Genomic DNA, 283,522 nt, shown 5'->3' with positions numbered 1-283,522 from the left:
ATGAAGAAAAAGGGAAGATTGCACTCAAGTGTTGCCGGGACTGCTTTTTACTTAATTTCCATTTCTGAGACACGGAATGTAGCCCAGGCTAACCTTGAACTCACCATCATTCTGCCTCAGTGTCTCAAGTGCTGGTGCTACTACACCCAGCTCGCTGTTGATGCTTTAATTTGGGGTTCCCATGGGCTTGTTGCCCCCAGAACTGGGAGGAAATAAGATTTTGTCATCTTAAGCCTCTCTCCTCCAGTCTATACTACTTTGTTATAGAAGCCAAAGGAGATTCACACATTCTTTTATCTGTTCTGGGGGTTTTGTTTTATTTTATTTTATTTTTGAGACAGGGTCTCACTATGTAGCTCAGGCTGTCCTGGATCTCACTCTGTAGACCAGGCTAACCTCAAGCTCACAGACCCGCCTGCCTCTGCCTCCTGAGTGCTGGGATTAAAAGTGTGGGTCCACTATGCTCGGCTTGTGACTTCTCTCTTGAACGATCCCTCTGGCTTCAGTGCACAGAGGCCCCTACAGTCATCCAAGTAGGAGCTGGTAGAAATTAGAGGAGCTGGTCCCAGCAGAGGTGGTGAGTAGTCAAATTCTAAATCCATATTAAAGATGGAGCCCGTGGGGTTTGCTGACGATCTGTATGGTGGTGCATGGCTCCCATCCCTGTACTTGGGAGGTTGAGGAAGGCTATTGGAGGCCAGTGTCTCAAGACACTTGGGCTAAATAGTGAATGAAAAGACTTCGATGAGGAGAACGGGAGGAAAACTCCAAATTTAGGGTCAGAATGGTGCTGCCATTCTTTTTTTTTTTTTTTTTTTTTTTGGTTTTTTCGAGGCAGGGTTTCTCTGTGTAGCTTTGCGCCTTTCCTGGAACTCACTTGGTAGCCCAGGCTGGCCTCAAACTCACAGAGATCCGCCTGGCTCTGCCTCCCGAGTGCTGGGATTAAAGGCGTGCACCACCACTGCCCGGCGGTGCTGCCATTCTTAACCTCTCTGAGACCCACTCCCTCCTCACCTTCGCCGCTGTGGTTCTGACCGAGAGCATCTCACCAGGATGACACAGCATTCTGAAGTGTCTCCTGCCTCCACCTGCCCCTTTCTCCTTCTTCCAGCAGCCAGAACCTGAAATCTGTCATTCTCTAAGAACCCATCTTTACAGGACAAAGTTGGATCTCCAGAGCACAGCCCCCAGGGCGCCCCGTGACTTAGCTCCTGGCCTTCTGACTTCACCTTCACCCCTGGACACTGTGTCCCCACAGCCCTGACCCTGTCTGAATGTGCTTTCACACCCCGAGTCTCTTGCTCCCCTGTGTCCTAGACCTGCTGGCTCCTCCTGGAAGCTGCTCGCTCATTCTTAGGGATCAGGGAGAAGTCTTCTCCTCCACAAAGCCTTCCCTGCCGTCTCAGGTGTACCCCTCCTTTCTTAGCACTCTGGCTTGTTAGAGTTGCCCTTGCCTAACTGTATTAAAATTCCTGTCCTGTCTGTCTCCTCCATTGGACTGAAGCATCTTGAGGAGGGGAGCCAAGTCCTACTTATTTCTGGAACTCTCACACCTAGAACACAGCCAGCACCCAGGATGAAGTGCTCAGTACATGTTGAATGAGTGGGTGGGCGGGTGGGATACAAGCACTGATTGCCAAGGATTGCCAGGATGACTTGCCTATGAGATTAGGGAGTTAAATGCTGATGTGAGGAACAGAGTCTCTTTCAGGAGAGCAGGAAGGAAGCTAGTACATCAGTTGAGATCACAAGATTTTGAATCAAAATCTAGCTTTGAATTCTGTCTAAAGCTTGCTATGCCCCAATAATCAAGTACCATAAGCTTCAATTTCCTAGCCTGGGAAAACTGGGAATAATAATACCTGCCGGGGGTTAATGTGCAGATTAAGTAAACATTAATATGTATTTGAAGCAAGGCAGAGGAGAAAACTGTATTATGTGTATTATTAGGGAGAGAAATCATCCTGAGAAGTGCTGGGGTGGAAGGGGAACCATGGGCGGCGCCGAGGCATCCTCAGAGAGGAGAAGGAGTTTTCAAGGGAAAACTGTTTTTTCTGCTTACAAATTACACGCATTTATTTTGTGTGTGTAGGGGGTGGCTTACGTGCTAAGACACGTGTGAGGAGGCTGGAGGCCAACCCGCTGGAGTTGACTCTCTCTTCTTACCATGAGGGTCCTGAGGATCAAATTCACATCATCAGGTTCAGTGGCGAGCTTCTTTACAGGCTGAGTCATTTGGTCATCCCCAAAGGTCAACTTTTCACTTTAAAAGAATTTTATGTTTATGGAAAATTTGTAGATAGTTGAGGGCATATCAGTTTTCCTTGAGGTTAGCACAACACATTTGTCAAATGTAAGAGATCAGCATGCTACGGCGCCGCTGCTAACTGGAGTGGGACATTTTAAAAATGAGGGCATCCAGGTGTGTGTGTGTGTGTGTGTGTGTGTGTGTGTGTGTACATGTGTGGTGCATGCGTGTGGAGGCCAGAGAGCAATATCAGGTCTTATTAGTTGAGACAGAGTCTGTGACTGAACCTGGAGTTCACCAATTAGACTAAACTGTCTGGCCAGCAAGTCCCTCTTCGTTCATTCCCTCCCTCTGCTCTGGGATTATAAGTTCTCACCTCCACACCCAGCTTTTTCTGGGGTGCTGGGCATGGGACTCACATCCCCACGCCTTTACAGCAAGTACTTTATCGAGAGAGTCTTGTCCCCAGCCCTTTGATTGGGATTTTGCACATCATACTTGTTTGTATAATCCTTTCCATTTCCAAAATGCCTTTTGACCCATTGTAGTGAGAGGTAGGAAGATGAGGAAGCTGGGATAGGAGGAGACCAGTATTGTAGGGTCTGCCCAATCGCAAAGGATGACGGACTAGAAGTCATCGCCTCCTTTTAAACCTGGGCTGGTTAGCCTGGATGGCCAGCGTTGCCCTAGTGAGAACGACTCTCGTCTCTGGGTGAAGTGGGGGTGGGGGAGAGAAGCTCAGATTCAGAACATACAGAATTTCCAAAATGTCAACATTTTAGCCTTAACAAATTTATTTGAAAACACATTTCTCCAAAATAATTTATTCCTAAACAGCTCAAGAAGAGGGGGAGGGCAGTTGTCAGAGACTGGATTGAGCAGACAGGATAACAGGCAGGTTAAGGGGAATAATTACAGGCTTTTCTCTCCTTACTCAACAGCTTCTTTTTCAGGCCTGTCAATCACTGTTTATCACACTTGAACCAAAACAATGATTTTTTCCCCCTTTCCTCGCTGAGGTCAGGAGGACCTACTGGGGAGATGGTGAGTAAAGGTGGGGGCTGGGGCCAGGGACCAGGGGGCCCTTGCCAGTGAGAGGGGCCCATGCCCGAAGCTTATACTGTACCTGATGGAAACATTTTCTGAGCTTCTAATGTGGGGTGACATCCCCCTTTTGACTAGGTGCCTGGAATTGAATCTAGTGTCTTAAGCAGTCTAAGTACTCTACCACTAAACTACCCCTTCAGCTCCAGCCTCCAGGGTGTTACTCTTCTTTCTTTCTTTTTTTTTTTTTTTAGACAAAATCTTATTCTATAGCTCAGACTGGTCTCACACTTATGGTAACCCTCCTGCTTCAACTTCCAGGGTGCCAAGATTACAGGTGTGAGCTTTAAAAAAATTTTTGTTTGTTTGTTTTTTGAGACAGGGTTTCTCTGTATAGTTTTGATGCCTGTCCTGAATCTCGTTCTGTAGACCAGCTGGCTTCAAACTCAGAGATCCTCCTGGCTCTGCCTCCCTAGATCTGCTGGGATTAAAGGCGTGGCCACCACTGCCTGGCTTAAAAAATTTTTTTTTTTTTTGTGTGTGTGTGTGTGTGTGTGTGTGTGTGTGTGTGTGTGTGTATACATGTGCATGCATATATGTGCCTTTGTACAGGTATGAAAGCCAGAGGGCAGCCTAAAGGAGTCAGTTCTCTCCTCCTACCATGAGAGTCTTGAGGATTGAATTCAGATCAGCAGGCTTGACCACAGGCACCTTTACCTACTGGCCCACGGCATTAGTTATTTAAATGTCTTGGTGTCCCTGCCGGATGGACACTTTGGTTCCCATTTTACAGATGATGACTCTGAGGCTCAGAGGGGTTAAATGCAGGCACAAGAAAGGAACACACACAAGGCTGCCAATGCTAACAGGACTGCATTATAGTTCCAGAAGAAATGTCATTTATGTTCAACAAGGACAGGCATCTGGGTCCCCAGGGTAGGCAAGTCCCCAGCCTGCTGGAACACTGGAGACTAGTAATGCAGAGCAATCAACCGGCTCCAGGTAAGAGAGGAGATGGGAGAAGGGTACCACTTAAATTAAGGACCTCGGTCGGGGCTGTGGGAGTTGTTCACATTTGTAAAATAGGTCCCTAGACTGGCTGGTGGCACCACCTCTTCCAAAATTCATCCAATGAAGCTCTAAGGCTTTGGATGAAATCTAACCACAGACCCACCTCAGGAGGTCTGTGCTTCATAGAAGAGGAGGAAGGGTGGGTGAACACAGAGGCAAGATCTGACCCCTGAGGTATCAGGGAAGGTGTCCTTGAGGAAGGACTGAGTGGTGGCCACCCAAGTGAAAGCAGAGAATTGCCAGCAGATATGACACATGTAAACACACCTGCTAAAAACATCACAGAATGTGGAGAAAACCATAGTGTTGAACTTGAGAGAAGTAGCTTAATAAAGCTTAATAAAGCGATAGCTGGGAATAGCTAGCTTCTATTGAATGCCTACCACATGCCAGACACTTCTAAGAGTGTTACATATATTATTCATTCTCTCATGCCACAAATACTTACTGAGCACTGTAGGGCTGGCTGCATGATTTGCAGATGATCTCCAGTGCACTTGTGACAATGTGGGACCTTGGTCAAAACAAGAGGAAGCTTTTCACTTCCGTCTGGTCCCTCTGCTCTCCTCGTGGTATTTTGCTTAATATTGCATAATCTTCTTGGGGCGCAATGATACTGGCATATACAGATGCCTGCAGGGACCCAGTGCTCTGCCTTAGAGACTTAGACTACAGCGCACACATACACCTGGCTTGGATTCTTCCCATGCCCGGAGCTTTTCTGAGGTATAAGGTAAAGTGGTAGAGGCAGGGGAGGAAGTAGATGAAAACCTATGTGGAAGAGGTAAGGGACAATGGTGCATTGTCTCAGTCAGTGTTCTGTTGCTGCGAAGAGACACCATGACCAAATATTCTAAAAGAAAGCATTTAATTGGGGCTTGCTTACAGTTTCAGAGGTTTAGTTCATTATCATCATGGCAGGGAGCATGGCAGCACTCAGGCAGACATGGTGCTGGAGAAGTAGCTCAGAGTTCTATATCCAGATCCACAGGCAGCAGGAAGAGAGAGCCACTGGGCCTGACTTGGGTTTTCGAAACCTCAAAGCCCATCCCCAGTGACACACCTCCTCCAACAAAGCCACACCTCCCATTTCTTCTCAAATAGTACCACTCCATGATAACTAAGCATTCAAATATACAAGCCAACGGGGGCCATTCTTATTCAAACCACATGCATTATCCTTTTTCTGTCAAACTTCACTTATGAAACAGATTCAAATACAGACTTCTTAAGAATATCAAGGTGGTGTGATCCAGAGAACACTCAACTTCAAGTGCTACGTCCCACTTTGGAGAGTGAGCCTCATGTGACTGTGGGTTGTGTGCCCTTGAAGCCATCCTTGGAGTGCTATCTCATGTTCAAGTCTTTTTTTTTTTTTTTTTTTTTTTGTGGTAGGGACAGGGGGCAGGGTCTTATGTATCCCAAACCGAACTTGAACTTACTACATAGGTTACTTTAGAACTTCTTACTCACCTGCTTCTACCTCCTGAGCCCAGGATTACAGGCGTGTGCCACCACACTAACTTTATATGGTTCTGGGGATGGAATCCAGGGTTTTCTGCATGCTAGGTTAGCACTCTTCCACGTGAGCTACACCCCCAGCTTGATTCTAGGGTATAGCAGTGAAGAAAGTGAAATATGGCGCTGTCCCGCGGCTTATATCCAAGCGGAGGTAGGAAGTGAACACAATGGGGAAACTATGGTATATGCAATGATAGCAAGTGACGAACTCACTGTGTGGATCAGGCTGGTCTTAAACTCAGAGATTTGCCTGAGTGCTTGGATTAAAGGTGTGTGGCACCTCAGGGTGCCATTTTTAAAAGGGTGGCCAAGAGAAGGCTCGTTGAGAAGATCACTTATTTTACAATATTTTCATTGTTGTTGTTGTATACATGTGCAAGCACGCACATGCCATGGAGTGAGGCCACAGGACAGCTTAAGGAATTCGGTTCTCACCTTTCACCACAGATGCTGAGGCTCAAACTCAGGTTACCAGGCTTCTGCTGTGAGCACTTTTACCCACTCAGCCATCTTGCTGGCTGCAGAAGACGACTATGAATATTTATCATCATTCTCATAGAATAATTACATAAATTCAGTGGGTAAGGCCCTCCCAGGCCCCCAAGATTGTTTACTTTGCTTCTTCCGCCCATAGCCTCATGGTGTTAACCCACTGGGCGGTCAGCACCAAATTCACGGACAGCTCCTTCCTGGTGCCTTCCTTAATTCTACCAGAGCCTGCCTGGTCTCTGCCCGCCGTTCTCCTCAAGATTTCCCTGCCTCTCTTGGCTCCACTTGCTACAACTTTAGGGACTGGGGTCAGAATCTATCCAGATGTTATTCCAGAAGGTGCCTTGAGGTTCGTGATTCTAAAAGAAACCAGATTAGCCGGGCGGTGGTGGCGCACACCTTTAATCCCAGCACTCGGGAGGTAGAGGCAGGTGGATCTCTGTGAGTTCAAGGCCAGCTTAGTCTACAAAGAGAGTTCCAGGAAAGGCGCAAAGCTACATAGAGAAACCCTGTCTCGGGAAAAAAATAAAATAAAATAAAAAGAAAGAAACCAGATTAAACAACATTTATTTTAAAGCAAATAAACAGAGTCACTCTCTTTTCCCACCCTGTTGTCTCTGTGTGTGTCTCTATGTGTGTTTTGTGTATGTGTGCATTGTGTGTATCTGTGCATTTATATCTGTGTGTGTACAGATTTGTACCCGTGCATGTGGAGGTCAGAGGTCAATGGTGGGTGTCTCCCTCAGCTGCTCTTCACCTTACTCATTTCAGATAGAGTCTCTCACTGAATCTGCAGCTCACCCACTGGGGAAGACTAGGTGGGCAGCAGAGACCCTCCTGCGTGCCCACTGCTGGGGTTACACGTGTGTGCCACTCTTCCTAGCTTTTTATGTCAGTTTTAGGGACCAAACTCAAGTTCTCATGTTTGTGTGAGGCCCTGGTGACAGGCACCATCCTAGGCCCTGGATAGTAAACGTTCTAATCCTGACCTTCTGACTTAATTTCTTAGGAAATATTGCACTGTTACCTCCCGGGCTGATTCTGACATCGCCTTTGTGTTTGCAAACAGTATAACTTTAAAAAGTTTCTTTAACAAGCCCCTACTGGATTGGAATTAATGTCTTTTATAGTTTAGCTCTCCTTGGCTTTATTCTTCATGTCTCGGGAAAGTGCTTATGTAGCTGCCTCAGCTTTTCACAAATTACCAGGGGATTTAAGACACATTTGGGGAGACTTTGTAGTTGAAATAATCTTGAGAGTATGCGGCTCTGTGCTCCCCCGCCTGCCAGAGGCAGGCATGGGCTACAGAAGGAGGAGAGTGGTAACCATGACCACGTAGCAGGTTCTGTTTGGTTTAATTTGAATTGAAACATACACAGATGAACAACCGATTTCCTAAAATTTAACTTATAATGCCAAAATGGTAAAAGCCTAATTTGTACTGGGCATGGTGGCACATGCCTGTCACCTGAGATTTTGGGAGGTAGAGGCAGGAAGACCAGAAATTCAAGATTATCCTTAGATACACAGTAAGTTTAAAGCCAGCCTGAGCTACAATGAGACCCTGTCTAAAATAAATAAATAAATAAGTAGAGACAGTCAACTAAATAGATTGGTTTAATAAAGAGCTGAGCAGCCAATAGCTAGGCAGGAGAGAATAGGCAGGACTTCCAGGCAGAGAGAGGAACTTGGGATAAATCTAGGCACATGACAGATGCTAGCAAACCACTGAAGGAGTTGGACATATGGTATACAGGAGAGGTAACTGAACCACGTGGCAGAGTGTGGATTAATAGAAACAGGGTAGCTTAAGTTATAAGAGCTAATTGGGAAAAAGCCTAAGCTAAGGCCAAGCTTTCATAGTGTATAATAAGTCTCAGTGTTGTTATTTGGGAGTGAGCTGGTGGTCCAAAAGAAAGTCCAGCTACAAGAAAGGAAGAAAGAAAAAGAGAAAGAGCCAGGTCATGGTGGTGGCACACCTTTAGTCCCAGCACTTGGGAAGCAGAGGCAGGTGGATTTCTATGAGTATCAAGGTCAACCTGGTCTACACAGCAAGTTCCAGGACAGGCAAGGCTATACAGAGAAACCCTGTCTTGAATAACAAGGGGAGGGAGGAGGGCCCAAGTTTGTAGCTAGAGTTTCCTTGGTCCTGCCTGGCCCACAGTCAGGACAAATCTCTCTCACCTGCCAGTCCCACAGCTGCTCAGACCCAACCAAGTAAACACACAGAGACTTATATTACTTACAAACTGTATGGCCATGGCGGACTTCTTGCTAACTGTTCTTATATCTTAAATCAACCCATTTCTATTAATCTATAAGTTGCTACATGGCTCTTACTGGTACCTTACATCTCACTTGTCATGGTGGTGTCTGGCAGTGTCTCTCTGCCTCAGCCTTCCATTTCCCAGAATTCTCTTCTCTCCTTGTCCCACCTATACTTCTTGCCTGGCTACTGGCCAATCAGTGTTTTATTTATTAACCAATCATAGCAACACATTGACATACAGAACATCCCACAGCACAAGTTGTCTCCAGAGCTCCTTAAATTGAGGTCTTTCTTCTCTAAATTTGGTCGACAGTGAGTGAAAAAAACACTCTGGTACTAGTGTGTTTGGCGGAAAATTCCAATTGACAGCCTCTAAGAGCACTGGGCTGACCCCACTTCTAACAGGCTAAGAAAGGGAACCAGCATTCTCAACATAACTTCCATGTGCCCAGGTCTCCATCAGACGTTTTCTGCATGCTCTCCCAAGGCATCCCCACAGCCACCCTGGAAAGTAGGTATTACTATCACCATCTCACCGACGGGGTAGCCAAGGCTGGAGAAGGAGCCGTGACTTAACGACCGTCAGTTTGCAGATAGCAAAGCTAAGGCTCAAACTCAGGTCAGTTTGAACACAAGACCATGCTGTTAAACCACCGTCTGTAGCTTTGGAAACTCCAATAGAGAAAAGGGGCGGGTGGCATAGCAGGACCGGCCCCTGGGGCTCGGGTTGCTGGCCCCAGGTCGAACGTGGAAAGCTCAGGGGCACCCCTACATTTGTAAGCTGCTGCCTCTCAAAAGCTGAGCTAGAGCCAGGTGTGGTGATACATGCCTCTAATCCCAGTACTTGGGAAGCTGAGGCAAGAGGATTGTCACAAGTTTGAGGAGAATCTAGGCCACAGAGTGGATGTCACAATGGAACCTATTATTTTGTGTAATTAGTCTATGCTAATAAAATGGCCTTAGGAAAAAGCTGACTTAGAAGCACAGACTGAATGAAGCTAGGGCAGCTACAGTAGAATCACCCGGGAGGCATGTGACAAGTGCAAATATTTGGACCCCCGTTCCAAAAGAGTCTAATTCAGCAGGGATGTAACAGAGCCTAGAAATCTGAATGTTTTAAGATCGTTGTTTGTTGTTCTGAGGCACCGACAAATGTGGGAACCACTGTTTTGGGGAGCCTTTAAGCCCACGGTTTCGCTTTCTGCCTGCTGTTATACACATTCCTCAGAGCCAAGGCACAGTTCTGAAAGGGGAGCCAGCATCCCCTGGAGGCATCTGAGGATGCTTTGAAATTGTTTGGGCCAATGGTTCTCAATCACAGAAGATACCATATGTGCCTGGGACACTCTCCAAGCCCCAAACACTCATCTCAGTTGAGAGTCGTTACGCTAGTCTGATGAGGCCAGAGATAAATTTACGGGGCTAGGAGACACCTGTTTGCTTAGCCATTGATGCTAGCCACTTCTGCACTGGTACTGAGTAGCCATGACCTTCTTCACCATCTGGTACCTTCCAGGAAAACTTCTGGTTTATCTCTAGGGAACCTCCCCTTACAACTAGACAGGGTTTGTGCTTGGGGAGTCCCTTTGGGCTTTTCTGGATAGGTGTCTATTATTTCTTCCCCTGGAAGTGTTTTTGGGGTTGAGAGAGACCTAGAGCACGCTGAGCAGAGAACCGAGATCAGATGGCCCTAGGTACAAAAGTAAATTCATATGCTATGAATTGTGGGACCAAGAAGATGTCATTTCTCAGTCCCGGTCAATTCTCACTACAGATGCAGGCTCAGTATCGTCAAAGGTCATGCTTTAAAAGAGAGAGAGAGAGAGCTGGACAAGGTGACACACACCTGTAATCTCAGCATCTGGGGGACTGGGACAGAAGGATGATGGCAAGTCCCAGACCAGCCAGGGCTACATAATGAGAGTTTGTCTTGACTCGAGAGTAGCCTGCCTTTCTTGGGCATATCTGTCGAAGGGTCGGCTGCTGCGTCTTGGAAGTTGCACTCACTCACTCACTCACTCACTCACTCACTCACTCACTCACTCACTCACTCACTCCAGTCTGTTGATTTGGCTGCCTAGCAGAATGATGCTAGCATCATTCTGAGACAGAAGTACTGGGGAAAAGCCAGTTCTTAATATCACCAGGCAGACCCTAGTAGATCCCTCCAAAGCATCTTTCTAAAATTCTGCTGATTGGGTAGACAAAATGGCTCAGCAGGTACTTGCCTTCAAGCCCAATGACCTGAGTTTGGTCTCCCAGGACCACATGGTGGAAGGAGAGAACTGACTTCCATAAATTGTCCTCTGACTGAATGAACATAAGGATATGACCTACGGTTATGTAGAAACGAGGGAGAGGTAGCTGAAAGAGTCCAGACTGAAGCGGGCCATGAGAGGAGAGAAATGGGGTAGAGCAAAAGAGGAAGAGAAGGGGGCGGGCACGAAAAGGGACCAGGAGCCAAGAATAGAGCCAAGAGAGCGCATGGGAACCAAGGGAGTGTGGAACCTAAATGGTGAGTCATATGGGGGTCAGAAGCTTGGGGAAGAGAAGTGAAGCCCAGTTCTTAGGTTGGAGAGGTTTAGGGTTAAGCGTGCGTGCGTGCGTGCGTGCGTGCGTGCATGCGTGCGTGCGTGTGCGTAAGAAGTGCTGGGAGGAGCCACAGACACTGAGTGATACTGGGAGAACTGGCCAGCACCTGCTTTGATATGTTCAAAGCACCTCGGCTAGCCATTTGTCCCTGGTTTCTCTGAGACCTGACACTGACCACATGTGCAGTTCACACAAAGTAAAAGTAAAAGAATTTCACCATTGGCCAGGCCTAGTGGTGGCCCAGCCCTTTAATCCCAGCACTTGGGAGGCAGGTGGATCTCTGAGTTTGGGGCCAGCCTGGTCTACAGATAGAGTTCCAGGCCAGCTAGGACTACACAGAAAAATCCTGTCAAGCAAACAAAACAACAAAACAAAACAAACAAATAATTAATAATAACAATAATAATTTCACTACTAAGAGCCACTCCAAAATTATTGTAATACAGACACAAAAAGTCATGTAGCCAACCCAGAGCTGGCAGAATTTGAACAGTAATCCCTATTCCTTTCCCTTTTGGTTTCCTCCCCCATGGGACAGGATCATGTCCACTGGCAGGCTCTGTGTGTGACTGGAATGACTTGAAGCTCACCTCCCCCACCCAGGTTCCAAATGAAATAAAGCTGCGGGCTTTAGCTATTTATAGAGGAATTTTCTCCTCTATCACCACAGAAGAGACTATTAACTCACTTTTTGACTTTTTGAAACGTCAGTCTTTCCTGGCTCAAAGACATTAGTGGAAGAACAGAGTCGGCCAGCAGGTGAAAATAGTCCTTTTTGCCTTATAGCTCCTACTTCCGGCGCCCTCCTCTTTCGCACTCCGTAGTGGGTGAGAAGTCTGGTGTTAAATGCCTTTCCTGAGGAAGAAAGCCTCAACTAGGTGGGTGGTTCTGAAACAAAAATAGAAGCAAAGACCTGCCTGATGGAGAAGTAGCCCCGGCAGTCCTGTGGATCTTCCTGTGTCGTCTAAAGCAGTGGGTTCTGGGTGCACAGGTTAGGGGGTTGGGTCCTTTGGTGAAGATGTATGTGTGTCAAGTTCAGACTCTGGTTCCTGGAAGTACATGGTACTGCTCTCAAGGACGGGAGAGGAAGACGCAAGACTGCACGCAGAGCTTACCCAGACTACTCATGTCTGCCTACTCCCCACGTGCCAACCCTGTGTTCTCTCAGAATCGGCAGTGAGGCAGGGCATCAACCACATTCGTGGTGGAAAAGCTCCCTCGACGGTTCTGATTCACTACTCTTTCCTCTCCCACAAGACCCTGCTGCTAGTCCCAACTGAGCGTCATTGACATGAGATTTACCTAGAGATCTGGGTTACTCTGGGACTGGTGGGGCTGCATGGACCATATAAAGGAGGTTTACGTGAAAACATAGCCATGATTTGACTTTAAACAGGATAGGATGGGTTAGACATTGGCTCCTCTGCATAACTGAAGGCATCACTAAACTTAGGGAAAGTGTCCAGTTGATTTGCTTTGAAATGCAAACAAATGGGAAGGCTGGTCAGTTAGGAGGACACAGACAGACAAGACTGGGTGAGATGGTTCCTCCGGTAAAGGCATTTGCTGTCAAACCTGATGACCTGAGTTTGATTCTTACGTCCAATGTGGTGGAAGGAGAGAACTCACTCCTTCAAGTTATTCATCCGTTGACCTCTCCACATGCATGCTTGCCTGTGGCAAGTATGTGTAGATGATGCATGAGTGCAGGAGTGTTCACACATGCACATAAATAGGTAAATAAATAAATAGATGTAATCTTTTTTTAAAAAATTTAAAAACATAGAACCTAAACACATTACAGGATCACAGGTTGTTAGGACCCATCTCTGAGGGAACCTCAACAGTTGGACCTTGAAACTTCATTGTCCTTGGCAAAACTATTGCTTATCATGATATGTATCTGAGGAGCCTTGCCTGACTCCATTTTGAAGGCAGGAGACATTATGCTCTATTGTTAAAAATAAGTTTCTATTTACTGTAAGAGCTGAATTGGTGTTTTTAAACCTGTTTCCTGGAACCTGACCTTCCCCAACTCAAGACCTTGATTTGTTTTTGAGAGTACCCTGACCCTCCCTGACCCCTGACCCTCTGTGAACCTTCCCAATCACATGGTGACCACCTGATGTTTTTTGAGTTTTTTTTCTATATTTCCTTTTGGCCCCACTGTCTCTCTTCTGTGAACCTGCTTTGCAACTACTCATGATTTTACTCCTTAAAGAGGCCCAAGAAATGGGTTCTAGGCCGCTCTCTTCAACTTCACCAGGCTCAGGAGGCAGGTGCTGGCCAGCTCTTGAGTGCACCCCAATAAAAAAAAAAAATCAGCACCGGGCTGTGGTGGCGCACGCCTTTAATCCCAGCACTCGGGAGGCAGAGCCAGGAGGATCTCTGTGAGTTCAAGGCCAGCCTGAACTACCAAGTGAGTTCCAGGAAAGGCGCAAAGCTACACAGAGAAACCCTGTCTCGAAAAAACAAAAAACAAAAAACAAAAAATCAAGTGGTTGGGGATTTAGTTCAGTGGTAGAGCACTTGCCTAGCAAGAGCAAGGTCCAGGGTTCGGTCCTCAGCTAAAAAAAAAAGAAAGAAAGAAAGAAAGAAAGAAAGAAAGAAAGAAAGAAAGAAAGAAAGAAAGAAAGAAAGAAAGAGAAAAAGAAATCAAGCTTGCTTCAAATTGTGGTAGTGGTCTTATTCTTGCCATTGGAATTAGCATATCAAGTCACCCAAAGGTGATGTCTACCAAGCTATAATCCCTCATGCCATTTCCTTATCCTTTCAAGCACTCTGAACCTTTTTTCTCATACAGAAAGTCCTGGCTTGCCTTTCTGGCTCTAGAAGCTTTGCATAGTAAGTAAACTTCTGATTGGTAATGATTTGGTATCTTATGAAGGTTGGTCTCAAGGCTCTGCTGATAGTGTCTAAGCATTTAAAACTATTAAAAGTGACCAAATGTGACTCCTTTTTAAATTGTATACATGGTTGCTTTTCAAGGTTGTTTTTGAAATAGTTTCTCACAAAGGTAGTCCTGGCTGGCCTGGAATGCTCCATCTTCCTGCCTCAACTTCCCAAGTGCTAGGATTACAGTGTGTAGTACCATTACATTACATTGCAGCCTAAAATTAGCCATTTTGTTTGTTTATTAGAAATAGGGCCTCTGCCAGGCAGTGGTGGCACATGCCTTTAATCCCAGCACTTGGGAGGCAAAGGTGAGTAGATCTCTGAGTTCAAGGCCAGCCTGGTCTACAGAGTGAGTTCCAGGACAGCCAGGGCTACACACACAGAAACCCTTGAAGAACTAACCAACCAACCAAACAAACAAAAGAAACAGGGCCTTGTGTATCCCAGACTGGCCTCAAACTCAAGATATAGCTGAAGATAACCTAGAACATGTGATCCTCCTGAGTGCTGGGATTACAGTATAAGAAAAACCAACTCTGTAGCCAAGTGGTATTGGCTCACACCTTTAATCCCAGCACTCAGGACACAGAGGCAGGCAGATCTCTGTGAGTTCGAGGCCAACTTGGTCTACATAGTGAGTTCCAGGACAACCAGGACTACACAGTGAAACCCTGTCTGGAAAAACCAAGAAAAAAGAAAAGAAAAACCAACTCTGTCTTACTCCCTTTCGCCTCTGCAGCACTTAGCACAGTGTCTGACATAGCAGAGATTGTAATGAAATATTTGGAAGTAAATCAGCTTGCAAGGCCAGGGCTAGCTAGTCTCTCCAGATACTTGACTTTGCTTATTTGTTCTGGAACAGGGTAAGTCCTGGCTGAACTGGAATTCAGAACGTGATTTCAGTTGACCTCAGACTCATGGCAATCCTGCCTCTGCTACCTGAGTACTGGGATTATAGGAGTATGCCACAATGGCTTGCCATGACTTGACTTTTGAAAAGTTTTTATTTTTTATTTTTATGTATGTGTATGTGTGTGTGTGTGCATGTATGTATGTGTGTGTGTATATGGATGTGAGGGTACCTGAGAAATTCAGAGAAGGGTATAGGATCCCCTGGAGCTGGAGTGACAGGCAGCTGTGAGTTGCCCAGCCTCGGGTCTAGGAACCCAGCTCATACTCTCTGCAGGAGCAGGAATTTCTCTTAACTGCTGTGCTCTCTCCAGTCCTCAGTATTTCTTTAAAAACTTTACTGGGTGTGGTAGCACACACATTTAATCTCAGTACTTTGGGGGCAGAGGTGAATGGGTCTCCGTTCAAGGCCAGCCTGGTCTACATAGGAAATTCCAGGCTAGCCAATAGATGTTCTCTTCCTAGTCTACCCTTGAGATATGATGTGCAATGTGAATGGCGCCTCTCTTTTGTGTCTTTTACGCTCATGGCACCAGTTTGGCCATTAGAAAAAGTATCAAACAAACCTGCATTCAGAGACATCCTGCCTTGTTTGACCGATATTTCTCAAACCCCTTAGGGCATCAACTGTTAATCCTGTCGATCCAGAATAAGACCACTACCACCATTTAAAGCCAAATTTGAAGCAAGCTTTAATTAAACACTGGCCAGGTGGATAGGCTCTGGCCAGGTCTGTACCCAGGTTCCTGGGAAATGGCCCAGAATCAAGTATGGCAAAGGCTTAAGAAGGAAAACCCACAATTCATTGCATTTTCCATCAGGTCCAATCAGGGGCAAGCATACATCCTGACATACCTCCACCCTGTGAACCTCCTGCCCACGTGTGATCAAGCACATCTGTGCAGATGGGTCAAATAAACTTTAGGGAATGAAAACCCTGTGGCTTGTTATCTCCCATAAACAACAGACTCCAGCATTTCAGGAACTATCTGTCCTTGGGCAAGGGGCTTGCAGAACAGAGGCATTTTTGTTTCATGGCTCTCTAAGGCACAATAATTAAAACTTAAAATGTAACTTTGGCCGGGCGGTGGTGGCGCACGCCTTTAATCCCAGCACTCGGGAGGCAGAGGCAGGCGGATCTCTGTGAGTTCGAGGCCAGCCTGGGCTACCAAGTGAGTTCCAGGAAAAGGCGCAAAGCTACACAGAGAAACCCTGTCTCGAAAAACCAAAAAAAAAAAAAAAAAAAAAATGTAACTTTGGCTCTCACACAACAAGGAAAGTCTGGAAAACTGTCATAGACCAAATGACAACGGAATGAAATGCAGTGTCCTGGATGGGATCCTGGAAAAGAAAACAGATATTTTCTGCAGAGTGAGAAACTCTTGGGAAATCTGTTAGAGTGTGGAGTTCAGTTAATATCAATGTATTAAAATTAATTCCTTAATTGTGACAAACATATCATAGTAATACATGATGTAAACAGAAGGAGAAACCAAAGGAGAATTATCTGGGAGCTCTGCACTGTCTTTGCGCTTTTTTTATGTTAATGTGCAGTTTTAAAAGTTATTTTTGTGGGTATGTGTGTTTTCCTGCGTGTATGTGTGTACCACATGCATGCTCAGTGTGTAGAGAGGCAAGAAGAGGGTGTCAAATCCCTTAAAACTTGAGTTCAAGACAATTGTAAGCCACCATGTGGGTGCTGGGAACTGAACCCAGGTTCTCTGTAAGAACAACCCATGCTCTTAACTGCGGATCCATCTCTCTTCAGCCCCTACTTATGCAATAGGGACTCACTATATAGACCAGGCTGGCCTGGAACTTGTTATGGAGACCAGGCTGGCATGGAATTCAGATATCTACCTGCCTTTGCTTCCTGAGTGTTGTGATTAGAGGCGTATACCACCATACACAGATTTCCAATTCCTTTCTACAGACTGGTTTTTATAAACTTGCAAATATTCCAAAATAAAAAGGATGTGGCCATTAGGGGCAGAGCAGAAAGATGTGTTTCAGCCACTCACGCCTTCTTGGGGCTCTTGGCTAGTTTTATCATTGCTGTGACCAAAATAATGGACAGAAACTGTGTAGGAGGCAGGGCTTATTTTGTCTCAAGGCTTCAAAGGGTTTAGTTTGAGGTTGCTTAGCCCTGTCTGTTTAGGCACAGTGTGGTGGTCCAAGCCTTGATAGAAGTACAGGAAGATAAGAGAGGAAAACACTGCTCAGCTGGATTTCTCCTTTTACTCCAGTTAATCCCCTGCCTCAGCCTCCTGAGTGCTGGGATTATAGGACTGTGCCACCACGTCTGACACCGAATTTTTCCACTTACTGGTAATTCTTCTGTGGTTTAATTGCAAACAGTTCTTTAATGAGAAAGATTATTGCGATTAGGAGTAAGAGCTGCAAGGTACAAAGCTTCAGTTAGATGGCGGGGATAAATTTGGTTTAATTTAAAAATAATTTTTAATTATTATTATTTTTTTATTTTATTTTTTTTGGTTTTTTGAGACAGGGTTTCTCTGTGTAGCTTTGCACCTTTCCTGGAACTTGCATTGTAGATCAGGCTGGTCTCAAACTCACAGAGATCCACCTGCCTCTGCCTCCCGAGTACTGGGATTAAAGGCATGTGTCACCACCGCCCAGCAGGAATAAATTTTTAATGCCTATTGCACAATATGGTTACTATAGTTTATAATAATGACTACAAATTTCAAAATTGCTAAGAGGTGAGATTTAAAATATTTTCACCACAAAAGTGGTATGTGAAGTGATGGATGCTAATTAGGTTTAATTTTTTTGCATCATCCCATAAATATATACAATCATAATTTGTCAATTAAAAATACAAATAACTTAAAAGTATAAGACACATACATATTCATGTATATCAATCAAGAGTGAGAGCTGAGGATGTACCTCACTTGGTAGAGTGCTTGCTTAGCATGCACAAGGCCCTGGGTTCACTGCCCAGCATAAACTGGGCATGATGGTACACATCTGTAATCCCAGCACTTGGGAGGTAAAGGGAAGAGGATCGGAAGTTTAAGGCTATCTTGGCTTCCAGACCAGCCTGGGCTACATGAGATGCTGTCTAGTGAAAAAAAGAAAGAATAAAAACAAGTAAAAGCTATAGGATTAGTTGGCCCTGCATTTGAGTGCCAGCTCCCCTGTGGGATAGGAATAAATTTAAGTTCTTTGCACCTCAGTTATTCATACTGAATTCATATTTGATTATGTTGGTATATGGTGTGATAAAGTCCAAGACAAATGAAACAGTGTTTGAGGAGCCAGCAAAGATTGCTGTAAGTACCCACAGCTGGGTGTCCCAGTGAAGCAACAGGAGACCTAAGCTTTGAAGGACACAACTGGCTGGGCGGTGGTGGCACACGCCTTTAATCCCAGCACTCGGGAGGCAGAGGCAGGCGGATCTCTGTGAGTTCGAGGCCAGCCTGGTCTACAGAGTGAGTTCCAGGAAAGGCGCAAAGCTACACAGAGAAACCCTGTCTCGAAAAACCAAAATAAATAAATAAATAAATAAATAAATAAATAAATAAATAAATAAATAAATAAATAAAAGAATGAAGGACACAACTGAGAGATGATTCCAAAAGGAGGTAAGGGAAGGAGGGCACAGTGGACTGCCCTCTGCAGAGGGGGTGTAGAATGTGTGGAGGTAAATGCGTTTGCAGACACCAATGACCGGCTCCCGACGCCTGCAGGCACTGTGGTGGGAAGATTGACTGGAACATACAAACACATAGGCCTCACACAATTCCAGAACACTCCAAGAGCAACTTCACAGCCTAAATTCCAGCTCATGTCTTTACTAGGATCTTTGCAACTCCATCCCATGACGAGTCTGTCAGCCCAGATCACCTGGGAATATTACTAACATTTTACCTCCATTTTTATTTATTTTCCACTCTTATTCCTTCAGGTGACTTCCATGTTTCTGTTTGATTTGCTGTTGTTTTGGTTTGGTTTGGCTTTGTGGAGATGGTGTCTCACTATATAGCTCACTCAGACTTAACACTAGCAACAATCCTCCTGCCTCTCTGCCTCCTGACTACCAAGAATATAAGCAAGTTCCATCAGGTGTAGTCCCTTGAAAATACCTTCTAGCTGGGCCTTGGTGGTGCACACCTTTAATCCCAGCACTCAGGAGGCAGAGGCAGGTGGATCTCTGAGTTCGAGGCCAACCTGGTCTACCGAGCAAGTTCCAGGACAGCCAGGACTACACAGAGAAACCCTGCCTTATTTACTCATTGGTCGCTCCTCTAGAGGAAGAGAATGAAGACCCTCCCCTCACAAAGTTTATATATAGCCTTGGTAGAGGAAGCCAGCTTAAAAAATAAAAGCAAGTAGAAAGTGTTTTGGGAAAAATGAGATAAAGAGGTAAGCTTGCTTATCTTAGTGCTCACTAGATTGATTTATGATTATCTGTGACTTCTTCCTCCCCATTAGATAAGCTGGTGTTTTTGTTTGCTTGGTTAGTTTGGCTGCTAGGGACAGAACCAGGGCTCTGTGTGTGATAAGCATGTGCTCTACCACTGAGCTATATCCTCATGTCTGGCTGCCAGTTTTTGAGGAAACAGAATTGTTTTTATTAATCTTTATACACTGTCCCAGTACATGGAATAGAGTAGTCAATAAAAATAGAGGTCCATGATGTAGCTCGGTTGGTAATGTGTGCCTAGCATTCGTGAGACCCTGGGTTCAATCTTCAGCAGTCCATAAACTGGGTGTGTTGGTCCATGTTATAAGGAGGAGCAGGTTATCTCATCGACATAGCAAACTCCGAGTTAGCCTGGGCTACCTGAGATTCCTGTCTCAAAAATACTGAAATAAACAAACAAACCCAAACAACAACAACAACAAACAAAAAGAGCAAAACAACCTCCCAAACCAGCTGTTCTCAAATTTCCCAACACTGTGCGACCCCTACAACCCTTTAACACAGTTCCTTTGTGTTGTGGTGACCCCCAACTGTAAAATTATTTTTGTTGCTACTTCATAACTGTAATTTTGCTACTGTTATGAATTTTATGTAAATATCTGTGTTTTCTGATGGTCTTAGGGGACCCCTGTGAAAGGGTCATTCAACTCCCAAAGGTTGAGACCCACAGGTTGAAAACCACTGTACAAAATCACAAAAATAAGCTGTGACCTTGTGTCAGGTTCTTGGTTTTGTTTGTTTGTTTGTTTGGTTTTTCAAGACAGGGCTTCTCTGTGTAGCTTTGGTGCCTGTCCTGGATCTCACTCTGTAGACCAGGTTGGTGCAACTCCCAGAGATCTGCATGCCTCTGCCTCCTGAGTGCTGGGATTAAAGGGGTGCGCCACCACCGCCCAGCCTAGGTCCTTACTTAGTTTTTAATGCCTCAGTTTTCTAATCTTAAAATGAAGATAAGGACAGAATCTTCCTCACAGGACAACTGGGAGGATTAAGTGAGGTAAATACTAAAGCACCTGAAATAGTTTTCCTATGTAGCACTCAATACATGACAATACTGTTATTAAAAAGGGGGGGGCAGCTGCAAAGATGGCTCAGTGTTTAAGAGAACTGGCTGCTCTTCCAGAGGTCCTGGGTTCAATTCCCAGCAACCACATGGCAGCTCACAATTGTCTGTAACTCCAGTTTCAGAGGATCTGACACCTTCATACCAACACACATAAAATAAATTATTAAAAATAAAAAAAGAACAGAAAAGAAGCTTCAGCTGGTGTGGTGGCCCACTCCTATAGGTTAAGCACCTAGAAAATGAAGTGGAAGGATCAAGAGTTCAAAGCCAGCCTTACATACAGAGTGAGTTTGAGGCCAGCCTGGGCTCCCTAAGACCCAGTCAAAATAAAGTAAAATAATAAAAACACACATACACACACAAAAATTTAAAACTTCCTCCAACTGGGTCAGGAGTGATGTCATGTGCCTGTAATTAGAGCACTCAAGAAGCAGAGGCAGGAGGATCAGGAATTGAAGGCCAGTTTCTTTGGCTACAAAACAAATTCAAGGCTAACCTGGGCTACATGAGATCCTGTTTAAAAACAAAAAAATGGGGGAAAACTGGCTATGCTCTGAATACCATCTAACACGGGCCCCTGGGTGATGAAAATCATTTATTATTGGTTGAAAACGTTGCTGTTACTAGGCTAAGTCTTCAGATGAAATAGCTTCTGAATTTCTGCCACCACATCCTGCAGCCCAAATAGTGTCAGAGACATTTACCCAGAATCTGGAGGCATAATGCAGCCCCTGGCTGTCCTTTTGTGAACCTTTGACCCCACATTATATCCTTCATCTCATCAGAACTGAGCCTCTCTGCCTAGTCATTAGGTTTGGGAACAGGACGTTTAAAATGGGATTGTCCAGATTTATTTGGTGATAACGTGTTCTGACAGTGTTTAGCCTACAGGCCCTGTACATTTCCATCAACTCTGTCTCGGTGGAGGGATTGCCTGGAGCAACATCATGTGTCTGGAAATATTGTCTTCTCAATTGTCAACGAAGTAAAAGAGTCTCTTCTCAAATCTGTGTGGGATGTCCTGGTTTACTAAGCACCCTGCTGTCCGTTAGCATTCCCTCTGCAAGCAAACACTCCAGAGAGGCCAGGCCAGAGGAGCCTTTCTGATTAGCTGGGAAAATGGAGACTTGGAAAGTTAAAGCCTCGGCCATGTTGCTGAGCTTCTGCTCACCCAGCAGGCTGCCTGTGAATCCTATGTTCCCCTAAGAGTCAATCGAGATGTTAATCTTGATTCTCTATCTTGGTATTTATCTGTCCTTATGTATTTTTTCAACTTGTCCAAATCTTCCCAGCATTCAGAGTCACTGAATTAATAATTTCCTTTTGTGTATGTGTGAGACAGACAGGGATTCATTATGTAGCTCTGGCTGTCCTAGAATACACTATGAGGACTAGGCTGGCCACAAACTCACAGAGATCTGCCTTATGAGTGCTGGGATTAAAAGCATGGGCTACCACACCTGGCTTAATTTCAGTTGTTTTTTTTTTTTCCAAGTTAGGTGGGCTGACATTAGTCTACTAGAACAGACTAGCACAGAGTCTCTTGCAGTCTTCTCCTGTGGAAGCTAACACCTCTTGGTTGTGGGATAGAGGCTGGAGTTCAGAAGTGACTTCAAACAAGTTCATGGTTTCCCCTAAGTGATCTGTTACCATGGCACAAATCTCGGCATCCTGATGTCCTCTGGCTAATTCTCAAGCTAAGAACTTTTTAAAGATGGACAGCATGTGGTGGATTAAGATATATTTGCTAACCAGGCATAGCAGTGCACGCCTTTATTCCTAGCACTCCAGAGTCAGAGGCAGGCAGATCTCTGAGTTCAGGGGCAGCCTGATCTACAAAGCAAGTTCCAGGACAGCCAGGGCTGTTACACAGAGAAATGCTCGGGCGGGGTGGGGTGGGGTGTGGTGCGGTGGGGGGAGCGGTGAAAGGGGAGAGACAAGTTTGCTAACTTGTGATATCAAGTAAGGGCAGGAGATAATCACTCATGAAACAACTTATCCGGTGTATGGTGACGGCTCAGTAGGTAAAGCGTTTGCTGTGCAAGTGTGAGGACCTGGGTTCAGATCCCCAGTGCCCATATATACAAGAGCCAGTCGAGTAGGGTGCATATTGGTGGAAATATTAAGGCAACTCCACGTAGTTAAAAGGGAGGTTTATTTTGTGGGGTAACTTACAAGTAAAGGAATAGGTTACAGGGAGAGGTGAAGTGCAGTCCAGCAGTGTTCTCTGGAGGACTCTGCTTGGTCTACCTCCAGCATCCAGGATCCAGGAACTAAGAGAGCCAGCACATCCAGATTTCAGGTCTTACGCGCTCCTGTCTCTGCCCAGTTACTGGAAGCCTCAATGGGGGTAGTACTTCCAGGACAAAGCTGGAACAGCTTCCTCTACAGGTGCATCTATAACTCCAACTCTTGGGGAAGGGGAATAGAAAAGGGAAGATCCCTGGAGCCCATGTAACCAATCAGTGAGCTCCAGGTTCAGTAAAAAGACCTTGCCTCATGTCAGGCGGTAGTGGTACACGCCTTTAATCCCAGCACTTGGAAGGCAAAGACAGGTAGATCTCTGTGAGTTCGAGGCCAACCTGGTCTACAGAGCGGATTCCAGGACAGGCTCCAAAGCTACAGAGAACCTCTGTCTTAAAAAAAAAAAAAAAAAAAAGATCTTGCCTCAAAATATAAGGTGGACAGGGACAGAAGACACCCAAGATCAACCTCTGGTCTCCATATACATACATATGTGCACACATGTGTGCAAACACATACACATGCAAATAACACACACACACAAATACACACACCATGTGGGAACATTTTACACCCCAAAGATAGAAGAGACACAATCACAGAATAAGGGTTAGTACACTTAGCTTGATTTAGCTTTATGAACTTACAAATCATTTTGATACTTCTTATTCTATAGAAACCTGAGTGAAATACTTTATCAGGCATTTGCTCTCGGGCTGGCATTTGGAATAACTGCTTTGGGAGTTACAATATCATTTTTACCTGATATCCTTGGCTCAGTACCCTTGACTCTGGCTGTGTTAAGATCTGGAGAATCTAGCCTTAGAAGACACACGGATAGCCTAACGATAAAGATTTTTTTTTGACGTATCACTAGGTGCCAAGACTTGTGAATCATTCTTCCCGGATCTTCAACTGAAAGCTGTGAACATGATATCATTAGGTATCTTTGGAGCAGGACTTCTGCTATTGTTGTAATGGTTGGGACAACAGACTAATCCCAGGAAGTCTGCTCTAGGAATAATTATGGAGTCTCAGGTCAGCAGGGGCAAATAGCTGATCAAATACTGTGTTGTTACTGAAACCCAGGCAGAATTTGTCATCAGCAGGTGAGATTCTCATTTTTGTATGTAACCACGTCCCATTTGAAAAGACTCTTCCCTATTGTGAACTATAAGGCAGGTATGAATGTCCTTATAAAGCCCCAACAAGGGATGGAGGAAGGTAACAACATTTTTTGAGCCCCTCCCATGAGTGAGACACAAGTAAGCAAACCTAATACCCTTTGCAATTACCCTGAATGGTAAAGTAGTTAACCTTCTCGCACAAGCCAGGAACTTAAGGTAGATACGGAAACCGAACAAGGTCACGAAACTGGAGGTTGGTAGAACTGAAGACTATTTGACTCTGACACAATGCTCACTACATAATATTATAGGGGAGAAAAGAGAACCAAGATGTACAGCCCCAGCATTTTTCAGCGTGGTGAAATACAGACAATTGGAACTAAAAATACTCGCAGTATAAAACTAGAGGGGAACTTTTGAACTTGATAAATAAAGATCATGGATGTAAATTTAAAACCTACATTGAGTTGGATGTGGTGGCACATGTCATCCCACCACTTAAAAAATTGAAATAGGAGGGTCAAAAGTTCAAGGACAGCCTCAGCTCCTTATTGAGTTCAAAGCCAGCCTGGGCACATGAGACTCCCATCCCCTTGGCAAACCAAACCAACAAACAAAAAACAAACTATCAATGGCATCTTAAATGCAGAAGATTAAGCAGTAGAAGACTCTCATAACTTCTGTTTAATTCACTTATGGTCCTAGCCAATGAATTAAATGTATTAAAGTGAGAATAATAAATAGCCTAAGTTTTATAAAGGAGAAAGTAAAATAGGTTTTATTCACACATTAATGAGATTAGAAAATCCTCAAGAACCCTCTAAAAAGTGACTAGAATAAGTGAATTTAGAAAGACTAAAAAAATTACAAATTCAGTATAAAATATAAGTATATTTCTATATGGTAATAATGAGTCACTAGAAAATAAAGTTGAATGACTATTCTACTTACAATAATATTGAGAATCATAAATACTTTATAAATGTAATATAGTATGTTCAACACCTGTATGCTGAAAGGCACAAGACATTGATCAGAAAAAAAAGTTTTTAAACCTCAAATAAGGGACCCAGGCATGTAGTTCGGTGGTAGAGGATTTGACGATCATGTTTATTTGACATAGGCCAGGCTGGCCTCAAATTCATGATTTTCCTATATCATGAGTCTTGGTAAAAATGCAGGTGTGCACCAAGCCCATTCAAAACTGCTATTCCAAAACCCAACCAAGGTGGTGAAGGGCATCTACCATGAAGTCACAGGACAACTACACTACAAGAAAACTCTGAGGAAATAAATCGAAGAGAATTGCAGAAGACGGAAAGACTTCCCATGCTCGTGGAAGAATAAGTATCGTGAAAATGACCATCCTGCCAAAAGTAATGTCTCGACTCAATGCAATCCCAATTAAAATCCCCATGCCATTCTCCACAGAGTTAGAAAAAAAATCTTAAAATTCATATGGACGCACAAAAGGCCCTAGAGCACCTACAACACAACCCTGAGCAAAAAGAATTATCCTGGAAGCATGCCCATACCTAAGCTGGAGTTATACTATGGAGGAGCCCTGGGAATGGACACTGTGGAGCAGGGTCCAACAGACACATAGATCAGTGGGAAAGGCCAGAAGGCTCAGGTTATACCGCTACACACTTACAGCTGCCTGGTTTTTGACACACAAAAAAGTAACAAAAATACACTGTAGAAAAAGACAACATATTCTACAAATGGTGTGGAGGAAAATGGATGTCTGCATATAGAAGAATGAGCCGGGCGGTGGTGGCACACGCCTTTAATCCCAGCATTTGAGAGGCAGAGCCAGGCGGATCTCTGTGAGTTCGAGGCCAACCTGGTCTACAAAGTGAGTTCCAGGAAAAGGCAAAGCTACACAGAGAAACCCTGTCTCAGAAAAAAAAAAAAAAAAAAAAAAAAAAAAAGAATGAAACTAGATCCTTATGTCTTACTCTGCACAAAAATCAACTCCAAATGGGTCAAAGACCTTAAAGTAAACCATGAATCTCTGAAACGGCTTGAAGGAAAGGTAGCGAGTATGTTACGAGATGGAGACAAGTAAGGCCAAGCCTTGACAAATGGGGCATCTGTACGACAAAGGAAATGGTCAGTCAAGTGAAGAGACAGCCTAGCAAACAGGAGAAAATCTTTACCAGCTAGATGTCTGACAAAAATGAATATCTAGAGTATATAAGACCTTAAAAAATAAAATACAGAGAATTGGACAGTGGGTTGGGGACTTAGCTCAGTGGTAGAGCACTTGCCTAGCAAGCACAAGACCCTGGGTTCAGTCATCAGCTCCAGAAAAAAAAAAGAAAGAAAGAAAGAAAGAAAGAAAGAAAGAAAGGAAGGAAGGAAGGAAGGAAGGAAGGAAGGAAGGAAGGAAGGAAGGAAGGAAGGAAGGAAGGAAGAAGGAAAGAAAGAAGGAAAGAAAGAAAGAAAGAAAGAAAGAAAGAAAGAAAGAAAGAAAGAAAGAAAGAAAGAAAGAAAGAAAATTAGACAGCAACCAGCCAAATCAATATTAGACTATAAGTCTGAACAGAGAGTTCTCAAAAGAAATACAAATGGATAATAAACAATTATTGAAAGTACTTTAGCCGGGTAGTGGTGGTGCATGCCTTTAATCCCAGCACTCAGGAGGCAGAGGCAGGTGGATCTCTGTGAGTTTGAAGTTAGCCTGGTCAACAGAGTGAGTTTCAGGCCAGCCAGGGCTTCATAGTGAGACCTGTCTAAAAAAAAGCAAAAATGATAAACAACAAAAACCAACTAACAACAACCAACCAAACACAATAGCAACAGCATGAAAGCTAAAACTAGAATATGACTCAGCTGTACCATTCTTGGGCAGATACCCAAAGCACTGTTTCTTACAGCAGAGATACCTGCATACCCAGCATCACTGCTGCTCTATTCACAGTAGCTAGGAAATGGAATCAGTCTAGATGTCCATCAGCTGATCGAACGGATAATGAAAGTGTGATACATATATACATATATACATATACATATACACATACATAAATATATATACACACACACAGTGGATTTTCGTTCACCTGTGAAGAAAAATGAAACTGTGAAATTTGCAAGTAAATGGATAAAACTATTCTGAGTGAGGTCACTGGGGCTTAGAAAGGCAAACGTTGCATTCTCTCTTGCATTGTGGATCCCGGTTTCAAAACTTTAGATTTGAATGTTTAACTTGGAGTACTTATAGAAGCTAGGAAATTAGGAAGGGGTCTTGGAGTCGAGATACCCTAAGGTGGGGAGGGGGCGGGATAATAGGTCATGGGTGATCTGAAAGTAGAGAAAAGGAACACAGACAGGGGTGAGGAGATTTAAACAGGAGTGAGGGTGGGGTGGAGCAAGCAAGGCGGTGGGAAGGGAAGGGTTAACCAAAATGAAAGGTCCGTGTCTCAGTCAGGGTTTCTATAGCTGCAAGGAAACACCATGACCAAAAAGCCGGTTGGGGAGGAAGGGGCTTACCAGGCTTACACTTCAGCATTGCTGTTCATCACTGAAGGAAGTCAGGACAGGAACTCAAGCAGGGCAGGATCCTGGAGGCAGGGGCTGATGCAGAGGCCATGGAGGGGAGCTCCTTACTGACTTGCTTCCTATGTCTTGCTCAGCCTACCTTCTTTTTTTTTTTTTTTTTTTTTTTTTTTTTTGGTTTTTCGAGACAGGGTTTCTCTGTGTAGATTTGCGCCTTTCCTGGAACTCACTTGGTAGCCCAGGCTGGCCTCGAACTCACAAAGATCCGCCTGCCTCTGCCTCCCGAGTGCTGGGATTAAAGGCGTGCGCCACCACCACCCGGCTTTTTTTTTTTTTTTTTTTTTTTGGACAGCCTACCTTCTTATAGAACCCAGGACCAGCAGCCCAGAAATGGCACCACCCACCATGGGCTGGACCCTCCCCCATTGATCACTAATTGAGAAAATGCCTTACAGCTGGATCTCATGGAGCTATTTCCTCAACTGAGGCTCCTTCCTCTGATGACTCTAGCTTGGGTCAAGTTGACACACAGAAACAGCCAGAAGAGTGTATGAAAAAGATGTTTTAGAAGAGTTGGAAGGGAGGTATCTCTTTCATAGCTGGATAAGCTGCTCCTGCAAGCCACGGCTTGGTAAATGGAAAGCCGAGTTTCAGGTAGGGGATACCTCCTAAGAGTTGTTGATTAGGGAGGCTCAGCATACAACCTTGCTATTTCCCTTGGATGCCCACCAGAACCAGACGACAGACCTCTATTGCTGAAGACATCATTTTGATGGCAAAAAAAAAAAAAAATTTAAAGTTGGAATTGAGTTGGAAGCTTCTCCTCTGCTGGCTAGTTTTTAAGTGCCAAAGGTGCTATACAGACCACTGGAAGTGGAAAAAAACATCAGCAATCTTATCCAGCTATGAACCATACAAACTAAATACCCACTTACCAGGCAAAATATGCTCACAACAGCAGCTGTGGCAAGACTCTTTTGGGGGGAACCAATTACTCTTACCACCCCCCCCATTGTTTTTTTTTTAGCCAGGGTCTCTCTATGTAGTCCTGGCTGTCCTGGAGCCTGCTGTGTAGATCAGGCTGGCCTCTAACTCACAAAGGTCCTTCTGCATCTATTTTCTGAGTGCTGGGATTGAAGGCATGTAACACTACACCCAGCCTTCTTGAATTTGAGGCTCATTCCACACAAGGAATTTATGCCTGTTTAAAAATCCACTGAGAAGGCTGGGGAGGTCATAGGCCCTGCCTGCAAACTTCCTGCTATTGTTTGCCTAAACTGACCTGGCATCAGATTGCCTTCTAAACTTGTGTGTTTATTATACGCACAGACAAATGCTACTTTCAGCCTTAATCAGAGAAGCTTTTCTTTGTGCTGAATGGTAGTTAGTGAATGCAGAGACCCACGGCTGTTCAAGGTATCGAGAATAAAGGGTTGTTGAGTGTTCAGCCCCAAACAGGACATTTACACCACCCCCTCTAAGACTCAAAGGACATCGGAGAATTGAGGGACAGATGTAAGGGCTGGAAATGGGGAGAAGGCCTGCAAAATGTTGTCTTCCAGGCATGATGCGTTTCTACCATGACCTCGCAGCAGCCACGGTTGCCCGCACTGGGCCTGTCAGGAGCCGGTCACGGCTCAGGGGGTAGCTCATGAGGCCCCTCCCTGCTAAATCATTGGCTGTTGATGGATTTGACAAGGAGTTGGGGCCGTTAATTGTCTTCAGATACATACTCCCTGGTGAGCCCACCAGTTTCCATGAGGTAATTCCAAACCCAAGAACATCCTGTGTCTGCCCGCCCCAACACAGGGGTTACACGCCCAGCCTATCCAGCCTTTTCCATAGTTAATGGGGGTCTGGACCCAGGTCCTCATGTTCCACAGCAAGCCCTTTACCAATTAAGCCACCTCCCAAGTTCATGTTCTGTTCTTTTAAGACAGTCTCTCTATGAAGCTCAACCAACCATGTGTCCAATTTGTGATCCTTCTGACTCAGCTTCCCAAGTGCTCGGATACAGGAAGTGATACCAAGTCCAGCTAAAACTGTAACACAACTCTTTTTAAAAAAATGATGGATTTTCATTCTATGTGCATGGGTGTTTTGCCTGCATGTGTGTCTATGTGAGGGTGTCGGATCTCCGAATCTGAAGTTACAGACAGCTGTGAACTGCTACGTCGGTGCTGGGAGTTGAACCTGGGTCCTCTGGAAGGGTAGTCAGTGCTCTTAACTACTGAGCCATCTCTCCAGCCCCATATAATACAACTTTAAAAGATCAATATTGAGAAAGTAGGCAAGCCAGCATGCATGCACACTCATACATGCACAAACTCATACACTATAAAGGGCTGCTACATAGACATATAAACACTTACATCTGATTTTTTTAAATAGATGAAGAATTTAAAGGAAATGTTAGAAGAGAATATATAGAAATGGCCCAATTGGTAGTACAGGGCTACTAGTAAGATCAAGATAGGAAGATTACAAGTTCAAGGCCAGCCTAGGCAGCTTAGGAGGATTCTGTCTCAAAATGAAAGATAGAGAAAAGACTAACCCAATGGTAGAGGGATGTCTTGGCATGTCCTAGCATCGTCCCCCAATACTGAAAAAGAATCTATACAAATGACTAAGGAGAGCATAGAAACAAGTTTATCATCATTAGCCCTAAGGGAAATATACATTAAAACCACATGTCAATACCACTACATACCCACTAAAATGGCTAAAATGAAAAAGAACATAGTCCTAGCCAAACCCTGTGGCACGTGCTGTGGTGGTATTCTAATTGTACTGAAATGTGATTTTAATTGTATGTTAATAAATAAAGTTGCCCGGGAGTCAGAGCTATCAGAGCCATAGACAGAGCATGGTGGTGGTGGTGGTGGTGGTGGTGGTGGTGGTGGTGGTGGTGGTGGCGGCGGCGGCGGCGGCGGCGGCGGCGGCGGCGGCGGCGGCGGCGGCGGCACACGCCTTTAATCCCATAGATCTCTGTGTGTTCAGGGATACAACCAGCATTGGAGACATACGCCTTTAAGACCTAGAGGGCTGTACATACAGACAGTGACGAGGCAGTCACGTGTTTGGGTTTACAACCAATGAGAAAGCAGAACAAAATACTATGAAAAGACAGACACACAGGAAATAGCTCTCTTTCGGGAAGCTAGGACCACCGCAGGAGGAAGGGTGAGATTTTAGCTCTGAGCTCTGACCTCTTGGCTTTCTCTTTTACATTGGTTCTGTGTTTCTTATTTAATAAGATGGTTGGTTACATCTACAACGTGCACTTGGCACTCACGAGGTGAGGAAGGAGAGGAGGAGCTCAAGGCAAGCTTATTCTACAGTGAGCTCAAGGTGAGTCTTGGCTACACAGTGAGACCCTGCCTCAAACAAACAAAAGAAACAAGCCCCCCCCCAGTCCCAAATGAGGATGAGAAAGACAACTCTCAAATGTCACTGAGAAACTGTCAAGTGACATCCTATGGCTATGTCTTAGAAAATTAAACCTGAACTTCCATTATGACCCTGGACTATTTCTAGGTCTTTATTAAAAAGAAATGACAGCGCATGTCTACACAGATACCTGTACACGTACTCTTACAGCAGCTCCATTCCTAATTGTCAAAAGCTGGGAGTAATCCCAGTGCCCATCAACTGGTGGGTGAATAAATAAGTTCATTTATACAATGGAATACGAGTCAGCAGTAAAAAGAAAGGATTTACTGATACACACACTGACATGAATTAAAAAAAAATTCTGAGTGAAAGAAACCACCTAGAATGTGCAAAAACTATAGTATAATAATGAAAAGCAAATAAGCGATTCTTTTTTGTTGTTGTTTTGTTTTTTTTATTTATTTTTTATTTTTTTGTTTTTCAAGACAGGGTTTTCTCTGTATAGTTTTGATCTCGCTCTGCAGACCAGGCTGGTCTCGAACTCACAGACATCCGCCTGGCTCTGCCTCTCCAGTGCAGGGATTAAAGGCGTGTGCCACCACTGCCCAGCTGCAAGGAAGCAATTCTTATGAGGTGTAGGGTTGGAGGGCTGATTCTAAGGAACAAACATAGAAATACATTCTATCTTGACATGGGTAGTTACTACATAGAACACAAGTTTGTCAAAACTCATTGAAAAAAAAACCAAACATGGCGTTGCATGCCCATTGTCCCAAAACTTGGGTGTAAAAGTCAAGAAGATCATGAGTTCAAGGCCATTCTCAACTATATAGCATGTTGGGAGCTACCCTGAACTATGTGAGGCCCTGTCTCAAAAAACAAAAATAAATCTTAAAGTTTTGAAAATTCTTATGAATTCCTAGTTGTGTCTTTGTGCTGGGAACTGTGTAAAAGGGATTCCTGAGATCCAGCCTCGGATTGTTAAAATATGTAGTTTATCTGGAAGTAATCACCAGAAAGGCAAGTAGGGGAGAAATATCTCATCAAGTGGAAGCAGTCCATTGTTCCAAAATTTGACTTTTATCACCTGAATACGGTATTGCTCATAATTTAAATGCACCTATGGCAACAGCTTCTTAAGCAAAACCAGAGCATAAGTCACAGGAAGAGCCTATGGAAAGAATAGAGGCCGTGGGAATCTCACACAGGACAGGAGGAAGCTTTAGAGACCCTTATTCTCAGTCTTGGGAGGAATTCCTGAAAGGGTTGAATTGAAAGAGAAGAAGAAAGTTCACATGAGAGAGCTGAGTGTTCAGAGGTCACAGTCAGAGAGTCTTTAGCCCGGGAAGGTAAATTAGAGAGAGGCATGAAGTGAACACTCACTTGTAGGCAACTACATTAAAGAGTATTTGCATACATGGACAAGAAGACTTGGCTGGAAATGCTTGTTAAAGACTTGTTGGTAGAAGCCGGGAAAGCCTGCAGCTCCCATGGAAAATGGTTTATCAAATGAGGCACATCCGTTCTGCAGCATCCCATCCTCATGACTTACCCAAGAGTTATCCTGTTTCTATAAGCTGCTAGCTAGTCCTTGCCTCAGGGCTTTTTCTGAGCCCTCATGCCCATGTGTAATGTAGACCAATAGTAATGGGGCATTAACAGCCTTCTGAAGCGTCCTCAATAAATGGTAGAGGGGAGCTGATGGGTAAGTACTCCACACTCTTTCACAGAAGAGGTCAAAACCATGTAGAACATTGGCTCCAAAAGTTCCCCTGTAGATGAGCTCTGGTTACCTACTGTATTAGTTACTTTTCTACTGCTGTGATTAAAAAAAAAAAAAAAAAAAAAGACCATGGCCAAAGCAGCTTATACAAAGTGGGGCTTGGGCTTAGAGCTCCTTATAGATAAGAAAGAGTTCATCACCACCCTGGTGGGAAAGCATGGCGGCCTGCAGGCATGATGGCTGGAAGAGCAAGCTGAGAGCTCATATCTTGAGTTGAAAGCACAAAACCCCAGTGACATTCCTCCTAACAAGGCCACACTTCCTAAGCCTCTCCAAATAGCATTGCCAACTGGGGACCACGTATTGAAAATCTTGAGACTACGGGAGCATTGCTCATTCAAACCACATCTCCAGTGACAGCTTGCTTGATAAAAATATCCTTGATGACTTCCTTTCCTTCTCCTCCTCTCTTCCTCAGTCTTCCGCTCACATTTCCTGGGATTGTAACTGCATTAACAGGAATGAAGAGATTCTAAAGAGACTCCGACTCTCAACAACACCAGTAGCATGAGGGGCAGGGGGAGTTTTTCTAAAACAGCAAACTCCAAACATTTTTTATTATAAAATTTGGGGGTGGGGGTGCGCGTTTAGCTAGACATAATGTTACATGCCTTGAATCCCAACACTCAGGAGCCGGAAGCAGGTGGAGATCTATAAAGGGAGTTTCCTGCTAGGCAGGGTTACACAGTGAAATGCTGTCTCAAAAAAAAAAAAAAAATTGTTGCGTTGTATTTATTTATTTTGGGTGTTTGAAACAGGGGCTCATGTAGACCAGGCTATCCTTGAACTTGCTGTGTAGCTGTGGCTGACCTTGAATCCCTAATCCTCCTGTACTTACCTATAATGCTGTGATTGTAGATATGTGTTACCATCCCCAGCTCAAATTTTAGAATTTTTAGAAACAAAAATACAGTCACGAATAACTTGTTTGTTTTTATTTTGGTGGTGCTGGGGATCAAACATAGGACCTTGTGCATGCTAGGCAAGCACTCACTGAGACACATTTCCAGCTTTGCTTTGGAAAGAAAGCTTAAATCACAAGCCCATCGCATGTGAAGCCCTGCCTTTGAACCCCAGCACTGGCTGGTCCCTCCCCCACAAAAAGGCAAGTTTACTATGCTTTATGACACAGTAGGAAAGCTTGCTTTAAGAACCGACCCTGGAGCTGGGCACAGTGTGGAATGCCTTTAATCCCAGAACTCAGGAGGCAGAGGCAGATGGATCTCTGTGAGTTCAAGGACAACCAGGGCTGTCACACAAAGAAAACCTTGTCTCAAAAAAACAAAACAAGCCGGGCGGTGGTGGCGCACGCCTTTAATCCCAGCACTCGGGAGGCAGAGGCAGGCGGATCTCTGTGAGTTCGAGGCCAGCCTGGGCTACCAAGTGAGTCCCAGGAAAGGCGCAAAGCTATACAGAGAAACCCTGTCTCGAAAAACCAAAAAAAAAAAAAAAAAAAAAAAAAACAAACAAAACAAACAAACAATAAAAAAGGGAAATTGACTCTGGCACTAGGGACACAGGACATTTAAAATAAAAGCCCAGTCTCTGCCTTTGGGGACTTCCCAGAGCACTAAAAGCAACAGATGTTTACCCAGGAGGCCATGTGACAAGGAGCAGGGCAGATGTTAAGTAGAGGGGTTATGGGAGCCCAGAGGTCAGGTCTGGCCAGCCACCTGTAGAGGCTTAGGTACACTTCTTTAAGAATGAGCAGAGAGTCATTAGCAGAGCTGAAGGCATAATGAATAAGAATTCAGCAAACTGGGGTTGGAGATGGTTAAGAGTAAGCACTGCTCTTACAGAGGACGGACATGAGTTTGGTTTCCAGCACTCACAACAGGTGATCAGAACCACCTGTAACTCCAGCTCCATGGGATCTGCCACCCTCTTCTTGTCTCTATAGGCACCTGCACTCCTGTACATGCATACACACACACACACACACACACACACACACACACACACACACACACACACGCAACTAAAACTAAAAAAGAAAGCAAATCAATACTTGCTACCCAATCAGAATCAATACGGTTTTAATACAAGAATGATGGCCTGTAGTAAGCACCCTAGGAATTTCTGGTTAGACAATTATATTCACATGATGACCCTGAAGACCCCTTCCCTCCATGTCCAACACATCCTTGTGCTCTGAGATCATGGCCACCAGGCGGCCTTCTGTAGACCACTTCTGTCCATGGAGGTTTGCTAGCAGGAAAAATGTACCCAGTAGAGGCAGCAATGGTTATAATACCGCTGCTACTGTGAGACAATGAAGAGGCCTGCTGGCTTCGGAGACCTTACCATGAGCCTGCTTCGCCTGCTGAGCTCCATCCAGCTTTGCTGCACGTTGTAATTCCAATGCCTGTGTCACACCTCATATCTATTAAATGCAGAGAGAAGGGGAACAGACTGCAGTGCGCTGAAGTCACTGTAGAGCACCTGGTGTATACACCTCTTGCCAACTGTATGCAGTCACACCCAGCATCATCCTTCTCTTGTCATAGGAGATGTTGGTTTGTTATTGTTTGTTTAATGGTGTTTTGAGACAGGGTCTGACCAGGCTGGCCTTGACTTACAGAGATTCCCCTGCTTCTGCATCCAGGGTCTTGGAACTAAAGGCGTGCAACCACCATTGCTGTTCCATGATGGATGTCTTATAGCAGGATATCAGCTGCAATACAGCCAGCCTGCTTTCCTTCCTTCCTTCCTTCCTTCCTTCCTTCCTTCCTTCCTTCCTTCCTTCCTTCCTTCCTTCCTTCCTTCCTTCCTTCCTTCCTTCCTCCCCTCCCTCCCTCCCTCCCTCCCTCCCTCCCTCCCTCCTTTCCTTCTTCCCCTTCTTTTTCTCTCTTTTTTTCTAAATAGCTAATTGTGAGCAAGGCCTGGTTTTCCTGGAACTCATTCTGTAAGCCAGGCTGGCTATAAACTCAGAAATCTGCCTGCCTTTGCCTCCCAAATGTTGGGTACCCACATCTCGCTTTTTGTTTGTTTGTTTTTGTTTTTCAAGACAGAGTTTCTCTGTGTAGCCCTGGCTGTCCTGGAACTCATTCTGTAGACCAGGATGGCTTCAAACTGCAGCTTTTTTTTTTTAAGGCTGGACATACAGCTCAGTAGTAGAATACTTGCTCAGCATGCACTGAGGACCTGGTTTGCTCCTCAGCACTGCAAAAACAACTCAGGGTCTCCCTGCCTCCCAAGGGCTACAGTTACAAGCATATAACACAGATTATCAAACCTTTGGCAAGACGTGGTTTGACACTACTGAAGCCATGCACTGTGGTTTTAAAGATCCACTAGAGGCTTCAATATGCAACAAGCCCTGGGAATTGCCTTTGTCTTCGCCTAGACAGTGCTCAGTGTAGTCTTGGAAAAGTTGGTTGCTCCTGCTCAGTCTAGTCTAGTCCCGAGTGCTGGGATTAAAGGCGTGCGCCACCACCGCCCGGCTTCTGACTTTACCTCCTAAGTGATGACATTACAGCTATGCACTACCATGCCCAGTTTTAAAATGAGTTTGGAATTGGGGAGATGGCTTAGTTGATAAAGTTCCTGCCATGCAAGCATGGAGAACTGTGCTGGGGACCAGGAGAGACAACAGAGACTGAGACCATACATAGCAGTGTGCTGGGGACCGGGAGAGACCACGGAGACTGAGACTGTGAGTTGTTGAAAGCCGTGTTTGTCCTCTTAACCTGGGATTGCTGCTTTGAGGGCTTTTCAGAAAGGTAACTTTCATTCTATCCTGAAAGTCCAGCTTGCAACTTGGTGTATTGGGGTGGACAGGTGGAAATTTGTGTATGGCTCATTAGTGCTCTTTGATGAAAGGTATCACGTAGCTGGGCATGGTGGTGCTTACCTGTAATCTCAACACTTGGGAGATGGAGGCAGGAGGATCAGGAGTTCATATAGTGAGTTCAAGGTCAGCCTATAATATATAAGACCCTGTCTCAAAACAGAAACCAACTAACGAACCCCCCCTCCCTACCAGCCCACCAAAAAAACCCCAAAACCAAAAACCTGTCTTGTATTGGATTCCAAGCTAAAAAAATAGATCTAGAGGACATTTCTTGCATTGCATCATGAATGTCTCTCTTTTTATTGGTGTGTCTAACATTTATGAGCTACACTTTTGTTTATTAAGATTTAAGGCTGACTGTGGAGATTCACAGTTATAATTTCAGTACTTGGGAAGTTGAGGCAAGAGGATCTTGAGTTCAAGTTCAGCCTAGGCCACATAGCAAGAACTAGTCAAAAGAAAGAAATAAAGAAAAAAGATTTAAGAAGTCAAAGTAATAATAGACACCTACAAAGGTGAAGCATGATAATTTTATTTACTTGTTACTGTTATCATCACTATATATTATTGTTGTTTTACGGTGCTGGAGATCAAGTCAAGGCGAGGGCCCCACATATGCTGGGCAGACTCTGCTGCAGAGACCCAGCCTAAGTCCATTATGAGGATTTTATAGTATATTTTAAAACTAATTTTACAGCTACCTTCAATTGGTATGTGTTTGTGTCTGTGCACGTGCTTGTGGGTGTGCAGCTTATGGGTGTGCATGTACATGTGTGCATATATGTGTGTGGTCCAAAAGATGACATCGAGTGTCTTCATTAATCTCTCTCTATCCTGTGTTTTAAGACAGGATTTCTCACTGACCCAACAGCTCCCCAGTTGGCTGGCGAGGCTGGCCAGTGTGCCTCCAGAATCTACCTGTCTCCCTCCAGCACATGCTAAGGTTACCACTACACCCAGCTTTTATGTGAGTGCTGGCGATCCAAACTCAGTTCTCCATGCTTGCATGGCAGGAACTTTATCAACTAAGCCATCTCCCCAATTCCAAACTCATTTTAAAGCTGGGCATGGTAGTGCATAGCTGTAATCTCATCACTTAGGAGGTAAAGTCAGGAGGATTAGGAGTTCAAAGACAACCTTGGCTACATAGGGAGATTGAAGTCAGCCTCTGCAAAATGAGGCCCCTCACCTCAAAAAAACCCACACTAAGCCAAAATAAAAACAGAACAAAACAAACAAAAGTAACTTTAACTAAAAAAGTTTATCTATGATTTGCCTAAGAAGGAAACGCAGCGGATTGGCTGATACACATGGCCAGAGTCAAGTCTGGGCTAAGTTTGGTCTTGGGATTTGGAGCACGGCTAAAAAGTAGGGAGAGGTAGGATGAGGCCAAAGTCCTCAGAGATGTGCAGAGGGAATTGTCCTGGGACTTCGAGGCTGTGTGGCTAAGGTTGGTGAAGGGTTAGCTGTGCTTGAAAGGAAGGCGCAGATAGCAATGAACTCAGACTTGTTTGGTCTCTCCCGGTCCCCAGCACACTGCTATGGACGGTCTCAATCTCCGTGGTCTCTCCCGGTCCCCAGCATACTGCTATAAACGTCTCAGTCTCTGTGGTCTCTCCTGGTCCCCAGCACACTGCTATGGACTGTCTGTCTCTGTAGTCTCTCCCGGTCCCCAGCACACTGCTATGGATGGTCTCAGTCTCCGTGGTCTCTCCCGGTCCCCAGCACACTGCTATGGATGGTCTCAGTCTCTGTGGTTTCTCCCGGTCACTAGCACACTGCTATGGACGGTCTCAGTCTCTATTGTCTCTCCCGGTCCCCAGCACACTGCTATGGACGGTCTGAGTCTCTGTGGTCTCTCCCGGTCCCCAGCACACTGCTATGAACGGTCTCAGTGGTCTCTCCCGGTCCCCAGCACACTGTTATGGACGGTCTCAGTCTCTGTTGTCTCTGTCCTGGTTGCTTGCCTCCTGACCTCGTGCTGTGTTCCCTGCCTCCATCCATCTTTCTCCTGCCAATCACAAATTCTTCCTTGGACCTCTGTGGCTTTTCTTCTAGAGCCTCCCTGTATCTGATCCTGAACAGGCCCTTTGTCTTGCGGCACTGCCGGATGCCCTAAAGGTCCGCAGTCTTGCTTATGCTCCTGTGTCTCCAGCATCCAGCTTTATTTTGGTAGTGACAGCTTTATGCCCCCGTCACAGACTGATAGAAGACCTGAAGATAAACAAGAAATGAATGAGGGGAGTGGGGAGAAGTAGTTAGAACTGACTGAGATGTAAGCACCACTTCTCATCCCCAGAGCCAACTTCCTAAACACACCCAAGAACCCAGGGGATGGAGATGGGGGGGGGGCGGGGGGGGATGGCTAGTGAATGAGGGAGAGAAGTGGGAAAGGAAGCTACCTGTGTCGAGTCCGACACTGATGTTACTTAATCGTCTCCATATTGTGTTCTTCTTCACCACACGGACCAGGAAACCAAAGTTCAAAGGTATTATTCAGCCAAGGTCGCAGGGCTAGGAAAGCTGCCAGAGCATGTGTTTCCAATCAATGCTGCGTGCTCTTCAAGAGAAGGGAGAGAATTAGAGAACCTGATATCAGAGAAAGCCTTCATGATCGATGTCTGAGTACAACTTGGGAGGTAGAAGGATAGTCTGCACATAATGGAAGTATGACCCGGAAAGCGGTGGGGTGGCAAGGTCACAGGTGTTCCTATCTGGCCCTCCAAGGAGGGTTTTGAGCAAAAGTGCTAATGTTTCACGGACCTGTTAAGGAAAGCTGCTAGACTTTAAAGTGAAAGCACTTGCTGGATAGCCTTCCCTTGACCGGTCATTCCAAAGCTTTGTTTCCCCGACTGACTAGTCCTTCCAAGTGTGATACTCAGTGGGAAGGAAAGAGGTGTGATGGGAGCTGGCCGGTCCCAGCTCTGTCTCCCACCAGCTGTATGAGTTTCCCTAAGGCTCCTGAATCTGCCTCTGTATTTGCAGAATGGATGTATCTGTGATGTGTTAACTTGGGATAACTGGTGTTGGTAATTCTCTTTGCTATCCTTTAACTCCTCTGGCCCTGGCCCATGCTGGACAGAGAAGCTGCAGACAACTCATGAGGGGAGCCAGTTCTTAGAAGAAAGGGAAGATCATCCCCCACTTCCTGAACATTATATTCCTGCTTATGCATTCTGATGTCCTGCTTGCTTTTCTCGGCTCTAAGTGCTATCCTGCTGACTCACTTCCGACTTCTCCTCGTTCATCATGCTCAGCTCCTGAAAATGGAATAGGATGGGAAGGGCCGGAAATTGTACTGTCTGGTGAGGTGTTTAAGGGGACAGGCACCCTATGTGGGCTAGAATGCTGGGGATAGGAGCTGAGCCAAGCCCACAGAGTATTTCTCATCTGACTTGTGACGCTTGACCTTGGATTGTAACACTAATAATAACCATCCCACTTACCGCCACTGATGAGGAGCCAACAGGCCCCGGGGTACATACTTTCTGTGGATTGCCTCTTTGATCGCCACGGCTGAAGAAGTCAGGGATCCTCTCGATTCAGACCAACACATTCTCTTTAAGATAGGCTAAGGAACCTGCCAACGTCAAGTGACAAGTTAGGGAGGGGCAGGACAGAGTCTCAAACCCATGGTCTAGATCTATGCTGTCTAATGAAGTAGCTGCTAGCCACAAGTGGCTAATGAGCCCTGGGAAGATAACTAATGTTTGAAAGACGACTAGAATAACTGAAGGAATTGAAACTTAAAAAAAAAAAAAAAAAAAAAAAAAAAAAAAAAAAAAAAAAAGGCATGGTGTCCCTATATAGCCTGACTGTTCTGGAACTTGCTGTGTAGTCCAAGCTGGCTTCTTCCACCCAGGGGCTCTCCTGTCTCAGCTCTCTGCATACCTAGGTTTACAGGTCACTGAGTGGTGCTATGTGTGAGTGAAAAAGCATACCAGATTTCAAAGACCTTGTATCATATGTGTATGTGTCTCTTTTCAAATATTTATTGCATATTAAAGTTACAATATTTTGGGTATATTGGGTTAAATAAAACATATCCAGATAATTCTACGTGTTCCTTTTAGCTTTTTTATTTGCTTTATTTTTTTTGAGACAGGGTCTCATGCCGGAGCTCAGGCTGGCCTTGAACTTGTTTGTGGCAATTCTCCTGACTCAGCCTCCAGAATGCCAGGATTATGGGCATTAGTTACCATGCCCAGCTTCAAAAGACATTTTAAATTATATTTAAAAATTAGAAATCAAAGCTATAATGATTTCTGGGGCGGGGGGGTGGTTGTTGTTGTTGTTTGTTTGTTTCTTGTTTGTGAGACAAGAGTCTCACCACGTCAGGGTGGTGGGGAACTCAGAGTCCTTCTGCCTCGGCTTCTTGAGTGCTGGCCCACCTGAAGCTCACATCCACACGCCATCATCACAAGTTGTACTGATTTCTCTCAGGACTCTGATGGAGCCGTTTGTTAGCGCCTGGAGTGTGCTCACTTTGGGTGGAAATTCTTGCTCTAAATAGATAGAAGTACACCTCTTTGATGAGCTACTGGTGCCCCAGTGAAGCCTCTTCAAAAGTCCCAGTACCAGGTGCTGAAAGTCAAGTTTGAGAAGACTCAGTCCCTTTCCCCAGGTCCAGTGCCCTTCCAACCCCAGGACACCATTGCCCGGAGGTCTTGTTAACCGATTCCAGTTCTTCCTGGAATCTCCAAAATAGATTTTGGAGAGAATCAGAGAACTTGAGTTGCAAAGACGCTTTTCAAAAACTGCACTCTAAAGGAGACTATTGTACACTGGAAAATTGGAAAGGTGTCCCAAACATTATTTGAGATTGAGGGGGGAACAGAATTAATGAATATTGAACTTTTGTTCCTTGCTAAGCACTTTTCAATATGTCACCTCATTTCAACTTAATGAAGCGCATATCATTATTTCAGTGGAGGTAGCTGAGACTAAGAAAGGTTAGTTAAATCACCAGAAACATGGGGCTAGCAAATGACAGTCCTCGGGTTTGTACTCCCTGACCCGGAGTAGCTCATACAGATCTCCAGTGTCTTCGCTTTTCTTTTAGGCACTGTCCTATGAACAGGGTATAAGACATTAAGTGAGACAGATGAGCTCTCTGTTCTGGTCAAACTCAATAAGCAATTAGACTTGAGTTCTCAATGCTATGGGGAGGCGATGGCATGAAGATCTGTAATAGACAGTCATGGTCCAGATGAGGAGTAGTAAAAAGCTTTCCAAAAGAAAATGTGGAATTCCCATGAAGGATGAACTAGAGACGTGGAGTATGGGTGAGAGATTTTTAAAGCTGAATATAAACAATGAAGTTTTAGAGACATCAAAGCGTGTGAGAGACCAAAAGAAATTTAGACTGTCTAAAGCAGAGAGGGTGGAAGTGAGAGGGAAGGCCCCTGAAGTAGACAGGAACCAGCCCATGCCAGGCTATTTATGCTTATTGACTTTATTCAAGGCTAGAGACACGGTCAGACTTGTATACTATTTCTCCGCTAACCACAGGGAACGATTCCAAGATTCCTAAGTGAGCCCCTGAAACCATGAATAGTACTAAATTCTACAGGTATTCTTTTTTCCTGTACATACATGTATTTAATAATGTTTCATTTATAAATTAGGCACAATAAGATGAAACAACGATAATTATAAACTAGAACAGTTGAACATCCATTAGCTTTAATTCTTGGGATCAGAAGTGTTTCAGATTTGGGATTTTTGTTTTTAGGATTTTGATACATTTACATATATAATGATACACAGGGGCTGGGATCCAACTCTAAACCCAACATTCATTTATGTTTCATATAAACCTTAAATGCATAGCCTTTAATTTTCCACTTGGAGTGTCATGTTGGCCCTTGAAAAGTTTTAGATTAGGACTATTTCCAGTTTTGGATTTTCAGATTAAAGGTGCTCAGGTTGTATTCTGTGTACTGTAACACAAATGATGTGAATGTGGCCCTGCTTTCAAAAAACTGTTCTCACAGTGTGTCTTGTGATGAACTGAGATAATCCAATGCCTATATGATAAGATAAAGTGAGGAGATGTGACTTGGGCTTTGTGATGAAATGGTAGACCACCATGTGATACCACTTCAACATAAGCCCAGTAATACTGTGGGAACTGATCTAATGAATGAATGAAAGGGCTAAGTCAAGATTTTATCCCACTCCTCAGAATGGTGCACCTTTCAAAAATGTGCTTATTTCTGGAATCTTCTATTTAATGTTTTTGAATTACATTTGATTATGGATAACTGAAATTATAGAAACCAAAACCTCAGATAAAAGTAGACTACTGAATTCCTTTCCTTATTTATTTACTTGTTTGCAAATTGTTTATTTATCAGGAGAAACTATTCCTTATCATACATATTTATATTTGTTTGATTGTCTTGAGACAGAGTCTCTCTATACAGCCCTTGCTGTCCTAGAATTCTCTTTGTAGACCAGACTGGCCTTGAACTCACAGAGATCTATCTGCCTCTGCCTCCCAAGTGCTGGAATTAAAGGCATGTGCCACTATGCCTGGCTACATATTTATGTTTAATAGTTCAGGAACACAGATCAGTAACAAACTCCTATGGAACTCAACCCAAAGCAATTCAAAAATCACATTGAACTCTGAAATATCCTTCATCTCCCCAGAATCTTTCATGAATCATGGTTTCTTTTGAAATCTCTATGCCTTCTTTCTTGATTTAATCAGAAAATTTGCAGGTAGAACCAACACCTTTTTACAGATGATGGGAGCTGAAAAGTTTACTGTGCCTTCAGCAACCATTGGTTTAAAGGAGAGCTGTAGGCAGGGAGACGCATTAAACTGCTACTGGTGTTACGTTTGGGTAAAGCTGTGGTGTATGAGAAGTGAGGATGGAGAGATATTCAGAGCGTTTAAGACTACTCTCTTGGTAGGAAAGGAAGGGGTAGACAGGCAAAGAGAACCAAAGAGGCCTCCAGATTTTTGGTTCACAGTTTTACTAAGAATAAGTTAGTCTAGTATTTAAGAGTAAATTCAGGCTAAGTGAAATAATACTGAAGAATGATATTCTTCTAGTAAAATTTCAATGATGGAACTTACTTGACCAGAAAACTTTGGGAGGATATTACTGTTTGTGGCATTAACTGTCCCCCCCGCCCCCCCCCCCGCCCCGTTTTTAATTTGTATACATTTTGCAGTATGTCCAGAGGGCATGCTGAAAATAAAGTCTCTTTTTGGTCAAAATCAAAGTTTAATCGATGAGTCTACTGAGTTTCTTATTAAGTAACCTTGAACCTTGAGTTTCTGAAGCTCAACATGCCTTTTTGCTCCTTCTAATTTTTCCATATCTTACGCCTTAGAGTTAGTTGTAGATGGCTCCTATCAATGGACCAGTGATGACTTGGACTCCGCCTTCTTCGCCTAAGTCCCGCCCACACCAAACCACACCCCTTTCCATTGGCCCCGCCCCTGAAGATGTCGTCTCCGATATGACAGCAAATTCTCCACAATCTTGCCCAATAGGACATGTGAAAGGCGGGATCTATGTCAATCTTTTTCCCCCATTTGTCCAGTTATATGTCTATCTGTACTCAGTTCCAGCCCACTTGGTCTTCAACCCAAGGATTGGTTTCTCTGTTCTTTGTTCCTGGCTCATGATTGGTTTTTTTTTTCATTCCGCCCCTCTCTTCTAGATCTTGCAGGCGGGATTAGCACGCAGCTTCCTGCTCTCGCCAAAAAAAATAAAAGAAGAAAAAGAAAAGAGGAGAGAGCCGAAAGAAGAAAAAAAAAAAAAAAAAAGTCACGGAGATCTTTGGTTTTTAATTGGCTTTCAGCCTTGTCGATCAGGCCAAGATTTGCCTTTTGATTGGTCGGCCTGTCTGCCCATCCCGAATCGGGGGTGGGATTTCCCCAGGAGACCCACACCTGGTTACCACTGGTCGAACAGTGCGCCTGTCTGAAGCTTCCGGCCAGAGATTGGAGGCGGACGCGGACAGGTGGGCGTGGATTGGCTAGGGCAGCCGGTCAATGTGAGGCGGGGGCGGGGCCTCGGCGGCTGGTTGCGCGTGTCCGCCGCTGGCTCCGCTCTATCCGGCTTTGCTAGGGGAGGTGAGTCCGGCCGCGGCGGCACCGGCGGCTGAGGAGGCGGCGGCTGAAGAGAAAGCGGCCACGGCGGCTGTGGAGAAAGCGACCGTGGGCACGGAAGCCGGGTGGGGGGGAGGGGGGGAGACGGAGCAGCCTTGAGCCCTGCAGGGGCCGTCGCGCGGGGGACCCACCCGCTCTCCCCCCCAACCCTCCTCAGCACAAGCAGCCGGCGGCGGCGGGGGCAGGAGTCAGCCTGCTTCCGATCGTCCCCCGCCCGCTTCCCGGGGCTCCTATTCTTTGGCCCCGGGACCCTAACCTCCTCCCGGGGCGGTTCCCTGTGTCTGGGCGTCCGAGTGCTGCCCACCGCTCTTTCATTCCCTCCCTGCACCTCCTTCCCTTCACTTTTGCCGGGGTTCTCTCTGTCCTCTTCTGTCCTGCCTGTCGCCTCCTCGCCTCACTCTCTTCTTCCAACCTCCTCCCCTGGCTCATTCTGCCCAGTAAAGTTTGGTACAACCCCCCCCCCCCAATCAGGTCAGCCAGACCAGGAGTAGGGGGAGATGTAGGAAGGCCTGAGAATTCGAGGGGGGGGGAACTGGGAGCTGGCTTCCCTGACAATTTCCCCACATCTTTTTGACTTAGAGTGGTTGGAATTTCTTTTTTTTTTTTTTTTTTAAATTGTGTTTTTGAGGAGGTGGGAGGTGTTTAGAAAAGGATGTGGGAATGGAAGCGGTAGATGAGTCAACCCTCTTACAAGATTCCAAGGGTGGTGTGTTCCCAGATCCTTTTCGTGTGTGGAGTTCAGGGGGTCGGGAGGTTTGGCCTTTATTCCCACACTCAAAGTTGGAACCTCCCCCCCATTAAGAATGGAGTTTTAGTATCCACTTGTGGCAGGAATCCTGGGGGGAAGGGGCCCTTTTTCCTTTTCCTTTTCCTTTTCTCCCCCCTTATTTTATGTTATTAACTTTTTATTTTGTCAACCCATACCCTTCCACACACTCTTACCCAAAAATCAAACACCCAAGATCCTCTAACTTCTTCGGATTGACTGATGAAGACATAAAGCCAGTTACGCTCTATGTTTTTTGAGGTGGAGTGAGTGGTTTCTTCATTTTTTTTTTTAAATGGCCAAATGACAGCTTGACCCAGTTTGCTTTCCAATCAAAGGGCATTTTTTTTGAATGTCTCTTTGTGGCGCAAGAGCCAGCGCAAAAATGATGGCGGCTTACAATGGCGGTACATCTGCAGCAGCGGCAGGTCACCACCACCACCATCACCACCACCTTCCACACCTTCCTCCTCCTCACCTTCACCACCACCACCACCCTCAACACCACCTTCATCCGGGGTCGGCTGCTGCTGTACACCCCGTACAACAGCATACGTCTTCGGCAGCTGCGGCAGCCGCAGCAGCAGCCGCAGCCGCAGCCATGTTAAACCCCGGGCAACAACAGCCATATTTCCCATCCCCGGCACCGGGGCAGGCTCCTGGACCAGCTGCAGCAGCCCCGGCTCAGGTACAGGCTGCTGCGGCTGCTACAGTTAAGGCGCATCATCATCAACACTCGCATCATCCACAGCAGCAGCTGGACATTGAGCCGGATAGACCTATTGGATACGGAGCCTTTGGTGTTGTCTGGTGAGTATCGAAAACACAACTCAACTCCACACGGTTCTCACTCGGCAGTCCGTGATTCACGGTTTACTCCATCTTGACCAAAGTTGAGCAGGCTTCTCAACCCAGCTTGAGGAACCACCCTCCTTGGTGACGAGGCCCGATGAAGTGGCTCTCTAGGCCTGTACTTTTTGAGTCATGGCAAATGGTAGTGCAGCACTTTCCCCTGAGTGACACTAGTGTGTAGGCTGTTAAACTTGTCTGTTAAGAACCTCAGTGAGCCACTGAGTGTAGGATCAGTAGGTGAATGTGTTAAATACTCCTACAAAGACCTTGGTCATCGCTCCTGTGTGGTAGTTTTGATTGGCTGCTCGGTTACAGCAGGTGTCAACAACTGACTCTCCCAACTTGATTTCTTTCTAATAGTCCCCCGCAGAATATACTTAGTGTCATCACCTTTTCTTGCCCACTGTGTCTTTTCAGACCTTACTTTCTGATCTTGGCCTTTGGAAGAAAGGTAGTTTTCATTGTTGAACCAGTTAAACATCATCGCTTGAGTGGTTTATTTTAAACCGGAAAGCTAAAGTTGGGAAGTATGTAGCTTAGCCTTCTGATAAGAATGCATTAAATATAGCATCACACACGAGTAGCACAAATGAGGTTAGTAGACTGGAGCTGTGCCGTGGCCCACATTTGTTGTAATGTGGTGTCACTGACTCTTAGGGTGCTTTTATCCCTTGGCCAGTTGTTCCGGTAGGAAGTGTACCTTTAACAAATGAAACTCTATTACTTTTGCTAGTAGTCAGATGTTTAAAAGTCTAAAGATTGGTTAGATGTAACATCTTTATGTATTTGCCCTTCTTAGGAAGATTGGTGAAACACGGAATGAACTGAGGGTGTTATTTTTTTTTCCCTTCCAAGGATTAAGAATTTCAGTGTAGAGAGATGGTTTCATATTTTCAGTGCATGCAAACATAGATTCTTACTGTCCAGCAAAGTCCCCATCACAAAAAGAACTCTTTGAAAGTAGCCTGTAAATAATTGCTTTTTGTCTTTGTTTTTAAGGCTAAAGTTGATTCTAGGTATGATTTACATAATAGCTAGCTATCTTCCTATTTCAGAATTTATAGTCTTGGCACCGAAGTGAGCTGATTCCTAATTCTTCTCTTAAAATGAAGAAAACAAGAGTCCAGTTTTTCTCAGCTAGCCTGCGAGGAGGCTATTGCTGCATTCTTGCTTCTCCAGGGACTGTGGGATTCCTAGTGGGAAAGAGTGTAGGCCATAATGGTTCCTTTTCAGTCCCTCTGTTCAGGGACCTGCCTGTTCCTGCTTTCCTCTTTCTCTTCCATTGCACTCCCCCCCCCCCCCCCCCCAGGGACTTCACTATGAACTTCCATTCCTTGCCTAACCCTTGAGGATTTCCAAACTGCGGGGGATGGGAGGAGAGTAGGGGAAAATTGGTTCCTTGCTTCAACTCTTGTCATAATTTTATAGACTTCGAGTATCTGGATTTTTTTAGATGTGGTTGTGTCAGTGCTGAAAACTAGGAATACAAAAAGGGAAACGATTTTTAGTATTTATGAGTAGAGAGGTTATTCATTCACTCACTACCTTTCTGTCAAAAGGCCTTGCGACTTGTAGAACTTCAGGTTTGTGGCAAGAGTTAAAAAAAAGTCTAAGAGAGTGCACCAGCATCTCATCTGGCAAATGTTGTGGTAGTGTTAGGAATCGCTCATATCTGAAAATCCACAAGTGCTTGGCGGGAATGCATTCTAGAGATTCATTGACTGCCCCTTGCACCATGAACTTGACATATGCTTCTGACACCATTTTCTGTGGTTTTGTGTTTGCCTTCCCTTACTGAATACACTATAAGTTCCTTGAGGCTAAGAACTATATAACAAAGTACTTTTTTGTAACTTTTGGAGACGAAATCTCAATACTGGCCTGGAACTCAACTATATAGACTCCTGGGCCTCAAGTTTGGTCTGATCTCACTGCCTGAGTGCTGGAGTTGCAGAGGTGCCGGACTATGCTTAGTCTAGAACAGTGGTTCTCAATCTTAATGCTGCCACCCTTAATACAGTTCCTCATGTTGTGGTGACCCCTAACCATAAAATTTGTTTTACTGTTTTGTTGTTACTTCATAACTGTAATTTGCTACTGTTAGGAATCCTAATAAATATCTGTGTTTTCCAATGGTCTTGGGCAACCCCTGTAAAAGGATCCTTCCATCTGCAAAGGGGTTGTAACCCACATGTTGAGAACCACTGGTCTAGAAGTCTTTTTTTTTTTTTTCCTCTAGCACCTTGGACGGTGCTGTGGCACCTTACTGCTTTTTTGATTTACTGACTTCTTTGTTGGTTGGTTGATTGATCTACTGACTTCTTTGTTTTGGCGTAAACAATAGGCATTTATTTCTCTCAGTTCTAGAGGCTGGAAATCCAAGATCTAGGTGACAGCAGGTTTGGGTCGTTCTGAGACTTCTCTCCTTGGTTGCCGATGGCTGCCATCTTGCTGTGTCCTCGAATGCTCAAAAATGTTTTTTTTTTTTTTTTTTTTAATCCAAATGGTTTTTTTTATCTGTCTTCATTTCACAATCAGATTTTGCTAGTTCTTGCAGGAATGTTTTTATCAGCTGTTTTAGGTGAAATACAATTTAGTTTGAAAAAGGGGAAGAGTACCAGGTGTGTGTTTTTAGTATGCAAATGCTTTTCTATTTTTATATTTACATATTGATTACTTGCTATCTGAATTGCTTATTTGGAATTTAACTGCTGTGTGACCTAAGATTGCTAAAACTAGAGATTTGATAACCAAGCCAGAATGAATTGCCAGTAGTGTGCTGAAATTCCAGGTATTGGTGAGGTTTTTCACCGTTTAACCTACTAAAACAGGCTTTTTCTTTTTAATTTAAAAAGTTTTTTTTGCACCTGAAACAGTTATTTCCTAAAATAATTAATCAGAACATAAGAATATCCTTCTAGTGATGCATCATTTAAGTCGATACTCCATGTGTAATTATCTGGGTATCATAAGATTCACCTAGATTCAAACAGTTATTTTTTAAAATATTTTTCTGGCATAGCTTATGACAGGGAATTATATCTGCTCCCATTTCTTTTTATGGACATGCAGTTTGGGGGACTAACTAATGGCCAAAAAGGTGAATATAATTTTGAGGGATACTAGTCTTCAGTGCAGCTAGGGAGAAATATTCATAGAAATGTTGCGGTATTTTACCATTCAGATTTATTACTGAACAATTTAGTGTACCTGACTTGATTTATCTTTCTGCTGAATTTTACTGGTAGAATAATGTATCAGTCTTGGACAGTTGTGTAAAAATAGTGAGTTACCCATTGGCTTGCTGGTAAAGACTGTGCTTTGACAGTTCAATTAAGGTTTCATTAACAACTGTCTGCGGTGTTTTATCTCAAAGGAAGGGTTCCAGCTTACCTGGTAATGTGATCAGGGGTAGCTTGAGATACATTCATTGCCAATGATAGATGTTGCTCATTTGCTTTTAAAACATCATATATAATTTGACCTGCGTTATCAAATGTCAGGACTTCTGGGTGCCCATGCGGACATTTTCATAATACAGAAACAAAACACACACAGTAATTCCTGTCATTTGGTGAAGGTAATATGAATGTATCCCCTTTTCTGTAGTTCACCTTTGCTAGAGAAAAATACTGAGCTTTAAGAATGTGACAACTTTGGAACAAAGTGCTTCAGGGTCTTAGGAAGTGTCTAGTTTAAAGAATTGGAGTAAGCTGACCACATGAGAGCTGTGTGAGGACTACTAAAGCCCAGGCGCTTTTAACACTGTCAACATAAAATATAGACTGGATTAATGCTACATGCTTCCTTGATAAAAGTGAGTCCAAGAAAAGCCTCTACTTTATAAAATTAATGTTTTAGCTTTTGATTTGTCTGATTAATTAAAAGATCAAAGACCCTTGGATTCATCCAGTCTGTTGTCTTTGTACTTCAAATAAAGTTGGGAAGCTTTGAATGTTTTTATTTTAATACCTTTAGCAAGTTACTTTTATCTGTATTTCAAAACTTCAGCATCACTGTGGTGACAGTGACTTATCACTAAGCTTTGTGATGTTGATAATTTACTCTTTCCATCCCTCATCTGTGAAATGGGGATCATAGTGCTTATGTCAGAATCAGTACTAGGGTTAAATGAGGTGATTGTTATAAACCAGTATATCTAGTATACAGTAAGTCCTCAGTGGATGCTCTTGTAGTTATTGCTGGCTTCAAAAAAAAAAAAGACAAAATGCTGTTGTTAATGTGCAGGAAGAGTCTTCCTAGGTTGTCAAATTTACCATATGATACCAACGTGCAAATTATTTTAGGAGGCATGACTTTAACTACTATAGAGTGGCCTCCTCAGTTGTATTCATGCGGAGGAGATAAAGAAGTTTGAATTCAGAGCCAAGGAGAAAATACTCTTGTGCTCTCTCAATCAGAGAACAACAAAACAGAGCTAGTATGGGTGTAGTTTAGCTAGTGTTCTAGTTATCTGTGCCGTTGGAGAAACTATTGTGGATTTACATACTGAGAAGTAACAAGTGAAGGATGTCATCACTGTTTAAGTTGCTGTAGTGGAAATTTCCTGTGAGGTGGGGAAAATGTGTGTGATTAAATGAAAAATTATTCGGTGTAAACTTTCATGCATGACAGAGATTTCTAACTTGTTCATCTTGTGAAAATTAGAGGTGTATTTTCTGTGGTCCTCTTACTCTGTAAATAAGAAATTAGATGTTGGAAAAAAATGGGGAATGCTTTTGGGATGTTTGGGGAAAATCCTGGATTTAGTTACTTCAGAAAGAGTAGTAGTACACTAAAAGTGTATTTTGCTGTTAACTGTTTTCCAGGTTAAGAATCTGTGGTATAGAGAAGTTTCTCTTCTATCAGCCAAAATTAACAGACACTGCTGGGTTCTGGGGGGTCTGCTTTGTGCAAAGAGCTTTGAAGACACAGAGCCTGCACCATAAAAAGGAAATGGTAGCTCTTCTAGACATAACAGAGCATCTGTGTGAAACTAGCAGTGTGGAAATCTATATTGTTAATTTCAACTACAAATAAACATATCTTTAGAAACTGCAGGTTCTTGATCATAAACAAGAGTTAGAGGATAAAAGTTACACAGTCTAATATTACTGTATCTATTTCTTGGTGATTGAGAGCCTTTAGTCTGTAACATTCAAAATGATTTTAGATTTTAACTGGAGATTATCCATATTATGTTTTAAAAAAGCACAGTATAACAAAGAGTAAGCTTGTTTTATTATTGGAGATTAATTTCATGATATACTACTAAATATCAACTTAGACAAAAAAAGATTTTTTTTTTCCTTTGAGACAGGGTTTCTCTGTGTAGCCCTGGCCCCTGGAACTCACTCTGTAGACCAGACTGGCCTCGAACTCACAGAGATCCACCTGCCTCTACTTTCTGAGTGCTGGGATTAAAGGTGTGCATTACCATCACCTCCTAGCAAAAAGACTTTTTATTTTTTAATTGAAAAATGAAAAGTACATTTCAAACAACATTACCTTTCAGACCATATTAAGCAACAGCATCTCTAAATTAGATGACTTCTTAGACATTAGTCAGTTTGGGGGATGGTACAGTCCCCCTTTCCGTTTGCTATGCCAGAGGAAGGTATTTGTCAAATGTGTGAATATAGATTCCAGGGCTTTTTTTTCCTGCAAAGCATGACATCTGAAGATCAAAGTTACTCTTTGATGTAAAATAACCTCTACTAGCACACTGGAATATTTTCCTTTCTGACTTAGACTTGTCCAAGTTTTTATTGGCTTCCATAATATAATAGAGTGGTGAGTAGCTGTTTTATTATATTTTTAAAATTTTTTTAAAAATCAGGTTTATAGTTGGGTGGTGGTAGCACATGCCTTTATTCCAGCACCTGGGAGGCAGAGGCAGGTGTATCTCTGTGATTTTGAGGCCAGCCTGGTCTACAGAGTGAGTTCTAGGATAGCCAAGGCTAGAAAAATCAGGTTTATTGATATATTAGTAGTTCAAAGATCAACTTCATATATTGTCTGTTGCCTTAATATGCTGATTTACTTTATTTGTTGGAAATTGTCAAGGCCAAAGTAATTTCTTCCAACTGTCATTTAACCAGTAAATGGAATGAGGCTGCTTTGTAAATTATGTTTGGTTTTAGTTACTATTCCCTGTGCATCCACGCCACTCCAGTGAATTATTTGTTAACTGGGCTATCTAATGCACATCAGCAGTGATTTTCTAACCAAAATAGCTTGTCACTTTGATCCTGTTGTAGCTTGGGGGTAACAGAGAGAGTGCCTGAGGCATTAGTTATAGTGTACTCAAGGAACATGTGACCAGTCATGATAGATTTCATTGGTAGTTCAGAGGTGCCTAGGCAAGAAATATTAGCAAAAATTCTAGCACTCTGAAACTATAAAAAGATGACTTCTAAGGAACAGCTATGCCGAGAGTGAACTTTTAACAGTTCATTATAATGGTGTGAGTGGGAGTAGTGTATACAGGGATGTCTGACATGGATAGTGATGTGTTCTTACACCTAGGTTCACATCTGTATTTTGAATTAGTTTGCCTAACTTTGCTGTTAGACAGTGAAAGTTTTTGGTACTTGGGACTCACTAGTCCATGTGTTTTGTTGTTAGCTTGCTATGACTGGCACTCTAAGAGACAGTAAGTAAGGATGTTTAGTTCTGTGGCTGATTTTCAAGCCTCTTTCAGGTTGCTTCTGTCATTTGTTTGTGGTGTATTGTACTGAGTTACAGGGAATTATCTTGTCTTCTAAGGGTTATGAACTTGTCTTAAAGGAGTTTATAGTCACTAAGTAATTCGAAAAATAATGTTCTTACTCTCAGGTAGTTCACAAAGCCTTAGTGAAAACTGAAACTGGTTAGGAAGATGAGCATGATGTCTCAACCTCTTGTCTGTAATCCCAGCACTCAGAAGGCTGAGGCAAGAGGAATGCTGTAAGTTCAAGGCTAGTCTGGACCACATAATGAGTTCCAAGCTACCTTGGGCTCAGAATAAGACCTTATCTAAAAAAAAAACAAAAAAACAAAAAAGCCCTGAAACTTCAACAAAACAAAACTCTGTCACAACAACTTAAACAGTGCAGTATTTTCACTTCTGATAATACCTGTGTATTATTGTGTGTATGTTAACTGTTTACTAGAACTGTTTACTAGTCACTGTGCTAGGTGATAAGAATTAAAGATTTAGTCTTCCTGTGGGAGAGAGAGTTGTAAATGGATAGTTATAATTCAGTGCCATAAATGCAGCAAGCTAGGTGGTCCCTGGATATTACTGAGAGCATAGAGAAGGGATTCTTGTGGAAGGTGTGCTGTTTGCTAGAATAGTAAACTGTTCATGGAAGAAACCTGCTTGTTGGCGTGTTGTGTTTTTATGAGAGTAGGTGGATGGGCCCAGATGAAGAAGCCACTTGGTTGTAGAGAGAGTTGCACGTGGGGTGGTAGGAGATGCAAGTTAGAGCTAGACCAAAAAGGGGTTGGGGTGTCATGCAGAATAGAGGTTATTGTTGTGGCAGGGCAAGAATCTTAATCTTTTCAGGAAGAGAGTACCGTATATACAGACAAGGTGTCTATAGTATTAAAAGCTCACAAGGGGAATGATTAGAGGAAATTAAAAAAAAAAAATCCTTGTGCTTGCTGTGTGTCTGTGCATGTGCACATATGTGTGCCAGATGTTGATGCTGGATGTCTTCTTGTATCTTGTATCTTCTTTTATCTTCACTTTATCCTTTTTGAGACTGGTTCTCTCACTGAACCTAGACTGGCTGGCCGGCAAGCGCCAAAGATCCTCTTGTTTATGCTTCCACTGCGCTGGGATTACAGGCCCATGCTACTGCCCTGATTAAACTGAGTTCTCGGGATCTCGAACTCATGGGAAACATTTTATCAACTGAAGCAGCCCCTCCCTCCCCCTTGTGGGGGGAGTGAAAATAAAAAAGAGGTGGAAACCCTGTAAATGACAGCTATTGAAAGTTTTTAAGTAAGAGAATGATGGATTAGATTTAATTCTTTGAATGTTTAAGTTAAAAGATAGAGTTGCTAAGGACTGTCTGAGCCTTAGGGGATATTCTGCTGTGGTGGAAGAAGTTGCTGGAGGCCAGACTAAAGCTCAGTCAGATGGGAAATGTGTTCACCACGAATGACAGCCCTGTGTGGTAGGAGGCTGTTAGGAGAATAGGGGTGATCTTGGTTCACATTAAAAGTCAAGGAAAATTAGCATGAAGAAAAGGCCATTGCATTTATCAAGAAGATAGATCATTGATGGCTTTTGAAAGAATGATTGCATCTGATTTTCTCCCTCTAATTGTATGTGTGTGTGTGAGAGAGATGTGTGTGTGTGTGTGTGTGTGAGTGTGTGTGTGCCATCTTAACTTCTGAGCCATCTCTCCAGCCCCAGATTTTAAATGTTTTAAATCTCAGCAGCACTTTACTGTTACTAACATTTTTTTTTAGATCCTGAGTTTGTGTTTGTAAGTTTAATAAACTAGAAAACTTGATGTTTATTGTGTATCGATACTGTTTTCTTTGGGAGAAGTTTATTTATCATAGAATACTAAACTAAGCTTGCTAGAAGGCAAGCTAGATTCTGGTTCTGACTTTGCTATCAACAGTCCTGAGACTCTGGTAAAGTTATTAAAAGTATCTGAACCTTGGTTTCCTTGCTTATAAAAATCCTCTGTTTTCTTTTTCTTTCTTTTTTCTTTTTTTTTTTTTTTTTTTTTTTTTTTGGTTTTTCAAGACAGGGTTTCTCTGTGTAGCTTTGGTGCCTGTCCTGGATCTCAATGTGTAGACCAGGCTGGCCTTGAACTCACAGAGATCCACCTGCCTCCTCTGTTTTCTAAGAATCTTATAAAATGACATTAATATGTGAAAGACATAGTGACATTATTTGTGGGCAAGTAAAATCTTCTAGTGACTACACAACAATTTTCTTCAGGACAGGTAGTTACTGAAATGTTTAAAGGTAAGTATTTTAAAGGTATAAAGGAAGAATGAGGGCTGGGATGAAGCTCAGTTGGTCCAGTCCCTGCTTAGCATGCACAAAGCCACATAAAACCAGGCAATGTGATAAACTCCTGTGATTCCAAGCATTTGGGAGGTAGAAGCAGGAGTATTATCCTCAAATACATATATAGTTGGAGGTTGGAGGCCAGCCTGAGATATGTGAGACTCTGTCTGGGGTGTGTGTGTGTGTGTATCATAAATGTCACCATGTCCAACTTTGAGATCAGATTTTTAAAAAGTTGTAAAAAAGGGTTTATATGTATGAGTGTTTGCCTTCATGTATGTATGTATATATGTATGTACATCACATGTGTGCCTGGTTTGGAGAAATAAGAAGGGGGTCAGATTCCCTGAAATTGGAATTAAACATGGTTGTGATGTGTGCTGGGAACTGAACCTGGGTCCTCTGTAAGTTCAACAAGTGCTCTTTGTGTTGTTTTTGTTTTGTTGTTTGTTTTGAGACAGGGTTCCTCTGTGTTGCTCTAGTTGTCCTGGAACCCTGTAGACCAGGCTGGTCTTGAACTCCAGAGATCTACTTGCCTTTGCCTTTCTGAGTGCTAGGATTAAAGGTGTGTGCCACCACTGCCTGGCTGTAACAAGTGCTCTTAACCATTGAGCTGTTGAGATCAGATTTTAAATATTCAGTTGTTCAAGAGAATATTTTAAACATTCATTTGTTCTCCCCTTCCTGTTACTGATTGATTGATGAGAATTATGCATGTTCAGTTGTGGAGAAAAGCCTGCCTCTTTGGGCAGTTAGAAGCTACTATTTTCCTGGTAGTAAAACATCTTTTAGTGTTTTAGATTTCCTCTCTTGGGGCCAGTGAGATAGCTCAGTGGGTAAAAAAGCATTTGCTGTGTGATTCTGAAGACCAGAGTTCAATACCCAGAACTCACAAGTTGTCTCCTGGCTTCCACAGGCCTGCCATGGCACATGCATGATGCGCTTGGGCCTCCCCACCCCACATAATAACAATAACAATGATAAAATAGTTTCTCCCTCTCCCTACTTTCTTTTTCCCTCCCTTTCTCTTCTACTAGATATTAAACCCACCAGCCTTTTAAAAAATATTTATTTTATTTTTAATTATGTGTATGTGGGTATTATATACTAGTTAGGGGCCTGTTGATGGGATTATAGGGAGCTGTGAGCTGCCCAACATGCTGATAATTGAACTCAGGTCCTCTTCAAGAGCAGCAGGAGGTGCTCTTAACTGCTGAGCCATCTCTCCAGCCCTACACCACCAGCCTTTTATTTGATTGGTTTCTTAAATATTTGGAATGACCTTTTCTTATTAATAATTTTTTTCTTGAGACAGGGTCTCACCATCGTCTCCTAGGCTGGCTTAAAACTTCTCGTGCCCCATCTTAGCCTCCCTGCCTGCTACTAGGACTCATTTTTAAATTTGCTTTTTGCGTACTGGGAAATGAACCTTGGGACTTGTCCATACTAATTGAATTTTACCACTGAGCTACGTGTGTACATCCTGAGCCCTCCTTATACATTTATTTCTGAGACAAGGTCTGAACTCATTGCAGCAGCATCCTGCTTCAAGATTCCAAGTAGTTACGTTTATAGGCTTTTCAACATCAGACCCTGCTCAGGTTTGTTTGTTTTGTTTTGTTTTCTCAAGATAGGATTTCTCTGTGTAACAGTCCTAGCTGTCCTGGAACCAGGCTGTCCTAGAACTCACAGAGATCTGCCTGCCTCTGCCTCCCAAGCACTGAGATTAAAGGCAGTGCCACCACTGCCCGACTGTTTAAGTTTTAAATAAAACCTAATAAGAAATATTTGTTGTTGTTTGTTTTTGTTTTGTTTTGAGTGTATCATCAAGTAAGATGACTGGGCAATAGTGTGTGTTCACATTACTTTATAAGTTAAGTTCTGAAATTGGGTAAGGGACTTACTAATTTGCAGATAGGCTTCCCAGAAAATGACCATTGGCCCAGCTTTAAGGTTGCTGTAGGGAGAGACTGTGACTTCCTATAGTGGTTTTGCAAGAGAAGGAGCTTTCATGGATGCACCCATCAAAGCATAGTGCTGCCCAGAAGGAAAATTATGAATGTTGTTTTACGTGCTCTAGACACAGGGGTGGGAGGAGGCAAAAGAAACAGGTGGAATTGTTTTTAGTAATATGTTTTATGTAACTCATTATATTGAACGTACTGTCATTTCTATTAAAAATTACTAATGATATATTTTACGCCTTTCATACTAAGGCTACAAAAATCCAGTTGCTTAGAACATATCTCAATTTGGACTAGGCACTTTTAGAATAGGTTTTTAATAGCCACATGTTCTGTCTGCCTCATTGACCAGCACAGTTCTAGTCTTTGGCCCCTCCTCGATCTCTCCACACGTCTGTACCATTCCCTGTGAATGGAGATAAGATGTTAAAGATAACTATTTAAAAAGTTTAAAGGAAGAATAAAGCCTGGGGATACAGTTCAGTTTGTGGAGTGCTTGTCTAGCAAGGACAAAGCCCAGGTTCTATCTTCGCACCACATAAAATTAGAGCAATCTGGCTCTCACCTTCCTGGCAGTCAGCTGTAGGAGGAAGGGCTGGCTCCCAGCAGTGAATTTGGGAAGGGCAGTCAGTCATCAGTGACTAAGGTAACACATTCATCTAATTTATGTCAGACTTAGACGAACTAGAATCATGTTCTTTGCAGAGGAATTGTCTTGTCTGTCCTGCATTACTTGAGGGTATTTTCCTTTGTTTTGAAGCTTTCTAAAGTAGCAGAAGGTAAAATCGGTACCCAGTCCTTGCCATGTTTGCTTTCCGTCAACTAGAGCAGATATCCCAATGGAGTCCTTTTTTTCTTAGTGTTGTAGTTTATTATCTAGATGAGGTTCTCAGTTTTGTCTTCAACTCAAGTAATGTAAAACTCAGTGGTGTCAGACAGCTAACTCCTTACCGGGGAATAAACAACACAAGCTTTTGCTTATCTGTTCCTTGACCTAAAATTCTTGCTTTGAGCTACAGAGAAAGGTGAAGTGAGGCATTTGAACAAATAGATAAAATTAGTCATTTGACCTAGATTGCAGCTTTCCCCCCCTTTCTGTCTGCATGGATAAAAATCATCCTCCAATTTACATAAGCAGGTGATTTTTTCCTTACATGCTAATTTTCTTAATGTACCATAGCAGAGAGCTATAGAATTGCAAATTGTGTAAGTAAATTGAACTAAAGCAGGTGACTTTATTTCACTGTATCATCTCACCTGTACAGAAGCACCCAAAGGGTGCAGTTACCGAGTGCTTGTCTGGAAAGCCGGAAGTCAACCAAGTTAACCGCGAGCTGCTGCAAAGGCTTTCATCCCACCCTTTCTTTGCTTTCCTCTCTTCTCAAGTTATTTTTATTCCCGTAAGACTGGACACTTAGTAATACAAATGTGGGGGAAATTTGAGCATATTAAAGTAATTTAGAAGCTAAATAATTAATAAGCATGTGGGTATTATGCAGATATAGGTGTGTTTGCATTGGGCTTTAAGAATAATGTGAGAACTTGTAACTGCTTAATTGGTTGGCATTTGTATTTGTTTTCCCAGGCTCTTTACATTATAGTAACTGGGATTGTGAATTGAGTTGAGTGTGTACTATAGCCACGGTTGGAAGTAAAAATTGATGCGATATTTTAAAATAGTTAATGATGATGTGATTAGAACATTTCAATAAAATAGAAATTTTAGAAAAGTATGTCAGTTGGCTTTAGGGACTGTTTCCAAGAAATCGTGAGGAGAGATATCAATCAGTAAAGCATCTTTATTAAAATATTCCAGCGTTAAAGTTACTAAAGAATGCCATTCGGTTCCTTTCATGTTTTAGTTGTGCGTGTGTCTGTGTGCACCTACTTTTTAACAGTGCTGGTGATGGATCCAGGGTCACACGTGTGCTTGGCAAATGTTCTACCTCTGAGCTACAGGTCCACCCTGGCATATATGGAGACTAAATTATACTCTCTGTACCTTTGAATCAATGACTTGGAAATGAATCATAATTTAAATGAGTGAAAGTTCAGCGAGGCTCCCCCTACATACTCTTTCTCCTGAGTTTAGGAAAAGTAGAAGAGCTTGTAAAACAAAGTCAAGAGCAAATGGAGGGCAGCATTTAAATATAGAGGGACAGTGGCAGTGTGGCTTAGAAGCTAGTGTCTGCCCTCTGATTAAGTCCTGGTTCTGTCCGTCACTGAATGTGGGCACATTATTTTCTCTCTGTACCCCACGGTCTTCATGCATTAAATATCGTGTGTGGTGGCCGTAGGTCGTTGAGTGCTTAGTACCGTGTAATGTTAGCTTTCACTGTCAACTTGACTTGTGTACGAATGTTTGCTTGCATGTGTGTTTGTACACCCTGTGTGTCCCTGGTGCCTGAGGAAGCCAGAAGGTGTTGGATCTCCTGGAACTGGAGTTACAGGTGGTTGTGAACCACCATGTGGGTGCCAGAAAACGAACCGGGATCCTCTGGAAGAGCAGCCAGTGCTCTCAACCATTGAGACATCTTCCCATCCTCTCTTTATTTTTTGAAAAACTGTAAGCCTCAGAAAAATTTAAGAATTACTCAGTCATCTATCTAGATCATCGTTTATTGACTTTCGATTTAGCTGGGTTGAGGCAGTTTCTGCAGAAATGGCTGAGATTGACTTTTGATTTAATTTACATTTAAAATGTTAAGAAATTTCTGGTCACTACCTCAGCTTACTGTTTCGGAGTAAGTTTGACAAGCTTTCCACTAGAGAAGGCTCTTGGAGTTTGAAAGCTTGTGACTCTTCTCACACTTAGCATGAAATCCAGTGCAGATCACATGTAGAGCAGAAATTCCTCACTCTGCAAGGGTGTTCCTTCTTGTGGAAGTAAGAGAGCATTCTCAAAATATGGGCCCTAAGATCAGGTTTCACAGTGTTGGGATAGAGGACATGGTCTAGACTGTTGTGTGGTCAGAACTAAATTTTAACTTACCATAGTTTTTAAAATTTTAAAGTAAATTGCCCTAATACAGCCCCACGAGCTGCTGCTGAAGTGATTTGTGTCACCCAACTCACTGCTCTGTATTTCTCCATACCAAATAATTCCTTTGTTAAACTCATTTTCAATAAACAAGCCATTGTTTCCCAAAGGGTAATGATTATCTCTCTATATAGTACAAAGCCCAAAGAAATAACTTTTCCAGTCTAAAACATTAGTTAATGATTAGGAGTGACTGAAGTCGTCATTCTGTAGGTTAAACTACAGCTGTGTGTATGAAAGGGCAGCTGCTGTGTCAGCTCTGGGCCACATGATATCCTAGCTTTACCAGAAATGAGCTGACAGCAAGACTTGACCATGAAATCTCTTGGTTTAGTTATCAAAGGAGTTTTCTGTCGTTAGCACAGTTACACTCTTAACACAGAGTTTCGTAAATGCCTAGAAGAAGGTGGTTGGAGTTGAAATCAAAATGACTCTGATAGGCCACAGTTACTGGTTTACTTGATGTAGTTGATATCAGTATCTGCAGATAAATACCTAAAGTCCCTCAGCAGGAAAGACAAAAATAGGGACACTAGACTGTTTAACTGGGGTAGCTGGTTATAGTATGTTAGCTATCTCTGTAGGTGGATACGCTTTAAATAACTAGGTTTTAGGTGGGGATGTGTTGACTCTTGCCTGTAATCCCTGTGCAGAGGAGGCTTGACTGCTTCAAGTTCAAGGCCAGCCTGTGCTACAGAGTAAGATGCTGTTGATTTAGAAAACCCAGACCCCCACACACCACACACACAACAAAAACCAAAAACCAAACAAACCAAAAAACAAAACTCTGAGAATGTAGTTTTTCTTTTCTTTTTCAGTGCTAATGAAAACTAAACCCTTCTAATCACCATAGCACATTATCTTCCCCACGGATCCCCTGAAAGAGACCTGTGACAGTGGCTCAGACCTTGTTCACTTCTTCAGAGCAGAGTGCTTATTGTTTGTTCTTTAGTCGAAAGTTTCTAACACAAGTCGCTATGGGATGGTGGTTCTCACATATTTTAGGGTCCCTCCTTCCTCATGCAATGGAAGGAGTTCTGTGAGAGGACACTTTTAATGGTGTTTAGACAGCCCATATGGTGGTGGATTTTGTCTTTTTAAAGTAAGAGCCCTAATCTAAAAATAGCATAGGGTAAACCAACTATATTTTCAAAAATAACCCTTTATTTTGAAGAGGAAGTCTCTTCCCTTCCTTGTACTTTTTCTGTGATCTACATAAAGAATATCGTGGGTTGTTAGGGAGAATAGCAAGGACCTCCATGCAGTGCTGAATCTCATGGTGGAAAACTGAAACTGTTCAAAGTCACGTCTAACATCAAAACCACGCCAAAAGCACTCTGATGCTAGCACAGGAAGAGTTTAATTCTGAGCTTGTTTTTCTTATTTCCTTGTTGCTGTTCTATGAATTTAGGGATAAGTGGCGGCCTCGTGCTGCTTAGCACCTTAGACAGACAGGGGTGTGCTTAGGAGAGTGAAAGCCGGAGCAGCCCTGCTTGTCCTCAGCAGACACGTGACTTGCACACACTTCCTCCCAGTCTGGCTTCTTTCTTATTCTTCTGAGGCTCTATTTCAAGAGGACTTTGACTGAGGTATAACTTATTTACAGAATTCAGTGAACTCTTACACAGTTGTGTAAATGTCACGACATCCAGTTTGTAGAACAGTTCTGTTACTATCCCACCAAAATACCTTAAACTGTATTGTTTACTTTTGCTTATTTGGAGGCTTTATGTAAATTATGAAGATTAAGTTTACTTTATTTCAAGTGGCTTAAAGGAAAGTATAAATAGAATGTGTGGAACTTAATAATTTTTTTTGTTCTTTTTCTAATTAACAAAGGTAATAAAGAATTGAAATGGGTTTGCTTTATTCTGTGTCAACATTTTAATGAATCTTTGAGGAAATGAATATTGAAAGTTTATATAGAATCTGTGTGGTGGGTAAATGCCCTTGCCACACAAGCCTAGCAGCCTGAGTTTGATCCACTGGCACTCACATTGGAAAGAGAACTGCCACCCAGAAGTGGTCCTCTGACCACTGCACATGCATATGAATACATTCATATCACAATAATATGTTTTTTAAAATATGAAAACAGAAAAAAGAAAGGGATCTAAATGCTTCATAGCATGAGTACTCTGTTTATTTAAGCTCCACAAGCTAGGGGAGAGGCTGAACTGGGCCAAAGGTGTATCTTTTAGAGCCAGGTGTGCCGGCCCACTCCTGAAATCCCAGCACTTTAGAGCTGAGGCCTGAGAACCGTGAGCTTGACATTAGCCTGGGCTATCTCAAAATAATGTCAGTGGACAAAAATTCTCCTTTGAGGCATACCTATGATTTTTCTTCTCTAGCTTTGTGGTGTCCACCACTGCATAGTATTTGCATATTTTTCACCATATAAAACTTTTTTTTTTTAAATTAAACTTGAACTTTTTCTCCTTGAGCCTCCTAGACAATCAGCTCATGAAGGTAAAGCTTCATCTCACCTTTCCTTCCTTCCAACTGCTGTCAGAAGCTCATTGAATGGACCATGAACATAAACTTAATACTTTATGTGAAGCATTTGGCCACAGAGGTTGCTGTTGATGCTTGGGGTGAAGAATGGAAGGATTGTGTGGCCTGGATCAGTGATGGAAACAGCAGTTTTCCTGTGAAACAATGTGTCTTGATGCATGACTAGGTGCACCTACTGTTGAGTAAGAGGCACTCCTGGAATAGACCAAGGAGAACTGGAGAGAGCGCACAAAGAAATCTGGTGTCTCATAGTAGATGCCAACCTGAGCGATTTCAACTTGACTGTTACTAAAAAGGAGAGAGAGAGTATTCCTGTATTTACAGATAACTACTATGCTGCTTCATCTGTGACTATGCTGGCTAGTTTTATGTCAACTTGACCCAAGCTAGAGTTACCTGAAAGGAGGGAACTTCAATTGAGAAAAATGTCTCCTGCTGTAGAAAAAAAAGGACCTGCTGTAGGGCATTTTCTTTCTTTTTTAGATTTATTTATTTATTATGTATACAATGTTCTGCCTGCATTCTTGCCTGCAGGCCAGAAGAGGGCACCAGATCTCATTACAGGTGGCTGTGAGTCACCATATGGTTGCTGGGAATTGAACTCAGGACCTCTGGAAGAACAGCCATTGCTCTTAACCGCTGAGCCATTTCTTTTTCTTTTTCTTTTCTCTTCTCTTCTCTTCTCTTCTCTTCTCTTCTCTTCTCTTCTCTTCTCTTCTCTTCTCTTCTCTTCTCTTCTCTTCTCTTCTCTTCTCTTCTCTTCTCTTCCTTCCTTCCTTCCTTCCTTCCTTCCTTCCTTCCTTCCTTCCTTCCTTCCTTCTTTCTTTCTTTCCTTTTTGGTTTTTCGAGACAGGGTTTCTCTGTGTAGCTTTGTGCCTTTCCTGAATCTCGCTCTGTAGACCAGGCTGGCCTCGAACTCACAGAGATCCGCCTGCCTCTGCTTCTCAAGTGCTGGGATTAAAGGCATGCACCACCACCGCCCGGCTGCATTTTCTTAATTAGTGATTAATGGGGGAGGACAAAGCCCATTGTGGATGGTGCCACCCTTGGGTTGGTGGTCCTGGGCTCTATAAAAAAGGCTGAACTCTTCCATGGCCTCTGCATCAGCTCCTGCCTCAAAGTTCCTGCCCTCACTGCTTTTTATGATGAATTAATAATAGATGGACTAAATCCTTACCTTTCCAAGTTGCTTTTGGTGTTTCATTGTAGCAATAGTAACCCTAACTGAGACAGTGAGAGAACTTGCAGGACCTGCCACTTTCAGTCTCCTAAACACAATGTCTAACAATCTACTGTCTAAAATACCTTTAAAAAGATAAGAAATTCAGAACCAAAGCACCCAAGACTCAGCCTCTTGCTAGTCTCTGTCCTATAATACAAACATGGTCTTTTGGTCGGAAGAAGAGACATGCTAGAAACAGTGATGAAGAGGCTGCAGAATACCCCAGAAGTTTAGCCAAGGCAGTGACGGAAGCCAAAGTACAAGGAACAGAGTGCAAACAGACGTAGGCGTCCTCACTGTCATCCTCTGCTTCCAACCTGAGTCTAGTCAAACGTAAGAATCCCGGAAAGATGAGATGGTCCAGCAGGTAAAAGCATTTGCTACCAAACAAAGGATTAAAGAGTGTATGGGGGTGGGGGTGGGGGGGACACTGAGGCAGGGGAATCACTTGAGAGTTCAAGGCTAGCCTGGACTACAGAGTGAGACGGTGTCTCAAAAAATCAAAAAACAAAAACAAAAAAAAAAAAAAAAAAAAACACCTGAAACTGAGTTTGGGAGAAATTTTATTTTAGGAAAATTGAGAATTGAATAATCCTTGGATTAATTGATTTTAAAAATTACATTTAGTTATTTTGTGGGTATATATGAGTAACACAGTGTGCATGTGGAGGTCAGAGGACAGTTTGCAGGAGTCAGTTTTCTTCCTACTCCATATGAGTTCCTGAGGTCCAACTCAGGTCATAAGGTTTGTCAGCAGCTCCCTTAGCCAAATGAGCTATCTCCCTGGCCCATCTGATTGGTGGATGCAGTCTCACTAGGTAGCCCTGGCTGGCCTGGAACCCACAGAGATCTGCCTGCCTCTGCCTCCAGAGTTAAAAGCATGCACCACCTTATTTTATTCTTTATTACATTTGTGTTGGGGGGCAGGCTTATGCCATGGTGTACATATGGAGGTCAAAGGACAACTTGCAGGACTTGACTCTCTTCCCCCGTGTGGGGTCTGGGATTAAACTCAGATAATCAGGTGTGGTGGCGAACTACTTCATCAGCTGAGCCATTTCGATGGCCCTAAACCTAGAATTTTGTATCTATGTGGTGCATAGATGCTAAGAAAACATGTAAGAAAAATAATGAAAATGCTGTGGAATGTTTTAAACTTTTATCCAAGAAAAGCACAGGGAACAGGGTACAAACTGCCATAGTCAGTCCTTGCTGACATTTGCCCCCTAAAAAGTATTTGCTGGAGTGACATCCTAAAGAGAAGATAATATTATGATCTAAAAGTCTTTCTGTGTTGCTTCTGTTAAATTAGGTTCCTAATTCCTGTCTCAGAAGAAGTTGTTTTAGAGTCAGACTTACACAAGTTTTACCCCTTTGTTCTCATAGAAGTTCACTTAGTAGTGTGGAACATCTCATCTTTTATTCTTGGGATTTTTATGACAAATGAGGATTAGCAGGAAGGAATTAGGACCAAATGAGAACCCTGAGAAATGTATGAATGAAATGGGAAAAGGGTGTTTACTTGCTTGTTGAAAAACAGCAAGCCTGAGAAAAGTTTGGGTAAAGTCATGCTTATGGAAAGTCCTACTAACATGAGAGGTCTATGTTTTTAGCCCTTTAAATAGCTTAAATAACTGATTTCAGTTAAATGGTTCATGAATGTCCAAATTTAAGATGTCAGAAGCAAATTTTCAAACCCAGCTGTAAGAGTTTGTAACATTTTATCAATAATTTGCATAATAACAGAAAGCTTATCAGATTTGTAGATCATTGGGAGCCAAGAAAGATGGCTATAAACATGGGAGATGACAGCTATTCAGAGTGGGTTAAGAGCGACAGGCAGAAATTTAATGGAAGGACTTGTTTGAACTTGGTGTCATCTCTAAGTTGGGAGACAAATTTGTTGAAGACCTGTGTACTAGGTTTTGAAAGTTGAGGTAAACTTGGAATCTAATGTTGTACAGGGAAGGCAGACATGAAACAATTTATTTTTAAGTTCTTGAGTCTGTACAGACTCACTTTCTGGTGCTTAGCTGGTGGTGTAATTTTTAGGTACATTGGCATTGCATCTCCAGTTTCCTTGTCTATCAAGTAGAGACTGATGGTATTTATCTGGGATTTTTTTTTGTGAAAATTCAGCATAATAATGATCATAAAATGCTACCATGTTCTATTCCTAGTAAACATCAAGGCATTGGCTGTTTGTATTATTATGTATTAGCATATCTCATGAATGATTGTGGTAACTAGTTTTGTGGATGAGGCCAGTAAGGCTTTCCTGGCACTGTTCTATCTGAAAAAAATATAAGTATTTGAATATTTGTAAATAAATTGCAGTTAAAGCCTTAGGTGTGGGAGGTGTATTGTAGATGTACCAGTTGACTGGGTTCCACAACTCTGCATTTTGTTTTTTTTTTGTTTTTGGTTTTTCGAGACAGGGTTTCTCTGTGTAGCTTTGCGCCTTTCCTGAAACTCACTTGGTAGACCAGGCTGGCCTCAAACTCACAGAGATCCACCTGCCTCTGCCTCCCGAGTGCTGGGATTAAAGGCGTGCGCCACCACCGCCCGACACAACTCTGCATTTTGATTGGTTGTGGTTTTCTGTAACTGTTTTTGTCTGTTACAAAGAGAAATTCCCCTAATGAGGGTGAGTACTGCACTTATCTGGCTAGACCCTGGAGAAGGATATCTACACTGTGATTAAAAACTTTATTTCTCTCTTAATGTCTTTTAAAAGTCAGGCATTTTAATTTTGGTGAAATCTAGTTAGTTTTTTCTTTCACCTATCTTGCTTTTTGTGTTTTATCTAGAAACTCTTGGCTAACTCAGGGTGTTCATGTTTATCTCATTTTCTACTAGAAGTTGTATGGTTTAATGGTTTATGTTTATGCATATTTTTCCTTTATAGGTTATACAGAGGTGTGATTTTAATTCTCTAAAATCATACTTACTTTCAAGTTATGATACAATTTTGTGTGATACAATTTTGTTGTGATGAGAATATATGGTCCATATGCTATCATTTTCTTCAAAATTGTTGAGACATAGCTTGTGGCCTTGTATGAAATCAATTGTTAAACATTCTGTTGCCTTTGAAATGTTTATTTTCCATGTTGAGTTTAGTGTGGTAGTTTACATATGCCCACCTACTGATTGCTGCTGATCTTTTAGTATTAGTCTTTTATGTCTAAAGCTTTTATGAGTTTGGTTGATTCCTTACTGATACAATGACCAACTTTTATTGTAGAGGTCTGAGGTCAGACCAAGGGCTCTCAGTGTGCTAAACAAGTGCTTGATCACTATGTCCCTCTTTCTGCTTTTTTTTCTGTGTTGAGAAAGGCACTAAGTTGCCCAGGTTGACCTTGAACTCACCTGTGTTGGGGGTGGGGGGTGATTTGAGACCAGACCTGGCTTAAACAGATTTCAAGTACTCATTTTGATGAGATTTTAGTCAGCAGTCAACTAAGATTCACAACATTTTCATCAGATTTCAGTCATACTTCAATCAAAATTGATTTTTATCTCTTCAGGAAGTGCACCCCAGTGAATTCTAACCATGCATCTCCCCTTTTCTGCCCTAGGCAACCATTTCGGGTTTTGCCATCTTTGATGAGCTTTTTTTTTTTAGCTTTTATACAGCTAACCATGCAGTAAAGATGTGTACATTCTTAGGGATCAGGCTGCCCACTGTGTTTTCACAGTTCATCCATGCCACTTGAATTTATCAATGTTTTCAGCACTGAATCATGCATCAGTGTGCACACAGCACAATGTATTCATCTGTATGTTGTTTCCAGTTTTAGGTTGTTATATTTGTTCTCTTTTTCTCTGGGGATAAACATCTAGACGTAGAATTGCTGAGTTGTAGAATAGATATATATTTAACTTTAGCGAAACTGCTAAACAGTGTTCCAGAGTAGTTTTATTGTTGTGCACCACTGCCCCAGAGGTGAGCTTCCGCTTGACTGTGTGTGTATACTTGGAACATATGATAGACTTTGAATGGGGCCATTTTAGTGTGGGAAATGGTATCTCGTTTTAGTTTTAATTTGCATCTCCATGGTGACTAATGATACTTGGCTCATTTTTGTGTGTTTATTGGCTGTTAGCATATCAATTTTTTGTCCAACTAAAAAAAATTGGTTATTATCACTATACTTTAGGAGTCTTATATTCTTTTTCTGAATATCAGTCTTTTGTCCATATTTTCTCCTAGTCTCTAATTTGCCTTTTCATGTTATTAAAGTATTTTTTGATGATCCGAAATCTTTATTTTGGAGAAAGAGACAGGTTTCTGTGTGTATTCCTGGCTGTCCTGGAACTTGATCTGTAGACAAGGTTGGCCTCGAACTCACAGAGTTCCTCCTTCCTCTGCCTCCCGAGTGCTAGGATTAAAGGCATGCACCACCACCACCACCACCACCACCACCACCACCACCACCACCACCACCACCACCACCAGGCTAGGCTTACTATTTTTTCTTCTTGTACTGTTAGTATCTTTTGGTTTGTGTAAACCTTTGCCTACTCCAAGATCAGGAAAGTTTTCTTTTTTTTTTTCCTAGAAATTTTGTAGCTTTAGTTTGCATGTTCAAGGCAGTATCTGTCTCATTAGTTTTGCATATGAAATGAGACAGTCTGTTGTTACTTGTTATTGTTGATTCTTTTGTTTGTTTTCTCTTAACAGTGACCTAGTTTTGCAACTTAAAAAAAAATGCCTTTCTTATTAAATAGCTTTGATCAGCTTGGAGAACCAGTTGACTATGTAGACATGGTATAGTTTTGGATTTTTATTCTGTATCCCTTTGTCTGTTTTTGTTTGTTTGTTTGGGTTTTTGTTTGTTTGTTGTTTTTTTTGGGGGGGAGTGTGGTTTGAAACAGGGTTTCTCTGTGTAGTTTTGCGCCTTTCATGGAACTCACTTTGTAGACCAGGTTGGCCTCAAACTCACAGAGATCCGCCTGCCTCTGCCTCCCAAGTGCTGGGATTAAAGGCGTGCGCCACCACCACCCCCCCGCTGCTTTTATTTTTTGAGCCAGGGTTTCTCTGTGTAGTCCTGGCTGACCTGGAACTCACAGAGATCTGCTGCCCTGCCTTCTGAGTGCTAGGATCAAAGCTGTTCGTCACTATTGCCTAGCTTGTCTGTTGTTATTAATACCATATTTTACTGATTATTATAGCTTTGGGATAGCATTTCTCAATCTTAGCATTGTTGGCATTTTGGGCTTAATTTTGGAGGAAGGCTATTCTATGTTTTATAAGGTGTCCAGCATTCCTGGTTTCTACCTGCCTATTTGGGATAGTCTCTCCAGTTACAACAGCCAATGGCTGTCGCTATATAATACCAAGTAACTTTGGGGTGACAAAAATAACCTTTGGTGTCCCACAAGGTTAAAGTAATCCTGGAAAATCAGTTCTCCAGTGTTTTTGTTCTCATTCTAGATTGTTTTTATTCTAGAAACTTTTCTAATGATTAGAGTTTGCTACTTTCTTTAAAAAAAAAAAGTTGTTTGGGATATTTATCAGGAAAATGTTAAACCTATAGATCAAATAAGAGATTTTACTTGTTACATTGAATTGTCTAATCTATGAACATAGTATATCTGCTGACTTACTTAGTCTTTAAATTTTTGACAATATTTTGGAGTTTTAAGGTTTTCAATGAAAGGTTGATAAAAGATTTTGTTAGAGGGTGCGGATGTGGAACACTAATGGAATGCTTGCCTACCGTGTGTATGGTCTTGTTCTCAATCTCCGGCACCCTCCTCCACACACACATTTTGTTAACTCTACTACTGAATATTTTGTAATTTTCAATGCTATTAGAAGTATTATTTTCACTTTCAATCTTACTCCCCAGTGTCAATGACAAGTAACCCCTCTGGCTTGCTCCCAATCTTAAACTCAATTAAAACGTGGAATTTCTTGAGGGAAATCTCTCTCAGCAGTCCTGTTTGTTCTACATGAAGGCCCCATGAGAAAGAATTTGCAGGCGTGGTACAGAATCTTGGACCTGGATATCGTCAGGGTTCTAATGAATCAAACTAACCATTTTCAACAAGGAAAGGTTGCTGAATGACTTTTGTTAAGGGCTAGAAATGTAACTCCATGCGCAAGGCCCTGTCTCTTCAGTTCATAGCAACACACACACTTATACAGACACACACACACACACACACACATACACACACACACACACACACACACACACACACACACACACAGATTTAGCCCTTCCTCTTCACTGTTTTTATGAATGAAAAAGACTAGTGTTTTCTCTTTTAGCAAGGGCTTGTCTTTTTTTCTGGAAGTTTGTTCGTTTACACATTCCTTGAGCTCCCAACTTTCTGTGTACAACCACCTAACCAGCCAGCCAACAAAAACTATGACTTGGTTACATACCCAGTCTTTTTTTTAGTCTCCTGTTTTCTTTCTTCGTCCTAACTAGAAATGGCTAACCAACTTTCTTTATTTAGTATTTTCCTATGGCTTTTTAATATCCCTTATTATATTCTTCTCATGTGTGATAATGTGTATATGTGCATGCATGACATAGTGTGTATATAGAGATCAGAAAGCAACCTTGGGTGGAAGTCCTTGCCTTAGACTTGCACCTTGCTTCAGATAGGATCTCTTTGTTAGTTGCTGCCAGGTGGCAATTAACTTCCAGGGTTTCTCCTGTCTCCACCCTGGCTTTTACATGGGCTCTGGGGATTTGAACTTAGGCCATCAGACTTGTGCAGCAAGCACTTTATCCGCTGAGCCATCTGCTCATCCCTATACTTTTACTTTTGACATTGCTGTGTATTTATATTTTATGTGTGTCTGGGTAAAGTCTAGTTTAACAATCTTTCAAGTGAAGCGTTTAATCCATTCATGTTAATGATGAATAATTCTTCTGTATGTTTCAGGGTTTGGTTCTGTGGTCTGTCTACAAATATTCAAGTAATAGGACATAAATAACATGGTATCTGCATATAATCTACATACACCTTCTATATATCATTATTTGTTATTGTTTTTATCAGTGCCTCACTATGTAGCCCAGGCTGGCCTCAGAATTCATGGTCTTCCTGCTCCAGCCTCCTGAGTACTGAAATAACAGGTGTCTGTCACCCTGCCTAGCTTCCTATGCACTTTAAACTGTCTTTCGATTATGGAGGAAGTACATTCATTGTATACAGTTCTATACTATATTGTTTAGGGAATAAGGACAAGAAACGTCCATTCACTGCATTTCCCTCCTGAATATTTTAGTTGCTGCATCCTTCTTCCTCCTATCGTATGTCTTGGGACATGTTGCAGATGCTTCATTTTTGCATTGGATCAGCCTCTCCCCTGCAGTCTTTTTGACATGCTCTGTGGTTTTCACTGGCTGTGACTTAAGTGCTTTTGTGTACTCACAGTCATTGGAACTTTATTTCTGGTTATTTTGAAGCTGGAAATTAGGGGTTTTGTTTGTTTTTAGAGATGATCTGGGTCCTAGAATGGCTTTGAACTCATGCCCATCCTCCTGTCTCAGTCTCCAGAGAGTTCAGAATACAGGTGTGTCACTACACCTAGTCCCACCTATGTGTCAGTAAATACTTGATTTGAGTTTCCTAGGGCAAACAGCTTACTTGAATTCTAGCCTCATAGGTACAAATCTGTGGCCAAGCATTCACAATGGACAAAATCCTATAGTATAAGTTACTTAGTTTCAGCCTATCTACAATATAAGTGTGTTTCTTATACATAGATAGATTGAAATAAAGTTTTAAAAAGAAAGGTGAGGGGGAGAATTCAGTTCAGACACGTTTCCATTTTACTGTTTTCTAAGAATCAAGACCAGTGAAAACCCCCATTTCCCTGATCTCCATCTGGGTATTATTTTTCCTATTTTAACCACTAATAAGGAAGCCTTCTAGGGGATCTTGACCTGTTTATAATAGTTGTGTCTCTGCTATGGGCCAGGTGGTTTTCTGACATGCCATTAAAAACCTATATTTTATCTCGCAACAGTTGGCTAATAACTTTGAAAAAGCCCTGGCTGTGTGTTATGCACCCTTGTGAACTTGTTACTGTCCTGCCCTGGCCACTAGGCATTCACTTCCTCCAAGTTTAGCCACATAGTTAAGCACACGTTTTCAACCAAATATACATAAAATTGTTCAATATTTGGGAGTTACCTCTAAGCCATTTCTGAAATATGTTTTTTGTTTTTGTTTGGTTTGGTTTTTTGAGATAGGGTTTCTCTGTAGCCCTGGCTGTCCTGGAACTCACTTTGTAGACCAGGCTGGCCTCAAACTTAGAGATCCTCCTGCCTCTGCCTCCCAAGTGCTGAGATTAAAGGTGTGCACCACCACCGCCCGGCGACATGATGTATTTTGAGGGACAATATGGTCCATTGTCGGTCCTGTCTACGACCTTGGATGCTCTTCCTCTCTGTCAGCATTCTTCCCTCACCTCCTGTGGGCTGCCTTTATGCTTTTCCCTTTCTAGATCAGCACTCCTCTCCACCCATCCCCCCCCCCCCCCACAGGAGGATTACTTTCTTTGTTTCCATACGTCTTTATATTTTTTTCTTAAAGGAGATATCCCTGTGGACACAAGATACAGGATTTTATTTCTTGTTTTCGGGTGTATCATAATCATTGTCTAAAGTCATTGAATCTAGCTCTCTAAAATATTTATTAAGTGAAAACTGGAAATTGAAAAAGGAAAATGTATTTGGGAACCTGAGCCATCTCTCCAGCCCCCAACTCTTCAAAGTTCTAGCGAGGGTTGTTTCCAGTTTTCATTTAATAAATATTTTTGAGAATTCACTTTAAGAAACATTTTTCCCAAGGAGCCTTTTGTTTTAATGTTTCCCAAATCAGGATGTTTCTTAAAAATCACTTACATCCTGTAGATTAATAAGTACTGTTTATTTATTATTTTATAATTATATAAAATAATGCATATAAAATGACTTTTTTGAGTGGAGACTTTGTTAATGAAATATGGGATAATCTTATTGCTCATAAAGAGAATTGGCTGTATTTACACTATGTGATCTGGCAGACAGATCAATTTTTAAAAGCATTCAGAAATAGACTCTGAGCGTTCAACTGTCGCAGACAGCTGACTGACTGTGGTGTGACACTGATGGAAACAGCTCTAAGGTGATTTGTGTGTAACCGGCCGCTACTTTTTATACAAGGTCCTGCTGAACAGACTGTTCCAAGTGCCAGAACCGCTGAATCCAGTGCAGGCAGTCACTAGTCAGAAATGTACACACCCCTCCTGCTCCTGCATCCGAGGGGCTACTCATGGAGTGTGTACAAATTATTATGCAAGAGCAGCATGGACAGCAACTTCTTTGCATTGCTTAAGCAATATCTCTGTATACTGTGCCTCAGTTTCATCTCTTTCTAGTCTTGAATTTCTTTTGGAATTTTTGACATAATTTGAGCCCACAGACTTCCTTCTTTTGTTTTGCTAAGTAGGCATTTGAATGAAGGGGAAAAATGCCTTAACTTAAAACCACGGCGGGTTTTCTTCCCTAGCTTTCACTGCAGAGTCCTGAGCTGGTGCGCAGCCTCCTCTGCTGGGGACCTGGGAAGCCTGCGTTTTCCGTATAGGCCATGTCTGCGGTACCCTCACCTTCAGTTCATCTTTCTGACCCATTTTCCTCTCCTCAGACTCCTTCTTCTTCTCTCTTTAAACCGTACACTGTGTGCTTTCTTCTTAGCTACCTTCCATCTGTTTTGAAATGGGTGGGATATAAATAAAAGCTAAAAACAGCAACAAACAAAATTATGTTTTAGCAGTGTTTTTGCATATAGTGAAAACAGTAATTGAAGCTTGTGAGTGAAAAGTCCAGTTTGTTTTTCATGTGTCTTAAATGAGGTTAGATGTTTTGAGGAAAGAGAATTTCCCTGTGGGGGTTCTCAAAACTGTTGTGAGCCATTTCAAGTTACTTCTAACATAGAGACACAGGACCTTGACAGAAAATGATGGAAGTTAGGATGGAGGTGGCAAGATGGCTTAAGCCAGCGAGGGCGTTCACCACCAAGCATGATGACCTGAGTTTGATCCCTAGGACCCACATGGTGGAAAGAAAAACCTTGAACACCTGTCATCCCCGACCCTCACACTCACACCTTGGCCTGTGTGTTTGCACATGCACTGAAACACATGCATAAATTCAACAATAATTTAAATCAAAGTTTGATGGTTTTAAAAGTTACTTTTGAATTCTATTTGGACAGTTACAACAAAACTCACAGGCTGTGCAGTTTATAAACAGCAGGCTACTTGGTGGCTCAGAAGTTCAAGATCAGGGCTCCAGAGGATACATTGTTTGCTAAGGGTGGATTTCCTGGTTCTAGACACTGTGTGTGTCCTCACATGGCTATGAGGGGGAGGCAGCTCTCTGGGGGCCTCTTTTTCTGTGGAAGTGGTATTTTACTATGTAAGCTAGGCCTCTCTGGTGCATACCATCATCCTACATGCTGAGATTACAAGTGTGCATGCATGTTACTGTGCCTGACTGTATAGGTAACTTTTACAGTGTTGTGGTATATTCTCTCTATACCTAATTTGTTGAGGTTTGGGGTTTATTTTGTTTTTGTTTTGGGTTTTTATTGTTGTTGTTTGTTTGCTTTTGTTTTTGAGATGGAATCTCACTGTGTAGTCTGGATTTGTCCCAAACTCACGACACCCCTTCTGCCTCAGCCTCCTTGAGTGCTTGGATAATAGACATGACCCACCATGGGCTGCCCTGAACATACATTTTCAGAATGGTGAGTGGACTGACTCATCTCACCATGTTTAGATCTCTCCCCAGCTGTACTGGTCATGAGAAGTACGTTCAACCAAGAGCCTAAATGAAATGAATGACCTTAGAAGAATGCTGTAGTCGTTCCCATCACGGCTTCTGCTTTGCTTTACACCTCTGTTTTTCACACTGGGTACAAGCCTCATTCCTTGCCTTCTCTTTCCCTGGTTTGCCAGCCCTTTGGTCTAACAGTTGTTACTGAGGATTTATTTTTTGGGAATATTTAAATAATAACTGTGCCATCTCTAAGTTAATTGAAGACATTAATCTAGAGGTAACATTAGGGGTCTTAATCAGTTTGATGCAATAGATGCTAAAAGCTTGCATTAATATTAGAGTATGTGGGCATTTCAGATTTTTGACTGCGATGGGTTTGAATTCATTCGTACTGGAGATGGTAGACTGACTTTAGATTTTTCAGGTTTCTATAGCATTAACATTGCATTACTGTCTTCGTCACTGTTCCTGTGCTGTCAGGAGACACCATGACCAAGGCAGCTTGTAAAAGGAAGCATTTAGTTGGAGGCTTGCTTACAGTTTTAAATGATTAGTCTTTGGTCATGGCGTGAAGCAGACACGCACGGCACTGGAGCAGGAGCTGATGGGGCGGGTGGGGGAGAAGATTGGGATTGGTGTGAGCTTTTGAAAGGCCTCCTCCAAGAAGGCCTCACCTCTTAATCATTCCTAAACAGTCCACCAACTGGGACTAAACACTCAAATATGTGAGCCTGTGGGGAGCGTTCTCATTCAATTATCATAGGCCTCCTGTAATCTTTGAAAGAAATTTAATTATTTTAAAGAAAATACAGGTTTAAAGAAAGTTCCACTCTTAGCTGGGCAGTGCTGGCACATGCCATTAATCCCAGCACTCAGGAGGCAGAGACAGGCGGATCTCTGTGAGTTCCAGGATAGCCAGGGCTACACAGAGAAACCTTGTCTTGGGAGAAAAAAAAGAAAAAGAAAGTTCCACTTTTTTTCCCCTCAAGTATATTATATTAGAATTTATTAAACAAACTGGGTGTAGTATTACATACCTGTCATTCCAGTATTTGGGAAGTAGAAGTTGGAAGAACAGGAGTTCAAGGCCAGTCTTGTTAATATCGTGAGTTTGAGGCCAACCTGGACTACATGAGACTGTTTCAAAAAATAAAAGGGGAAAACAACCCACTGGAGTTCTTAGGAGGACGTTCTTGGTAACGTGCATTTGTGCACTGTTACTTGGCACTGAGGAGGAGGAGGAGGAGGAGGAGGAGAGGAGGGCAGCAGTAAGAGCACCGTGTGGACCAGTTAGCGTCTGCCCAGTGCCGCAGCATTTCCAGTGGCACAGGTTTGGACGTCAAATGAAAAACTACAACAAAAGTGATATTTAGTGGAGCGCTAGGGGACAACTAAGAAGTGTTTATCATGGCAGGCTAGGCAGTGCTGTGGCAGTCCACACTCCCAGAGAGCACATATGATTATTTGTAGGGAAGCCTTGCATTTCCAATATAAAGTAAATAAAATCAAGTTCTTATCCAGGCCTGGTGTGCACATCTGTAACCCCAGCACTCAGGAGGCTGAGAGGAGGGGGGTCATTGAAAGTTTGAAACTTAACCTGGGCTTCAGGGTGAACCTGCCTCAAAAAAAAAAAGTTCATTATTAGATTTCCTGACAGAACATGACAATATGCCTTTTTTACAAGCATTGAAATGAAAGTGACTTTCAAATTTCCTTTGAGGGCCAGTAAGATAGCTCATGGGAGAAAAGCACTTACACCAAGCCTGACAACGTAAGTTTGATCTCTGTCCACATGGTGGAAGGATGAGGACTGACTCCCTCCACACACTAACCCTGGTGCACATACAATACACATAAAACACACACACACACACACACACACATACACGCGCGCGCGCGCACACACACACACACACACACACACACACACTAAATAAACAGTTAAAAATAGTTGTTTCACCAGGCGGTGGTGGCACACACCTTTAATCTCAGCACTAGGAAGCAGAGGCAGGCGCATCTCGAGGTAGGCAAAGTTCCAGGACAGCCTGGTCTACAGAGCTAGTTTCAGGACAGCCAAAACTTCACGGAGAAATGCAAAGTCTCCTTTGATGATCTTAAAAAATAGAATAGAGACACTTTAAGAAAGAGTAGGGTTTTTTTTTTTTCAGATTAGCTTTACTTTTACAACAGTTAATCTTTGTGGTTTATAATAATTTTAATTTTACAGCTAAATTGATGTGTGAAAATACAGCATTCCAGTCTGTTTCCCTGCTGCCACGCACACACAGCATCCATAGCTAGCAACAATCTTGCTCTTCTTAAGGCCAAATAACATCCCTGTGTATGTGTGTGCATGTGCATCCTTTATCCATTCATTGGCTGATACACAGATGCTAGCTATTACAAATAATGTTACAGTGAGCTGAGTATGCAGTCCCTTCAGGGTCTCACTTTGGTGAATTCTTTTAATCCTAGCTAGCACTTGGGAAATTGTTGTTGTTTATTTCTGGTCTTTTGCTCTGGGGGGCGGGGCGCCACCCAGCTCCCAAATAAATCACACACAGGCTTATTCTTAATTATAAATGCCCAGCCTTAACTTGGCTTGTTTCTTGCCAGCTTTTCTTAACTTTAAATTATCCTATCTGTCTTTTGCCACTGAGCTTTTACCTTTCTCTGTTTTTTGTATACCCTTCTTTCTTTGTGTTGCTGGTTGTGTAGCTGGGTACCTGGCCCCTGATATCCTCCTCCTCCTCTGGTTCCTTCTTTTTCCTCCCAAATTTCTCCTTCTGTGTATTCTCTCTGCCTGCCAGCCCACCTATCCTTTCTTTTGCCTTGCTATGGGCCGTTCACCTCTTTATTAGACCATCAGGTGTTTTAGACAGGCAAAGTAACACGGCTTCACCGAGTTAAACAAATGCAACCTAAACAAAAGTAACACACCTTAAAATAATATTCTACGACACTTAACTGTTTTCAGTAATGACTGGGCCAATTTGCATTTTTGCCAACAATACATAAGGCTTCCATTTCTTTCACATTCTTGCCAGCACTTGTTATGTTTAGAGTTGTTTTGGTGGTGGGCATCTTAGTGGATGTAAATGGTACCTACAGTGGTTCTGATTTGTGTTTCCCTGATAGTGATGTGAGCATCTTCCATGGGCCTGGTGACCATTTTTGTGTGTCTTTTTAATTTCTGTCCTAGTTTGCTTTCAGTTTGGTGGTAAACACCTTGACGAAAGCAACTGGAGAGGAAAGGGTTTATTTTAACTCACAGTTTGAGTAACAGTTCATCACTGAGGGAAGTAAGGGCAGAAACACAGGATAGCAACTTGAAGGCAGAGACTATGGCAGAGACCAGGGAAGAACACTGCTTACCCCTTGCTTCCTCTGCCCATCTCAGCTACCCTTCTTCAGCCCAGGCCCACACTGTCCACAGTGGGCTGGACCCTCTGATATCAGTAAGCAATTAAGAAAATCCCTCATGGGCTGGAGAGACGGCTCAGTGGTTAAGAAAGCACTGGCTGCTCTTCCAGAGGACCCAGGTTCAATTCCCAGCACCCACATGGTAGCTCACAACTGTCTGTAACTCCAGTTCTGGAGGATCAGATACTGAGTTATACACAGGCAAAACACTATACACATGAAATAAATAAATTTAATTTAAAAAAGGAAGGAAGGAAGGAAGGAAGGAAGAAAGGAAGGAAGGAAGAAAGAAAATGCCTCATAGACACTGCCACTGGCCACTCTGATCCAAGGTCCCTTCTAGGTGTCTGTAGGTTTGTGTCAAGTTGACAATTGAAGCCGTGATAATTGGGTTATTTTGTTGTTAAGTTGTAGATATTCCTTCTAGACATTAGCCTTTTGTTTTTATATGTTCTATCTAGAATAAACCTCATGGTTTGCAAATGTGGTCACCATTCTGTGGGTTGTCTTTTCATTGTGTGGGTTATTTTGCTGAGCAGAAGATTTTAAGCCTTATATGGTCCTGTTTTTGGATGTCAGATCCAAGAAGTCATTTGGATCTGACTTAATGTAACGTTTTCTCCTGGAAGCCTTGTTATTTCGGATTTTACATGTAGGTACCTCTTTCATCCATTTGTGGTTGATTTTTATTTTTATTTTATTTTTTATTTAATTATTTATTTTTTTATTTTTATTTTATTGATGTTTTGCCCGTATGTATGTCCGTGTGAGGGTGTTAGATCCTGGAGTTACAGACAGTTGTGAGCTGCCATGTGGGTGCTGGGAATTGAACCCAGGTCTTCCGGAAGAACAGTCAGTGCTCTTAACCACTGAGCCATCTTTCCAGCCCCTGTGGTTGATTTTTGTATGTGATATTAAAACAACCCAACTTCATTCTTTTTTGTTTTGTTTTGTTTTTTTGGGTTTTTTCGAGACAGGGTTTCTCTGTGTACCTTTGGTGCCTGTCCTGGATCTTGCTCTGTGGACCAGGCTGGCCTTGAACTCACAGAGATCCGCCTGGCTCTGCCTCCCAAGTGCTGGATTAAAGGCACGCGCCACCACTACCTAGCTTCCAACTTCATTTCAGTTTTCCCTGCATAAAAGGAAGTTTTCCCTCCTCAAATCTGCTGCTTATTAAGTAAGCCCTTAAGTAGCAATGTTGCATCTGCATCATGTTAAGATTGACTTCTTCTGACAAGTTTGGCCAAAGACAGTACTTTTTTTTTTATGTAATCTTGTGTGTTTAGCCTCTGTTAGCTACTTAAAGGTGCTTGTGTATATACATGTATGTTTATGCTTGTGCATGTGTACACACTTTTGTGTTTGTGCACATGTAAATTATGCATGTTTGTGTGTTTATTTGCCATAATACAGAAAATCTGTTTGTGTTAGCTGAATTATAAGAAAAATACTTTGGCAGAATGCAACTTTACAAGACTCTGATGCTTAAGTATGAATTTTGGCTGATACATTCATCCCACTTTTATGAATTCCTTGTTTCTGAAATTAGGACACATCTCCAGCCTTTTGCAAAGGGGCAGGTGGAGTTAAAAGTACAGTCCCCTCTGTTCCCTTCTGCTCCTCTTATCAAAAGATCAGTTTGGATTGTAAGCTGCAGTTGAAGAATGCAATCTCATATTGACCTCTAAAGATGAGAGTCCAAAGAGATTTATTTGTCTTCACCAAAGCTTGTCAAGTTTTGAATTGACGAAAGTGCTTTTGGCTGCAGAAGCTTTGAAATGTAAACATTGAGGGGATAGCATGTTTGGATGATTCAGTAATAGAACATCCGCAGAAGCAGATCTTAGGATTTCCTCATTAATCCTGAATGCTGTACATAAATAGTCATTTAAGAAAGAACTTTAAGCTGTTAGGATCTGTTTACAGTGCAGTTAGTGTGAGCTTTGGTGGCTCTTGCTAAAGAGTGTTTTAGTTGGTCGTAAAAGTATTCGGATATTGGAGTAATAGCCCAGCGGGTAGAAATAAGCAGAGGAGCCCATGGTAGGTTGTTAAATTAAATCTCCCTCCTCCAGGCTGTCTTTTGCTTGCTGCCTGTGTTGTCTTTGTTTTCAGAATTCTGTGTGCCAATGAAGTGGCTTAATCTCTAGACTCTAATTTTGTTTCGTTCTTGATATGAAGGTGATGGCTGTTGTGATGATGCCTGGCACAGCACCTTGTTGAATAAGGAAGGTGGTGTATGAATCTCCCCTTTTGCATAGCACATGAATTTGTATATAGAGATCTTTATTACTTTTTTTTTTTCTTCAATTTTTCAAGACAAGGTTTCTCTGTGTAGCCCTGGCTGTCTGGAACTCACTGTGTAGACCTCTGCCTCCCAAGTGCTAGGGTTAAAGATGTGCACCACCACCACGTGTCTATATTACTTTTTAACAACAACAAAAAATAATAGTAATATTCTCCATTTTTGGAATATAGAATATTATTTTATGTGATATTAATAGGAAGTCAGATTTGAAAAGGAAAACCTTCTGTACTAGATTCCTACATAAATTTGAGTCTTAGGTGACTAGTAAATGCTAACCAAAGGGATGTAAATACCAGTTCTTAGCACCATGTGTGTATACTTTGTCAGGAAGGAGAGAGGGAGACTTTTTTTTTAACTGCCAGTGATTAACACGGGGTTTTGTGCATGGAAAGCAAGCTGTCTACCATTGAGCTATATATATTGCTGGCTCTCTTTTGATTTTTTTTTTTTTTTTAGACAGTCTCTCTATGTAGCCCTGGCTGTCCCTGAACTGTGTCGACCAGGCTGGCTTTGACTCACAGAGATTTACCTACCTCTGTCTCCCAAGTGCTGAGGTGCTGAGATTAGGTTTGTGCCACCATGCCCAGCCCCAGCTGTCTTTTTATATTTGTTAAATTTTGACTAGAATCTCACTAAATTGCCCAGGTTGACCTTGAAATCAGTCCCCTGCCTCAGATTTCTGAGTAGCTGGGATTCTAGGCCTGTGTTACCAGGCCTTGTTTACTTTTGTTTTTTTTGTTTGTTTGTTTTTTGTTTTTTTTTTTTGAGACAGTGTTTTTAAGACACTATAGACCAGGCTCGCCTCAAACTGATGGCAGTCTTTCTATTTTAGGCTCTTTACTGCTGGCATTACAGATGTGAGCTCTGCCGGGAAACCTATTGTGGATTATAGTTGAGATTGTTGTGTGATAGCTTTATAGCAATTAAGCATTCTTTTTGCAACATGGAGTTTTGGCCATAAATCTCCTATATGTTTACATATATTAACTATAAGTTTTTCTGACCATTCAGTAGAAGTGACCTTTTCTTTCAGAAGTGGAATTTTCGTATTGCTAGATAACCATGAAAAATTTTTGACCTTAAAGGAATAAACATGAAGAGAATATACAGAAGTAGCTATAAAGGGAAAATTGAAACACACTGAGTGGTTCCCAGATTTCTCTGCATCTAGATACTGAGCGTCCCTGTCTGACACAAAACAGTTATGAGAAAAACAAACTGTTTCCTGATACAGTCACTTAGGACTGTGACAAAATCCTCTTAGCCTAATATTTGAGAAGACAAAGGCCCACTGAAGTTAAATATAGTGAGTTGAAGGCCGGGTTCAAAGCAGCAACCTAGCTATGAACACCTTAATCAACACATCTGGGTGTTGTTTTCTCATTGCTTAAGGGACAGGAAAAGAATCTGCTTTAGCTTATACACAGACTAACCTTTATTGGCTTTTAAAGGAAGAACTAGGGCAGCACTGTCAGACTTTGTGTTCATTTTTGTTAGTCTGTTTTTGAGACAGGGTTTCTATTTCTAAGAGCTCAAGTCAGCTGTGGTCTTACTATGTAGCCCAGGATGGCTCCTGATTATGATCCTCCTGACTCTACCTTTTGAATTCTGGGAATACAGGCATGTGCTTCCAGCCTCAATGTTTTTAAAAAAAGTTTTGAATTAGAAAATACTATTTTATTAAGTGTATGGAAGTTTTAAATGACTGAGCTAGCAACAGTTGAAAAATGAAAAAAAAAAAGGTGGTAATGCGGATAAGGTTTTCATGCCCAGAATTCTGTGAGCTGTGAACTGTCCAGGTCTGAGATTTCACCGCTGCCTTTGAGTTTCTGCAGTATTGTTCCGTGCTATGAAAGTCAGTTTCAGCACATTGAAGTTCAGCATCTGATTCATCACAAAAAGCCTTGCTGCAATAGTGGCTTTATTTTTTATTTCAAGTGCTTAAGATTTTTGTTTATCAGATCAGGTTAAAATGGTTGTCTTATGTACCCCTCCTCCCAGGACACTATTCTGTGTGCAACTTTTTATGACTGATAGGCTTGAAACAGTTTACTGAATCCTGCAGAAAGGAAGTTTCTGTTAGTCCCCTCCCTACTAAGGGCATTTTTCAAAGCATCATTTTAAGTAAATAATTAATTCCACACCCAACTGAGAGGACAAATACCCATTTTATATTTTTCCGGTTTCTTCTGGAAGAATAAATAGTTTGTGTGTATGCTCTGGACTCACATGTACTGTTTTGGAATACGTCCTTGCTAACAGAAGACACAGGAATGGAATATTTACCTGAATACTGTGTTGCCTTCAGAATTCCTATTCCCAGTGCTGAGGAGAAAGCTCAGTTGGTGAAGCACTGCTGGAGTGAGCATGAGGACCTGAACTCAACCTCTGGCACCCCACGTGAAAAGCACACCAGCAGTGCTGCTGTGCACTTGTAGTTGAAAGATAAGAGAAAGAAAAGGAACTAGAACCCTGCTTGTTTACCAAAAAACGTCCCAGCACCAGGGAAGCAGAGACGGGTGGATCCCTCAGGCTCCCTGCCAGTGGTAATCAGTGAACCTTAGGTCCCAGTGAGAGACCCTGTCTCAAAAACCAAGAAGGTTGGTTCCTGGGCTTGACTTCCGTCCACCACATGAAGGTACACCCACCTTCCTGCACCCCGACCTCCATGTGGATTGACAACCACGACTGAGAAACACAGTCCTCATCTTGCTCTTTCTCTTCACTAAACCCACAATTTAGAGAAGCAGCTGTGGGGATTTTTGTTTGTCTTTTTATGTTTTGGTCTGCCTTAGGTTGTTTGTGTATTTGGTTAGGTCTCTCTGTGTACCCCAGATTGGCTTCAGTTCACAGTCCTCCTGCCTCCTCAGTGCTGAGATTGCAGGCATACTCTGCCTGGCCCCATAACTATAGTTTGTTTTTTAGAGTATTTTCAGTATAAACATCTGTACATCATTGAAAAGCTACAGAATGGTATTTTTTTTCTTTTTTCTTTTTTCCTTTTTTTTTTGGAGACAGGGTTTCTCTTTAGAGCCTTTCCTGGAAATCACTCTGTAGCCCTGGCTGACCTCGAACTCACAGAGATCCACCTGCCTCTGCCTCCCGTGTGCTAGGACTAAAGGCGTGCGCCACCACCGCCCGGCTCAGAATGATATTTTTTCATATCTTCTACTCAAGAAAAAGGATACTGAGGGTTTTTGTTTTTTAGGTTTTTTTAATTCTTCCTGGAAATCATACATAATTTCATCTATACTTCATTGACCAAAAATAAGTCACACCAGCATCATAGCTGTGAGAGAACGGAAATCCAGTATTTTGGTTGGATATATTGTTGCTTTGACACAGCTTACAGTTCTGATGAAAGGGAGAATATACTATCAGCAAGCAGAAGTTTGTGGAAGACCCTACTGATCTGTACTCACCAACACAGTATGAAAGTATGTTTACACGGGGGGGGGGGGTGGGGGTGGGGGGGGGTGGGGTGGGGGGGGCGCACACTTTTAATCCCAGCACTTGGGAGGGGAAGGCAGAGGCAAGTGGAGCTCTGTGAGTTCGAGGCCAGCCTGGTCTACAGAGGGAGTTCCAGGACAGCCAGGGCTGTTACACAGAGAAACCCTGTCTCAACCCCCCTCCCCCCTAAATGTTTATGTTTGGTTACTATATATAAAGCATGTAGGACTTCTAATGGAGATAGACCCTGCTTACACTTATGTCTCATTTTAAAATGAGAATTAAATGGACAATGGACAAGCAGAATAATATTTGTAAGGATTTTGGTGAATCTTTTACTGTCAAGTAGACAAATATGTGAGTTTTCACAGAGACAGAAAAGCTAAGCACCTTACATTCATGTGAGCATTCCTACCTCGTTTCTAACATGCCTAGAGTTTATATCTTCACAAGTAATATTGGAGTGTTTCTCCTGTTTGGTATTAGTAGACATTAATGATAAAGCATTCCATGTTTGTTAGCTAAGACATTTGCATAAGGTGAAACTACTTCATAGTCTATTTGATTACTTGTTGACAGGTACAGTTTGCTTAAAAGATAAAAAAGTACATTATTTAATCACTGTTTTCTTTTTTAAAAATAAGAGTGGATAGCCGGGCGTTGGTGGCGCACGCCTTTAATCCCAGCACTCGGGAGGCAGAGCCAGGCGGATCTCTGTGAGTTCGAGGCCAGCCTGGGCTACCAAGTGAGCTCCAGGAAAGGCGCAAAGCTACACAGAGAAACCCTGTCTCGAAAAACCAAAAAAAAAAAAAAAAAAAAAAAAAAGAGTGGATGTGATGGCATGTGCCTTCAACATTTTTTTAATTATATTTTGCATATGGGTGTTTTGCCTGCATATATGTCTGTGCATCACATGCATGCCTGGTGCCCTTGGAGAACAGAGGAGGGTGTCAGATTCCCTGGAACTAGAGTTACAGATGGTTGTGAGCTACCATATGGGTGCTGGAAGTTAAATCTGGGTCCTCTGGAAGAGTAGCCAGTCTCTTAACCATTGAGCCATCTCTCCAGCCTCACTATCTATCTATTTTTATTTATTTATTTATTTATTTATTTATTTATTTATTTATTTATTTATTTATTTATTTATTTATTTGGTTTTTTGAGGCAGGGTTTTTCTGGATAGCTTTACGCCTTTCCTGGAACTCACTCTGCAGCCCAGGCTGGCCTTGAAGCCTTGAACTCATGGAGATCCGCCTGCCTCTGCCTCCCGAGTGCTGGGATTAAAGGGGTGTACCTCCACCACCCGGTTCCTGCTATCTATTTTCAAAATAATGAGGACACATGAAATGACTCAGTGGGTAAAGGTGCTTCTAGACAGGCCTGATGACCTGAATTTGATCCTGGGGACCCACATGATGAAAAGAGAGAACCAATCCAATAAGTTGTCTTCTGACTTCTGCGCATATGCATTGACCACATATGCATTGATCACAAGTATAAACACATACAATAAGTGAGTAAATAAGTTTTTAAAAAAACTGGTTCACTAGCATCCTCTGATAGTGAACCATCGATGTTAGTTACTAACATGAACCTAATCAGGATACTTTCCTTGCATCGAAATTGTCATATTGATGTGCCCACTCTTTTGGTCCCTGGGATCCTGAGTCCTTTTGACACAAACCTAGTAATCTGGAAGCTAGATGTGACAAAGTGTGTCAGTCCTCCCCTGCACACTGAGATAAACCTGTATCAAGAATTCATATTAGTGCTTTGAATTCGAGGTAATTATTAAAGTCCTGACTTTACACTTGTGTCTCCTTTCCCATATGTTGGGAACTCTGGTATTCAAGACTCTAGAAATGATAGAACTCCATATGAGTCCTCATCAGTTTTCTCCTGGCAATTAGTGACAACAGGTCCATTTATTTAAACAGCTTTATTTTATTAAAGCATGCTTACTCTATAGCAAACAGTGCATATTGAACAATACAATTTGGTAAGTTTGATACACACATGAAACCATCCTCTCAACTAATCTTTCTCTTCTATGCTTCAAGCCTCACCTCCATTTCAAAACCTTTTCTCATATATGTTAGTTTGCACTTTTCAGAATTGTATATAAATGAGATTGTATAGAATGAACTCTCATCCCATTTTTGCACTTCATTTTGAGATTCAACTATGGTGTTGCCAAAATCAATAGTCTTTTTTTTTTTTTTTTATTGCTTAGTAGTAATCTCGTAGGACTATACCATAGTTTTCTTTATTTATTCACCTGTCAATAGACATTTGGGCTATTTCTAGTTTGGGGATCTTACAAATAAAGTGGCTGTGGACATACACTTTCATTTCATGTAGGAGAGGAATGATTGAAAGATACAGTGAACATATTTTAACCTTACTTTTTTCATGTACACTTCCTCTTTTTGACACTATCCTGTAACTTTTAGACATCTTATAACTATGTTAGTGGTATGATTTTACTATTAGTATTTGGCTAACTGTATTTTTTGGATAAATATCTCTTCAAGTCTTTTCTTGGAAGAAGAATGTGTGTGTGTGTGTGTGTGTGTGTGTGTGTGTGTGTGTGTGTGTGTGTGAGAGAGAGAGAGAGAGAGAGAGAGAGAGAGAGAGAGAGAGAATAAGTTTTTTTTAACTTGCAAATCAACTGTATGATTTGAGACAAGTTCTTCTCGTTTGTGGCTTGTGTTTCTACACTCTGAGTAGTCTAGGCTGTAGTTCAGGCTTTAGTCCAGGCCAGCCTCAAAATTACCGTGTCTTCCTGCCCGTTTCCCAAGAGCTGGGGTCACAGGTGTGTGCCATCATGTTCAGCTGTGGTCTTGTCTTTTTTGCTTTCTCTTAACTATGTCTTTTGAAGAACAGATACTCTCAAATTTTATGACTGCCAATTTATCAAAAATGTTTATGGATTGTGAGTGGTTTATGGCTCTATTTTATCCTCCTTGTTAGCTTTTTAGCTGTTAACTTTTTGTTGTGTAATTTCATTGATTGAGGATTTACAATATACATTTTTAAAAGGAATTAGTTAGTTTTATGTATGTGTATGCATGTACCTAAATGACTTTATGTGTACCATGTTGCATGCAGGTGCCTTCAGAGACCAGAGTACATCAGATTCCCTGGAACTGGAGTTATAGGTAGTTGGTCATGTGGGTGCTGGGAACTGTGCAAGAGGAGGAAGCACCTTTACCCACTGAGCCATCTCTCCGGCCCTTGCAATACACTTCCCATCTGCACCTTCCCTTGCTGTTATACAGCTTTATGTACAGAATAAAACTCTATGGTCATCCACCTGGCCCTGCCGCTACTGCTCTGTTATATATTTTACGCCATTTGTTTTAAGTGCCACACTACATGTTTCACATTTTATTTTAGTGTGTACTCCCTCTCCCTCTCCCTGTTTTTTGTTTGTTTGTGTGGTTGGTTGGTTGTTTTGTTTTTGTTTTGAAACAGGTTTCTCTGTGTAGCTCTGGCTCTCCTGGAACTCACTCTGTAGACCAGGCTGGCCTCGAACTCAACAAAGATCCGCCTGCCTCTGCCTCCCAAGTGCTGGGATTAAAAGTGTGCACCACCAGCATAGCTGACTTGTTGCTAGAGTTTTCCGCCTTGCCCACAGTCAGGACAAATCTTTGTCACGCGCCAGTCCCACAGCCACTCAGACCCAACCAAGTAAACACAGAGACTTATTTTGCTTACAAACTGCATGGCCGTGGCAGGCTTCCTGCTAACTGTCCTTATCTTGCTAACTGTGCTTTTATCTTAAATTGATCCATTTCCATACATCTATACCTTGCCATGTGGCTGGTGGCTTACTGGCGTCTTCACATGCTGCTGGTCATGGCGGCGACTGCAGTGTCTCTGGTCATGGCGGCGGCTGCAGCGTCTCCTTCTGCCTTTCTGTCCTTTTATTTCTCCTCTCTGTTAGTCCCGCCTATCTTTCCTGCCTAGCCACGGCCGATCAGGTTTTATTTATTAACCAATCAGAGCAACTTAACATACAGACCATCCCCCAGCACAGCCAAGTGCAGACCATCTCAAACACCTGCACTCAGGCCCATGGTCCTAATCATCCTCTATACGGACCTGCTGGGTAACGCCACAAAGAACCCAAGAAGGGCTCCCACAGGACAAACAGAACATCCCACAGCACCTCCCCTTTTCTTTTTTTTTTTTTTAAAAAGGAAGGTTTTAACTTTTACACATCTCCAAAGCCAGCTTGGTATATTTGGGAATTTGGGCGTAGCTTCTCTTAACTACTTCCTGCTGGAGGGGGGTGCTGTATCTTATGGATGCAAAGAAAATTTTAGGATCATGGAGTAGTCCGTGAGACCGTATCGTCTGAGCCAGTTGCCTTGAAACGATTCTAGATGTTGGATCATCTGGGCCATGGTGTCATCGGAGACCTTTCAGGTGGTCTTGGCTGGTCAAACCTGATGTATCTTAATCTGGAACAAATCCACAGCCTCTGGCTTTCTGTGGAAACAAAAGCAGAGTCTCCTTTCCAAAGTAACACATCCTTATATCCAAATTTTAAAGTCAAGATATCTTTAATATATACATATTGGTTTAACTCAACATCTTTTACGATCAAATGTTTTTCTGCAGTTAAAAATCCCAAAGACAATATAATCCAAACTCTCTGTGTGATATCCATCTTTACATGGCTTATTTTTTATATTACTTTTACTTTCTCTTTAAAGACTTTATTTTTTTAAACTTTCTATTTCTTTATATAACTGTCTATGTTCCTTTTCCTCTCTCTTCCAAGCCTATGTACATTTTTACACACATTGTAAAGCATTTAAAGTCTTGTTCCATCTGAATCTGTCTTATTGCAAACTTATTGCTTTAAACTGTAGCCTTCTAAGCCTGAAACGGCTTTGTGGCTGCTGGCTCCGCCCCCTTCAATTTCCCAACTTGGCGGTGGTACGTTTTCCACCAGCTCTGGGAGCCATCAAGTCTCAGAAATAGTGGGTCTACACTTTTATCCAAGCAGCGTGTAGCCCAGAAACCTCTTTTTTTTTTTTTTTTTTTTTGTTTTGTACTAGCAAAGGCTAAATCCGCCACGCAGCTTAATGTTCCATTTGCAGAGGCCTCATTCCCGCCATACTGCAGGTCAAGCGCACACGCCAGGAACCCGCCAGTAACTCAAACCGGCAGCTGCTGCTCATTTGAGAGAGACAATTAGGAACTGTGGGGCGTTTACCGACGTCACCGCTCCGTGTGTTGAGTTCTGAATCCTCTTTACCACCACGCGAGGATTCTTCTCAGATCACACTTTATTGGAGCGCCTCTTGGTTAAGGGACTTTGTCTTTAGTATTTTTTTTTTTTTCCATAACACCGGCCTTTATCCCTGTTCATTTGTCCTTTTCCTTTAGTCCCTCTTTTTTTTTTCTTCCCTTTTTTTCTTTAGCCCCACGTTGGGCGCCACTGACTATCTTTTAAGATTTAGGTAAAGGGGGGAAGTGTTTATATTCAGCTATATATTGTTACTATTTCCCATTAAAAAGCACTTGTTTCCAGTGCTTTTTAATCCTTTGTGAAGATCCATTCTTTCACCTGCTATCATTCTTTGGGCTCATGCATACATTGAGAATATTTAATAATAAAGTGTATCAGAAACAGGTGTAACATTAATAGCGTGTGATATCTTAATAAAATATATCTGATACACATGTGACAAACATTTTATGTGGACAGTGGCCTATGACTTATTTCTGTATTTACAAATGTGTCTACTCTCAATGTAAGACTTATTTTCTTAAAAAGTAATTATGTAAAGTTTCATGGTACAGTAGTTCCCTCCACTTATCCTCCAGTGGTGCATTCCAAGACCTCACAGTAGATGCCTGAGCCATGGAAGGCTGTATGTACTGTGCTTTTCCTATGTTCCTGTAGTGTTGCCACATAGGATCACAGTTTATCAGTCTTTCCCAGTTCTGTGCCTAGATGTCCCATTTCCATCACTACTTTTGTGTTCTGGGAACATTATTAGTCAAAATAAGGGTTGCTTGAACAACCCTGAGATGCCGTGACAACCCAAATATGTACAAATCAATAAGGAGGCAGGTAGTATATGTACTATGGAAATGCTGACTGAAGGGATAAATTCATGTCTTAGGGAGAGGTGGAATGGGAAAACTATAGTTTGCATCCTACTCAGGCAGTATTTGTTGGAAACGTAACTTGCTTAATTTTAGAATTTTCACTTAATTTTTTCAGACTGTAGTTCACTGTGGATAGGTGAACTTCAGAAAGCAACCTACAGAGAGGGGGGTTCTACTGTACTCTGTAAAATGGGACTCTGGTAAAGCTGTCTGCTCAGGGGGCCATTCTGTCTGCTGTTAAGAGGCCCTCGTTAATTTCACTTTGAAGTATCCCAGAAGACACATTAATTCAAGTAAAACATCACACTGGCAGTATCCCTCTCTTTACCCTTCCTTCTTTCTCACTAACACATTTGTTAGGTATCTTCCAAAAAAGAACTTGTCATGCTGGCATCTATTTTTTTTTCTTTTGACAACCAGCTTGCTTCTATATTCTGAATTTTGTTTTAACATTTTTTGAAATATTGCCAGGTAGGTGCCCCTTGTTGAACCAGAAAGACCAGAAATCATTAGAGCTGACAATATACAGGTTTTTCTTACATGTGCTGCCAAAAGGGCATGGCCTTTTTGGATTGCTGCTATGTGGCACTTGCAGCCCTTTCTTTCCATTTCTAATGGGAAGGAGTAAGTATCCCTGGCAGCACTAACTTGTCTTTGGCCTTATGCTTTCCCTTCTTACTGCAGTAAGATTGCTGTGTTGCTCATAGGACAAAGGAAACAGGGATAAGGGAGGGTATGGAGACAGTAGTGGTAATTTTTTCTCCTAAAAAGAATTTAGGCACTGAACCACGTTGTTTAAAACATTAGCAGTTTGGGAAAAACATGATGTGCACGTTTCTTTATCTTTTTTATTTTTTAATTTTCCTCTAGTGCCGGGAACTGAACCAGGATCTTGTTCATGTTCACAAATGCTCCACAACTAGTCTACAAGCCAGCACCTTTTGTTTCTATTTGTGGGTTTCTTGTCATTGGGTTGTGTGAGTCTGGGTCTCCTGTAGCTTGGGCTGGCCTTGGACTATATCTTGTAAATTCTGGGTTGAAGGCATGCATCTCAGGATTGTTTTGCCTCCTCCCACCCCGCCCAGTTTTATTATAGATGATCTTTCTACTTTAGCCTGCCAGGTGCTGAGATGATAGATGTATGCCACCATCAAGCTGAGATTTTTCTTCTCCTTTTTAGCGTTATTGGAGCTTTTGAACCTTGAGCCTCATATTTCCTAGACAGATTCCCTACAACTGAGCTACATCCCCAGCCTCGAAGCCCTTTGTTTTTTGTTTCTGTTTTTTTAAGATAGAGTTCCAAAGTGCCTACCATGCTGGCACATTGAACTCACTGTATAATTCTGGCTGACCTTGAACTCATTATCCTTGTGCCTGTTTTTTTAAGGGTGCTAAGGCTATAGGCGTGTATTATCATACAAATTTCTTTATAACAAATAAAAATGGATTTAGATGAAAAAGACAAGCGGTACAAAGACAAATAAAGCACAGATACACAAATCTAGAACATTTGCTTAATATATGACAATTCTTCCATTTTGATTTTGTTTTTCTCTTTGGAAGCTCTGGGCAGGAATTTTCTTGCTCCCACTAAAAACATAAGTATTGGGGACTGGAGAGCTAGCTTATCATCATGTTTTTGCAGAGGACCTATGTTCGATTCCCAGCACCTACATCAAGCAGCTTATAATACCTATAACTCCAGCTCCTGGAAGGCCTGACACTTCTGGTATCCGTGGGCACCAGTACTCATATGTATATATCCACACACAGACATGCACACATATACATACTTTTTAAAAATTTTAAAAACCATAAAACAGTATTGTAGGAATTTTTAGTAGGCTATCCCATCCTCAAATTTAATAAGCTGTGCTTTATAAAATTTCCGTTTTCTAATTAGGTTTAACTTATTAAAACTACCCTTTGTTTCTTTTTTTTTTTTTTTTTCCCCTTGTTTGTAATTTGAAGGCAGGGGTTTGTTTTTTTGAGACAGGGTTTCTCTATGTAGCTTTGAAACATTTTCTGGAACTCACTCTGTAGCCCAGGCTGGCCTTGAACTCACAGAGATCCGCCTGCTTCTACCTCCTGAGTACTGGGATTAAAGGCGTGCGCCACCATCTCAGGCTAAAGCTACCCTTTCAATAAACACTATTTTGTAATAAATGGTTAGGAGATAATAGTAAAGGAAATAAAATGCACTGTGTATCCTTCCCTCTTATAGAAGCAAGTAAGAAACTAAATGACTTATTTTTTGGATGTCCTTTAAAGTTTTTCTAAACTAGATTCAGAGAAATAGTCTCCCCCAACAAATAAATAACTGACCAGTAAGGGAATTGGAGAGGATGTACCTTAATAAAACAAACAGTTGTGTTTTCTTTGAAATATTCTTGTGAGCACATGTTGCAAAAATTGATACAGTGGGTCTCTTAAGTTCTGACTTTGAAGTGTGTGTATCCTTTCTTTGTTTTTTTTCTTCCAGATAGGGTCTTGCGCCCACTGTGTTACCTAGGCTGGCTTCTAATTTATGATCCTCCTGTTTCAATCTCCTTAATGCTGGAATTTTAAGTATGCATCAGATGCCTGTCTGAAAGATACACATACTTAATGAAACCAAAATTGCATGCTTCCAAAGTAGCTTGATCTGTGTATAACAAGCATTTCTAAAACTAGATCTTTTGTGGGTGTCTCCATTAATGCTCCCTCCATGTCCTCGTTGTGCAGTCTTTAACTTACTCCACAGGCCTCCCAAGAGGATCACAGCTTATAATAAAAAGAGGACTCCTGGTAATGGAATTGTGGTCAGAGGGCCCATGAAAGTCCTCGGAAAGCTGTGTAATTGCTGCTTCTAGAACTTCACCCTTCAGAGAGAGAAGCTGACCTACAGTCTGAAGGACACTAACTGTAGAGCCCAGTAGACTAACTGACTCCTCAGTGGGCTTCGCCGTCTGTGACTCAGGGCAAGTTTGTTAACTTCTTTGTGCATCAGTTTTCTAGTGTGAAAAATGAAGGTAAACAATCCTTGCCATGAATTGCACATCAAAGGCCTTCACTATTCATTTATTTCATTTGTTCAGCAAATGTATTAGTGTTGTACTGGACATTTTAATGGTTTCTGCTACTGTTAATAATTGATGAACGTTATGTCAAGCCTTATTCTGCTGTCAGACTGCACAAATCAGGATATAGTCTGCATTGTAACATGTTAGCATTTTAACTGAGTGTCTCTAAAAAGAGAATGACAGAACAGTTGAAAACGAAAAGACTCCTGCTTACTAGTGTATGATTGATTCACAGACTTTGCCATTGCTAGTTATATTTTCATCAAGTGATCCTTAATACCTTTTTTGTTGTTTGTTTGTTTGTTTGTTTGTTTCGAGACAGGGTTTCTCTGCATAGCTTTGCGCCTTTCCTGGAACTCACTCTGTAGCCCAGGCTGGCCTTGAACTCACAGAGATCCACTTGGGATTAAAGTACTGGGAATAAAGGGGTGCGTCACCACCGCCTGGCTTAATATGTTTTGAATACATAAAAGGCCTTGCTATAGAATGAAGAGGCAGTTTACTGTGAAGTCCTGAGTTCAAATCCACAGCACCCATGTAAAAGGCTGGCATGGCTGCACATGCCTGTGACCTCAAAAATTGGTAGGCAGAAAGAGGCTGGTCCCAGGAGCTCCCTGACCAGTCAGCCTAGCTGGAATGCTGAGTTTGGGTTCAGAGAGAGTAAAATTGATCCTCTCTTAAAGGACAAGGCAGAGCAAACTACAGGAAGACACACACACACACACACACACACACACATACACACACACACCCCACACACACAAGTAGAAATTAAAATGAAATGACTTGTTCTTATTTATATGAAGTAAACTTAAGGTTTCTGAAAGACTTGTCATTCCTTAGGTTTCTGAGCAAAAACACTTAAAACCAAATAGTTTGTGAGTCTGATTATTTCCTTTTTAGGAACCTAAAAGTAAGAATTCGTTTCATTGTTTGTAATCTGAAGGCAGGGGGACGAAGACAAGAAAGTGCATTTTTGTGCAGGTGAAAGGGTGGGTGGGTGGGTGTAAAAGCTGAGTCCTTGTATTATAAAAGATTGTCAACATAATCTCTTAATTCACATAATCAGACTTCAGGGTGGATATAAGTAACCTTAGATACATTGCAATGCAAAATTTTGAATTGCTAAGATTCTTTTTTTGTTTGTTTGTTTTTGTTTTGTTTTGTTTTTCGAGACAGGGTTTCTCTGTATAGCCTTGGCTGTCCTGGAACTCACTCTGTAGACCAGGCTGGCCTCAAACTCAGAGATCCGCCTGCCTCTGCCTCCAGAGTGCTAGGATTAAAGGTGTGCATTGCTAAAATTCTTGTTTCCTTTATCTGCAAATTGTGTTATTTTTCTTGTGTCATTGTCTCCATGTACCAAGAACACTCTGTCTGCATCCTTACAACTCTTCTTTACCCAAAGTAGAACAGGGCCTTCCACTGACTGCTGTTTCATAGTTCTAGTCTTTTGGGAGTGATGGAGGATGTGTGGTATGTTTACTGGCAGAGTAAAGTGGGAAGAAACATTGACTGGAAAGAGAAGCAATAGACCCCTTAAGTGGAAATTGCTCCATGACTGTCTTCATGGAGCAAGACTGGGACACAGTCGGTGTTAGTTAATGTTGCATGTGCTCTGGCTGCCGCCTCCCTGCCTTAAGCCTGTTGTAGCTCCCTTTTCCTCCTGAGAGTGCAGTGCTTCTCTAGCTTTGAGGAAGTCAATTTGCATAGTGGTCTGGACCCTGGGGAAGAGTTTGCTGGAAATCCTGTGTGGCAGTATTTTCAGGTTCATTCCATTCGTAACTTGAGAGTAACAGCTTTGTAAATTGGAATTGTATTACTTTTTCCCTTTTTTCTTTTTAATTTTCATACTGTACATTACTGTAGAAGAAATTTAGATCTCATGGGAAAAGATGATGCATCTTTATCTAGCTTCTGCTTATAGAGGCAAGGACCCCAGTGCTGCAGTGTGGCTGTATACTGCCATTGTCAGAGCCTTTATTAAGAAACAAGGTGCAGGGCTGGAGAGATGGCTCAGTGGTTAAGAGCACTGGCTGCTCTTCCAGAGGATCAGGGTTCTTGTCCTAGCACCCACATGGAGGCTCACAACTATTCATAATTCCATTTATAGGGGATCCAATTCCCTCTTCTGGCCTCTGTGGGCACCAGGCATGCACATGGTACTCAGATGTCAGGCAGAGCACCCATACACATAAAATAATATATATTTTTTTATTTTGTGCTTTTTCCCCCCCAAGACCAGGGTCTTGGTATGTAGCTCTGGCTACACTGGAACTCACTCTGTAGACCAGGCTGGCCTTGAACTCACAGAAATATGCCTGCATCTGCCTCCCAAGTGCTGGGATTAAAGGAACATGCCACCACACCTGGCTAAAATAATATCTCTTTAATTAAAAAAAATAAAGCATGGCACAAGTAGAATCCACTTCTTGATCAAGATTAAACATCTGTATAGTTGAAATGAACATTGTTTGATCACCCCTCATGTTATGCCCAGGGCTGGTCTGACATAAGTTTATTTTATGTGATGGTGGCATGGAGTGAGACAGGATCTCACCAAGTAGCCCAGGATGGCCAGAACTCAGAAGTCTACCTGCCTCTGCCTCCTGAACACTGGGATTAAAGGCATGGGCCACCACATTGGGCTCTGGCGTAGCTTTTAATGTGTCTGCTTTTGCAAAGGAAAATCTGCATAAATCTTTAAAGTTGCTGCTTAGAATTACATCAACAGTAAGGCCAGATGGCATTGAGACACTCACTTTAAGTATTCTAGGATTTTCTAAAATAGCTGGCAGAAATAGAAAAGCCGCCTTTCTCCCTAAATGTATCCCTGTCCTTTTATCTTGGTTGTGGGTTTTAATTGTTGCACTTAGATTAAAATCATAAGCCAGAGTGGAGAATTTTTTTGAAGATTAAATTAGGTTTTATTTTACTTTAAAATCCTAATTGTTCAGTTCTGGTAATTACACAGATTAATGGGCTTCACTATGACGTTTCCATATATATGTTTGTTTTGGCCATACTGACTCTCTCTACAACCCTGTCTTCCTCCTCCATGTATTCCCCCCTTCCCCAGAATGGAGAATTCATGGGTTCAAAAATGTCCTGTGCTTTATTAAATAATGGCATTCCAGAAATTGTCAGTACAGGTGTTCTTGTATAGGTCAGTGATATACTTAGTTTGGAAAAAATACCAGTGAGTGGTAACATTTCAGGCAAATCTAGCTTAAAAAGCAAGTAGATGTCAGTGAAATAGGGACTAATTTTTGAAGAGAATTTTTAGAAGTGTCTACATCCTTGTTCCTAGTATGTCAAGTTTTTTACCTTTAAAGTTTTGGTTACCATGATTAAGGCTAGAACACAGAAAGGACCAGACCTTGCAGAACTATTCCTGTAACTCATTGGGTATAGACTTAAGGTTTTTGTTGTTGTTGTTTGTTGTTTTTTAAGGAAAATTTCTTAAATATTTTTCAGTCCTTCAGTATTATCTCAGATTTCTGAAGCGTAGAAGTTATAATCAAAGGAGTATTGAAGGAGGTGAAATGTCTGCTATTTATATTTGGATTGAGAAAGATACAAGAGCATCAAAAGGGAAGCTTTTTATCAAGCCATTGATAAACCTGTCAGAAGTCCATGTGAGGAGCTGGAGAGATGACTCAGTGGTAAGAGCATGGGCTGCTCATACAGAAGACCAGTGTCTGTTCATAGCACCCACCTGGCAGCTTACAGCTTTCTGTAACTGTAGTTCCGGGGGATCGGATACCCTCTTCTGGCCTCTACAGACACTGCACACTCATGGTGTACAGACATACATGCAGACAAGACAGCAGTAACTCACAAAGTAAAAATAAATCTTTTAAAAAAGGAAAAGTCAATGTAGATCTTAAAGGCACTACTTTAATTCCCCATTCTGACTTTTTCCAAGCAGCAGAGGAAAAGCCTGAGTGTGTCTGGGACATCTTAATTTTCCTCAGTAAAGAAATGAGCTCAAGCTGGATGGTGGTGGCGCACACCTTTAATCCCAACACTAGGGAGGGAGGCAGAGGCAGGTGGATTTCTGTGAATTTGAGTTCTGATCCACAGAGTGAGATCCAGGACAGCCTGGGCTACACAGTGAAACCCTGTCTGGAAACTCACCACACACCCCCACACACCCCCCAAAAAAGAAAGAAAGAAATGAGGCCTCTGACTGGGAAGACGGCTCAGCAGGTGAAGGCACTTGCTACCAAGCCTGACAACCTGAGTTCAGTCCCCAGAACTCACATGGTGGAAAAAGAGAACCAACTCTTGCCAAATTGTCCTCTGGCCTTCGATGTGTGCTGTGGCATGTGTGTATATGCACTCACATACCCACAAATAAATATAATTTAAAATGTTGAAAAGAAATGAGCCCTAATGAATCTACTTTTACATACAGTGTGGTCAGGGAAATGGTTGACGAAATCCTTTTAATGGCCATGAAAACCATTTGTTACAAAATAGAAACACTGTCTTCCCTGAGCAGTTGCTTGTAGAGACACAGTGGCAAGATGAGCCTTCACCTTGCCCCCATGCTCCTCTTAAGCTGTGCCACGTTTAAACAAAACAGTGCACCCACCAAGTAACTTATTTTTACCGCATAACTCATGCACATAAATGCCAAACAAATTCTTAGAGTAGAGGGTTTACTTTTTGAAGATGGAAAAATTTAAATTAAGCCGGAGAGGTGGTGGCCCACGCCTTTAATCCCAGCACTCTGGGAGGCAGAGCCAGGAGGATCTCTGTGAGTTCAAGGCCAGCCTGGGCTACCAAGTGAGTTTTAGGAAAGGCGCAAAGCTACACAGAGAAACCCTGTCTCGAAAAATCAAAAAAAAAAAAAGAAAAGAAAAATTTAAATTACAGTACTATATTTATAATTGACCACGTTCCTAAATGCTTCTTTAATTTAAGAAAGTTTAATAAGTGAGTTTCATCTTTTTGCGTATGTGTATATACCTAACATGTTTTATTTATCAATGGGTAAATAACACCCAAGTCTTTATACTTACAAACTGACATGCTCGTCATGTGAAATTGTTGCCTTTGTTTCCTTGACAGAGTGAATTTCTATTTTTGGTTCAAATCGAATGTCACTTGGGTTTTTATTTATTTTCTTATTTGTTTATTGCCTTATTTATTTGTCTTATCTTCCCAGGTTGGCCTGGAATTTACTGTGTAGCCCAGGCTGACCTGAATCAACTAGAAGCCATCTTGCCTCAGCTTCCTGAGTGATGGAATTTCATGAGTAAGCCATGATTCTCTGCATTTGAGATCAAGCATGTTTTATTTGTTTTTCACCAAGATTTTATATAAGGACCCCGTCCCCACCCCTCAGCCATAGAGCGATTTTACAACTCGATTATGTTAGTTGACAGAATGTTTTGTTCTTGACATTTTACACTTTCCAATTCTATAATTTTCAAAGACATTAACTGATTTTTAATAGACTAATTAGTCGTCCTCAGAACTGGAAATGACTGGTTCTAGCACTGTGACATTTTCCTTTCATAGATAAATTGCAGTTCAGATAACCCTAATTTAAAAGGTATACACACAGCTTGTTTCTACTCATATCTGTTTGAGGGCAAACTCTAAGTAACTTATGAAACAACTTAATTTGTAGGTCAGAGTGCTCTGGAAATCAAAGTTGTTCATTTGAATGACACTTGAGTAAAGTCCTAAATCTTGTTGTTGCTGTTGTCTTCTTTGTTTGATGTGGTTTTTCGAGACAGGGTTTCTCTGTGTAGCTCTGGCTGTTCTGGAACTCACTCTCTAGACCAGGCTGGCCTTGAACTCACAGAGATCCACCTGCCTCTGCCTCCTGAGAGCTGGGATTAAAGGCTTGTACCACCACTACCTGGCTGGAAATTTTGTTTTTGTTTTTGGGATAGAGTCACACTATGTAGATTGAGCTTGTTGGAACTCACAGAGATCCATCTGCCTCTCTCTGCCTTCCGAGTGCAGCATCATTTGTGATAAGAAATAAGCAGAAATTATAGCTTTGTGTGTTCATGGTAGGCTAAAGGGGGCAGGAATTAAGAATTTTCTTCTAATAGTAATTACTTATAACTCCTTATAACTCCCTCAGATAGGAAATGAACTCAGCCTCTTTTGTGCTGGGATTACAGGTGCTGTTTGGTGTTTAAATTCACCAAGATTTAATCACGGCACAGTCCTTTCTTCTTTTTCTGTGAGGTCTGCTGTACACATTGACAAAAGTTTAGCATCTCCATTCCTCACAAGGACACACATATGTTAATGACGGATATCTTGTTATTTAAGCAAACGTCTAATTTGGGCATACAAGGTTTTTTTCCACCTCAACTATTTATCACAACTTGAGAAAGCTTTTTAATGCCACTCTTGCATAAGTCTCATTTGATTTGATTGTTTCTGTAGTTAGAGTGCCCAGAAATAGAATTGCTAGGTCAGAAGTTCCAGTCATTTTTTTTTTAAGGATCTAGGTATACAGTACCAATTTATTCTCTAAAAATATTGTGCTAATTAACACCTTCCATCATTAGAATAAATTTTCCAAGTCTATGAGAATATAGCTCATAGTTTCAATTTAATTCCTTTTATTAATACTGCAGAGAACTGTTTCTTTTGTTTCCTTTGTCTTTTAAAATTAACCTTTATTTACATACAATAGAATTTATCCATTTCAAGTATACAGTTTAATTAATTTTGGTAACTATGTATAAATGTGCGGTCATCACCATAATCAAGACATAGACTGAGGCTAGGAATATATTTCAGTTGGTAAAGTGATTGCCTAGCATACATGAAGCCTGGGATTTGAGCCCTAGCACTCTGTAAACTGATCACTGTGGTACATGCCTATAATACAGCATGTAGGAGAAAGAGGCAGGAGGTTGAGAATTCAAGGTTATTCTTGGCTGCATAGTAAGTTAAAGGCTAGCCTGAGCTACAGGAGATCCTGTCCAAAAAAAAGGGAAGGACCTGGGAGATGGCTCAGTTGGTAACGTGCTTGGTACAATTAACACGATCTGAATTTTGGTCCTCAGATTTCATGTAAAGCCATGTACAGTAATGCACACCTGCAGTTCCCACACTCCTGCAGTGAAATGGGAAACAAAGATGAGAATCCCTTAACACTCCCTAGCCAACTAGTTTAGTGTTTACAGCTGCAAACAAGGTACCCTGTTTCAAATTAGATGGAATGTGAAGTCTTCAGCAAAGGATGTCCTCCAGCTTTCCACATGGTACACAAGCACCTACAATCATGTGGAAATGCACGTACATGAGTATATACATGAACGAAAGACAGCTGTGTATATTACTGAGTTATAGTCTACAATATAGTTATGCTAAAATTTGTCAACTGGTTACTTGATGAGTCTGGATTGTGCTGAATTTTTGGCTTTCTTTTTGCACACAGATCTTTAAGCTTAATAGCTGTTGGGTGACTCCCTAGGAATAGCAATGCTAGATCACATGAATATATGTATTTAACCCTGTACAATACTACCATACTGCTTTCCAAAGTGTCTGTACACTTGACATTCCCACCAGCAATGGATGAAAAATCAAAATGCCCCACATCCTTATTTGCCACTTGTTTTTCAGTCTTTTATTTCCCCCTTCATAAACTCATGACTTGGGAACAGAGAAACATGAATACACTCAGAAATGTAGTAATAGTAGAGGTAAACATGGCAGTAGTTTTCTTTACTGTTACCAATCCTGTGCATGTTTAGTGGCATTTTGCTGTGTTTTAATTTCCATTTGTCTGGCTAGTCCTGTTGGATTTTGTTTGTTTCCTTGTTTATTGACTATCTGCAAATCTATACAAAATTTTTGCCCATTTTGAATTAAATTGTTAGTAATTCTGGATAAAGTCCTTGTTGGATATGATAGATAGTTAAAAGACTGTCATTTAGAAGCTTGCCACTTCATTTTTTTAACAGTGTCTTTGGATGAGCAGATTTTTAATCCTAAAAACTCAACATTATCATGTATTGTGTACACACACACACAAAATATACTCTCTCTCTCTCTCTCTTTCATACACACACACACACACACACACACACACACACACACACACACTAGCTTCTTTGGGTCCTGGTGAGAAACTTTGTTAGCCTGAAGACACAAAATCTTTTCTGTGTGTTTTTGTTTTCCTCTTCCTTCTGAAAATTGAATGGTTGCAGTTTTTACACTCGTAACATTTAGATTTGTGGTCAACTTTTAATTGATTTATGTGTAGTGTAAAGCAGGAGGCTCAGACCTTTTTCTTTCTCTGGTCATCCCGTTAGTCTGACTTCACTAGTTGGACAGTAAGGCGAAGGTAATTTAGTCTAGATATCGGTTCTGAGGAGGTTAACTGTTTAACTAATTTTGTTTCTCTTGAGACAAGAACCTGATATATGCCAGCCTGGCCTCACACTCACTAGGCAAGGACTCTGCCCATTGAGCACTTCCCCAGCCCCTTCTGTCATTCTGAGCAGTGTAAACTCTGTATCTTCACTGAACTTAAGTATATCTGTTTTTCATGCTTTTTATTATAAATGGAATTTGGTTTTTTTTAACTAATTGTTCACAGCTAGATTGTAGAGATGCAGTTATAATTTATAGATTGATGGATTGGTATATTTTATTAATTCACCAGCTTTTTTTAATACGTCTCTCAGGATTTCTTATGTGTATTATCATGCATATCATCTGTCAATGAGGACCATTTAACTTTTCCCTGACTGTGTGCCTTTTATTTAGCTACTTATTTTGATCCTTTCACATTGGATAGATATCCCAGTATACATGTATGTATACATGTAACTGCTAGGTCTTGCTCATTAGCTACCTTTTTATGTATATAAAATGGCATTATTTCTTCCAAAAACTTTCTCTTGAAATCTATTTCATCCACTTTTAACATAAGCATTCTTGTCTCAGGCTTGTTTTTTACTTTTTTTTTTTTTCATTTAATTTTTACCTGACTATGTTTAAATTGTCTCTTTTGACAGCATGTAGGTGGGCATTATTTATGTTGAAAAGATTCAACAGTCTTTGTCTTTTTGTTTGTTTGTTTCCAGCAGGGTCTTGGTATGTACTAGACTTTCTGCCCTTCTGCCTCTGCCTCCTGAGTGCTGGGATTACAGGTGTGTGCTTATATGCCCAGCTAGTCTATCCCCTGCCTCTTGCCCTTTTCTTTTTTTAATTGGAGGTTCCAGGTTATGAATCTTTAAGGTAATTAGTGATATACTGAAGTTTTGTTTTCTGTTGTCTGCATTTTTTAAATTTTCCTCACTTCCTGTCCTCCTCTTTTTTTTTTTTTTTTTTTTTTTTTTGGTTTTTCGAGACAGGGTTTCTCTGTGTAGCTTTGCGCCTTTCCTGGAACTCACTTGGTAGCCCAGACTGGCCTTGAACTCACAGAGATCCTGGCTCTGCCTCCCGAGTGCTGGGATTAAAGGCGTGCGCCACCACCGCCCGGCCCTCTTCACTTTTTAATAATTTGAACTATATTTTTTTATCAAAGTAGAAGTGGGTTGAATTACTTTTTAATCATCTCTAGAAGTCTGCTATTAATAGTTACTTTGCTCAGGGGCTGGAGAGATGGCTCAGCAGTTAAGAGTGTGGGTATTGCTCTTGTCCCAGCTAGACCTCTTACACCAAAATCTCCCAAAAACACAGCCTACTTATGACATTGAACATGAAGAAATTGAGCTGGTGCCCAACTAAAGCTTCACCTTTACCGACTAGTGTTCATGATGCTGGAAGGCATTTTCCACATGACCAGAGCAGAAAAGTAGTCATAGATATCCACAACAAATCCTGCCGCCTGTGATAGTATTGTGCCTGCAAATTATACTGGTGCAACAGTGGTACAGAACTGTTCTGGGAGTAACCAACCACTTTTTAAAAATGGAATTAAGCCCACTTCATGAAGTGAAACCCATACCTTACACTGCTGAAGTGGCTTCAATGAGATAATCATGGGCCTTCAGGGAAAACCTACTTCTACTATTCTGTAAAAGGAATACAGTAATAAAATTATTCCTAATGACACATTGCTGCACCCATAGATAAGTGCATCCATCACTCAATTCTCATCAGAGAAGCTGCTTCTTGTAGTAGATGGAAATTAACACAGAGACCCCCAACTGGATGATAGTGTGTAAAGTACACCATGAATGATAGTCTTCAGCAACAGGGCCATAACCAGGAGCTTTGGCAATGGCATGTAGTGTTTGGGGCTGGGGGCCTATGGGACCCCTTTGGCCACAACTCAACAAGATGTAACCCATTTCTGGCACTGGAGGTTTTACTTGGTTGGCATAAGATGTCTAGTTGGGGCATTTTTTTCTCATTATATGATGACTGTCTAAATTCCTTTCATATATGTATATATTTTATGAAGCTTCTGTGGTAGTAGATTTTCATATGGCTTTTCTGAAAAATCCATAATCCTCCCTTTACCCTGTCTTAGTTAGGGTTTCTATTGTTGTGACGAGACATCATGACCATGGCAACTCTTATAAAGGAAAACATTTAATTGAGGTGGCAGCTTGCATTTTCAGATGTTTAGTCCATTATCATCGTGGTAGGGAGCATGGCAGCATGCAGGCAGACATGGTGCTAGAGAAGGAGCTGCTACATGTTGATATGCAGGCAACAGAAAGTAGACTATCCTCACTGGGCATGGCTTAAGCATATATGAGCCCTCAAAGCCTGCCTCCACAATGACACTTCCTGACACAGTGACACAGTGATAACTGTCTCGAACAAAACCACACCTACTCCAACCAAGCCATACTTTCTAATAGTGCCACTCCTTTTGGGGGCCATTTTCTGTCAAACCATCATATTCCACTCCTTGGCTCCAAAAGGCTTGTAGCCATATTATAATGCAAAAATGCATTTAGTCCAATCTCAAGGCCGAAAACCAGCTGGGCCAACTCCAGACTCTGTATCCCCATGTCTGATGTTAAAAATGCTCTTCAGATCTCCAACTTGACTGCATCATATTCTTTCTCTGTTAGCAGCTCTCCTCAGTAGGTATCCAACACCCCTGCCAGTCCCCAACATCTTGGAGTCTCCAAAGCAATCCACGCTTCAACTTCACAGCTTCATGCAATGGCCTCTTTAGGCCTCCATTTAGGGACATCCCTGACACATGCCTGGCCTCAGCATTTTTCCTTAGTCATGGAGGCAAATTCTGTAACCCCTTTCTTCTATCTTTAACTCTAAAGCCAGAAGAACCACATGAGTGAGTTGCCAAGTTACTCTGCTTTCTGGGCTGGAAGATGACATCCTCGTTCAATTAAGTCTTCACCACTTTCTGTTTTCCTTCACTGCCTAAGCCTGGCTGTCCTGGAACTTGCCCTGTAGACGAGGCTGGCCTCAAACTCAGAAAACTGCTTGCCTCTGCCTTCCCAGTGCTGGGATTAAAAGCCAGTACCAGCACACCCTGCTTTAAACTTTCTTGAATTCCTTTTCACAAGTTGGAAATTTAGCTAGGTGGGAATCTTACCCTGAGGTCACCACTCTCTTTATTCCATTTCTTAATCCGTTTATCTCCATGAACACAGGATTTTCTCAATCTGTACATTTGTATTTTTATTTGCTCATCTTGCTCCTTTTCATTATAAATCTTCATTAGAGTTACCACTAATAACCACACAACAGAGTCTTTACTAGGCTGTTTTGAGATTTCCTCTGCCAGTGGAATTAATTCAAAACTCTTCACTTTAGCTTCAGACAAACTTTTCAGACAAGGGTAAAAAACAGCCACATTCATCACCAAAATATCACAAGAAAAATCTCTAGGCCACATATTAATATTCTTCTCTGAAGCCTCTTGAGCCAGTCCCCCACAACTCAAATCATCCTCAGCACCACTGTCTTCCATGCTCCTACTAGTAAGGCCCATTCAGCAGCACTTAAAGCATTTTACTAGTTTCTGAACCCAAAGTACCAAAGTCCATATTCCTCCAAACAAAAACATGGTCAGGTCTATCACAGCAATCCCCCAGTCCCTGTCCACATCCCCATCTCCCATCCTCCTCTCCAGTTAATCCTTCTAGTTTCCCCTTGACTCTACAGTCTGTTCTATTTCCATTTCCTCGTGGAACCCTTCCTTCCCCCGTCCCCTACTTGATATATAACATTGGCTATGTGGATTGTAGCACACATGTAACATCCATATATAAGAAAAAGCATGCAAAATTTGTCATTTTGTGTCTTAGGTCTCACTTGGAGATGATTGTTTACCTGAAGATTTCATAATTTCATTTTTCTTTTTCTTTTCAAGACAGGGTTTCTATGTGTAACAGTCCTAGCTGTCCTGAACTCGCTTTGTAAACCAGGCTGGCCTCGAACTCACAGAGATCCGCCTGCTTCTGCCTCCCAAGTACTGAGACTAAAGGTGTGCACCAACACTGTCCGGCTCATTTTTCTTAATAGCTTAATAATATTTCATTATGTAAATAGACCACAGTTTCATTATCCATCAATTGGTGGGTGTCTAGGCTATTTCCAATTTATGGATATTATGAATTGAGCAGCAATGAACATAGATGAACAAGTATATCTGTAGTAAGATGTAGAGTCCTTTAGGTATTGTCAGGTTTTTGTCGTTTGTTTTGTTTTATTTTGTTTTTTTTTTTTTTTTTTTTTTTTTTTTTTTTTTTTTTTTTGGTTTTTCGAGACAGGGTTTCTCTGTGTAGCTTTGTGCCTTTCCTGGAACTCACTTGGTAGCCCAGGCTGGCCTCGAACTCACAGCGATCCGCCTGGCTCTGCCTCCCGAGTGCTGGGATTAAAGGCGTGCGCCACCACCGCCCGGCGTTTTGTTTTATTTTGAAGACAGGGTTTCTCTGTGAAACAGTCCTAGCTGTCCTGGAACTCACTCTGTAGTCCAGGCTTGCCTCTACCTCACCGAGATCTGCCTGCCTTTGCCTCCTGAGTGCTGGAATTAAAGTCCTGTGCCACCACTGCCCAGTGGTCAATTTTTTCTTATCTGTGGATTTTGTATATGCGCTCACACCTGTGCATTGGGCTGGAGCCTGTCGTAGTTACTTTTCTATTGTCATGACAAAACACCATGACCAAGGCAGCTTTTAAAAGAAAACATTTAATCTGGGGCACACCCTTAGAGTCCATGACCATCATTGATGGCTGGGAGCATGGCAGCAGGGAGGCAGGCATGAGGCTGGAGCAGTGGCTGAGAGCTTACATTTGATCTACAAGCACAAGACAGAGAGAGCTAACTGGGACTTCAAAGCCCACCCTTGGTGACACACCTCCTTCAATATTGCCACACCTCCTAATCCTTCCTAAACAGTTCCATCAACTGGGGACCAAGTATTCAAACATGAACCAATGGAGGCCATTCTCAATCAAACCATCACATTCCTCTTCTTGGCCCCTCACAGGCTTGTGGCCATATCATAATGCAAACTGCATTTAATCTAACTTTAAAAATCTTATAGTCTTTCACAGTCTTAACACAATTTAAAAGCACAGAGTACAAATTCTCTTCTGACACTCAAGGCAGTTACTGCTGTCTGGCCTCTGTTGTTTCTGGTTACTTATTAATATCTCCTTGTTATTTCAGGTATTCCTTTTTCACCTTGATCTGTTTGACAGTGAAGTGTCTATGTGTAGATCTCTTTGTGTTTATCTTATTTGGTTTTATTTTTATATTTATTTTTAAATTTCTGTTTTTTATGAATGAGTGTTTGGTGTGCATGTATGTCCGTGCACCACATGCGTGCCTAGTGCCTCTGGAGGCTAGAAAAGGGATCAGATCCCTTGGAACTGGAGTTACAGATAGTTGTGAGCCCCCATGTGGATACTGGGAATCAAACCTGGGTCCTCCAGAAGAGCAGCCAGGGTTCCTAACTGCTGAGCCACTGCTTTCTTTTGGTCTGAGTGTGGGCTTAGCACTTTCCTCCTTTTCCTCACACTCAGGAAGCTCGGAGTCAGCCTGACATATGTGGAGAGTTTGGGCCTTCTCTGGTATCCTTTGAGCATGTGCTCAGCCTCCAGTCCTCCAGGGATGTGGAGATTAGAAAGCAGGATGTCTTTGTTGATTTCCTGGTTTGTGTTCATCTGGGGCCCAGCCTCCTGGGCCTGGCAGGAATGTTCACCTTCTCTGCCCTCCTTCAGCGGCACTTGATGCCTTAGCACACAGGTCCACTGGCTGTTGGTTTCCACTCTTCACTTTCGGGGCATTCGTTGCCTTAGGGTAGAGATGTGGGTTTTCACTGTCGCCCTGCTCAGGCAGCAGCACACTGACTTCTGTGAAGGTGGGGAGGGGGCCTCCAGAGCAGCCCCACACAGCACACATTTCAGTCATTTTTCATAAAGACCTGTGAATTTGTCACTTGATGCTGGCCATTTTCTAGAGTCCTGCACCATTGTTTTCCATGTGTCTGGCTTTCTGCTTGTTCTCAGCAGAGGATTTGCTGACCTCTTCAGTTTGCCACAGCTGGAGGTCTTGCTTCTTGTCTTTACAGTATTTTTTTGTTTTGTTATTTTTAACAGGATAACTAATTAAAAACCTGAAGCACATCTATATTGAAGCTGCTTCAGCATTTTGCTTCACAATGGAAGAAGTTGGAAGATTGTGATTAGATCAGGGGTGGGACTGTAGTCTTAAATTCTGCTGACAGCTCTCTCCTGTGGAATGCTTTTTAATAGCATGTTCTTGTGTAATGATGAAGAAATGTTTATTTTTTTTAAGCAAGCAAATTCCTTTGAAATTCTACCAAAACTCAGAAAAGATACAGCCTAATCCTCTCTGCAGAATGAACCTTCAGCATAGTAAGAAAAATGTCAAATCCATTGGGCTAATGTAGATATGTGTACGTGAGAAAAATAATGGATCATCTTTTTAAAAGAAATTACTGTGCATATTTCAAGCCGAAATGCTTGGGGGCGGGGGGGCTAGGAAATTTAGTTTGTTTCAAAAGCTTTTTGGCAAGGTGTGGTGGTGCATGCAGCACCTCAGAGGCAGAGGCAAAGGCATCTCTGTGAGTTCAAGGCTAGCCTGATCTACATAGTGAGTTCCAGGACAGCCACGATGACATCCTCAAAAAAGGATGAGGGTTGGATTAGAGAGGTGGCTCAGCAAGTAAGAGGCCCTGTTGCAGGGCGCTCAGGTCTGGTTCTGAGTACCCACTTGGAAACTTGAAACACCCAAGACTCTAAGGGACCTGCTGGCTGGCACTCTCTGCTGGCCTCTGGGCACCAGGCTTGCACATAGTGTATATGCATACATGCAGGAAAAACATTCATACGCATAAAATAAAAATAAGTAAATCTTTTTTAAAAATTTAAAACCAAGCCTGGCATGGTAGCACACATCTCTAATCCCAGCACTATCCAGGCAGAGGCTGGGGATCTCTGAGTCCAAGACCAGCCTGGTCTACATAAGTTTCAGCCAGCCAGAGCTACATAGACCTAATGTCAAAGGAAAAAATTAATTTTTAGTTACGTAGTTTACACATGTACAGAAGCAATACATAGCATGCTGGGCTCTGTGGTTTTTAGTAAGTACAGCTCTCTGTAACCATCACACTGGTGGGAATGAGGCTTTTCCAGCACCAAAATGTCCCCTGGAGCATTAGTAGAATTAGAAGGACTTGATTTTGTTTACCCAAGTTGAAGTGTTTTCACTATAAATTATTTGATCTGAGTGGCTAAAAGCCTGTATCAGAAAGATAAACTTTAAGAGTGCTGCATAAAAAAAGGTTCTACACATAAAAATGAATGAGGAGCATAACAGTTTCTTGGAGATTCTCACCAACCAGCTCAGTGATATTTAAACAACAGTTTTTACATTTTTTTCTGGTTTAACAGTGTCATAAGTGGCATTTTGATGCCCAGGAAAGTATCTCCAGGGATAAATTTCAGCTTCGTTCCTTCTAGCCTTTGCGTTTGTCCATAACTAAAGCAGCTATGTGGCACTGTCCAGGTTCCCTGGATTAAGAAAGATTTCTTTCAGAGTGACCACAGCAGATCTCCAAAGCTCTCTGCTTTGTGGCTGTACTTTTTTTTGACAATCTCTGACTCTGAACTATGGCTGGTGGGCTCTTCTGACTTTCAAAAACACCTGATCTTGTGTCCTAAGTGCAAAGAAGGAATGATAGAATTTGGACAGATGCAAAGAATGATTCTTTCTCAACCTTTTTAATTTTTATCATGGTGCTTGAAAAATCAAGTATTGGGTTTGTGGTGTAGTTATGTTGATAGAGTGCTTGCTTTGCCATGACATCAATTCCTCAGCTCCACAGAAACGGGGCATGATGACACATGCCTATAATCAGAAGATATAGAGGAAAGAGGATCAGAAATTCTAGGTCATCCTCAACTACTTAGCAAGTTCAAGGCTAACCTGGGATATGCGAGACCATTGAAGGAAGGATAGAGGGAGAGGAAGAAGAAATTAATGAATAAATGAGTCAAATACTAATTTAAAACTTAGGAGGTTCCACACACCAATACAACGGGAATGCTTCTAGGAGGTCAACCATGTGAATAGGCCAGTGCGCTATTTCGGGCATCCAGCAGGGAAAATGACTGACCGCTCAGTGAATTATAGTTCTAAAAATGGCTCCTTTTTCCCAAAATAAAGAAAGGCGCCCTAAGTGTTTTCTGTAGCTGTGGAGACTCATTAACAGGTTCAACTGGAATAGCCAGGACATTGCCATGCAGAAAAACTAAGTACAGCAAGCCTTTGAATAATGTAGCAAATAAAGGAATTCCTACATTGTTCTTCCACGGTCGCCTGTTTGTACAGAAGTAAAGTATCTGCTGCCTCAAGTTAAGTGAACAAACTCAACATGGTGTGAATTCCTGCTCTGTCATTCACATTCATCAGTTACATTGTTACCAGCCACAGGCTTGACAGTATTCTTTATGAATAAGAGTAAATGCTGCTTTGTGACTTTTACCTTAAAACTGTTACACGAGACACATAGTAGCTTTGAGCCTTAAGTGTTTACAGTGTGGGTTCACCTGAGAATAGCTTTACTTACCACAACAGGGTGACCAGTAGAATAGGTCAGGCCAGGAAGAACATTATGAAACCCTTGCTATTCACTTTTAAACTGGTATTTATTGGACTGGGTTGCTAAAGATACTAAAATAATCAAAGCAACCATCATGATAACAGTTGATTTAGGTAAAAATCGTCATTGGATGCTGACAAGTGTGATGAGGACTAGATTTACCTGGAGACATCTCAATGCAGTGACTAGCGTTATTAGCAGTAGTGACACCATGCGCCTCCTAATAGGATGCCCTCCGAAGGCACTTCCTTGTCAGCAGTGCATAACCTGACTCTTAATGGGAAAACACCGGAGGAAAACAAATTGAGGGACAATCTATGAAGTGACTGACCTGTATTCTTCAAAAAATGGTAGCAGTACAAAGGCATAAGTTCTACCTAAAGGAGCTGGAACAGACTCAAATACAAGTTTGATCCAAAATTTTCCTTCCTTTTTATTTTATTGCCATTTTAATCTTGTACTTTCTTATTAAATAAAAAGTGTATTGTATAAATCCAGTGTTAAAAAAGATTCACACCAAATCTGAGCGTGGAAGCTCATGTCTGTAATTCCTGTCCTTGAGAGACTGAGGGAGGAGGACTGCCATGTGTTTGTGGCCAGCTTGAGCTATATACCAAGTATCAGGTCAGCTTGGGCTATGGTAAGAGACCCTGTCTTTTCTTTTTTCTTTTTCTTTCTAGATATAGAAGTACTATGTTGAAAAGGGAAAAATAGCTTTCAGTTAATAGTCTGACTGTAACTTACATTTGCTTTCTCCTATTTTACTCTCTGACTTTATAAGGATTTTAAGTGGTGATATAGATTTTGCTTTTTATTTCCTGTGCAACAATCTATAATAGCAATCATTGGATTAATTTAGCCACATTTCAAGCTGTTGGAAACCCAGACTAGAGATGTAGCTTCGTAGGAGAGCTCCTGCCTGGCATGCACAGAGCCTTGGATTTGAGCTCCAGGACTGAAAGACAAGAGCAGGTTTTGTGTGCATCCTTGCACGTAGGGAGCTGAGGTGGGAGGATCACGGCAGCCTAGCCTACATCATGAGACCCTATTTTTAAAAAAAGTAAATTAAAATGTGACTACTTGTTTTACCAAATTTTCAGTCAGTAGGACTAAGATCAGTGTTCTTGTTTACAAATATGAGCATGCATCCCTTAAGACTCATGAACACTGAATAGGGCCATTAAGATGAAGGAGTTCAGTGTGAATCTTAGACAGACAGGTAGATAATGGGGATGCTTCATTTTCAGGAAGGCAGAATTTGATGGTCATCTGATTTTTGTGCAAACAGGATAAGGAAATTGAGTGATTGTAGTTAATTGAATGAGTAATTAATCAGATAACCATACCCAAGATTATGATTGGCTGTCAGTCCCATAAATGATTTCTGGTACTGTATTTAGCTGCTGAGAGCAAATCTGCAATCCTGTTCTAAGATTTAATTAGTAACTTGGATAAAGGCCCTTGATGACACATGGGTCTCAGTTTTAAATGACCTGAGCCTAGGAAGAGGTACCTAAAGCACAGGGTGATGAGAGCAAGAACTGAAAGTGACCAGCAGGGTGGACAAGGGACAGAAAGAAGCAGCATCTTCTGAGACATCAGTTGCCAAACAGCCATTGAATGAACTGTTTCAAACATGAGACATGCAGTGCAGGGACATGGTTCTCCAGGTGGTTAGAAGGCTGTGGGGTGCAGGGGATGCTGAGCTGTTAGAGAGGCTGTAACCATAAGGACAACTCATGCGACAAGAGTGTGGAAGCAAAGAGGGTCACCATACAGGACCCCCAAGCTGTCACTCAGACTTCTGAGGAAGGGAGGGACATCACTGTAGTAATTACAGATGTGCATCTGTATGAGAAATCAAGTTATATAAATTATATTTGAATATCCTTTCGATCTTGAAAATGGTTCTGAAAATAGAATACAGTAAGATTTTATTTGATCATGTTATCCTGTACTGTTGATTTGCTCAGTCTTCAGAACAGCTTTACCACTAATATTCTTACCTCAGATGGATGAAGTGATGTAGAGTCTTCACAGAAATGTAAATGAGAGGGAGTGGGGGGAGGGAGAGAGAATATATGAGCTCTTTGAGACAGGGTCTTCCTCAAACTCTCCATCCTCCTGACTCAACCTCATATTAAATTCTGGAATTACAAACCAGTGTCACTATATTGGCTTCAGATAAGGTTTCCTTTAAAAACACGACAGATGAGTTGGGTGGTTAGAAGACATTCTCTTTGTATGTATCCTTTTGCACTGAAGCCTTTTAGCATTATTATGTGGACTTGATAACAAATGTTTTTTAAGATACAAAATATTTGTCATGATCTCTGAAACATTGGAGAATGAGGTTTAGAATTGATTTCTCTTTTTCCCTCCCTTTTCCCCCCAAATATTGCTTCTTTAGGTCAGTAACAGATCCAAGAGATGGAAAGAGAGTAGCACTCAAAAAGATGCCCAACGTCTTCCAGAATCTGGTCTCTTGCAAAAGAGTCTTCCGGGAATTGAAGATGTTGTGTTTTTTTAAACATGATAATGTAAGTGAAATTGGTGTTTGGGGGAAACTATTTACCAGACCTGCTTCTGTGACTCAGTTGAGAACAACAGTGAGTTTAGAGGGTATAGAATTCAGCTGCAGTTTTATGCCAAACTCTGAAGAGCAGAAAGCACAGTGTGGTACTCTGAAATACTTATTTGCAGGCCCATTCCACACGATCTTGCTGAAAGGGTCACAAGAGATCCTAAATTATGTTTTCATTGCTTCGCTTTCTTTTTATAGATTCTCTTTATGCCTCTTAGGAATCTTATATTTTCACTATTGGGATCAGCACTTTACAGCTTCACGGTGTGTTAGAATCACTTAGGAGTCCATTTTTGCAAAATTTGACTTGGAGGTTTGACTTGGAGATTTGAAAATTATACTCCACAGTTATGACTTACACAAGGCGTGACCCCAAATTAGAAAACACCACACACATTAACTTCCAGGCTAGCTTGGAATTACAGTGTATACTCTATTTGTTTTTCTTGTTTTTTTTGTTTTTTGAGACAAGGTCTATGTAGACCTGGCTGTCCTGGAACTACTATAAACACCAGTCTGGCCTCCAGCTAACAGAGTGCTGGGATTAAAGGCATGTGCTATCACACCTGGCTTGGGTTGTCTTTTTGATTCAAAGAATTTAAGCTACTAAATAAGTTTAACCCCCTCCCCCCCAACACACACACACACACACACACACACACACACACACACACAAACGTATTTGTGGGGAAAATGGGTTACAAAGAAACCATAGCCAAGACTGAAACAAATTAGACCTTTTCTGTGATTGAGTCATGAACAAATTTAAGTGGGTTCTAGGGTTATAAACCAACAAATTAATATTAAGTGAAGCAAAACAAATATTGGTATTTAGTGAGGAATAATTCCAATATTCAACACAAAAATAAAGCATGAATTTATAGAGTAATTTAAGTTCAGGAATCATTGGCCCTTGATTTTAAATGTTTTGTTTTTATCTTTTAATGTTTAGGTTAGGATGTAGGAAAAACAATATCTGCTCTAAAGACAGGATAGTCCTGAAGGTAAGATAGTTAGTTTGCTTCCGGCTGTTTAGAGATATGAAGACTCACAGACAGAGACTCACCGCACTTTGAGAGACCACATCTCCTCAACTAATCCTGAGTTAGACATCAGATTCATGTACGGTTTACTTAGAGTTTGTTAGCATTGAACTATTTTGTTTTCATGTGAAAAGAGATGCCTCATTATTCATATAGCACTTAACTATTTTGATTGTTGTGATTAAAACCTATCAAAAAAGATTTCTTGTGAGTCTGTGTGCTTGATGACACAGAAGCCTTAGTAACTTCAATCAAAGTTCCAGTCTCACTTTTTAAGGAAGAAATGTGCTAAGGTTTATTTGGTTAAACTAAGATTATAAGACTCATTATATGACTCACTGGAAGCTGCTTGGCTTGACATGTCTTGATTTATTGATTATCCTTCATGAAATCCTTCCCGCTCTCCTTTCCTTTCTTTCAAGACAGAGCCTTACCCTATTGCATGGCTGGCCTCAAACTCATGACAGTCCTTCTGCCCCGTCCTCTGAGAGTTATAATTATAGCTGTGAACCACTGTACCTAGCTAAAACCACAGGGTTTTGGGGGTTTTTTGTTTTTGTTTTTCCAAGACAAAGTTTTTCTGTGTAGCCCTGGCTGTTTTGGAACTCATTATGTAGACCAAGCTGGCCTCGAACTCATAGAGATCTGCCTGCCTCTACCTCTCAAGTGCCAGGATTAAAGGCATGTGCCACCACAGCAAAAATCACATTTTCTTTAATTTTCCCAAAAAGTGTTGCTGGACTAGATAGACATCTATAGCCCATGGTAGAGCACTTGCCCCACATGTTTAAGGCCCTGAATCCAATTCCCAGCACTGGGGAAAATGCTTCCTTTAGTCCATTCAAACTGCCTACCTAGCACTGGTGTAATGTTTAAGTTTCAAAATACCATTCAAGTTGCTGTTTTATGACTTTATATATCAAGGTCCCTAGATTTTGGAAATGTAAGTTAGAATAATGTCTAATGCTTGCTTAGTTCCTTATTTCTTGAATTTACCCTGTTACCACCCAGCATTAGAGCACAGACCTGCTGAACAATGCTCCTTCCCAGTGAAAGTATCTGTGATAAAGAAACGCTTCTTTCAAAGGAGACTTCAGCCGTTCACTTACTGAAGATCTGACTTCTTTTAAAAAGGTGGTGGCATCATAAGCTGCTGTTTATCTTTGCCCGCAACCCGTTCCTATAAAGTAATTAAGTTCCTAAGGCAATACCAGAGTAAGTAGTGCAAGAAAAGAAATGGAATTCTGAAAATCACCCTGTTCAAACACACAGCCAGTTCTTTTTCTTTTTCTTTTCTTTTTTTTCTTTTTGTTTTTTGTTGTTGTTTTGTTTTGTTTTTTTCAAGACAGAGTTTCTCTGTATAGCTTTGGCTGTCCTGGAACTATACACTAGGCTGGCTTCAAACTCACAGTGATCTGCCTGCCTCTGCCTTCCAAGGGCTAGGATTAAAGGTGTGTGCCTCCTGGCTCACATAGCCAGTTCTAATGGGATTTGTAAGAGGCAGCTTGAGATCACAGCTGGATTTGAACTGTAGTTCTGATATTTTCTAATGATGTGTCTTTAGTTTGTGCAAGGTTTAAGCTTTCTTGTTTGCAAAATGAGCATGATAAAAGCAGAAATAACTGTCTTTGAGTGTTGTAGAAACTAAAATTTTTCATGGTATGGACAAGTATACACACATACTTCTTAGAGCTCCCAAGCTCTGTCAGAATATTTGTGACATCCATAGGAATATTTGACAGGAGGTACTAGTAGGACCTGAAGATGGTGTGACAACACTGTTTTATACATAACCAGTTTCTCCTTTGCTTCAGATCTGTCTCCAGGGGCATCTCAGGAACAACATACTTGGCTTACGTAGAATGCCAATCTTAAGAGGCAGCTGATAGTTGATGAAGTTAAGCCACAGTTGGTTCTGTGGGGAAAGTGCAGTAACAGGTCATAGAGAGGATGTAAACAGCTGGGCGTGGTGGCACATACCTTTAATCTAAATATTAAGGAGGCAGAGGCAGGTGGATCTCTGTTGATTTCAAGGCCAGCCTGGTCTAATACAGAGTTCCAGACCAGCCACAGCCTTGTCTTAAACAAAGAGACAGTTTTAAAACACTGTCATTTTTGAAGGGGATAAAACCAGCTGTTTAATGCATACAGTTATATGTAGGGAAATATGCTAGATGCTCATGTATACTAATTCATTTAATTCATAAAAATATTGCAAAGTAGAACTTGTTAATCCCACTTTACAAAGAAACCAAAGACTTATCTCACACAATCATGATCAGAGTTAAAAAATCTGTCTGGCTCCAAATATGAATGAACTGCTAATCCACTTAGCAACTTGGATAAATCTTACAGGCATATGTGTATAAAAGAAGCCATGTGTAGACCAGCAAACAGTAAGTCTCAGCCAGTAGAGATGCCTGCTGTCAAACAGCCTGAGTTTGCCCCCTAGGACCCACATGGTAGAAGGACAGGATTGATTCCCACAAGTTGTCCTCTACCCCCACACATGCCACGACACACAATCACCCCCTCTACATACGCACAAAATAAATAAATGAAAGTGAAAAGTTTGCTTTTGTTTTTTGAGACAAGGTCTCTCTTTGTAGCCCTGGCTGTCTTGAACTCATTCTGTACATCACACTAGGCTTAACTCAGATCCATCTGCCTCTAATTCCTCTATTTCCCAAGTATGCCACCATGCTCAGTTTAGAAAGTGTGATTTTAAAAAACAAGCAAACAAAAGACATCTTAAAAGCGATACACAGAAGAGTGTAGTTCATTTTGATTCAGTTTGTGTAAGGTTTAAGAATTATGGTGACAGAAGTAAGGCTTGTTACTAAAAGGGAGGGAAGGCACTTTTTTTCATTGTTATTTTTTTTGTTTGTTTTTCGAGACAGGGTTTCTCTGTGTAATTTTTGTGCCTGTCCTGGATCTTGCTCTGTAGATCAGGCTGGCCTCGAACTTACAGAGATCCGCCTTGGCTCTGCCTCCTGAGTGCTGGGATTAATGGTGTGTGCCACCACCACCCAGCAGACTTTCTAAGATGTTGAAATGCTTAATCTCTTCATCTGGGTAACTTTTACATGGCTGTATATGCATGAAATTCATCAGATTATGCTCCTAGAATTTGTGTTCTTTATGTTACAAAAACTGTAGCAATAGTGTAGTCTGTCTACCTTAAGTGAATGCCAGACATGTAACTTAATCAGTGTGTTTAAGTTTTACTCTTACCTTTGCATCCTTGGCAGAGTAGAAACTCTTATTTGGTGAGTGAACACTTAGATTTCTGTCATCTCCACCACCACCTTGGAGGAGCTCGTGCATGCTGGTCAAGCGCTCTACCACTGAGCTAAACGGTTCAATTTCTTGTCTCCAGACTTAGACTTAAGACAGCTGAGCTACATGATCATCATGTACACACATGACTAGGAGATTAAAATCTTAAAAGTCAGCTTTTCAGCAGTTCTGCAGATAATTGAAGAATATGCATGTCTGGCCATGACCATCATTTTTAAAGAGTAGATTGAAGTCTGCTGGGGTTTCTTTTGGTTTGGGGTTTTTGTTTTGTTTGTTTATGCAGGGTCTCATGTAGCGCTGGCTGGCCTGAAACAGGTAGACCAGGCAGGGCCTTGAACTCACAGAGATCTGCCTCTTTCTTCCCAAGCATCACCACACCTGGCTACTTAGCTTTTTTGCAGGTGGTGGGGCTTCTTAGATTCCTTCCAAGGCATCTTTACAAGTGCCTTTCTGTTTACATCAAAAGGCTCATTTTTCTTCCATCACCCCAAAATGATGGTGGAGTCGAAGAACTCCTGGCTGTTTAAATGGGAGAGGTGCGCATGAAGCTCAGTGTTTGAACTCTAGCATCCCATCTCACTTGCTCATTCACACTGCTTTTGAGATCCTAGGCCCTTTCTGCTGGTCTGAGTACTGCTTTTGTTGGCTAGAAACACTATGCTAATGCGCTTCCAGTAAACACTTAGATTAAAACAAAACAACAGGCATAAAAACTTGCAGGCCGAGTTTAAACCAGCCAGCTGCCAAATGAGATAGGGCAAATGTCTAACAGTGTTTGTGGCTTTTCTACAGGGAGCCACATCAAATATGGAATAAGAAAGCCTCAGTCTTCTTAAAATAGGGTTGTCACTTCCCACTAGATAACCTCTAATTAGCACAGATAGATTTGAAGTGTAAAATAGCGTTGCCTAATAGACACTGTCACTCTTCGCATCTGTTTTTCCCCAAGACAGAATGCATCTTGCTCAGGTACAGAGCTGAAAGTCTAAAAGATACCTAGTAACATGCTGATTTCTAATCACCTTCTTCAAGCTTAAGACATTCATGTGAATTTTTTTGTGTGCCACAAGTAGGAAAGTTACACAAATTTGCTACACTGGCTAATTAAAGATTTTAAAACATAAAAAAGTGAGGTAATTGTTTTTATATGATAAAAATTTTCTTTGAAGAAACTGAAAAATGTTTTCTGCTCATCAAAATCCTAAGTATAAACATTCTAATTTAAAAGGAAATAGAGCTAATCCTTATAGAACCAACCAGACTATTTAAAAACCTCTCTGTTTAACTGGCTTGTAACTTGAAGAAAGGCTTTTTCTCATTTTCCTTTTTTTTGCTTTTTTTTTGTTTTTTTGTTTTGTTTTTGTTTTTTGAGACAGGGTTTCTCTGTGTAACAGTCCTGGAACTCACTCTGTAGACCAGGCTGGCCTCGGAACTCACAGAGATTCATCTGCCTCTGCCTCCTGAGTGCTGGTATTAAAGGCATGTACCACCACCGCCCGGCTGAAAGACTTTCATTAAAGAAAGGTTTATTTAATTTTTTTAAGATTTATTTATTTATTATGTATGCAGTGTTATGGTATGTATGCCTGCATGCCAGAAGAGGGCACCAAATCTCATTGTAAATGGGTATAAGCCATCATGTGGTTGCTGGAAATTGAACTCGGGACCTCTGGAAGAACAGCCAGTGCTCTTAACCTCTGAGCCATCTCTCCAGCCCTAAAGAAAAGTTTAATTGAAAACAAATTTTTTGAGACAGGATTTCACTGTACAGCCCTGGCTGGCCTTGAATTCCTTGTAACATGCTAGTCTCAGACTCAGAGAGATACACCTGCTTCTACCTCCAAAATGCTGGGATTAAAGACTTGTACCACCTACCTGGCAACAATTTTTTTTTCCATTTTTTTGTTTTTGTTTTTGTTTTTGTTTTTGTTTTTGTTTTTGGAGACTGGGTTTCTTGTGTAGTTTTGGAGCCTGTCCTGGAATTTACTCTGTAGACCAGGCTGTCCTTGAACTCACAGAGATCTGCCTGCCTCTGCCTTCCCAGTGCTGGTATAAAGCTTGTGCCATCACCTCCTGGCCAACTTTCTTATTTAAATAAAAAGTGTATTGTATAAATCCAGTGTTAAAAAAGATTCACACCAAATCTGAGCGTGGAAGCTCATGTCTGTAATTCCTGTCCTTGAGAGACTGAGGGAGGAGGACTGCCATGTGTTTGGGGCCAGCTTGAGCTATATACCAAGTATCAGGTCAGCTTGGGCTATGGTAAGAGACCCTGTCTTTTCTTTTTCTGTCTCTGTCTCTCTGTCTCTGTCTCTGTCTCTCTGTCTCTTTCCCTCTTTCCCTCCCTCCCTCTTTCCCTCCCTCCCTCTTTCCCTCCCTCCCTCTTTCCCTCCCTCCCTCTTTCCCTCCCTCCCTCTTTCCCTCCCTCCCTCCCTCCCTCCCTCCCTCCCTCCCTCCCTCCCTCCCTCTCTCTCTCTCTCTCTCTCTCTCTCTCTCTCTCTCTCTCTCTCTCTCCATGTAGCCCTGGCTGGCCTCAAACTCACAAGAGATCCACCACCTCCTAGGTACTAAGATTAAAGGTGTACACCACCATGTCCAGCTGTGAGATCCTGTCTTACACACACACACACACACACACACACACACACACACACACACACACACACCTTAAAAATCTCCAACAATGACTTATAAATTATGTTTGACTAATGCCTCTATCATTTTTTAATCTTAATACAATGATTTCTCTTCCACCCCTTTTCTTTCCTTTTGTAATTCAATTGTGCAAGAAACCTTGTTCACTTTAAAGGTTTTTCTTTCTTTGAAACTATTTTTATTTCATGTGCTTTGGTGTTTTTGCCTGAATGTATGTCTGTGTGAGGGTGTCAGATCCTCGGAGGATCTTGTAGAGGCAGAGTCAGGTGGGTCTCTGTGAGTTAGAGGCCGTCCTGGTCTACAGAGCGAGTTCCAGGACGTCCAAGGCTGTTAATAGATAGAGAAACCCTGTCTAGGGGGTGGGGGGAACGACCCAAAAAGAAAAAAAATTGAGAATTTGAGTAGTAAATATTTGATAATACTGAAAAAACATGTGGGGCTATGAAGATGGCTGAGTGGGTGAAGGTTCTTATTGCCAAACTGATGGCCTGAGTTCATTTCCTGGGACCCACAGGATAGAAGCTCAGGAGAACCAACTTCCGAAAGTTGTCCCCTGACCTGTACAAACACACCGTGGCCCATGTCACACACATGATAAGTGCTTTTTTAAATGTTTTTTTAATTATGCAGTAAAAATGATCTAAGTAAATACCATCCCCAGCATGGTAATAAGTAAATAACTGAGTAAAAATTGAACAATCAAAACTTTAGATCCTGCATTTTTTTTTATAGACATACTTAACTGATGTATAGCTGATGCTTCAAATGTAAGGGGCGGAGGAGCTCCAAATGAGGTGGGAATGAACTTCTCAGTAACTAAGGCTCGGTACTGACCACATGGGTTTTCTTCTTTTGTCTGCTTTATAATTTGTTTTGTTTTGTTTTGTTTTTTTGAGACACGGTTTCTCTGTGTAGCTTTGCGCCTTTCCTGGAACTCACTCAGTAGACCAGGCTGACCTTGAACTCACAGAGATCCACCTGCCTCCGCCTCCCGAATGCTGGGATCAAAGGCGTGCGCCACCACCGCCCAGCTATAAATTTTAAATTCTCTACAAGAGAAAAGATTTCTTTAAAGCTATGGTAAACCTGGTGTGTTGGCACACACCTTTAATCCCAGCACTCAGGAAGCAGAGTGAGGCAGATCTCTGTATAGTGAATTGCCAGCCATCCAGGACTACACAGTGAGGCCGGGTGTGGGGCGAGGGGTGGGGTGTGGAATCAGAAAGCTTGTGCTTGTAGCACAATTTCTTGCTCATCTTTTCTTTGTCCTCTGAGCCAGTATTTCTCCTTAGCAATTAGGTGTGGTGCTATAACCAGGACTCAGCAAGCTGTGGGAGCAAGTCTGTGTACTATTTTCTGTTGGTAGCTCACTGCTTTATAAAAAGTGCTGGGATTTCAAATGCCTAATGTCTGGTTCCCCACTCCAGTATTTTCTTTCCTTGTACTTGGAATAAAGTCCATCATGTCTAAATTGGCTTAAGGAGACTGTGGGTGACGTATTTTCTGCCTTCCTCTTGGACTTTATACCACTCTACTTGCCTCTGACCCACTGTGTTTCATAACTGAGGACTTTTGCTGTTTGTACAAGCGGCCTCTGTACTGTCACATTACCTGTTCATTGACTGTTCGAGTCTTAGAATAGTGTTACTTCTGGGAAGCTTTCCCCTGACACTCTCGTTATTAATTTTTCCTGCATAGTAATAAAGGGCATGGTTCTGTATTGTGCTAGTGTTGTTTCATGTATACCTTCCCTTCTAGTCATGAAAATGGGGGCGCTAAATATTTTGTTCATATGTATAAACTGGAAACCTACCACAGTGTCCGACAGGTAGAATGTGTGTAGGAAACATTTGCTGAACAGAGGAGCAGAGAAATGGAAGGTAGAGATGGTCTTCATGCTCTGAAAGCAACTGTGACATTCCTTCCCACCCCTTTTCTGACAGTGCTTGTAGTGTGGATGTACCCATTTCAGCCCAGCTCGAATCATCTCGTAGGTAGACAGTTGTGGAGCTGTCTTAAGGACTCTATACTTTTTACTAAGAAACAGTTCATTTCAGTACCAGTTGTTCTAAGCCTTAAGTCATTAGGTAATAGCGTTTACTTGCATTTGTGTCAAACTTTGTTTTCTTTTTCATTCTCTAAATTTGACTTTGTGTTTTGTTTTGTTTTTTCCCTTTTCTCAGGTACTCTCTGCCCTTGACATACTCCAACCTCCACACATTGACTATTTTGAAGAAATGTATCCTAACCAGGGAGTGTGAAAGAAGGGGACATTGACAATTGTTATTGTTTAACATGCTCTTTTACCACCTTTTGGGGGTTTATGTCATGAATTATATTGTCTCATCCTTGCAGAAGTGGTTAAAACCAGGTAATTTTGAAATCCTAAGTCTGTGGTGGAGCTCATTGTTACCAAGAGGTCCTCTGTGATAACAGATAGACGTCTGGACAAATCTCGTATTTATTCTCCATGTAGTTTTGTGAGCTACATGATTCCTATCCCATTTTGCAGATAGCCAAAGATGCAGCCATGTAGTGCAGGAACTCCATGGGATGAGTGGCTTTGCCATACCCAACAGCTGTCTGTCAAGATGATATAATATCATGCTTGCTTTTAACACTTAGGCTGTGGTGAAGTTAAATGTTGTGTTCCATGAAAAAAAAAATGGCACTGGTGATGATGGTGGTAATGGTGGTGGTGATGGTGGTGGTGAGGATGGCAGTGGTGGTGATGGTGGTCTGTAGCTATTAGTACTATATAGATGCCAGACACACTAAGTTCTTTACACATATTTATTTAATTCCTATAACTGCTGTGTGAAGTACTGTATTTATTCTCATTTTACAGATGAGTAAATTGAGGCACAAAAGGTAAGAAACTTGGTGGATATCATAGAGCTAGAAAGTGTTGGGATTGATGTTTAATTCAGTCTGGCTTGAAAGTATCATGTTCTCAACTCCTGCCTATGTGAACCTCTCCCATTTCCACTAATGCTGCCTAAAGATTGTTGGTTAGGTATCCAGAGTAATAATGAACAGTAAAGTAATACATGTAACAGCTTCTGAGACTGCATGAAGAAAAGGGAGATATAGACAAGGCCATCTTACGGTTGTAGGCTGGGTGCCACCAGTTTCCATTTGCAGGTAACCCAGTGAAGTGTCACATCAAAGATTGAGAATCCCATCACTGAGTTGGGTGAAGTCCTGATTGTATGGTCTATTTGAACAAGGGTTTTTATGGATACTTTAGGCCTGTTATGAAATGAAAGCCAATTATTTGTTACTTTCCTGTTTCAGCACTGAAACAAATGAAAATCTTTCCTTCACACTGGTAACAGTAGCTGGTCATCCCATCCTAGACAGCTGTAACTGGGAACAATGGAGTGTTCCCAGAGAGAAAGAGAGCAGCTCGGTGGGCTTGGGAATGGGGAACCTTATAAAAGGATCACAGTGGCAGTGAGCCACATGGCTGCGGTGTTTCGGTCTGATAAGCCAAGCTCTTAAGTGCTGTCATCCTTGGCAACATTTTAACCCATGAATCATTTATGAAATGGGTCAGTACAACTTGGTGCGCTTGAGGTGCCTCAGCAGTGCACATTCTAAAGAAAGGACTTTTGACTTTTGTCTCTTATCCAGGTCCTGGTTGATTGTGTGCTTAATATACTTTTGGGCCAAGCCACATCATTCTCACATGTATAAAACTGGCCCGATGTGGTAGCACACATCCATAATCCCAGCACTCAGGAGGCTGAGACAGGATCTTGAGTTTAAGGTCAGCCTGGACCACATCGTGAATTCAAAGCCATCTTAAGACCAGGTCTTGGACAGATGGACAGACAGAGGGGGAGGGAGAAAAGGGGAGAGGCAGAAAAATTACCTAAGTGTCTGAAAGAACAAGAATTGGAAAGTACTTTCTCACTTCAGTTTGCTACTCAGGCAGAGGCATTAATTACTGCATTTCAAAGGCTTCGTGAAAATTGCTTGGAGAGAAGGAAGGTGCCATGGGAGTGAGCAGCACTTCTTCATTCTGCAGAAGTGCCCTCTAAGGCTTGGCCCTGGCTACCTTCTTTAACCTTTTAGTTGATGGTTCAGTCTGGGTACATTCTTTGGAAATGAAGTTGTTGAAACCAAACATTTATACCAGCAAAAATGTTCCTCTAGATACATATTTTACTATATTATAGTTGGTATCAGAGGTTCCCAAGACTAGCCACAGATTGTTGGACTTCTGGAAGAACTCAGAGGACTCAGAAAAGCTGTTGTTCTCATGATTACAGTTTATTGTAGCAAAAGACTGCAGATTAAAATTAGCAAAGGAGAAGGCTCATTGGGCAGGTGTGGGGTTCCAATTGTGCTCTTTTAGTAGAACAGTAAGGACTCGGTTTAGTTGTGCCAGCTATGATGTATAACAACAAGGGCAAGTCATACAAACCAGGGAAGCTCCTTTGAGCCCTTGCTGTTCAGAGACTATATTGTGGGTCGGTTACATAGTATGGAGCCACTCATGTACCCAACCTTCCTCTCCAGTTGTCTTTCCCTCCTCTGCTAGAGGGCAGAAGAATACAACATAACACAGAGTGCTGGACATACAAAAACAGGTGCTCACCAGAAATCCTACTGTGAGCATAAACTTAATGTGCCATAGCCAAACCCCCCAAGGATGCAGTGATACCAATATCAGGCAGTGCTCTGGTGGCTCAAAGGCCATTTCCCAGCCTGAAGACTTTGGACTATTTAGGGTTTGGCTAAACCTGGACTGCTGAATTTGTCTATGCTGTCCATAAATTATCTGTGGGGAAAGAATGTTTTAATTTAAAAGAAAAAAAATGATGAATATGAACACACTAAATACCAAACACATTTCAATTCACTTCATTGAACATTGTCTAATTCACGATAACCATTTTTGCCTACATTATAGTTCAGTCACAAGTTGTTTATATCACAGATTAATTTTGTGTTCTAAGGTTTGTTGGTCCTTTAAGAAAATCAAGGTGGCTTAGCAGAGGAAGGGCACGTGCTTTCAAGCCTGACCACCTAAGTTTGATCCTTGGTACCCATCTGGTGGGAAGAGAAAGCCGACCCCCACAAGTTGTTTCTGATCTCCACACATGCACACCCCTCACAAACACACTCATAGATACACAATAAAGAAATAAGTAAATGTGATGAGATGGAATTTCTACCAGGGAGGTATTCTCTGTCACTTATTATGGACTTATTATGGACCATCATTTAATTGTTCCTGAGAAAACCTTGGTTCATCATGATTTCATGAATTTTCAAAAGAAAAGTTAGGATAGTTAGATTTTAAAATCATTTGTGGTATAGCTGACTTAGTAGTGTTAATAGTCAATTTCAGTCCATTTTATTAATTAGCTAGCACATGTTTATGATTCATCATGAGTGTTCAAATAAAACCTTTGTCATAAAATACTCATGGAATCTTCTAGTATATGGTTTGCTTAAACATTTACTTTTTTTTTTGGCTTTATATCACCTTGTAACTTCCTTTTAAAATTGACATATTGCTCTTAAAGTAATGGTAAATTCTTTCAACTCTAAACCTCAATATTCTTATGTTTCCTATCTTCTAATTTTTGCTTATATGTAGAATCATGAAAAGAAAAAAAAGCTAATTAATCTCTGTGAGGTGTTATTTGTGAAAACTGGGTGCTTTCACTATGAGAAGGATCGTACCTGTGACTGGCATACAGTTGTAAAGATTGTTCAGGAAGGCGTAGTTAGCTTGGACAGCAGTGGATAGCTGACAGATGAAAGGGAAGGAAATGCCTTGGTTCCATGTATACTCTGCTTTTGCTCATTCTTTCAATATCCTAAAATGAGTGGTCTGCTTTTGTTTTTCTGTACTGCAGATGAATTTGTTAGTGCCAAAGCAAAAAAAGCCTCTAGACTCTCTTCAGTTAGGTAACAAGAAAACTTATTACCTAAAACACAGATATATTAAAGATTAATAGGGTCTTATGTTACCATAGGAATTGGTTATATTATTTGCTTGTGTCAGAGCCCCCTTTATGGTATCTCAGAAATATGCACACATACTATTATAGATAGTGGGTTGTTTTTCTCTTTCAGAGGGTTGCTATGTCTTTGTGGACTTTAGAGTGAATAATATTTTGGTTTTTAAATACAGTTGGCCCTCTTCTGTTTGTGTGTTCCATAACTAAAATTCAACTATTCTTAGATGGAAATATTCATGAAAAAAAATTCATCTGTAGTGAGTGTGCACAAATTCCTTATCATTTTTTCTTAATAATGTAACAACTATTTACACAATGTATATGTTATATTAGGTATAAGTCATCTAGAAATGTCTTAAAGTAGCCGGGCGTGGTGGCGCACGCCTTTAATCCCAGCACTCGGGAGGCAGAGGCAGGCGGATCTTTGTGAGTTCGAGGCCAGCCTGGGCTACCAAGTGAGCTCCAGGAAAGGCGCAAAGCTACACAGAGAAACCCTGTCTCGAAAAAACCAAAAAAAAAAAAAAAAAAGAAATGTCTTAAAGTAATGAGAGGAGCTGGCAATATAGACCAATGCTTAAAACATTTGTCTAGCATGCACAAGGACCTGGTTTCAGTATCCCATGCATGGGAGGATCTGTGTATTTGAGGGGTTTTGGTATCTGATGAGGGGCCTAGAAACAAGCTCATGAAGATACTGAAGGATCACATTGTATATGGTCATGGCATAGTGCTGTTAGGAACTGTTTTTGAAGCCTACTTGAGACTTGTTTTCGACAAGTTCTAAATATATTTGTTATACATAATGAATTTGTTTGGTTGTTGGATATTTAATTGAAGAGACCCATACTTAGAGTCAATCAGTCTCTCTGTCTTGTTTCTCTCCCTCCTGCATTGCCCTCACCTCTGTATATGCTCACATACGTATTGCCTAAGTTGTAAGGGGAAAGAAGTAATCTTCCATTGTACATACATTTACTATATAGTTAGACTTTTTCTAAGATAAGAAAAATTGTGATGCTATGTTACATAATTCAGTTTTAATATACAAGCATTTGTAAACCAGAAGGTAGGGGGCTGGAGAGATGGCTCAGCAGTTAAAGGCACTTACTGGTCTTTCAGAGGGCCTGAGTTAAGAACCCAGTATGTATATTGAGTGACCCACAACTACCTGTGTCTTCAGAGAGATCCTACCCCTCTGGCCTCCAGAGGCACCTGTTTAAACTCAGACACACATACAGACACGTAATTAAAAATAATAAAAATAAACCTTTAAAACTAAAAGATGATTTGAATTTAATTGAAAGCTGGCCCTGGTAGCAAATTCCTATAATCCTAGCAGTTGGGAGGGGTAAGGTAGAGGATCAGGAGTTTAAAGCCAGCCTTCATTATATGAGACCCTGTCTCAAATCTCCCACTATTTCCCCTCAAAGCCCTAGTTGAATAGTTAATATTGTTCTAGAAAATCTGAGTTTTCTGAGCATTTTGATGTAATTAGGTATACAGGATCAGTATATAGCTTTGTACAGTTAATTATCTGTTTCCCCAGAGAAACTGAAACTAATAAACATGATTATATTCATGTCTTATAGGAAATTTGCTTATATATATAAATATATATATTGGACTTTTTGTTGTTGTTTTGTTTTGGGTTTTTTGTTTTTGTTTTTCAAGACAGGGTTTCTCTGTGTAGCTTTGCACCTTTTCCTGCAACTCCCTCTCTAGCCCAGGCTGGCCTCAAACTCACAGAGATCCGCCTGCCTCTGCCTCCCGAGTGCTGAGATTAAAGGCGTGCGCCGCCACCCGGCTGCTTGTATTTTTAAATAGTATGATTCTGAGATTATCCAGCAACTAAAATTGGTCAGTATATAGATTATAATTGTTTCCATACCTGCCTGTAGAAGGTAGCAGATTTGGCCAAAGTCAAGTGCAGAACGAATAGGAAGTCCCACCAAGACCTGGTATACCTTCCAGTGTTACTTTATTTTACAGTTTTTTTTTTATTGTGTGAGAGTGGGTATGAGTACATGCATGCTATAACGCACATGTGGAGGTTAGAAACAACTTGCAGGCAGGCATCAGTTCTCTCCTACCATGTGGGTCCCAGGGGTCAAACTCAGGTTGTCAGGCTTGGCATCAAGTGCCTTTACCAAGGACTGTCTTGCCAGCCTCAGATTTGATGTTGTTGTTTTGTCTTGTTGGTTTTTTTGAACAGGGTTTCTCTGTGTACCTTTGGAACCTGTCCTGGAACTCATTCTATAGACCAGGCTCACCTCAGACTCACAGAGCTCTACCTACCTCTGCCTCCCGAATGCTGGAATTAAAGGATGCACCACCACTGCCCGGCCAGCGCCCCCACCCTCCAGCTGAGGACTGAACCCAGGACCTTGCTCTATCACTGAGCTAAATCCCCAACCCCTAAAGATTTTTTTTTTTTTTTAATTTGATTACTTCTTTAAGATGGGTTCTTACTATGTAGCCCATGTTGGCCTCAAATTGGTGAGCCTCTTTTTTTTTTTTTAATGGTTTTTTGAGACAGGGTTCCTCTGTGTAGCTTTGCGCCTTTCCTGGATCTCGTTCTGTAGACCAGGCTGGCCTCGAACTCAAAGATCCACCTGGCTCTGCCTCCCAAGTGCTGGGATTAAAGGCGTGCACCACCACTGCCCGGCTTATTTGACTTTCTTAAAGATTGTGTATATTTTTCTAAATTAGTGAATTAGCTTTCAATGGATTACATTTTTCATTTTGTACTCTGAGTTTCTGTTAGAAAACTGTATGAAAACTGTTTGCAACTTAATTACATTTGGCTACTGAAGTTAAACTCAGAGAAACAGTTCTAATTGTTTGACTGAGAAACTATTTCCTTCAGTTAAGATTCTGCACTCTATGCATTCTGCACTCTGTGCAGTACACACAAACAGGCCTCAGTACACATAAACAGGCCTCTTACATAGTACCAGATGATTACTAGATTAGAAAAAATAAATACTACTTTTTTTTTTGGAAAACGCGTATTTTTAGCTAGAGATTCTTAGTGTTTTGTGGTAAAAAGTACGTATGGTGCAAGTCTTCTGTGCTAAGAAGCACTTGGTGGAAATGAGAGGTCTAATGGAGTGACCATACATCCTCTTTTGTAACTAGTCTTGGATTTTTACCTTCATCTCCTGGCCTAGTTATTAATGTTAGTTATTCCACTCTCAGAAGTGTCCTCCTTTGGATAATAGATTTGCATGGTTATCTTTTGCTTAGTTGTGTCTGTTTATTAGAGACAGAATTTCACTGTGCTTAGGCTGAGCTTGAATTCCAAATCCTGGTGCCTCAGCCTTCTGATTACAGGTGTGTGCCACCATTACCAGATTTTGGACGATAGACTTGGTATTACAGGAGTGTCTAGTGATAGTGGTTCCAGCCCATTAAAACCTTGTAGCCTTTGGAAAGTCTAGGAACCAGTACAGAAAAGAACCAGCAAATGAAGTGCATGGGTAATCACAGTCTTACACAACAGCTGTGTGGCACAGACCAGAAACCCTCCCTGAGACTTTTAAAGAGACACATTAAGAATTTCTTGTTAGCTGGGTGTGGTGGCGCATGCCTTTAATCCCAGCACTTGGGAGGCAGAGGCAGGTGGATCCCTGAGTTTGAGGGCAGCCTGATCTACAGAGCGAGTTCCAGGAGGACAGCCAGGGCTGTTTCATGAAGAAAACCTGTCTCAAAAAAAAAAAAAAAAGAATTTCTTGTTGATATGTTCCATGAGCATAAGTATTACTAATCTTATTTGCAGGAATTTGTCTTTTTTCAGCACTATGTTCCTGTCAATGCCTGACATAATAGGTACAAAATAAACATTTTTAAATGATAAAGTAAAGGAGTCTCTGTCTTACAGATTTTATAATCTAGTGTAAAATCCAGCCATATAGATAATGGTTATGATACAGGTTTGAAAGTACTGTGATAATTTAAAAACAGAGACTAGGGGTGATAGTACATGCCTGTAATTCCAGTACTGGGAGGCAGAGGACCAGGGGTTCAGTGGTAGCCTGAGCTACAGAATGTCTCCAGAAACAAGGTATAGTGAGGACACAAGAGATCTGATTTTGACTGTTTCCATTTTAATTTTACAAGCTGGATTACTTGAAAAGCACTTGATGATTTAAAGCAAAAGCTTTCAGTTACATAGTGTCACCAAGCATGGCCCTTTACCACGGAAGTAGAAACAATGCCCAGAAGACTAGAACAGAACGGCCAAGCAGTAGCCAGATTCCCAATCAGTGATCATTTTGTCTGTGGCTGGTGGGCCTTGTTTAGTCGTTCAGCCAAACAGCTGTGAAGTGTGTGACTTTAATTTCTGTGCATACAAACTTTAGAAAGAAATTTAATGTGTCCTGAGTACTTTACTTCCATCTTCATTTTAAGATGAAGAAACAAGGGCTGGAGAGATGGCTCAGTGGGTAAGAGCACTGGCTGCTCTTGCAGAGAGGATCCAGTGTCCTCTTCTGGCTTTCCTGGGCACCAGGCACATGTGTGGCACACAGACTTACATGCAGGCAAGAAAACATTCATGTACATGGATTTTTTTTTTCTTTTTCGAGACAGGGTTTTTTAAATTTTTAATTAAAAAGGAAGAAATAAAGTAGCTAATGGTTGTGGTATGATGTTCCAGTTGGAGCGGCAGAAGCAAGCTTTCATGAATGCTCAGTCTTTGTTTGGCTAGAGATTAGCATACAGTTTCATAATAATTTAGACTGGAGTAAATGTTCTCAAGTTCTCTTGGGCAGAATGACATTTTAAACTAAATTATCTGGACACAGAAGTAGATTTCTCAGACCTGTTGTCTGCTCAGACTGATTTGAGGTCTTGGTGGCTTTTGGAGAATGAGTTTATACTTGTTAGCTGTGGTCTGGGCTTGCACAGATGTGCAAAAAGGGCAAGATAACTGTACTTGGAGCATGGCGATAGTACAGATTAGAGAGGGTTACACTGGTAGGATCCACAGTAGGCTACATACAGGAGAGTTCTCATGGGCCAATGGCCCCTTCTCATGGTGTCTATAAGGAGAGAATGGTTACTAAAAAGTGTTATTTGGGTGGTTCTCTGTTTTGACTCAGATTAGGTACACAGTTTGCCTTTCTCAGCATGCACTCAAAACCAGTTTAGGCCAGATCAGCCTTTCCATTCTTCCTACCCAGATATATAGAAAATACATTTGAGTAGAAGTTGTCTAAACTTGATTGTTGTTAGGGTGGAGATACTTACACTACTGTTCAGAGAGGTGTATACTTAGCCTGAGAGTCTGATGTTACTGGGTGCATTGTTTGGAGAGGCGGGTGATGGGCATAGCATGTGCAGAGCAAGGAGTTGCCGTTAGAAGAGGGAGGAAGCATATGATGACCAAAACCAAATAGGGTCCCAGGTTACTAAACCATTCCCTCTGCTTGCCTTCCTCACACTTGTTGTATTGGTGTGTGTTTGGGGGTGTGGGGGGGGAATCCATGTATTTTGCAACTTCTTGGACTGATATTTACTCTGAGTATATTAAGAGATCATTGAAGATTTGACTTTTTGTAAATGAAAACTGTGGGGCAATAAAGTGTTCTCAATGTAGCTAGAAGCTTACTTTAAAAAAAAAAAGACACATGTTTTGGATGGTTCTATTTTGAGATATCTGTAGCTCAGGCTGTTTTCAGGTGTGCTGTGTAGCTGAGGGTGGCCTTGCGTTTCTAGTCCTGCGGCCCCCACCTCTCAGCTGCTGCAGTACAGCCATGTCCTCCCACTGCAGTGCTGGGATCAAACCTAAGGCTTCTTGTAAGCTAGACAAACATTCTGCCTAGCTCCAGCTACAGTTCTTAAAATTGTTATAGTCTTTCTTTTTCTTTCTTCCTTTCTTTCTTTCTTTCTTTCTTTCTTTCTTTCTTTCTTTCTTTCTTTCTTTCTTTCTTTCTTTCTTTCTTTTTTTAGAAAACTATTCTAGTCTTTGTGGCTTCTGTGGCTTCTTTTGAATACTTGATTGACTTTTTTTTTTTTTTTAATCAGGGTCTCAACCAGCCAAGGTTGTCCTGGAACTTACTCTATAACCCAGGCTGGCCTCCAACTGGGGTTTATGAATGTATGTGTTTTTGATGGTCACTGTTGGGGGTCATCAGGCTCTACCATCCACATATGACAGACACAGAGCCGACTTGTCTTCCCCAATGCACTTTGTAAAGGCTGAGATTTGAAATAACACCCTTTTTTCTGGGACGCTTTTCTTTTGTTTTTTATTTGTTTTTGAGACAGGGTCTTTTGTATCCCAGGCTAGCCTCAAAATCCTGATCCTCTACTTCCACCTCCCAAATGATGAGATTACAGGTATGCACTACCACATCCAGTTTTATACAGTGCTAGAGACTGAATCCAGGGCTTTGTGCAAGCTCAGCAAGCACTTTATCACTTGGGCAGGCACAGCCCAGCCCTCCTGTCTTATTATGTATGTAATTACAGTTTCAGTGACAGAGACTCAGTCGACAGCTTTCTGGACAATGACAAACTAGAATGACAGCTTTCCACCTTGTTTGCTGTTTTTCTGGTGGTACAGTTGATTTTTAGTCAGATTTTTTATTATTTACTTTTAAGGGTGTGTGTCTCTCTGTCTTCTGTCTGTCTGTCTGTCTGTCTACATGATGTCAGAGGTGTCCCATCCCTTTGGAGCTGGAGTTACAGACAGTACTGAGCCACCTGTTGTGGGTGCTGGGAACTGTATCTGTGTTCAGTACAAGAGCGCTATGTGTTCTTAACCAATGAGCCATCTCTCCAGCCCCCATGATTTTTAAGTCAATTTTAAATTGAAATTGAGGTAGTTTTAATTTTTGACATTCTATACAATAAATTCGTTTGCTTTAAAAGGGAAAGGAATTTGCCTTTGCCGGGGGAAGCAGTGCCATTCAAATAATTGAACAGGATGACCTTTTATCCCATTGATTTCTGTAGAGAAGCACGGGTATGCCTCAGAAAAGGTCAGTGGTTATAATTGAAGCACACACCGATTTTTCTCTGCTTGCAAGAGCACCATACTTTTTGTTGCAGGGATGATGAGATTTAGGGCTGACCATTTATTAAAAGAGAGCATAGCTTGCTTACATTGGCACATTGCTGTTTTTCTTAGAAAGCATTATTTGAAATCGACAGTATCCACACCAGAGCCTATGCCCATATATTTAATGCTTTCATTTTCATTTCAGATGAAATCTAGGTTGAAATTTCCCTCTCTGTGGACTTGATTTAAAAAGGAGGGAGAAAGTAAAGGAAGAGAATTCATTAAGTCTTATGTTTATGATTGGAATTTTCTTTCAACTAGGAATGTCAGGAGTTTAAAATTCATATTTGAAATGGATTAGAGCATGTTTTAACTGGCATTCATGTATAAGAGAATCTGGCTGGAGGGTTTAATAAACTATAGTATGCAAATCAAGAATTTACTGTGCCCTTTGGAAAAGTCCCTTGACTGTCATATTTGTTCCAGCATGTATCACATCAAGATGAAGACGTTTTAAAGGTGCTTTAAAAAGTGTCAGGCCTGACAACTTCAGTTTGATCCCTAGGCCCCCAGAGTGGAATGAGAGAACTGACTCCCCAGAGTTGTCCTCTGACCTCTATAGACAAGCTGTGATGTATACTCGCACACACACACACACACACACACACACACACACACACACACACACACAGACACACACTCTATTCTTGATCAGTCTAGAAATGAAGACCAGGTTCCATCCTAGCACCTAGGAGCCAGAGGCAGGCAGGGAGATCTGTATGAGTTTGAGGCCAGTTTGGTCTACAAACAATAATAATTATTATTATTATGATGATGATGATGATGATGATGATTATTAATCATATATCACCAATGAGAGAGACTTTTTTTTGAGGCAGAATTTCATTATGTATCCCAATATGGTCTCAGATTTGGAGGTTTTCCTGCCTCAGCCTCAGATCTGGGAATGCACACCTAACTGCTATACCTGGCTTAAGATGAAGATTCTTTTAAAAGAAAGAAAAAATAATTGTAGAACTCTCCAAGTGTGGAGCCTACTTAATATTTAATATTACAAGATTTCTTTTTTCTAGTCTGGCTTAATGTTGGTTGCTATCCAGTATAAATTGGAAACAGATTGATGTTTCCATTATTTAAAATCATAAAAAAAAAAAAAAACCTGGACAGTAAAGACCAATGCCTTTAATCCCAGTCTGGGGAGGAAGAGGCAGGCCAGTCTGGTCTACAAGTTGAGTTCCAGGATAGCCAGAACTACACAGAGAAATCCTGTCTTGAAAAAACAAACAAACAAAAATATCAGTAAAAAGTGATTGGGATTAAGGTTAGCTTTAGCTTTTCGGAGCTTTCTCTTCACATTCATTCTACAGGGAATAGTTTGATACAATGGGTTCTCCATTTTCTAATCCAGTTAGATCAGTTAAAGGCACTGATTGTGTTCTATGAAAGTATATACCATCAATAGCTCATTGCATGTAGAGAACATTCTATTCTTCAAGTGAGTAGGAAAGCCAGCCTGCTCTCCATTTGAACTCTAGATAATGAGTGGGGTTTTTTTAAGATTGATTGATTGATTGATTAATTTATGTGATGTTCTGCCTGCATGTGTCCCTGCAGGCCAGAAAGGGCACCAGCTGGGAATTGAACTCAGGACCTCTCAAAGAACAGTCAGTGCTCTTAACCACTGAGCCATCTCTCCAGCCCAATAATGAGTGTTTTAACCCAGCAAGTATTTTTAATTTTTAAAGACAGGGTTTCACTGTGTAGCCATACTGGCCTAGAACTCAGTATGTAGACCAGATTGGCCTCAGACTCAGAGATCCACCTGCTGCTGCCTACCAGATGCTGGGATTAAAGGCGTGAACCACCATGCCTAGTTAGGTAATTTTTATGTAGCTGTATCACAGCTTTTCTCTTGTGCTCAACTTGAACTGCTTCAGTGGCTAGCTCTGTTAAAATGCTTGCTTAGCCATATTTTATTTAGACATATTTGTGTAGCATTTTAGCAGTATAGAGGAAGCATTTCTAATAGTTTATGAACTCAAATACTTCTCATTCTCTGAGTGTTTTAATAAATTGTTTCTTTTGGTTTTCATTGGCTTTGATTCTCTGTGTGTATTTGTACATGTGGAAGCCAGAAGTCAACATCAGCTGTTTTCCTCAGTTGCTCTCCACCTAGTTTTTTTTTTTTTTCTTTTTTCTTTTTTTCTTTTTTCTTTTTCTTTTTTTTTTTTTTTTTGACAGGGTTTCTCTGTGTAGCCCTGGCTGTCTTGGAACTTGCTTTGTAGACCAGGCTGGCCTCGGACTCACAGGCCTCTTGCCTCTATTACCTGAGTGCTGGGATTCATGAGTGTGGGTGTGGGTGTGGGTATGTGTTTAGAGACCAGGTCTCATTGAATCTGGAACTCACTGAGCTAGACTGACTAACCAGCAAGTCCCAGGGAGTCTCCTGTCTTTCCTCTCTAGCACTGATATTACAGACCTGCCACTATGCCCAGCTCTTCTGTGGCCGCTTGGGATTAAACTCAGGTCCTTATGCTTGCATAACAAGCACTTTACCACTACCCTCCTCCCCTGCCCACCTACCCCACCCCACAGCCCTGGATCAGTTTATTTTTCCTCTTTATTCTAAGATGGGCTGGGCGACCAGACATGGGACTATGAAAAATTGACCTTCGTCCCCTATTTCTAGAATATTCTTTTTTTCTTTTCTTAACCTTTTTTTTTTTTTTAAAGACAAGATCTTACTGTGTAGCCCAGGCTTGCCTCAAATTCATGGCCATCTTCCTGCTTCTACCTCCCAAATACACGCACCACCATGCCTAGCCAGAGTATTCTGCTATTAAACTTTTCCAGCCAGATGTCTCCCTTTCTTGTGAATACCACAGCTTGGTGGCTTTTCCAGTAGATGTTCTTGGTATTAGAACATAATTAATGGCAGTCTCTTCAGTCCCCTCCTTCTTTCTCTCTGCCTGCCATTCTGCCTTCTCTCTTTAGTTCTAGCAATTGATAGTAGATGTCTGGGTTTAATAACGTATAAAATGGGGGAAAAGCTGGGTGTCAGAGCATGCCTGTAACCCCAGCATTTGGAGCAGTGTATGGCAGTGAGTGCCAGAAGAGTAGTCAGGGAAGGTCACAGACAGACCTCGGTGAGACCTTAAGAATGCAGCAAGGTGTGTCCAGCCCACAAGTGTCTGATGGCATTAACATAAGCAGGTGGACTTCCTTTTTAAAAATATGTTTGTACTCTGGTCATATTTATAGTCCACTCCTCCCAGGTACACCATCCCCCCATTTCCTATTCCTTCACAACGTTGTGTCCCCTAGTGTTTTGTTTGTTAATGACCCATGGAGTTCAGTTTGTGCTGCCCGTATACAATGGACTTGGGGCCACCCATTGGATTATAGTGTACCTGCCAGAGGCCACACCCTTAAAGAAAACTGACTCCCTCGAAGGAGCCATCAACTGTACAGGAAACTGTACAGGAAAGTTGACTGGCTTGATCTTATTCCGGTCTTTGTGCAGGCAGCTGCTATGAGTTCATGGATGCCCAGGTGGACTTTCACAAAACTCTGGAATTAACAAGCCTACTCTGGATGTGGTAGGGAAAGTTTTTATCTTTTTGTAATTTTTTTATTATTATTTTTTTCTGTGTATGAATCTATGTGGTTCATGGAGACCAGAATAGGCCACAGACCCCCAGAAGCCCAACATAGGTGTTGAGAACCAAACTCCTCTGGAATCGTAGTAATTGCTCTTGATCTCTGAGCTATCTTTCCAGCCCCTGAGTTTTATTTTTTTAATTATGTGTATATGTGTGTGGGGGGGGGCTATGTTCATGTAAGTGCAGATACCCTTGGAGGCCAACGGGTATTGAATACGCTGGAGTGGAAGTTACAGGTGGTTGTGAGCTGCCTGATAGGAGTGCTTGAAATGAGCTCAGTTCCTCTGTGAGAACAGTAAGCACTGAGCCATTTTTCCAGTCCTTGGAGGAGATCTGTTTCAATGACTTATTTGATTTTCTGTGTATTGATGTTTTGCCTGCGTGTGTATTTGTGGGAGTGTTGGAGCCCCTGGAACTGAAGCTACAGACAGTTGTAAGCTTTCATGTGGTGCTGGGAATTAAACCCGAGTCCTCTGGAAGAGCAGCCAGTGCTCTTAACTGCTGAGCCATCTCTCCAGCCATAGAGTAGAATTTTGTGAAAGCAAGATTTGTTTAGTTGGGCTGGGGAGATGGCTCAGCCTTAAGAGCATTGCTGCTCTTCTAGAGGATCCAGGTTTGATTCTGTAATGCCAGTCCCAGGGGATCCAACGCTCTCTCTTTAGGTGTCTGTGAGCACCACACATTCATATGCACCCACATATATTCAGGCAAAACACCCACACATGTAAAAATAAACATTTCTTTAAAAGAAAATTTTTTTTTTTTTTTTTTTTTTTTTTTTGGTTTCTCGAGACAGGGTTTCTCTGTGTAGCTTTGCGCCTTTCCTGGGACTCACTTGGTAGCCCAGGCTGGCCTCGAACTCACAGAGATCCGCCTGCCTCTGCCTCCCGAGTGCTGGGATTAAAGGCGTGCGCCACCACCGCCCGGCTTAAAAGAAAATTTTAAAGGTGTTAGCTTTTAATTTGGGTTGAATTTATTTAATACCTTGTGTTCTTTAACCTTGAAGATAGGGTTAATACTCAACTCAGTAGCACTCCTAAACCTCCGTCCAGACCAGCTCCCCAGTGGACCTTTCCTCCTCTCCATTATCTTTACCAAACCTTTCTTACTAAGTAGAAATGTATGGCATAAATTGCTCCTTGAGCCTGAAATCCCAAGAACCTCCTTCCTGTAACAGCTGTCACATCTCCTTTAGGACCTTCCTGTCCACAGGAAATCCCCCAGGCTTTAGTCCATTACAAAATCCTAGGGTTAGTTTCAAAAGAACCTGTTTAAAAGTTCTGACTCAGATTTTTTTCCCTTCTCTCCTTTTAAGAGAGTCACTATAGTTGGAACAACTTTTTCACACCAGCTCTTTGAAGCACCTCTGTTCCAGGTGAAATGGGGGGGGGGGAGATGAGGGGGGGATAGGGAGGGAGCTCCATTGCAGTCTTTTCACCCTCTATTAAAATATAAATAGATCTCTAAAACTTGCCAGGTGGTACAAACGAAATGCCAGTCAGGTTCTCAACTTCAGAGGATCAAATCTACAAAGGCACACCTAATTGGAGCCTGTGAAAAGCCTGAGAACCCTATTATCATCTCCCAAACTGCTTAGCCTTCTGCTTAACCTTTGATTGTGAGCTGCCTGCCGAACTTAATTCAGGTGTGAGGGTTTAAGGAAACTCGTGGGACTGTGTGCATTTGATCTTTCCTGTCATATCCCACAGTTGTGACTCCATTTCTGTTTTTTTAAGGTTGCTAGATACCAGGATGCATGTGTTACATGGGGACCTAGAGGTTTCAGAAGCCACTATAAATACATCAGACTCACCTTAATTGGAGGATGTGGGGAATCAGTGGGGTGCTTAGCTACTTCACAGACCAGCTGTGTCTCCTGCTATCAACTCGATTTGAGAGCAGTACCTCAGGAAACTTAATAGACCTAACACTAGCACAAGCCTGTATTTTATCAGCGTGCTCTTTATTTCTCAGCTACTGGTTCTAATGCTTTGCTCTATGCATGTTGTTAAATATTAATATCCCTGGATCACATAATTGGCTGTAGGTTTAATGTTACATGTCTAATTAGAACTCTTTTCCTCTTACTGATGCTTACTTAGAGGAGGCAGGAAAACCAGATGGTAGAAAATAGGATTAAGTTGTACTGGACCTGGGGTGAAAGCTACTGAGGAGGCTGAGTTGGAAACTGCAAGCCTTGCCTGGACTACAAACTAAGTTCAAGGCCAGCTATTGTTACTACTTTTATCTATTTATGAGTGAGGGTACTCACACAGAGGCCAAAGAGCACTTGCAGGAATTGGTTGGTCTGGTCTGGCGGCAGGTGCCTTTGCCCACTGCACCACTTTCCTGCCCTGGGTTTGGTTTTGGGTGTGTGCAATGCTCACTTGCAAGATGCTGATCTGTAGCTACTTGTTACCACTGTAAGCCCAGGACTGCAGAACCCTTTTCCAGTGCCAGGAACCCACACAGGAAGTTTCCTCGGTTTTCACAGATTGACTCTTGGAATTGACCCCCTTTTGAGTTTTCAGTTTGTATGTAGACCTACTTGTTAAAGTGACGCACCCTGTAGAAAACTTTTTTCTGGCACAAGAGCTTGTCCATATGTGACTGAACTCTAAAGAAATGTACCTATAGTGGACATAATGTTTTCCAGTACCAGAAAAACTCACATGAGACTGCATTAATACGTGAAGAGCAGGAGCTAGAGATATGAGCCATCCCAGTGGTTAAGAACACCTGCTGCTCTTCAAGAGGACCTGGGTTCAGTTCCCACCACCTACATAGTGGCTCACAGCCATATGTAACGCCAGTCCCAGGGGATTTGACACCCTCTTCTGGCTTCCTTGGGCACCATGCATGCACATGATATGCAGACAATACATGTGGGCAAAACACCCATACACATAAAAATTAAATAAAAACAACGAAAAAAAAAATGTAAGACCAGAAAGTTAAAAGGATAATGTGAATAGCTAGGAGTGGGCACATTTATAATCTCAGCACTTGGAAGCTAAGGCAAAGAGGCTACCCTGGGCTACACAGTGAGTTCCAGGCCAGCCTAGGCCACAAAGTGATACCTCTCTTACTTAAGAGTAAATAGTTTTCCTCCCCCTTCAGCAGGGATGCTCTTTTGAGGTTGCCTGGTCTTTCCTGTCGAGATTACGCTGGTTTGAAAGAACTTGTTGAGTGGCTGTCGGTTTCCTTTTTTACCGGCATTGTGTCGTTTTGCCTGGAGTCTTCCCCTGCTGCACCCCCCCATCCACCACACACACACACACACACACACACACACACACACACACACACACACACCTGGTAGGAGGAGAGACTGATGGAAGGATAAGAACACAGTTGTACATTTTTATTTCAAGCAGTCTTAAGTCCAAATTCTAATTCCCCTGCCCAGCTTGTTAGCCTCGAGAAAGTTGACCTTGATGTTCTCCTCAGTGGTGATGAAGATAGCACTCTTCCTCGCAGGGAGGGAATGAATTATGTAGAAACGTCTGGTACAGCTCCTGGCACTGATGTTCACCAAACTCTTCACCCTCCTCCATAGAATGATGATGATGCTAACTGCGACCTCATTCCTTTCCCCTTTGTGCCGGACTCTGTGTGATTCTAAACCGAGATGCCCAGAGCCTGGCAAGAACATCCTGATACCTATTTTGTAAGCATAAATATGTGAAAAGTTACATAACACACCCGATGTTACCAAGCTGGTAAATGGCAGTCAAGGTTGTAACCCTGATCTTTTTGGTTATTCATCACACCACCTTCCCACCAGCTAAATCGGTTCAGCTTCTCGTTTTCAAAGATCAGTTTGCAGGCCTTTTCCCTTCTGAAGTATAATTATTTTGTTTTTAGCTTGTCATGTGGTTTTTAATTTCTGGGGTTGGCATCATCTTTTAACAGACAGGGTATAGTCGAGACCAAGGGCTGGAGTCTAGCCCTAGAGGTCTGCTTCAAGCTAGGTATGACCTTTGACTCCTTCATTCACCCTCTAAACCTCCTGATTCTTTAAGTGATAATTGTGACAAAGGCACTGACTTCTTGGAGTTGGTGGAAACAGACAAAGTAAAATAAAGCTAGGTGTGTAACAAAGTATAGAGCCACTGTCTTTCCCCTTTGGTCAAACATCTGTGTCCATGTACTTAAAAATCCTGTTTCTATGTTGTCCTTGCTGCTTCGTTTTTCTATCAGTGTCAGCCTCCACTCTCTTGACTGTTTGCTTTGCATTCTTCTGTCTTTTTTCTCTGTCCCGTCATTGAGCTAGCATGCTCTCTACACCCACTTGGTACCCAGGCAGTATTTATTGATGTTAATGATGATGGTTAAACAAAGATGCTCTTGGCATCGGTCCTGCAGCCTCTGAGACTGCTTGAGTAATCATGACATCCTAAAAACAGAAACATACTCAATCATCTTACTCCTTAATAGAAGGTCAGAGTTTGATGTCAGCATTTGTTTCTGTAGTGATTTTGTCGCTTTTTCTCTGCAGAATTATCTCTGACAATTGGGGCAGTCAGGATTTCTGGCATGAAGCTGATTATTCCTGCGTTCTTAAATCACTTTCGAAAGTAGATGTAGTATCCTAGAGATGGGTTAAATAAATATTGATCATAGTTCAGATTTGTTTTCATTGGAGTGTGAGGTCAGGAAAGGCTCAACATTGAGGTGTTTAATGTTGGCTGCCAGGCTCTAGATTAGGTTTCTAATCTCTCATAAATTACACAAACCTGTTTTCCTTCTGACAACCCTCTTCTCTCTCCTTTCTTCTGTCCAACCTCATTTCCTTGATCCCCGAAAGGTTTCTTGACCCTGCCTTTTCCCCCAATTCCGTCCTGAGCAGCCCTTGTAGGAATCTGGCAGGAAGTGCTACTTATGCTTGGTCAGTGTGCACTAACAGCTCGGCCACTGACACACGAGTGTGTACTATTCTTTTTTTTTTTTTTTTTTCCTTACCCAGTATCAGAGCTTTATTAGGAGGCGGGGGAGGGGAGGACGATGACGACAAGAGAACCAGGCCTGGGGAAGGAGCCCATGCAGAGAGAGAAAGATGGTCGGGGGGAAGAGAGAACAGAACAGAGAGGAGTGTGTACTATTCTAAAGAATGCTCTGTCGTCAGGGTTGAGTTTATGGCCCGTTACTGGTGATTTTTAAGGTTTATTTTTACTTAACCATGTGTGTTCCTTTGTGTCTGTGTACATGCATATGGTGCTGTTGCCTGTGGAGGTCACAAGACATGGGCATCAGATTGATTCCCTAGAGTTGGAGTTACAGGTGATTGAGAGCTGCTTGATTTGAGTTCCAGAAACAGAATTCAGGTCCTCTACAAGAGCAGTACATGCTCCTAACCACTGAGCCATCTCTCCAGCCCAATAATTTTCATGCCAAGATTTTTTTTTTCAATAAAAGGATTTTTTAGGCCGGGCGTTGGTGGCGCACGCCTTTAATCCCAGCACTCGGGAGGCAGAGCCAGGCGGATCTCTGTGAGTTCGAGGCCAGCCTGGGCTACCGAGTGAGCTCCAGGAAAGGCGCAAAGCTACACAGAGAAACCCTGTCTCGAAAAAACCAAAAAAAAAAAGGATTTTTTAAAAAAAATCACATGTAAATTTTTTCAGAGAAATATGAAATGGTAGCCAAAAAGAAAATGAATGCCATATATGTGACCTTTCATCTGAATGAAAGTAAAGATTGATATTTCTTTTTTCCTTTTCCTTCTGGCTGTCTGCTGGGTTGGTTGGGTTTGGGTCCTGGAGATTGAACCAGGGTCTTGTATGTACTCTTCTACTGTGCTGCATCCCAGCCCTTTTTATTTTGAGACAGTGTCTCACTGAGTTGTACAGGCTAGACTTGAACTCACAATGTAGCACAGGCAGGCCTCAGACTTGAGGTCTTCCTGAGTAGCTCCTGGCAACACTAAGCTACAGCCCCAGCCCAAAGAGGTGACAGTGGTAACCTCCCTTCTCTTCCCCCTACCACTGCTGGGGATAGAATCCCAGGGCCTTAACCCTGTCTAAGCAAGCGGTTTTTAACTAAGGTAAACCCCTCACCCTACTCATTTATTTTATCATATCTAATGATTCCCAAACTTACAGTTTTTTCAACTTGGACTTCTCATCAAAAGTTTGCCTTTATATTTCTAATAATCTAATTTATAATCATTTTTTTCCTGTTTTCCTATCAAGGGCCAATAACCAACCCCTCCATCTTACCTCAGTCCCAAAATTACCCTGGAATACCTTGGGGTGTGTGTACATTTGTATGTGGAATGGGGCACACTCTAGTTTCTTTCAAAAGTAATAGAGACAAAGTGATTTAGGTAACCACATATGATTCACAGATGGAGAGAAAATATTTCTTGAATTGTCAGAATTCTATAAGTTGACTAACAGGATCAAATGAAAAAGGTTGGAGGCAGTGGGTACTGGGGGCGGGGGGGGGGGGGGGGGGGGGGGAGTGGAAGTGGGCAAAGACATAGTGAAACAGACCTGTTTCTTGAGATACTTTTAACCTTCTTTTTCAGTTACCGGCAGAAGGGAAGCATCATTTGACCTATCAACTGCTGCTCAACACTGGGAAGGCAAAGGGTCAGACTTCAACACCGTTAGAGTAGATTTAAATGCACATTGTGTCAAGCACCTTAACCACTCCCAGCCTCTGTCTATTATAGTATATCTCTAAATAGGAATAGTTACAAGTTAGATACAAGTGAATTGACACAGGCAAATACAAGTTTTCCAATTTAAAAAAAAAAAAAACTGGAAGACTAAAATACTTCCTACTTTTCTTCTCATAACCTGTAACTAAAAGTTACAGAGTTCACCTGTGCTGTATTACAAAGTATTCTGCAGTCCTGGTTTGTTTTTATTGTCAACTTGGCACAGGCTAGGGTCATCTGAGAAAAGGGAACATTAGTTGAGAAAATGCCTCCTTAAGATTGACCTGTAGGCCAGCCTGTGGGGGGCATTTTTCTTTATTGATGGTGATGTGGAAGGGCCCAACCCTTTTGGGTGGTGCCACCCATGAGCTGGTGGTCCAGGGTGAATTAGAAAACAGGCTGAGCCTCTGCATCACTTCCCACACCCAGGTGTCTGGTGTGAGTTCCTGCCCTGACTTCCCTGCATGATGAACTATAGGATGTAGCGTGCTCCCAGAGTTGCTCTTGGTTGTGGTGTGTTCTCACGGCAGTAGAAAGCAAACTACGATATTTTTATGCTGTGGTGATGCATGATTAACAACATGAGGTTATAGGTGTATAAAGCAAACTCCTGTGGGAAGCAGCTTGATGAAGTATGGAGAAAGCACTGGACTAACAGTCAAGAAATCTCAGATAGGGGCCTCAGTGGTTAAGAGCATATACTGCTTCCAGAGGACTTGCATTCAATTCCAGCACCAGGTCAGGTGGCTCACAACCACCTGTAACTAGCTCGTAGGGGACCTGATGTCTATAATTTCTGCAGGAACCTGCTCATACCACCACCACCACCACTGCCACCCTGCATGCACACATAATTTTAAAATAATAAAAATAAATCTGTTTAAAAAAAGAAAGAAATGTAAGATAGTCTTGACTTTATCCAGACAGGAAATGTGACCTTGGGAAAATCACATAAATCCTCTAGCCTGAGTTTGTATGTCTATTAAGTAACATCCTCTGGTAGTCAATATTTGGGAAAGCAGCGAAGAAGTTTGAAATGTTAGCTTTTTAAAAGCAGTAACTCCTTAAAGCAGCACAGAGATATTGGTGTTGTCTTCAGCACCTGAGCCCAAGAGCTGCAGCGTTAATTCCCAAACCCGTTTGTCATTGTTCATTTGCATCTTTCCTTTTCCTGAAGCAAATCAGTACATTTTGAAATTCATATTTCATGGAGCTACTTAACTAATTGCTGCAATCAGCAGCAATTTATTTTATAGCAGGGCTGTTCAAATCACTCTGAGGTTGGCACACCACGTAGTATGTTTTTAATGGTCTTATTTTTAATGACAAGTTTTTATCTAGGAAATGGTTAATCTGCTAATATTCTCCTGGAAGCCCAAGCTCTGGTTCTATAGGTCATCTTCACCCGATGATAACTTAAAAGAGCATAGCAAAGTCATTGACCCAGTAGGTACACCAGCTGTTAGAGAGGCTGTCCCATTTAGAAGGACCAAGAGAGGGTAATAGCACCCTGTTTTTACTCTTGTGTGGAGACCCTCATTAAATTACTCAAACAATAATCAGATAGATGCTGTTCAAGTTAATGGCACCTCTGAGGCCCTGTCAAGAGAGCTTTATTTAATGTGCAACAGACCTGGAGAGATGCAGGTGCCTTTTCAGGCCCTCATTTAATTTAAGCAGCTTTAGTTGGCATGGCAACTAGTTTAGACATCTGGGAGACGTTATGCTGGGGATTGAGACTTCAGAGGATTTTGCCAGAGCAAAGCAGAAACCTTATCATAATGCAATATGTCTTACCTCTGAGTTTTTGCAGATACAGTGCTAAATTTTTAAATTCAGGAATTGTGTTTTCTGAGAAAAAATTTAAATGTCCTGGTGGTTGGATTGTTTTATGTGATTTTTTTAGAAATATTCCATTCATGGAATAGATGTGTTTCTCTTAAGAATGTACTATGCTGAACTTAAAGCATGGAAAACTAATTTTCTGCTGTTGTAATAATTTTTTGAAAAGCTCATATCTTTTTTTTTTTTTTGGTTTTTCGAGACAGGGTTTCTCTGTGTAGCTTTGCGCCTTTCCTGGAGCTCACTTGGTAGCCCAGGCTGGCCTCGAACTCACAGAGATCCGCCTGGCTCTGCCTCCCGAGTGCTGGGATTAAAGGCGTGCGCCACCACCGCCCGGCTGAAAAGCTCATATCTTAAAGTTTTCAATGTTATATGTTCAGAAGCAATTAGAGGGAGTGAAGACATTTCTACACAGAGGTAACCGAGAAGCATAGCCGTTGACTGGTGTGCTGTGTAGTTTTTCCTAGACTTCTGGTTAACTAGAAGTTACTGACCCAGCCTGTCTCCTCAACAAGAGGCAATCAGCATTCATTTAAATTTCTCCTTAAGCCGGGCAGGGTGGTGCACACCTTTAATCCCAGCACTTGGGAGGCAGAGGCAGGCAGATCTCTCTTGAGTTTGAGGCCAGCCTGGGCTACAGAGTGAGTTCCAGGAAAGGCTCCAAAGCTACACAGAGAAGCCTTGTCTCAAAAAAAAAAAAAAAAAAAAAAAATCTCCTTAAACATCTTCCTTGAAAGTTGGCTGGAAGGATTTTCAAGTCCCTGGATCCTGAAGACAGTGGTGTAGTGATAGTAGTGATAGAGCTGCTTGGGCTTAGCAGAGGAAATGCCTGCTGGGTTATGTTTTGTGAGGGACTTTGCACATGAATTTATGGTCGTCATTTGGAAGCACTGAGTTTGTAAATCATTCTCTGTTCAATGGTATGACATTCTTGTTGCTAAACAATAGTCCAGTTTGTCCAACTCTCTTAGGTATGAGCCTCATCTTGACTTGGTGTCTATAAATGCTGAATGAAGTGTCATGTTTTTTTTTTTTTTCAGAAATTAGTCATTAGTTATAAAGTATCCATTGTGGCTGAAGATATGGTTCAGCTGGTAAGAGTGCTTCCTGCTCTCTGAGCGTGCCTAGTTCAATATATAACACCCACATTGGACAGCTTGCAGTTGCCTGTAACTCCAGCCCTGGGATTGATACCCTCTTCTGACTTCCATGGGTACCTTCACGCCAACACACAAATATAAATATAAATGAAAATAAAAGTGGTCAGGCAGTGGTGGTACACACCTTCAATCCCAGCACTCAGGAGGATCTACAAATTGAGTTCTAGGACAGCCAGCACTACACAAAGAAACACTGTCTTGGGAGGGTGGGGTGTATAATTCAGTGACGTTAGGTACAGTCACAGTGATATGCAGCTGTTGCCACCATCTCTCTCTAGAAGATTTTCTCAACCTTTGGAGGTCAAACAACCCTGTCACAGGGGTCGCATTGATATCCTGCATATCAGATAGTTACATTGCAATTCCTAACAGTAGCAAAATTACAGTTATGAAGTAGCAATGAAAATTTATGGTTGGGGGTCACCCCAACAAGAGGAACAAGGGTCTCAGCTTTGGGGAGGTGGAGAACCACTGCGCCAGCTTCATGACTACACCCTGCTAATGTGAAAATGAAGCTGTTGCCCTTTTGCTTGCCTTCATAGCAGCTGTCACACTGTCACTGTGAAGTTTCTGCTGTCACAGCTGGGCTGCCAGTCCTGTAGTGCCAAAGGCAGAATAGATAGAGCCTGCTCTTCATCCAGGCAACACAAGAACATTGAGTACTGAAGAAGAGAGCTGTAACGTCGGTGGACGTGGCAGACGTTCTGTGAAGATAAGTGCTTCAGTGTGTTCTTTAGGACTTGTTTTCCCCGAATAAAACCTCAACTTGACAACTGTCTTACTCCATTTGGGCCACTATAATGAAATACTGAAGCCTGTGTAGCTTATAAATGGCAGGAATTTGTTCTGGAGATTGGAAAGTGCAGAGTTAAGGCACCTGATAGATTTGGTGTCCAATAAGGGCCTTCTTCCTATTGAAGAGTCTTTTTACTATAACCTACAAGAGTTTGAGGAACTAACGAGTTCCCTTGGGCTTCTTTTATAGGGACACTAATCCCATTCATGGGGCTCTGCCCTCCTAAACTAATCATCTCCCAAAGGCCCTCCCTCCCAGTATTCTGGGGTTAGGATTTAGTATGAGAGCTTTGGGGGAACATCAGCATTCAAACCATTGGAACACAATAATGGCATCTGTGCAGGTTTTTCTGTTTCACTTAGTTTTCCTCTGTATAATGTTCATTTATTTGATCCTTGAAACTTAAAAGAGCCAACACAGCTCAGGAATTGAAGCCAGAAGTCAAGGCACACACTTGTAATCCCAGCATTGGGGAGGCTATGAAAGTTGGAGGCAAACCTGGACTACATATAGTTGGTGATACCTTGTCTTGAAAATCTGTGTGTGCGCACGCGTGCTTGGTGCAAGATAGTAGAGTCTTTCTATTTTTGTCCTTGATTAATATTTCTCAGGGAAAAAATGGTGTTTACAGAAGGATTAATAATCTTAACATGGAAAGCAGCCTTACAAGTGAAAATGGATTACACAGTAGACAATACAGTAAAGGGCAGGGCATGTGCCTCAGCTGCATCAGTGTCTGTCTAGTGCCTTAGTTAGGGTTACTGTTGCTGTGATGAAACACCGTGACCAGAAACAAGTTGGGGAGGAAAAGCTTTATTTGATTAACACATATCTCTGTGCATTATCAGAGGAAGTCAGGACATGAACTCAAAAAGGGCAGGAATAAATGCAGAGGCCACAGAGGGGTGTTATGCACTGGCTTGCTCCCCATGGCTTGCTCAGCCTACTTTCTTATAGATCCCAGGACCACCAGCCTAGGTTGGCCCCACCCACAAGGGACTGACTCCTCCCCATCAATCACTCATTAAGAAAATGCCCTGCAGGCTTGCCTGAAGTCCAGTCTAATGGGGGCATTTTCTCTACTGAGGCTCCCTGTATCAAGCTGACATTAAAGTTGCAAGCACACCTAGCATGTTTGAGCCCCCGGAGTTTCCATCCCCAGCATCTCATGAATCAGGTATGCTGCTCATCTATAATCCCAGTACTGAGGATGGAAACAAAAAGAACAGGAATTAAAGGTCATTCTCGGCTTCATAGTGAGGCCCTCCTTTTTGAGACATGGGAGCCTGTCTCCTAAAGAAAAAAAAAAAAAGGACTGAATTGAAGAGATGGCTCAGGGGCTAAAATTCTTACTGCAAGCAAGAGGATCTGAGTGTTGGGGCCCAGAACTCAAGGTTACCATCGGCTACCACCTTGGGCCAGCCTGAGCTGTGTGAGATCTGTAAATTTTTTTTTTAAAAAAGGGAAAGGACAAGATTGGCTCTCACTGCTGTATTCCTCCTAATCACACATACATGTGACCAGTAAACATGTGATGGTTTTCAACCTGAAACTGTTGGTCTTCATGTCTTCCTACGGCCATCCTAAAATGTTGGTAAATGATTAAAAGTTTAGACTTAAAAGAGCTGTTTGTAGTGAAAACACAAAACAGGTTAATTTTTACAGGATGTAAAAAAAAAAAAAAAAAAAAAAAAAAAACAGGAATTGGAGGCATTAGGTGTTGCCTCAAAGCAGGGATGCAGATGAGTCACAAAAGATTGACTACTCGGTATGGGGGAAGTAGCAAGACTCTACTTCCTCCCCTAGCCTGCAAGAGACTACACACAGCATGCTGATCCTTGGCATCTCTGACTCCTCACCCCACTCACACAGGACCCTGGCATCCCAGCCTATGTTTCTAATAGGGCTCTTTTCTGGGGAAATGACTTCACCAGAGAGGAGTCACACATAACTGAAGTACTCTTGGATAGCAGTACACACAGCTTCAAGAGCAACTCCTGACATAGTATAGAAGAGAAATTTTAAGTAAGCACTTAATATAAAACATCTGAGTAGCATGAGAAATTGTTTACTATATTTTAAACTTCAAAATGATGTACTGTGATTCTACTTGAAGAAATTGATCAGATTCAAATAAAGCTGTATATAATGTTAATTTCAAGATTGTTTAAAATAGTAAAAGAAGGATAACAGATTTTCAACAGTGATGGATCAATTAAATGAAAATTCTGGAAATGGGTATAGTAACATAAGCCTGTTCTCCCAATACTTAGAAGGTAATGGGAAGATCAAATTCAAGGTTGTCTGCTACATGGTGAATTCAAGGCCATTCTGAGCTACATGAGCCTGTCTTAAAAGACAGAAAAGGGGTCTTAGGTAGTTTTCATCTTCTTTTTCATTTGCCAAGTTTTCTACAAAGAAAGTTTTTATTTTGCTTTGCTTTTGTTTTTCAGGGAAAAAACATAGAAAACTTCAAAAATACACCACAAGTAGAGATAAGAATATAACTCCTACAGCACTCGGGAGGCAGAGGCAGGTGGAGCTCTTCAGTTCAAGACCAGCCTGGTCTAAAGAGTGAGTTCCAGGACAGCCAAAACAACAACAACAACAAAAAAAAAACCCTCCTGTATTGCCCAGCTTTAACAATATTACTTATTTTTTCCAGTCTTTTCTATCACAGCCCACCCCTTGGGCAAGGGCAGGAGTTTTTTGTTTGTTTGTTTGTTTGTTTGGGTTTTTTTTAATTTGTCTTTTTTTTTTTTTTTCCGAGACAGGGTTTTTCTGTGTAGTTTTGGATCTCGCCCTGTAGACCATGCTGGCCTCGAACTCACAGAGATCCACCTGGCTCTGCCTCCTAAGTGCTAGGATTAAAGGCATGTGCCACCACCACCTGGCTGCAGAAGTTGTGTTTTTTTTTTAAATAGACTGCCAACATCACATATAGCTTATAAATGATTTACCCATCTCTGATAAGGACCCTCATCAGAACATAATGAATGTGCCATTATGGCATCTTAACAACATTGGTTTATTCCTTACTTCCCATCCCTGATTGCCCCCAGGTCTCTCTTTGAACCAAGTTCTAAAGAGAACCCACATATTTACACTTGTTTATTAAATCTCTTGCTGCTCTTCTAACCCACACATCCTTTCCTGCCTTCCCTCCTATCGCATGCACTTTTAGAGGAAGCAGGCAGAAGAGCATATGTGACTTCGGTTGTATGGTAGTGGTTGCTCTCTCTGGTAGATGTAGCAGGAATTGTTAGAAGGTCTTTTGAATAAAAACAAACCCGGAGCCAGGTATTGGGGTAAACGCTGAAAGATCAGAGAAACAGAACCAGCCACAGCTACCTCACCTTGCCAATTCCTCAGCTGATCTCGTTTCCTCAAACTGGAAGCCTCTGTGCCCTCATCCGAATTGATCTCAGCTGAACTGCTGCTCAAAAGCCTAAAAACTTAACAGACTCTAGTTCCTGGTCCTCACGCCTTATATGCCTTTCTGCTTCCTGCCATCACTTCCTGGGATTAAAGGCCTGTGTCACCATGCCTGGCTGTTTCCAATGTGGCCTTGAACTCACAGAGATCTGGATGGCTCTCTGTCTCCAGAATGCTAGGATTAAAGGTGTGTGTGCCACCATTTTCTGGCCTCTATGTTTATCTAATGGCTGTTCTGTTCTCTAACCCCAGATAAGTTTATTAAGATGCACAATATATTGGGGAACACAATATCACCACAGTAGAATAGGGCTTGGTTAATGTGTGATCTTCAAGGGTGACCAGTGCCAATTAGCCCCAGCACTCTGAAGGCGGAGGCAGACAGATCTCTGAGTTCAAGGCCAGCCAGAGGTACATAGACCCTGTCTCAAAAAAATAAATAAATAAATAAATTTGAGATGTGACTCCTCACATAACCTCCTGTCTGGGTAGCACTGGAGCTGGGCTGTCCCCAGCCTGCTTGTAGCCCTCTGCTTAAGGCCTGGTTACTAGAGGGCTTGAGCTCTCTAACAGAAACCTTAAACATTATAATTCCTATACAATAAATGCTGGTGTATACATAAAGACAAAACAATTTGTGTTGGCTGCTGTGTTTTAGGGATCTAGGGTCTCCAGTCAGACTGATAGCAGGTATGATGAGAAGAGGCCTAATTGTAGCTAAGCTGAAGATAAAGCCCACAGGACTTTCTCATAGATAGAAGGAGAGAGTGAAATACCAAGGATGACTCCCAGGTTTGTGTTTGGTGGTGTGAAGGAAAGGAGTGGGCTGCATTTGAATATTCAAGAGGGTAAGTGTGATGAAGAGAAGGACCGAGGTCCAAGACTGGGATGTTCTAGCATTCAGCGGAGAGGAAAGGAGCAGGAACAGAAGAAGAGCCAGAAATACCAGCCAGTGAGAGACGAGCAAAGCCTCCCAAGTGTCCCAAGGCCATCTAAAAGCATCTCTAGGAGGGGGCAGTTTTCAACCATTGTGTCGGATGTTAGCACAGACTCTCCCTTCCCTCTGTTTGTCCTTAACTGCGGCTCACTTTAAAAGGTACGAAAGGGAAGATTGAAAGAAAAGTTCCAATTAAATCATAAGTCTATTATTCTAACATAAATATAGCAAAAAAAAAAGGAGTTCCTTAATGTCTCTAACATTTATGTATCTTGTCCAAATTCTGAATTCCACCTCTCCATGGCTCCCCAATCTCCTGCTTTTGATCTCCTGCCCTGTGTCAATTGAATAAAAGCCTTAAACTGCATCTCAGTACGTCTCAGTAGTAGAATTTAACCACATGCAGAGTTAACTGAGTAGAAGGTTATGTTGTTCTGATTGTGAGGAGGCTTGGACTTGAATTTACCAATTCACGTGTTTTGGGCAGTACCATACTTATATAGTCCACAATTGATGGGTAGATTGTGATCTTTTTTTGCTGGTGTTTTAAGATGGACTCACCAACCCAATTTTTTAATTTAAAGGACACCCCAGTTGCTCACCAAAATCTTGAGACTAATGGATCTTCACACTTCTCCTTGGCCTGGTTGCTACTTGTCCTTTTCTCTAGTATGTGATGATTGTAGAAGATGACTGGTTTTTTACTTCCATTCTTAAGCATGTGACTTCTTTTAATTTAATAGTGTCTGGAATTCTCACCTTCATCAGGCTAGAAGCTAGCTGTCTTCACTTCCCAGCCTTGAGAATGGAAGTTACTCTTTAATCTGGTGACTGCACTAAGGGGGTTGGGCCAGTTCTCTGACATCTCCTTAACTTAAAATCTGAAGATATGTTGTCACAGAATTGATGCAGAGTGACCTACATAAAATTATCGTCTCTCCTCAGCCACTCAGCTCAGATCATGTCAAAGTTTTTCTTTATCAGATTTTGCGAGGTAAGATTTTCCTTTATCATGAAAAGGGCAGTGTGGTGGTATAAATGAGTCATTTTGTTCTTCATTTGAACTTTATTCTGGCCTTCCAAGCCTTCTTCCCCAGAGATCTTTCTATTTGAACCAAAGTTGTTTCACTATTTTTGTATTTGATATTAAACAAGAGGCATGGGGTTAGAGGTGCTAGGCATTGAACTTGGATTCTTGAGCATGCTCGTCACATCCCTGCCAACAAGAGGCTTTTAAGGTGACCAAATATTTTTTGTTTTTATGTTCATTAGGGCAGAGAAGGCAGGCAAGTGGATTGATCTAGAAAGGCAAGTAAACAGTGGTTTGTCACAAATCCTGCTAACTGCCTTTAGCTCTTCACAGCCTGTGGCATCAGATGACTAAATTAAAAAGTGACTGTCCTCTATGGAAGACATCCATCCTTCAAGTCTGAGTATCGCCTGCCATAGCTGAGCCCCACTTAGCTCAAAATGACCATTAAAGCCCAAAGCAGATGGAGAAGACTGTAGAGAGAGCAGCTAAGTACTCCAGACTGTGCAGAAGAGCAGAGACCTGACTGGGAAGCAATTTAGGCCACTCTGATCGATGCCGCCTCTAGCCCCCAGCTGTGTCCAGAGTTCTACCTTGACAAACAGAATTAGTTAAAGGTGAAACCACTTTCTTGTCTGCTGAATACATTTTTTCACAGTATTCACAGAATTACATTCTACAAAGAAATTAAAAATCACCATCTTCCAAGGATTAAAACACTAAGTAATGTTACAACAACAACAAAAAGTTCACTTACTATGGATCTGTTGTTCATACTCTGTGGTAGGGGTAAATGGGAAAGATTCTTGGCTCATTTACAGTTGTGAAGAAAAGGTCATTACATTTTATTTTTTTACAAAAAAAAAAAAAGGAATTAGCATGAGATTGAGACTTAGAGGGTACTGATGACCAGCTTTTAAGATGTCAGATATATTTTGAGATGATTAAGTGTCTTCTTGGCTGTCAGTAGTCACAAGTGCTGCTGACAGCTGGGCATGTCCCTGAGTTTTGTCCTGTCACTGAAATGCCTATCCTGGAAAAGGCCTTGTAGGTTAATGGAAACTTCTTTGTTGGAGCAGGTTCAGAGTCACAGGCTGGGAGTATCAATAGCCGAACTCCAGTAACTACACTGAGGAGCGTGGCCAGTCTTAACTCCAGGGCCTGACAGCCTTGCCTGTGCTTCAAGCCATGTAATCTTTTAAATTATAGACATTGTCTCTGGCATGTGCAAACACCATTGTGACGTTTTATCGTACTGCAACAAAATTACAGTGTTTGGAAGGGGACTAAGTCAAACTTTTAGTAATATTCTTTAGCTTTTGTTTAGGGAATCATTTTAAATCTTCTAGTCCATTTCCATTTAAGGCTAAATATCTGCAACTAAATGTGTTTATTATTTCAGGTTTGAAATATCTCCATTCAGCTGGCATTTTACATCGAGACATTAAGCCAGGGAATCTCCTTGTGAACAGCAACTGTGTTCTAAAGGTAGCTTTTCAGTTATTTAAACATCTGAGAAAAATCAAATGTCTGGCTCAAGAATATCATTTTCCCTACTTCACCAGAAATAAAGAGAACAGTTTTCTCCAGTCCCATCATTTGTCAAGGCCGTTGGAACTAATTTGTGGTCCTGGCTCTGTTTTTTTTTTTAAACATGTTTGCTTCTGTTTCAAACACTTAAATGAGGATTATGTCACAAAAAAGAATGGCAATTTTTCAGAAACTCTTACCTTTTCAATTGCTCCATTATTACAAGAAGTTGTTAAGAGCTAACATGACCATGGCAACTCCTATAAAGGAAAACCTTTATGGGGCTGGCTTACAGTTCAGAGGTTCAGTCCATTATTGTCATGGTAGAAGCATGCATGCTGGCAGACATAGTGCTGGAGAGGTAGCCAAGAGCTCTACATCTGGATCCACAGGCAGTAGGAAAGTGAGACACACTGGGCCTAGCTGGAGCATCTGAAGCCTCAAAGCCCGCCCCCAGGACACACTTCCTCCAACAAGGCCACGCCTCCTAGTGTGCCACTCCCATGGGCCTCTGGGGGCCATTTTCTTTCAAACCACCACAGACGTGTTTAGCAGAAGGAATTAGACTCTTAGCTTCTTCATCTGTGACAGTGAAGTGTGGCTTTTAGGCAGGTGTCTGTGTCTTCAACACTAGCATTACCATGTGCTGTTGCACATCAGTAGCAAAAGGAAGTAGAGGCATGCTTAAAACTGCTAGGGCCAGGAAAGGGCATATGCACCTAGTGAATGTAGTTCTACAGTATGGTAGTCAAATCTTCCCCCACAGAATAAATTAATAATCCCCAAGTCTCAGGTGCCAGGATGAGACCATGTCTCAAAAAATAACCAAGCTGCACATGTTTTTGCATGATAGTAACCGCAGTATTTCAGGTGTAAAGGCAGGAGGAAAAAAACACCTAAAACAAGTATCCCCAAACTTCAAGTCATCAACTTAATTTTTACTATTTTCCTGGTTTCTACTTCTCACTGTCCTTTGTTAGTTAATAGTAAACTCCAGCTGGGCAGTAGTGGCACGTGCCTTTAATCCCAGCACTTGGGAGGCAGAGGCAGGCAGATCTCAGTGAGTTCGAGGCCAGCCTAGTTTACAGAGTGTGATCCGGGATAGGCACTAAAACTACACAGAGAAGCCCTGTCTCAAAAAACAAAACAACAACAAAAAAAAGCAAACTTCACAGTATGCATTTCTCAAACCTCTAATACACAAGTATATTTTCCAAACTCTTGAATAGTGGAAGGTCCATCATAATTTTCCTCATGATAGAAATTAGAAATAGGTGCAGGAGAGTGGACTCGGTGGCTAAAAAAGCTTACTGCTCTTGAGGAGGACCAGGTCCAGTTCCCAGCACCCATGTGGTGGCACACAGCTGGGTGTACCTCCAGTTCCAGGATCTAATGCCTCTTCTGACTTCTGTGGGTTCATGTGCACATATATACACATAAAATTAAATAATTGTTTAAAGAAAAGTAGAAGCTGGGTGGTGGTGGTGCACACCTTTAATCCCAGCACTCGGGAGGTAGAAGTGGGCAGATCTCTGAGTTTGAGGCCAGCCTGGTCTACAGAGTGAGTTCTAGGAAAGCCAGAGCTACACAGAGAAACTCTATCTCCAAAAGCCAAAATAAGAAAAAGAAGAGGAAAACAGCATTTGTGCCAAGCCCAGCAAAAAAGGCCTCTTTTATCCTACTTCCTTCTATGAGTCCATCTGGAAATAGCTTGGTTAAGCCTGATGTATGTATTCAGCTATGTTTGGAGTTCATTGGTTTTGATTTGGTTTTAACTATCAGTTTAGAGTAGATGAAAGTTTTGGGGGTTTTTTTGTTGCTGGGCATTGAATCCAGGCCCTTGCATGTGAAGGCAGGTGCTTCTTTCCCGAACCACATCCCCATCCTGGAGAAGAATAGTTTTTGAAAGATACATAATTTTAAAGGGGGAAGGGCACTAGAGAGATGGGTCAGTGGTTCAATGAAGCACTAGCTGCTCTTCCAAAGGACCTAGGGATCAAAATGATCTGTAACTCCAGATCTGATGTCATTTCTGGGCCTCCACGGGCACCAGCACACGTTACACAGATATACATACAAGCAAAACTGATACATATAAAATAATACAAAATTAAAATATATATGATTTTATACATAAACATTAAAGTTGAGATTTTCTCCCTTTTGTCCAAATAAGACCATAATTTTATACTGGAAAGGAAAATATTATATCTCTATCATGTAAGACTTTTTAAAGTTCATGAGTCCAAGGTTTTTTCATGTGTATGTCATGTGGTTTTCTTTGTTGCTGCTGCTATTTTTCTAGGCATAAATGTGTCTGTCTAGCTGAGTATCTTAGCTTACTTTTTATTATTATGATATGATAAAGACCATGACTAAAATCAGCTCGGGGAGATGTTTGTTTGGCTTACTTATCCAGGATCACAGTCTATTAAGGGATACCAAGACAGACTCTCCAGGCAGGGACCAAAGCAGAAGCCATGGAGGAGTGCTAGCTTGCTCAGCCTCTTTTTTTTTTAACCACCCAGGACCACCTGCCCAGGCTAGACCCACATCAATCATCAACAAGAAAATGTCCCACGGGCCAATCTTATGGGGCTATTTCTTCATTTGAGGTTCCTTCTTCTCAGATATATCTAGGTTTGTGTCAAGTTGACAAAATCTAACCAGAACACTGGGTATGGTGGCACATGCCTGTGATCCCAGCACTTGGGAAGTACAAGACAGAAGAATCAGATGTTCAAGGTCATCCTCAGCTCTATAGCAGGCTTAAAGTTATACTGGCTCAAAAATGAACAAAGGAAGGTAGGTGTCTGCTTGATAATGTCTTAACTGTCTTTTCTGTTTAGATTTGTGATTTTGGATTGGCCAGAGTGGAGGAATTAGATGAATCCCGTCATATGACTCAGGAAGTTGTTACTCAGTATTATCGGGCTCCGGAGATCCTGATGGGCAGCCGACACTACAGCAATGCTATTGACATTTGGTCTGTGGGGTGCATCTTTGCAGAGCTGCTGGGCCGAAGAATACTGTTTCAGGCACAGAGTCCCATTCAGCAGGTGCGCTTTTGCTGTACAGCTTCATTTGCTTTTCATTCTGCTATAGATTAGAAGGGAAAGCCATCTTGCACACATCTTGAGTTTATTCATTGTACTGTCTTAATCAACTTTTAGCAAATTCAGGTTCACTCCAAAGCCAGAAAGTTATAAAGTTGAAGATGCCGAGGTTCATACTGCAAGTTAGGAGGCTATTAGAGAAAGTGTTGGCTTTCTCACGTGCACTGGTGCATGGCAGCAGACTCGGCTCTGCAGTTGCATAGGTGTGGTCTGGAGTTGCCTAGAAGGCATCTGTTCCCTCCAGCTGCATGGCTGTGACTTGAAAATGTACTCGATGACTAGACTATACACTTTTAGTGTTGAGTCTTCAAATCTGAATGTTTAAAAAATGTTATCTTGATTATTGGGCTAAAATATTTAGTTATAGCATAGAACACCAGAAGATAATTAAAATATAGCTTTAAGGAACCATTTGCGGTCAAGTGTGGTGCACCCCTGAAGCAGAGGCCATAGACTAACTTCTGTGAGTTCCAAGCCAGTCTCATCTACAGAGCGAGTTTCAAAGTTTCAGACTAGCCAGAACTATGTAGTAAGACCCTGTCTCAATAAAAAGGGCTGGGCAGTGGTGCTGCACTCCTTTAAACCCCCAGCACTTGGGAGGCAAAGGCAGGCAAATCTCTGAGTTCAGTGCAGGCCACTCTACAGAGCAAATTCTAGCCAGAGCTTCACAAAGAAACTTTGTCTCAAAGGAAAAAAGGATAGTTCAGCCATTAAGAGCACTTGCTGTTCTTCCCGAGGACCTGAATTTGATTCCCAGCATCCACATCCGGTTGCCTATCACTTCAGCTCTGGGGGATCTAACTTCTCTGACCTCTGAGAGCACTTGCACTCAAGTGTACACATGCAATTAAAAATAATTTTTTAGGCTTAAAAATAAATTAAAAGTACTCATGGTGGCATATGCCTGAATCCTTGTACTTGAGAAGCAGAAGCAGTGGATCTCTATGAGTTCCAGGCCAGCCAGGAGACCCTGTCTCAAAAGAAAGGGGGGAGGGGAAGTTAGTGTGTTAAGAGCACTGGCTGCTCTTGCAAAGGACCAAGGTTTGGTTCCCAGCACCTATCTGGCAGTTCACACTGTCTGTAACTCCAATGGCAGGAGTTCTGACACTCTTCTGGCGTCTTCAGGCACTGCATATGCTTCTTGTGCAGATAAAATACCCATAAAATAAAAATAATAAATCTTTTTTTTTTTAAAGAAGAAGAAAAGAAAAAAAAAACTCATTTGGAGCTAAGTGTGGTAGCACATCCCTATAATCTCAGCACTTGAGAGAGGGGGGAGACCTCTGTAAGTTCAAAGCCAGCCAAGTCCACATATGTAACAGGTTCTGGAGAAGTATGTGTGAGCCTTCCAGTCTTACAGGACCACTGGAGAACTACTCTTCTTATCATTGGTGTGCCTGGTGTGACAATCATCACAGAAGACAGACATTATATTCGGAAGTAGTCTTAACATGGAAGTAGTCTTTTTCTCCTGCATTTTCTATTTTTGAGAAATAAATACACTGGGTGCTAAACAGCCAGTGGACTTCATAAGCGTGTTTCTCATAGATCTTTCCCACTGTAGACAACTTTCTGAGCATGTCCATCAGGCAGTCATTCCCTTCTGCCATTGTGTGGTTGTTAGAGCCGGGCATGTTAGAGTCACCACCATGCCGTGTCAGAGGCTGTCTGGAGACCTGCAGGGGACAGTGGCTTCTCAAGCAGTTCCATCGCCCCGTAGTGGTGCTGATGGTTGTCCCTGGTGTAGATGGGTGTGGAAAATGGTGTTCTCTGTGCATGAATTGCCCATCCTAGAAGAGCCAAATGAAATGGTAATTAGGTTATAGAGTCAGAACAATTTCAGAACTCCAGAAAACAGGTGAGATGGTTTGCTACCTGCAAAGACTTGTTTACAGGGAGGCTGCTGTCAGCCCCCTTTATTGTGTCCAGCTAGATAAATGTGGCATCATAGTTTCCTAAGTTCCACATTCTTCTGCCAGTGAAAGAGGTTTCTAGAATGTAAGAGGTATGCACTGGTCCAAACATTGAGTGCTTAGCTTTTATTTCAGGTGTGAATGTTTTGAATGTTTATTATATCACATGTATCTGATGTGTAGATTAGCCCCTTGATGGGCTTGAATCCATTTGAAACATTAAAATCTATTCATTAACTGTTTGAAAAGAACAGTCATGGGGCTGGAGATGGCTCAGCGGTTAAGAGCACTGGCTGCTCTTCCAGAGGACCCAGGTTCAATTCCTAGCACCCACATGACAGACAGTTTGCAACTGTCTGTAATTCCAGTTCCAGAGGATCTGACACCTTCACACCAATGCACATAAAACAAATTTAAATAAAAAAAAAAGAACAGTCATTAACCACTGTCTGCAAAGATAATAAATGCTATATAGTTTTAAAACAGTAGGGCATAGAGGTAGACTCCAAAGTTACTCTAGTGTTAGAACACTGTCCAGCTTTCCATGGAATGTAGCTCGACTAGCCTCAAACTCACAATCCTCCTGTCTTAGCCTCTCAAGTGGTAGAATTATAGGTATGTACCACCAAAGCTGATTCAAAAAAAAAAAGAAAAAAGAAAAGGACAGAAAGTAAAAGAAAGGTTTTTTTGTTTTGTTTTGTTTTTTGTTTTTCGAGACAGGGTTTCTCTGTGTAGTTTTGGTTCCTGTCCTGGAACTCATTCTGTAGACCAGGCTGGCCTAGAACTCACAGAGATCCGCCTGCCTCTGCCTCACAAGTGCTGGGGTTAAAGGCGTGTACCACCACCGCTCAGCTAAGCAAGGGCTTTTATCAGAGCTTATTTGAAGGTTTGTGGTTCTAAGGTTTAAAAAAAAAACATGGCATTCATTTTAAGGCTGAAACTTAAGTCTAGTGAAGTTGTTTCTGTGAGCTACTGTCAACCTGTGTTTCATGTTCCCTTGCAGTTGGATTTGATCACAGATCTCTTGGGCACGCCATCCCTGGAAGCAATGAGGACGGCTTGTGAAGGTGCTAAGGCACACATACTCAGGGGTCCTCATAAACAGGTAAAGAGGTAAAGAGGGGAGCAGTCTGTCTCTGGTGGCCAGCTGTAAGGGAAGTTCTTCTATTCCAAAGTTGTTGTTTGTGGGTAACAGACACACATATGTACATCAACACGTGTACACAGAGATAGTCTACAAGTAAGACCTCTGTTATGTGGATATGACCATAAGTAGAAAATGGCTTACGGCCATGCCCAGTACCATAGGAGAAGAATGCATGTTTTTATAGCATCATTGCTTATTGACTTCTTGGTGGTCTCCTGCTTTATCAGTATGTGGGAAGAAAGCTTTGGCCTCAGTGTGTATTAGTCAAGATACCCTTTCCAGATACTGAGCCCAAATAGCTGGTATCTCTTTGCCTTGCAAGGATGTAAAGCACTTGCTGCTGTACTTGTACCACTAGCATCAAATCAGACCCAAGTGTGGCGAGAAGTATAAAGAAGGACGGCCTGGTTCTTACTAATCAATATCACTTGCAGCCAGCTAAATCACTGCTGAGAAGCCGGGGTGGTTTCTGTCTGCACTCTTGATTAAGCAGTATTTTCTGCCAGCGCTTTCCTAATCCCCTTTAGAGAAAACAGCTTAGTGATGTGAAGAGTGAGTGGGGGGAATGCTCTTCCTAGGAAATACGCAGAACCAATAAGGCTTGAGCCAGACAAGCCAAGGCTAGTTTCCCCCGAATTGCCTTGGTTTCTTTTAAATTGGACATTTAGGCAATCTGGTAGATTGTTTAGGTGAACTGATTAGCCGGCCGAAAGGCAGACTGAGTTTGATATTCTTCCCCTGAAATTGCCTACCAGACATTTGATCAAGGCTTCACCCTCCATTGCATTTCCCTCTTTGTAATCCCAGTGACTCCTGTCTGCACAGGTTCACAGGTGGTAAGGTCACGTGTTCTCTAACACTAGCCCAGGCCAGTAAATAGGGAGTGATAGGTACTCACATTTATTTTAATTCATATTTGTTTAGTTATGTTTGAGGCAGGGTTCCACCATGTAGCCCTGGCTTATCTCTAGCTCACTGTGGAGATCAGCTTGCCTCAAGCTCACAGCAGGCTACCTGGCCATGCTTATATTTAAAGAGCCTCCTTATAGGTACAGTTTTTGGTTGCATTTTGTTCAGACTATGAAATAATTTGAGGTCCTAACATCCTTAGAGGAATGCAGTAGCTTTTTCAAAGATTTATTTTATTTAATTACGTCTCTGTGTCTGGATGTGAGCACATGATTGCAGGAAGCTTGAGGCAGACAGCCCTGGAGCTGAAGTCACTAACAATTGTGAACCACCTGTCCTAGGTTCTGGGAACTGAACTCAGGTCCTCTGCAAGAACAGTACTTACTCTTAACCACCAAGCCATCTCTCAAGCCCTTGGGAATTCAGTAACTATAACCAAGAGGAGGCTCTATATTACAGGAGAAGCTAACAGGGTCTGTTATGCTATTTATTGGCCAGCATCAGGAACATGAAACTAATTCATCAGTGTCTTGTAGTAAATATGTCCTTCATAGAATAATTTCCCTCATTTATTGACCTCATCAGTTTAATAAGTCTACCTGGCCAAAGAGAACCAGTCATGAAATGGGAAGAACAAACATCCTGGTATTGCTGCCCTTCCCTAAAGGTGCTGACTATTGCTAATGGCTGTCAGCTAGTTAGCCCTCCATCAAACTAACTACAACTACTAACAACAGCCTAGAGGGCAGGCCTTTCTGAGATGTCCCTGACACATCTAAAACAGCCTGAAAAGGTCTTACTGCACCAAAGTGCTGTGCACACCTTTGAGCATTCTGAACAGATGAGTCGGTTTTCCCATAAACATTTTGAGCCCAGTGGCTGTAAAAGTCTAGAGCCCTCAACTGGGTGTGGTGGCACACTACTATAACCCAGCATTCAGGAAATGGATTGTGAGTGGAAACGAGCCTGGGATACCTCTTCACAAAGAGGTCTCAAAAAAGGACTTTTAAAACCTAGATCTTTCGCTGGGCGGTGGTGGCGCACGCCTTTAATCCCAGCACTTGGGAGGCAGAGCCAGGCGGATCTCTGTGAGTTTGAGGCCAGCCTGGGCTACCGAGTGAGTTCCAGGAAAGGTGCAAAGCTACGCAGAGAAACCCTGTCTCGAAAAAACAAAAAACAAAAACAAAAACAAAACCTAGATCTTTCAATTAAAAAAAAAAAGAATTATCATATTATTTTCTGAAACAAAAGAGGGAGGAAAGGAAAGTTTTAAAGTTCTATTTTATTTTAACTTAAATAAGCTCAAGTTAAATGAATTCTGTCAGAGTCCTTTCTTCTACATTTTCACATGACTTGCCCTCTTGGTGAGGGGTACCCCCTGAAGGTTAAGGTTTTGCTCACCAGGTTGTCTGGTGGTCTGAGGGGAGCACCACGGCAATGTTAGTCTTGACATCAGAATATTCAGATTGGTCAGGTGAGAGTTAAGAGACCCTGCAGCCCAGAGGTGGTTGCACTTTCACCTTATAGAGCTGAAGCTTTAGTAGCAAGGCCTCAGCAGTGCTGGAGCGTCTCTCGGGCCGGTAGATTTGCATAGTGTATGCTGTACCTACTATATGCAACTAACTATAGCGTAAATGGTTCTATTTTTTTCCCTCCAGCATGAGAATTGGCTTTGATCTGCATTTGCTAGTTGACTTGTCTACCATCCCTGAGTTCTGAGTGAAGTTCATAGGCTCTTGAAGCTCCTTGTATAAGTCTTTCCCTCCTCCTGCCCCTCCATCTCCACCTCATGACACACAGTCACTTGTTAGCGTGCTAGCAGCTTCACTGACACTATCCCTATTCATGTCCTGACTTCTCACAGCTGAGGTTAGAAGACAACCGCAGACACGCTTATTTGGTATGTAGATAACTGTAGATGATTTTCACAACATTTTTTTCCTGTTCTTTTGGTTTTTGGTTCCTTGTTTTTCATTTTGTGGATTTTCTTACGTTGTTATTTGAGTTTTTTAAAATAGAGTCTGGTCTCCTCTTGTGCCTCCCCAGTGCTGGGATTATTGGTGCATGCTACTACTCCCAGTTTATGTACCCTGCTTCAAAAATTAGTTTGGTTCCCAGGATGCAATGTGTAGCTTGTGCAGTTTTATATGCTTGGCTCTGCCACAGAATGCATGGTGTTTCGTTGACTCAGGGTTTGGCTTGGGTTATGCATGCTCAGTTTCTTTTTCCCTGGGCTGTATTGAAGAAGAATGCAGACCGTGGTGTCAGTCTCGGGCTTACCACATTACACAGCAGGTTGAATGGTGTCCCATGAGTTGTACGGTGCTATTGTAGGCACATTGTGTAAGGCTCTAGTAACTCATTCTATGACCTTGGCAAATTACTTAACCTCTGTGAGCCTCAGTTTCATTCTTCAATAAAATAGGGATAAAAATAGTTTCTCTGGCTCGTAAGATGGGTAACATACTGGCCTCCAACCCCGATGGCCTGCTTTCAGTCTCCAGAACCCATATGGTGGAAAGAGAAAACTCACTCCTAAAAGTTGTTCCCTAACACCTGCACAATATGCTTTGGCACCAGCCCCCCACACACACCTACACACACAAAGTAATAATAAAATTAGTGCCCTCCCACATCAGTCAACACTCAAGAAAATGCCACAAACATGCTTACAGGCCAGTCTGGTGGGGACAGCCCCTCAGTTGAGCCTCTTTCTTCTCAGGTTTTTAAAACTGACAACCCACACTAGCCATCACACTAAGCTTTTTTCAAAAATCACACTAAGCTTTTAAGTAGTTCTTATTTAAACTCTTTACCAACTACCCCAAGCTAAGAAAAAATTAATTATTTTGTTAGTAGTAATTTCTAGCAGTAATTAGAAGTTTGCTATGAATATGTTCTGAGACTTGTCATAAATACTTTTTATATTCTACTCATAAAAACACTGTTATTACCACTATTAATTCTTTTGTCAATGGAAGATGAAGGATTGCAGAAATTAGATAATATGTTTTAAGTTTTAAGCCCGATTCTGAAAATTAAGTCAGTCTGTCGATCTGTCTTTCTTCCTTCCTTCCTTATTTCTAAAGTAAAGGTGTTTTATTCATGACACAGTACACAAGAGGCGAAGTGTCTCACATCACAGAGGGCACATCCAGCTCCTCGGAATGTTCATTTCTTTGGCATGAAGGAGAGAATGAAGGGAAAGCTAGGCAATGCTAACTAAGGCCGCTAAGATGGGGGATGGGTCTCTATTGTCATCTTCACAGGGAACACTCAGGGGTCCATTTGTGGCAAGTTGACTCTCCAGGTTGTTAGGTGGGGACACAGGTCAGGCCACTTGTGGGTGTTCCACTCTGCTGTGCCCTTCAGCTGTCTCCACCACGTAAGTACAGTGTTACCCTTGGTGTCTTGCTGAATGTAGTAGTTACAGGGGCTTGCCATACTTTCTCTTGAATTCAAGACTGATTTTCATCTTGTTCACTTGGCTTTGGGAGACCATAATTTTAATCAGGACCTTGTTGCGATGCCCCTTGCCCTTCATGGAGTCATATGGCTGATCAGCAAAGTGTGGTGACTTGTGAACGCACTGGACCGGGTTCAGGAAGGTACTTTCCAGGTCTCCTTTAACATCCTTCTTGGTGCTCTCCAGTATGTCATAAGGGCTGTAGCTCTTGTACCTTTCAAACATTTTCTAGAGGTGGCACACAATGGACTTGGTCATGATGCTCATCCACTTGGAAGTATAGGTTCCATTTGTCATCATCCCAGCATCGTAAAGCTCCCAAGCATCCTGGTCAATCAGTTGTTGTCATTGACTGAACTGTCTTCTGCTCTTCTGCCCTTTGTAAGGACAACAGTCAGCTTGCAGAAGTTGCCAGATGTGTTGGAAATGATGTCCTTTTCCAGAATGGTCTTGTATGTCTCCTAACACAGTCTGTTGATCGTCTGCAGCTCCTGGTTGGTTCTTGAACAGATTATCTCGGTGAGAAAGTCCTCAGTCAGCCCCCAGCCCCTTTACAGAGGCTTTCAGTGCAGAAGCATCGTACTGGGCAGGTGTCTTCAGTAGGTCCCAAAATCACTGTCTCCAGGTGGCCAGATAAGGCTGACTTCAGCACTGATAGGTGAAGGCAGTGTCTTGTCTATGTACACTGCTGTGGTTAGTCAGAATGTTGATGATGGTGACCTCATCAATTCATTTGGTCTTGACAGCAGACTCAAGGTTCAGAGCATCCCTCTCGACATCAAAGTTGGTGTAGGCTTTGGCTGACCCATAGGCACTTGGAGGTGTGGAGTGATCACCATCCAAGCTGAGCTTGCACAGGATTTTGTAGACAGTAGTTTTTTGTTTGTTTTTGTTTTTAAAGCTGGGTTAGGCACCAAGCCCTAAGAGTTGTCTCTAAAAACAAAAGTTTCTTAACTAAGCGTGGTGTTGCTAATCTGTAATCCCAGCACTTGGAAGTTAAGGCAGGAGATCTATAGACATAGCAGGCTGAAAAAAATGAGTGACCAGCTTTCTTATTCTAAATGATAAAGTCAGGTAAGGGAGGAAAGGGTTGGGTGTGTTGGGCCTGGCCATCTCATTGCCTGTTTAGGGATTTAGACTATGAATCTATCCTGAGAGTGGAAGAATGGTTCACTACAAATCAGGGGTCCTTGGCAGGCAAAACTACTATCTAGCATTTTTATTGTATGGTCCTTTTTACAACTCAGCATCTTAGATGGGGAAAGCTTAGCTTAGCAGACACAGTCCTGTCTCCTGCAGGGACCACACCTGACATTCGACAGACTCAGAGGGTAATAGAGAGTTGGTTCTGGTAAGGTTTCTTTCTGTACATCCTGCTATTCAGTGTGCACCATGTATCCTCAGTTAATGTGCTGACTCAATCACAGGCCCTTTGGTGCCAGCCGAAGTCTAAACCTTTTGATAGTTGGATGGGAGCTAAAGGAACACCTGCCAAGAACACTTGTACAGTCAGGCAGAAGCCACCATAGCAAGAGCACACCCGTGAGGATGTGGTCTAAACTTTTTATCTTTCTCCATCCTTAAGCATGTTTGGTCTTCCCTTCTTTGCCAAAGCAGCCACCTTATTTATTGGATCAGTTTTCATTTGTCATGATTTTTTGTACCCTGACCTATTGTGCTGCTGTACTTTGAGCAGGCACGCTGCTGAAAGTCAGTGAGAACTGTCCCTTCTGAAGACTGATCAATGGGATGAAAAGCAGTCCCTTTGAGTTTTAAACATGTTTGTACTCATTCATCTTTTTCTCATCTTTTTTTGTTTTTTTGTTGTTTTTGTTTTTCAAAACAGGGTTTCTCTGTCTAGCTTTGGCGCCTGTCCTGGAACTCAATCTTTAGACCAGGCTGGCCTTGAACTCACAGAGATCCTCCTGCCTCTGCCTTCCCAGTGCTGGGAATTAAAGGTGTGCACTACCATGCCTGGCTTTTTTTTTTTTTTTTTAAAGCTATTCTGAGACAGGGTTTCATTGTGTACCCCTGGCTGGCTTGACAGTCACTCTGTAGACCAGACTGGCCTCAAACTCACAGAAATCCACCTGCCTCTGCCTACTGAGTGCTGGGGTGAAAGGTGTGTGCCAGCACACCTGGCTCACAACATCTCTTTGAGCTGGCTGATTTTTTTGCTATCAATTTTCTATATTCCATATCCACATATAATACCTGAAAGCCTAACTGTTTGAATTTCTTTCCCTTTTCGCAGCCATCTCTTCCTGTACTCTACACCCTGTCCAGCCAGGCCACACATGAAGCTGTTCACCTGCTCTGCAGGATGCTGGTCTTTGATCCAGTAAGTAGTGTTTACTTTTGTATTTTTTATTTCTGCTCCTTTGTGCTTGAATGTTGTGCCTCATCTATATCTGTGCACCACATGTGTGCCTGGTGCTCCCAAAGTCAGAACAGGGAATCAGATCCCCTGAACTGGAGTTACAGATTTCGTGAGCTACCATGTGGGTGCTGGAATCTGAATCCTGGTCGTCTGCTACAGCAACAAGTACTCTTAATTGCTAAGCCATTGCTCCAGCCCTATAATAATATTTATTAAATAAATTTTAAAATAGTATTCTAAGAAGCATCCTGGCTTTGACTGGACTGGCAGTGTAAATAATGACTGGAAGGACAGACTTCAGCCCTGTTTTATGTTACCCCTGCTAACTCATTACACAGACATTGAGTATTGATGCTTAGATTTAAGCAAAACTTAGGGAGAGATCTAGAAGACATTACTATTCTTATGATCTTGGACTTGACACCAAGTTAAATCGGGTTGCAGGGGTTACTTGTTTGAAAAATCACCCATTGTATAGCATTCAGAAATATTTACTCTTTGGGTTGAGGCTGTGACTTTTCTCAACCTTTCTGGACTTGACTCTTCTGGACATGTACTACAAACTGCATTGTGATGTCTGTTTATTTGTTCATTCATTCAAAGATTAGTTGTTATTCATATCTGTGCCAGTAATTATTGTCAACAAAGAGTCAAATGGAAACATTTAAAAACAAAGTGTACTTGATAAGATACAAAGAAATCACTATATACAAACTACAATAGGTATTTAAAGAATTTTTTTAAAAACCCACAAAATTATGGATAGTAAGGTTACCTTGGTCTATGGTAAGAAGAGAACATCTTTCTCATGTAATAATCATATCCACATAACTATCTGCAGACAGGACCACAAGAAAAATTAGGGGGGTTGGGTGTGGTTGCACATGCCCTTAATTCCAGCACTTTGCAGGCAGATCTCCATGGGTTCAAGGCCAGCCTGATAAGAGTTCCAGGATGGGCAGGTCTTTGTCAGAGAGAAACAGGAATTAGGGGCAAAAATAGTTGGGTTTGAACCAGGCATGATGATATATACCTATAAACCCAGCTTCACTTACAGGGTAAAGTTGGGGTGTTAAGGTCCTCTTTAGCCACAGGGTGAGTTTAAAGCCACTTTATATGAGACTTTGGGCTAGTGAGATGATGTAGCTGTGGCCTTAGGAACCTGAAAACCTGAGGTTGTTTGAAGTGCAGTGTAGCTAGCATTTTCCTGATTCTGCCTGGCCCAGGTCAGGACAAAGCTCTCTCACCCGCCAGTCCCACAGCTGCTCAGACCCAACCCAGTAAACACACAAAGACTTATATTACTTATAAACTGTATGGCCATGGCAGGCTTCTTGTTATCTAGTTCTTCTATCTTAAATTAACTCATTTCTATTAATCTATAAGTTGCCACATGGCTCGTGGCTTACTGGTACCTTACATCTCACTTGTCATGGCGGCAGCTGGCAGCGTCTCTCTGCCTCAGCCTTCTGCCTCCCAGCATTCTCCTCTCTGCTTGTTCCGCCTATACTTCCTGCCTGGCTACTGGGCAGTCAGTGTTTTATTTATTAACCAATCAGAGCAACACATTTAACATAGAGAACATCCCACAGCAGTGCAGCACATCCTAGAATCAGGGCAGGGTGTCATTTTCACTCTGTCTCCTGTGAGCCCATCCTCGAGTCCTGTAAGATCCACTTCTCCTTCATAGTCCACTGAACACTGACGATGGATGATTTTTTCTTCAACTTTTTGCTGGAGTTGAAGGTTTATGGGTCAATAAGCCTGATGCTCTGGTGTATTAACTGTTCTGATTGAAAGGCCCCAAAGGCCAGGAGACAGGCTGCAGCTTCTGGTCTCAGCCTCGCATTCACGCTGCCCCCTCTGCTAACCCTGCAGCTTTTGGGTGTGCTTTGCCCTGTCAATCTGTGTTCAGAGAGAATAGAAGTTCTAAGCAGCTTTCTAAAATTGCCAGCATGATCTGTCTCCTGTGCTGACTTCTTCAGAGTGCGGCCTGTTGTCTAAAGTGCAAAGCATTACATATTTAAATGTCATGGTATTTGTCATTTGGGGCCCTGTGTACATCTGTTTCAAGGTAAGAGCTTTCCAGATTTTTAGTTGACTGACATTTCAAAGGGACAGCTGTTATTCTAAGTCTACTCACTCTCCTGTCACCTACCCCTAAATTCAGTTGTCCCCCTTTGCCCAGAATGTTCTATATATCAAGTATAAGCTGTGTAATCTAACTCTGTCTTGTGAAAGATTCTACAAAGACAGCCATGCTCATCTGTAGTGTTGATGTGCTGGTCTCTAAATTTGATTTCAGTCAAAAAGGATATCCGCTAAGGATGCCTTAGCCCACCCCTACCTAGATGAAGGGAGGCTGAGGTACCACACATGTATGTGTAAGTGCTGCTTCTCCACCTCGACGGGAAGAGTCTACACCAGTGACTTTGAGCCTGTCACCAACCCCAAATTTGATGACACCTTTGAGAAGAACCTCAGCTCTGTCCGACAGGTTAAAGGTGAGTGCCTTTTGACATCTGGTCTGACACAGTCACCGGTGACATCTTTGATTACATAGTGGAGATCCAGAGTCGGGGCCTTCCCAAAGCTGCCCGCTGTCCATTTCAGCTTTGCACGGGGCTGTCTGTGCAGAGCATGTGTGTGTGGAGAGAATGGTGAGTTAGTGTCATTGCCAGGGGAAGATTAGCCAGAGGAATGGAAACTGGGTTTCTATTCCGAGTCGTAATGCGTGTGGCTCAAAATATATTGTATCTGTATTCACAGTGTCACTTCATTAAATAAAACGTATTGGACTTCTTTATATAACATTTGACTTCTTTTCAAAAAAGTAGAAGTCCGCTAGAGAGAATGGTGATAGGAGAAGGGGATTGGATAATTTACTCATAACGTTATGCTGAGGATCCTCACTGTGGTAGAGGTTGAGGTGATCTTGAGTTTAGAAGACTTCCCGGGGTTGGGGATTTAGCTCAGTGGTAGAAGACTTCCCCTATAACACCACACACGCAGACTCTCCTGGTGATGCAGCTTCCAGCCTGTGCAGAGCCTGCGGGAAAGTGTTTGTGTTTTTAGCAACAACCATCATTTTGGCTTCAGAAAAGGAGAACTTGATTGGGACTGATAGAGGGTGTGTGTGTGATTTAACTTACACAGCAGGCCGTTGTGTTCAGATACTGGCTGCCTTAGCTGGGAATCCACACTGCCAGCCTGCGTTTGGCAGTGGAGTGGACGGTGTTTGTTTTCTCCACAGAAATTATCCACCAGTTCATTTTGGAACAGCAGAAAGGAAACAGAGTGCCTCTCTGCATCAACCCGCAGTCTGCTGCCTTTAAGAGCTTTATTAGGTAACTATGTCTGCACAACTCTCACATTCCAGAACCAAAGGAATGGGGCTGTATTTTGTTTGTTACTCAGTATATTTTTGGTGTTAAGGGTTTTTTTTTTTAACTATTTATTTTCACGTGTGTATGTATGTGGGAGTCAGTTCTCTCTGCGTGAACTATGTGTACTCTGGCATCAAACCTCGGTCATCAGGGTTGGTGGCAAGCACTGGTTCTTGCTATTTCTCTTTTGTTTGTTTGTTGTTTGTGGTTTTTATTTTGTTTGTTTTTTGAGGCAGGGTTTCTTTGTGTAACAGCTCTGGCTGTTCTGGTACAAGGTTTGTAGACCAGGTTGTCCTCAAACTCACAGAGATCCGCCTGCCTCTGCCTTCCAAGTGCTGGGGTTAAAGGTGTGTGCCACTACTACTTGGGTGTTTTGTTTTGTTTAATAATATGGATTTTTAAAAGTTCAACAGAAGCTGGGCATGGTATCACATGCTTGTTATCCCAGCATTTAAGAAGTGGAGTGAAGAAGAGAGTTCAAGGCCACCCTTGGCTACATAGTGAGTTCAAGCCTAGGCTACATGAGACCACAGCTCAAAAAAAAAAAAAAAAAAAAAAAGTTCAATAGGAAGGTGATGTTATAAATGTCAGGAAGCCTCCTTCTTCATCCTGGAGCTGACTCCCAAGGTGAGGTTAGCAGTTTTGTTTTTTTCCCAGAGAACTATGCTGCTTGGTTGTGGGGGCTGCTCACTGACTGAAGTATCACCTCAGTGCTGCCGCCTTCCGGTCTTCTTGATAACGCAGCCAAGGGCTTGATCTTCATCATTCGTTTGTTTGTTTGTTTGGTCAGTTTGGTCTGGGTTTTCACCAGGTGATCCCAAGCTAGCCTTGTTCTTGAGATCCTCCTGCCTCAGCACTGTAATCCAGGCCTGACTCCCTCTTTGTATATTGTATGTTTGCATGCTTTGTCTTGTTTCATTGTTTGTTTCTTTGAGACAAATTGTCTCATACCCTGTTCATCTTCCTGCCTCAGCCTCCCTAGTGAACAAGCTTAGGGTTGGATGGGTTGGTTGGGGGGCTGGGGGGAGGGGCAAACAGGTAGATGACTCCTATCTCAAGGGGCAGCTGGGATGCTTGTCAGAGAGCAATGAGTCCACTTTGGATTCTAGCAAGCTTCATTCTCGTTGTCTCTCTTGGCTTGTTTCCAGTGGAAAGACAGAAAACACTTTAACAATGTGGGGAGATTTCAGTACTAGGATTGCTAGCCAGGCGGCAGTGGTGGCGCACGCCTTTCATCCCAGCACTCGGGAGGCAGAGCCAGGTGAATCTCTGAGTTCGAGGCCAACCTGGGCTACAACATGAGTTCCAGGACAGGCTCCAAAGCTACACAGAGAAACCTTGCCTTGAAAAACCAAAAAAAGAAACCAACAAAAAACCTAGGGATTGCTAACCAGGAGAAGACATCTAATTTCTAAAGAGCATAAAAGTGGCCTTCGAGGTGGGCAGTTAGGAGTTTGAAGTAGCAAATTCGAAGGACAGCAACCCCGTATGAACCAACAGAGAAAAACAGGGAAGAAATTGAACTCCGAGGTCCCCTCCCCAGGAGCCTTTTTGGAGCGGGTCTGCATTCTGCATGACAAGCGAGGAGGAAATGTACCAAGGTGGCCGGAAAGGCACAGAGAAACTTACCAAGTGGACAAGGCCAGAAGCAGGACTGGAAGCTGCTGCCCGATGCTCCAGCCTGCAGCGCCCTCCTGTGCCCTCTGTTGGCAAGTGTGAATACGAAGCCAGGTAGCAAAGGAGAGCTGCAAGCAGATCTGGGTCCAGGTTCATGACACGGGACAAAGGGTGGATTTGAGTTTGAGGCCCCCCTCCCAACCCACCCCTACCCTACCCCTGACATTTCTCCTTTCCTTTCCATCCTCTCCCTTCTCTGTCCTTTTCCCACATTGAAGTAGGGCCTTTCCTGGCTTGAGGCTGTTGGACCAAATCCAAGAATTGTGTATGAAGTAGTAAATCAGTTGTCTTTCATCCCTTCCATTTTTCCCACGTAGAAAGATGACATTAACTTACATTTTGACTTTTCTGTGTTCTTTTTTTTTTTCACCCTTTTTTATTAAGAAAAAAATTTTCATTCATTTTACACACCCATCAAAGATCCCCCTCTTCCCTCCTCCCACCCCCCTTTTCTGTGGTTTTAAAGTATTTGGTTTAATCTTTTCCCAGAAGAGTCAGTGGCCCAGGCGATTAGGTGTTCTAGCACCTTCCAGGTGCTGATCATTGTTCTGGGCTCTGGGAGGGAAAGTGATTACCATTCCTCTCTAATTAGCTACCCTAGACTCGGGAACTAACTACTACTAGGTCTGTGATAACAGTTGCTGGACCCTGGCACGTCTGCTCCAGGAATGTCCCTGAGAGAAGGCTCACTGGGCCCCTTCACACAGCTTTCCACTTGCTGACACTATTTTGAGAGATACTTCTTAAGGGGATTTTCCTGATTGACTGTGGATAACGTTGTTTATAAGAGCTACCATTTGCCTTGCAACATGAGGTAGGCTCCATGGGGAGCATTGTACATATATTTTCCACATTACTCTGAGTTAGATGGCAGGATCCTTCCCACGCCCCACTAAGTAACACGGCCCTCTCCTGTCCCTGTGTAAACCACTGAAGGTTACTGCCTCACTCTGGATGACAGATCTCTGAATGGTTTGCAGCCAACTCCATGTAGAAGGTAAAGCAACAGAGACGAACGAACGATGCAGGCAGCGGGGCTCTGCACAGCCCCCCCAACCCCCCCCCCCCAGGGAGGGTTCCTGGGCGGGAGCGGAGCCGCCCTCTCGCCCTCTGAGGTGCGCTGACTCTGGGGTCTCCCTTTCCTTGCAGTTCCACCGTCGCTCAGCCGTCTGAGATGCCACCCTCTCCTCTGGTGTGGGAGTGACAGTGGAGGACACTGTACTACTGAAGATGTAATGTAGCTTTCACTGGAGTCTGGGATTTGCAATTCTGGAGGGTTAATCATGCTTGTACTGTAATTTTACTAATGAAGTTTTAAATTAACAACCACTACTTGTATGATATGAATAATATTTAGAAATGTTACTAGACTTTTAATCTTGTAAAGTGGTTGTGCTTTTAGAAGAAAAAAAAATATTTTACCCAGAGCTGCACATGGTTAAAGAAGTAGTGCAGCTGCCATGGCTCGCCTCAGAACAAACGGGAACTGAACCACATTTGGGCGTTTGGGGTTTATGTTTTCTTTTCTTTTCTTTTTTTAATGAAGTGAGATTGTTCACATGTACACACACACACACACACACACACACACACACGCAGAGGACAGTCATACATTTTGAAATTTGAGCCATTCCTAAAAATTTAGGGTTTTCTAAAACTAAAGAGTCTAGAAAGCTTGCCTGCGACCAATCATGGAGCCACGTGAGCTGATGGTGGCTGCACGTGGGGGAGGGGCGGGAGGGGCATGTCACCTAATGACCAAGCCCTATAGCTGGCTTCTCATTAGAGCCGTGATGCTGATGTGTACTGTCTGAACTCCAATGTCGTGCGTAGAGAGACTGAATCTGACTAGAGAGACTAACCCTGTTTCCTTACCCAGTATAAATATATATAAATATATATATATTTAATCTATTTTTATTAGAAGTTTTTCTGCTCTTTCTTACATAAAAAAAAAAAAAAAGACCCAAGCATGCATCTTTCATGTGTGTAAATAATTCATTTCTGGGCTAATTTCAAAAGAATCCCAACACTGCTGTATAGAGAGAGCTAGCTTGCACATTTTAGTCTGTGAAATTCTGTGAGACTTTTCCTGCACTGGACAGTGAAAAATAATAAATAAAAGACAAAAAGAAATTTAAAAAAAAATTAAAGCCACAAAGGCACATAGGGAATCATGTCAAATGTGTTTGTGTCCTTAGGCAAAGCTGTGGGAGTCTTGAAATGTCACAGTAGTAAATAGCTTATTACTTTCTGACAAATTCTTTTTCCTGCTGGAACACTGAACTCTGTGCATATGTAAATAGAACACCAATCGAAGGCCTCTACCTCCTGGAGTTACACAACTTGGCTTGTTTACCTCCACACGCTGATGATGACTATTTTTTTTTTTAAGTTCAATGTGGAGACTTGAAACTTGAATGTCCCTTCCAACTTTTATATTAAAAATAAAAAGACAAGAAAATGGAAGAGCGTTTTTCACCTGTACAACAAGTACTAATGGATCGTCTTAAAACTGGTCTAGGAAAAAGCTTGGTGTGTGTTATGGACAATTAACTGTTAAAGTTATTGTAAGTTATCTGTATTTAGCAGAGTATTTTCATCTTGAGTGATCTGAGCTGAATTTGAAGACTATTAAGTTATGTTTGGAAGTTTTAACTTCAATGAAGTAATTATTTGCTGTGAAAGAAACAAACATTGAATTACTAAACAAAGATGGTGCAATATCTTTGTTTTTGTTTTTGTTTTTGTTTTTTTTATGAGGCTCCTGAGAATCAACCCAACTGAAGCATTTCAATTCACTTGAATGAGAAACGTGTTTAGTATCAAAAGAGCCCGAGAAGACACTGGTATGAAAGGTACAATCTCAGAGGTTGGTCAGTTACCGTGGCACACTTTCTGGTCACTTTGTACAATGTAGATTTGAAGTACAGTGGTGAAAACATTAAATGTGACATTTGAAAATGATACGTCGCTGTTTTATTTCCACCCCCACGCCCCCCTGTTTCTCTTCAGTACAGCCTCGTCCTGACTCTGCAAAGTCTGGAGACATATGCTTCCATCTCCACTCTTATCTTTGAGGACATTACTTGTTTGTTTGTAATTCTTCCCAGAAACTTAAGATTCCCAAGAATGTGTCAGAAGCTCAGTTGAATGACGTCAGAGATAGCTTGATCTAAATATGTGCAGTATGGATGTCTTGTTTGCGTGTGGGATCTTCCACTACTATATTAGTATTGAACACATTAGACACATGACCTTCCCTCCTCCTTTCTGTCCCCTATCCCTAGAAGCCCTAGTCACTAAGAAAGAAGGGCTTTGTGGTGCTGTAGTTCAGACTGGAAACCAGACTGCCTGACTTTCCCACATGTGTCCTGAGGCTGGACAAAATAATACGTATTATTCTTTTTGCCCATGCTGGCCTTGAAGTAAGTTTGAAACCAAAGATTACTCTCCCACCCCACCCCAAGACATGGTCTTTCTGTATATCCCTGGCTGTCCTAGAACTCACTATGTAGACCAGGAACTCACAGAGATCTACCTGCCTCTTCTCCTGAGTGCTGAGATTAAAGGCAATCACCACTACCTACCATCTGGCTCACCAAAGATTACTTTAAACTTCCGATCCTCTTGTCTTTGCTTCCCAAGTTCAGTGCCGGCATGGAACCCAGGGTTTTGTGCATGCTAGACACTGCCAGCTCAACTGCACTCCCAGCCCATGCACTCTTGCATCTGAAAGTGGTATTTATATCCCCCTTTTTTTTGTACTAAAAAAAACCAGCGCTCAAACCCAGCGCCTCAAGCATTCTAGCAAGCACCATACCACAGAAGTACATCCTCAACCATTTTGAGACAGGGTCGGGCTGAGTTCCCAGCCTGGCTTTGAATTTGTGACCTTCCTGCTTGAGCTTTCCCAGGAGCTTGGATTACACACTAGGGAAAACAGGCGCAGCTCCAACAAAAGGATGGATTTTTTTCCTTCAGATATGGAAAAGTTGACTGTCATATTTTGTTGTTGGTTTGGTGTTTGATTTTGTTTTGTTTTGTTTTGACATAGGATCCCTCTCTGTTATAGCTCTGGCCCACGTGAAACTTAGACCAGGCTTGCTGTGACTGGGCAGTGATCCTCCTGCCTCTGCCTCTGCAATGCTGAAGTACAGGCATGTGTACATGCCCAGCTACACAAGAGCATTTTAAAATGTACATTTAACTTTGAACCTAAAGTTCTTCACAGACAACAAGTAGAGAGACTATATTGATGTCTTTCTAATATGATCTACTTACCAGTCCAAGAGATTTGTGCTTTAGGACTTCAGAATTGCTAAGGCTTCTAGAAGAGTGAGTATGGGTGAGTCTAATCAGCTGCAGTTACTAGCACTGTAAGATCCTGGAAATATTCTCTTGTTTGGAATTTTTATTTTCTCCTGCATAATATATCACTCAAAATGTTACTTCTATATTAAAAACATCAGGGGCTGGAGATGGCTTAGTGATTAAGAGCACTTACTACTCTACCAGAGGACCGGAGTTCAATTCCCAGTACCTACATAGGGCAGCTCAAATGCCTGTAACTCCAGCAGCTCCAGGGGGATCAAATGGATATGACCTCAGTGGGCACCTGTACTTACATGCTCAGACACACACACACACACACACACACACACACACACACACACACACACACACACAATTAAAATAATTAAACCCCTGGGGCTAGAGAGATGGCTTGGTGGTTAAGAGCTCTTGCCATAGCAGAGGACCTGAGTTTGGTTCCCAGCACCCACACGGTGGCTCACAACCATCTGTAATTCCAGTTCCAGGGAACCCATACCCTCTTCCGGCCTTCAAGACCATCAGGCACATACATGGTGCACACTTACAACACAGTGCATGTATACCTATGCAGGCAAAACACTCATACACATTAAATAAAAACAAACGAATCTTTAAATTAAGAAAAAGAAGTCAGCCGGGCGGTGGTGGCGCACGCCTTTAATCCCAGCACTCAGGAGGCAGAGCCAGGCGGATCTCTGTGAGTTCGAGGCCAGCCCGGGCTACCAAGTGAGTTCCAGGAAAGGCGCAAAGCTACACAGAGAAACCCTGTCTCGAAAAACCAAAAAGAAAAAGAAAAAAAGAAAGAAAGAAAGAAAGAAAGAAAAAGAAGTCAGCCAGGCACTGGTGGCATGTGTCTCAAATCCCAGCACTCAGGAAACAGAGGGAGGCGAATCTCTGAGTTTGAGGCCAGCCTGGTCTGCAGAGCAAGAGCCAGGACAGCCAGGGATGCACAGAGAAACCCTGTCTCAAGAGGAAAAAAAAATCAGGACCAGAAAGATGACATGGTGGTCACACTTGTTTCTCCTAATAGTCTTGAGCCTGTAGCTAGCTAGCTCCAGGGTCTCTGTGTCACACACACACATGACATAAAAATAAATAATAAAAACATTAAAATATAGATTGCATAAAGGTTGAAACTTCATGCAGATTTTGCAGAAATCCTTAATTTATTATTAACCACACCTCACTAAAGGTGGTTCTGAAGAGGGAAGTCTTCATTTTTTTCCTGTGGTGATAAAAATCCCCTGACCAAAGCAAGTCTAGGGAGACAGGGTTTGTGTCAGCTCAGTGTCCATCAGGGCGGGGAAGTCAGAGCAGCAGGAGCTTGAAGGAGGCAGAGCAGTGGATGCTTGTGCTCAGTTCTCTCCTTAGACAGTGAGGCACCAAGCCTAGGGAATGGTACCACCCACTGTCAGTGTGAGTCTACCTCAGTGTAACCTAATTAGGGCAGTCACACTCAGGCAGGCCCAGAGGCTGACCCGTGTGACTAGATAATCCCTCCGGGGCATGATGCTTGATTCTAGATGATTTTACAACCTGTCAAATTGACAATTAACACTATTCATCATGGGATCATTTCACTTCTGGAAGAAAAGCAGCTGAAGCACTTGAGAGGCAGGAGCAGGTGGGGGAGCAAGCAAGGGCACTGAATTCTCCAAGCTACTTCAAACTGACAAGGGGTGAAGTGGGGAGGGGGTTTACCAGCGGTCACACACAGTGGGAGATCTCAGGAATGTTCCTTGAGGGAACTGAGGAGGCAGGTAGCAGCAGTGGTGTTCCAGGAGCTTGGGAAATGGCATGCCAAATCAGGAGTATAGAAGCTGTGGCATTTGCTATTTCTCTGGAGGTCAGGAGGGCACAGTGAATCTATAAAATATGCTCAAAAAATAGGTGGGGTCAGAAATGGGCTCTGGAGAGTGTTAGTTTTCATCAGACTAGATTTCTTGATGCAGTAGCAAAACTTTTCCCAGGAGCCTGTAGGTGTCTGTAAGACAGCTGGAATGAATGGATTTACATCATGGCAAAAGGGTTAAAAATCCATTTAAGGACTCTTAAGAATTCTTTGTAGTCAATGTTCTATCAGTTTAACAAAGCTGCATTTATCATTATTAAAACTCTGAACCTCTGGAGTTGTATCTGAAACTGGTCTATCCTGTACCATGAAGTCTATGAAGGAGGCATACCTGTCTGTAATTGGAGAGAGTGTGTGTGTGTGTATATATAAAATCTGGGATCGGAGCTATTAAACTGATACCCTAGTCATCAAACATCATCAGAACTGAGAAGGATAAATTTAAGAAGTGAAGCAGCTTTTCAGCTACCTGGGGAACAATCCCAAGTCTCTCTCTGGTCGTTGGGGAACAGAAGCCCCAAAGGCAGCACTTGTTCGGCTGACAGGTCTGACAGATTTTTTTCTGTGAAGTAGAAATTTGGGGAGACTGACCCACCTTGACTTTGCAGTATGGGGCAATCAGTCCTGCGTTGTTCCACTTATTCACGGTCTGGACAGGATCAGCTTTTCGCTGCGTGGCCAGCCTTGCCATAAGCTTCCAGGTGGAAGTTCTTCTGCGGCCATCCATCTTCTTGGAGGAGATGCAGGATGCTGCCAGGAGCTGACATGTCTCTTTATCATAAAAAGGCATTTATATTAAATGCCATATTCTCAGATCTCTACAGGTGTTTGAGGACTGGGAGAACAAAATCTGTTAGATGTATTTATAACTTTGAGAGCATATATATATGACTTAAATCTGAATATACAGGTTTCCCAGTTAGTTACAGCCTAATGAAGTTAGCAAGGACAGGGAGATTCACATTCTTAAGCCTGAATAGAACTTGAGTAAGGAGAGACATTCTTTAAGATGTCGACAGTGATATCTGAATCTATTACCATTTTTAAGGCCCTGTAGCTGTAGTTCTGATCTATTGAGTACAGCCAGATTATAATCCTGAATGACTTATATAGAAATAATTTTTTTTTTTTTTTTTTTTTTTTTTTTGGTTTTTCGAGACAGGGTTTCTCTGTGTAGCTTTGAGCCTTTCCTGGAGCTCACTTGGTAGCCCAGGCTGGCCTCGAACTCACAGAGATCCGCCTGGCTCTGCCTCCCGAGTGCTGGGATTAAAGGCGTGCGCCACCACCGCCCGGCTCGAAATAATTATTTTTTTTTTTTTTTTTTTTTTTTTTTTGGTTTTTCGAGACAGGGTTTCTCTGTGTAGCTTTGCGCCTTTCCTGGAGCTCACTTGGTAGCCCAGGCTGGCCTCGAACTCACAGAGATCCGCCTGGCTCTGCCTCCCGAGTGCTGGGATTAAAGGCGTGCGCCACCAACGCCCGGCGAAATAATTATTTTTTTAAGCTGTCTCCTGAGAAGGCAAAGAAGAATGACAGGGAAAGATCCCAAGGCTGAATGAGAACAAGAGAAAAGGGGCTTGTGAGTCAGGGTGCAGTCCAACTCCGAGAAAAGTCTTGGTGGACTCTATGCCAGGTTTCCATCCCTAACCTAGCCCTCCAGCCTGTCCTGGGAACAGGGAGCACAGGACAACTTATTCTCCATAGCTGCTTCAAGCTGAAACAGGGCACAGATGGTCAGGAGGGAACCCAGGCATGTGGTCATCTGACCTGGCTGTAGAGGCAGAGAACAATTAAGTTTGGCTGGGCTGGTCCACATCACATAGACAAGAATCTCTGCTGACATCCGTAGCAGGGAAAGGGCTGCAGGCTGTGGTCCACAACTGCTGCTTTGATGTTTCTGCTACCATGCTGAGATATAGACGAGAGACAGAAGGTAAAATTTATGAATTTATTTGGAGCCTTTTGGCCCATGGTCTTTTTTTTTTATTTTTTATTTATTTATTTATTTATTTATTTATTGAGCTGAGGACTGAACAAGCCCATGGTCTTAATAATTGGGAAGAGCAGGAGTCCCAAGACTAGGACAGAGAAAAATTACCATCCTTAGGAATAGACAAATGAGGAAAAAATAAAAGTTTTAGTAAATTAGTATCATCAATCAGTACTGAACTCCATATCGTGGAAAAGCAGGTAATGAGTAGCCAAGGAAAATTTAAAATCTTGAGCCTTGTGACCGTAAGTATATCAGAATTGTATTAATGTTAAGATCTGAAATTTTAAAATCTTTAGCATGATGATACCACCTGCATGTGGTTCCGCTGATGCCCCGAAGGGGAGTGTATACCTCTTTGGCCCTGCCTGTGAGCGGCCATGGAGGAACAAATGGCAGGTCGCAGCTGGACTTCTGCCCTGCCCAGACAGCTCGAGCCTGAGAGAGGCAGCTGGGGAGCACCAGGCAAAGGCTGTGAACTTGAGTGGGCACAAGCCATCTCTATATGCTGTACATAGGGTTGGGGCCCAGGGGCTCAGAGCCTGGAAAACACATGGTACCAGCAAGCAAAACAAGACGTAGGTGAACATGGCCAGAAGGGGAGGGAGGAATCTTACCATTCGGTAGGGTGAAGAGTCGGTCAGTGTTCCAGCCTGAAAAATGGCAAGTGGTACAGGATTCCAGAGCTCCTCAGACTACCGGCAGGCAGGAGAAAGCAATGGGGTTGCCTGGTGATGTTGGGCGCCAATGTTATGAATTATTGTGCTGGGGGGACCCCCAAGGGTATCCCAAGTGTGCAGGGAAACATGCTGGGCAGGTGCAGCGGCAGGCTGGGCAAATGCACATCATGCAGGCATGGCAGCAGCAGCAGAGGCCAGTAATTCACAACCCAGACACTGCATCTACCTGGAAAGTTTGTTATAACAGAGATGAAGGAAAGAGAGGCAGAAAGAAAGAGGAGAGAAGAGAGAAAAGTCAAGGGTATGTACCTTGTGGGAGAAAAAGCAGAAGGGAGGCTGTTCTTTAGAATGAGGCTTTTGCCGGGTGGTGGTGGTGGCGGCAGCGGCGGCGGCGGCGGCGGCGGCGGCCACCGCCACCGCCGCCGCCACCTTTAATCCCAGCACTCAGGAGGCAGAGCCAGGCGGATCTCTGTGAGTTCGAGGCCAGCCTGGGCTACCAAGTGAGTTCCAGGACAGGCACCAAAGCTATACAGAGAAAACCTGTCTTGAAAAACCAAAAAAAAAAAGAATGAGGCTTTTACTTCAGGACACAGGGCGGAGCCAAGTGGTGGGATTTCAAGGGGCTGATCAGAATACTGACACAAGTACTCTTAATAGCTGAGCTATCCCTCCCACACTGTCCCCTCTTAATTTGGTTGGTTGGTTAGTTGGTTTTTCAAGACAGGATTTCTCTCTTTAGAACGAAGCTTTAGAGCCTGCCCTGGAACTCGCTCTGTAGACCAGGCTGGCCTCGAACTCACAGAGATCCTGTCTCTGCCTCCCGAATGCTGGGTATAAAGGCGTGTGACACCACCACCACTAGCTTATGGTTTTTTTGTTTTTGTTTTGGAGGGGTTTTTATTTATTTATTTTTATTTATTTATTTATTTATTTGGCTTTTGTTTTGTTTATTTTTCAAGTCAGAGTTTCTCTGTGTAGCCTTGGCTGTCCTGGATCTCACTCTGTAGACCAGGCTGGCCTTAAACTCAGAGAGATCCGCCTGGCTCTGCCTCCCGAGTACTTCGATTAAAGGCGTGCGCCACCACCGCCCACCTTGTTTTTTGTTTTTTTAATGACAGAGCCTCGTGTATCCCAAACTGGCCTTGAGCTCCGGCCCCTGCTCCTCCACTTCAAAAGTGATAGGATTATTGGCATGCACTCCCATCCATGCTCAGAGCACCATTTCAGCTAAGACACAGCCTTGAAGATGGGAGATTCTATGGAAGCACCTGGTGTGGGTCTTCTGGTGTTTTGAAAGGTCTCCTGTTGCCCAGGCTGACCTTGAACCAATATGTAGCCAAGGATGTACTGAGTACTGATCCTCTGATCCGCTTGGCTCCACTTCCCAGGTGCTGCAGTTACAAGCACATGCTACCCAACTGGCCTGTGGGGCTGAGGATTGATCCTAGGGCTTCACGTGTCTAGGCAAGTGCTCTCACCAGCTGAGCTATTTCCCTGCCCCAAGTGATATAGGGTTTGTTTTTAAACATTGGTTTTGTGTGTGTATGAGTTTGTCTGCATGCATGTATCTGTACCATGGCATGCCTGAGTCCTACCAAGTCCCAAAGAGGGTCATGGGTTCCTCTGGAACAGCAATTATGGATGGTTGTTGTTATTTATTCAGCGATGTTATTTACCAGGCAGGAGAAAGCACAAAGTACAATGGAATCCACTAGAAGAGTTTTTATTGCCAAGCTGTGATAGTGCATGTCTTTAATCCCAGCACTCAGGAGGCAGAGCCAGGCAAATCTTTGTGAGTTCGAGGCCAGCCTGGGCTACAGAGCGAGCTCCAGGACAGGAACCAAAACTACACAGAGAAACCCTGTCTTGGGGCGGGGGGAAGGTTTTTATTAGGGAAGGGAAAGGTGGAGGAGGTGAGTAGGCCTACCAAAAAGAAAGGTGCAGGGGGAGGGTCACACGCTACCTGGCCAGAGGGGGGAGGGGGGGTAGAGCCTGCTTTCATAGGTCACCTCACACATGCATATGCAGCTACTCCATGTGTGTGCATAGATTACATGACCACTCTGTGCACTGATTACGTAGGACGTAAGGTCCTGGAGTGACTAAGCATTTTGCCTGACTGCTGAGTGGCTAGGAATAATAACAGTTGTGAGCTGCTGTGTGGGTGCTGGGAGCTGAACCTGGGTCCTCCACAAGAGCAGCAAGCACTCTTCACCACCGAGCCATCTCTGCATCCCCACCCCTCCTCACCAGTTTTGGAGAACCTTGGGCAGAGTTTTCCTCCGCCTCTGTCCTCCCACATCAAAAAGAGTAGTCCTGCAAGTCTCGGATAATAAAATGCAGTCTTCAGAGTCCGGGTTGCCGAATAAAAAGACAACTTGAACAGTTTTGTTTTTAAAGACTGTAGCCTGGGGCTTGGGCTCAGTGGTTGAGCGCTTGTCTGCCATTGTCGAGTCCTTAGTTCAACATCCAGGGCTACAAGAAAAAGAAAACCGGTAGGCTGAGCGAATGCATGGCACAGCTTTGTTTGTTTGTTTGTTTGTTTGTTTGTTTGTAGAAACAAAATGAAGTCTGGCGTTCTCCAGCAGAAAGTAAATCTGTTTTGATTGCCTGCTTGGCCAACGAGGACTTTACAGTTTATATGATATATATTTTCCATATTCGGAATTAGCCTGAATCTGCAGCTTAAAAGTTCTAGCAAAATATATTTAAAGCAAAAGATTAAAACATGTCAAAAAAAAATGTTGCACAAATGTTGGCAAGGATGTGGAGAAGTTGAAAGCCCCTGGGCATGGCTGGTGGAAATATAAGTGGTACAAGGGCTTAGAAAGCAGTATGTCAATTTCCTCCAGAAAAAAAGTAAACACAGAGCTCATCTCTGGGTTTGTCCATCTAAGAATGAAGACTAGAGAGATGGCACAGTGGTTGTAGATGAGCACAGCTGTGGATGATTGATTGATAAATAAAACACCGATTGGCCAGTAGCCAGACAGGAGGTGTAGGTGGGACTAGCAGAGAGGAAAATTCTGGGAACAGGAAGGCTGGGGAGAGGAGACGCTGCCAGCTACCGCCATGAGAAGATGTTAAGATACCAGTAAGCCATGAGCCATGTGGCAACTTATAGATTAATAGAAATGGGTTAATTTAAGATATAAAAACAGTTAACAAGAAGCCTGCCATGGCCGTACCTGCCTCTTGTTCTGGTTGCTGTCTGGCTGTAATCCCCAGATCTTGGTCATCCTCTCTCTTCCATCTGGTGGGAAGAGTGGGTTCCAGGGATTGAACTGGGGTCATTCGGGTTGCATGTCAACTCTTGAACCCGCTGACTTATCTCACCAGCCCTTATTAGTCCACGTGATGCACTACTTTACATATTCAGATTCTCCAGTTGTCCTCCAAATTTCACTTAGAGGTGTTCACCCCCAATTCAAGATCAAGGATCAGACCTTGTATTGGTTTTCTTTTTAATGCTAGTAAAAAAAGGCATTGAGCTGGGCTGGAGGGATAGCTTAGTGGTTAAGTTCACTAGCTGCTCTTCTAGAGGTCTTTAATTCAATTCCCAGCACTCACATGGCAGCTCACAGCCATTTATAACTAGTCCAGTGGGATTCACACCCTCTTCTGGCGTGCAGACATGTATGCAAACAAAACACCCTTATACATACACACATACATACATACATATGCACGTGCACACACACACACACACACACCTACCTGGTGGTGACGCATGCCTTTAATTCCAGCACTCAGGAGACAGAGGCAGGCAGATCATTGTGAGTTCAAGCCCAGCCTGTTCTACAGAGCTCATTCCAGAACAGTCAGAACTACACAAAGATTCTGTCTCAGAAAAAAAAAAAAAATCAAATAAAACAAATCTTAAAAAAAAATAAAAATAAAAAGAAGAGAAAAGGCAGAGCCAGCTGTCATGAAAAAAGATAGACAAAGATCATATAATCAGTTTGTTTCCTTGGGTTTAGATATCTGTTAAACATTTTTGAAAAGACTATCAGGCTTGTATGTGGTGGCTGCAAATGGCAGCCTCCTTGGGAATGCATGGGCCTGTTGCCTATATAGATTGCTCTGAGAAGCCTTGGAGACAATTTTCTGGTGACTATTCAGGTCTCTGATCTCAGTTTTTTCCCCAGTCCCTAGTCCCATGGGTATACAGGGTGCCTTTGGGAGGCCCCTGGGCACAGTGGCCAAGTCGTCATGTCCATCCACACCAAACTACAGAATAAGGAACACGTGACTGAGACCCTGCATAGAACCACGCTCAAGTTCCTTGGCCACTAAATCCACATCTCAAGGAAATGGGGCTTCCCCAAGTTTAATGCAGATGAATTTGAAGACATGGTAGCTAGTGGCTGTGGAATCACATATATTCCCAGTTGTGGTCCCCTGGACAAGTGGCAGGTCCTGCACTCCTGAAGGCTCCCCTGTGCTGTCCTAAACCCTAAGTCACGTTCAGTAATAAATCTCACATCCGGCGGCGGAGGGTGTGTGTGTCGATGATGATACTTTTTAAGGGATATGAGTGGTTTGCCCCAATTCCATCCCCTCAGGAGGCACAAACATCTTGTCTTATGTTGGGTGATAATTTGTATGATCATGGGATCAACATTGATTACCAAAGGTCTGCACTGTGCAGGAGACCCCTCTTCTCTTTATTAACTAACCTGTGGAGAAATTGGCTTTGGCTTTTCTGAGGCAGCGTCTCGTGTCCAGGCTGGACCCAAACTCGTTATGTAATGGAGTCTGTCTTTGAACCCGTGAGCTCCCAGCCTCCACCTCCCAATCACTAGGATTACAGACCTGGGCACCACACCCACGTGGAGAAATATTTCAAGATCACATTTTATTCTTCACCAAGTGGCACACAGTGACATCTGTTAATGGTCTTTGCCCCATCATTTGCTCCTAGTTGAGAAATAATTGATTAATGTTGCCATTTATCCAGCACACCTTTTTCTAAGATTCAAGCAGATTCAGACATAATGAGAGTCACCAAAATTTCTGCATAGGAAACTGCCCCCTACCGGGAGTTTATGGACTGCAGCCATGCAGCTAGTCTGGATTTCCACGCCCCCTAGTGACAAAATGTGGTCAGGTGTGTAAATAACCTGTGAGGGAAGGGAAGGTGTTCTGCCACTTCCAGGCCAAGGCCTTAGAACCACGTGTGACTCCCTCTCTGCTCTCTTTTCTCTTTCCTTATGGCCACTAGGCTTTGACCGTGAAGAGCACAGGTGAAAGCTGACCACTTTTTGATCAGGCTTACTTAGAACATGGCCCATGTTTACTCTTCCAATCCTGTCCATGATTTTATTTACGCAAAGGCAGAAGAGTAGCTTGAACAGAGGCTGGCCAGCAAAGCCTGAACTACTTATATTCTAGATGTTTATAGAGGCTAATGGGTGTTGTAGGGTATTATTTTAAGATGTGTTACATTTGTTTATGCTGTGGGACATTTATTTAATGGTACAAAGATGTGTTGCCTTCTTTATGTTGTGTTTGTTTAACTCTGTGAAGCTGTGTTCCTGTGCCTGTCTAAAACACCTGATGGTCTAATGGAGAGCTGAATGGCCAATAGGAAGGCAGGAGAAAGGATAGGTGGGGCTGGCGGGCAGAGAAGATAAATAGAAGGAAAGATCTGGGAGAAGAAGAAAGAGCAAGAGAACAAGGAGAGGAGGATGCTAGGGGCCAGCCACAGAGTAAGAGTGAAAGTAAGATATACAGAAGTAAGAAAAGGTAGATGGATTAATTTAAAGTTAAGAAAAACTGGCTAGAATAAGCCAAGCTAAAGTCGGGCATTTATAATTAAGAATAAGCCTTGGTATGCCGGGCGGTGGTGGCGCACGCCTTTAATCCCAGCACTCGGGAGGCAGAGCCAGGCGGATCTCTGTGAGTTCGAGGCCAGCCTGGGCTACCAAGTGAGCTCCAGGAAAGGCGCAAAGCTACACAGAGAAACCCTGTCTCGAAAAACCAAAAAAAAAAAAAAAAAGGAATAAGCCTTGGGATAGGGAGATGCCTCAGCCATTAAAGGCTAGGCTCACAACCAAAAATATAAGAATAAGCCTCCGTGTGTGGTTTATTTGGGAGCTGGGTGGTGGGGCCCCCCAAAAGAGCAAAGAGCCAAAGGAGAAAAAGATTTGAAAAAAAAAAAAAAAACCAACAACAAATGGGGCCAGTGGTACGGCTCAGTGGGTGGCAATGCCTGCCACCAAGCCTGGCCACCCGAGTCGGATCCCTGGGGTCGACTGGGCAGAAGAGAGCATTGCCCTCCTCACAGACCACATGCTCACACACAAAGTGAATACATAAGAGCTGGGCATGGTGACCCACACAGAGGCCTGAGGATCTCTGATGTCTACCGCACAAAGACACGTCTCTGGAGGTCTGAGAGCTGAACCGATGCGCGCGTGTGTGTGTGTGTGTGTGTGTGTGTGTGTGTGTGTGTGTGTGTGTGTGTGATACAGACTTTGATGCCCTGTCCATGCAGCAGAATAGTAGCTGTGGGTTCACCCCTGGGGCATGTGAGCTCCCCAACCACGGATTCTTGGATAAATTTACAGTGCCCGGCCTGTGTTTCTTCCTGGGTGACAGGCCATAAATCTAATACAGTGGTTGGTCATCCCAGACCCTGCCGGCCGCTATTGTACCCATTGGCATATCTTGCCACACTGGTCATTAGTGCGGCTCACAGGGTTCACAGCTGAGTCAGACTGCTAACTGCTACTGCCCCACCCCCTGGCAGCCTGCCTAGCGCCTTCTGGTGCTGTGGCAGCTAGCCAGTAAGGTGGGTGCTTCCTGGTCAGTACCGACTTGATTTCTCCATGTCCTGTGGCCAAAGTGTGTGGTGTCTTCAGCAATAGTCTCACCAAGTTCTGGTGGACAACCAAGAGCAGTGGGAACAGCCTGTGTTGTGTTGGGGGGTCCCAGGACACCCCTAAAGATATACCTGAAGGGAAGGTATCCCATACCTGGCACGGGGCTTTTTATTTGGCAACATGCGGCTTCTTATCCTCTGTGTAAGGTAATTTCAATTAAACTCTTTTATGAATGTATGTATGCTTGTTTGTTTTTTGTTTGTTTGTTTTGAGCCAGGGTCTCACTTTGTAGCTCTGGCTGGCCAGGAGATCACAGAGATCTGCCTGCCTTTTTACCTCTCAAGTGCTGAGATTAAAGGCATGTGCCAGGGGCTGGAGAGATGGCTCAGTGGTTAAGAGCACTCACTGCTCTTCCGATAGGTCCTGAGTTCAATTCCCAGCCCCCACAGGGGAGCTCCCAACTGCCTGATGCCTTCCTCTGGTGTGCAGATATACATGCAAAATACCCATATACATGAATAAATAAATCTTTAAAAATAAAGGCATATTCTACCATATATATTCAGGAAGCTTATAAAACAGGCTTCCGTATGGCTTTTTCAAAGGTCCTCAGTGTTGGTTATCCCTCTCCTGATCTCCTCCTCCACCCTGCCCTCCCATCCCCCTCCTCACGGAGCCCTCTCTCTCCATTCTCCTTTCCCTCCTCATACCACCTTTAAGCTCAGGGACCACTGAGAAAAGGTGGCTGGAAAGACTGTAAGAGCCAGAGGTTGGGGAGGACCAGAGTAGATCTATCTTCTGGGCATAATGGGACGACTCTCAGCAGTGTGGTATACACACTGGTGTATGTGGTCAGCACAGTTGGTGAGCTATAGAAAAGGGAGACGTGAAGTTGGGAGGGAGTGGGGCAGCTCATAAAGGAATGGGCCGCTGAGTTCACCTCCACCACCAAAAGGTACTTGAAACTTGAAGCCCATGTACCTTGAAAATGTCTAATGCTGGAAACTACTTATGGTGACACATCTTTAATCCCAGCCCTTGAGAGGCAGCAGGATCTCTATGAGTTCAAGACCAGCCTGGTCCACATACTGAGTTCCAGGCTAGCTAGAGCTACACAGTGAGACCCTGCCTCAAAAAAAAAAAAAAAAAAAAAAAAGAAAAGAAAAGAAAAAAAGAAAAAGAAAACAAGCTGCATTAGCAGGTGGAGCTCAGTGGTAAAGTGCTTATTTTATGAGCAAGAGGCCTTTCTGCCTTCCCGGTGCTGAGACTCCTGGGATTAAAGGCATGTACCACCAGGCCCTGGCTAATGCAGCTTTCAAAGCCTAACTCCAGAAGAGCTAAGGACAAAATAGTTTTGTCTTTCAGGATGAGCCCCTGCCAGCTCTGCCCATCTGCCCCCACACACCGATTCTTTGACACAAAAAGATGACCTCTCAAGGCAACCCAGCCCCAGCGGCTCTTGTGAAACCAGGGGGCTCAGGAGATGGTTCTCAGTCTCCTGCATCCCCCGTGCCGAATCTCCAGCATTGGCAGGATCCTAGCTCTGGTTTAATGGCTGCCCTTTGGTGTGAATGCCTGCCTCATGGTTTCGTTTTGAGGTATGAATCTATCTGTTGGTGTGGGCCACAGCAGTATTCCAGGGCTCCACGTTTTCCAGAGCACCAGAACCTCTCAAATCAGACCTTGCACCGTGTTCCTTCCCAGTGACACAAGGGGACAGTCTGGGTGGGGCAGAGGAGGGACATGCTCGAAGTGGAAAGGGACAAGCTCTCAGAGCCAGAGTGTCACAGTCACAGGGGGAGGTGCCATCAAAGAGAGGCAAAGCATGGTGACCATCACCTGAGCCTTAAAATACACAAGGATGGGATGGAGGAGGCAGGCTGCTGTGGTGAGGGGGGAGGTGTGGGTTAAGTGCAGGGCGGGCGGGCAGGGACAGAGGAAAGCCCTGCAGTTGCTGTCAATGAGTAAAGCCAGCCTCCTCCACGCCCCTTCCGCCTAGGGTACTTATTATGCCAGAATTCCCTTCCTACCACTAGGGGGCACTGAGGTGTTTGTCTCAAATAATACACTTTTTTGTTTTGTTTTTTGTTTTCGAGACAGGGTTTCTCTGTGTAGCTTTGCGCCTTTCCTGGAACTTGCTTTGGAGACCAGGCTGCCCTTGAACTCACAGAGATCCGCCTGCCTCTGCCTCCCGAGTGCTGGGATTAAAGGCTTGTGCCACCACCGCCCGGCTCACACACACTTTTCTTTAAGACTTATTTATTATGTTAACAGTATTCTCCCTGCATGTATGCCCGCATGCCAGGAGAGGGAACCAAATTTCATTATAGAGGGTTATGAGCCATGCTGGGAATTGAACTCAGGCCCTCTGGAAGAGCAGCCAGTGTTCTTAATCTCTGAGCCATCTCTCCAGCCCCAGTTTTTTCTTTTTTTTTAAAGGCAGGGTCTCGTGTAGTTTAGACTGGCCTTGAACCTGCCATGTAGCCGTGTGTATGCCCATGCACTCCCGATTCTCCTGCTTCTGCCTCTCAAGTGTTGTGATTAGACCTAGACCACCATGCTTGGCCTGCAAATAACGTTTCAAGGATCTTTGTTGCCGATATATTTAGTAGAGAAAACCATTGCTTGTGGTTTTAGTAAGTGTAAGGCTGCGGAGTCATGTGTACTTCTCTGCTAGCTTTTGTAAGTCCAATAACTCGGCTCCCCGCTGACTAAGGTTTTCAGAACACTGAAGCCGTATTTGAATTAATTCCCACTTGTTAGTGACACACATCTGGGACTCATCACTGTACAGTGTCTGTGTATCACAACACTTAGGTCGACTTGGATACACTGATTCCACACAGCGGGTGAGGTGTTTTGCTGTGTTTAGTTGTTTTTAATGTAAGAGGCCTGGTATTCAAATAATTTACAAAGGCCTTAAGCACAGTCTCTTCCCAGGGGGACAGGGAAGTCACTGACACCATGGCGACAGCAGAGTAGCTGTATGCCCCTCCTCCAGTCTCTCCAGGGCCACATGAGTGACTTCCTCAAATTAATCATTTCAGTTTTAGGGCTGGAGAGATGGTTTACCAGTGAACCATGTATACTGCTCTTGAAGAGGGCCCGAGTTCAATTCCCACCACCCACAGTGGGCAGCTTACAACCACCTGCAATTCTAGCTCCTGGGCATCTTACATCCTCTTCCAGCTTTTGTGGGCACTGTACTCGCATGCCTGTGCCCTACACACACAGAGAGACAGACAGATAGATTGAAAGATTGAAAGATTTAAAAAACAAAACAAACTTGCTAGATGGTAGTGGTCCACACCTTTAATGCCAGCATTCAGGAAGCAGAAGCAGCTGAATCTCCGAGTTCGAGGCCAGCCTGGTCTTTATACCAAGTTTTCAGGATAGCCAGGCCTACACAGAGAAACCCTGTCTTGAAAACAAACAGGGGCTAGAGAGATGGCTTAGCAGTTAAGAGCACTGGCTGCTCTTCCAGAGGACCCGGGTTCAATCCCCAACACCCACGTGGTAGCTCACAACTGTCTGCAACTCTGGTCCCAGGGGATCCAACACTCTCATAGCACACATAATAATATAAACAAATAATCTTTTTTTTTAAAGAAGATTTATTTATTATGTATAGTGTTCTGTCTGGAAGCATGCCTGCACACCAGAAGAGGGCACCAGATCTCATTATAGATGGTTATGAGCCAACCATGCGGTTGCTAGAAATTGAACTCAGGACCTCTGGAAGAGCAGCTAGTGTTCTTAACCTCTGAGCCATCTCTCCAGCCCCAACAAATAATCTTTAAAGATAGTTTAAAATATATTTTAAAAAACAAGCCTTTTAATTCAAAAATTAAAAAAAAAAAAAAAAAGCCAGGTGTATGTGCCTTTAATCCCAGCACTTGGGAGGCAGAGGCAGGTGGATCTCTGTGAGTTGGAGGGCAGCCTGGTTTGCAGCGTGAACAGCCTGGGTTACATAAAGAGACCCTATTTCAAAAAAAAAAAACAAACAAAAATTAAAAAAATAATAATAAGGAAAAAAAACCTCTGATCTCCCACTAAAATTAAAACCAGACCATGGCTGGGGCTGGGGTGATATTTTAGACGAAGGGCCTTCGGCTGGAAGCCTTGGCCTCCAAACCTTTATCTGTAGATAACAAACTTGGCTGGGTTTGTTACAGACAGCTGCTCACTTGTCGTGTTCCCTGGGCAGAAACCGGAAGCTGGAAGCCACAGTTGGGACGGGGTACAGGGGTCTGCACTCCTCACACTTTACAGGGTGTGGCCACTCCTCAGGGCTATTCTGAGTGTTGGGAAGAGAGCACATTGTGCCAGTCCCTTTTCTGAATACAGCTGGGCACAGTGACCCCAACCTGGCCAGGCCTTTCCTGGGCCTGGTCTGGAGAGGACTCTTGTGGAGAAGGGAGGGAGGGAAGGCCTGAACTAAAGACCACTCCCACCACGAAGAGTCTGGGCAGGAGGCAGGTGCCACTCTTGCCTTGTCACGTCGTGACCTGGACAAACACTGAGTCTGTTTCCTCACGGGGTGTTGGGCCCTCCAAGAACTTCACATCCACATAGACGGTTTGGAGATGGAAGGAGGCTGTTCACGTGGAACTGGAGGCCTGAGCTGAGGACGGGCAACAGCTTTTCCTTCAAGCCTTTCTTCAGACTCTCCACAGGTGGCCTGAAGTTCCTTTGGTGTTGGCCTTTTGTTTTGTCTTGGGTTGGTTTGTTTTGTTTTAGAAAAACTACTTTGGAGCATCTCTAAAAGGTTCTGGATACTGAACGTTCATTCTCTGACCCCGAGGGCCTAGGCAAGCCAACCTGAGAGAAATCCTTTTCTCAAATGGTCATCTGTGGGGGGCCGTCCCTCACCCCCACATTTCCCCAGAGTGCTCTTGAGTAGAAGCAGCAGGAAGTATTAGAAGTATAGAGGGAGAAGAATAAGATAGAAAATACAGGGTAGCCTCAAGAGGGCCTGGATCCTAATCCATTGGGCCCTGACTGGCTCTGCCCCAGGGTTTTTATAGAGACACCAAGGGGGGGAGCAAAAGACCTCCTCCCCCAGCACAGCCAAGTGCAGACCATCTCAGACACCTGCACTCCGGCCCGTGGTCCAATCATCCTCGTATGCGGACCTGCTGGGAAAAGCCTAAACAGGCTCCAGCAGTCAGCTACTCAGACCTTGCAGGCCGCTGTGTCCTCTCTCCAGCCTCCTCCCTGTCCTCCACCCCCTCAGCAGTCACCTCAGAAACTGGCACCTGGCTTTGTCTGGCCCTTCACTTCCCCACAGCACAGGCTGTTCATTTTCCCACATTCCTTGATGCCAGGTCATCAACCTTCCTGCTCCCCAAGGCCACATCTCTGCCCTCACCCACGTCCCCGTTATTGCCTTGTGGCACTGGGTACTTGGTCCATAGGCCACATCTCCAAAGACCTTCCCTCTAAAGGCAGGACGTCCCAGACTCCTGGCTGGCCGGCTGCTCAGCAGGGCTAAGTCATTTGCCTCTCGACTTCCTCCCAGTCCCCAGCATCCATGGCCTCATCTCTCCCTACCCTCCCTGGGTCCCACACTGGATCACTTCAGCCACTCTGGTCCACCTTCTTCAGATCACCTTTATCTTCCTGACCACCCCCTCCCTGGTGCATCCAACATTTTCCTGAGCATACCCCACACGGGAGCAAACAGTCTAGGAGACTGGGGTCTTCAAGTCAAGGGCCACCCACTTCCACATTGCCAACCCTTGGGGCTCACAGACTACCTGGCCTAATCCTAACCTCTGCCCTCTCTTCCTACTCTGGGGGCAGAAACTTCGAACCCATTTAAACATGTTTTGTTTCTTTGAGGCAGGGTTTCCCTGTGTACAACTTTGACTGTCCAGGCTGTCCTGGAACTCAGGGAGATCCACCTGCCTCTGCCTCCCGAGTGCTGGGATCAAAGGCGTGTGCCACCACAGTCCAGCTCATTTAAACACCGTCGTCCCCTTCATTGAAACGGCCATGCTGGGGTGGGCATGGTGCCAATAGACTTGAATCCCAGAACTTGGTAGGTAGAGGCAGGGTGGAGCTCTGGGAGGTTCATACTAGCCTGGTCTACACAGCCAGCTGCAGGCCAAGCAGGGCCACGTAGTGAGAGACTGTCTCAAAAAATAAATAGAAAAGAGGACAAGTTGGAGTCCGTCTCTCCACCCCTTCATGACCAGCTGTCCGCACTCCCAGACTCCATTCCCCACCTCCTGATTCACACTGCTCTACAGCCATATGCTCCACTCCTCCCATGGCCGCCTCCTCCCATGGCCCCCGAGGTTGGCGCTTCTGTAAGACATCTTACATGCACTTTGCTCTCTACCCTTCAGCCCACTTAGATCGCTGTCTTACAAATCGAGTCACCCAGGTTCCTCCAACTGCCGGTTAGGCGTGCTCCCCCAGGTGCTGCAGCCCACTCAAGGTCTGTTTGTTTTGGCTTAAGATAGGGCCTCTATCCCTGGCTGGCCTGTAACTCCTACGTAGACCAGGCTGGCCTAGACCTCAGTGAGGTCCACCATGGCCAGCACTTTTTTTTTTTTTTTTTTTGCGGGGGGGGGTGGTGGTGGTGAGGAGTCTGTTTCAAATCGTGCAGGTGAAACAACCCAGGACTTCTTGAGCGCTGGGCAAGTGCGCTACCACTGAGCAACACCCAAGTCCTAACCTCGCTCAGTGTCTGCAAGCCCAAACTGAATTTCCTCTAAACCCACTTCCCGTGCCCCCTCTTCTCAGTGAACGGCAGCCCCCCATCTTGTCCCAAGCCTAGCAGGGACCTGGATAGAAGCTCGTTATTTGTGGGCTGGACAGCAGTTTCGGAGCCAGCACGAAGGCCAGTCTCGCGGCGCTCCGGCACCGTCACTGCGTGGGGAGCTCCACCGGCCGCAGATCCGGATCCGGAACAGAACCCGGTGAAACGAAAGACACGCGGCACGGGGAACACCACCCTGCACGCGAACCCGCCGACGTGGATGGCTCGAGTCCCGCCCCGTCGCGCGGCGCGACCAGCAGCCAATGGGAACAGTTGGGAAGCCGTCGCTCAAACTATAGCCGGGGCGGGCAATGGGCGGGGCCCCTGGGGCCACCGCCCACTCGCGCGCCGCTCCTGTGTCCCTTCGGCCAATGGGCGCGGCTTGCGTAGGCCGGGGGCGGGCCCTCGCGGCCCAGAGCGCGGGCGCCGGGCTTCTTCCCACGTCGCGGGCTCCGGGCGCAGGCGTGTCAGCCGCATCCCAACCGACGGGACGGAAGATGGGGGCTGCGGCCGCCAGGCGCTGCGTCGAGTGGCTGCTGGGCCTCTACTTTGTCTCGCACATCCCCGTCACGCTGTTCATCGACCTGCAGGTGGTGCTGCCGCCCGAACTGTACCCGCAGGAGGTGAGGGCCCGGGGGTCCCCCACGTGGCCGTCGCGGTTCCCGTGGGCTCGGTGCCTGACGTGGGCCCAGGCTGGGTCTGACAAGCCAAAGACCAGCGCTTTGTACCTCTCAGCCCAGTGGTAGGGTGCATGCCTAGCACTCGGGCGATCCTGGGTTCGAGCTACATTTACTCGCCAAACCTTGGCAAACCTTTTGCCCTCTGGGTGTGTTTCGCTCCCACTGTTCCAACTCCGGCCGGTGGCTGAGGGAAGTTGCCTGGGTGAACCAGTCTGTCACCTGTTGGATTCTGTTCAAGTTGTGTTTGGATGGGCTTTAAAAGTCCAGTGTAACCCCTAGAGGAAAAAAAACCCGAGTAGAATCAAGCCTGTCTGAAGGGTTTTGCCCTTGGTTAGTCTGCGTGGTATTCATACATCACTCCTGGGTCTGGATCTAGCTTCAGGAGAGGTGAGGAAATGCCTTTTCAGGTAGGCTATTTGAATTGGGTTGGAGGTGAGCTGCATCCTTTGACCCAGACTTGAGGGGTCTCCCCGCTTTATCTGAATCTGTAACCTTCCAGGGAATTGCTGCATGCTTCTCCAAACTACATGTAGACTGATTTATCCACCTAAAGATTTAGTCTGCTGGGCGGTAGTGGCGCGCAGAGGCAGAGGGATCTCTGAATTCGAGGCCAACCTGGTCTACAGAGTGAGTTCCAGGATAGCCAGGGCTACACAGAGAAACCCTGTCTTGAAAAAAAAAAAAAAAGAAGAAAAAAAGAAACAACCAAAAGGTTTGATTTTTTTTTTAATTTTTATTTATTTTTTTTTTGCCCCTGAAATGCTCTTTAAATGTTTCTTCTTTGCAAGGCAGTTGTTAATCTGAAATCCATGAATTCTCAATGGTGTCTGCAAAATTGCATGTACCTTGTGTCCTCTGAGAGGGGAGTCTGTGTAGCTTCCATCACTGGAAGTTGCCACTCACCCAAGGTTAGGAGGGACACAATCAGCAGAGTCACCCCCATCCCCTTAAGTCTCCTATTTGTTTGTGGAACCACATAACTAGAAAGGCCTTTGACCTCTTCCATGGGAAAACCGTAGGTAGTATGTAGCAAGAGCACTTGGCTTTTCCAAGAACTGCCTGAGTATCTTGGCATGTTCAGGGCTCTATGGCGCCAACTTCTTTTTCCCTTAAAGTAACAGTTAACCTTGCAGGAGGGCAGTAACTAGGGTTACCGCAGCCACAGCTCTGAAAGAATAGGTCAGACAGTAAACTCAAAGATCAATTGTGGGGTTACGGTGTGGCTCCTTGGTGAAAACATTTGCCCAGCAAGCATGAGGCCCCGAGTTCAAATCCCAGCACCAAGAAACACTGTGTGTGTCTGTATACAAGTCGTGTCGTTTTGTGTCACTGCTCTAAGGCGCTGTTAAAATGCAGTGGCTTACTCTGCCCCAGATGTGTCCTTCGGCTGTCTGGAGGTTAGAGTTTAAAATGGTGGTCCCAGGCTGTAAGGGGGATGTGCGCCTTGCACCTTGGAGCTTTGTGACGCTGCCCGTGTCTCGGGGCTTGTTTTGCAGAGCCGAGGGCGCACTTGCCATGCAGTCTAGCCACTGAGCGCTAACCCTTGACCTCTGCTTGTGGCCCTTTCGCTTCCGGCTCCGCCGTTCAGCCGTCATAGTGCTACTTCATCTGTGTTCACAAACCCCCGTCTTTTCTAAGGCCACGTGTAATACATTTAAGGCCCGCCATGTAACCCCGGACAAGATCCCTTTGACTAACACATCTGTGGGCCTGTTAGGCATGGTAAGGACATGATACCTTTGAGTGCCGTCAGTCTGCTGCCACAGAAGGGCCTGAAAACCTAGAGGCCGTCAGAGCTGCACTAGCTATCAGCCTGAAGAAAGGGCGCCACCTATTGCCATTTCTTTGGGGTTTGGTAGCAGTGTAGATAAAACCCAGGGCTTTGCTTACGGAACTGTCCTCAGCACTTGTTTTTACTTTATTTTATTTATTTTTTTTGAAAAGGGTTATCCACAAAGGTGGCGACAACATGCCCTTAATCCCAGCATTCAGGGAGTTCAAGGACAGCCAGGGCTACACAGAGAAACCTTGTATTGAAAAACAAAAAAAAAGCAAGAAAAAAGAGAGAGAGGTTATCTCATGCTAGCGCAGGCTAGCCTCAGACCCAAACATTCACTGTGAGCTGTACAGGGTTTCCAGGCATGAACCGCTAGAGTGATGGCTTTTTGAGGTAGGGTCTCACTACTCAAAAGCTGCCTCCGCTTCCCTGACAGCTCCTGACTGCTAGTCCTCATCCTGCTCACCACTCCCCAAACAACTAAAATATGATCAGCCCTAAACAGACCACCAGTTAAAATTTATTTTATTTTTGTTTTTCGAGATAGTGTCTCACTGTGTAGCTCTGGCTGTCCTGTAACTCAGTATCTAGACCTGGCTGGCCTCGAACTCACAGAATTTTCCTGTCTCTGCCTCCCAAATGCTTGATTTAAGGTTTATTGTCACTGTGCCCAATCTCATATTGGATCTGATGAACCTTTATCAGCTTTCAGGCTAGGGATGTAGCATGGATCATGAGTCTAACCCGAGCATGGTGCTGGGTTTCCCGTCTGGCCCTTTAGCTCTGTCCCCTCTCTTGCCTTTTTTGAAACTTTATTCATCATTGTGTGTGTGAGCACAGGCTACGATGCCTATGTGGAGGTCACGGGACAATTTGTAGGGTCAGTTCTCATCTTCCATCTTTATAGGAGTTCTGGATAGTGGATTCGGTCATCAGGTTTGGGCACCAAGCACTTTAGCCACAGAACCATCGTGCTGGCCCTGCCTTTTTAATGTCCTGACCAAAAACTGTGTGTCTGTATTGTTGGTTAGTAAAGGCATACACCTGGGCCCCCTGCCATGGAAGGTCCATACCCTGCTCCCTCTTGTCTTGAATGATACCTGAATTTAGAACTGGTTTGGTGGCACTCAGGAGGCTATGAGATAAGGATGACTGAGCTCAAGGCCAACCTAAGCTACATAGCTTAGAACAAACAGCGAAGCCCAAATTCACACCCCCAAAAGAACAATTATAAAAAGCTAAAACTTTTCATCTAGGGGTTTTCCCTAAAAATGTGGAAGGCCTCAGTGGTTGGGCCGAAATTTGCAAACTTAACTTTGTTTGAATCAAATCACGTGGGCTAAAAACCATTATGAAATAGTTAAAGACCTGAGCTTGGGTTCAAACAGAAAGGAAAGGAAGCATCTTGTAGAAATCTCTTGCAAATGAGTGAACCAGTTCTGTGAAAATAAGAGAAATGTGTGAGCCCGTGGATCTGAAAGCAGTCTATCCTAATCCTAAATGAGGTTCTGCAGGATTCAGTAGCAGACCAGTTCAGAAAGACCACGTGTTCCGGGTAGGGTGTAGTGTAAATGGAAATTTTTTTCTTTTAAACCCTGGGGTGCAGGACTTAAATGCCGAGCAGTTGCATGCTTAGATTTGGTCGTGTTAAACTGGAGTACCTTTGGGTGTGGACTAACCAGCCACCACACACAGGCCTTCCTCTGTGTTAGCCACTGTCTGCAGGCCGCATGTATGAATTGACTGCATCTGAACACAGCTGAAGGTCATCAGCACTGTTTCATTAGATAATAGTGTGCTGGTGTTCAGGCCTTGCCCAGAGCCGGGCCCTTTGCCCCCAGCTCCTGCCCTCACAGGCCCTCCGCTTGTCTTGGCCACTCCTTGTCCAGGCTCTTCTGGCACCAGGCAGGTGGCAGGGCCCTGAGGGCTCCAGCTGACTGGAGTGGGGTTGTCAGCTTTGCTGCTCTTCCCTGCCTGTCAGCACTGCCGTCCTGCACATCTGTCTAGACTGCTCTTCCCTGCCTGTCAGCACTGCAGTCCTGCACATCTGTCTAGACTGCTCTTCCCTGCCTGTCAGCACTGTAGTCCTGCACATCTGTCTAGACCACTCTTCCCTGCCTGTCAGCACTGCAGTCCTGCACATCTGTCTAGACCACTCCTACCTTTCCTGTCAGCACTGCAGTCCTGCACATCTGTCTAGACTGCTCCTACCCTTCCTGTCAGCACTGCAGTCCTGCACATCTGTCTAGACCACTCCTACCCTTCCTGTCAGCACTGCAGTCCTGCACATCTGTCTAGACCGCTCCTACCCTGCCTGTCAGTACTGCAGTCCTGCACATCTGTCTAGACTGCTCCTACCCTGCCTGTCAGCACTGCAGTCCTGCACATCTGTCTAGACCTGCAGACTGTTTACAGTGACATTCAAATGGGCAGAAATGCCTGTCAACACTGGACTCTGAAGTGAATCTTGCCAAGCAAGTAGTGATGTGAGGCTGTGTGTGGTGGTGCACATCTGTAATCCCAACACCTGGGAAACAGAGGATCAGGAGGTCAAGGCCAGTCTCAGTTACAAGAGACCCTGCTCTCAAAAAACCAAAAAAAAAAAAAAAAGCACAAGGAAAGAACCATTTAGTCTAACTTGCTCAATTTACAGATGAGGAAGTAGAGTCCCGAGATGGGGGGGGGGGGGCTGACTTAACCTTCACTTACTGCCCTGAAAAGTACTCAGGAGGACACAGAGGGTATTGCCAAGAATCCAGTTACACATCGGAAAGCTGTGCGTGCTGATGTCTGTGACTCCAGCACAACAGTGTTTCTGGACACTTGCTTAAAAGCTCTCGTGGTAAGGACCTCTGTTCACAGTAGCTAGCCTGTCTTTGCTGTTGCTTGGATTTTTTATTTGTTTTGGAGTCAGGGCTGTAGCCCAGACCTAGCCTCCAACTAGGCTGGCCTTGAATTCCTGATCCTCCTGCCTCCACTTCCCAAGTGCTGGGATTGCCAGGTGCCACCACACCCTTTATCTTTTGATTAGAAATTAACACAAAAAATCGCCCTAGGTTTTCCATTGTAAGATAAACACCCTGGAGTTGCCCTTACTATTCATCATGTCCTGACACTTAGTTGGCTTTGAAGGTGCATTCGTGTTATTTCCAGGCTATGTTTTGTCACTTTAATTTGCTTCCTTTTTGAGACAAGACCTCATATAGCCCAGACATACAGCTGCAGATGACCTTGCTCAGGATGCTGAGTCTCAGGCCTTTGGCAGTAGCCTCCAGGCCCCTAGGCTTCTGGCTCCTGTCCAGCAGAGGAGGCAGCTGCAGCTTCCCGCCTCTTGCTGTCTGTAACCAGTCAGCATGGACCTGCATACTTTGATCTGTTAGGTTGATTTCAAGTGTGAGGCTGGAGTTATTCCCAGACTGCAGACTCAGGCTTGCCAGAACCTTGATGCTGTGTACTTGGGGGTAGTTCCAATACCCAGCTGGTCTTCTAAAGAAAAAAAGTTTGAAGATAGTGAATGAAAATAAATTTATTTGTAATATTAGGATAGAAATGTCTCCACAGAGGTTAGATTTACTTCTCTTCTGCCCTCAACCTCAGCCCCCAAGAAAATTCAACTAATTTCTGTATTTGAGGAATCTAGATGCACATTTGTGAAAAGGAAAACGTCAGGATAGGTTTTCATTTCCTTATCAAGAAACGTTAGCAGAATGCCATTTTCACTTAGTAACCATCCTGAAAAGCATCCTAAGTGGCAGTTTCCACAGCTCTTCACATACCTGGGTTTGTGCTATCACAGTTAGGAACAAATGCACAGCAGCACTAAGACTAGACTGGAAGAGCCCATGAAAGCTTACTGTGCAGAGAAGGTAACATGTGAATTATGACTAGTAAGTTTTTATTAATGACCACCTAGGCCAGTTTCTCAGCTTGTGGGTCACGACCCCTTTGGGGAGGCGTGTAAAATGACTATCACAGGGGTTGAATATCAGATATCCTGCATATCAGATGTTTACATTATGATTTTGTAACAGTAGCAAAATTACAGTATGAAGTAGCAACAAAATAATGTTATGGTTGGGGGTCACTACAGTATGAGGAACTCTGTTAAAGTGTCACAGTGTTAGGAAGGTGAGAACCACTGGTCTAGATGTCATGAGAGCCAGCGGGGTATGTCACCGCTGCCACCAGGGCTGCACAGGGGGACTCTTGGCTGGGGATCTTGGTTCATTGGAGCCACTGAATCTGCGCAGGCTGCGTGGCAGTACTCACCAGGACCCTGTCTTTTTCCAGTTCAGCAATCTGCTGCGGTGGTACTCGAAGGAGTTCAAAGATCCTCTGATGCAGGCCCCCCCGGTGTGGTTCAAGTCCTTCGTGTTCTGTGAGCTTGTGTTCCAGCTGCCCTTCTTCCCCATTGCAGCATACGCCTTCTTCAAAGGTCAGTAGTGTGGGAAATGTGAGTTTTGCTCAGAAATCTCTTGGAGGAGTGAACCCCTGTAGCTTGAAGGATCTGGTCTCCGCTAGCATAGATGTCACAGGGACATTAAATGTGGCTCAGCTCATGTCCTGTAAGCTGGGCTGCCTCAGTTACTTAGACTTCTCTCATGGTGTGAAACCTGAGGCCAAGGAGAAGCTTGTTCCTTTTAACCACCATATACACGTACGGTTTCTTTACCTGTGGCCTGCCTCCACTTAGGACAGTATATTGTCTTATAAGCTCGAAGCATCGAGCCAATCCCTGAAGAGCTTAATTTCTCATTTAAAAATTATTCCTGGAGAGATGGAGAGGCTGAAGAGATGGCTCAGCAGTTAAAAACACTGGCTGCTCTTCTAAAGGACCTGGGTTTGGTTTCCAGCACCCACATGGCAGCTCACAACTGTCTGTAATTCCAGTTCTAGAAGATCTAACACCCTTTTCTGGCCTTGAGGGACACTGCACACAACATAAATGTAGGCAAACACTCAGCCAGAAAATAAGTTTTGCCGGGCGATAGTGGCTCATGTCTTTAATCCCAGAGATCTCTGAGTTTGAGGGCAGCCTGGGCTACAGAGTGAGATCCAGGACATGCTCCAAAGCTACAGAGAGAAACGCTATCTCTAAATAAATAAAAAGTTTTTTTAAATAAAAAAAATTATGTCTGCATGCCTTTATGAAGTAGCCATGTCCATCCTTGGAAACTACGCTCATAGAGTAGGAAAGCTTACTTCCCACTAGCATCTTCTAGGCTGGGCACCCTTGCCCATGTGGATCTTTTTTTTTTTTTTCTTCGAGACAGGGTTTCTCTGTATAGCTTTGTGCCTTTCCTGGAACTCACTCTGTAGTCTAGGCTGGCCTCGAACTCAGAGATCCACCTGGCTCTGCCTCCCGAGAGCTGGTATTAAAGGCGTGTGCCACCACCGCCTGGCCCCTATGTGGATCCTTTCTGAATGCTGGGGCAGGGTCCCCTCCTGCTGTGTTTTAGATCAGACTGGCCAGCTGTTTTGCTGCTCCTGTTTCCTGGGCTGTACGCCAGTCCTCACCCTGAGTGAGCTGGGTGGGTCCTAGCTGTCACATATGCTTGCCTCTTGAGCGGTATAACACATCCAGTTTTTCATGTGTGCGGTCTGACTTTCCATCAAGAGGAGGCAGAACCATCGAGCTGAGAGGGAGCAGACATGCAGGGATGGGATAGAGTGTGTCCCAGACACCCTGGGAATCCCCTGACCTGACTTTAACCTAATTGTCTTTTTTCTTCCTCTGCTTCAGGAAGCTGCCGGTGGATCCGAATCCCTGCAATCATCTATGCAGTTCATACGATAACAACTTTAATTCCGATCCTCTGTACATTTCTACTGGAGGATTTCTCCAAAGATGCTGCTTTCAAAGGACAAAGACCCAAGAATTTTGGTGAACGACTAACCCTTATAGGTGTCTATGCCCCCTACTTAATAATTCCCCTTATACTCCTCCTGTTCATGTTGCGGAACCCTTACTACAAGTATGAGGAAAAAAGAAAGAAAAAATAAGGCACAGCCACTAGCCCAGTGGGGGAGATCCCACAGCACAGCTGCCTTTTGGACACTACAAGAAAAACTGCTGTGAAGCCATGTTTCAGCAGCATTTGAAACACCAACAGTATAGTGCACAAGAACAAGAGAGTGGCCCGAACCATGCCAACCAAGCCCTCACCTTCCAAGGATTAAACAGGCCATCACCAGGGATGGGGACCAACAAAATGGTGCCCAAGTTCTGCCACAGCATTGCTAAAAACGGGCAGACAAGAAGCCGGTTAGCTCCTGACCTAGAATGCACAGAGCTAACTAAATCCTCGACTCGGCCTCTATAGCTGATCACTAGTCAACAGATGAGCAGTGGGTGTTTCAGGCCACTTGAATGTCACAAATTCTGTCTCCTTAACATCCATAAAAAACTACCATAGTTTCCTGCCTGTGCCTCCACCTCTGGGAGAAAGATACCGTAGCATAAGTCTGTGCCAGAGATAGTTTACGGTGGAAGGTGGCCACTCACAGGGCACCCCGTCTTCTGGTTACCCTGCTAGTACTGGTACTTCCCAACTCTGACGTCTCACACCACTGGGCTCCCTAGCAGACAGCTTTGTCCTCCTCTCTGCCTGGTCCTCCCTGCTCTCCAGAGTGGCTGTCCCAGTGTGTGTCTGCTCTCCCACAGAAACAAGACTGGTAGGTGCTCAGCAGGGCTGTTTTTCTGCACAAGCCACATGGCTGTGGTTATTACTGTCTGACTTGTATGTCTGGTCCAAATAAAGGTAGCTGCAGATCACTGCCTGGTTTGTTGTGTGGATGATGGGGTTAGAAGAACACTGAGTTCTCAGAGGGGGTGCTAACACACACACAGCACCAGAGAAGAAAGACCACGCCATTTGCTAATGGTATTTATTGCTTTTCATTGAGAGCCTTTTGAATTTACAAAAAAAAAAAAAAAGAGAGAGAGAGAGGATCAAAGTTGACAGGCTGCTTAGTTTGTGCTGAGAATGCAAGAGGTGGGGCCCTGTGCTGCCCAGCCACTGTGGCTGGGCACTGTTTCCCAGCTGCCCCAGAAGTACCCCACACGGCAACACTGCCTCCTTATACACTGCCATGACATACTTGGGCATCAGTCAAGTCACTGGAATGGTACAGAGGTTGTTTGTTTGTTTGGGTGCTTTTTTGCCTTCCTGCTATAAATAATGGAAATTTCAGTTCATTTCTGAAAAATAAATTGGTCAATAAATTCATTTTGTTCTGCTTCTACTTTACACAAAGCTTCATATTCAACCCGATACCTGAAAAACAAAATTGTTAGACACCCTGAAAAGAATGAAATCAAAACAAGACAATTCTTTGAGAGTATAGAGCTTTAAACAGTTGCAAGAAACGGTGAGCTATGAGGTCAAGGTGAGTGTGAAATGAGCAAAGCCCTCCTTAGAGCCACCCAGGAGAAAGCTCCACCCCTAGAGAAGGCACAGGAGGTGGCCTCAGCCCTTGTCACAGGAGCCAGTGCTCAGACTATGGGAGGTCTGGAGTTATCCAAGTCCCCACTTTGTTCTTATCAAATGTAATTTAATCTACAAGGTCCTCAGTGACACGCTCCACCTGGGAAATGATGCAGAAAGACCAGCGGACGGAGAAGGGAACGGAGCCCGCGGCTGAGCGCTGGCTCAGGGTGTGCTTACCTCTCCAGCTGCATTTTCTTTTCTGCTATCAGCGCCTGCAGTTGCTGCTGCTGGGCTTCCCTCTGCTTTGCTATGGACTTCAGCAAGTTCCGAGCACCAATGGCCTAAGAAACATTGCCAAAGAAGGCATGGTTTAAACTCAAAAGTCCTCCAAGACGGAGAGACCACTTGGGAGGAGGAAAGAGAGGAGCCCCATGGTTTTAATGGCTAGTCAGGACTATTAACCCACTGATCCCAAAGTGCTTGGTGAAAAATGGCAAGAGGAAGTGTACACTGCAAGTGTATGCAGTGGCCTATTGGGAGGCATCACTGATGCCTTTTACAAAGTCATCCGTACCAGGCAATCTTTCATGTCTCATTTATAAAAGGAGGGTAAACACCCACCAGTACTACCATGAAGATCAGAAGGAGTAACAAGTGTGTACTGGCCAGGCTGGAGAGAGGACTTGATGGTTAAGAGCACTGGTTGCTCTTGGAGAGGAGCCAGGTTCAGTTCTGCAGGCACCCACATGGCGGCTCATAAGTATCTATTAAGTTCCAGGGGATCCAACACCCTCTGACTTCCAAGGGCATAATAAACACCAGGCACACACATAGTACACATACATACACGTAGGCAAAACAGTCACAGACTGATTTATGTAGGCACATAAATCAATCTAAAAATTTGGGGACTGGAAAAATGGTTCGGTCATTAAAAGCACCAACTGTGTTTGCAGAGGACCTAGGTTCAACTACCAGCACTCACAGCAACCATAACCAAACATTTCTAATTCTAGTTCCAGAGGATCTGATACCTTCTGGCTTCTAGACAAGCACATGTATGTGCACAGACATTCATGCAGACAAACATTCATCCACCACATGAAATCAGTCTTAAACATCTGTTAACACCTGTGTTAAATAAATGAGCTGACCAGCCCTACAATAAAGACGAGGCCTGCAGGGTTCCTGACCAAGGCCAACTGCTGATCTTACCTTCATCTTCTCGTTCTCTGCTTCTTTTGCGAGCTGGTCCACAAGCTCAATCAGACCACCCACTATTTTCTGAAACTGGCCAATTTCTTTGAGGGAAAGAACAAAACATTCTCATTAGTGTTCCTTGAAGGAGGGAGGGCAGAGCTAACTGCCCTTCTGTGTTACAGCAGCCTGGTGCCTACTAACCTAAGCCTGCCACCATTTGGTCTACCCTAGAGAAGAGGGACCAGTACCAGAGCTAGACTTTGAGCATGAGCTCCAGGGCGGACCCAACACTACCTCTCCCAGAAAGGACTGTCAGGACACAAGTGTAGCCTCTGGACTGGCCAAAGACTCAACACAGGGTTTCAATAAAAGGTGGTGTGATCCCCACCTGTAACCAGGCTGGTAGAAAGCTCACATCATTTAGGTGCCCCATTTCCCATTCACTTTTTCCAGTGCTCTTGGTATGCTGGAACCCTATTTCATTTTATGAAACTAGGCCAGAGAAGTAGGCCACAGCACACAGCAACCATTAAACTGGGAACAGACACCATGAAACCTATCACAAAACCATGGCCCATAAATCTCTTGCTTCAGGCCTGAAACCCCAGCACTAGGGAGGCTGAGTTAGGAGAATCATGAGTTCGAGGCCAACACACAACATACATAGTGAGCCCCTCAAAAAAGGGAAAGAGAACCCCTTGCTCCAGCTTAATCTGGCTTTTCCCCTGGCACTGGGCTGGCTTAGCAGTTAGGAAAGGGGCCTCCTAGAGATCTGAGGTTCAAAGGTCACCACTGTGCTGAGCTGCTCCTGGAGACCTCGGTTACCATCTCTAACTCCAAATAACACAGATCCTGCCACCAAGACTACTGTACCAAGAAATCAAAACGGAATATATAATTCCACTTCCCACCTCCAGTTAACTCTCTATCATAAATTTTAAGGGTGTTCATCTAAAACTGCCCACCCCCTCTCTGTCAGTCCAATGTGTTGCTTGGGACTAAATGTGGGACTCCATAGCAGCCTAAGAGGGCAAGCAGAGAAGGCTGGGTAGGCATGGGATCCAGAAAGCAGGCTAAATCCAGGTAGCAAGCAACTCTGTTCTGCAGACCAAGAGTGACTGACGGTCAAGGTGGGGTAATGATTTGCCCAAGCAGCATGGCACCGTGTCTCCAAATGATACTCACTATCCACAAAATCCTTACACTCTTCCTTGAGCTCTATGGTCTGCTGGGTAACTTCTGGGTCCAACACCCGAAGCTTGTTCAGCTCATCAAAGTGCAGTCCTGCTTCCCCCAAGATGTCCTTGGCCATAGCTGCAAAGAAATCAGCCCCAGCCTGAATTTCATCCCAGACACCCAAGATAACCCAGGCTCTACCTCACCCCACTCCAGGCCCCAGATACCAATGTCAAGCCTCCTCACACTCCCCATTCCCTCTGCCTCCACCTCTCAGCCTCACCTGTTTCCCTTGAGGCTCCCTAGAGAAGTCCTGCTTTGAAGGGGTGACAGTGGAAGTCAGGAGGTATGGCATAGGAGCAAGGGTCAGGAAAGAGTAAAGTCCAGTTGCTTGTCACAGGCATCGTTCATTCAACACACATTGCTTGAGTGCCTACTACATGCCAACACTGCTAGATGCTGGGTGTAAAGATGAATGCAACATGGTACCTGCCCTGGAGCAGCACAGTTTAGCTGGAGGAAAACAGACATGTAAACCTGAAAAACTATCGCATTAGGTGATTTTACAGAAATATCACTAAGCCAACAGGAGAAAAAAATGAAAACAGCAATTCACGTAGGTGCATCTGGCCTAAGCTGTGAGCCATAAGCACAGTTATAAATCCCCATTTACGTACCCCAAAAAGCTTTTCAAACACATGCACTGACATCACACACACACACACACACACACACACACACACACACACACACACACACACACACAAGAAAACAAAATAACAAGTCTGGGTGAATTAAAAATTTTGAGTTAAAAGCCAGCTATGGTCAGGCAGGACCCTAATCCCAGCACTTGTGCCAGAGGACCACAGACACAAATTTAGGAGCAGCCTGGGCTACATACTAAGTTCCAGGTTATCCTGTGCTACTTAGGACCCTGTCTCAAAAAAGCAAACACACACACAGAAAAACAAAACAAAACAAAACCTGTCTTGTTGTGTTGTTCTCTTTGGACAAACAGTCTGAGTACTTAAGAGTTACCAGGGATTAACTGGACCAGGTGCTACAGGAAAGTTCATACAATGTGAGGACGCACACACCTATTCAAACTTCTAGCACCTCCTGAGTTTGCATGCTTTTGTTCAAAAAACTGTGGAATCCCTGCTCCAAGGACAGAGTGAACGGCAATGTCTCTCGACAGACAGGAAGCAAATAACCACAAACTGATAAGAATATGAGGAACCAGGCAGTGGTGGGCACGCCTTTAATCCCAGCACTCGGGAGGCAGAGCCAGGCAGATCTCTGTGAGTTCGAGGCCAGCCTGGTCTACAGAGCGAGTTCCAGGAAAGGTGCAATACTACACAGAGAAACCCTGTCTCTAAAAAAACAAACAAACAAAAAGAATATGAGGAACCGTGCTCAGTACTCTGTGAAGCCGCTGCAGGAGACCATAACTCAGTGGACAGAGGGAGGTTAACAAAAGCCTACAGAAAAAAATAAGAGGAGACCTAAACGTGCAAAAAAATCTTTTAAGAGAAGGTGGGAGAGAGGCATTCTGGGCAGCGGGAAAAGCACATGGGAAGATCCTGAAGCTAGAATTTGACACAAAGCCTGTTGTGATCAAAACGCCAAGAGTCGATTTAACACTGGAGTGGGTGTTAAATGCTGGGAAAGTCCCAGAAATGAACTTGGGTTTCTATAATGGTGTAACATCTGGTAGTGGATGCCAGCAGTGCTCACCGACCAGGTTTGGAAAGATCACTCACTGCCTCGGCCAACCGGAGGAAACAGGGAACAGCGGCACAGAGGCACACCTACCAGACTCTTCACTGTGAGCCTAGCATCTAAGCAGGTTGCCTGCAGGTAAGCGGCACTCCGTTAATGTTTGCGGAATGAATCAATGTGGAAACAGTAGGCTGTAACAGAAGAAAAGACTTGAAGCTGAAGACGAATTCAGAGCTGAGATGTTTTCCGAGTCGATAGAATTTAGTAACAGATTGCTTAATGCAGCCGTTTGGAGACGAGTGAAGAAAAGAGCCAAACACGATTGCCATGAATCTGGATTGGACCGAGTGTATGGCCGGAAAGGACAGTTGAATGAGATGGGTAAGAAAGAGAGCTGCAGTGAAATGGTTCACCGGGGACTAACAGATCCCCACCTCACCCCCAGCTTCCCCCGCAAACATGCCCCGGGGCGGGGACTAAGTTCCCTAAGCACGAGGGCGGTAACCGGCTCTGCGCGCCCTGGCTCTCCCTGATCCGCTGGCACTAAGAAGAGTTGCGGCTGTGGGGTGTGGGGACAGCCAGGCTGGCACAGTCAGGAGGCACTGGGCAGAGGACGTGGCTGTCGTTACTACGCTACCCTCCTGCCAGGTCCGAGCCTCGGTTTCCCGGTGAGATCACAGGGAGCCGCGGGCGCTCTAGGGCTGAGCTGGGTGTAAACCCGCTCTCTTAAAAATCCCGAGGGTGGGACACCGCCGCCGCTTTCGGCCCGGGCTCGCCAAGTCTCCGAGCGGGGCCACGTCGGCCTCCCCTCGTCCCCAGTCCACCGCGTCCCCCGACCTCAGATCCCCACATACCTGCCGACCCGCCTCGGCGGCGCGCTGCGGCGGCCCAGATGACTGTCAGCTCTCTCCGGTAACCGCAACCGGCCGCTGCCACGGATACGGGACCTACTAGCCACACGTCACCCCCGACACCGGAACCACCGGCACCCGCCCACCCCGCAGTGCCCGCTGGGAAACAGAGGCAACCCGAGAGAGGAGCGGTCACTGCCCACGAGACCCAGAGGCCTTCGCGCCGGAAGCCGTCGGAAGTAGACGTGCTCTCACACCCGGAAGCGGAAAGGGGCCAACCCTCAGCGGATGCCCGACTCCACCACCTGCCCGCGCGCTGTGCATGCCGGGCCTTGTAGTACTGTGTCTCGAGCCGAAAGGGCTGGGCTGGAGCTCCGGAGGCGGCGGGCGGGCGGGCGGGCGGGCGCAGGATGTGAGCTCACAGCTGAGATTGCAGGCAAGCAGCCACAGGCCAGAGGCATCACGGAGTCCGCTCGCCACTCGGCTGAGAGGAGAGGCGCCCCCGCGGACGGTGAGAGCCGGACGTTTTAAGTGCAGAGGGAAAGGACAGGTCCTGCCGAGCCCCGGGCAGAAGGCACGGGGCGGCGCGCGGGGATCGAGTTCAGGTCCTCTCCTGGGCATGGGGTGGCAGGCACCACGGATCTCAGTTTCTCAGCAAGAGGAGGGGTGTGGCGGGAGAGAGGTGGGTTATCTCTTACTTTCCACGGAGGGCCCTTTGGGTGAAGCCTAAGAGTCGCTCCCACGATTTCTGACCTTTCTAGCCAAAATCAGCCTTCCCACCCTCTGGCTGTCCATCGCGTCCTTCCTTTAGGACCCCGTCTTTACACCACCGCGATCTTTTGCCCTTTGTTCTGTTTTGCTTCCCATGAGGTTCCCTTAGAGACACGTGCAGGTCCCTAGCCCCAGGATCCCTGAGATCCATAGGCGAAGACCAGAGGGAAGAGCACCGAGGCTGTTGGTGGAAACTTCGTCCTCTCAGAAATTTCTTTCTAGGGCGTCACCTGCCACTGGACTCTTGGAACTCATTGGTCTGGTGGAATCTGATCTGACGTCACCCAGGACTCAGAGTGGCTGCTTTGTAGGAAAAGAATAGATTAGCTCCGGATTTTATTTCCTCCGTTGGCAAGCCTAGTCATTGAGTTTCTTTGATTTGGTAGAACGTGTATGCGTGTGCTTCCTTTGATTTGGGGGAAATAGGGATTGGACACAAAATGTATGAGGAACTTGCTAAAACTTGTTAAGGGTCGACTTTTTTCTTTTGAGGCAGGGCAATTGCTCACCATTCTAGCATTCTCGTGTTACTTACTGTCAGTCTCCAGGGGCTCATTTCATGCGTATTCCATCAATGAAGCAAATAAGCCACCAAAAGGATGTGTTATGTCACACAGCACCACCCTAGCCTTTCCCCGGACCATTCCAGGCACATACCTAGGTCTTTTCAGGAACAGTTTTAGTCTAACAAACTGATATACATAGAATACTTAAAAGTGTGCCATTCTTGTTTGATCAGCAGTCAGGGTTTCACCTGTAAGGCATGAGGCTAACAGTAATCCACCGAGTGTTCTGGGATTTAAAGAGGTCGATCCCACTTTGGGGGTTTCTGTTTCTGTCTCCAGCCTTGCTTCTGTGACCCATGCCTTCATCATCTCTTGTCTAGACCACTGCTTTCTCTGATCTTTCCACTTCCTCTCATGCACCTTTGCAGCCCTACCCAGCATCCGGTTGTCCGTGGAGACTATAAAATCGGATCGTATCACTCCCCTGCTTAAAGCCTTCCAGTCAGTTCCCAAAGTATATTTTAATTCACATAAAACCCAGTTCTTCATGGTCACGTAGTGCTGGCTTTCTCTGGCTCTCCGTCAGACCACCTTCCCCTTCTTCCTGTCTACCAGCTACCATGTCCCTACTCTTCCTAAAACTTGTTCCTTTTTAGCAATTGGTGTGTGTGGTGGTTTTGCCTGCATGTTGTGCCTGGTGCCCACAAAGACCAGAAGAGGGCATCAGATCCCCTAGAACTGGAGTTATAGACCACTGTGAGCCACTATATGAGTGCTATGACTTGAACGTGGGTCGTCTGGGAGGCTCTTAACTGCTGATCCATGTCTCCAGCCCCATAAAACTTGTTACATTTTTAAAAAATCTAAGTGTACATGTGTGTGCCTGAGTGTATATATGTATACCATGTGCATGCAGCAAAGGCCAGAAGAGGGTGCCAGATCCCATGGAACGGATGTTCGGTTATTGTGAGCCTGTTGATAAGTGGGTGCTGGGAACTGTACCCGGGTCTTCTGCAAGGGGAATATATGTCCTTACCACTGAGCCATCTCTTCTGCCTCTAAACTTTGATTCAAACAGGAGCTTTGCACTTGCTGTGTAGAATACACTGTCGGACCTTAGCTGAAATGCCATCTTCCCTTGGTCTCAAGCTTCAGCCTGATAATTCTCAGGTCATTCTGGTATTCTCAGTTACATCAATCGCCTGTATAACTGTGTGCTTCTTTGTCCTTGTTTATAGTCTGTCTTCTAGTTTGTGTTTTTGTTTTTGTTTGAGACAAGGTTTCTCTGCATAGCCTTGGCTGCCCTGGAACTCACTACATACGCCAGGCTAGCCTGGAACTTCTAAGTACTAGGATTAAAGGCATGTGTCATTATGTCCAGCTAGTCTGTCTTCTTCTAGTAGAGTGTTAAGTTCCATGAGAGCAGGACTCTTTTGTATTTCTTTTCTATTTCCAGTGTCTGACACACAGTAGGAGCATAATAAATGACAACTTTATTGAGATAAAATATATACCCAATGCCTGGAATATTCCCTGCCACATACTTAACATGCAGTAAGTTTAGCTATGATACTTTTTCTTTGGTGAATAAATATTATTGATATTATTATTTTTATTTGTTTTTAAATTTTTAAATTTTTTTTTTTTTTACTTTATGTGTATGGGTATTTTGCCTTCATATTATCTGTATACCATATGTGCAGTGCCCATAGAGGCCAAAATACAGCATCAGAATCCCCTGGAACTGGTGTTACAAATGGTTGTGACCTGCTATGTCAGCCTGGGAATTGAACCCAGGTCCCCTAGAAGAGCAGCTGGTGCTCACAACAGCTGAACCACTTCTTCAGTATGTGACTTTTTATTATTGCTATATTCTTTTGTTTTTTAAAGACAGAGATCCTGCTGTTTGGCCCAGGTTGGCTTTTGTCTCATTCTGTAATCCAGGCAAGGCTTGGACTTGACATCTTCTTGAATGCTTGCTAGTGTTATAGGTGTATACCACTGTACCTCACAGTACCTAATAATAGTCAGAGTTTTTGTTTGTTTGTTCTTGAGGCAGAGTCTCTTGTATCCCAGGCTGGCCCCAAACTCTCTAGGCAGCTGAGAAACTCATGGTCTTTCTGCCTCCACAGGCCTATATTTGGATTATAGGCAAGAGCTGCCATATTTAGTTTATGCTAGTGGGAATCAAACCTAGAGCTCATACATGCTAGACAAGCATTCTACATTACAACTTAGTCTTTCTTTTTTCCCTTGAGACTGGGTCTCTGTAGTCCAGACTGTTTCAGCCTTCCAAGTACTGGATCGTAGGTGTGAACCACCACCCTTGGCTACAACATTACAGCCAGGGTGGTGGTAAACACATTTAATCTCAGCACTATGGAGGCAGAGGCAGGTGGAGCTCTGTGAATTTGAGGTCAGCGTAGTTTACATATCGAGTTCCAGAGCAATCAGGGGTACATAATAGAGAGACCTTGTTTCAAAAAACCATTATCACCATCATTGTAATACAATTATCCCTCCATGTCTGTGTGGCATTGACTCTAGGTTCTTTGCAAATACCCAAATCTGAGGATGCTCAAGTCCATTACATTAAGTGTTGTCATATTTACATATAATCCATGTACATCCTGAATTTCTTCTGTCATCTCTGGATTATTTAAAATATCTAATACTATGTAAATGTATGAAGTATGACACACATAGTTGTATCTATATATATACAAATAGTTGTTACATTGTGATGTTTAGGAAATGGTAGCCACAGTAAGTCTGTACTCATTCAGTAAAGACATAATTTGTTTGTTTGTTTGTTTGTTTTTGATACAAGGTCTCTCTGTGTAGTCCAATTACCAGGAACCATGAGGTGGATCACAACCATCTATAGTGGGATTTGATGCCCTCTTCTGGCATAAAGTTGTACATGCAGATACATCACTCACATTTAAAAAAAAAAAAAAAAGAATTTAGAATATAAATAACAACAACAAAACCAGAATGCAAGCCAAGAGCACAAACCAACTTTTCCTTTAATCGTTTCTTTGGTTTCTGAACTGTTAGTTTTACTTTCTACACTCCTTAATCATTTTTAGTATTATCATCATGTCTTTTCTCCCCATTCTTGGTGGGAAGGAAAAGAAGAGAGATAGGACTTTCAGGAAAAAGCAGCAAAAAAGCCTTCCTGTGTTCTGCCTTGACAAAATGGTGACAATTACAGGAACTTGGGGCAAAGCTGATGCCAAGAAAGGGGAAGGTCAGGAAACCCCGTGGGAGCCCAGGTAACCCCTGCCAAGCTCCCGGGCTGGCTGCCTCCAAAGCTGGCCCTCTCCAGCCTCTCCTAGAACCATACTCGTGTTCTTCCTAGACCCAGGCTTTCTTTGGCTGGTGCTAACCTGAGTCTTGGAGCGGGCTACTCCTGAGACAGGAAATGTATCCTGTCCTTCTGGCTCCTGGGAAACTCCTAGGCTGGCTAGATCCCCAGTTGGTTAGTCAAGAAGTCTGGAGTTCTGGGAGTCTTGGGAAAACATTTTCTGAAGTCTGTATGGTAGATCCCAGGGTGATCTATTTATCTGGCTCTTAGTTCTAAGGGTTTTCCTTGCAACTCAAAGCAGAGCTGAGCCTGGAGGGAGTTTATGCTCCCAGACCTGGCTCCTGGTACCGTGAGAACAGCGTAGGGGTCATTCTTGCTGTCACCCAGTATCCTGATTTGCTTTCTATTGCTGCGATAAAACATGTGACCAAAAGCAGATCAGGGAGGAAAGTTTATTTGGCTCACACGTCCCAGGTCCCAGTTCTTCATTGAGAGAAGTTGGGGAAGGAACTGGTGACAGGAACCTGAGGATAGGAACTGAAGCAGAGCCCATAGAGGAATGCTACTTACTGGCTTGCCCAGCCTGCTTGCTCGCTTGCTACCCGCCCCCTATGCCCCCCACCCCTGAGACAGGGTTTCTTGGTAAAGCTTTGGAACCTGTCCTGGAACTCACTTTGTAGACCAGGCTGGCCTCAAACTCTTAGAGATCCGCCTGGCTCTGCCTCCTGAGTGCTGAGATTAAAGGCGTGCGCCACCACCCCTCCACCCCCCGGCCCAGCCTGCTTTCTTACACCATCCAGGATCACCTGCCCAGGGATGGATGGCACTGCCCACTCCCCATCATTAATCAAGAAAATGCCCCCGCAGACTTGCCTCCAGGCCAATATGATAGAGGCATTTTTCTCAGTTAAGGTTTTCTTCCCAGACGATTTTAGCTTGTGTCAAGTTGACAGAAAACTGACCAGCACAGCCAGGAACTCAGCCTCTGCTTGGGAGTGCATGGGCTTATCTAGGAAGTAAACTGTGTCAGAGTTCCTACTGCTGTCCCCTCCTCCCTTGTGACCTCTACTCTGCTGACTTCCGTGTTCTCTCTACCTCTTGCTTCCAGCACTGAGAGTATGAGGCCCTGGCCTCTGTGGGCCACTCCTTCGTGACTGCTTCCACCACGGCAGAGCCTTCCAAGCCTACCTCCTGCCGTGTGGTGATCTACCTGCAGCGGGAGATGTCAGGGGACACCTGTCTGTGCCCAGCCTCAGGGGCCAAGCCCAAGATAAGTGGCTTCAAGGGAGGCGGGCTGGGCAACAAGTACGTGCAGCTCAATGTGGGCGGCTCCCTGTACTACACTACGGTGCGGGCCCTCACTCGGCATGACACCATGCTCAAGGCCATGTTCAGTGGGCGCATGGAGGTGCTGACCGACAAAGAAGGTGAGCCACTGTATCGGGGCATGCTGGGCAAGGGAGGGGAGGAGGGGCAGCCTGAGGTGACTTCAGGGCAGGGCTTAAGCTCAATAGATCCAGAATCTGTAGCTTTTCCTCTTCATTTCTTACAAGTCTTACCAGAGCTTCAGAATTCCTTGAAATTGTCCACAGAATGCTGTATGTTTATGTATCATCTAGAGGAAAAAGTTCATACTTAAAAAATATCCAGGCTGGGTGTGGTGGCACACGTCTGTAACACTAGTACTTAGAGGTGGGGACAGGAGAATCGGGAATGAGGCCAGCCTGGTCTACAAAGTGAGTTCCAAGACAGCTAAGGCTACACACACACACACAAAAAAAAAGCTGACATATATATCCAAATAAGTAAGATTGTCATAAACACAGTACAGCCTGGGCAGTGGGCAAAAGGTAAGCAGACTGGTGATTTCTGTATTACCTGGGTGACCTGAGTACCCCCAAGCTTAGACATCCAGTCCTCCACAGCGCCCTGAAGACCTGTATCTTCTCAGGGACACAGGAGTTCCTGGACTCCGGATAGGAAGAGCAGCACAGACCTGAGGCCTTGGTCTCTGCATCCCTGGCCTGGGCTCTGCACTCTCATGTAGTACCTTTCCTTGCATGCTGCTTCCTGCCTGCCTCTCAGGTGGCTTCTGCCTGCATCAGACACAGCTGGAGGCTAACAGTAATCCTGTGGGATCCCTCTAAATCTCTAGGCTGGATCCTCATAGACAGATGTGGAAAGCACTTTGGCACCATCTTGAATTATCTCCGAGATGACACCATCACCCTCCCTCAAAACCGGCAAGAGATCCAGGAATTGATGGCTGAGGCAAAATATTACCTCATTCAAGGGCTGGTGAACATGTGCCAGACTGCACTGCAGGTACAGGAAGAGCTGGTGGCGTAATGAGGCTGGGACTTGTCCCTCTGGGGACATTAGGTTTGGCTCCTGTAAAGCTGTGTTGGAAATGAGGTTGATGAGTCCAGATCCAGCTAGAACAGTGAGGTGCTGCCCAGGCCCCGCAGACTGCTGCTAAGTATCCCCGCACGACAGCACAACAGGCTGGGCCTCTAGTCCATTCGCTTAGATGGCGGAGCTCCAGATTCTCTGCTTACTGGCTGGCAGTATCTGTTACCAAGAATGTCATGATCTGTCGACCTCCTTACCAGGCAGGGGGTGACTGTGGCCGAAGGCCGGGGGAGGGACCTGGCCAGCATTAGATCCTAAAGGCAGCTTTCTGCTCTGTGTCACCCAGGACAAGAAAGACTCCTACCAGCCTGTGTGCAACATCCCCATCATCACATCCCTGAGAGAGGAGGACAGGCTCATCGAATCTTCCACAAAGGTACTGGGCACTCTGAGGGCCTCGGCCTGGGGACGCCAGGCTCCTGGCCGAGCCCTTACTCTTTCTTCCCTCACAGCCTGTGGTGAAGCTGCTGTACAACAGGAGCAATAACAAGTACTCATATACCAGGTACGGCGGGCATCTGTCTCCTCGAGGGCCCGGGAGGGTGGCAGAAGCAGCCTAAGGGCTGAGCAGCCAGCCGGTTCTGGGCAGGAGGCCAAGGGAATTCAGATTCCCGACATACCTAACACGGAGCTGGGTGTTGAAACCACCTTTGCTGAGGGCAATGAACAGAAATAGAAGGGAACTCAGGACAGAACAAGGTCCTGGGGATTTGTTACACAGCCTGGTTGGGCTGTAGATGATAAAACATGGAAGCATGCCTGTAATGTGTCATATCGGGAGCACGCCAGGGATTTCCATCCCCTTTGTCTTGGTGGTGGAGAGGGGTGCTAGGAAGTCGTAAACCAAGTCCTCCTGACGCCTGTGCTCCGCACTGTGTCCTCCTGACAGGCCAGGGCTGGGTTAGATAGGCCCAGGCTTGGCTCTAGGCTCTCGTGGTCCCCTGTGACACTGCATCACCCACCCCACAGCAGAAGAACGCTGTCTCCTGTGGAGCAGTGAGGGGCCCCTTCTTCCAGGCTTGGGGAGAGGTCATTCTTCCCTCAGTGCTCTTGCTGTAAATGAGAGCCAGTTCCACCCTTGTCTCTCACAGGCCTCAGTCCTACAAGTTCCTTTCTGCCTCCGTCTTGTCTTCATTTTAGCATGGTGGGCAGGGGGGTGGCGAACCCAGAATGTCCCACCAGCCCTCCATTGTGCTGGAACCTCATCCCGGGCCTGCTGGCCCTTGTGGTTTTTCAGCAACTCTGACGATCACCTGCTGAAAAACATTGAACTGTTTGACAAGCTGTCCTTGCGCTTCAATGGCCGCGTGCTCTTCATCAAGGACGTCATTGGTGATGAAATCTGCTGCTGGTCTTTCTATGGCCAGGGTCGTAAGCTGGCAGAGGTGTGCTGCACCTCCATCGTGTATGCCACCGAGAAGAAGCAGACCAAGGTATGGCTTTCCTCTGTGGGACAGAGTACAGACTCCAGGGTGGAGAACTGGTCCTGCCCCAGTGCACCCTTCCCACAGCAACCAAAGGGCCACAGGGACTTTCCCAAACATGGTATGATGGTGCCACGTAGGACAGAGCCAGAACAGAGGGGTTGGGAATGGTCAGAAACTGGTAGCACTGCTGAGAAGCAGCCCACTGACCACCCAGAACCTTCTGGGTCCTGGAAGGACCAGGTCTCTGAGGTTGTCACGACTCAGTTGCAGTTCTGGCCCCACCACTTCTCAGTTGTCTGACCTGCGGGAGCCATTTCAACCACACCGGTCTGTTCTCCTGCTTGCAGACAGGGGAATGAGAGTCTGAGTGTAGCCTCAGGCTCATGGCAAAGGTACGACTCAGAAACAGCAGTCTAGTGTGGCTTCCCACTTCAACACTGCTCTTGCAGCCAGCCTACGGAATGACCTCACAGTGCAGATGAACACAAGTCACCTTTCATTTTTACTTTTTCTGTTTGAAACAGGGTCAGTGAAGTGCAGGCTGGAGCCTGCTACATAACCTAGTAGGTTGGCCACAAACATGGCCTTCCTCCTGCCTCAGCCCGGTAGTACTAGGGTTACAGGTATACTCCACTATTGTCAGCTGTGTGAATTCCTTCATAGGGACAGTTTACATACTCAGCTCCTCCCTTCCTGCAGAGGCCAGCGGGTGTCTCCCTAGAGTATATACTTGAAGACCGTGGAGTTGTACTGGGTGGAGTACCAGGCAGATTATCTGGGAAGTAAAGGGGAATTAAGGGTTCAAGCGTCCAGACCCAAGAACCTTAGCCCCAGCCTGTCACACTGCCTCAGGCCAGTGCTCTGCTGCGGGCTGTCCAAAGGGCAGCTTATGTGAGGTGGCAGTCTTTGGCAGGGGGTGTGTGGGGCGGGGGTGTGACATGGAGTTAAGCCAAGAGGCTGTGACAGTAGAGCAGGATTCAGGGCCTGAGGAACAGCAGAGGTGGTGGTGCCTGTCTTCTCCCCAGGTGCTCTCTTCTTCCGTGACCCCCTCCCCGTCACACCCCAGCTGGGGCCATTCTCTCCACTTGAGGTGAAGGCACAGGAGCTCAGTGTGACAGATGTGCTACAATTTTGGGGTCCTGATCTCTTTCTTCCACATTGAAGGGGGGGGGGCTTTCAGGATCAGAAAAGCAGTGGAACTGCTTATCAGAGCGACTTCTTTATTACTGCATTTGTCTGTGTGGGTGGGGGACAGACAGGACAGCCTGGAGACTTCTCTCCATTTAGGTTCCACTATTTGGGTCCTGGGGTCAAACTCTGGTCATCAGGACTGGTGGCAAGCACCTTTAATTTACCATCTGCACCATCGTCCCTGCGCCCCCACTGCTTTATTGAGACAGGACTTCACTAGGTAGACTGGCTTCAAACTCTCCATCCTCCTGCCTCAGCATCCCAGGTAGCAGGGATTACAGATGGGTACCACCCAGCCTGGCTAAGCAGCTGCTTTTTATTATGTGTTTGGTTGTTTACTGTGTCAGGCTATTCACTGAGCTCAAGAAGGTATGTCTTTCTTCTGATGCTGACAAATCTCAAGAGGTGTTAGCTCAGTTTGGCAGGCAAACCTGGAATCCCAGTACCCAGGTGGGAGGATTCTGAGTCTGGACAGCTTGGGCCATAAGGAGACCCTGCCTAAAAATAAATAAATAAATAAATAAATAAATAAATAGAAAGAAAGAAAGAAAGAAAGAAAGAAAGAAAGAAAGAAAGAAAGAAAGAAAGAAAGAAAGAAAGAAAGAAAGAAAGAAAGAAAGAAAGAAGCAATTGATATCACTTTACACACATAGAAACTGCATCCAGAAAGCTCAGGCCTAAGACCTAGCACCTTGCCCATGGAGTTGTTTGTACCTGCACATACCTACGATACTAATCTTCAGTTGTGGAGTGGGGTGGGTATCCAGGGGGTATGTTAATCTATATTCTCCTGTCCCCTGATGCTCCCCTTGTTAGCTAGGCAGCTACCTGACTTCTAAATTAGGAGGCTTCATGGAAGAGATAAGGTCAAGAGCACTAACTTGTTTCCTTGAGAAATGAAGCCTCACTCCATCTTGTTCCCTTCTCCCCAGGTGGAATTCCCAGAGGCCCGAATCTATGAGGAGACACTCAATGTCCTACTCTATGAGACCCCTCGAGTCCCTGACAATTCCTTGCTAGAGGCCACAAGTCGGAGCCGCAGCCAGGCTTCCCCCAGTGAAGATGAGGATACCTTTGAACTGCGGGACCGGGTCCGCCGCATTCACGTCAAGCGCTATAGCACTTACGATGACCGGCAACTTGGCCACCAGTCTGCTCATCGAGACTAATGAGACCTTTAGGAAGTCAGAGCACAAGGAGCCATGTCTGCTGTCCTGTGGAAGACACCCCATTGGCCACCCTATCCTGCTCCTGCTAGCTGGGAGCCTGCTTTAGCAAGTAGCGGAGCCAGGCCCTGCTTGGGAGATCAGGGAGCCCACCAGAGGAAAGGCCACATTGTCTTACCTGGTCCTCCTCCCCCATCAGATGCCACCCCACTTCCTGCCCGACAGGGAGCTACTTCTGCTCCAGGGTGAGTGCACTGACTTCCACCTCCTGCCAAGAACATTCCCCAGGCCCTTGGCGGAGTGCTCCTTTCCTCTGCTGAAAGCTCCTTCAGTCCCTCAGCTGAGGCCCATGGGAACAGCTTTGTTCTGCTGGAAAGGAGGCTTCTGGGGCTGCAAGGACCCAGTTTTGAACAGAAAGGGCAGCCTTTTTTTTTTCTAAGATGTTTAAGCATAGGTATGGCCTGATTTTTTTGTTGTTGTTGTTATTGTTGTTGTTTTTAAATCTAGATGTTAGCATGGTGGCCTTGCCTATAATCCCAGCTATGGAGAGGCTGAGGTAGGATAAAAGGTTATAGGCTAGCCTGGACAACTTAGCAAGACTCTGTCTCAATATAAAGTTTTAAAAAGAGGGCTAGTGGCATAGCTTAGTGATAGAATACTTACCTAGTACGAGTGAGGCCCTGGGTTCAATCCCCAGTACGGCCACACACACAAAGTCTCTAGGAAATGACTAGTTCCTAGTCTGATGAGAGACAACCTAGGACTAAGCATTTGTCACCCTGCGGGATGCCAGGCCCCCACCTAGACAGGTCCCTGCCCACCCACCCAGCCCCCACACTCCACCCTTTTCAATGCCCTAGGACTCATCTTTAAAGCACTTTGTATATCTGTCATTCGGGAGCCTATTCTGCCTTGACCCAAAGCTTTTTCTGACACTAATCCCCTCCTGCAGAATCTGAGGGAGGGATAAAGAAGCAGTTAGTAGCCAGGTGTGCTAGCATATGCTATAATGCCAGCACTCAAAGGCTGAGGCAGGAGGATCATAAGTTTGAGACCAGTCTGTGCTATGTAGTTAAAGTTCCAGGCTAGCCTGGGCTACGTAGAGAGACTTTGTCTCAAGAAAAAAGCAAACTGACTAGCTTTGGCTTTGTCAATGTGACTGGCCAGCCCAAAGAACACCCAACAGGGAAGGATGCCCAAGATGAGACCGTGGTTTTAATATCTCCCTATGGGAAAAGATACCTCACCCCCTGTAGGGCCAAATCACTGACTCAGACCTAACACGATCGTTTGCTTTGGGTCTCATACTTGGGTATGCTCAGCTCTAAGACATGTTCTCCCCACAGTCCATAAATCAAAAGCTGTGCTGCGGGCCCAAAACACAAGCTGCAGCAGGAGGCTATGGAGCAAACTCTTGGAGCCCCATGCTGCCAGCACTGCCCACAGATGTGGCCCAGGCTTGGCCATACTTTTGCCCAGCTCCTGACATCATGTTTTGGTTTCTATTCTGGCTCTGGTGGTGGTTCTGTTTGGTGATGAAGCTCCAAATACATAGTTACCAGGGCAACTTAAGCCTTTTTAAAGGCCCAAATTTCTTTTGGGTCACTTGATCATAGAGGTACCAAGGTCTAGAGTAGACGTGAATTATTCCTCTGGGCTTTGGTTTTCCGCCCCTTCTTTGCTGGTCTTGGCCCTCTTAACTGGATTCTTTCCAGAGGAATGTTGTCACTGGAGAGAGCTGTTTGCAGGCCTGACAAAGTGTGTGGCCATCAGCAGCAGTGCTCAGGAAGGGACACAGGTTGTCAGCTTCATCCCTTGACCACTTTTATAATTGCCAAATGGCTGCACATAGCTCACCTCTCAGAGCCTATGGGCAGATGCCAGGCCCAGGGTTGGGCTCTCACAAGGCCCTGACATGACACAATAGAGCAGGGGAAATGTGACTAAGTAATCAAGCCTTTGATGTGAATCTTGAATGTATAGATAGCTCTAAGATGCTCAGGTCAGGCACCTTGGTGATCAGCAGCTATTAGTTCTTCCAGATCTCACTGGAAGTGAGATGACAATCCATTTTTGGCCAAATTTAGGCTTTGGCTTTGAGGCTTTCCCAGACTTTGGAATGTTGTAGCATGAGGCCACTGACTATTTTCTCAGCTGTCCCCAAGAAGCCCTCTAATATTCAGATTCCCAGCTCCCTGCTGCGTATTTCCGGTTTGTTCCTTGACCTCCACATCCCCTTTAGCCTCTACTTGGTGCTTTGACATCCATATCCTCGTATTTCCAGTTTGTTCCTTGACCTCCTCATCCCCTTTAGCCTCTACTTGGTGCTTTGACATCCATATCAGTGGTGTCTAGTCCTTGGGCATTCATCCTCTTTGATGGAAAACATCTCCTTAGTTTAAGAAAAACACTAACACTGAAGTGATCGTGCTTCTTTGCTTAGACTCTGTGGCTTAGGGGTTTGTGGGATTTCCCAGTCCTCTTCCTACAGTGGCTCTTGGAAGGATGAAATTTTCACAAGCAGCCCAGGGGGAGTAAACACAAGTATGGATGAAGGTCAAACTGGGAGCTGTTAACAGACACCAGCTACAGGCTCTGCTGAACTTGGGATGGATGTGACTGGTCTACCTGAAGGGTAGCACAGGTTCTGGCATGAAAGAATGTGTCTTTCTTACTGCATACCTGCAGTCCTTGGTTGCTTACCCTAAGTGACAGAAGTAAACACTAACTTCTAATAAAATTGTGTCACACTGCAATGGTACTGAGCCATGTTTCCAGGGAGTAGAGGTTGGCCAGCTCACAGCTGTGGGCTCAGTTCTTTTTTCCGGTCCCTCCATGACCTTGTATTCGAGGTAGGTCTGAGAACTCATTAGTCCCCACACTCCCCCTGGTGGAAGATTAAGAACAATGCTCACAAGGACTGGAACTGAGATTTAATAATGCAAGGATGAAAGGGCCTCAACAGTGACTAGAGTGGTGAAGGATCCTGAGAACTGTGCAGATGCAGCCCAGTTCTGCCTCTTGTGGGTCTGACAGAAGCTCTGGAAGTGGCTCGGCTTGGTCACTGTCCATAACTTAAGCTGTTGCTTGGCTGAATTCCTGCACTTGTGGTCTGGATGCCTGACAGACTTTTGCTCAATGCTCAGAAGCCCACAGCTCCAGGAAACCTGACTGGTTTCGCCTCGCTCTTCTCCAGGCGTAGTGAAACCAGGCCTGGTGGCTGGTGGCTAATCAGTGTTTATAGTCAGGCACTCCAACCCTAAATGCTGGCTGCCTGGCCTCCTCTGTACTGGGCTGAGGGGAAAGAAGAGACTGAGAACTTAGTCCAGCGCAGCCCACTGTTAGCGGTTCCCCCAGCAGATGTCCAGCTTCTGAGGAAGACACATCCTAGCAGAGGCAGCAGCTCCCTAGAAGAGACTTTGCAGGAAAGCAACCAAGAATTCCCACAGGGCCAACAAGGGAGCCTGAGACCCTGGGGACAAAATGGCCATCGTGGCCAAGTGAGCACTGATTTACTGACCACACCTCACATTCCAGAAACCTGTGACAACTGAACAGAGTTCCCTGACAATTCTGCTGGAACATGGTGTAGGCATGGCCTGGGGCGGGGGCCAACCTTGGAGGAGTCTTATGTGGGTCTTCCAAGAAAAGTTACAATCCCCTCCAAAAAAGAATCCCAAAATTAGGGGGCCCATTGTGGCCCACAATAGGGAGAGATTTAGAGTTCTGCAGCAATTAGGGGTTAAGAGCTGTTCGGAGGGGGCCAACCTGGGCACTCAAGGACCTCAGCTGGCCTACCAGTGAAGGCCTGAGGGTGGTGTCTTCTCATCTTTATTGCTTTCCAAGGAGAAGGGTGGGATCCGGACATCAAAGTGGGAGCCATCAGGTCTCTCAAAACGAAATGTGCCCCTAAGGATTGGAGAAGCTGCTTTAGAGGGAGAAAGGGCTGAACTGAAAGCCCTCTTGATCTGTGTGCATTCAGCCACAGCTGGATGAGGAAGGTTGGGGTTGTCGTTTGCCTAGCTCATGACAAGATAACCAAAGATCCAAGAGTCCCATGTGGCCACACACAAAAGCACAGCTATTCAGATTCTGTCATTTGGATATACGTACTATGTGAGCAGCCAACCTGTACTTGAGATTAAGGGGGAACCCAACTACACAAGCAATTCAGTAGAGTCCCAAGTCTTAGGACCTAATTAATTCCTTAGCCCACAAACCATAACCATAAAAACCAGACAGTCGCCGGGTGGTGGTGGCACACGCCTTTAATCCCAGCACTTGGGAGGCAGAGGCAGGTGGATCTCTGTGAGTTCGAGGCTAGCCTGGTCTACAAAGCAAGATCCAGGACGGCCAAGACTACAGAGAAACCCTGTCTCAAAAAACCAAAAACCAAAAACCAAACAAACAAAAAAAACCCCAAACAGTCCACACAGCAGAGAATAACACCTACTTGTGTCCATCTCGGGACCTCACGCTGCTGAACTGACACCAGCTCAGCCCGCCCGCCCAGGGTTCTCACTTTGGTGCTGTTGGCATGAGTGGAAATTGGGTCTCATAAGCCTGCCTCAGTCTTCCACGTGCTGTGATGACAGATCTACATCTCCTACACCCAGCTCCAGCTCTCACTTTCTAACTGGCAGCTATCTGGGGAGCTGAGCAACATACACTCCAGCATATACACTCACCACATGTGCCCACTGGAAGCTTGCAGGGAGACGTGGCTGCTATACTGGAATGCAGGCTGCTCCTTGGATAACACTGGTTCCTAAAAGAATTCAGACAAAATGGGTCAGGCCAAGCCCCAGAAACACATTCCCTCCATCCTGGGGCTACCAAATACTGACCAGATGCCTCCTTCACCCAAGCAACACACTAGAAAACATATCTACAATGAGCATCTTTCAGTACTTCCTCCCACAGCATGGACAGTGGCCTGAGCCTCTTACTCTGTCTATCTCTAGGAAAACAAACTGGGAGCACTCAGGGAAGGATGCTAGGCAGACTTTCTCTGACGACATCTCTCCCTGCGTTCACTCTCATGAATAAGTGCCAGTCACAACAGCACGCCCTCTCTGCCCACAGATCTTATTCTCTTGGTGACCATGAAGTACTGTGTGATCCCTGCTTTAGCAACAAGAAACAGACTTGGGCTATGTAATTTGCCCAAGCCAGGCATGGTGGCAATACTTTTGATCCTAGCACTAGGAAGGCAGAGGCAGGCAGGTCTCTGAGTTTGAAGTCAGCCTGGTCTACAAAGTGAGTTCTAGTACAGCCAGGACTGTTAAACAGAGAAACCCTGTCTAAAAAAAAAAAAAAAAAAAAAAAAAAAAAAAAAAAAAATTGCCCCAAAGTTATATAGTATATAGCTGAAATTTGAAGGCAAGCCCTACTGAGGATTTTTTGTTTTTCAAAAACATGACATGTAGCCCAACTTGGCCTCAAACTCACAATAATCCTGCCTCAGCTTCCAGGGTACTGGATACAGGTACTGCCACATACCCAGTCTGAATCCTATTTACTTCTCACCCCACTTTCCCAAGTGTCTTCTAACAGTGGTGCTGGATGACACTAGTATTACGTGTGACTTAATCTCTCAAGGGACAGGGTAGGATAGGTACCTGTCCAGGTAATATAAAATCCAATCTCTTTAAGAAGTACGAGATGGATGAATGCAAAAAGACACATGAGCTGACTTCAAACTTTCTATGTAGCCAAATACAGCCTTAAATTCTGATCCTTCTGACTCTATTTCCTACAAAGTCAGGGTTTTAAAAGATATGTCATCTGGGTATGATGTAGCGAGATTGTTTGCCTGACATGCACAAAGCCCTCAGTTTGATCCCCAGTGCTGGAGTAGGTGGGAAGACTAGAAGACGTGCTGCTCAGCAGTAAGTGCCTGAGCTTTGGGGCTGGAAAGGGGCTCAGCAGTTAAAGATCACATGCTGCTCTTAGAGAAGACCAGGGTTCCAGAGGGATGTGTATCAAGATAGGGATTCATGTAGCCCAGGCAGCCAAGGATGACCCTAAACATCCCAAGTACTAAGATTAGAGGCACATAACACCATGCTTAGTTAATGTAGTGCTGGGCTCAAACGCATGATGGCAGGCAAGCACTCTACCAACTACATCCCGTCCCTTATTTTTTTTTTTGTTGTTGTTTGTTTGTTTGTTTTGAGAGCCTGTGTAGCTTTGGAGCCTTTCCTGGAACTCACTCTGTAGCTCAGGCTGGCCTTGAACTCACAGAGATCCTCCTGTCTCTGTCTCCCGAGTGCTGGGATTAAAGGCATGCGTCACCACCACCCTGCTCCCCTGTCCCTTATTAATCAGCTTCTAAGTCTCACTCTTCATCTATGAAACAGGTTACAGACAAGCTACCCGACAGGGCTGTCGTAAGACTTTTAACCACAGACAACTCAGTATGTCACTCTGTCCATAACAGAGACCAAGAAAACATACCCGAGGTTCCCAGGCCTGCTAACAGGACCAGCAACTAGGCCGTAGTGGCCCAAGGGTGCTCACCCTGCCCACCACCCCTCGTCCTCGAACTGTCTCCAAGGTGCCTGAGAGACTGAATATCCGCCAGTGCCGCTCCCGAAGCTGGACCACATCACTGTCCAAGTTCTCCAAGCGTATACAGTAGCGCCACTGTGAGGGAAACAGTTCATGTGTGAGGAAGAATAATGCTTGGGCCAGCCCATCCAGAACTCCAAAGGCCAACATCTACATTTTACAGTGTGGATGGCTGCATCCACCCTGGCCAAGAGGCAAACATGTGCCTCCACACCTCCCCCAGGTCTTTCCTGAGCTCCTGCCAAGGGAGACACTCACCCAGTAGACGTGAGAATTCTGGGCTTCCTAGAGGGGGAAAAGGTTTGAGGATGAGACTAAGTTTGTTCCAATCAACACTTCTCAAATGAAGTATTCCTGCAAGGTAGCAGAAACTGATCAAGCTGTGAATATCTGGGAACCAATGATAAATGTGATAGAACTATGGTCAACAGCCTCCCAAATCCTTCCTGCTCTGCCCCCTCTCCAATCCTGTTAAAACCAACAGAGCTGGATGCCAACAGAAATCCACTACATGGCTCTGTTCTCACCAGCCTCACTGCCACCTGGGCCCCTGATATCCTTACAACCCTCTTACGACCATTCTTTGATGGGTGTTGACATGCCCCATGACTGAATCCTAATAGGCAGGAAGTCTTCCATTTATACTTGTATCTGCAAGCCTAGCTTGGGGTGAGGCAAGACAAAGATCACAACACTACTAAACACAAAGTATGATAATCAGTCCACACTGATTTAGGCAAGTATATGTATATATTTTTTTCACAAGAATGTATGTCCCTCTACCGGGGGCTGGAGAGATGGCTCAGAGGTTAAGAGCACTGACTGCTCTTCCAGAGGCCCTGAGTTCAATTCCCAGCAACCACATGGTGGCTCACAACCACCTGTAATGAGATCTGGTGCCCTCTTCTGGCCTGCATTCACATATGCTGTATACATACATACATACATACATACAAACATAAATAAAGAAATAAAAAGAATGTCCCTCTACCAGAAGGGGGAATGAGGAGCTAGCATGGAGGACTACTTCCTGGCCTGTGGGTTTCCTGCTCTAAGTCATGGTGCTGGCCATTATTACAAAGAGGCTACTCAACCCCACCCCATACATGAGCACTTGAGAGCAGAACCACAGGGCAGGGTTTAGGATTAGATACACTCTCACCCCATCCCAACAATCACATCAAGGATACCACACAGAATCTGGGGCCTAGTCTTGCGGGAAGAAGCCCACGAGAGCACTTACCCTCATGCCCATATAGAAAGGGATGACTGTGACACGGATGTTCTCAGTTGTTTCCCGGTGGACATCAGAGAGCTCTAGCCAGGGGTGATTCTTCTCTTGCCAGGCCCGTAGTGTTTCTCGAGCCACAAAAGGGGGTGCTAGGGGAGACAGCAGGTTAGTGAAGACTCTGCAGAGTCCTAGGCACAGCACCGACTCTCCAACTGTCCCTCCCAGAAACCCCTTCCCAGTTATGCCCAAGGGGACGAGACCAACACATAGCAAAAGCAGGCTGGAAGAAGGTGCAGGGCTGCTACTGAGATTAAGTAGCATGACACCGTGGGAAAGGACCGGGAGTTAAGAGCCCTGGCATTCGTTGGAACCTCTGGTTGTTACTATCTAGCAATTGTGAATTGCTTCTCATCACCCCAGCCTGTTTCTGCTGGTGTAAGGAAACAGAAGCCACTGACCACACAGGACACAGGGAAAGTGAGAAGGGATATGGGACTAGATCTAGCTGCCAGGTATGTCTGATACTCAGCTTCAAGAAAGGGCCTTCTCCTTCCTGCCTCCCTTCCTGAGAGATTACCTTTTGTCTGGTCATAGAGAAGAAATCTTTCGAAGAGCTCATGTTGGATGGGAACCTGATCTGTGGAGGTGTAGGGGAGGATGTCTTCATGGCTGACATAGTCCAAGCCTGGCACAGAGAGGCAGAGCTGATAAGACTCAGAGCACCATGATCCCTCCCAGCAGATGACAGGACATCAGATTCCTCTCCCTGGGACACAGCAGACCCCTGCTCCTCAGGTCCTCACCTGGGATGGCATAGAGGGCCCGGCTGTCATCATGGTTAGCCAAGAAGGTCACAGCTTCTGTCTGAGATCTCTGAGACTGAAGCAGAAGGTGATTCAAAGGTTTCTTGGCCACTACCCAGTCCTGAGGCCTTGATGTTCAGGGCTGACCTCAGCTCTGTCTGACCCCTCTTTGTCCCTAAATGAGTGAAGGGACCCCATGGAAGGGACCCCAGGCCCAGGCACTTTGCTTACTTACTATATGTGGACAGTCACGGGCATCAATCAGCACCTGATAGTAAGTGTGAGTTTTGCCTTTCACCTCCTTAGAGCCATGACCAGCGGGGTTCTCTGCTCTGCGGGGTAGGAAAAGCAGCTCAGATCACTCCAGAGAAGTGGAAGCTGTACCTGGCTCAGCTAACTAACACCTCCTCTCCAAAATGGGCTGGTTCATGATCTGAAGGGGCCTTGGCACAGGTTGGCACCTGCTCAATGCCACCTCCAGCTAGCCTCTCCCCAGTGAGAGCAAACATTGGAGCCTGCAGGACCCATGCAGTTACCGTTCTCTGGGCATCTCCTAGAGGAGGGCCATGACAAAAGAATCCAGTTGCTACCTGAGTCTGCAAGGGCACAAGGACTCTGTGCTTCTCCCACCCCAGGGTTGTCTGTGATCATTCAGTGGAGCTTCCTTCTTCTTTGAATGTACTCCAGGGTGATGTGAGATTAATGGAAAGATTCCAACAGGACATCAAGAAACCAACAAGAGGGGCTAGAAGGAGGGCTTAGTGGGTGAGAGCACTGGCTGCTCTTCCAGAGAACCAAGGTTTGGTTTCCAGCATCCACACGAAGTTCACACTGTCGGTAACTCCAGTTCCAAAGGATCCTACACCCTCTTCTGGCCTCCAGGAGCACTGCATGAGTGTGGTGCACAGACATGCATGCCAGCAGAACACTCATACACATTATATAAAAATAAAATCTTGCCGGGCGGTGGTAGTGCACGCCTTTAATCCCAGCACTTGGGAGGTAGAGGCAGGCAGATCTCTGTGAATTCCAGGCTAGCTTGGTCTAGAGAAAGTTCTAGGACAGCCAAAGCTACAGAGAAACCCTGTCTCAAAAATCAAAAAATAAACCAGCAGGTAAGTAGATAATAAAAACGAAGAGCAGTAGGCCATTTTGGGAGGCCAAAAGAGACCCTATAAACTTAGTATTAAGTACTCTGTCTCCATGGGTATGAGTGCCAGAGAAATACTCGGGGGTCATTTCTTTTATTTTGTTTGGTTTTTCTATTTGTGGGGTTTTTTGTTTTGTTTTGTTTTTAAATAAGGTCTCTCTATATAACCTTGGCTGTCCTGGAACTATGTAGACCAGGCTGTCCTTGGACTCACAGAGATCCTCCTCTGTCTGCCTCCTGAGAACTGGGATTAAAAGTGTGCACTACCATGCCTGGTTGGATTGGTTGTTTTGTTTTTTGAGACAGGTTTCTGTGTAGCCCTGGCTGTCCTGGAACTCACTATATAGACCAAGTTGGCCCCAAACTTGGAGATCCACCTGCCTCTGCCTCCTGAGTGCTGGGATTAAAGGCATGAGTCGTCGTCGTCACCACCACCACCACCACCACCACCACCACCACCACCACCACCACATAGCCATGGTTGGGGTTGTTTCTAAAGCCCAAGAGGATGCTATTTTCACCCCTGAGGCCCCAACTGAGTATGTCTGCCACAAGTCGGGCCACCTGAGGACACTATAAGCATGACAGGGAAACTTACTTTTCTGGAGCTGCAGAAGCCACGTCTCGGTCATACAGTCTGGCCTGCCAAGGAAACAGGACGACCCCTCGGTAGCCAAAAACACTATGAAGGAACAGCTAGGAGGAAAGAGAAACCTCACTGAGCCCGCCGTCCGGCAAACCCCTCCAGGTGGGGCGTGACCAGGAAGCAGCATGGGTGCAAGCCACTACAGAACAGTCTTGCCAGCCTTCTCCGAAAACTCTGTACTTAACCCAAACTGCAATATGCTCATGCCTCATCACTGGGCTGATCCCTCACCCTTCAAGTCACCTTTGGCCTTTAGGGAACTTTCCTTGACCTGCCCTCCTCTTAGTCCAGTATAGAGCCACTGATTATATTTGTCTTTCTTACAGATTTATTTTACTTTTAATTATATGTATGTATCTGTATGTGAGTATGTGAGTGCAGAGACCCAAGGAAGCCAGAAGCATTGAATTCCTGGGAGCAGGAGCTATAGACAGGTCCTCTGGAAAACCAGTAAGTGCTCTTAACTGCTAGGCCTTCTCTCCAACCCCTACTGACCATGTTTATATCATTTTCTTGGAGCTATGAACTCCAGAAAGAACACTCATGCATAACACCGGGTAAATTTTAGGCATACAAATAAAATAAATAGTAAGCTTCCCTTACTTACAATGGAACTTTTGTTTCAGGGGGGGTTTGAAGTTTTATAAGCCAGTCTGGACTCAGTCTTGCTAAGTAGATAAGAATGACCTCAAAGTCCTGATCCTCCTACCTCCACTTCCCAAGTGTTAGGATTATAGGAGTGGACCACCAGTCGGTTTGTGTAGCAGGATGCAAACCAGGGCTTCCAGCATGCTAGGCACTCTACCAACTAAACAACACCCCTAGCCTGATTTGTATCCCCCCCCCCCCCCCCAACAACATTTCTCTATGTAGCTTTGGTACCTTTCCTGGAACTCACTCTATAGCCTAGGTTGGCCTCGAACTCACAGAGATCCGCTTCCCTCTGCCTCTGGAGTGCTGGGATTAAAGGTGTGAGCTACCACTGCCCGGCCTAATTTGTATTTTTTTTTTTTTTTTGGTTTTTCGAGACAGGGTTTTTCTGTGTAGCTTTGTGCCTTTCCTGGCTCTCGCTCTGTAGACCAGGCTGGCCTCAAATTCACAGATTTTTAATAAGAATCTTTTTAAATAATGGTAATTATTATTTTGGGGAGGTGTAAAAGGGTACACGTGCCATGGTGTGTGGAGGTCAAAGGATGCTCTATCTAATCAGTTCTCTCCTCCACCTTTACTTCTAGGCTTCCTCGGCAACTGCCTTTACCAGTTGAGCCGTATCACTGGCCTCTTACTGAATCTTCAAATAGCATCACTATATTAGACCTCAAAATTGAAGTGTTCCTTCTGCTCCCACTTCTGAGCGACGGGATTAGATGGTACTGTGCACCTACCTCCAGAAACCTCATCTTTAAAGAATTTGTGATTCTAATGCACACATGATATGCACAGCACTAACACAGAGGCACGCACACTAAATAAATCGGTGTAAAATATCTTTTGGGCCCGTCAGATAGTTCACTGGGGTAAAGGCACTTGCCACCAAACCTAATGAGCTGAGTTTGATCCCAGCCCCACATGGTGGGAGGAGAGAACTACTTTCCAAAGCTGTCCTTCGATCTCCATGCATGGGTGCTCTCTCTCTCTCAATAAATCAATGTAAAAACATTTTTTTTTAAATTTGTGATTCTGAGCTGAGCATGGTTTCTTACATCTGTAATCCCAGGATTCTGTAAATTAAGGAAATAAGATTGCAAGTTCAAGGTCAGCCTGGGTTATAGAATGAATTCAAGGCTAAACTGAGCTACGCAGAAGCCCCTGCCTCAAAACAAAACCAAAATTTATGATCTTGGTCTGCCACCAAACACAAGAATGGAAGCTTGGGGTTAGGCCAGGAGTCTAGCATCTGCTCCAGCACCATGGGGAAGGGGATGTGAAATGCAAGAAGAAAACACCACTGAGACTCAGCATTGTGGCGGAATTTGGCTCCATTCAGAAACAGAATATTCCATGAAAATGAGAGCTGACCCAGCACAATACCTACCTGCCCAGTCTCATATTTTCCATTTTGTTTTGGCACCTCAAACACACCAACTGTCTCCAGCACTTTGCCCTCTGCACGGTTTCTAGTGGGGAAGGAAAAGAATAAGCAAGTGAAATGCTGGGAAGGTAACAGTCCTTCTCCATCAGGAAAAACAAAACAAACAAACAAAACAAAACAAAAAAAAACCTAGCACACTGAGGGGCCAGGGTACGGTGCGGCCAGGGTATGGTGCCAGGACAATAGTGGAAGAGAAGGCCAAGGATGCTGTTTTTCTTCCTTTAAGACCCAGCCATCGGCCTCCACTTGGTGAAGCCTTTCCCAGTCTCCCAGTGTTAGATCAAACTACTCCAGATTTACTTCCCCTGTCTTCACTTACCATATCCAAGGCCACGCCTACATATCCTGGTTAAACGTACATCTTCACCCATGCCCATGGCCTCCCACAGCATTTTAACTGTCCTTCCAATTCTGCACTTCAGTTACTGGTGTCCCTGCCTTGAGTCCATGGGAGACTATCGTTTCCTGAGAGCAATGCCTCGTGTGTAAGAGGTGCTCAAAAAGCCTTCGTTCTGAGGCAAGCAGTTCTTCTGTTTCTGCTCTTACCTACTGCTTCCTTGCAGTATACTCAATAAACCTGTCATTTGCTACTTTGAAAAATTGTTCTGAACCAAACATGGTTCCACATGTCTGTAAACTCAGGGCTCTTGAGGCTGAGGCTAGAAGATCACAAGTTCTGAACCAACCTGGCTACATAGCATGACTCTCCCAATTCTACACATCCATCTACCTGTTAAACTATAACAGTGTTTACCCTGACCTCAGGACTTAACATCTCTAGATTCCCAAAAGTACAACATACAGTACAGTTAGTACTGAAGTCTCTCTACATACCCCCCCCACCCACGCAAGAATTATTTAATAGAACATACCTCTCTCAGCCACTATCAGGTCAGTTCCATCAATTACCTTTTTAAATAGGTCTAATTTTTCTATGGACCCGTCAAAGCACTGTGATTTTATTTTGAAAATGATAACTTCATACCCAACTCGATCACTCCTGCCTGGTCCCTAAAAGGCCTTGTTTACACCATCCCCAAGCCTCAAACCCTCTTTCCCAAGTCACATAGGCAAAACCAGTCTCCCCAAGGTCACACAGAAACCTAGGACCCACAAAGGTAGCCACTTAAATCGACTTGTTTCCCACGTAATGGCATCTTTTTGAGAGAAGCCATGACCCAATAGCGACTGGGGATCAAAGTCAAAATCCCGGCAGCTGGATTAAATGGCAGCCCACTACAGGTGCTGGGGACCCCAGCAAGGGAGGCAGGATTCGCTGAAGAAGCGTTCTCCCTCGGAGCTGCCCTGCACCGCCAGAGCCCTGGGCCGCGCTCCCTTCTCTGCTCCTGGCACATGTCCCAAGCAGCGCATGTCGGCTCCCTGCTCGAGACCCTTTCTCAGGTGATACTCCGGTTGCCCACACAGAGTCAGGCCTCCTGGCCTCCTTAGTGGCTAGGAACATGCTCCCCAAATTCTGGGCCCGGTCCCCTGGCCCCCTGGCTCCGTCCCTCACCGGGACGACAGATGCCTTCGCGACGTCGCTGTAGCCACCGGCAGCAGGGCCCCTGCTCCACCGACCGCACACAGCGGCCTCGACCCTCGGGCCGTGGCCAGCGACCGAGACCACCAGCGGCTGCCCACAGTCAGGGCCCGTCGGGCCGCACAGCTAGCCATGTCCGGCCCGAGCGCCCGCTCGGCTGCTGACACAGGGCCAGACCCGCGGCGGGGCGGCGTCCCGCCCCCGCCCCACACTGCCCCGCGCCTAGGCCCCGCCCCCCGGCCCTCGGGCCCGCCCCTCGCTGCTGCGCGGACTCCTCCAGCTACATCCGGCGCAGGTGAGCGGAAGTCCCCGTCTGAGATCACCTGACCCGAGCGCGAGCTAGAAATGGCGTCTTCCTTGCTCGGGGGCGAACGATTGATTCGGGCTTTAGGCCCTGGCGGAGAACTGGAACGGGAGCAGCTGCCCCGGAAGCTGCGTGCCCAGCTCGAGGCTGCTTTGGGGAAGAAACACACGAGCAGTGATGGCACCACGGGCCCCCGGCGCCTGATTCCCTTCCGTCTGATCCGAGAACTGCATCAACACCTGAGAGAAAGAAGTGAGCGGTCCCCCATCGAGAGTCACCGCCTCATTTTCAGATCTAATCCCTCCTGGAACCTCCCGCCCCCTCCCCCCGCCCCCATCACTCTCGCGTGCCTGCCAAGTTCTCATTTAGCCAGTCCAAAGCCTTTTCATAAAACCCCAGGTTCACCACTTACATCTTAATTTTCGTGGGAATGCCTCCTGTGTGACAAAACGTATTTGTGCAGGTTTTGTCGAGTGTCCTCTTTTAGGCCCACCTAAGTCCACCTGACTTCTAAGGAATTCGAGATTCCACCCCAGTTGTATCTACCATGTTGAGTTTCTCCTTATAATAATGTAGTGAGCTTCTCCTGTTTGGGAATTAGTGATTTTTCTTTCATCTCGAAGGCAAGGGTAGAGAATTCTGATTCCTCGCCCCAGCCCCCGTTTAGGGGTGAGGGTAGGGAAACAGAATGACAAAAACAAAAAACAAACTGTTGAAAGGTCTGAACTGAGAGTCGCATCTAGTTCTAGTCCTTTCAAAGAAGGCATTTCTCCTCCTTGAACCTGTTTACTTATCTATTAAGGGAGGGAATCGGGTAAACAGGCATGTAACATGTTTTGCCAGACTTGGCATATCCTGGCCAGAAGTGCAAAGAATAGATACTCAACTATTAGGACTTAAAGAGGACCTTAGAAAAAGATCCTCTAATATAGTGTCCTCTGAGTGCTTAGCATCACAACGACCCAGTCCTACCTAGGACAGATTATTTTCACAGAAATAACCTATCACTGGCAGGATAATTGAAGACTGACAATTAAAGTCAACTGTGAAGCACTAGGAAATACTTCAGTGGAATTTTCCTAGATTTTTCTTAGTTTAAAATGATCTTGAGTAAGAAGAAAAATAAATGAATACATAAGCAAAAAGAGAGAAAGAAAATGCTCATAAAGCTTGGCATGGCACATACCTGAAATCCTAGCACTTGAGGGGCTGAGGCAGGAGGATTGTGAGTTGTGGTCTAGATGAGGTAAATGAAACCCTGTCCAAAAAGAAAAAAGGGTGGGGGTTGTGTATGTGGTGCATTTGAGAGACAAACAGGTCTCTTAAGGTTAAGGTTAGCCTGATGTACACAAGCCTGTCTTGTCTCCAGATATATAAGTATATACATACATATATCCTAGGGATGGGTTAACAGGGATGGCCATTGGGGGGGGGGTTAAAATTAGGGCTACCCACTTCTATAAACTTGGTCTTCCAGCTTCATGGGTCATTATGTGGAACCTTTTTCTTCCCAGATTCCAATCTATACCTTCATGAACTCCTCAAAGGAAGTGAAATCTACCTTCAAGAGATTGTGAAACCTCCTCGGGTATGTAAGGGATATATTTGTGAGAGTAGTTATGTGCTGAGTTGGATGTAGATTTTATTAATCAACTTACGTGTTTGAAATATTGTATTTTAATGATTTGGAATGGCTGGGATATGATTCAGTGGAAGAGTACTTGACAAAGCCCTGAGTTCAAAAAATAAATAAAATTTGGGGGCCAGTGAGATAGCTTAACGAGTTGGGGCACTTGCCACCAAGCATGGCAGCCTGGCCTCAGTCCTCAGGACCCACATGGTGGAAGAAAAGAGGTAACTCTTAAAGGTTCTCCTCTTACTGCCACACATGCACTGTGGCTTTGTGTGCACATGTGCAAAGGAATACACACACACACACACACACACACACACATATGTATGTTATTTGGGGCCAGGCAGTGGTGGTGGTGCACGCCTTAAATCCCAGTACTTGGGAGGTAGAGGCAGGTGGATCTCTGAGTTTTAGGCCAGCCTGATCTACAGAGTGAGTTCCAGGACAGGCAGGGATACACAGAGAAACCCTGCCTTGAAAAAACAAAAAACAGGGCTGGAGAGATGACTCAGAGGTTAAGAGCACTGACTGCTCTTCCAGAGGTCCTGAGTTCAATTCCCAGCACCCACATGGTGGCTCACAACCGTCTGTAATGAGATCTGGTGCCCTCTTCTGGCCTGCAGTCATATATGCTGTATATATAATAAATAAGTAAATCTTTAAAAAATAAAATTAAATAAATAAATAAATAAATAAAGCCCTGTTCTGGAGGAGAATCTAAAAGAAAAAGAATAAACAAACAACAACAACAACAAAAAAAAAAATTTTGGAATCTAAAATCAGGGAAGTAAGCCTTGCCTGAAAACTTTGGAAAACTGAGATCCAGTAACCCATTTTCCAAAGCAGTATGCAGATACCCCCTAGCACTCTTAGCTATACCTTGCACTTTGGAACCAATGATTATGACATAATTTGCAGCAAGAAATATGTAGAAGAATGTCGTTCTTCTCATGTGGTTGTTTTTGCTTTAGAATCCAGAGCTAGTTGCCCGACTAGAGAAGATTAAGATACAGCTAGCCAATGAGGAATATAAGCGGATCACTCGAAATGTCACTTGTCAGGTAAGGGCCTACTCCTGCACCAGAAAATACACATAGAGTTTCAATTTTAAAAACAACAGTAGCAGAGTGTAGTAGCACATACCTTTAATCCAAGTAGTCCTGATGCAGGGGCAAGTGGATCTCTGAGTTTGATGCCAGCCAGAACTATAGAGTGAGACCCTGTCTCAAAAAAAAAAAAAAAAAAAAAAGAAAAAGAAAAACATGGGAATTCAAACTCAGTTTATATACTGTTCTAGAACCGTAAGACCTCTATGTTCTGCCAGGCATGGTGGTACATGCCTTTAATCCCAGCCAGGGCTATTTCACAGAGAAACCCTGTCTTGAAAAACAAACAACAGCAGCAATATAAAAGACCTCTGGGTTCTGTCTAGATCAAACATATCTTCAGTGTGTTCACTGAGAATCTTGGGCTTAGATGGTAAGCAATTCTCAAATAGCATAGAAATGGAGATGAGCCTTGGAGCTTTTTCTTTATTCAAGGAAGGGTCTCTGTGGCCCAGACAGGCCTTGAATTTTGAATCCTCTTGTCCAGCCTCCCAAATGCCGGGATTACAGGTGTACCTGTAGCTTTTTTTTTTTCCACTGACAAGATTCATTTGGCATGTTTCTGCTATAAAGTAGAAAAGTAGATGGGTTCTGGGAGCCTGGATCCTCCTTTTTTTGATCTAGAGGGCATCATACCACTTCCAGAAAAAGAAGCCCTGGAGAGGACAGAATTAATCTTTTGAAGAGTAGAAAGGGCTGAGGCCAGACTGGCAAAGGAGGATTTCTGAACTGCTTTCATTCTGAAATCACCTGAGTTTTTTTGTTGTTTTGTTTTTTTCCCAGGATGCACAGCGTGGGGGGACTCTTAATGACCTGGGAAAACAAGGTGAGGTACTAGGAACCAGGCTGCTAAGTCTCCCTCTGGGACTGGTCATGGCCTTGCTTCCCACTCCACTATTCTTGGATCAAGGCTAAGATATTCAGTCTTGGTCCCTGAGAGAACCCAGTAGATGGGGAGCTATGAGGCTAATAGGGTCTCCCTGAGAATGTTGACCTAATGTTTCTTCTCTGAACTGCTTTCCAAAGTGAGATCGATGAAGGCTCTGGTCGTTACCATCTTCAACTTCATTGTCACGGTGGTGGCTGCCTTTGTCTGCACTTACCTGGGAAGCCAGTACATCTTCACAGAAATGGCTTCGGTGAGTAGGCACTGGGCAGAACAAAGTGCCCCTTGCTGGGGTTAATGGGAAAGGGAGGATGTGTGTGAAACTGCACAGGTTATCAGTTGCATGTATTTATGCAACAACCAGGGGACACATTTAGCTTTCCAGTAGTCACGGGGGCGAGTAGTAATCTGAAGAGCTGCCTTTCCCCAACAACTTAGAGCAGTGGGATCCGTTAAGATAGTTCCTCATGTTGTGGTGACCCCCAACCATATAATTACTTTTATTGCTACTTCATAACTGTAATTTTGCTAGTTATGAATCATAATGTAAATATTTGGTATGTGGGATATCTGATATGCGACCCCTATGAAAGGGTCTTTCGACCCCCAAAGGAGGTTGTGACCCACAGGTTGAGAACCATTGACTTAGGGAGTGAGAGGGAATCTCCATCCATATTAGAAGTGCTAAGGGCTGCAGATATGGGTGTTGGCCTGCATCACCTACACCTGGTTCTTCCCACTGGCAGAGAGTCCTGGCTGCATTGATCGTCGCCTCGGTGGTGGGGTTGGCAGAGCTGTACATCATGGTGAGGGTGATGGAAGGTGAACTGGGGGAGCTGTAACTTCACCATCAAAGTCAGGAAGAAGTTTGGGGAGCCCTAGAGTCTCCATTGCCCATCACTGACTCTCCGTCAATCCATGAAGCATTTTGTACTCCGCTCCAGTTAGTCAGAGGACCAGTCAAGTTCTTCTTTGGGGAGCCATGTCTGCTGTCAGTTTCCTTGGAGAAGAATAGAGGAGATTCAGACAGCAGTGTTTCTTTAAAACTGAAGAACTGGTCTCAGTAACTGCTCCTGAATCCAGTGCCCATTTGCCTTCTGCGGTCCATTCTGGGGTCTGCTGAGTCTGGGATTTTCCCATCAGAAGTAAGTAGAATCCAGACCTTCTCCCCAAATGGGCCGTACTGCCTTGAACTGGCCCAAGTGCATAAATCAGTCAGCATCTTTCACCCACATATCTTGGCACAAGATCTGTACCTAAGCAGAAGACCCTAAGGAAGCAGAAGGCATGAACCTGAGAAGAACCAGTCAGAAAATAGGCATCAAATAAATAAGAGAAAAACCAGTTGATACAGGATGGTGGAACTAGAAGCCAGGCAGCTAACTTTTTCTAGAAAAGGAAATGGTATCAGGCCATTTTCCAGAAGTCAAAACAGGCTGAAAGAAATCAGATGATCAGCTATGGTCCTTCTGTTAAATGGAGCCAAAGATGTCTACATTGTCTTGTTGTCTCTATGTTATGTTACACTTTCCAGAATGTAGATAAGTTAGATAATCTGTTTAAGGCCCTTGAAAAATGTTATTTATCCAATAAATATTTCTTGTGTTCAGTGTATTTTTATTTCAGATCCTTTAAGAGCACAAAGCACAAAAACTTCTGTAATTCTGAGACTTGCTCAGTATCTGCCCTTGTTTGCTACATGGTTTTGCTGTATAGTTCTGGCTGACCTCGAACTCACAGCAGTCTTCCACCTCTGCCTCCTAAGTCCTAGGATTCAGGCACATGCCATCATGGCAGGTCTTTGAGGTCTGTTGGGCCTGCCAGCTTTCCTTCCTTCCTTTCATGTGTCTGTGTGGCTATATATGCACACAGGAGCCTGAGGGGATGGAAGAGGAACTGGAGTTAGCTGGTGTGGGTACCAGGAACTGAAGCTCCATTCTCTGCAAGAGCTGTAAACCACTGAGCCATCACTTCAGCCCCTCAAGCCTCTCTCTTCCTAACTTCCTGTTGCCGTGTGTGAGTGTGAGTGTGTGTGTGTGTGTGTGTGTGTGTGTGTGTACAGGTCCACATGTGCCAGGGTTTTCAGATGGAGGTCAGGACAACTTGGAGGGGTTCCTTTTGTCCTTTACATTGTCGAGGCTGGGTCTCTTGTTTCTGTTACTCTACCGCATACTCCCGGCTACCTTTTCCTATCTCTTCTCTCTAGAAGTGCTGGGATCGTAGATCAGCACCATCTCTTTCGGTGGACTCTCCTCAGGATTGTACAGCATAGGCTTTTATCTACTGAGCCATCTCTGGACCATGGTTTTCCCAAGCTTGTCTCATAGTCTTACTAGATAGTAGACATTTTGTCAATTATGTTTATCAGTTCCTGTTAGTAGGGAGAAGCGTCGAGTGTAGGAAAGTATAAGTGGCGTTTTACAGTGTTTCTGATAACCAGGACTGTTAGAGTTGGGTCAGAAAGCCTTGCTGAAACCTGAGGGGCGACTTGCAGTTCACTTCCCTGTGTTCTCTGTATGCCAGGCTGCCTACATATCCTTAAGTACCTGAATTTAAGTTGAAAGCCTTCCAAATGTTAGAGGTTTGACTTCAGCAGACTCTCTTCCAGCAGACTGACCAGCCTAGGGTATCTATTTCACAGTAAACTTGGGGTCCTTTGTTGGGAGGAATTGTCCACTGGATCCCAGTCCCTCCACACAGGCCAATGAGCTTCAGTGACATCAAGCTCTTACAAAGAGGAGAGGAGTTCAGTGGGCCAGGTACTGTGCCAGTGTCTGGAGATAATCAAGCCAAGATCTAGCTCATGCCTTGTGTGTAATTAAGCAAGAGGCAAGCTGCAAGCATCTTTCCATCTGCACAGGCAGAGAGTGTTGGGAATGAGGTGGCCAGTTCACAGCACAGGAAAAGGAACAACTTTCTGCCACATTTTATCCAAAGCACTCAGGTTCCAGGAGGTGCTTAGCAGAGGACAGGAAATTTGGTTCTTACCAGTTTCTCATGATTTCCTTGTGTGGAGCAGAGGGAACTAGCATTTATTGAGTTTTTTAATCATGTGTCATCACATGAAGTTCCTTACCTACATGTTTCCCAAGACAGGAAGGGTTTCCATCCCTGCTTTGCGGACAGAATTTCAGAGTTGTAGTCACATAGCAGAGCTCGGTTTGAATCCAACAGAGATTGATTGCAGACTCCATGCTTTTCTCTCCAGAGCAGCTCCAGAGGTGGAGGGAACTGAAACATTCTGGCATGCAAGCTAGCTACTGTGTCCCCAGAGCCTGGGAGAGCTTGAGCCCTTTAATTAACCATCCTAATCCCAGCAGAAGCCTGGACATGATTCCTACCCAGTCTGTGGCACCTGGCCCTCTTTAGGGATTTGGTGGTGGGAGATAGCCTTCCCAGGCAGGCAAGCCTCACCCCCACTCATTTGCAATACGACAATCCAGATTAAAGTGCAGAGTTTTGTTTTATTTGGAGATTAGTTGGTATTACAGATGCCAGTGATAGGAAAACCCAAGGCTACCACACCCCCTCCCCAGATCTGTCAGGTTGTTCCCACAGCCTACATCAGAGGACAGCCAATCTGATCTTTGGGGAAATTCAATCAACCTAAGACCAGGGCTTCTATTTCTGTAATGTTAATATCACTCTCTCTCCAAATCCAAAGTTCTGATTAATTTGTCCAGGTGGCAGGAAGTCAGGCAATGGGGCCCTGAACCATGAAAGGGTGGGTGTCCCAGCAGTCCAGCTTAGGAGCAGTACCCTTCCCCTGGCACATAGGTAAGGTCCTGGCAGGGCCCTCAGACTGGTGGCTGCCCCCTCAGAGGAAAGGGATCATCAACTAAGACAGTAGGAGTTGGGGACCCAAGCCCGGCAATAGAGGTTGACAACATGGTCCCTTACCTTGACAGTACCTCCTGATGAGACAATGGGCATATGCCCCAGAAATGACCAGGGCGCTGGGTGGTAGGAGCTAGACTCTAATCCCTGCACAGGACCTTCAACTAGGTTGCTGGAGGTTGGGAGTGGAGGGGTGGGTCTCTGAGCTAAACTCTGTTAGAGAACACTCCTATGTAAAAAGAGGCAGGGTTCTCTTATGTGCTCCATCCCAGGAGAGATGGAATGGGCTACAAGAGCCAGAGCCAAACTTACAAGCTCTACACCCAAATTAGGAGTGATCTACATTGGTGACAATGGCTGAGGTATAGATAAGGTCAGACAGGCTGTCCAGTGAAGTCTGAGGAACAATTTGCTCTAAAGAAGGGTGAACCCCTGAAGCCCCACTTGGCCCCCATGAGGCTGCAGCTTTAGCCCCTGCCCAGCTCTGCCCTGGACCCAAGCTGGGAGCTACACAGGAGGTCTGTGGGCATGCTGAAGCATGCTGAGCAGAGCTGGTGGAGTGTAGAAGCTGGCCTGGTGTTCCGGGGTCCCAGGGCTGCTGGGGGGTGTCTGGAAGACAACAGGAGTTGGGAGGAAGCTCCAGGCTAGGGTTTAGGGCTCCTGGCTTTCTGCTCTTGAGTCTCTTGGCTCGGCGGTTCTGGAACCACACCTGATAGGGAAGATGAAGGGATATCTCTTGGCACCAGCACGCTCTCCTGGGACGGAAATCCGAATACGAAGGCAGGATTCCCAGAGAGAAGAGGCGCTGTGTGAAGCCCAGAAGTTCGCTATTGCAGCTCACCTGGATCTTGGCTTCAGGCAGGTGAGTCACCTGGGCCAGGTGCTCACGAGTACTGATGTCAGGATAGGGCCTAGCTGCAAATACCCGTTCCAGCTCCAGCAACTGCCCAACGCTGAAGGTGGTCCTCTTTCTCCGATGGGGACCCAACCCACAGCCTGTGGGCCGGAGGCGTGAGTCAAACCAGAAACTCCTTTGCAAGAACCTCGGCTCTAAAGCCTTGATCAGCTCGGTGGCCCCAGTCCCTGCACTCCTCACCCTTCACCATCCCACCCTGCTGCTCTTCCTCACCCTACCCACCCTTTCCCCACCAGGTCACCTGGAGATGCCTCCACAGGACCGGCCATGGAGCTGGCACAGGGCGAGGAGCCAGAGGGCCATGCCAGGGCTGTTGCCCACACCAGACTCGGGCCTTAGGGTTTTAAGCTGTTCAGAGTGCACCGTGGCTCCGCCTCCAGAGGGAAGAGGCTTAGCGGTCACTCAAGGGAGGTTGAGAAAGCAGGATTGGGGCTAATCGAGGTCTAGGTTGGACCAGATTGGTGCACACCCCAGCTTTCACCAAGAAGCTGGTCACACCTCCCTCCTCAAACCTCAGCCTCTGGCAGTCTCTGCTTTCAGTCCTGTACCGTGTGAAACCCTTGCCCCAAACCACAGAAATCTACCTCCCCAAAGCTCCCAGGGCTTCAGATGCTCCCTAAGATCCCCCAGTGTCCCGGTCTTGGCTACCTTCAGGGAGAAGCAGGTGGATTCCTCTCCCACTCTCTGAGGACTTGGCAGAGAAACTGGGTGGGATGAGGATGCTGTTGGAGCCACCTACGGTCATCAGGGCTGGGGAACAGTTGCCACCACCAGCTTGCCCTCAGGGCTGCTCTAGAACCCTTTCTGGCTCCTCTGAAGGCCAGACAGGCTTCCTGAAACCCAGGATCATGGAGCCAGGGAACATTCCACGGGCAGAGCCAGGGGTTCACAAAGACATTCCCTTTTACAGCATTTCCTTCTGTGAGGGTCCTCTGAGCTTTTTTACTATGAGAAAGGGGGTGTATGTCAATGTTCTTCCTGTCCTTGCCTCCTCCTCCTCCTCCTCCTCCTCCTCCTCCTCCTCCTTCTCTCTCTCTCTCTCTCTCTCTCTCTCTCTCTCTCTCTCTCTCCCTCCCTCCCTCCCTCCCTCCCTCCCTCCCTCCCTCCCTTATCCCCCCCTTTCTCTCTTTCTCTCTCCACCCTATGCCCAGGACAGAGGCCTCAGAGAAAAGCCCCCATTGGGTGTGTGTTGTGGAGGTCTGTCCCTCTGTTGCTTAGAAGTTAACTGTGTTCTAGATGCACAGTGGACAGCAAAGCTGAGTCGAATTCCATCCTTTCGCTTCTCATCTCCTCGGAGGCCCTGGTTAACTCCATGGTTAAAGAAGCTTCACCTGAGAGGGTGGCTGGGTAACTGCTGTCATCACCACAGCGACTGGAGTTCATGTTCAACTGCAGAGCGGGGGTTGTGGGGGCAGGGGAGACTTGGAAGGGTAGCTCTCACAAGCCCCCAGTGTTTCTGGTTTAGGGAGAGCACCTGAGCCTATTGGGGTCTTCTCTGCCCCTCCTCAATCAGTCCTGAGAGCCTCACTTGTCTTTTGTCCAGGGGACAGGACTGCCCACCCTATTCAGGACAGTAGTCTGAAACTCAGGGCCAACAGACTTTATTGGGCTGGGAGGAAAAGGCTGAAGGATGAGTTTCTCCCGCCTCTGTTACGTGGGCTCTGACTCCTACTTTTCAGGAGCTGGGCAGCCCAGCCAATACTGAGCAATGGAGCGTGGGTAGGGAGGGTTCACCGAGTCCACTCGCTGCGTTCTAAGGTTGACTCGGTAGTACTTGTCTGAAAGAGAGAACGGAAAGAGGCTATATTAGATCCTGCCTGGTCCTGTCGCTGGTCCCAAGGAGGAAAACAAGGGTTTCTCTCTGAAGTGAAAGGGAACAGAAACCATGCAGATAGGGTCACCATCTACAGCCTGTGTTCAGCACCCAGGGACCAGAGCCTGCCGGAAGGGCCCAGGCAAAGCCAGCTTCAGGATATTAGGGGCTCTCACCTCCAGAGAAGAAATAGATGCTCTGAATGGGCTCGCAGGTGGCAGGTACGAGCCAGTTCATATCATAATCATAGTTGTAGGCGTCTAGCCCGCTCTCTTCACTAGAGAACAAAGAGAACCAGATTGAACGCGATGAGCGACGGGAGTCCAGGCTGCGGCTGCGGCTGCGGCTGCGGCGGGCACTCTCCTTGCGTGAACGGTAGCGCTTTCGGCTGCGACGCCTAGACTTCTTTTTTTTGGCCTGCAGGGAGTGGGGTGCGGAGCCCGAGATGTAGATGCGGCCAGCCATAGCAGCGTCCACTTTTCCTGGCACACCATGCCAGTCCCGGCTGATGAATTGGGGTTCTCTGACACCGTCTGTAGCAAGGAAGGGGTTAATGCAACTTTGAGAATCCAGGCTTTGATTTTTTTCAGCAGGACATTTATTTATTATTTATATATTTATTTTCCTTGAAACAGGTCTCTCTAGGTATCCATGACTAGCCTAGAACTCACTATGAAGACCAGGCTGGGCTCTTAACTCACAGAGATCCACCTGCCTCTGCCTCAGAGTGCTGGGATTAAAGGTGTGCGCCACCACCGCCCGGCTCCAGCAGGACCTTTAGAGTTCATCTTGCCCAAGACACACAACAAGCTCATGATAGAACTCAGTACCCAGCACTCAGGCCTCAGACTCCCTGTCCAGTGCTTTTTCCTGTGCCCTCTCTCCACTGTATCCCTTGTATCTCTGCCCCCTCCCAAATCCCTCATCCACGCCCCCCCTCCTTCTGCTGTGTTAGGCAAAGTTCAAGGTATGGGGTCCAAATGGAGCCAAGCCTCACCCCCAAAAGTCAACAGAAGCAAAGTCTAGCCAGAGCAAACAGCTCCTGATCGATGGTGCCGCGATGGCAGTCCCCTCCCCCTGGAACCCTCACCACCGCAGTCCAGCCCTACTCCAAAGCTGCTTTCTGGAGAAAGAAGCCAGACTCGCGCTCCCTCCATACCAGAGGGTCTGCCCCAGAAGAGGAGTGCAAAGATGTCCTCCCAGCTGTCTCGCTGAAGCAAGGCAAAGTGCTCAAACACAGCTGACAGAGAGCTGCCTTCACATTCCTCCTGGCTGGGCTGCTGCCGGAATACATACTCCCAGTACCGCTTCCCTGAGGAGCAGGACAGCAGGCATCAGAAGGGCAGGTCTGACTAAGGCTGGGCAGCTCCGAGGCAGGGTGGGACCCAGGGAAGCGTAGGAGAGAGACTCCTCCACCACCCACCCTTTCTCCTTCCACCCCGAGTACCCTTGAAGAAGTAGACCCTCTCCTGGCCACTGTAGCTGTGGGCAGGAAGGGCGAAAGCCGCGTCGACATTGTCTGGTATGCCGCTGAAGCCTTCAGAGATGTTTTGGGGATAGCCAGGGTCCAAAATACCGTCCTCAAAGCGCCAGTACTGACTACCCTGAGGGGCAGGGAAGACAAAAAGAGTGAGGACATACTGCTGGAAAGAGAGGCAGTCCTGTATCCTGTCACCAGCTCCAGGAGCCCCTGACTACCTTGTTCTCACAGCTCCCAGCACCTTCCATGATACTCTTTACCTTGACTCATAGACTGGGGTCTGGTACCTTGAAAAGGTAGGTCTTCCCCTGACAGTTGATGCGAGTGAAGGCAGCATCAATGGGACCCTCGATGCCCCAGACATCTCGGATGAGCTTGGGGTACCCAGGCCTCACTGCTGTTTCGTCTAGCTCATAGCAGTACTGCCCTAGAGGAGGGGAAGCTGTGTGAGAAGCAGATGATCCTAGGCAGCCCCCCCCCCCCCCCGACGACCAGACCTGTCCATAGAGTCACCTCGGAAGGCAAAGAGGGAACCGTTCTTGAGGTCGGTGAAGGCGTCAAAGGGCTTCCCACTACAGAGCTCTTCCTCTGGGGAGTCAGAGGTCCCTTGATCAGTGGTCTCAGGGCTTGTGGTCACCTCCTGGTACCCCACTTCTGGGCCTGAGGTGCTTGCCTCCAGTATAGGAGCCTGTTCCTCGGGCTTGAGGAAAGATGTCGGCTTCGAAGTCCCTTCAGTTTGGGGCTGTTGGTCAGGGTGTTGAGAAGTGTTCTCTGTTTGTACACGGGTGCTGGTGTCGTTCTTGGTCTCCTCCGGGTAGTCATAGTTCCAGTACTCATCTTCGGGCATAGTGAACACATCCCCCCGAGTCACTGTAGGCAGAGTGGGCAGTAGTGAGTTTCCCGTTGCACAGGGGACCCCCACCCCTATCCACCAGGGCTCTGCACGAACCTTGGGGCTTGCACTGTGCCATGTAGTCAGCGCAGCAGCTCTGATAGTAACTGCAGAGCTCGTCACACTGGCACTTCTTGTTGGCCACGAAGCCCTCAGCGCAGCGGCCCTTGCACGACTCTGTGGGAGGCAACATCAGTCTCTACAGCCCAGGCCAGACCCACCTTCCCACCCTGCATTGCCCTAGATGTCCACCAATCACCCCCACACACCTTGGTCAGCCAGGGAAACCCATGCCAGCAGGGCCAGTATGAGAAAGGGCCTCAGAGGTGCCATGGCAGGCCTCTGGTAGAGGGCCTGGCAAGCTGGGCTTGGAGCTTCCGGAGTCTCGCCGTCCCGCCTGAGAAAAGAATCGAACTGAAGAGGAGTTGCTAGTTTACTGGGTTCCTGCCTCTGTTTGCTCATCCTCCAGCCCAGCCCTATTCCCCTCCTCCAAACACAGCTGCAGCAAAAGGGTCACATTCCCAGAACCCCAGCCCTAGGAGAGCTGGGAAACAGAACCCTCGCCAAGACCAGAGTCAGGAGGGTCATGGGCAGCCGGGATAGCATGGTGGGCTGGGAAGGCCTGGAAGAAAGCGTGCGTTGTCACCCTGTGAGCCAGTTACGTTAAAGTCTCTGAGCCTTCCTTTTTATGAAATGGGACCGTGGTGCCTGGCCTCATCAGGTGTTGAGAGATTATGTGAGCTAGAACAGACAAAATGCTTGGTGCCCTGAGTAGATTCCAACTCATTCCCATCAGCAGTTATTGATTTAGTGTTTGCTCAGGCGCATCCCGGACTAGGTGTTTGTTCCACCTACCCCCATGTCCCAGGTGGATAGTTAGGGCCCTGGGGTGGGGAGAGCTGCCAACCTCTGCGGGAGGTTTCTTTTCTTACCATAAAAGAACAAAGCTTCATTTCTCGCCTCTCCTTGTGGAAGCACGGTTCTCTCCAAGCTGGGTTTCACAGCTCAGGGAGCAGTGGCTCCATTCTTGTCTTTAATTTTAGATGTGTGTGTGTGTGTGTGTGTGTGTGTGTGTGTGTGTGTGTGTCTGTACACCACGTGCACGCCTGGTGTCTGTGGAGGTCAGAAGTGGACTTTGGACACCCTGGAACCAGAGTTTTGAACAGTTGTGAACTGCCATATGAGCGCTGGGAATCAAATTGGGGTCCTCTGCGAGAACCAGTGGTCTTGAAGACCAAGCCATCTCTCCATTCCCAGAGCCTAAGATTCCTCAGTGGACCACCCCAGAACCCACCTTCAGTGACCCCATCTATAAAGAATGGACTGATTGGGCATATTTTTAGACTCACAAAGTGTGATCCCTCTATGAAGAAGATGAAGAAGATGCTCACTGGTACAGAACGCCAGGTTTTGTGCCAAATTTCAGACACCGGTACGCTTTTGAAGCCCTTAAGTTTCCTGTCCTGTAATCACAGGGGACTGTGCCTTTGGTGTCTCATCCCTCCGGGCCACAGCAGTCTCAGCGGCAAAATGAAGCACTAAACCTTACTCCCTACAGACATGTGAGGCCTAAGTGGAAACAGGCATTAAAGGGCCTTAAGAATCTCAACTGCGATTCTTTAGCCATCCGAAGGGGATGTGGGTACATTCAGCCGGTTTGCTTCCACATCACCCGGGGCAGGGCGAGCGGTGGGGATCGAGGACCGCTCTTCCCAGCCCTTTTCACTATCTAGCAAATCGCGTAGGGGAGCCGACTAGAGAAAGGAGGTGGGGCCAGTGAGGCCTGGGTGGGGCTTGCGCCTGCGGCAGGGGCGGAGCCTGCGAGTACTAGAGGCGGGACTCCGCTACTCAGAGGCGTGGTTGCTGTTGAGCATCTCAGCTCCAAGGAGCAAGAGGCTGCAGCTGCTCTTTGTTCCTGGCACCGGGGTCTCTGTCCTCCCGCGACGGGTCCATCCTTTGCTTCCCTCTCCCAGCATCCCCTTCCCCAGCCGCTGCGTCCCCGAGCTGCCCTCCTCCCCCTGCTTCTAAACCTGTGGCCCAGCGCCCTTGCCAGGTCCTGGTTTTTGCTTTTTCCTCCCAAGGCCGGGGTCGCTCCGCCAGGCCCCGCCCCTCCAGGCGCGGTATGTCCCCCGCTGCCCAGCGCCCATGGTCCTGACGCTGCTCTTCTCCGCCTACAAACTGTGCCGCTTCTTCGCCATGTCTGGCCCACGGTCGGGCGCCGATCGGCTGACAGTGCCGGGGCCGGATAGGAATGGCAGCGCCAGCCCGTGGTGGGCTGCGGGCCGCGGGTCTCGGGAAGTGTCGCCCGGGGTGGGCACCGAGGTGCAAGGCGCCCTGGAGCGTTCGCTGCCAGAGCTGCAGCAGGCGCTGTCTGAGCTGAAGCAGGCGAGCGCGCCGCGGGCGGTGGGCGCGGGCCTCGCCGAGGTCTTCCAGCTGGTAGAGGAGGCCTGGCTGCTGCCGGCCGTGGGCCGCGAGGTGGCCCAGGGTCTGTGCGACGCGATACGCCTGGACGGTGGCCTCGACTTGCTGCTGCGGCTGCTGCAGGCACCGGAGCTAGAGACCCGCGTGCAGGCCGCACGCCTGCTGGAACAGATCCTGGTGGCTGAGAACCGGTGAGGGAAAGCGCCGTGAGGTGTGGAGGGGCCAGGGCAGCGGATGTGGTTGGAGATGGCATCCCTTTGCTGATAGCCCCCTGAGCCCATAGCTCTCCCGTGTATCTGGGTGCCCTTCTATGCTACCCTCTCACTAGGCCAGCCATGACCTCATTCTGCAGCGCCTGATCAGGAACAAAAAAAGTTTTTTTGCTGGATTGAGAGGGTGGGGCAGAGGAAACTTAGGCACCTTCCCTTCCTCTGTATGTGGGAACAGTCTATGCCTATCCTTCGCCTACCTCCTGGGACCTTCTCTGAACTATGAAGCCCTCAGAGAGCTCACTTTCCCAATCCTTTGGTGCCAGAGAACGGGCTGTCACATTCCTAATTCTCGCTGAAATCTCAGGCTCTCAGCTCAGAATCTTTGGAAAAGTCAGTTTCAGCACGTTGCTCTCACAAGTGCTGTGGAAATGAGCAAGGGGCCTCTCTCTCTCTCTCTCTCTCTCTCTGGCGTTTTCAATCACGTGGAAATAATGTAACTGTCAGACATGCACGAACAGAATAGTTTAGGTTGGGAGACCCAAGGTCAAGTTCTGCTTGCCTTACCTCTCTCATCTGGTGTCCTGATAGGGATGGGCCGTGAATATGGAGAACCCAAATTGGAGTGGATGCTTGCTGAGTGTGTTGGGGCCCAGTTTGGCCGGTGCGGGCTTGGTACGTGGGACAAGAGGCTAGAACTAGTACTTGTGGAATGTGGGTGCAGAGAGCACCCCAGGAGGAGCAGGACTGCAGGATGCAAACATACTGATATGTTTTCAAGAACGAAAATGACCATCCCCACCTACTGAGAGCTCTGAGGGAGTAACCGCTCGAGTACCAGTCCCCAAACACGGGCAGATGTTGCTTCAGGACCAAGGACAGGGCACAAGTCCTGGTGGCCTTCATGCTCTTTCCCCAGAAACCCAGGGGCTCTGCATTCTTCCAGGGTGTGCAGGGGTAAGACTGGAAGGCGGGGGGGGGGGGGGGGGGGGGGGGGGGAACGGGGGGGGGACGGGGGGGGGGACGACGACGGGACACACTGGGGGTTTATGCTTCTGAATGTTTCCCTCCCCCATCAATCAGCCTCCTCACTGACTCCTTTACTATTCTATTCTGGCAGCTCTAGTCTTCCTCTGAGTATTGCTGCAGCCACTTCCCAGAATCCTAGATCACTTTCTCTCTTCCCTGAGCTGTCAACAGTGCAGGACTCTTCAAACCTGGTTCCTTAACACCCAGTGAGGGCACCATCTAACAGCCTTCTAAATCACAGGCCACCCCACCAGGGGAACAGGATGAATATAATGAACATATCCTCGGGGAAGCTAAATGGCCTCCCGCAGAATCTTGAATGAATAATAGAGGAGACTGTTTTTAACATAAGGAAAGAAAATTATTGCACATAAGTTCAAAAAATGCAAAAGCATGCAAAAAAGAGTATTATGCTAAAAGTTTTCAGCAAAGCCTCCTCTATAGAGGAAAACCACTGAACTAACTTTTTGTATGTCCTTCCAGAGAGGGGCAGAGCACACACAAGCATTTGCTCATATATGTAGAGTCACATATAAATAACTGTCCCCTACTTGGCAGCTGGAATTTGAAACCAGGCCTGTGTACCTCCAAAGATTATGGCCATTTCATCAGACCTACAGCCTCAGACAACAGAATTGGGAAGTGATTTAACAGTTCTCACAACCAGCACACAGCTTTAACCTCAGGGAGGTGTCTGGACATAGGAAAAGGTAAGGGCTGGAGGCTAAGACTTAAGGTCAGAATAAACTTCCAGTTGTGAACTGATGTTCCCAAGTAAGCCTTTCAGTTCACTGGGCCTTAGGTTAGTCCTCTGAAAATATGAGTGTTAGATGAGATGGTTTCTTCTTTAAATTTTTCATTTTATGAATATTTTGCCTGCATGTATATCTGTGTACCATGTGTGTGCAGTACACATAGAGGTCAGAAGAGGATGTTGGATACCCTGGAACTGGAGTTAAAGAGGATTGTGAGCCACCATGTGGATTCTGGACATTGAAACCAGGTCCTCTGAAAGAGCAGCCAATGCATTTAACTGCTGAACTGACTCTCAAATCCTGAGATGAGTTCTTAGGCTCATTCTAGCCCGGATAGTCTAAGAGTTTACCTAGTCCAAAGTCAAGATGAAGGACCTTGAACTCTGGAGGCAAACAGACCTCTCAGAAATTCTGTGACCTTGGGTTTGGCATGACTGTCTCTCTGATCTTAGTTTGTGTCACTGGTAAGAGGCATGCCTGAGTTCCAGATTCCAGGATGGATAGTTTGGACCCATTTGTTCCTTTGGGGTGGGCTGTAGAGAGGCTGAATGATGAGGTCAGCAAAGCTTTGCTGAACTTAGGGCATGTCCAGGGCTTAGCCAGACCACACAAAGTGTACAATGCACTGTACACCGTGCACTATGGTCCTTGTGGCATCCACAGAGCCAGGATTCTGTTGCCTGTTAAGTCTTTGGAAATCGCCTGACTAGGGGACATCATCTGTGGAGGTAGATGAGACAGGAAGTCTTCTCCTCTGCCTGGAGAGTGGCAGTTTGTTTGCTCCTCTGGTGGCCTTCAGGATCTGCCTGGGGCATACCCTCCCTGTAGCAGCCAGTTTCTTAAAGCCGAAACACAAACTGGACACTGGACACTCCTTCCCCATAGCTCGTCAGTGGCTTCCTGTTTGTCACAAAGACAAAGTACAGATGCCTCGAGGAAGCTGAAGAGGCTGTCGTCGGTCAGGACTGTTTTCTTCCCCACCCTTTCTTTAGACCCTCTGCTTTAGCATGTGGGAGTGTGGTTAGCTCCCCGGGGGTACTAGCTCTCCAAAAGCTGCAAGCCTGTGCATGCACCTGTGTCTACAATGCAAGATCCCTTCTCCTGGCTCACGTCCTAACATCCTCCTGACATAATCCCTAAGCAACCCTTGACTGACTATATTTCATGTATCTAGTGAGATCTTTTCTTCTCTTTTGTGATGCTAGGGATTGAATTCAGGACCTTGCACATGTTAAACAAGCACTTTGCCATTGAGCTACATCCCCCGCCTGTCTGTCTGTCTGTCTGTCTGTCTGTCTGTCTGTCTGTCTGTTTGAGACAGGGTCTCAGTAAGTTACCTAAGCTCGCCTCCAACTCTCTGTGTAGTACTGGCCTTGAGCTTTCAATTCTCAACTTCTTCTTTTTTTGTTTGTTTGTTTGTTTATTTGTTTGGTTGAGTTTTTGAGACAGGGTTCTCTGTGTAACAGCCCTGTCTGTCCTGGAACTCGCTCTATAGACGAAGCTGACCTCGAACTCACAGAGATCTGTTTGCTTCTGCCTCCCAGAGTGCTAGGTTAAAGGCGTGCACCACCAGCATGACTCTCAACTTCTTGAGTAGCTGAGATTACAGATGTGTGCTGCTGTGCGCAGCGTGGTAAAACCTCCAGATTTTTTCTGAGTACAGGCATTTTTATTTTACACAAATGGCGCTGTGTTATATAAGCACAATATGTTTCCTTTTCCAATTCCAGGTTAGGGTCTTAAGATCTTTCATGTCACATACCAGAAGTACTGGGACACACCTTTAATCCCAGCTCTCAGGAGGCAGAGGCAGGTGGATTTCTGTGAGTTGAAGCCAGCCTGGTCTACATAGTGAGTTCTAGGATGGCCAAAGCTACATAGTGAGATCTGTATGGAAAAAAAAATAATAAAAAAGATCCTTCTTGCCGGGCGGTGGTGGCGCACGCCTTTAATCCCAGCACTCGGGAGGCAGAGCCAGGCGGATCTCTGTGAGTTCGAGGCCAGCCTGGGCTACCAAGTGAGCTCCAGGAAAGGCGCAAAGCTACACAGAGAAACCCTGTCTCAAAAAAAAACCAAAAAAAAAAAAAAAAAAAAAAAAAAAAAGATCCTTCTTGTTGCAATGTTATAAATCTGCTCAATCATTTATTACAGCGATGAGCACCTGTCCACTTACCCCTGGTCTCTGTATTCATGGCTCCAACTTCCTTGCTTCACAAATATCACCTTGTCAAGCATCTTTACACATGTGCCTTCAGTTGGACTCTTTTTAGGAGAGATTACCTGCTCCCCAGATTAACTGATCCAGCTGGCACCCCTCCCACAGTGCTCAGGACCTTCACAACCCTCTGCCCTCTGTGTTTGCTCACCTGTCAGGCCATCTCTATTCCTTTGACTACCCGGAACGCTGCAGTGTCTCTTTAGGTTTTGGATTTTCTCCCTCATATATTGTCCAAGACTCTGCTCCTTTGCTACTGAGTGCTTGCATTTTGTTGGTTTGGATATTTACTTACACGCTCTATGCAAAAGTAAACCCCTTCTTGGTTTTCTCTTTTTCCCGGCTGATGTTAGACCCTGTTTATCTCTGGCCTTCTTTCTCTTCCTCAAGCATGCTAGCTTATCAGTGGCAGGGCCTTTGTCTTGGCTCCTCCCCCCCCCCCCCCCCACATACACATTAAGCTCTTCTCTTAGCTATTTGCAGGCAGGTTTCTCAACATGATTTCCCAGATAGAATCTCCTTAGACACATCCCTCCTCCATGACATCATCCAATTTGCTAGCATGGCACCCTACTACTGAGAACTTGATCGCTCATTGGTTACTTGTCTGCCGCTGGCCTTGTTTGCTGGGGCTAAATAAGATACCATCAGGCTTAATCACTGCCTGACGTCGGCCTCTCTAGTGCCGGGTCAGGCACACAGTAGGTCCTCAAACAATATGGACGAGTGAATGAATAAGCACACACCAGCCATGGAATATGAAGGGAGGAGTCATTCAAGGACAGGCTTTTTTAGAGTGTTGTATGTCCAGTGACATGTCAAATGACAAATTCACATTGAGTTTTATGGATTATCTTTTTAAAAAATCTCTTTCTTTCTTTTTTTTTTTTTTCCTTAGAGACAGGGTTTCTCTGTGTAGCTTTGTGCCTTTCCTGGAACTCGCTTTATAGACCAGGCTGGCCTCGAACTCAGAGATCCACCTGCCTCTGCCTCCCGAGTGCTGGAATTAAAGGCTTGTACCACCACTGCCCGGCAAAAAATGTATTTCTTTTATTGTGCCTCTGTGTTTGTATGTACATGTGTGTGTAGGTGCACCCCAAGACCAGAAGAAAACAATGGTTCCCCAGAACTGGAGTTTCAGGCAGTTGTGAGCCAAGCCCCTGATATGGGTGCTGGGAACTGAACTCTGGACCTCACTGCGAGAGCAGCAAGTGCTCCCTGGCTGAGCCACCTCTCCAGTTTCTTTATGGATTATCTTGTTAGTCCTGATAATATTTTTCTAAGATAGGCATTATTTTCCCGTTCGTGAGGTGAGGAAACTGAAGTCGAGAAATGAGGTGTTTGCAATTAGAAAGCAGCAAAGAAAAACCCAGGAGAGCCCAGGGGTCGGCCATAGAGCATTCAGCCGGCTTTGGGAAGAAGGTAAAGGAGGAGGTGGCTGTGGCCGGGTTAGAGCTCCCTGATAACAAGAGAAGAAACACAAGTTAGGGTCTGAACAAAAAGGGTAATAATAATGCTGCCTGCCATGGCTTTTACACTAGTGAAGCCCAGAGATCGGGCCAGGCCTCCGTGAGAAAGCCAAGCTCTGGAAACTGCCGCCACACCACGTTCTCATTCTCCTGTCTCCCGGCAGGGACCGCGTGGCGCGGATCGGCCTGGGTGTGATCTTGAACCTGGCGAAGGAGCGCGAGCCGGTGGAGCTGTCACGGAGCGTGGCGGGCATCTTGGAGCACATGTTCAAGCACTCGGAGGAGACGTGCCAGCGGCTGGTGGCGGCGGGCGGCCTGGACGCCGTGCTGTACTGGTGCCGCCGCACAGACCCGGCGCTCCTGCGCCACTGCGCCCTGGCGCTGGCGAACTGCGCGCTGCACGGGGGCCAGGCGGTGCAGAGATGCATGGTGGAGAAGCGCGCCGCCGAGTGGCTCTTCCCTCTCGCCTTCTCCAAGGAGGACGAGCTGCTGCGGCTGCATGCCTGCCTGGCGGTGGCGGTGTTGGCTACCAACAAGGAGGTGGAGCGCGAAGTCGAGCACTCGGGCACGCTAGCGCTGGTCGAGCCGCTCGTGGCGTCGCTGGACCCCGGCCGCTTCGCCCGCTGCCTGGTGGACGCCAGCGACACAAGGCAGGGTCGCGGGCCGGACGACCTGCAAAGTCTGGTGCTGCTGCTCGATTCGTCCCGTTTGGAGGCTCAGTGCATCGGGGCTTTCTATCTGTGCGCCGAGGCTGCCATCAAGAGCCTACAGGGCAAGACCAAGGTACTGTTGTAGAGGAGGGCGGCTCAAGGGTTAGAGAGCGTGTGGGAAGGAGTCTCAGAGGACGCTATATGCAACTGGGATTTGGAGTCCTCGTAAGAATGAAGTGAATAGGGGGCTGGAGAGATGGCTCAGCAATTAAGAGCACTGGCTGCTCTTCCAGAGGTCCTGAGTTCAATTCCCAGCAACCGCATGGTGGCTCACAGTCATCTATAATGGGGTTCTGAGGCCCTGTTCTGTCCTTCAGAATATGCAAATGGTACACTCATATGCATAAATAATTAATCTTAAAAAAGAATGAAGTGAATATCCAGCGATGATGGAGCATGTCTGCAGAGGCAGACAGACCTCTGTGACTTTGAGGCTAGCCTGGTCTACATATCGAGTTCCAGGCCAGCCAGGGCTTAAAAAAAAAAAAAAGTATAAGGACTTAGGTGAAGCAATCAGAAGGTAGAAGGACCAGTCATTTTGGCCTTGAAGGTGAGACTCAAAGTTGTACTTGGCCTTTGGGGACAAGAGGCAGATACTGAGAAGTTTTAAAATAGGAGACCCTTGAGTTTTACAAAGATCAACCTGGCTGTTGTAGAAGTGGGGGTGATCATGGTAGCTCGAGGCTGTTGTGTTGGGGAGACAAAGAGAGTGGGGGAAGGGAGGAGTGTGGACTACAGCAGAGAGAAGTAGACAGGTTAGGGATTTCTGCTTGGGTCGGGGGTGGGGGGGCTGACGGTGCTTCTCGGCCATGAACATGAGGAGGTAAACTGGGCGAGAGATCACAGTGGAAGACCAGTCGGCCCTGTTGAGTTCCGGGTGTCCAGCCGATGTCCAGTCGGGAAGCTTCAGGGGGCAGCTGAGCCACCTGGAAACGAGATGGCAGCTGGGGACAGAGGCCTGGGGTAGGACCTCAGTGTAAATGTCACGAAGGATCCCCAGGGCCAAGATCTAAACCACAGCCTTTGCCTACTCCCTCAACTTACTGTGACCTTGAGCAGCTGGCTTTCTCCCTCCGAACCACGTTTTTACTTTTTGGAGGAGTCAGTGGAATGCATGGCGGAGTTGCTGATCTATCTGGATTCCCATGAATTAGTGGGGTTACAATCAGGCCAGAAAAACTAAGGGTTTAGGACCACCACAGGTGTGCGAGCTGGGAGTGTGGGGCTCAGGGTCTGCTGCCACCTGGCGGTCATATTGAGAACTACAGACTTTATCCTAGGGCGGATGGGCAAGGAAGTTGGAGGTCCTAATCAAGAGTGGATGGGTTTCCGGAGGGCAAATGCATTGGGGATGCAGGAGGGGCCGCGACACGGGTGACTTAGTGATGAAGGCTAGGACAGTTGGTGGGCCTTTCCTCAGTGAAAAGAGAGATGAGACTGGGCACTTCCTGTGGCAGCTGGGGAGCTGGGAACCTTAGGCTCCCTCAATCCATCCTCCTTCCCAAGGTGTTCAGTGACATCGGTGCCATCCAGAGCCTGAAACGCCTGGTTTCTTACTCCACCAACGGCACTACGTCGGCGCTGGCGAAGCGTGCCCTGCGCCTGTTGGGCGAGGAAGTACCCCGGCGCATCCTGCCCTGCGTGGCCAGCTGGAAGGAGGCCGAGGTCCAGACCTGGCTGCAGCAGATCGGCTTCTCCCAGTACTGCGAGAACTTTCGGGTAGAGCCGCGGGCAGCTACCTCCCCCTACACCAAACGGGCGCATCCCTGAGGGGCGCGCGCGCGCGCGCGCGCGGCCCCTGGGGGCGTCCTGAGCACAGGCGTCCGAGTGCCCTGTAGGCCTCAAGCCAGCAGCGCCACCCTGGCCACTTAGCAGTGGGAAACCCGCAGTCAGCCACCCTCAGAGTCCCATTGGCCTCCAGCGCCACCTCCTGTTCCTTTCCCTTGCATCTTGCGCTGGGGGGGCGGAGGGAGGGGGAGGGGAGCCTTCCTCACACCTCCCCCTCCCCCAGGATCAGCAGGTAGATGGTGACCTGCTTCTACGGCTCACAGAGGAAGAACTCCAGACAGACCTGGGCATGAAATCAAGCATCACACGCAAGAGGCAAGGAGCCCCCAGACAGTCCAACCCAGCTGGGGCTTAACTAGCCTCCCCCTCTGCCACCAGCCCGTCCTTAGCATCCTTAGCATCAGAACTGTAACATCATCTTCGACCTCCTGGGCAGGTTCTTTAGGGAGCTCACGGAGCTCAAGACCTTTGCCAACTATGCTACGTGCGACCGCAGCAACCTAGCGGACTGGCTAGGCAGCCTGGACCCTCGCTTCCGCCAGTACACCTACGGCCTGGTCAGCTGCGGCCTGGACCGCTCCCTGCTGCACCGAGTGTCAGAGCAGCAGCTCCTGGAGGACTGTGGCATCCGCCTGGGGGTGCATCGCTCACGCATCCTCTCTGCAGCCCGAGGTAAGAGCGCCCACCTGGGAAGCCCACTCCAGCTCCAATCCTGAAAGGGATGGGCCGCCCCAGGCTGGAGACTCAGCCTCCCTGAGGAGTGAGCGCCTGGCTGGGTTAGACTGGCCTTGAGGATGTAAAGATGAGTCTGCTGCCCTTTGCCCTTAAGAAGCCCTCCACCTGAGATGGGTACCAGGGTGGGAGGAAGGAGGTGTACAATCAGGAGGTGGCCACGGTAGGAAGCGTTTTCAGGACGCCTATGGGAGCCCAGAGGAATCACTGCCTACCTTGGTCACTTGGAGAGGAGGAGATGTTGTCCAGGTTTTGAGGGATGTGTGGGGGCAGGGAGAACAGGAAGGACAGCCAGGCAGGGGTAGCTTTAGCAAGTATAAGGACAGGTAGGACAGTACCTGGGTGCCATTGGTGGGGCACTGGTAGTTTGGGGTGGGGAGGTGGGGGTTGGGGGAAGGCTTATCCTAGTAATGTCCCAGCAGAGCCTAGGGCATGGCTAGCCAGCCTTTCTTTCTTTCTTTTTCTTTCTTTCTTTCTTTCTTTCTTTCTTTCTTTCTTTCTTTCTTTCTTTCTTTCTTTCTTTCTTTCTTTCTTTCTTCCTTCCTTCCTTCCTTCCTTCCTTCCTTCCTTCCTTCTCTCTCTCTCTCTCTCTCTCTCTCTCTCTCTCTCTCTCTCTCTCTCTCCCTTCCTTCCTCTATCTATCTATCTATCTATCTATCTATCTATCTATCTATCTATCTATTTATTTATTTTGAGACAGGGCTTCTCTGTGTAGCTTTAGTGCCTGTTCTGGATCTCGCTCTCTAGACCAGGCTGGCCTCGAAACTCACAGAGATCCTCCTGAATGCAGGGACTAAAGGTATGCTCCACTACCGCCAGGCAGCCTTTCTTTTCTTACTAACTTGTTTTCATTGGACAGCTAACTCTTTGGCTAGCTCTTACATGTCAATAATGATGTATCCCAAGTATCACAGTTTTTTTTTAATGTGTATGAGTGTTTGTCTGTGTGTATGTATGTGTACCTCATGAGCTTCCGGTACTCATAGAAGCCAGAAGAGGGCACCAGAGTCCCTGTAACTGGAGTTACAAATGGTTGTGAGCCACCAGGTGGTGCTGGGAACTGGACCTGGGTCCTCTAGAAGAGCAGCCAGTGCTCTGAACTTCTGCGTCATCTCTCCAGCCCTTGCAGTAAGTTTTTAGTCTATAATCTCATAACTGAGTGTGGAGGTATGCACCTGTAACCCCAGCACTTGGGAGGCAGAGGCAGGAGGATTGCTGAAAGTTCAAGACCAGCTTGGTATACACATGGAGTCTAAGTCCAGGGCTATGGAAGGCAATCCTGTCTCAAAAAATCAAAACGATAACCCACTTATTTCTATAACTACCCTATGTAGTAGGAGTTCAGTATTTAAATAAACTGTTACAAACTTTTAAAGAATAAAAAGAGGCTCTTAGGGCTGGTGGGATGGCTTAGAGGGCAAAGGTTCCTGTTGCCAAGCCTGATGCCCTGAGATCGATCTCCCCCAAGTTGCCCTCTGACCTGCACAGGCGCTCTGTGGCACCCCACCCCATGAATATATAAATGTAAGGAAACATATTTTTTTTTTTTTGGTTTTTCGAGACAGGGTTTCTCTGTGTAGCTTTGCGCCTTTCCTGGAGCTCACTTGGTAGCCCAGGCTGGCCTCGAACTCACAGAGATCCGCCTGGCTCTGCCTCCCGAGTGCTGGGATTAAAGGCGTGCGCCACCACCGCCCGGCGAGGAAACATATTTTTTAAAAGAGACTTGAGCTTGGAAAATAAATATGGCAGTGTCCAGCTTGAGGTGTTTGGAAAAGTGTACCCTGTGTAATCAAAGTTTCCATCCTAGATTCTAATTTTGGAGATAATAAAATGAAAATAAAAGAATTTAAAAACATTTCCCAGGGTTATAAAAGCCATTAAGTGACAACTGGGATTTGAGCCTATTGTTTTTAATGCATCATAAACAGACAAATGTGTGTGCTGTTAATTATGAATATTATTAGAAAATGAGTCCATTCATTTTATCCTTCCACTCAGCAAGAACGTGCTAAGCACCTCATGGCACTGGGGACTGTCTCTTCTGCCTTAAGAAAAGCAGCTCAGCCTTGATCTTGTAGCTCCCAGTGAAACGCCAAGATTTCCTTTGTTGCTGTTCCTTGTTTTGTTTTGTTTCATTTGTGGACACAGAATCTATGTAGCATTGGAACAGGCTGGCCTTGAACTTCAGAGATGCCTCTGCCTCTGCCTCCCAAGTGCTGAGATTAAAGTCATATGCCACCACTGCCTGGCTAAGATTTCCTTCCCTCCCTCCCTCCCTCCCTCCCTCCCTCCCTCCCTCCCTCCCTCCCTCCCTCTCTCCCTCCCTCCTTCCTTCCTGTAAGGTTCTAAGGCAAAAATAAATGTTATTCTGAAGAATAAAGAACCACGCAGTCTTCAAGTTTTGTTTTAATTCTATCTTTCTATCTATCTATCTATCTATCTATCTATCTATCTATCTATCTATCAAGACAGGGTTTCTCTCTTCTAGCCCCAGCTCTCCTGGAACTCGCTCTGTAGACCAGGCTGGCCTTGAACTCAAGATCTGCCTACCTCTGCCTCCCAAGTGCTGCGACCTGTGCATCACCACACTCAGCTGTTTTGTTATTTTATATGTGTATAGTTTGTTTGCATGTCACATGGGTGCATGTATGTTAATGCATGTGGAGTCCAGAGGTCAATGTTGGGGTGTCTTCTTCTTCCTCTATTACTTGACACTGTTTTTTGTTTCTGAGACAGGGTCTTACTATGTAGCAACACTGGCCTGGAACTCACTAAAGAGACCAAGACTGGCCTCAGATTCACAGAGATCTTGCCTTTGTCTCCCATTGCTGGGCTCAAGGCTTGTGCCACCACAGCGATATTATGTTTTGGAGACAAGGTCTCACTGGATTCAGAGCTCACCAATTGCTGACACCTGGCTCTAGGGTCCCCCTTTCTCCACCCTCCTCCCTTCCTCAGTACCAGGGCTACAGGCATGTGCCACCGTGCACAGTTTGTGTTTTTCCTGTTTTATTGTCTGGTGTGCGTGCGTGCATGTGTGTGCGTGTGCGTGTGCATGTGCGTGTGTGTATGTGCGTGTGTGTGTGTGTGTGTGTGTGTGTGTGTGTGTGGTATTACAGTCAAGCCAATGGCCTTGCACATGAGGAGCAAATGCTCCTCTTCTGATCCACATTCCCTGTCCATGCATACCTTGTTTTTTTTATCTTATTTGTCTTATTACACGTATTTGTGTTCATGCGTGCGTGCGTGCGTGCGTGCGTGCGTGCATGTGTCAGTGTTGGGGGGCAAACACACCGTAGCACATGTGTGGAGTTTAGAAGAGAGCTTTGTCACTCGGGTCTCTCCTGTCCACCCGAGTCCCTGGGATTGGTGACAAGTGTCTTTACCACTGAGCCATCTCTCTGGCCCATGCAGTTTTTTGTTTTTTTAAATAGTGACAATGACATACTCAGAGGGCAGTTTTCGGAAGCTCCCTCTGGTGAGGTGGCACATGGAATAGGATGGTTAATCCTGAATGGCTTGGGGAGCTGTCTTAGTTAGGGTGTCTATTGCTGTGAGGAGACACCATGACCACCATTTAATTGGGGTGGCCGGCTTACAGCTTCAGAGATCCAGCCCATTATCATGACGGGGAGCATGAGGTGTGCAGGCAGACACGGTGCTGGCTACATTTTGATCTGAGGGCAATAGGAAGTGGGCTGAGACACTGGGTGGTATCTTGAACATATGAGATCTCAAAGCCCGCCTCCACGGTGACACACTTCCTCCAAAAAAGGCCACACTTCCTCCAACAAAGCCACACCTCCTAATAGTGCCACCCTCTATGAGATTCCAGGGGCCAATTACATTCAGACTACCACAGGAGCCCACTGAGGAGGCTGGTGCTGGACATCTGCAACAGCAAGGAGTCCCAGATGTTGAGTAGACAGAAGGGAGACTCCACACAGCAAGGTGCCTGGTGCTGAGCACCTCACAGCAGCTCCATAGGGCGGAAGTTGCTCTGCTTTGTTTACTGCTGTATCCCACCTAGCACTGAGGCTGGCAGCCAGAATCCTCTACGAACTTAGTGAATTAGGTGATCCCCTCTTGCAGCAATGTGATCCTCTCTCCCTTTCTCTCTCTCCCTGTCTTGTGTGTGTTGGTGTGTATGTGTATCTCCATCCCCCCCCCGTGTGTGTATGTGCCCCCCCCACGGTGTGTGTGTGTGTGTGTGTGTGTGTGTGTGTGTGTGTGTGTGTGTCTGTGTGTGTGTGTGTGTGTGTGATCAGATAGGGTCTCATGTAGTTCAGTCTGGTCTTAACCTTGCTATATAGTTGAGACTAGCTTTGAACTTGTGATCTTTCTGTCTCCACCTCCCCGGGATGATAGGCACATGCCGCCATGCCCAGTTTTCAGTTTTCCCCCTTCACGGTGACGTGAAGCACAGCCATGCTCTTCCCTTTCATCACAGTTTTCAGAAACTAGATCTTTGTGAGGATGTGTGTGTACTGGATGGTTTTGCTTAGCTGCAGGTTGATGTGGCTGTTCTGAGCCCCCGTGAGGTCGGCCCCTAGGCTAGGATGTCCGGGAGGTGTATTCAGTTCATCTTCCCTTGCAGTAGTTTATACTCATCGTGGGTTTCTCAGGACGTTGACACCATTTTAAGTTGAGGAGCTCCAGCTTTTACTGACTAAGATGTCAGGCAGGCGTTGAGGCAGAAGCCTGGGTTCCCGATGCCATCGAGAGAGAAGGGCCGAGGGGGAAGGGCTTAACCTAGGCTCAGTTTGGAGCGCTTGTGGGCACCTGGCCAAGCTAGTCTGCAGTTCAGAAGGGAAGTAAGGCTAGAGATTCATGTCAGTGTCCCTAAAGCACAGACCCTTCCTGCCCAGGGCTAGCCAAGGGGTGACTTTCCTTCCCATAGGATCCACCTCTCCATCTCAGTGACCCTTTCTGGGGCAAGTCACCTAGCCCAGACTGGCCTGAGAAGTTTAGATAGACAGGGGACTAAGATGACAGACCTCATGATGAGTGGTGGGGGTAGTGCACCCTCACCTCAGTGTCTCTTTCCTTGGCTCCAGAAATGCTGCACTCACCGCTGCCCTGTGCCGGTGGCAAGGCCAGCGGAGACACCCCAGACGTCTTTATCAGCTACCGGAGGAGCTCGGGTTCCCAGCTGGCCAGGTGAGGGGGGTGGGGAGGTGACTGGGTTTTGGGGCCAGGCCATGGTATTGACGATATTCCTGCAGCCTCCTGAAGGTGCACCTGCAGCTGCATGGCTTCAGCGTCTTCATCGATGTAGAGAAGCTGGAAGCCGGCAAGTTCGAGGACAAGCTCATCCAGAGTGTCATGGCGGCTCGAAACTTTGTCCTGGTGCTCTCTGCTGGGGCGCTGGACAAATGTATGCAGGACCATGACTGCAAGGACTGGGTGCACAAGGTAGGTGTCGGCCTGGGCCTCTGTGATGAAACGTTGGGTGGGGCGGAGGGGATGAGGTTTTCCCCTCATCCCTTGTTTTCTGTACACCCCAGTAAATACAGATATTTACAGTATGATTCATAATAGTAGCAAAATTAGTTATGAAGTAGTAACAGAAATAATTTTATGGTTTGGGGTCACAGCGACATTATGAACTGTATTAAAAGGTCGCAGCATTAGGAAGGCTGAGGACCACTAATCTAGGATTGTTAAAAGGACTCACAGGGCTAAATTGGGAAGCCTTCAGCAGGATGCCTGGCACATAGGAACTGCTCGGTAGTGGTAGCAATCATATTACCAATTTAATTTTTGTGATTACATCTGTTAAATTCACCATTGTACCTCCAGTGCACGGCAGGATGAAATAGCCCTTGCAGGAGGCGCAGACAACAGTTCCACAGCACACCTATAGATTATCAGTCATGCATCAGTCAGTAGGGATTGGAGCTTGGGCTAGGGGATGCAGTAGTCAACTGTGGTGAGGTTTTGTTGCCTCCAGGCAGCTGAGGACAAGAATATGCCCCAGAGTGAGCCTGAGCTGTGGCACTGGCCTGTAGACTCAGCTACTCAGGAGGCTGAAGCTGGATGATGATTTGAGCCCAAGACCTGCTCTGGCAACACAGCAAGACCTTGTCTCTTAGCAACAAGACCAAACAAAACAATGAGGCTGCAGAAAATGTTCAGTGGTTATTGAGGAGGACCAGGGTTTAGTTCCCAGCACTTACAAGCTCCTGTAATTCCAACCCCAGGCCATCTGATGATACCTTTTGGCCTCCCAGGGCACTTGCACTTATGTACACACACACACACAAGCACACATACATGCCCCTCACATTCACAAGCACGCATATGCACCGAAGCATAGACACAAATACACATAATTTAAAATAAAAAACAGGGCTGCATGTCTTGGCACACACCTTTAATCCCAGCACTTGAGAAACAGAAGAAGGTGGGTACATTTCTTTGACTTTGAGTCTGGGCTACATAGCAAGATCCAGGCCAGCCAGGATCAGCTATATAGTAAGACCCTGTCTCAATAAAATAAAACTAAAATTAAAACATGAACAAACACTGTAAAAATATGCCCACAATGACTCATGTAAACACAGAGCCAGGGTTGGAATGATCAGGGGAGGCTTCATGGAGGAAGCAGAGCTTGAGAAATGTCTTAAGGATGCTGGTGAGGGTCTGGCAAGATGGCCCAGTGGTTAAAAGCACATGCTGCTCTCACAGAGGACTGGAGTTCAGTTCCAAGCACCCACATCAGGCAGCTCACATCCTCCTATAACGTCAGCTCTAGGGGATCCAGCACCCTCTCTTGCCCTCTAAAGGTACCTGCAACCATCCATACACATAAAATAAAATACATACTTTTAAAAAGGAGAATGCAGACAAATGGAGGAGAAGGTGCTCCAGGCAGGGAACAGCGTGGGTGAAGGAGCAGAATTGGGATAAGACAGTGTCACACACTCACAGGCTTCAGACTGAGGCTCAGAGAGGCAGCGTAATTGTAGTGTGGAAACCGGAAAGGCCTTGCTCTTCCCCGAGACCTGTACCATGTTTGATGACAGAACTGAGATTGTGGGGGGCACTCAGCTGACCTGAGTGCCTTAGTTAGGGTTTCTGTTGCTGTGAAGAGACACCACGACCACAGCAACTCTTGTTTTTTTTTGTTTGTTTGTTTGTTTGTTGTTTTTTTCCCCGCAACTCTTATAAAGGAAAACATTTAACTGGGGTGACAGCTTGCAGTCCAGGGGTTTAGTCCATTATCGTCATGGTGGGGAGCATGGCGGCAGGCAGGCAGGCAGGCAGGCAGGCGGGGTGCTGGGGAAGGAGCTGAGGGATCTACATCCTGACCCACAGGCAGCAGGAAGTGGTCTGTTTCACTGGGTGTGCCTTGAGCATAGGAGACCTCAAAGCCCGCCCCCACAGTGACACACTTCCTCCAACAAGGCCACACCCACTCCAACAAGGCCACACCTCCCATTAGTGCCACTCCCTTTGGGGGCCATTTCCTCTCAAACCCCCACACTGAGAGATAATTGAGAGAACTTCACATCCAGGGGTGTCATTTGGTGACTTGAAACTGGCCGTGGTGGGAGTATTTACACCAAAGAAATCGGCAACCGTTACGAAGTGGGGCTTGGAGGGTTTTGTTTGCGCGGTTGGTTAGTTGGGTTTTCTCCCTGTGGAGAGCTAACCATTGCACATTCACCGGGTCCCATTTGCTAGGTGAGAACTGTGAAGCCAGGCTATAGAGCGTCTAAAGGAGCGAGAAGGGGCCTGAGGGCTGGCTCAGCAGGTTAAGGTGCTGGCTGCCAAGCCTGGCAACCTGAGTTTGAGTCCTGGATCCTACATGGTGAAAGGAGAGAACTGGCTTTTTGTAAGTTGCCTTCAGACTTCCATACACACGCTGCTGCATGTGTGCACATGCATGCGTGCACGCACTCGCACACGCGCATGCGCACACACCCCTGAAGAAGTTATCTAAAGGGGAGGGAAACCCCGCACATAGGCCCTAGGAAGCAGAGGGCCCATGCCAGTTGTAGCGGTTTCTTGTATTGTTGTGTAACAAGGTACCAGACACAAGCAACTCCAGGAAGGAAGGTTCACTTTGGCTTGCAGCTGACGAGAACGTTCCAGCACAGTGAGGAAGTCGAGGAGGAGCTTGAGGCAGCTGGTCACAGTTCATCTGCCGTCAGGAAGTAGAGCGCGGTGGATTCGGCTTCTTCGACAGCCTCCCCCTCCCCCCGCCCTACCCCCCGCTTGTGCAGTCCGGGATTGAGGTTCAGGGAATGGTGCCCCCCACTTTCAGGATGAATCTTCCTGCCTCAGTTAACCCAGTCAAAAGCATCCCTCACAGGCATAGCCAGCACTAACCTGATCTAGATCATCTCTCACAGTTACCCCAGAGGCTTGTCTCTTAGCCAATTCTAGATCCAGTCAAGTCAATCACTTTTAGCCATCCTACCAGGGGAGGTACTAGGGCAGTGAGTGTGAGGAGAAACACGGAGTGCCATCAGATTGGCAGTGGGAAAGAGGGCTGAGCCCTGGAAGCCATGTCAGAGGGCTGAATCTGGAGCCTGGTTTGTGGAGGAGGCATGGGACCAGGAAGATGTCTTCCAGGAATGTGATTGAAGATGCTGTGGAGGTGCAGGCAGCCTTCTGGGGTGATGGGGATTGTCTCTCAGTGCCAGTGAGTTCAGACCTGCTGCGTTTGTGCATAGAACAAAGGAGACTTAATTTAAAAGTGTATGGACTAATTGGACCAATGAGTGATGAACAAAGGATGAGTGATTCTGATGTAGATCTGCTGGGTTGACCTGACAGCCAAGTACTCTTGTCTTAATTAGGATTTCTACTGCTGGGAAGAGACACCATGACCATGGCAACTCTTATCAAGGAAAATATTTAATTGAGGTGGCGACTTACAGTTTCAGAGGTTTAGTCCATTATCATCATGGCAGGGAATATAGCAGTGTGCAGACAGACATGGTGCTGGAGAATTCTACATCTTGCTCCAAAGGCAACAGGAAGTGGTCTGTCTCACTGGGTGTGGCTTGAGCATATGTGAGATCTCAAAGCCCACCTCCACAGTGACACACTTCCTCCAACAAAGGCCACACCCACTCCAACAAAGGCCACGCCTCCTAATAGTGCCACTCCCTTTGGGAGTCCTTTCCTTTCAGACCACCACACACTCTATCACTGAGCTTCGCTGTGACTTTATCCCTTTATTGGCCAAGCTGTAAGTCTGGGCCGTGACCAATGGCACTGTCTGGTTCTGTGTAATTCGGGGGGGGGGGGCAAATATCTAAAAGTTCCCCCCAGTGAGTGGCAGACCCAGGACTCACTCAGATGCTCAGCAGAGGCAGCTAGGCTTGGATGACACAGCCCTGGATGAACTTGAACTCTGAAGGCTTGGCCTGGGCTGCATGTTTGAGGGGCTTGGAAGGAAACACCTCCTGCTCTTGGCATCCCTTCCAAGGCTCCGGGAGACCAGTCTGTGAAAGCGCCAATGTTCTCTTCCCAGGCTCCACCACTGAGCCTGGCAAGGAAGGAGCTTCCAGGTGGTGGCTTGGCTTGTTCCCTGGATTCTGTCCCAAAGACTCTGTCATCCTCTTTGGTTGTTTGCTGTGCCTAATTGTCTCTGGTTTTCAAACTCCCTTCCCAGAAGCCACATTTAGTGGCTAATCAATATACAAACCCACAAGTGAACTGCACTTAAAAAAAGTCCCGTCCCTGATGGGACTTGAAAGGCAAAACCCATTTGGTAAGTGCTTACCAGATCACTATTAACAGGGAATAATGTCCCCAGAACAGTCTGTGGGGCAGGCTTTACCCTCTGCACTTTACAGAGAAGGAGCCCATTATTTCCTTTTTTTTTTTTTTTTTTTTTTTTTTTTTTTTTTTTTGGTTTTTCGAGACAGGGTTTCTCTGTGTAGCCTTGCGCCTTTCCTGGAACTCGCTTTGGAGACCAGGCTGGCCTCGAACTCACAGAGATCCGCCTGCCTCTGCCTCCCAAGTGCTGGGATTAAAGGCGTGCACCACCACCGCCCGGCTCCATTATTTCCTTTTTAAAAAAATTATTTTTTCCTTTTTGGAGATAGGTTATAGCTATGTATACCCCAGGCTAGCCCCAAACTCACAGTCCCGCCCTCCCCCTTCCCTTGTGCTAGAATTACAGTCTTGAGCCACCACACCCCACGGCTCCTTAAATATGCCATTTTGAGTGCTACCCCCCTGCTCTAACCACTTGCTGTGGAATGCTGCCATTATTCCACCCAACAACCCTGTAAGATCATTAACTGTCATTAACCCTATTCTACATATTAGAAAACAGACTTTGAAAGCCCATTATTTCTGCCATGGGTCATAGAGCCTGTGTCAGAGACGCCACATAGTCCTTACTTTTTTCAAGGTTGTAACCAAATACTGGACAAGAAACTTCAGGGAGGAAAGGCTCATTGGCTCATGACGCAGGGGTTGCATCCATCATGGCGAGGGAAGCCTAGAGGCAAGATCACGCCTGTCGGGGGCAGGAGGAGGCTGCCAGCTCTCACCTTTGGGTCAGGAAGTAGAGGGGGTGCCATTCAGTTGGCTTTCTTCTTTCCCCCCTGTACTCAGTCTGGGACCTCAGGCCATGGAATGGTGCCAGCTACATTTGGGCCAGTTCGTCCCCCTCTTAGTTATTCCCCGCTCCCCCAAAACACCCTAACAGACACAGCCAATGGTATGAGCCTCACTAATGCCCTGGGTGTTTGTAATTTTTAAAAATGTGTTGCTTTTGTGTGTGCATATGCACACACACACACATGCACACGCACACGCACACGCACACGAGTGCATGCAACACAGCACACTGAGGAAGTGGGGGTCAACCCACAAGAATCAGTTCTTCCCGTCCACCATGGAAGGGACTGGACTCAGGCCGTCGGGCTCTGTGGCAGGCACCTTTGCCTGTTGAGCATCTATCTCACTGGCCCTCTGTTTTTTGCTTTTTTAAAATTTTTTTATTTTATTTTTTGAGATAGGGTTTCTCTGTGTAACAGCTCTGGTTGTCCTAGAACTCGCTCTGTAGACCAGGCTGGCCTTGGACCCACTGGGTGTTTTTTTTTTTTAATCCAGTAAAGTCAACAATCAGACTTACCATTCAAAATGAACCTGAATCTTTGTATTTCAGAATGCATCCCCAACTGCTATGTGTATCGCTTCACCCATTCATCCATCCAGTCAGTAGTCAAGAAGAGCTGGCCGTGGGCAGGGCTTTGTGAAAGATGCTGAGAAGTATGATTAATGAGAAACAGGCATGACCCCCTGCCCTTAATCACCTGTGGCACCACAGAGAAGAAAAATATGAAGTAAATCACCCCTAAATTAGTTGAAGTTTGCAACAGAGCAGCAGAGCCCATGGGAATTCACATGGGAGCTCTGACTTGATCAGGATGTGGAGGCAAGTTCCTTGGGGAAGTATTGACTGAGCTCAGACCAAAACCGTGAGTGGATGTAGGTGAGAGAGGAGGGAACCCTGTTCGAGGCTGAGGACACAGCATGTGCAAAGGTCCTGTGCAGGGAGAGGAGATAGAGAATGGAAGGGGCTGAGAGCTCTGGCTGAGAGGACAGTGCAGGGGTGGAGTTTGAGAGGCGGGTTGTGGATGACACACAGGGCCTTGCAGAACACATTAAGGATATAAAACTCAATTCTAAGAGCCAGGTCAAGTCCAGAAGTGAGACGTCAGATTTTCCTTACATTGAGCCCTGGGGCTCACTGGCCAGCTAGCCTAGTCTACTTGGTGAGTTCCAGGCCAGTGAGAGACTCTGTATAAAATAGGGGTGGTGGCATTTGTCTTAGTTTGCTGTCTGTTGCTGGGACAAAACACCTTATGCTCCAACGCAACTTGAAGAGGAAAGGGTTTACTTGGCTTACAAGTTAAAGTCCATCGTCAGGGAAACCAAGACAAGGCAAGGACTGAGGCAGAGACCATGGAAGAATGCTCCAGTGGTCTGGGCCCTCCCACATCAACCATTAGTCAAGAAAATGCCCGACAGACTTGCCTACAGCCAAGCCGATGGAGACATTTTCCCACCTGAGGCTCCTCTTCCCAGACGGCTCTAACTTGTGTCAAGTTAACAACAAACTAGCTGGGACAACTAGCTCTTGCCAGCGTCACACAGTCGTACGTCACTAGAAAACCCTAACTTTTCTTGTTTATCTCCAGGTTCTCATTAATATCACTATCACAGTATAAAACACATTCCAACTTTTGTTTGTTTGTTTGTTTGTTTTTTGAGACATGGTTTCTCTGTGTAGTTTTGGTGCCTGTCATGGATCTCACTCTGTAGACCAGACTGGCCTCAAACTCACAGAGATCCGCCTGCCTCTGCCTCCCGAGTGCTGGGATTAAAGGTGTGCGCCACTACCGCCTGGCGTCACATTCCAACTTTTAAAATTCCACTGCCTAAAATTCAAAACTTAAGTCCAATCTCTTTGAAAACATCAGCACCTCTTTAGAAGTCCTAGTCTCTCAAATGAGTGCTCCTGTAAAATAAATTAAACACGTTTTTTACTCTGAGAGGGAAGAAGCCGTCACAATCGAACCAGAGCAAAACCAAGACCACAACAGTGTAAACAGCTCAGTGTTCAGCATCTTGGACTCTTGATTTTCTGGGCTCCACACACAATAAATGAGCAACAAACAAATCCATCTCCACAGTGGTCTGAGGAAGAGAGGCAAAATGAGGGGCAGGCGGGCCTGGTGGAACTTTCATGACTGCGGGCCTCCACCTCCATGGTCTATGCACCACCCTCGAACCTCAGACCCCACTGCTGAGGAGAGCGTGTGGAGGTTGTAGACATCGGCACGGCTGATGAAACTGTGGCTACTGAACTCATTCAGCAGCCCCCCTGAAAAGTCCTGTGCCCCATGCTGTGGACGATCTTTCTGACGCCCAGCCCCCATCGGGAATTTTCTAGGCCACTTCCCCTTATCCAGCCTCTGGCTAAGATCATTGTGATAGTAAAAACACACCCAGGAGACTCCAGTAGCTTTAGGCACTCTAAGCCTGCCTGTCCTAGGATAAAGACTAAAGGTTTATGAAGTTCCGGGAAAGCCGAGAGAAGTCAGCGTACATTCCAGAACCAGTGTTTTGGCCCACACTCAGTCTCAAGCTAAGGTCCTCTCCTACACGGTGGCCCCAGGGCCGTTGGGTGGGATGGAGGCCTGTGTCAGTCAGATCTCCATTACATGACGAGACACCCAAGAAAGTCAACAGAAAGGGAAGAAGAGCCAGGCATGGTGGCACACACCTTTAATCCCAGCACTCGGGAGGCAGAGGCAGGCAGATCTTTGTGAGTTCGAGGCCAGCCTGGTCTACAGAGCGAGATCCAGGAAAGGTGCAAAGCTACACAGAGAAACCCTATATCGAAAAAAAAAAAAAAAAAAAAGACAGCCAAGACTGTTGCACAAAGAAACTCTGTCTCAAAAAAAAAAAAAAAAAAAAAGGAAAGGAAGGGAGGGAGGGAGGAAGGAAAGGAGGGAGGGAGGGAGGAAGGAAAGGGAGGATATCCTCCTTTAGCTCATGGTTTTGAGCTTTGGATCCATGGCCACTTGGCCCTGTCACCTCGAAGCAGGACATTCACAGTGGCCAGGAGGCACAGAGTGCGGAAGGGGCAGAGTCCTGCTCTACCAGGGGTACCCCTTCTGCCCCCCATGACCTACTTTATACAACTAGTCCTCACCTCCTGAAGTCTCCACCACTTCCCAACAGCGCCGTCTACTGGGGACCGAACATCCAAGACGTGAGCTTTCTCGGGGGTTATCCAAGATCAAACCTCAACAGTCTCTTTCTCTTTTTTCATTCTTTCTCCAGGAGATTGTGACTGCTTTAAGCTGTGGCAAGAACATTGTGCCTATCATTGATGGCTTTGAGTGGCCCGAGCCTCAGGCACTGCCTGAGGACATGCAGGCTGTACTCACCTTCAACGGCATCAAGTAAGTCCTGGGCCCTAGAGAGAGAGAGTTAAGGAAGGAGCTGGTGTGTGTGTGTGTGTGTGTGTGTGTGTGTGTGTGTGTGTGTGTGTGTGTGTGCGCGCGCGTGTGTGCGCGTGCGTGCGCACCACCCAAACCACCGGCAGCACCTGGGTGAAGAAAATGGCACTGGCCCACAGCAGCCTCTGCCCACCCTTTGACCCATTTGGCCTCTGTGTCCACAGATGGTCCCATGAGTACCAGGAGGCCACCATCGAGAAGATCATCCGCTTCCTGCAGGGCCGCCCCTCTCAGGACTCCTCTGGCGGCTCGGACACCAGCTTGGAGGGAGCCGCGCCAATAGGCCTGCCTTAACCCGCCCCAGTTCCCACGCCCCGCCGTGACTCCTGCTTCCATTGACCCCCGACCCCTAAAGGAGTAGCTCCTCTGGAGCCGCCCTGGGCTGAGACAAACCAGGCTCTTCTCAGGGAAAGGCTTTCCCTGCTGCCTCCCTGTGGCCCACTTCTAACCCAGAGATGCCAGGCACGGGGTGAGATGAGAGGACACTCCTCTGTCAGGCCCTGCCATCCTGTTCCAACTCCCATCCAGAGCCATGTCCCTGCTTCGATCCGGACCCTCAAGATAGGGGAAGGACATTCTCCCATATCCTGCCCCAAGAGCAGCCAGCTCGAGAAGGGTGAGGTTGGCAGGCTCTGGCAGGAGTCAGGACAATGGGCCCGGGAGGCATCTGGGGTTGAGGATCCCCCAAAGGCTGTCCACTCACATTGTGCCTGGCCTCTGGCTCACCTGGCTTCCTGATGCCTCATGGCCTTGCTCTATGACTACTTGGTACCCCTGCCAGGCCTCTTTAGGCAGCCTCCTTTGCCATGCTGGGAGCCAGGGTGCATCTGAGCCGGCCCTCTGCCTGGCCCCGCTGCCCTTTCTGGTGCAAGAAGGGGCCCCTTGCTTGTGCAGGGAGACCCTAAGAACCCACCCTAGCCCAAACCTCTGTGCTGTGCCTAAGGCTCTTGCCGAGCCTGCTCCAGCTGGCTTCCCCAGCTCTTCACCCACACGGGGCTTTTCACCCTCTTGTTCAGTCAGAGAAGGAGACCAGAGACTCTCCAACAGCACCAGTAGCCTGAGCAGAACCCACACCACAGGAAAGAGGCAGGACCTTCCCTCCGTGGGCAAGGGCCAATTCCTGGGGCAGTTTCTCCCGCCAAAGTGTGTCCACATCCACTGGGAATCTTGTCAAAACTCAGAGCAGGCCATCTGGGAAGTGTCCGAGAGGCTGCAGTTTTCAGATTCCCAAGCGAGCTAAGGCAAGGCCCTCACGGGTCCCTGCCATGTTCCGAACACCCCTCCATCCCCCAACCCCCCGTCCCTAACCCTCGCAGCAGCCTTTTCCACTGTCACCCCAATTTTACAGAGGGCAGTGGTTGAATGATAGGTCCAGGTCCCCAAATCATTGGTGGCAGTCTCCAGATTCTGCCCTCGTCCTGGGACCCAGCACCACGGCTTCCAGACCTGTTCTCCCCAGACTCATCCTAGAGGCTGTGGCCCAAGCTGGGTAGCAGCCTCTCCCTGGCCCCAAAGAACTGAGCAGCACAGGGTGGGTCTTAGTCAAAAGGCTGGGCCAGGGGCATACAGAAATAACTGGGCAGGACTGTCCCGTACCCCTCCCCCCACTGCACAAAGAGGGCAGGACACCCAGGCTCCAGCTTGGAGTCAGCTGGCCCCACCCTGCGACTGCCTTCAGGAGGCCGTGGGGTCACACCTCTCCTGGAGGTGGCCGGGTTACTTGCTCTCAGTCCCCATTGTCAGAGAGCCAAAGGGCTTCCTCTCCAGGCTTAGGGACCCCTTCCTGCCAAAGACCCCCTCTTCCACGGGTCGTGGCTGCCCTCTGGCTGTGACTATCTGTAGTCCTGGTCCATCACCAATGCCAACCCCACATCCTATTCTGAGGTGAGGCAGATGGAATGGTGGCCTTGATGACCAGTTCAATGACAATACAGTGTATGAGTCCCCCTGGGGAAACATCGTCTTCAGTCCATACTCTCCAGAGGTCCCCATGGGCAGTACTCAGTACCGAAACAGAAGTTTCGGGTTTTTGTTTGGGACCTATGTCACCGCTGCCTCCAGTGTCTGGCCTTCTGCTGACCTGTCCCCTCCTGTCTTCCTGGGGGACCAGAGCACAGCCTTCTGTCCCAGACAGGGTAGCAGAAGCGCCAAGGCTCCTCCAGCTAGGCACTGTGCTCGGTGTGGCACATCTCGGATGGCAGGCAGAGCAGCAGCTGGGCCTCAACTTCTGCCAAGTCTGGCTGACCACACTGACCTCAAGACGGGCTCTTCAAGCTGCCCGAGCTGGCACGGTCTGTGTGTTCCGGGTTTTCTGCCTGGCTGGGCTATATAGCTGCTGTCCCCAAGCTGGGACTGAATCAGGGCGGTCGCTACCCTACCTACCCCTCTCCGGTGGGCAATGAGCTGCTCAGGGACATTAAGAGGGTAAAAACCCAGCCATAGTTGGTTCATCCCTTCACTAGGCATCTCATCCTGGGATGCATGAAGCTGGAGGGATCTCAGAGCATCTAGCAACTGAGCTTCCTAACGCATCCCATGGAGGTCCCGCCTCTTTCCCGTGGTGCAGGTCTGCTCAGGCTACTGGTACTGTTGGAACGGCCCTGGTCCCGGTAACCAGACAGTTTGGGAGGCGTGCTGACCCAGGTTTCACTAGGTTTATTCAAGGTCAAGGTGCCAGAGTGGAGCCTTTTCCTCCTCACAGCCTCACGGTGGTGGGGTCCGTGGAAGAACGTTTCTTGCTTGGTTTTCCATCTCCAGAGGGGGCGGTGAGGCAGGATGGACCCTGCTGCAGTTCAGTGGGCCTTCATTTTTCCCGGGGAGAATTGTCTTTTACCTGCATGGTTTCCAGCCAGGAAACTGCCTCGCAGGGTAGGTAGGTGGGTAAGTGCAGACGCAGGGTCTAGCTTCCAGGGACAGTTCCGGTGTGAAGAACCACAACCTCCCCCCCACCACCACCACACACACACACTTTGGGTCGGCTTGGTGGGGAGACTGCCAGTTGCCAAAAACAGCAGCTTCACAACGGGCCAGAGTCTGCCTTTCAGCTCTGGGTCCTGGTTTTCCAACCTCCATTCACTCACGGAAGCAGGAAGGATGGTCTCAGCGCACACACACACACACACACACACACACACACACACACACACACACACACACACACACACGGCCCTGCTCGGCACTGAGCTGTGTGGGAGGGCCAAACGGCAGCCCAGAGAGATCCTGCTGGGGCTGGCGTAGCCATGAAACCAGCCAGGGAGCGACTCACCTGACCTGACTCAGGAAGAGCAGCCAGGGCTTGGGCCCCACGTGTCTCTGCTCTGATGACGCCTCACAAGCCCTTCACCCCTCAGCAGCTTAGAAAGATGGAGCCTGGAGGGACATGCCAGGACCAACCCCACAGGCAGCTCAGGAACTCCAGCCCAGCAGCTGCCGGGCTGTGCCAAACAGGCCAAGAGCAGAAAGACAGAAAGTCCCGAAGCCCCGTGACTCTTCAGTCTGGCTCAGACAATTTACTGTGACAGTACTTCATGGCTGAGGTCAAGGGTGTTGGGGTCAAGGGCTGATTTCCAAACACAGGCGAGGCTTCTCCCTCTGGGGCAATACTCTCCCAGGTACCATACTTCTCATTAGGGCTGAATGGAGGCCACTGCACACATCAGGGACCTATAACCATGGGCTGGAAGCAGAGGTTGGTTCTCATGCTTCACATGGTCCCTAAAGTGCCGTCTCCTTCACTCTGGAGGCTGCTGAATGCTGAATGGTATAAAGGGTGAAGAAACCCCTGGCTCAAATGGCTCCCTGTAGCCTGCCCCGAGTGGGCCTGTCCTGACCCTACGCAGGGTCTGGCTCAGTGGGGGGCCAGGTGGTGCCCAAGACCGACTTGAGCACCCTGTCCAAAGTGAGTACTGCCCTCAGAGGGCTGGCTGGTGCGGGTCCACTGTTCCTCGTGGCCTCTGGCAGATCAGGAACTGTGAGGAAACTGCTGGAAATCAGGACGTGGATTAACCTTCTCCAGCACCCTGTGAGAGACCAGAGAGATGATTCAGAATTGGCATGGGGAGCCCCCAAGCCCAGTCTGGAGAGGTGACGTGGGACTGACATGGGTGGGCAGTTCCAGGTGCCTCCCTCCCCAAGCCAACAGGCATAGGACAATGTCCACAGGCAGAGGGCTCTGGAGAAGAACTCTCTAAGACCTCAGTGGGTCCAGCCTAGCCTGGGGCTCAGCCACAAGCAGCCAAGTAAGTTCTCTGCCCGTTAGCACAGTTTGGCCACTGTCGTCCTATCTGCAACGTGAGGATGGGGCAGGCTGAGGGGGCCTGATAGAGAGGCCTGGTCAAGCAGCAGTGTTAGCCTGACCCCTCGCCACATGTCCCTCTACTGCTCTGGAGATGGCTCCTAAGAGACCAGGCAGCCACCTGCCTGGGGTAGGGTTAGCCCTGGATGGCGTATCTAAAGGCCAAGGGTTCCAGGAGCAAAGCTGCCATTTTGAGTTCGGAGCAGGAGCAAGAGGAAACCTCTAGGAAAGTAAGACACCGTGATGAGCAGGCAAGGCCAGGGCCCTCGATTACCCGATCAGAATGGCCGGGATGAAGAGGAGGCCAGCTCCCAGGAGGAAGGGGAAGCCCTTCATGAAGTTCAGAGTGGCTGGGTAGAGCAAGTTGAAGATGCCGGAGGCCGTCAGCATGGCCAAGCTATTCACACAGGCCACAGCAGAAAAGAGAGCACCTGGGAGGGATCAAGACCACACTTCAGAGTTGGAAAAACCCAGGGTCAAACGAGGGCAGTACCCCCACTCCCCCCACAGCTGGATGACCTGGGGCGAGACAACTGGCCACCTTTTCCTGTGCCTCCTACTCTGTGCTGTGGTAAAGACTCAATGAAGTTATACATGGGAAGCGCCAGGCAGACGGGCTATTAGATACACAGCTGGTGATTGTTATTAAATTCACAGAAAAGCCTGCGAGGTACCTTTTACGTAAAACATTATCGTGCATGCGTGTTTGGCCTGCATGTATGACTCTGCACCACGTGCATGCCTGGTGCCCTTGGGAACTAGAAGAGGGTGTCAGACTCTCTGGAAATGGAGTTACAGATGGCTGTGAGTCATCACGTGGGTGCTGGCAACGGAACCCTGGTCCTCTGGAAGAGCAGCCAGTGCTATTAAACGCTGAGCCATCTCTCCAGCTCCAGCTTGGTTTGTTTTAAGAAATAGTCTCACTATGCGGCTTAGGTTGCCCTTAAACTTGCAATCTTCCTGCCTCAGCCTCAAGTGCTAGGATTTTGAGGATGTACCACCATGATGACTTCTTTTAAGAATGTATTTTTTATCATATTCATCCATGTGTGTGTGTCACTTGAGCCAAGCATTGGGGGGGGGGGGTGTCAGAGGACATCTTTCAGGGGCAGGTTCTCTGCTCCCATGTGGGCTCTAGATGGAGAACTCTGGTCATCAGGCTTGGTGACAAGTGCTTTTGCCTGCATAGCCTTGCCAGTTCTACACATGATGAAGTCTAATGGACGCCTGATGGGCTTCCCCCCTCTTTGGAAGCATCATTTGATCCCAAGTTCCAACACTCCCAGCTGTGTGCTCACTGAGGAGCTTATCTTTCTGGGTCTCTGGGTCACTGCTCCTCCTCCGGTGAACGGAGGACACGAGCTATTGCAGGGACTGCCAGTCATTTTAAAAATGAAGGGTACCGGCCGGGCGGTGGTGGCGCACGCCTTTAATCCCAGCACTCGGGAGGCAGAGCCAGGTGGATCTCTGTGAGTTCGAGGCCAGCCTGGGCTACCAAGTGAGTTCCAGGAAAGGCGCAAAGCTACACAGAGAAACCCTGTCTCGAAAAACCAAAAAAAAAAAAAAAAAAAAAATGAAGGGTACCTATCACTGGGGGCCTCCTGGGGCGGGGGGCAGGGCTGCTATTTTCCCACAGTGGGTACAGTGAAATGTGCTGGGTAAAAAAAGTCCGCTGTCTGCATACATGGTGAAACACAACTGTCGTTCCAGCTCTCAGGAAGCTGAGGCAGGAGGATTTTGAGCTCAAGGACAGTTTGGGCTACTTACCAAGACCCTGTTTCAAAATAAAAACAAAAGTATACTGGATGAATGAGGAGGCATTTTAGCACCCGAGCCTGAACCCAGCTCTGTCATCCAGCTGCTGCACATTGAGCGATGACCTCATAGAAACAGAGGATCAACTGTCAGACTATGAGGACCTGCCAGCGTCCAGGGGAACAAAGGTCTCATGTCACAGATGAAGAAACAGGTCGCGAACAAGCCAGGGCTAGAAAGCCCAGCTACAAGATCAAGTGCTCTTAAAAAAAAAACACAGAACAGGAGGTGTGTGCATGCGTGGGGTGGAGCTGGATCTGGAGAGATAGCACCAGGACCAGAGTTCGGATGCCCTGCACCCACATAAAAGCCAGGTGGGTGTGGTGGGCACCTGTAATCCTAGTGCTTGGGAGGTGGAGACAGGAAACCCACCAGGCCAAGTGGTTAGCTAGACTGCCCACGTCAGAGACTCCATGTTCCTTAAGACACTGACGTCACAAGTCTGTGAGTACATATACATACACATGCATGCATCCCCATCCCATTATTTACTGAGCAACCTTGAAGAACTCAACGTAACTCTCTAGGCCTCTGCTTCATCTGACAGCTGGGAACAACAAAACCTATGGCACAGATCACTTATTCCCTCTGGGCCTGGATACTCTGACCCCAGCAAAACAGGAAACCCTGGTATCATCACACCCACTTCACAGATGGGAAAAATAAGGTCCAAAGAGATAAACTTGATCAAGCTCTACTGATAGCAATCTTAGCTCTGTGGTACAAAAATCCACAGCATCTGTCTCGAGCCAGCTCTGAGCACGTGGTGGAAGCGCATCTGTCTTGGCTACTTCCTCCTCCAGGGTAGAAGACAGGCCATCCTTGACCAGAACAGCCCATCCAGGCAACACTGGACATGAGGGACCAGGTACAGACTGACCCTGACACACTCACCGTGCTCCGACTCGCTCACCAGCTTGGAGAGCTTGGCCCGGATGACAGGTGTAGTGACCAATGACAAGAAAAGCAACCCGTACCCTGCAGGGAGAAACACTGGTCAGGAAAGAGTGATAGAGGCCGGGGGGGGGGGGCAGCCCAGGAGGGACAGATGTTGGACCCAAGAGGAAAGACAGCAGCTTTCTGCAGGCTTGCCCATCTGTTCACATCTGTTCACTCTTTCTAAATGAGAGCTTGGCCCTGCCAACTGCTTTACCAAACACCTCTGGTGGCCACTTGGTACTAGAAGGGAGACAGCAGGACTCAGAAAATGAGCATGGGCTTTGGAGCTGGCCCTGAGTTCAAACCCTGTTACCATCACTTACTCTGTGTGTGACCTTGTCTAACAGACTTCCCTGAACCATCTCCTAGCCTGTAAGAGGAAGACCACAGGCCTCTAGCGGAGGATGGTTCTACAGTGTGAGAGGTTGACTAACAGCCTCGAAGGCAGGCCCTAAACCTGTGAACTGTCTTCTATGGGAAATGAGTCTCTACAGGTTTAATCAGGAAGGACCTTAAGGGAAGCTCTCCTTTTCATTAAGCTGATAGGGATGTGGCCAGTCTCCAGCAGATGGGATACAGCTTCTCCCCCTGGTGTCCGAGCGAGCACTGCCCTGGGACATTCTGATTTCAGCCCAGTGACTCTGATCCTGGACTTCTGGCCTCTAGTACTCTGTTGTTTAACCCTGCGTGACAATTTGCTTCAGCCACTTTGGGATAAGGAGTGACATCTGCGAAGGGCACTTGTTGATGACATAGCACGTGAGTTCCTTTGCTCCTGGCATCCGGCGACCTACAGGCGTACAACGTTTGCAATTCTGCCGAGCCTCTGTGGCACATCTTTATCTCAGCACTTTCGAGGGCCGTGGCCTTGAGTGGACGGGACCCGGTCCCTTCACGGTTAGCCCAGCAGCGGAGTTCACACAGCTGCGCTATCAAACAGCTGACTCTCCACAGCAGTTCCAGGCGCTCGCAGAATACATTCACACACACACCCCCACCCCCACCCCCCGCCCATTTTTTTTTTTTTTTAAGAAAACTTCTGGGGCTGGAGAGAGGGCTCAGCGGTTAAGAGCACTGACTGCTTTTCCAGAGGACCTGGGTTCAATTCTCATCACCCACATGGCAGCTCACAACTGTCTGTAACTCCAGTTCTAGGACATCTGGCATCCTCACACAGATATGCAGGGAAAACACCAATGCACATAAAAATAAAGTTTTCTAAAAAAAAAGGAAGTTAACTTCATTCCTTAGCCAGCTGCCCCTCTTCTCAGGAGAGGGAGGGGAGCAGGAGCAAGGGGAAGGAAGGAAGAGGAAGTGAGTTGACAGGAATTTTAGAGATTTTGGCTTTTTAACAAACAAGAGAAAAAAAAGAAGGCAGAGTAAGGTTGCTAATGCCTGTGATCTCAGGATCTGGGAGGTAGAGGCAGGAGGATCACTAGAGGCAGGAGGATCACAATTTCAACATCATCTTCGGCTACACAAAAAAATCACCTGGCCAAGTCTGAGCCTGTTTCTAAACAAATGAGATTCTTAAGGGAGGCCCAGTGATTCTTATCCAAGAGCCAAGGAGCAAGACATTAGTAGCATGGACTTTGCTTAAGAACACTATAAATAAGCTATGGGAGGCCAAGGGCTAAAGCAATTAGCTTATGGGCTATGCTTTCGTCTTTTGCTCTACATTCCTGACAATATTTATGGTTGATAACGTGCATTAATTACTTTGGCCACTGATGCTCTATATTTTCTGTTTATCAGAGATGTTATTTTTCTGGGGTTTCTCTGCACAGGCTGAGAGTGTAACTCTGGGTCCAAAGACAAAGGCTTGAACCACATTTGAGGACAATGAGTTGGATGACCCCATTTTCAGTTTACCTGTGAACATGAGGGGTGTGGTGGTAGCAAATGCAAAGACCACCATGCCCAGGATGTTGAAGGACAGGCCAATCTCAGCCACCCAGGTGTCCGCCAGGCAGTACTGCAGAAGTTTTAGGCCGACCAGGCTGGTGAGGTAGGGTAGCTGCTGGGCCGCAGAGCCATAGCCAACCAGCTTGGAGTCCCAGCAGAGGGGCGTGCTCAGCTCATAGAGCGTCAGGATGTCTTGAGCCCCAAAGTGCACAGTGACCACAACGAAGATGGCCAGTGAGTACAGGGCTAGATGCTTCCTGGACTTCTCTGGGGATGGGACCACATACAGCCGGGCAATGGATCGGTGATGGTGGAGCGTGAAAAGCCTGGTGGACTTTGGCTCCTTCACCGTCTCACCAAAACAGAATGCTGCATACAGCGTCAGGACGATCAGCAGGGCCAGAGCCAGCCAGAAGGGGTTGGCATAACCCTGGGCCCGGAGCCAATGACCCCCGAGAAGGCTTGCCAGGGTCCCAGCCACACCAATGCATGCTTCCAGCAGAGCCATGCGGAAGGTGCGACTGTGGGTAGAGCTGACATCCGCCACAGAGGCAAAGCTAGCAGCCAGGAGGCCATTGAAGTCTCCCAGAAGGGCACAAAGGACTCGGCCAAGCACGAAGAAGCCGACGTGCAGCTCTAGCTGCACCACGAAGATGGACACCACGACCTGGAGCAGCAGGCCAAGAGAGGACAGCACCAGCAGTGGGCGGCGACCCACGCGGTCACTCCAGGCTCCCAGAAGGGTGGACCAGAAAAGTCCTACCAGGAAGCCGCCCACGTTCATGTAGAGGGTCCAGTGGGAAGTCAGGGTCTCCACTTCCTGTAAAGACAGAATCGCCAGGGCGAAGGCCCTCACTTTGGTTAGCCACCATCATCCTGGGAGCTACAGGGTGCCTTGCATTGGAGCCCTGAGCCTCTTGGAATGTTACTCGAACTTGTAAAAACAGGTCCTGGATAAGCATTCCTTCCCTCCCCGCACTTAGATTAACCCTCCAGGCCAGCCATTCTCTAGGTCCGCACCCCAAGGCAGTCAGCCCGGGGAGGCCCCCTTGGCTCTAGCTCCGCCCAGCACGCCACGTGCGTCCCCTCTCACGGACCCCATCTTCCACAGGCCCCGCCCCGTGCCGTGCTCCGCGTTCACAGCTACTCTGGTCCCCGCTACCTTCATGATGGGATCCGCGCTTTGGTTCCCGCAGTTCCCCCGGTGGCGGGTGCCATTGTAGCCCAGCTCGGTGCTGAACCGGTGCCACAGGTACTGCGTGGTGAGCGGGCCTTGCAGGACCAGGGCAAAGTTGGCCAGGAAGACGACAGGCTCCACGGGGCCACGGCACAGCACGGCCGCGGCGGGGATGCTGCGGGACGAGCCCACGGGGCTCACGCGCCCCTCCATGCGCGAACGCGGAGGGGTTGGCACGTCGGATCCAGCTGCGGGAGGCCCGGGCCAGTCTGCACGGTCTGCGCCGGCGCAGGCCTCCTGCTCCTCTCCCAGTTAAAGTCTGGAGGGGCGGGGCATGAGATGTCAGCCTCCAAAACTTTGGCCCGCTGTGCTCTAGGCTGGGTGTAGTCCAGTTAGAATCCCTGTGGGGTGACCTCACTTCAAACAGCGCAAAGATTCCGCCTTGCTGCAGCCGTCCCTCCTGGACCCAGGAACACTCATAAGAATAACTAGAATATCAATAATTAACATTTATCGAACATTTACTTTGTGCTGGGCCCGGAAATTCTGAGTGTGTATTATCTGGTGGCAGCCTTATAGACCTGCGATTTAGTGATCCGAATCCAGAGATCAATAGGTACGCAGGACTAGAGCACAAGACTGGGTATGCCCGCCGTGTGGCATCTGGAGCGCTGTACAGGGCATCTGTACAAGGGCAGCCAGGGCCTGATGGCCCGCGCTGGAGCACTTTATCTGGAAGAAAAGCTGCGTGGAGACGGGGCCTGTTGGCACAGGCTTTTAATCCCAGCATACCAGAGGCAGAGGCAGGTGGATCTCTGTGAGTTCGAAGCCAGCTTTGTCTACACAGGGAATTCCAGGCCACCCAAGGCGATATAGTAAAATCTTGTCCTAACTAAACAAAACAGAAAGGAAAAGCGGTCTGGAAGAGGTATTGGGAAAGAACAGCGAGATCTGGTACAACGGAAGTGCTATTATTGTTTACACACACCAGGCTAGCCTCAGACTCATAGAGATCCTCCTGCCTCAGGCTCCTGGGTGCTGGGATGAAAGGCGTGCCCACTTGCTATTATACTTAATAGCTGTCAGCTATTGCTAATGACTAATAGGTTGTCCCTTGCCCCTGCTCCTGCCCCGGGAGCCTTTCCTGGTGCTAGTTTCACTTTTAGGTCTGGCATCTGATTCTGCAGTTCCCTTAGAGGAGCAGAGTTGAGACAAGACCAGGAGACAGGTGAGGCCCCTGGGTAGCCCTGTGTTCTTCAGGAACTGGGCCAGAAAGCAGATACCTGCGCTGTGGCTGAGCCGCTCCGACTTCCTGT

General features: G+C 45.1%; 10 protein-coding genes, 1 long non-coding RNA gene and 2 pseudogenes across 14 annotated transcripts; 6 read left to right on the top strand and 7 right to left on the bottom strand.

Moving 5' to 3' along the window:
- The first annotated feature begins 44,430 nt into the window (after window positions 1–44,430).
- Window positions 44,431–174,738, top strand: Nlk (nemo like kinase). 2 transcript variants are annotated; one of them, XM_076542964.1, is made up of 12 exons: window positions 44,431–46,105; window positions 112,542–112,671; window positions 121,897–121,952; window positions 152,105–152,211; window positions 153,650–153,735; window positions 156,627–156,836; window positions 159,810–159,911; window positions 166,583–166,669; window positions 169,014–169,212; window positions 169,962–170,055; window positions 172,708–172,768; window positions 172,921–174,738. In XM_076542964.1, the coding sequence occupies exons 1-11, from the start codon at window positions 45,648–45,650 to the stop codon at window positions 172,727–172,729; spliced, it is 1,551 nt and encodes a 516-aa protein (XP_076399079.1). In that variant the 5' UTR covers window positions 44,431–45,647; the 3' UTR covers window positions 172,730–172,768; window positions 172,921–174,738. The 2 variants fall into 2 exon arrangements, with proteins under 2 accessions (XP_076399079.1, XP_006977596.2); XM_006977534.4 differs by lacking the exon at window positions 172,708–172,768 and having other exon boundaries at window positions 44,433–46,105.
- On the bottom strand, window positions 163,924–166,480 carry LOC143274508 (annexin A2 pseudogene; annotated as a pseudogene).
- Window positions 174,739–179,445: 4,707 nt separating the features above from the next.
- Window positions 179,446–184,412, bottom strand: LOC143266926 (uncharacterized). The gene is made up of 3 exons (XR_013041772.1): window positions 184,343–184,412; window positions 183,814–183,878; window positions 179,446–179,863 (listed from the first exon to the last, which is right to left on the bottom strand). It is a non-coding gene; the product is annotated as an uncharacterized LOC143266926 (long non-coding RNA).
- Window positions 184,413–184,614: 202 nt separating this feature from the next.
- LOC121831892 (small nucleolar RNA SNORA70) lies at window positions 184,615–184,730 on the top strand (annotated as a pseudogene).
- A 9,903-nt stretch (window positions 184,731–194,633) lies between these two features.
- Window positions 194,634–203,453, top strand: Tmem97 (transmembrane protein 97). Its single transcript, XM_006977486.4, has 3 exons — window positions 194,634–194,844; window positions 200,969–201,113; window positions 202,422–203,453. The coding sequence occupies exons 1-3, from the start codon at window positions 194,719–194,721 to the stop codon at window positions 202,679–202,681; spliced, it is 531 nt and encodes a 176-aa protein (XP_006977548.1). The 5' UTR covers window positions 194,634–194,718; the 3' UTR covers window positions 202,682–203,453.
- Window positions 203,454–203,549: 96 nt separating this feature from the next.
- Ift20 (intraflagellar transport 20) lies at window positions 203,550–209,199 on the bottom strand. 2 transcript variants are annotated; one of them, XM_006977487.4, is made up of 6 exons: window positions 209,061–209,199; window positions 206,768–206,997; window positions 206,494–206,622; window positions 205,324–205,409; window positions 204,346–204,449; window positions 203,550–203,955 (listed from the first exon to the last, which is right to left on the bottom strand). In XM_006977487.4, the coding sequence occupies exons 3-6, from the start codon at window positions 206,618–206,620 to the stop codon at window positions 203,874–203,876; spliced, it is 399 nt and encodes a 132-aa protein (XP_006977549.1). In that variant the 5' UTR covers window positions 206,621–206,622; window positions 206,768–206,997; window positions 209,061–209,199; the 3' UTR covers window positions 203,550–203,873. The 2 variants fall into 2 exon arrangements, with proteins under 2 accessions (XP_006977549.1, XP_006977550.1); XM_006977488.4 differs by lacking the exon at window positions 206,768–206,997 and having other exon boundaries at window positions 209,061–209,192.
- A 101-nt stretch (window positions 209,200–209,300) lies between these two features.
- Tnfaip1 (TNF alpha induced protein 1) lies at window positions 209,301–222,596 on the top strand. The gene is made up of 7 exons (XM_006977485.4): window positions 209,301–209,568; window positions 214,753–215,071; window positions 215,800–215,969; window positions 216,343–216,432; window positions 216,509–216,561; window positions 217,294–217,489; window positions 219,607–222,596. Exons 2-7 carry the CDS (start codon window positions 214,867–214,869, stop codon window positions 219,841–219,843), a joined length of 951 nt encoding a protein of 316 aa, XP_006977547.1. The 5' UTR covers window positions 209,301–209,568; window positions 214,753–214,866; the 3' UTR covers window positions 219,844–222,596.
- A 162-nt stretch (window positions 222,597–222,758) lies between these two features.
- On the bottom strand, window positions 222,759–234,105 carry Poldip2 (DNA polymerase delta interacting protein 2). The gene is made up of 11 exons (XM_006977484.4): window positions 233,849–234,105; window positions 232,279–232,360; window positions 230,196–230,293; window positions 228,683–228,779; window positions 228,448–228,523; window positions 228,222–228,329; window positions 227,657–227,793; window positions 226,672–226,698; window positions 226,363–226,488; window positions 224,529–224,608; window positions 222,759–223,749 (listed from the first exon to the last, which is right to left on the bottom strand). The coding sequence occupies exons 1-11, from the start codon at window positions 234,007–234,009 to the stop codon at window positions 223,635–223,637; spliced, it is 1,107 nt and encodes a 368-aa protein (XP_006977546.1). The 5' UTR covers window positions 234,010–234,105; the 3' UTR covers window positions 222,759–223,634.
- Window positions 234,106–234,160: 55 nt separating this feature from the next.
- On the top strand, window positions 234,161–239,418 carry Vma12 (vacuolar ATPase assembly factor VMA12). 2 transcript variants are annotated; one of them, XM_006977482.4, is made up of 6 exons: window positions 234,162–234,431; window positions 235,694–235,767; window positions 236,784–236,873; window positions 237,702–237,744; window positions 237,945–238,057; window positions 238,551–239,418. In XM_006977482.4, the coding sequence occupies exons 1-6, from the start codon at window positions 234,221–234,223 to the stop codon at window positions 238,644–238,646; spliced, it is 627 nt and encodes a 208-aa protein (XP_006977544.1). In that variant the 5' UTR covers window positions 234,162–234,220; the 3' UTR covers window positions 238,647–239,418. The 2 variants fall into 2 exon arrangements, with proteins under 2 accessions (XP_006977545.1, XP_006977544.1); XM_006977483.4 differs by lacking the exon at window positions 236,784–236,873 and having other exon boundaries at window positions 234,161–234,431.
- Window positions 239,419–241,248: 1,830 nt separating this feature from the next.
- Sebox (SEBOX homeobox) lies at window positions 241,249–243,940 on the bottom strand. Its single transcript, XM_076543992.1, has 4 exons — window positions 243,889–243,940; window positions 242,799–242,931; window positions 242,483–242,738; window positions 241,249–242,350 (listed from the first exon to the last, which is right to left on the bottom strand). Exons 1-4 carry the CDS (start codon window positions 243,938–243,940, stop codon window positions 241,970–241,972), a joined length of 822 nt encoding a protein of 273 aa, XP_076400107.1. The 3' UTR covers window positions 241,249–241,969.
- A 202-nt stretch (window positions 243,941–244,142) lies between these two features.
- Window positions 244,143–248,598, bottom strand: Vtn (vitronectin). Its single transcript, XM_006977480.4, has 8 exons — window positions 247,012–248,598; window positions 246,800–246,919; window positions 246,364–246,720; window positions 246,138–246,277; window positions 245,818–245,974; window positions 245,530–245,682; window positions 244,547–244,903; window positions 244,143–244,335 (listed from the first exon to the last, which is right to left on the bottom strand). The coding sequence occupies exons 1-8, from the start codon at window positions 247,202–247,204 to the stop codon at window positions 244,226–244,228; spliced, it is 1,587 nt and encodes a 528-aa protein (XP_006977542.2). The 5' UTR covers window positions 247,205–248,598; the 3' UTR covers window positions 244,143–244,225.
- A 289-nt stretch (window positions 248,599–248,887) lies between these two features.
- Sarm1 (sterile alpha and TIR motif containing 1) lies at window positions 248,888–275,571 on the top strand. The gene is made up of 9 exons (XM_006977479.4): window positions 248,888–249,354; window positions 255,005–255,623; window positions 257,057–257,269; window positions 257,562–257,653; window positions 257,775–258,010; window positions 263,128–263,230; window positions 263,296–263,485; window positions 271,898–272,019; window positions 272,241–275,571. The coding sequence occupies exons 1-9, from the start codon at window positions 248,888–248,890 to the stop codon at window positions 272,368–272,370; spliced, it is 2,172 nt and encodes a 723-aa protein (XP_006977541.1). The 3' UTR covers window positions 272,371–275,571.
- On the bottom strand, window positions 275,566–282,527 carry Slc46a1 (solute carrier family 46 member 1). Its single transcript, XM_006977477.4, has 5 exons — window positions 282,192–282,527; window positions 280,997–281,849; window positions 279,080–279,163; window positions 276,645–276,801; window positions 275,566–276,095 (listed from the first exon to the last, which is right to left on the bottom strand). The coding sequence occupies exons 1-5, from the start codon at window positions 282,417–282,419 to the stop codon at window positions 276,038–276,040; spliced, it is 1,380 nt and encodes a 459-aa protein (XP_006977539.1). The 5' UTR covers window positions 282,420–282,527; the 3' UTR covers window positions 275,566–276,037.
- Between the last annotated feature and the right edge of the window lie 995 nt (window positions 282,528–283,522).

The sequence above is a fragment of the Peromyscus maniculatus genome, chromosome 8 (assembly GCF_049852395.1).
Source record: "Peromyscus maniculatus bairdii isolate BWxNUB_F1_BW_parent chromosome 8, HU_Pman_BW_mat_3.1, whole genome shotgun sequence".
Lineage (NCBI taxonomy): Eukaryota > Metazoa > Chordata > Mammalia > Rodentia > Cricetidae > Peromyscus > Peromyscus maniculatus.
This window is presented reverse-complemented; position numbering and strand designations above follow the sequence as displayed.

Excerpts from the sequence above, each read along its gene's own strand:
- Vtn (XM_006977480.4), bottom strand. The coding sequence starts at position 247,204 with ATGAGCAAACAGAGGCAGGAACCCAGTAAACTAGCAACTCCTCTTCAG. Across the intron at positions 246,721-246,799 it reads GGCACAGTGCAAGCCCCAAG|TGACTCGGGGGGATGTGTTC; the intron begins GTTCGTGCAGAG and ends CTCTGCCTACAG. Across the intron at positions 244,336-244,546 it reads CATCTATTTCTTCTCTGGAG|ACAAGTACTACCGAGTCAAC; the intron begins GTGAGAGCCCCT and ends TCTCTCTTTCAG.
- Ift20 (XM_006977487.4), bottom strand. The coding sequence starts at position 206,620 with ATGGCCAAGGACATCTTGGGGGAAGCAGGACTGCACTTTGATGAGCTG. Across the intron at positions 204,450-205,323 it reads CAGAGAACGAGAAGATGAAG|GCCATTGGTGCTCGGAACTT; the intron begins GTAAGATCAGCA and ends AATGTTTCTTAG. Across the intron at positions 203,956-204,345 it reads AAGAAAATGCAGCTGGAGAG|GTATCGGGTTGAATATGAAG; the intron begins GTAAGCACACCC and ends TTTGTTTTTCAG.
- Sebox (XM_076543992.1), bottom strand. The coding sequence starts at position 243,940 with ATGAACTCCAGTCGCTGTGGTGATGACAGCAGTTACCCAGCCACCCTC. Across the intron at positions 242,932-243,888 it reads TTACCCAGCCACCCTCTCAG|GCGGAGCCACGGTGCACTCT; the intron begins GTGAAGCTTCTT and ends TTCCCTCTGGAG. Across the intron at positions 242,739-242,798 it reads TCCTGTGGAGGCATCTCCAG|GGTGAGGAGTGCAGGGACTG; the intron begins GTGACCTGGTGG and ends GGGATGGTGAAG.
- Tmem97 (XM_006977486.4), top strand. The coding sequence starts at position 194,719 with ATGGGGGCTGCGGCCGCCAGGCGCTGCGTCGAGTGGCTGCTGGGCCTC. Across the intron at positions 194,845-200,968 it reads CCGAACTGTACCCGCAGGAG|TTCAGCAATCTGCTGCGGTG; the intron begins GTGAGGGCCCGG and ends GTCTTTTTCCAG. Across the intron at positions 201,114-202,421 it reads AGCATACGCCTTCTTCAAAG|GAAGCTGCCGGTGGATCCGA; the intron begins GTCAGTAGTGTG and ends CCTCTGCTTCAG.
- Sarm1 (XM_006977479.4), top strand. The coding sequence starts at position 248,888 with ATGGTCCTGACGCTGCTCTTCTCCGCCTACAAACTGTGCCGCTTCTTC. Across the intron at positions 257,270-257,561 it reads AGTACTGCGAGAACTTTCGG|GATCAGCAGGTAGATGGTGA; the intron begins GTAGAGCCGCGG and ends CCCCTCCCCCAG. Across the intron at positions 263,231-263,295 it reads TCGGGTTCCCAGCTGGCCAG|CCTCCTGAAGGTGCACCTGC; the intron begins GTGAGGGGGGTG and ends ATATTCCTGCAG.
- Vma12 (XM_006977482.4), top strand. The coding sequence starts at position 234,221 with ATGGCGTCTTCCTTGCTCGGGGGCGAACGATTGATTCGGGCTTTAGGC. Across the intron at positions 234,432-235,693 it reads TCAACACCTGAGAGAAAGAA|ATTCCAATCTATACCTTCAT; the intron begins GTGAGCGGTCCC and ends TTTTCTTCCCAG. Across the intron at positions 237,745-237,944 it reads TAATGACCTGGGAAAACAAG|TGAGATCGATGAAGGCTCTG; the intron begins GTGAGGTACTAG and ends TGCTTTCCAAAG.
- Slc46a1 (XM_006977477.4), bottom strand. The coding sequence starts at position 282,419 with ATGGAGGGGCGCGTGAGCCCCGTGGGCTCGTCCCGCAGCATCCCCGCC. Across the intron at positions 279,164-280,996 it reads CACACCCCTCATGTTCACAG|GGTACGGGTTGCTTTTCTTG; the intron begins GTAAACTGAAAA and ends TTCTCCCTGCAG. Across the intron at positions 276,096-276,644 it reads ATCCCGGCCATTCTGATCGG|GGTGCTGGAGAAGGTTAATC; the intron begins GTAATCGAGGGC and ends GGTCTCTCACAG.
- Tnfaip1 (XM_006977485.4), top strand. The coding sequence starts at position 214,867 with ATGTCAGGGGACACCTGTCTGTGCCCAGCCTCAGGGGCCAAGCCCAAG. Across the intron at positions 215,970-216,342 it reads TGTGCCAGACTGCACTGCAG|GACAAGAAAGACTCCTACCA; the intron begins GTACAGGAAGAG and ends TGTGTCACCCAG. Across the intron at positions 216,562-217,293 it reads AACAAGTACTCATATACCAG|CAACTCTGACGATCACCTGC; the intron begins GTACGGCGGGCA and ends GTGGTTTTTCAG.
- Poldip2 (XM_006977484.4), bottom strand. The coding sequence starts at position 234,009 with ATGGCTAGCTGTGCGGCCCGACGGGCCCTGACTGTGGGCAGCCGCTGG. Across the intron at positions 230,294-232,278 it reads GAAAATATGAGACTGGGCAG|CTGTTCCTTCATAGTGTTTT; the intron begins GTAGGTATTGTG and ends CTTTCCTCCTAG. Across the intron at positions 226,489-226,671 it reads AGAATTCTCACGTCTACTGG|TGGCGCTACTGTATACGCTT; the intron begins GTGAGTGTCTCC and ends TTTCCCTCACAG.
- Nlk (XM_006977534.4), top strand. The coding sequence starts at position 45,648 with ATGTCTCTTTGTGGCGCAAGAGCCAGCGCAAAAATGATGGCGGCTTAC. Across the intron at positions 121,953-152,104 it reads ATTGACTATTTTGAAGAAAT|ATATGTTGTCACAGAATTGA; the intron begins GTATCCTAACCA and ends TAAAATCTGAAG. Across the intron at positions 166,670-169,013 it reads GGATGCTGGTCTTTGATCCA|TCAAAAAGGATATCCGCTAA; the intron begins GTAAGTAGTGTT and ends ATTTGATTTCAG.